Below are 288,358 nucleotides of genomic sequence, written 5' to 3' on the forward strand. Positions count from 1 at the left end.
TGGTCTATTCGACATCTGGAATTGAGAAGGATTTGTATGAAGTACATGGAAGTGCCATTGTTTGGGGCATAAATATTTATGATTGCTATGTCTTCCTGATTTATGGTTCCCTTAAGCAGTATGAAATGTCCTTCTTTATCCCTTCTGACTAACATTGGCTTGAAGTCCACTTTACCTGGTATAAGAATGGAAACCCCCACTTTTTTACTGGGTGCATGTATATGGTGTTTTTTTCCCATCTTTTTACCTTTAGTCTATGGATGTCTTTTTCTATGAAATGAATCTCTTAAAGGCAGCATATTGTTGGGTCTTTTTAAAAAATCCAATCTGTCAGTTTATGTCTTTTGATTAATGAGTTTAGGCCATTAACATTCAGGGTTATTATTGAGATGTGATTTGTATTCCCAGTCATTTGGGCTTATTTTTGGTTTTTAACTTGACTTGGTTTCTCCTTTGAGTGGCTTTCCCTTTAGGATATTTTCTTCCTTTGCTGTACTGTTGTTTTTCATTTCCTCCTCATGGAATATTTTGCTGAGAATTTTCTGTACTTCAGGCTTTATATTTGTAAATTCTTTTAACTTTTGTTTATCATGGAAGGATTTTATTTCATCATCAAATCTGAAGGTTAGTTTTGCTGAGTATAAGATTCTTGGTTGGCATCCATGTTCTTTCAGAGCTTGAATCATGTTGTTCCACATTTAATAATTTTTTATTAATAGTAAAAATTTAAATTTAAAAAGAAAAATAATCTACAATATAACAGTCATATGCTATTCAAACTTCCCAGTCTTCAGTAGCCTAATGCATGAGAGGTTCCTCTTTTTTATCTTGGATTTTAAGGCAAAAATCTTACTTTACCATACAAAATACTTTCTCATTGAGAAACATTTTTTCGTTTAATATATCTTATCAAAATACATTTTTATTCCTTTAACTTTTACATCTCCCTTTTTCTAGTTGTTTACTCTTAAATTTACATTCTGAAACAATCTTTATAAAACTTGTGAATTTTTTGTCATTCATTTTTAATATGATATAATACTTTGCTTTTTATAGTACTTTAATCACAATACAACTGAAACTTTTTGAACTCTTTGCATATAGAATTACATCTGTTAGAATTTTAACTCAATTGGGGCTTTTAGTTTAGGCCCTAAAACAAAGCATTTTGAACTGTTTTTCCATTCACCAACAAGTTATAAAAACACATTTAATAGATTTAAATACATATGTTGTCTTACAGAACTCAAGAAGCCAAAGAGCACTTGAGTTTATATTTAGTAGTTGATGTTTTAATATTTTAACTTTGGAAACTAAAGAGATATTTTCTCTAACAACATTTATAAATGTTTGTCCCATTTGTTACCATTTTTAACTGTTAACTTTAGGTGACCCATGAAAACCAAAATATCAAACAAGCTTCATGAATATTTTAAACCATCTATTTGCTTCCAAAGAAAAATCCTGAAAGCAATGGACATTACATTGTTAACATTTTATGGAAAGCAACACTCGTTTTGGAAAAAACAATTGGATTAGTAATTTTAAAGACATCTTTATTTAAAAAAAAAAAACTAATTTAAGTCACTGAAAGTTATTTGGATCCTTTCTTTCTTTCTTTCTTTCTTTGTTTATTTTTTATAAGCACTCATTTATCCATAAGCCAATTTTGGTACAAAGTATATGACAAATAGACACAAACACATATGTAGACACAACATACAATACACAGGTGTGCACAAATGCACATGAACAGACAGGAAAAAAGATTTATAGCTTTTTATCTGGTATTATAACTCCACAGTAGGAAACAAAGTGTTACAGATGTTTATTACACAAAATGCCAGATTTAACCCTTTAGAAATTAAATAGAGCATTTCACGGATGTCCTTTGAATGACAGCAAGCAATAGATTACAGAATAGAGAACACAGACCTTGGGGAGGTCTGTAAGGTTGTGGGTGGTCTGCCAAGCACAGCTGGACACTGAGTTGATGGTTCAGGTGGCCTCCTGTCCATCTAAGAGGTAGATGTTTGTCAACCAGAACCACTTTTTATTCTCCTTTTCAGGAACTTCTAAAGGTGACGATTTCTTCCCTTTTCCTGTGTAATTTCAGACTTAACTCTTAAAGAATTGACCACTGAATAAAACAGTAGAAAGCAGAGACCTAAAAAAAATTTTAGTTAGACAAAACAAGACTAATGAGAACAAAAATATATTCATTTAGGTGCATAGGACCAAAGGTGAATTCACTAGAAAAACCACAAGGTCCAAAAGAGACAGAGGTTTTGTTTTGTTTTTAAATAAACTGGACATAATTACTCTAGTAAAATAGCATAAGGGGTATCTATGTCAGACCACAGTGCACTTTGGGATAAAATTGAATCAGTCCAGATATTTAAAGAATGTAGTAGTTCATGAGCTCCTCAGGAAAAGACTCTCGAGAAAACTTGTATGTAAGGGATTTTCCCATTTCCCTTCTGTATGTAATCATTTCCCATTTGGAGAGTAGAGAAAATCCTGAGAGAAGTGGGGCACCTGCTGAGATTCCTGGACTTGTCCCTGTGGTTTAGGGCTAATGCTGTTTCCAAAGAAGAATGTAGACCTCTTAAATGTCCTCTGGGACAAGATGTAGCCAGCCTTTTCAGGTCCTCTTCCCCTCTTCTCCCATGTTCTCTGGAATTTAGGGAGAAACCTATAGAGAAAGCAGAATCCCAGAGTACACAAAGAAATAAATTGGTCATTTGTAGGGATTTCAGATCAGTCAGTGTAAGAGGAGTGAAAGTCCTTCTAGTCGAGCAAACTCCTCAGGACAAGAGGCGCTCTGTTTGAATGAATTAGAATTGCTCTTCAACTCCTCTGTCCTTGAGGCCAGGAGACATTATCTTATTATAATAACCTTTGGTACTAGTGGACTCTAAGAAGCAAGCAAGTTATGTGATCTGCACACGCACAAAGCTAACTGTGTACTATGTAACCTAGGTAACTCGATATGACCCTGGAATAGATAATAAACTGGACTGGCTTTCCCACCAGAGCCACTTCTTGCTCTTCGCCATCCTGCTTGCCTCTTTACTGCTCTCCCCTTAATCCTTATAGCTGAACCCCAATTAACCTTTATAGTCATTTATGTCCCATAGTGGCATGTATTTAAAAGTGACACTTTCCTCTCTGATCTCCAACCAGTTTGGGCAAATTGCTCATGCAGTTACATTCCAGATGCAAGTCTTAGAGGGCTAGGTATCAGGCAGAAAGCTAAGGAGTAAGGAAAGCTGACATTTTGAGCATGAGAGGCAAAGAGCATTAAATAGGGCATCCTGACCCAGAGATGGAGGGTAAGTACCCACTTCACCTTAGATGTGAATAGTTCTCACTGATTTGAGCCTTAAGTGAGGTCTCACAATGTTCTGTTGATCTGGAGATAAAGATGAGAAGGTAAGAGGAAGAGAAAGATATTTCTTTACCCAAAAAGGAGTTTGGGTTCAAAATCTCATAATCACTAACCTTCAGATTTTAGGATATTGCTCTTGCAAGAACCTTCCAATTGCCAGTGGGTAAGCATCATTCCCCCAAAAGGTCAAGAGCGAAAGCTTCATTTCTTACCCATAAGGTCTATGGCATTTGAGTTCCAATCAAGAGATCTTCAGGTTTTTACTAGAGTGTGTGGTAGCCAAAAACCCATCAATTATCTCAAGATTTTGCCTGCAGTCACCAAGAATCTGAGGTAGAGAACAGAGGTTCAGAGAAAACTGAATGGAGAAAATAACCAGAAAAGAATTGGAGTAACTTATGATAACCAGACAGAAACACCAAAAGTTAGAGAGCACAGGTGCTCTGCATAACTGAGACAGCACAGAGGCCGCCCACACCCCTACTTGACTCTGATTCATACAATCAGACCAGAGATTTCAGACATGTCACTCAGAGCAACAGGCATGAGTTTTTTAGAAGGGAAAGGAAAGGGGAAAACTCTGAAGGGAGAGAGTGGGTTATTTCATAGAATAGAGGGATGACACATTTCTCCTGCCTTACAGTTTTACAGGGAAGTTTCCAGAGTCCCAATCAGGTCCATATTTTGACCTTTGACTGACAGCATAGGAGCTGCATGAAGTACCTGCAAAAGGGGATGGTGTGATGCTCAGAGTTGGAAATTTTAAGGAAATTTAATTCCCCTCTTTTTTAATTCTTCAATTTTCTGCACCCTTAATTTTTTTTAAAAACTTTAAAATAGCCCTCAGTAAGTTTTCTTTGTGAGGGTCTTGATGTTTTCATTGCCAGGGTGATTGGGTGATTTGGGTGACAAAGGAGGGTCCAGACAACCCAGCAGGGTATGAAATAATCTTGAAACAATAATCTTTCCTAAGGGAAAGTAATTATGACTGGGTGAGGTCTTGACATTCCAAGCCCCCATCTTCAAGGTGCTTATCTGTCAGATTAGCCTCCCTGTGGTTTTCAGTCCCCCTTCATTGTCTTTTCCCTACTCACCCATTCATGGTTGACTAGCTACTTAACCAGGAGAGTCAGTGCAAGAGTGTGACTATATCACTTGATCCCCTTGATCCCTGTGTACCTAGATGTCAGTTTGTGATTACATGAACCAGTTAACTCACTTTTTTTTTTTTTTTTTCAGTTTATTGAAGTTGAAGTTTGCTTCTCTCACAAGCAAAAATTCTGATTAATACAGCTGGCAGGCAGATCACCCACTTCTCAATGATGTGATGATTCCATTATACTATAGGGAAGAAGGGGAGGCAGGAGAACATACAGGTGGGAGCAGTAGCCACTCTTCACGCACCTAGATATCTCCCGCCATATCAGAGGGCCTTTTGCATACACACAGCTATTGGGAGCCTGAATGAATTCCGGGCTGTCTGAACCATCTCTAAGCAGAGGCATGCCCCTGGGAGCACACTCAGTGTACTCTCAGGGATCTGAGACCGCTTCATGACCTGGGCAATGTCCTGCTCAAAGAGAATTCCATGACATTGCAGAATTTATTGGTTCAGACAGTCCCAGGTCAAGCAACTCCCCTGAGGTGAAAAGAGGTACCAGTGCACCCAACTAGCCTTGAGGTGCTAGCTGCCTGGAAGAAGAAGAATTACTGTGCAAGTGATAAGTCTCCAATGGGGCCAACTTCCCCAGTCTCTTGATTCTTGTTTACCTTGAAAAACCCTTCCTCACAATAAATTCCTTTGGCATGTTTCATTACAAATAAAACATTCCTGGGCCCTTTGCTAGGCTCAGATCTATCAGGTCTTTTCCACCTGTCAAGCCCCTGCTTTAAATATATTTCCTGTGTCCTTTGTTTTTATTTCTTAATACTACTTTTTCAGCCTTTTATTTCCAGTCAGCCCACACCTCTGAGGGTTACTTATTCCCTCCCTGAACAGGTAGCAGTGAGAAACGGCTTCCTGCTTGGAGCACCTGTGTTGGTGGGTACTCAGCCCAAGCACAGGACAGGCCAGAGTGCTGAGGGGTAGGACTCTGAGGACCAAGTTTCAAAAAAGGAGGCACTGCATTTAGAATATCACCCCCCCCCCCCCACACACACACACACACTCCTAGGGGAAGAATCCTGAGGTTTGTTTTGCTCAGCTCTTTGGAATGTCCCTGGTAGGTTCAGTTCAGTTGTCCATTAATGCACCCTTTACTGGTTCTTCCTCTGACTCACTTCTGAGCTCCATCGATGGTTTCCTGGGATCACTCCTTAAATCAACCATTTGTACCCAAATCATCACCTTAAGGTCTATACTTTTGTGAACTCAAACTTAGAGTTAACTCTGAAAGCAGGCTATACAGTTTGAATTCCAAATGCTGGTGCTTCCTGTGTGACTCTGAACAACTTAATTTTCCTGTGTCTCGGTATCCCCATCTAAAAGGAGAACAGCAATTTCTCCAGCTTATAAGAAAACTGTGAAGATTAAGTGAGATACTACTCATAAAGCACTCATAGCAATGTAGATTCTCAGTAAATGTTGGCTATTATTCTTTTCAGTCTTTTTATTGAATGTTGCCCAAGCAAGACTATTCTATGGATAACTTGAGGAGTACTGGCATTAGTTCTTTAAAGGTTTGGTGGAATTCAGTTGAGAATCCATCCAGTCCTAGGTTTTTCTTTGTTGGAAGGCCTTTTGTTACTGCTTCTATCTCATTACAACATTTTGGTCTGTTTCCTGTATTCTTTTGATTCAATTTTGGTAGACTGTATTTTTCTAGAAATTTGGTCATGTCTTCTAGGTTCTCCAATTTATTGGAGTAAAAGTTTTCAAACTAGTTCCTAATGATCCTCTGAGTGTCTGAGACGTTTATGGTAATTTCTCCTTTTTTATCTCAAATTTAATTAATTTGGGTTTTCTTTTTCTTTTAGCTAGTTTGACTGAGGGCTTATTGATCTTATTTATCTTTTTAAAAAATCAACTCTGTTTTGTTGATCCTTTATATTATTTTTTTCCTCAATTTCATTGATTTCAGCTCTGATTTTAATTATTTCCTTCCTTTTACTGTTTGGAACTGGTTTGTTCTTTTTTGAGGACATTGAGATGCATCATTAAGTTGTTTATTTAGGATCTTATTTTCTTAAGTAGGCATTCATAGCTATAAACTTTCCTCTTAGAACTGCCATCATAGTGTCCTGGAGGTTCTGTTCTGCTGTATCACTATTCTTATTTGAGCCTAAGAATTTTTCAATTTCTCCGTGGATTTCTTTTATCACCTATTCTTTATTCAAAAATGTATTTTTCAAACTCCATGTGTGTATGTAGTTTATGTAGGGTTCTGTCATGTTGATTTCTAATATCATTCCAGTATGATCTGATAAGATATGAGGAATTATACCAGTTTTTTGTATTTGCTAAGAATTACTTTTGGTCTAAAATATGGTCTCTTTTCAAGAAGGTCCCATGAGCTACCAAGAAGAAAGTGTATTCAGATGTTGTCGAATGACTTATTTTATAGATGTCTGTTAAAAACACTTGATTTATAATATTTTTAAGGTCCAAAGAGCCTTTACCAAATTTATGTCTGGATGACCCAAGAAATCACCCAGTATTATTATACTGGGGTCTAACTGAGGTTTTAATTTAGTAGTGTCTCTTTTGTTAATTAGTTGTACCCATGTTTGGTGCACATTTATTAATGTTATATCTTCTTGTTGCCTTCTTCCCTTTAGTAGTCTGAAGTAACCTTATTTGTCTCTTCTGATTAACTTTGGTTTTAAGTCTGCTTTGTCAGATATGGGAGTAGTTACTCATGCTTTCTTTGGGTCTCCGTTTGCAAGATATATCAATTTCTATTCTTTCATTTTCTACCTGTGACTGTCTTGGCTTGTAAAGTATATCTCTTACAAACAACATATAGTTGAAACTTGTTTTTAAACCCATTCTGCCAGTCTATGTCTTTTAATTGGCCAGTGGAGACCATTTATATTCAATGTTATTATAGGGAGATTTTGATTAATTCCTGCCATTTTGATTTATTTATAATGCTTAATTTGGTCCTGTTTCTCATTTGCTTAACTACTCTTCAAATGAGATTTGTTCATTTGTGAGCTCTGGAGTTTGTTTTTTATTTATTCTGTGTGAAGTTTTTCTTAAAATAAGTACTGTAGTACTGCTTTAATAGGCATGGATTCTTTTAGTTTCTGCTTATCTTGGAAGATTTTATTTCTTATTCAAATTTGAAGGATAACTTTGCTGGATATAGCAGTCTTGGTTGACAGTTATTTTCTTTCAGGACTTGGAACACATCATTCCAAGTCCTTCTGGCTTATCAAGTTTGTGCTGAGAAATTGGAAGTGATTCTGATTGACTTGCTTCTAAATGTGACCTGACATTTTTCTCTCATTTTAAAACTTTATCTTTGTTCTGTATGTTAGGCATTTTAATTATAATGTGTCATGGAGAGGTTCTTCTTTGATCTTGTCTATTCCCAAATGCCTACTGTATCTTGATGTCCATCTCATTCTGAGCATTTGGAAATTTTTCTGTTATTTCCCTGAAGAGGTTATCTATTCCATTAGCCTGCATCTCATATTCCCCTTCAATTCTGATAATTCTTAAATTTGGTCTCTTAATGTTGTACCAAAAGTTCTTGAATATTCTGATCATTGTTACTTATTTTATTTTCTTTAATGCTGTCTGAATGTTTAAGGCTGTTCACTCTGTCTTCCAGAGCTGAGACTCTGTCTTCAGCAAGGTCTACTTTATCAGAGAGACTTTCAACTGAACATTTTATTTGCTTCATTTTGTCTTTCATTTCCAAGATTTCTGTTTGGTTCTTTTTTTTTTTTGCTATTTCTATCTCCTTATTGAATTTCTCATTCCTATCCTATACTGACTTTAATTCATTCAGTTTTTTTTCCCCTGTGTGCTCTTGAAATTCATTAATTATTTTTGTAATGACTCTTTTGCATTCTTTATCTGATATGTTATCCACTTCAATATCTTTGGGGCCAGTTGCTGGTAAGTTATGAAGTTTATGAGGTGTTGTGTTAGCTTGTTTTTTCATATTTCTTGTATTCCTATGCTGAGTTTTATGCATCTTTTGGAAGGGACTTCCACTCTTATGTGTGGGCATCTTTAGGGCACAGTCTTCACTTGCCAAAGCATCCTAGGATGATTTAAAATAAGTCCTCCTCATAGGTGTGGCATCCACAGCTCTTGTGTTGTTTCTGTTTTTGCTATAGTACTGGATGTCTATAGGTGGGACCTAGGGGCCCATCCCTAGCCATTTCTACTTGGGGCCTAGGTGTTAGTTTGGGGTTTTGTCTTTTCTAGTCTTTCTATTAAACTATTGCTAAAGACTGAGTGTCATTAATTTGTGTGTGGAGCAGGGTACACTCTCTTTTTGTTGCTGAAAGCTCTGTCCTTGTCCCCAATGCCAATTCAGTAATGAGGATATGGTTTTGAGAAAAAGGACAAAAGAAGGTTTATTGCTTTTTGCTAGCAAAGGAGAAACACAGGGGACTTCTGTCCCAAACGCTGTGATTCTCCCATCAGGAGGGACAGGGGGATTTTTAAAGGATTTTCAAGGGTTACATTCCAGGAGTGCTCTGGTAGGGGGTTCCAGGGCCCTGGATGGTGGTTTAGGATTCACTTGTTAATTTGGAAGATAGACATCTCTCAGATCCTCAGCAGGCATCTCCTTCCTGTACAGCACTGATAGTTCAGGGTAATCTTGTTCCCTGCTCCCAGGTTAGGGAGGGGGAGAGGGAGAAGAGAAAAAGGAAAAACTGTCCCTTTTAAAAATAAGCCTCAGAGCTATATTCAAAAGGTGAAGTGGAACACTGTTACATTTGGGTTGAATTTAGGTCAGCAGCAGATTCTTTACCCTGTAGGGTCCCTGTAGGTTCCCCACACCTCACAGAATAGGGGAAACAATAACAACTGACGCAAACAATATACGACATTAAATACCCAGTTCCTACTGACATCTACAACATTAATTACCACAAAAAGAAGGGATGGTGGGATCAGCAATTGTCAACAGCAAAGAAAATAACCTTGAACTAAATGTGGCTTTAAAGCAAACAGGTATCAATTATACCATCCATTAATCAATGTTAATGGTGGAGGCAGGGGTTACATAAATCAATTAGTTCTAAAAGACGATAAAATACAGTTAATTAGGAGCTGGGGTTGTGGCTCAGTGGTAGAGAGCTTGCCTAGCATGTGTGGGGCACTGGGTTGGATTCTCAGCACCACATAAATAATAAAATAAAGATCTATCAACATCTTAAAAAAAATTTTTTTTAAATACAGCTAATTGAGAGAAAAGAAAATGTGCTAGGAAGGTAGAAAAGAGTTTACAATTTTAAAAAGTGAAGAAAGATGCAGAAGAGATGCAGCAGGTAACCCAGCCTTTCTTACGGAAAACTCAGTGAAGTCTGCCACCTTTACAAATCTCCGCCACACACAGACCTCCCGGTTCTGCCACCCTACCCCTCTCGGGGCCTCAGTCTAGAACTGAGAGCTGGGCGCAGTCCACCCATCGGGGACCCCTGAGCCTCTCCCCAGTCCTACCTCTCTCTTCTCCTCTCTCAAGCTGGGAACACTTCGTCTTCGGGGAGGGAGCAGGGATGCGGTGGAGTGTGCCTGCTTCTCGAGCATCCTACCAATTCTACCTTCTTTTGTTTCTCCTGAGGTTTAGGCTTTTGAAAACAAAACAAAACAAAAATTAAATACATCTTCTTGGTTTTCTGCAGTGTCTCCCCATCTCCCAGGCGTCAAGCTGACTGATGGACAAAGGACACAGGAAGGACAGATGAAGGAAGGAGAGAAACACTTGCGGGGTGGCGGGTGGCCGTTGGCGCTGGTGCGTCCTCCTTGCACGCAGAACGCAGCGATTGGACGGGAACTCGTCCGGCGGTGGGTAGCGGGACAGCGGTTCCACCAGCTCCCGGGTAGGCCGAGGCCACGGCCAGGAAGGCGCAGGGTGGCCGACCTGGAGCCAGCCTTCCAGGCCTGCAGGAACCCAGTTGGGGCGGGCAGGAGGAAGCTGGAGGATGGTCGGTGGCGGGCTTTCTACTTTGCCTTTTCCTCCTCATGCCGCCTTATTGAGAAGTGGAAGCTCTGGCTGCAACTCTAGGGTGGGATCCGAGCTCCAGAGTCAAGGAGCTGAGTTTACTTCTGGGCCTAGTCACCAACTGTCTGAGTGACCTTAGGCAAATCACTCTAATTTGCACCTCAGTTTCCTCCTCTACTTAGAGTCCTGTGTGTGTGTGTGTGTGTGTGTGTGTGAGAGAGAGAGAGAGAGAGAGAGAGAGAGATTTGGAGGGGTTGAAGAGCGCTTTGTAAACCATAAAGTGTTGGTGTATATAAAGGATGATTATTGTAATGTTTTTTGAGTTGTAAGAAAACGGAACAATTACCCATCCGTGGGAATTTGAATCTGGGAACTTTGGATTGAAGTTGGAGATTCCCCCAGCTCCCAGATACTGTATGCAGAAAGTTTATGAGCACATGCATTGTAAGGAATGATGATCCAGTGCTATGGAGTTTTCAAAGGGGCCTGTGACCCAGAAGAGTTAAGAATTATTCCTTTATGTCGTGGGGAGGAAACTGAGGCCCAGATGTCATTTGGGATCCTTCAGTACCAATCTGAAGCCCTGGTTTGAGTCCCTGGGACATGTAAGCTGTTTCTATGCAAAATGGATATTTGGAGTAACAACACTTCCCAGCTGGCTTCTATTCTGAATCCTTTCCTTTCACCATGGGGTGCCCGAAAGATGGCTGATGCACATGGTACAAGGGCAACCAATGTAAACAGCTATAATTAGGAGTGTGTGCACTCTGTAGTATCCAGAAGCAAATTTAGGGGTTGGGGTTGTGGTTCAGTGGTGAACCTCTGGCCTGGCATGTGTATGAGGCCCCGGGTTGGTTTCTCAGCACCACATAAAAAAAAAATTAAATAAAGATATCATGTCCATTTACAACTGAAAATATTTTTTAAAAAGAAGCCTATTAGCATACTTAATGTTTGACCCAGCACTACTTCGTCTTCTGTTCTTTATCCTGGTGAGTTTATACTACTACCTTTCTTTCATTGACCATTTTGCCATGTGTCACTTGCTCCTATTTTGTGTTCCTGATTTGTGTGGTTGATAATGAACAGGTTTGTTTTTAAATGGTGCTGCTATGCCCAGCTCATTAATGGTACACGTGAATTTTTAGCAAGTGGGCTCACTAGAACAGACTAAACCAGGCATGGAATTCCTGGAGATGTTTTGGGTTTTTTCTGAAGGCTAACAGACTCTAAAAAGTTTGTTAAAACTCTTGCTGAACCTCCAACATCAGATTTGGAAGTGATTTGAGACTTTTCCTGGCCTGCTATGTATTCTAATTGCTTGTAAGTGTGATAATGAGATAGCCAAAATGCCAAATTTTGTTTCTTTGTTAATTGTCAGCTGCTTTTATCAAATTCCAGACCGTTATCCAGCAAACACTAAAAATGGTTGAACAGTTGGATTTCAAACATTTTAGTTTCATGGAGTGGTGCCTACCAAGTGGTACACCTCTCAGCAAGTGAACAGGAACACTTTGAAGTCTAGTCTGTCTCATTAGATGTTAACCAGTTTCACCATTTCATTCAAATGTCTGGGGAAAAAAAATCAATTGACTATCTTCTTTACCTAAAGGTCAGAGACAAATTATTCACTTCCAGGAAAAAAAATGACTTTTTTGGAGAAAACTGCATTGGTCTTTAGCTCTTCTGTAATGAAATATGGATATCCCTCAAAAGAATCTTAAGACTGTGGTGATAAGCGGCTTTCCTCCAGAGAAAGGAGGAAAAAAACAATGGGAACTCAAAACTTGACATTCTGTGACAAAACACAAGATGTCCAGGATTGGAGGTTGAAAAGGTTTCACTATAGTGTCCTGCAATCATTGAAGCAGATAACCTTTAGTAGCTGCAGTCATGGACTCCACATTTTCAAGAACCGGACCCACAACCCAGAAGAGCTTGTCAGGATGTGGCAGGAACTCTGGAGATAGGCTCTTTTGTTTGTTTTGTTTTGTTTTTAATTTTGGAACTGTTGACCTTGCTGTTAGAAAGAGGCAATGACAGCAAGCATTGCCACTAGTACTGTTACTGAGAAGTAGAAGACCCGAGTTTCTCTTCAGTTCTTCAGTGCACACTGATAACCTCCCATCCCAACAGAATTACTTCCTGTGCCTCTTGATTGCTAAGTGTTCACCTGGACCTCTGACCATCTTCCTTCTGTTCCATCAGCCTACAGACTGGTACCTGATTTTTTGTTCATATTGATTCCTACCACCTTACTACTGTAGAAGCCATCCTTCCAGTGGACACTGTGACCCAAGAGGCATTCAGCCATCATGATACGGCCTTTACCTTCACTCCTTTCCTGTCGTACCCGGATTCAGCACAGCCCTTTATAGTGTAGTCCTCAAGCCCAAATGACTAAAGTTATTTTATCACAAAGGCCCAGTTTGTTCCATGAGCATGCATTTCATTTCTTCAGTTAAAACCTTCAGAGACACACAATAAACTTGGACCAAAGGATTTACAATTGTCAACACTGAAGAAGAGAACATCTCTTTGAGAACAGCATTAAGCCATACCCCCACAATCTCAAATGACTGAAGTTCATGAACTGTCTTGATGGGAACCCATCATGGTCACTAGACCCTGTTCTTTTTCTACTTCAAATCTGTAGTAGCCTACTAAATGAGAAAACAGATACTCTGACCATTGGGATCAAAAGAAGGCACAGTGAATTCCTCATAGCATCTTCTTTGGGGTTACTCAGGAACCAGAACTCTCCACGAAACATAAAAAACTCTACCAAGGAATTCCTTTACCTAATTGTATCTCACAAGACTACAGTCAGTCTCAAGGAAAGGTCTCTTGATATATAAGATAGAACCTATATGAGTCTCGCTAAGTTGCCAAGGCTGACCTCAAACTTACTCTCATCCTGCTTTAGCCTCCCAAGTTGCTGTGAATACAGCATTTGGGGAACAGCTTATTCTTAGATCATTGGTTTTCCAAAGTCTTTGTGACCATGAAGCCCTTTGAATGAAAAAATATGGAGCAAAAGTGAAGCTGCTCTAAATGAATCAGTAAAGCAGGAGTGGGGCTCTGCAACCTGCCATAACCATCCTTTACCACCATGGTGACTCCAAAAGAGACTTCCTTGCCACATGGAGAATTCTTCAGCACAAAGTCTGAAAACCACTGCCCTGGACAACATGTTTGACCTGAGTGACTTTCTAATCTTTTGTGTACCTCCACTCAATATAGTCCTTATTCAGTTGATGCTGAACATTCTTATGAATACAAGAAATGACAAAGAGCAGGAAATGCCTTGGTCCCCTAGGAATGGTTGTATGGACTGAAAGTGGTGTCAAATGAACCTTTGTTTATTAATATCCTCCATCCCAGATAGACTTATAGTCACTCCTGGAATTGGATAGACCAAGAGAGTCATTAATATGCACCCTACTCTAATAAACCCCATTTACCAATCTTCATAAACCCCAGATGTACTACTGGTATTTGAGGACTGAAGTCTTGGACCTTCCTCAGATTTGTGAATTGCCTACAGGCTGATACTGAAATTGATGCCTCATTGAGGCCATCTTAGACCAACTTGTACATTTGACCTCTCATCATTAACCATGATGAGAGTACTAAGAGTACTCTGCTTCATATACGAGGGATAACCATTAAATATGAAAGCAGAACCCAAATACTGGAAATATTTCCCAAAGGAGCTCAGTACCTGATTGTCATTCATCTTTTCAAACTACGAATCACTATGTGACTCAACCAGTGGTAGTTAACACTGCTCCTTGGTTTATATTCAGTTTAATTGTTATTTCCAGGACAAGTGAGCCAATAGTCTTTAAAAACTTTTTAAAGTTTCTTCAAAACTGGCATATCTCTGCTTATTCTCCAAAATTAGTATGAATACTTGTCTCTAACTACATGTAACAGCTGATCTTCAAGACACAATCCTTGGGCATTCCTTCTTATATGTGTGATGTTAAATGTAGGCATTTAGAAAATTTTTCTTCTAGTCAGTGAGAGATGTTCTTCTAATATGAATCTTTTGATGCCTGGTACCATTAGCCATATATGGTAGGGGTAGTTGGACATAGGCCCTTTGATCAGGCCATGGTAGCCAACTTGTTGAGCACATCAAGTAACATATTGTCTACCTTTTTGTCAGACTGATTTGGGGGGGAAAAAAGCTACAAAGACAGCAGCTAAGGCTTTTAATACTCAAATTTCTGTCCTCATGGATGTCTTAAATCACATGTGTCTCAATACTGCTGTTTTGCACTGATTAAGGGTGGCTGGCTTCTTTCCTTTCTTTGAGATACTCTTAGGCATTAAGACAACTTATTTCTGTAAGAAGAATTCAATTCTTGAACTCTCAGACCATATCATATCAAATAAAGAGACCTCAGTTTGTGTCCTGAGAAAAATCTCATTCTTTACTGAACAGTTTAAGAGTCAACCATCCTTAGCCACTTTAATGAGTATACAGGTTCAATGCTGGAAATGTTTTCTTTATATCCTTGTTTCTTATCCTCTCGACTAATCCTGATTACATGATTCTTTCTACAAATCACCAAACAAGACTTAGTTCTGTTGGTGTAGACTCCTCACTGCACATTAAAATCTGGATGAATATCTGCTTATATATACAACTTCTATTTGTTAAAAAACATCTTCAAGCTCACTTTTCAACTAGCTTCAAATTGTCAGTTCTTTTTTTCTCTTTGTTTTTCCTGTACCTTACAGAAAAAGACGTTGTTCTATACTGCCAGTTATTCCTACTAATCCTGTCATACTCGGTCAAAGTGAGGGATTTAAGATGATGGTGATCATCTGCTTGGGAGTCTAATGTATGCGCTTAAGAATTGGTAATTAGAAAAGCAAAAAGCCCAAAGCTTAAACCCAGGAGCTTCGTACTATCTCCATGCCTCAAATCTCTTAAATCTTTCAACAGTGCCACCCAACCTGTCTGAGGCCTTGACTGCTTATAAGATGATTCTCAAAAAATGAGCTCAATTACAGAAGATGAAGACTTGATTACCAAAGAAAGTAGGGCCAACTTAGACACACCTGACTCTACCAACCCTGCTGCCCCCAGATGTAGTGTAGACTGATAAATAGACCCTCAAGTTTGGATCCAATGTGATTGACCTTCTGAGCTGACTGTTCTTGGGCAAATGAACAGGGAAATGAGAGTTGCTATACCTGACTAGCCCTTTAAGATCAGAAAACAGTATTCAGAGTGTTTTAGTAAGCTTTTTCTCTGGGATGACTAAAGGAACCAACCCGAACAATTGTGGAGGAGGAAAGGTTTATTTGAGGGCTCACGGTTTCAGAGATCTTAGTCCATAGACAGCAGGCTCCATTCCTCAGGACTTGAGGTAAGGTTAAATATCCTGGAGGAAGAGTGTGGCAGAGGGAAGCAGCTCACATGGTGATCAGGGAGCAGAGAGAGAGGCCACTCTCCAGAAACAAAATATATACCCTAAAGCCACGCTCCCCCCAGTGAGCCACTTTCTCCAGCCACACCCCACCTGCCTCCAGTTACCACTCAGTTAATACCATCAGGGATTAATTCACTGATTATGTTAAGGTGATAATCCAATCATTTCTCCTCCAAACCTTCCTGCATTGTCTCACACGGGAGCTTTTGGGGGACACCACATCTAAACCATAACACAGAGTAAACCCTATAGAATAACTCGGGAGAACCAGGGCAAAAACTAACTTATAGAGCTTCATTTATTAATCTGCCAGATTATATCCTGTCTATTGGTATGGCTGGCCCTGTTGAAGTTATCCTGCTTGTCAATTTACCTGTCTCAGCTCTTACCTGCCTTTTTTAACATGTTGCTACAACTAGACTGACTGACTTAGAAATTGAGCACCAGTCAATTTCAGCATATCTTGTGCCCAATTTCATCAAGAATTTCTAAGTGGAAGCAGCCCATATCTCACCCCAAGAGGAGTTAATGTTCACAACAGGAAAGGATCATGCTGTATACTCCTAGTGGTGAGTAAGCTACACTTGACCATTTTGGGCACCTGGGACCTACCTCTTCTGTCAGATCTGGAAGGGAAAGTACAGCACATTGAAAGCAAATTCATTCTCTCTTCTGCAGCAGAAGAAATGAGTCTGGTTCACCTGTTCTCACAGGAATGTGCCAGTTCAACTTGCCAAAAGACTTTAAGGAACATAAGAAGAATTTTCCACTGAACTTAATAATTTACCACTAATTCAAATAGCCTTGCAGAACTATTTGCCAATAGGAACCTAATGGTTCTGCTTCATGTCACCAATATGGTATTATCTCAGACTCACCTGAGTTTGCTTGTATTGAAACTCTGGTATCATCCAAAGTATGCTATTGGACATGAATACTATTCCATTCAAATGGATTATAGGCTTCCTGAGGACAGGAAAAACATCCCTCATGGTTATTTTTAAGACAATATTATTACCAGTGAAGAAACAATGCCAGCATCCAATTTCAGGAGCAGAGATTAAGTTTTTTCAATATCTGGTTGTATCCTGAACATCACTTGTTTTTGATCGCCCAGCGTCCATTCCATCTCATTGTAACAATTTCATGATATTTCTTGGAACTGTATCTTCTTGTTTGCAGTCCATGTGACTTGGATAGTGTGACCCATCCTTGGGGTTCCTGGGTATACATGGAATTCAGACCTCATCAGTCAGCAAAATCCATCTCCTTGATCATAGCTATTGGTTCAGGAATGTTTGTGTGGCTCAAGTTGGTCCAGTGTTAACCTTAGAAGTTTCACTGAATTATGAAGAAGTTTTCTTTACTGAGGTACTTTAGCTTTGTAGAATGAAAAACTCAAACCAACAAGGCCTACCATGTTGAATGAGCTGCTCTGAGAATGAAACCTGTACAGAGGAAAGCAGCCAAAAGATGAGGAGACTTGAATTCTGATGACAGCATTTGCGCACCTGGATCCAACTGTACCTGAAGCTAGTATATCCCCCGGACTTTTCAGTTACATGAGCCAATAAATACCCTTTTTTACTTAGGTTTAAAAGAAAAATTATCAATCATCTGACCACTCCAAGAGAACCATATCAGAATAAAGCAACCTGTTTCACATGCCAGAGTCTAGGACATTTTTTTGTCCTGGAAACCTGCATAACCCCTGAGACTATTTGAACTCTGTAGTAAAAACTGTGCATAGTTACCCATCTAATCTGATAGGTTGAGCACCTATTTTAAAGTAACAGTGAATACTGTAAGTATTCCCTCAAACCTGGTATTTGCCAGTCTCTGATCTGCAACTGATACAAGTGTCAGATGGCCTCCCATCCTGGGCACCACTGTGCCTCTAGGAATGGGTACAGTAAGCCCTAGCAGGGGTGGCTGCTTTATTCCAGGCGTACTGTCCTTTGTAAGATGAGGTATCAAGTCTCCCACTTTCTAGTCCCAGAAGTTCTCAGAAGGACTAGAAAGTGGGAGACTTGAGACCTGCCAAGCCTCACTTGCATAATGTGTGGCTAAATGTCAACTCTTAAGGCAGATGGTCAGGGTCGCCTTTCAGGAGAAGGGAATTTATATTGGTAGCCAGGGACTTTCTTCCCATTTCCAGCATAATATATTGCTGGTTGCAAATCCCTTCTTCATGTGCATGAATATACAATTAGTGGGCTTCAGGGCAAAGCAGTGTTTCTTTTTTTTTTTTTCTTTTAATATTTTTTAGTTGTCAATGGATTTTTATTTTATTTATTTTTATGTGGTCCTGAGAATCAAATCCAGTTCCTCACACATGCTAGGCAAACCCTCTACCACTGAGCTACAATTCCAGCCCCAAAGCAGTGTTTCTTTAAGTGGGTTTTGTGCAAAAGTAATAGACATCATGTGAAAATAGAATTCTGTGACCAAATATATCTAGCAGGGCATCTTCTCAGTCTTTAATATACAACTGTATGTTATAAATGTCCAAGAGCGGGAAATTTGCAATAGGTGCTGTTAACCAAGTTCACTTGATCACCAAACGCCTTGACACAGATAGTTCCTAAGACTGGTGGAACCTTTGAGAAATGCTGTGGCAGCTCACACCTCTCTTTTACAGCATGTTGTTCTGTGGTTCTGATGGCTGTGGTTTGGAGTCAACAGAAGGCAGCTTATTGAAGCTAAGCCACTAAGAAGCAGCAACTTGTATAACTCCTGGGGCAGCCACTCATCATTCCTGCAAATGTCCAGATACTAAGACATCAATGACTGAATTATTGCCACTGCTCATTTCAGAGCTGAGTTTTTCTGACTTCATAATTTGTCTAAGGACTAAATTGTTTCTCATATTTATACTTTCTTTTTTTTGAAACCAACAAACTTCGATATTCTAAAAGATGGCATGGCTGGGTGCTGGGGTGCACACCTGTAATCTCAGTGACTTGGGAAGCTGAGGCAGGAGGATTGTAAGTTCAAGGCTAGCCTCAGCAACTTCCCAAAACCCTGTCTCAAAAGATATTAAAGATAAAAAGGGTTGGGGATGTAGCATAATGGTAAAGCAATCCCAGATTCAATTCCAGTACAAAAAATAAAAATAAAAAAATAAGATGTCGAGTATCATATGAGGCACCTCAGTGTGTTCTCAGTAAAAATCTAGTGGCTTGTCCATTCAGTCCATCCACCCCTACTCAGTACCTACTATGTTCTGGCCCCTAAGGAACAAAGTTGAGTAAGGCAAAGTTCCTACCCCTTCAATATTTTCTATCCTACCCCTTGAATATCTTCAAAACCCCTTCAGCCATTTATGTTCTGGAAAAAAGAAATGCTACCATAATTCATCTGGAGTTGAATGAAATGAGCATCTTCCTCAATTTTGGAGCTTGGAAGTGAGAAACTGTTCCAAGGCAGTAGGATAAGGAAGGAAAATCATGACTTCACTTTTGCCTAATTTCAGTGAACTTGGAAAAAGTGGCATTTCATAAGATCTAAAACAAGGGCACTGAACCAATTTCAAGACAAACTGTTAAATAATAATTCAGGCTTGGAATGATAGAATGGTGGATGAAAAGAGGCAACCTGCACCTATAGCTTAGAGGCAGTAACACTGGATGTCCTAAACCTCTTTGTTCACTGTTAAAGAAGCATCTCCCGTATTAATTCCCACCATTGGGAACTGTCAAGACAGTGTTTCATTATAATCTTGGCCCTTAGACAGCACAGTTCATCCAAGGATGACAAGGTTTTATGAGCAGAAATTAGGCCTTGAACCAAGTTTGTAATAAATCATAAGCTTCATTACATAGGTGAGGAAAAGCAGACAGGCTTTTGCATGACAGATTTGCCATGGAGCAAGAGGTCTGGCTCTGTGCAGCCCTTTCAGAATGACTCCACTTGAATTCTGACTGCCTCACATGGCGACTTTCTTTGGGAGGAATCATGTGGAAGGAAGACAAAGACACAGGATAAAAAGGAACAATTAAAGGTGGACATTTTTTCCATCCACTACTCCATCAAATCATTTATATCCCCCAGAGAAATACTAGCATGATATGATGCTTAATAAACATGAAGGGAAAGGATGAAATTGCTTTTCCATTCAAGCCTAAGTAAGATCTACGTGAAAAATTGGAGAGTTTTTTCTCTTACGTGAAATAAACAAAAAGCCTATAAATAACGTTAGGATGTGACCTCATTGTGATTAAAAAATGTTTGTATTGTTTTACACAAAATGGCAGGTAAGACATTCACAACTAGCCTGGGCAACAGGAAGCACAAACAAAAGAGAGAACAAGAAATGCAAATGCAGTGGTAATAATAGACTTGGATTAACACCACTTCAGTGCTTTCAAAGGAGCTCTGTGAACTTCACGTACAACAGATCCAACGTGTGCCTTTGCCAAGGACACAGACACAGCCCATCCATCTGCAGGCCGGCAGTTTCCTAAGGAACATCTCTGATATCTGCCTTTCCTTTGGTCCTTCATGCGGAAGCCTATCTTATCTTTGTCTCCTAACACTGGCCATCACTGTGTGGGCAGCAGGCTTGGTGAGGCTGGGCTGTGTACTGCTGCTCCATCAGAAGCCACCTCGTTTGACTTGGCCATGTTCATGCACTCATTCACGTTTTTCTCCATCTGTAACTGAGAACACGACAGATAATGAATAGGCTGACCCCTGCTGAGTCCAAATAAGGAACTTCAGACTTATGCTGCTGTGGAGGCAGACAGGTCCAAAGGTGTCCTGGATTCCTTTGAATGATTTGGAATCTTTTGCTTGGACTGAGAGGGAGAGGTGGTGCCTAGAATTAGGAACTTATAGGTTAGGAGCCAGGATATGTGTGGCTGCACCTCTCTGGTTCCATGGACAATATTGGAGCCATTCTAAGAGAGAAATACTGATCAAGTTATTTTTGTAATGTGATCTGCTAGTCTGGGACATGATCATAGGATGGGATGGAGGGTCTAGGTGAAATGCCTAAATTATGTTGCTTAGTCCCTCTACTCACCCCCCACAGATGACAGTATACTGCAAAACTGAGGAGGGGTCACTTTCCTTACTATTGCAGAAAACTCAGCATCTGTCTGGGCCCATGAAGCCTGGCAACTCTGAAGACAGGAACCTGTGATGGAGCAACCCAGGCTAGCCAGGAACTCAGTATGGATTAATAAGTGGACCATTAAAAACTCTAAGGAGAATGAATGAAAAACATTGAAAAGACTGAGTCAGGTAAGAGTGTGAGACAGAAAATGCTCTCTATGTGCTCTGCACCTTCTGGGGACACAGCTAGTTGACATTTTCCAACCCTCGTGTACATCTGTTTGTCTGTTCCTGGCCAGTGAAATATGGGTGGAATGTTGGGTCCCACTTTCAGGCCTGGCTCCTAAAGCCTGTCATGACATCATTACCCTCTCTCTTTATTCATCAGCAGCCCAGAGGCAGAGGACCCAGAGGAAGAAAACAAAAACCCTGTGTGTTCAACCACTGAGATCTGGACTTTGCTTGTTACAGTGCTTCCATACTGACTACTACAGGTCTGAAGCTGAGAAGTCACCATGGAGAAAGAGTAGCCAAGGTCATCTACTTCCTTCTTAGAAGTTTTCCTCTGAAGTTTCCAGAAGTACAAGTAACTATAAAGGCTGAGCCCGCCTGCCCCACCTCCCACTGCGGACTTACGCCTGCCCCCACACCGAGGATAAACTCTCATCACTGAGCCCACCCCCCCACCAAGGACGGACCCTGTGCTGAGCACCCCAGCCCACCCCCACACCAAGGATGAAGGCCGGTAACTGAACCTGCCTGCCTGCCCCCTTACTGCTGAGGGACACTGCAATTGCCTCTGAGCTGACTCAGCGCACCCTCGCTGGGGCTCCCCAGCTTCTTTGGAAGCTGGTGCAGGCATTTTGAATTATTCCTGAGGGTGTGGCCATCATCATTGGAAGGGCAGCTCCCTTTCTGAGATACCTACAGGAGAATGGAAGCCCTTTACAGGTACCTCTATTTACTCACTTACATCCTATACCCTTCCCCATCCTCTTGTTCACAACTAGAAATACTGTAGTAATCAAACTCATCCTGTTCATTACAATAATGTTAAAGTCTTTATAGGGGCTATCTGGTTCAGGGCTGCATTTTCTCTGTATTGGGTGCTAATGGTATTGATCTCCCCTTCAAAGGAGAGTTAGTGGAAAACTGCAGGATCATAATAAGCCTGCAAGCAGGGAACTTCAGTATCTCTGACCTTCACTGCTAGAGGGGAATATATAGAAATAATATGAAAAAACAGGGGAAGAAGGTGTCCCTAACAAACCATTGTGATAGAATCCAATGACAGCATGGCAGTAGAAATGACAGAAAGAGTTTAGAATCTGCATACTTAAAATGATCCATGAAGCAAAAGACGAGATAAGAGAGCAAATGCAGGCAATGCATGACCATTCCAGTAAACAGTTAAAAGAACAAATGCAGGAAGCAAAAGTATACTTCAATAAAGAGATAGAATTCTGAAAAAAAAAAAAAAAACCCAAAAACCCAAACAGAAATACTTGAAATGTTAAACCAAATTAAAAACTCAATAGAAAGCATCACCAATAGAATAGATCTCATGGAAGACAGAATCTCAGACAATGAAGACAAAATATTTAATCTTGAAAATAAAGTTGAACTAACAGAGAAGATCTTAAGAAGTCATGAACAGAATCTCCAAGAATTATGGGATATCACAAAAAGACCAAATTTAAGAATTATTGGGATTGAGGAAGGCACAGAGATACAAACCAAAGGCATGAACAACCTGTTCAATGAAATCATATCAGAAAACTTCCCAAACCTGAAAAATGAAATGGAAAACCAAATACAAGAGACTTACAGAACACCAGGTGTACAAAATTACAACATATCCACTCCAAGACACATTATAATGAAAATACCTAACATACAAAATAAGGATAGGATTTTAAAGGCTGCGAGAGAAAAGCGTCAGATTACATATAAGGGGAAACCAATATGGATATCAGCAGATTTCTCAGCCCAGACTCTAAAATCAAGAAGAGCCAGGAACAATATATTTCAAGCTCTGAAAGAACACGGATGCCAACCAAGAATCCTATACCCTCCAAAACTAACCTTCAGATTTGATGATGAAATAAAATCTTTCCACAATAAAAAAGAGTTAAAAGAATTTACAAATAGAAAGCCTGCCCTACAGAACATTCTCAGCAAAATATTTCATGAGGAGTAAGTGAAAAGCAACAATACAAGTCAGCAAAGGGAGGAACTACCCTAAAGGAAAAGCCAATCAAATGAGAAACCAAGTCAAGTTAAAAACCAAAAATAAGCCCAAATGACCAGGAATACAAATCGTATCACAATGATAACCCTGAATGTCAATGGCCTAAATTCAATAATCATAAGACGTAGACTGGCAGATTGGATTAAAAAGTAGGACCCAACAAGTAACTATAAACACATAGCCCCCACAAATGGGGGCTCATGACCTAACTGACTTCTTTTGAATTTAAATTTCTTCTTAGTTTCCTAAGTGGATAAATTTGTCTTCCTCTCTATAACAGATTCATGTTTGTTTTAATATAAAAATAATATGTATACAAATTCAGCCTTCAAATTAACTCAACTTTTAACCTGAGTCTGGATATCTCCAGATGTTAAAATTTGGTTCCAACCAGATATGGTGGTCCTTGGCTATAATCTCATCTACTTGGAAGACTGAGGCAGCAGAACCACAAATTTGAGGCCAGTAATAACAACTTAGCAAGACTCTGTCTCAAAAGGAAAAAAAAAAAAAAAAAAAATAGGGCTGGAAATGTGACTCAGTGCTAGAGTCCCAGGGCTTCAAGCCCCAGTATCCAGAACAACAACAAAAACCCAACATTTGAAAACACAAAAACCTTGATCCCATTTTTTTTGGTTAATGCTGAGGTCATTTAAAATGGTTAGTACGGTGCTTTCCCTGCATGCACTAGGTTCAATCCCTAGCACCACCAAAAAGAAATAAATAAAATAAAATAAAATAAAATAAAAATAAAATGGTTAGTAACTTGGTTTCACAAAAAGTAAAGAGTATATTAAAGAAAAAAGTTTGGAGACTTATTGAAACCATGTCCTCCTCTGGGACAAGGCAGATGAGGTATGAAAATGGCTACTGTCTTTTTTCTGCCTTATATTTAGACATCAGTGAATTTTCATAAAACTCTGATGACATTCACACTGTCCAAGGTGAGACCAAGCTAGAGCCACAGTCTAGACCCCAAACATCACCAGGTCAAGGACATACTTGCAATTATCTAAGACCTCCCACTAGGCTCCACCTCTTAAAAGTTTCCACCATCTCCCAATAGTGCCACACTGGGTAACAAGCTTCTAACTTGTGGGCCTTTGAGGGACCTTCACATCCACACTACAGCAGTGAGGTACATAGAGTAGTGAAACTCATAGAAACAAAAATAGAATGTTGTGTCCAGGGGCAGAGTAGAGTGGAGAACTTGGAGTTATAGTGTGATGGATGCAGAATGTCAGTTTGGGAAGATGATAACATTCAGGAGATGGATGGTAGTGATGGTAGCACAACGGCGCAAACGTACCACACTGTCCACTGAAAAATGGTCAAGTCGATGTTATGTGCATTTTACTACAGTTTTGTTTTCAGCATTAGGAATCAAACCCAGGGGCACTCCATCACTAAGCTACATCCCCAACCTTTTTCATTTTTTATTTTGAGACTGGGTCTCCTTAAATAGCTGAGGCTGGCCTTGAACTTGTGATCCTCCTGCCTCAGCCTCCTGAGTCACTTGGATGGCAATTCTCCTGTCTCAGCTCCTGAGTTACTGGGATTACAAGGCATGTGCCACCACACCCAACTTAATTTTTGTGCTCCTTTGTCCCATGGAGAATGACCCACTTTCTTGTGTTGTAAAGACTGCCAAGAAGATCAGCACCCACCCAAGTCTTTATTTGAGTGTAGTGAGAGGTAGAATCTAGGAATTTGAGATTTCAAACCTAGGCTTTGAAGGGCCAGGCAGGTTGTAGCCCTAGTGCTAGGAAGGGGTCCTACAATTGTGGATTTTGTGGGCCCCCAGTGAAAAGCTTCCCAAGAGGAAAACTGGGAAAAGGAAGACCCCCTGATCACAGCAAAGGTTTACAAGGCAGAAGCTGCAGTCAGCAGGGAGCAGGGAGGTACCCACATGTGCACACACTGTGGCAACCAGCATGGGGAAGTGCCCTCCAAGGGTGTCTGTGGAGGGCAGGCTGTGCTCTGCTCTGAGTTACTCCATGATGCAGAGAACAGCAGTTTTCAGGCTGTGCTGAAACCTTTGTTGTTCTATTTTATGAAGCAGTAGTTTGCCATCAGCTACTCCGTTTTGAATTTAAGTGCTGAGGTGGAATGACCCCTTACCTTGGACAAGTAAACAACCACCATCTGCCTTATGGCGCAACCATAAGGCATAAAGAGAAATAAGTTAATCATGTTGATAAGAATGACCACCCATGAACTTATCACATTAGTCAGAAGCACGTGGATGCATGGGCATATCAAACTCATTACATTAGGCCCACACTAGACCACCAAATGATGCAACATCCTCACTTGAGACCCATAAAAGAGGGACACACCAAGACTGGCCATGACAGCATACTGATCCCATCACCTGGTCACTTGTCACAGGTCTTGCCCAGGAAAAACCCCACAACATCAAACCTCCGAATCTCTATCCTTGCACTTTAGCAAAGGATGATTTCTCCTGTCCACAAGTCCCATTCCAAGCTGACACTGTGAAATGGCCAACCGTCTGGACCTTGGCCTAGAATAAGTTCCTGCACTTTGACAGCTCTGCACCCTGAACAAGTTCTTTGGCTGGGTATTAATCTTACTGGACCACTTACAGGGACTCTGAATTCATATTTTCTCTCTGCATATACCCTCAGTCCAGCCCTGTGCCTGCCTTGACCCTTCAACCCCTCTGTAACTCATGAGTTTATGTGTAAAATTGTGTATGATGTGTGACTTGAATGTTACAGATATTAGAAATTAAGATTGTAATAAAGGGGCTGGGGGTATAGCTCAGTTGGTAGAGTGTTTGCCTCACATGCACAAGGCCTTGGGTTCAATCCCCAGCACCACACACACACACACACACACACACACACACACATACAGCTTGTAATAAAAGCGCCTGTGACAAGTATTCGGTGAACTGCTGCTGATAAAAGTGGTGTAGCTGAGAATTTATCATTATTCAATAAATTCTGTCATGTGAAAAGACACAAACATGTTTGATCTATGTTTAATGACATAGCACGCTCACTGTGGTGTCCCACTGATGCCGGTGGCAGCAGCAAGCGGCAAAAGGGGCAGCACACCCAGGACAACTGCCTGGATTAGGGAACAGCCTTTATTTTTAGGACCATCTCAGCTTCCTGTTTTTGTGCTAGTCACTGGAGGGAGGAGGGAGAGCCTGGGCAAAGGGGATAGGGACGCATACATGCTCAGAATTGGACGTGAATTGAGTTGGAAGAAACAAAGACATGTCACTGCCTGCACCTTTAATAAATGCCTTGGAACACTCCCCAGCACTCTGGGCTACACAGATTTCACTCCACATCCAATCTGTGGCTTCTATTGTCTCCTTACACTGTGGGACTGTAAGGAGATGTAGCAGATGGCTGTGTGTGGCGATAGTGCCCTCTCCCCATCAGCAGGGTGGTTTTTTTTTATGAACTCCTTTTTCTTTCATCCTCAATTTCTATATCAAAAACAATATGTGGGTTTTTTTGTTTGTGTTTTGGGAACCAGGGATTGAACCCGAGGATGCTTAACAACTAAGTCACATCCTCAGCCCTTTTTATTTTTTATTTAGAGACAGGGTCTCGCTAAATTGCTTAGTGCCTTGCTTTTGCTGAGGTTGGCTTTGAACTCACGATCCTCCTGCCTCAGCCTCCCCAGTCACTGGGATTACAGGTGTGTGCCACTGCACCCGACCAATATATGGTTTTTTATATTGTAGAAAAGTATAAGATAGCCTGGGAGCTGGGGATACAGCTCAGTTGGTAGAGTGCTTGCCTTGTATGCACAGAGCCCTGGGCTCAATCCCCAGCATCACAAAAAAAAAAAAAAAAAAAAATAGGCTGGGGATGTAGCTCAGAGGTAAAGCACTTGCTTAGCATGCAAGAGGCCCTAGGTTCAATTTCTAGCACTATTTAGACAGAGAAACAAAGAAAGAAAATTATTTTTAAAAATTAGAATTTCCCACAATGCTGTAATCATCACAGTTAATAGTTCAGTGTTAACAGTGCTTTTTTCTGGTACTTTGTTTAATCTGTATTTAGCCAGGTGCCTTGAAGTTTCAGGTTTCACTGCCCAGGTGTGCTGATGAACCCTACCAAGCCCTTTGCATTCACACAGTAGCTGACCAAATTAGGAGAGCATCCTGTGACATGGAGCAGAGAGAAAACTTCTTTGCCTGTATGAGACACCAGCCCACCACCTTCTTGGCAGATTCCTCACCAATCATACCTTATACTGATGCTGGCAGTTTAAATGACATTGAGCTGGTTCTGAAAGTTTACTGGACCTTACACAGTATCTGTCTATAAAAACAAGATGGTAAATGATGGTTAGATTCCCAGGCAAGCTCTCAAAAACTGAGGGAACAAACAACGTAAATTAGAAATCACCTAAGACAGTTCTGAACACAGGCTCCTCCTAAGCCTTTCTGAATTCCAGTTTTGAAACCCAAAGCCCAGGTCTGGGATTCCCTCCACGCTTACCTTGGGCCCCTCTAAATTCCCAGCATGTGAAGATTTGACTAGACCAATGATAGGTGAAGGTCAAAATCAAGGTGAGAGGACTCAGGTGGGAAAGGCATGGTATTGTTACAGAGCTGGGGCCTTCCAAGAATCTGAGGCAGCATGAAGACCTACCCTTCAAATCCCAATTCTTGCAATCAAGTCAGAAAGATTTCAGAAATGTCAGAGTAACAGGCATGAATTATGAAGGGATGGGAAAAGGGAAAGGGGACACTCTCAAGTGAGAGAATGGATCCTCTTAGAGAGGAGAGGGACAAGTTGCCTCTCCTGAACTCCAGTTTTATTGGCGGTCCCAGAGAAATTTCCAGAGAGTCCTGCTCAGGTCCACCTCTTGACCTTTTGTAGCGGGGAGGGCAGTGAAGTGTTACCGGGGATTGAACTCAAGGGCACTCAACCACTGTGCCACATCCCCAGCCCTATTTTGTATTTTATTTAGAGACAAGGTCTCACTGAGTTGCTTAGCACCTCGCTTTTGCTGTTGCTGAGACTGGCTTTGAATTGGTGAACCTCCTGCCTCAGCCTCCTGAGCTGCTGGGATTACAGGAATTACCATCTCTTGAATTTTGACTGACAGCAGGGTGACATCAGACTTTCAAGTCCTCATTCCCATGACACCTCTATGTCACCTTGGCCCATGCTGACTGGTTCTAATTGGATTCTTAATCATTTTTACAGGTTTTATGACTAGGAGGAATTATCCTTATCTTGCAGAATCTGGTCTGTGAAAAGGGTCACAAAAGTCTCTCCCTTCAAAGTAACTTGGGTTCCTCTTAGCAGTGCTATTTCCTGCCTGCATTTCTTTGCAGATAACAGGTAGTGTGCTGAGAAATGTGACATATCCTGTCCACTTAGGCCAGGCAGGGCTGCAGGCAAATTGCTTTTTGGCAAAGAAAGCATGTGGGGGTCAGCACAGTGGGCCCATTTTATTGAATAATTCTCTTAACCTCATGTTCCCACCATCCTCTTTTGTCTGTCCCTAACAGTATCATTCACAAGTCCAGTGCTGCTAATCAGGGAGTCAGAAGTGAAATCATGAATTTTAGAGCTGGTTGTGATCCAGGTTAAATCCCAGTTCTGCCTTTCATTAGCTATGTGAATTTGGTTGGATCACTTAATGTATTGGGGTCTCAGCTTTCTCTTCGATAAAACGGCAATAAAAAGTACATATTCTTAAGGATTTACGTGATGAGTAGATGGGACAGGGAGGGCATCATTTCTCAGACTTGAGAAATGACTACATCTTACAGATGCCCACTGTTGATTTGAATTTTTATAATTAGACCACAATAACTGACAAATATGTGATGTAATGCATGTGCTAATTAGCCTGAGTTAGCCATTCCACAATACGTATCTATTTCAAAACATCCTGTTGTAACCCATAAATAAATACGTTTGTCAATTAAAAATAAAAATATTAAAGCTGGGTGTGATGTCCCACGCTTGTAATCCTAGCTGCTCTGGAGGCTGAGGCAGGAAGATTGAGAGTTGGAGGCCAACCTGGGTCACATAATGAGAATCAGTCTTAAAAAAATAAAAAAATAAATTAGGACATTTCTTAAGTGTTGACAAACTTACTCTTTCTATTTTGCAGCTGGTGATGGAACCCGGGGCCTCCCCCATGCTAAGCAGGCACTCTACCACTGAGCTCCATCTCTAGTCTTTGCTGGCTGTCTTTGCTGAGAGGGAGCTCCATCCCTCCTCCCCTATAAAACATCCCATATGCTTTTTTTTTTTTTTTTTTTTTTTTTTTTAAACCAGGGATTGAACCCAGGGCATTCAACCACTGAGCGACATCCATAGCTCTTTTTATTTTTATCTTTAAATTTTGAGACAAGTTCTCCCTAAATTGCTTACTGTCTTGCTAAATTGCTGAGGCCACTCCATGTACATTTAGCTTCCCAGAGTCAGAGCCTCGGCATTCAGGTTGTTAATCCACATTGCCCACAGGAGGCAGAGATTAATATGCAAATCTGAAATCAATGGCCTCTGGAAACCAATCAGGCAAGGTGTTTGTTTTTTTTCACAAAAGGATGTGGGAGGGTGAGGGTAGATGCTATGCTTCCCTGATTTGAAGGGTTTCAGAGAAATCAACAATACCAGAGAAAGGTAGGAATATGGGCCTGGAGATCACTCACCAGAATGAAAGGTTGCCATTGAGCAAAATCGAGGGTAGGGACACGTTCTTACATCCCACAGGTCCGCTAATTAACAGAATCACAATGATCAATACCAAAGGGTGAGCCTATGGCTGAGAAGCAAATGGACAAAAATACAGCTATGGAACATAGAAATCCATTTGCCCTTTACAGATCACTTATGTCAGCAGGCAGGCATAGCCTCATGTTTGTATTGTTTAAAGCTCTTAATTCACGATAAGCTGCATCCCAGTGTGCACTGCGTCCAGTTCCTTTGTTAGATATATAGGAATAGATAGTGACGAGGATGGGCCTCGCGTTGGAATAAGTGAAGAGAGGGTCTCTCCACTGCTGGAGGAGGCCTGGAAGGAACTAACGCAGAGGAAGGGAAGCACCGAGGGTCTTCTCAGATGTGACTATAACTAAAAGTTATAGAATCAAGTGACAGGGACTAGCCCCAGTCCAAAACCAGCAAACAGATGGTTCAGGAGCCACCAGACCCCTGTCACTTGCCCACAGTAGACTAGTGGATCCTGACCCTCCTCTCACAGGTCAGTCTAAGTTCAGAGAACTTCCCAACACCGCGCTTCGCTGACGCGGAAGATCCCTGCTTCCTTCTAGTCACCTCTTCTTGAAAGCACACTGAAACTCCTCAGGCCTCCTAATCTACAGTTGGTGCTTTCTCTGTTGTAAGTAAGCACCAGGTAAGCTGAACCATCAGGAAAACTGCACAGCTGAGAAAGGAGAGGAAAAGTAGCTGTAATGTATAAAGCTGCTCCCCCGCCCATTCCGCTGCAGTCATTTTCCCCAACTCCCAACCACTTGTCAATCTGTGAACATCCTAGCTAGATTGGTTCATCAGTCAGCTTGCAAGTATCCTTCTCTGTTATTGGTCCCCTGTTAGCCAGGCGGAATTCAACCGCCATCTCTCCCTTCTTGCTTTTCTCTCCTACACACTTGCTTTTCCTCCTCCTCGCTTTCCACTCTCTCTAGCGCGGCCCTTTCTCTTTTCCTCTCATTTTCTCTCTTACCCTGCAGGGAGACACTCTGTTTGCTTAATAAACTCCCTTATGTGATTTCCCATGTCCTGCGTGGTTTCGTGGGATTTTCCTTACAGTAGCATCCTCCTGGAGTAGGAGATGCGATGGTAGAGGGCAAGGTCAAAGGACCAGGAGGAGGGCCTTTCATACTTATTCTGCCCAAAATCTGAGCCAGCAGGCCTTGATCAGCAGCACTTCAGAACAATGCCATGAGTATCTAATAGAAGCCTTTGTTTGTGCTTGGCCAATGAAGAACAAAGCTGTTTTCTGTTAAGGAGAAAGAAACCTACTAGCACTCCAGTCTTAACAAAACTGTCTGCAGAAACAAAGAGCTGGTGCAGTGTGGGTTTTAAGGAAGTTTTCATTTGCAGCAGGATCGAGCAGGGCATGGTGTGAAACTGCCAAGTTCCTCTGCCTTTCCCTTCACTGCTGTTCCACTGACACCAATCTCAAATGAACTTTAAACAAAGACGTGTCTCGTCACTACGCCCACTTAGCCCGCTGCCATTTGTCTGTTGTCACATTTCTGTCTGTCCTTAGATCTTTGGAATGAACTGACTGAATTTTATCAGACCTCACATGTCCTCATCTGTCACCTCCAGGTCTTTGGCACTCACTGACTGTGCTCCACTTTGCAACCAAGGGTTTATTGCTGGTGGCATTTCCCCCCCCTGCCACTCTGGTATTTGCATTGCATTAGTATGCAAATTAAACAAACCAAGAAACACTTCCTCATTCAGTTGAGAATTCACAGTTCTAAGCTGAAGACAGGCTGATTTATATTTTAATAGATTGTTACAACACCAGGTTCTGCTGCTGTGTTGGAAAGCAGGAGCATCCCCAGATGTGTGTCCTCTTCTCTTGCCTTTTCTCTTTTTCCTCTGTCCATTTCTTGCTTCACTTCTTATTTATTTAATGGAGGTAAGATACACATAACATAAAATGTATCATTTTAAACCGTTCTAAAGTTTCCATTCAAGAGCACTATGTATATTTACATTTTTATTCAACCATCACCATTATCCTTTTCCAGATCTATTTCATCAGTCCAAATGGAAATGCTGAACCCATTAAACAATAACTCTCCATGGCCCCTGAGCCCCAGAGCCCACAACCACCATTCTATGGTATATTGTTACTTGAAAGTGGACTTGGATTCATTGTAAATGTATATTACAAACCCCAGGGTAACCACTAAAAAAATAAAATACGATAACAAAAATGCAGAGTGCAGTGATACACGCCTATAATCTCAGCAACTTGGGAGGCTGAGACAGATGGCAAGTTTGAGGCCAGTCTGAGTAACTTAGCAAGACCCTGTCTCAAAATAAAAATGAAAAAGGAGCTGGAGGTATAGCTCAATGGCAAGGTGCCCCTGGATTAAATCCTCAGTTCCACACACAGAGACACAAAATTATAATTGCTATGGTGAGAAAAAAGAGAAAATGGAATCATATATAATGCTCAAGTAAAAACCACAATACAGAGTAGAAGACCCAAAAATAAGAACAAAGAACACGAGGTTTTAATAGAAAACAGGAACAAATAAGGTAGATATTATTCTGTATCAATAATCACTTTTAAAGGCCTAAATTTAAAAAAACAGAGATTGTCAGAATGGATCAAAAAGCAACACCCAAATATATGTGGTCCATAAGAAACTTGCCTTAACTATAAAGGAATGGAGAAAGATATATCATGTTAACATAAATCAAAAGAAAGCTAACTTCGCATGGTAGTGCACACCTGTAATCCCAACTATTCAGGAGCCTAAGGCAGGAGGCTCACAAGTTCAAAGCCAGCCTCAGCAATTGGTAAGATCCTGTCTCAAAATTTAAAATAAAAAGGGATGCTAAAAAGGGATGGGGTGTTGCTCAGTGATAGAACATTCCTGGATTGTTCTTGTACCATAAACAAACAAAATAGAACAGTTATATTCATTTCAAGCAGAATAGGCATCAGAGGAAAAAAAAAACTATCAGTGATAAAAAAACAAGAGCATTACATAATGATACAAGGGTCAGCTGGGACTTGGGTTTCAAATACAATCTCTACAGATGTTCTCCACTCGCAGATTGGCAGGTGAATCTGTCCTCCTCTGTCCATTTATGTGCATCCTCACTGAGCAGACTCCTTTGTGATGTGCCTTTATGACATGTCTAACCCAAGTGCTCGTTCAGGAAACACTGTCAGTCCCAACTAAAAGCATGTGGTGGGAATGCAGGGCAGACCCAGATGACACACTGCTCGAATTCCAGCACCACCTCTGCTAGATGTATGGCTCTTGCAGGTGATTTCACCCATCTGAGTAGCACCTTCCTGAGTGTTAAAGTGTAGATAATACCTTCCCTATCTATCTGCTGTGTAGATTACATGAGATAAAGGGACTCATAAAGTGCTGTATGTTATGGAAGTTGACTATTTTTTAACCACACCCAGGAATTCAGACTCCATATGGCTTTTCTCCAAAGTTACCCTTTGTGAGGGTGCCATTTTTTTTTTTTTTTTTTTTTTTTTAGTGATCTCTAAACCAAACCAAATCAAACAAGTATCTATTTTATAACTTATTTCTATTCAGTTTGGAAACTACACTTCTAAGTCCCTTCTAACCTCTTCCTCCTCTCACACATATGCTGCACTCTGTAGGTGAGTTATGGCTAATGATAAAACAAGCCTGTTTCTCTTTTTGGAAGCAGGGATTGAACCCAGGGGCATTTACCAACTGAACCATGTCCCCAGCCTTTTTATTTTTTATTTTGAGACAGGATCTTGCTAAGTTGCTTAGGGCCTTGCTAAGTTGCCGAGGCTGGTTTTGAACTCGCAATCCTCCTGCCTCAGTCTCCCAAATTACTGGGATTACAAGCATGTGCCACCATGCTCAGCCTAAAACAAGTCTTTTTTTTTTTTTTTTCTTTAGAAGTATGATAATGGGGCTGGATGTGGTAAAGGAGGGGAGGCTTGGCAGGACATCCATGGGAGGGTATGAACTGAGGACACTGTGTAGGTTATTAGATACTAAGGAGCATATTCTCTACAGTAAGAAAGGCAGAGAGGTGGGACAAGCCTGTGGAATATCACCATTGCAGGACCAGGTAGCACAAAAGACACTCTGAAAAAAGTGTGAGGAGTAGACCATCTATAGCTCTGGCAGAACCTGCTGTTGTTCCAATATCCATTCTTTCCTTCTTCCATACTGGTGGAGTTTTTAGCTGGGTGCATAGCCACACAGCTAAAGACCATACTTGTGGAACTCTGTGGCAGCTAGTATGACCAGGTGGCTTCTGATCAGAAGCCCAATTCTAAGAGAGCACCCAAGATGGGGAAAGATGGACAGCAAGTGAAGCACCCATCATACTATCGGTTGCTCAGTGATAGAGCTCATGCCCAACATATAAAACCAAAAAGGATACCTGTAACCTTTTAAGACAAGAGGTGATGGTTAAGACATTCTAACCATCATTTCTTATGTTCTCAGCCTGCTTTACTTATTGATGATTATACAACAAAACACTCCAAAATATAGTGACTTCAGCTATAGTAACTTACTTCTCCAGATTCTGTGGGTTGATTGGGCAGTTCTTTGCTTCATGTAATGCGGACAGGAGCACTGGGATGCCTGGTCGTGGTTGCTGACTACTGCAGGAACTCAGCCGGAGTTGTCAGTCAGGGCTCTGGGCTGTCCTCCAGAGGTCCTCTTTCCATGGTTGCTTGTGCTTCCTCACAGCATGGCAGCAAGATTCCAAAAAGAAACATTCCAAGGGTACAAAAACATAAGCTGCTAGTGCTTTCTAAGACTTAGACCTGAGACCAGCATGACATGACTTTCACCACATTGCACTGTTTCAAACACAACACAGGACAAGGGGAGGAAATTGCCTAAGTGCATGAATACAACAGGCACCAGGACCACAAATAACAATCCACCAAATAGAAGCAACCCAGAGAGGTGGGAGAGATGACGAAGGGCAGGAGGAAACTCAGGGGGTGGGGTCATGTTTTATCTTGATTATAGGCATAATCACCTTATAGTGACAATTATCTTGATTATAGTGATGAGTTCCCAAGGCCACACGTACACAAGCTTATGGAATTGTAAGTTTTACGTGTACACAATTTATTGAGTACCAGTTATACCTCCATGCAACCATTTGAAAAAAGAAAGTAATCTACTCTCTGAAAAGAGAAATATTTTAGTAAGAGGAATATTCCACATGCAGTGGAATATTGAATGGCAATTTTCAATGATAAAGAGAGGATGAACCTCTCTTTATGGATGGTGAGGTGGCTCACACCTGTAGTCTTAGCGACTCAGGAGGTTGAGACAGGAGGATCACAAACTCGACATCAGCTTGTCCAAAAAGGACTGGGGATTAGTTCAGTGGTAGAGCATCCCTGGGTTCAATCCCTACTACTGGGCGAGGGCAGGGAGCATATGAAAGAACACTGAGAAATGTTTCTGATGCAGAGACAAATGAAAAAAGCAGGTATGAAATTCTGGGTTTGTTGAAAAATTTGTACAAATATGTATGTGAGGGCAAGCCTAGAAAAGCACATTCTAGATAAAAATGCCTTCCTCAGGGAGGTGAAATAGCATGGATTTTCCCCTTCAATTGTCCACATGTTGTTATGTTGCTGCTTTTTCTTTATAATAGCCCTTTTTTAAAAAATAGTTTTTAGTTGTAGATGGACACAATACCTTTCTTTATTTTTATGGGATCGAACCTAGTGACTCACACATGCGAGGCAAGTGCTCTACCACTGAGCTGCAACCCCAGTCCCTATAATTACCCCCTTGATCCTTCCATTTTTACATTCACTCTTGTCTACAGGTCCTCAATGGGTCAGGCCTCTTCACTCAGCCTTGAGCAGCATCTAGTCTGCCACTGTCTGAGGCACTTGGTTCCTGTGTGGTTCCGTCCTGATGCAGGGCCTCTTGTGCCAGGCTTGAGACGGAAACAGTCAGGGCTCTTGTGGAGTGGCACAGCTCTTCTGTGCTCAGTTGGTTCTTAATAACAGGCTTGCTTCCTCCCACCTGGCCTGTCACACCAGCTTCGTAATTACTTCCTAATTAGTCATTCCCTTTCCACTTTCCTTTTCTGACACCTTTTCTTGACACCTTTCCCTTTCAGATCCCCTGGTTTAGCCAGCTCTGGGTGTCTGGTCTCTTGCTCACCCACTGTTTAGCAGAAGCTTCCTTTACCTTGGCAGGATTCAGCTGCAGCTGATGTCAGCTGCTAAGTTTTCTTTCTGCCCCTCCATCCCTCTCCCTCTTGCCTGACACATTATCTTTTCACAACTGAAGCTACTTGGGGAAACCTGCTATTATTCTCTCCTAGCTGTCAAACCACCACAGAGGCAATTTTCCAGGGAGACAGGCTTTGCAGATGCCCAGCAATGGGGAGAGAAGGGAGTCAGGTCTTTTCATCAGCCCCATTGGCTCCACGTATCCATTATACCTGCCACAATGATGCTCACTGCTTAAGGTCAGCTCTTTCTCTCCGCAGGAGGAGCACCACAAGACAGGTGATGGCAGGTTGACATTTACATCCTCATAGACCAAATTACTGTTGACATGCCCAGAATGATATATGGGCAGCAGAATGGGTAGCAAGAGCCAGAGAGGTGACTGCCAAGCCTTTGCCACCTGGTTGCACACAGGGTGACAGGGGTGAGCAGAGAGAAGTATGAGTCTGTGAAGAGTGTGGGGCACCACATTAGTAGCTAGCCCCAGGCCATGTGTTCTGTGGGGGAGGCTCTTCCACCAGGAGTAGGCAGCCTGATGTCAGTTAAACTGCTCCTTGAGGTGGCCCTGCTAAGATTCAATCTGATAAAACACAATGGCCGCTGTGCTGTCAAACTAATTTGCTCTTAAAATGCAACTTGTTAGTCCAGGCTTGGTAGCAAACAGCCTGAACAACTCAGTGAGACACTCAGCAACCTAGCAAGACCTTGTCACCAAATGAAAAATAAAAAGAACTGTCATGTATTTCAGAAGTAGAGCACCCCTGGGTTCCATCACCAGTCGCCCCCAAAAATGATTTTTTTCTTTTCTTTTTTTTTAGGGAGCCCTATCAGTTTCCAGCAAGGACAGTGATCCACTCCTGGAGAAAATTTAGGTCTCTGTTCTGGGCTGTTTCTCTTGCCTCTCCAGTCCTTGAGTTCCCCCTCACCATAGTGGTTCAAAGCCATCCTTCCTCCTAGTTCCCTGCTTACATTTCCTCTGCCTCTCCCCGCTTTCTGTCTGCTCTAATTTAGCACAAAACTCTTTGCAGAAGTATATTTTGCAAGCGACACTTGCTATGGAACAGTTCTAATGCTGAGCTTCAGTCTAAAGGAGAGAGGGTGACCCGCTGTGAAATGACCCACTGGGAGTCTTCCCTCCTCTGCCTTTCCCTGTCCCTCAAAGGCAAGCAAAATCCAAGTGTGTGCACGTGTACACATCCACCAGTTCCATCCCACCTGCATGCATTCTGGAAAGAAATGGAATACCAAATGGTCCTCTCTTTCTGAGTTCATAATTTGCATAATTTGAAAAATTGTACGTCTCAAATTGTTTCATTATCATGTTAGATATATCTGCAGCATTTCAAAACTGTGGGAGAAAATCATCTAGTTGGACACCCAGAGTTAAAATCGTATTTATGCCTCATTCAGAAAGCTTTCTTTGCTAGGAGAAACTGGAGACCTCTAGGAGTAACTTTTATACATCAAGTTTATTATTATTATGGGCTGGGGTTGTGGTTCAGTAGTAGAGAGCTTGCCTAGCATGTGTGAACCCTAGCTGGGTTCGGATCCTCAGTGCCACATGAAAATAAATAAACAAAATAAAGGTATTGTGTCCATCTACAATTAAAAGTATAAAAAAATTAAAAAGTATTATTATTATTATTATTATTATTATTATTATTATTTTAAGCTGGGAGCAGTGGTGCACACCTGTAATCCCAGCTACTCAGGAGGCTGAGACAGGAGGATTGCAAATTCAAGGCCAGCCTGGGCACCTTAGCAAGACCCTGTCTCAAAATAAAATAAAAAAGACTGGATGTAGCTCAGTGGCAGAGTGACATGAAGGTCTCTGTTCAATCCCCAACACTGCAAAAAAAGGAAAGAAAAGAAAGATGCTAACCATAATATAAAAATGATGATGCATGAAATCCCTTAGACACACTTAGTACTGGTGATAAGGATGTTATGCAGTATTTTACTTTAGTTTTCACGAACTGAGAAACTGAAGGGCAGATAGAACTCAACTTCCTCGAATCCCAGCTGCTTGTGGGTTCCCATGAGGTGAGATCCTTTGAGACCATGTCTGTTGTATAGAAATACCTTTGTAGTCCCATTATGTCTGGGGTAGGGACTCAATAAATGTGGAATTTAACTGTGTCCAGGGAAAGGACCAACAGTATTAATACATTAAACATGGACATCTTTACTAGGACAATTATTTCATAAATGTACAAATCCTATATTATTATCTTCCTCTTTCAATAACCAAAGGGGAATTAGCTGAGTTATCAACTATAGCCATGAGTGGACAGCAGCAGCTAAATTATGAATGCCTTATTTTCCCAAAGGGATACTATCTTCACATATGGCACCAATTTCTCAGAGTTTGTGAGACAATTAGAGGTATTTCACACGATAGTATAGCGATTTACCTACACTATTCATCCTGACTTTCTTCAAAGTCCCCAGGAATATAAGTTCAGGTGTGTTTATTGTGACACCTGGCAGGACTGAGAGAGGCCAGAAAGTTGGGTTAGCCTGTGATTCTCTACTCAGCTATATGTCAGAATCACCTGTAGAGCATCTTCATACCTATTGCCTATATCCCTCCCTGGACCAATTAAATCAGATCTTGGGAGTAGAGTCTAGATCTTATTATTTAAAACTCTTAGAGAGGTCTCCAAAGAGGCACAAAGAATGGATGGTGGGAAGAGAGAGTATCTTTGCTTTCTGCAAACTCACAGTTTGTTTTCAGCTAGCAGTACCACTTAACAATGCTCAAATGTTACTGTGTCCCTCATCTACTGGGGCTATTGCTGTAATGCAGATATGAATTGAGAAGGTCTGACCCACTGATGTTGAGGTAACTTGTTAGTGGTCCAAACTTGCAGAACAAGGATGCAGAACTACACTGTCCAATTTGGTGGCCACAAGCCACATGTGGCTCTTGGGCACGTGATACACATTAAATATGGGAGGCCTTTGTTTTAGATTAAGATACACCAACTGGGCCCCAACAGACCAGATGAAAAATCAAAATGGAACTACCCATGCTAAAGTTTCATATTACCAAACTCAAACTAAATTGTTTTCTGACCTTCAGGAGGGAGAAAGAGCCAAATTTCCCAAATAGGCCAGTTTTGATTGACATAATAATTAAGTTTTGTCTGTTTTAATCTTTATACAAAGAAGATAACCTGAAGTAGCCTGATGTTAACCAGTCAATTATTTTCTACTATTCTGTCTCCTTGTCCATGTCTTACAAGGAAAATACTTTGAGATGACCAATCTGATTTTCGTTTCTACCTTTTCCAGTCTTCTCTGTCTATAAAACCAACCTCTTCTGCTTAGCCCACTTATTCTATTTATTGGATAGAAAATTTATTATTTATGGGATAAGTGTTGACCAATTCTAGAATTGCAAATAAAATCAGTTAAGATCTTTAATTGTACTTATCCCCTGCTATACCAGTCCAGGTTATGATGAACTCTAAGTACAAAATAAATACCAGCTTTTGAAGTTTTAATTAAACATATATATCTTAATAACAATTTTCATATTGATAACATGCCAAAGTTATCTTAGATATATAAGGTTAAATAAAATATACTACAAAATTTAATTTCACCTATTTCTTCTTCCCCCTTTTAAAAGAACATGCTATTAGGTCTCTAGGTCTGCAGAAATAGCTCAATGGTAGAGTACTTGCCTCTCATGGGTGAGGCCCTCAGTTCCATTCCCAGAATGAAAATGAGAGAGAGAGAGAGAAAGAGAGAGAGAGAGAGAGAGAGAGAGATATGAAATTGTGTGTGTGTGTTATTGGAATGGGACCCAGGGCCTCATACATACTAGATAAGTGCTTTACCACTGAGCTACATCCTCATCCCTTTTATTTTTATTTTGAGACACAGTCCTGCTAAGTTGCTCAGGCTGTCCTTCAACTTGCAATCCTCCTGCCTCAGCTTTCCAAGTAGCTGAGATTATAGGCATGCACCACCAGCAGATGAAATTAATTTTAAAAAGAATAATCACAGCTACCATTTATGAGTGCTTACTATGAGCTCTCACTGCTTTGAGTATGTTAAATGAATTATCCTATTTAGTACTCACAGTGGTTCAAGATGTAAGCATTATTATTGGCCTCGTTTTATAGATGGGGACTTTGAGACAGCTGAAGAAATTTGCCTCCAGTTAACAAGTGAAAAGTTTTAGGTTTGAGCTTTACAAGGCTGTGCACTGCAACTCTACCTATGGTCTCCACTCTTATCAATCGGTTGAGGGCTTTTTTGTTCAATTCATATATAGAAGTCATGAATAGGCAAAGTGCAGCTCCCTTAGTGTTAGCATCTCTGAGTTTTGAAGGCCAGTGGCTCTCAGTTTTTAATGTTAGCAGCCCTCCTCCTTGCTATCCTGGCAACTGGAGCCAGCAGCTACCCATAACTCTCCGGTACTCCTGCAGCAGCCAGAGCAAGGAGTTCCTGGCAACCCTCCATTATTCCCTGCTATTCTCCAGGTACTAGTTGCCCTCAGTGTGACCAGTCCTGACTGCTGGCTACTTTCAGTGCCAACATCCTCAGTGTTGCTGCTATTAGAGTAACCAGCTTAGTCTGTTTTATTTGAGCAAGAAATCACAAATAGGCAAAATAAAACCATCTGAAAGAGGTCTTTTTAGGACTCAACACTGCAGCTCAAGGGGCAGCAATACTTATATAGGAAAAAGATGGATTCACATGTGCTGTGTCCTGTTGGCTAACCACAGACTTTTTGCTTGGTCATGGGTAGGAGAAGGACTCCTTCTGGACCAGACTGGGGACAGCTGAAGAAGGGTGGAGTCATTCAGAGAGGCTGTAGAGTCATCTGGGATGAACCTGTGACTGAAGATTGCCACAACCAAAGCAAAAGTCTCCTGGAGACCACAGGAGATCTGATGTAGCTTTTCCTAGCCATGAAGGTGTTTGGGGCAGCTTCAACTGCTGAAGATGGGGTTCCATCCCAAGCACCTCAAAAAAAGAAAGATGGAAGGAAAGAAAGAAAGAAGGAAGGAAAGGAAGGAAGGAAGGAAGGAAGGAAGGAAGGAAGGAAGGAAGAAAGAAAGAAAGAAAGAAAGAAAGAAAGAAAGAAAGAGAAAGAAAGAAAGAAAGAAAGAAAGAAAGAAAGAAAGAAAGAAAGAAAGAAAGAAAGAAAGAAAGAAAGAAAGAAAAATACCCCTTAGGGAGCACTGGATCCTTTTCTTCTGTATTACTGCCATCGAGCAAAGAGACCACGGGGCCAAGATGACACACCTACTTGGAGCTCATGCCCTCACCCTATTCTAGAACATCCTACGCTTACCCAGAACTCCAGAATTCCCTGACCACATGATCAAATGTCTATGTGGGTCTCTTCCCTGGACCTATCCTCCCAAGGGTGCACTGTAATCCTAGAATGTTCCCCATTGGTCTGAGTGGTGGCTGAAGGGGCAGCCTTGGGGGACTATGGATGAAGGTTAGGTGCAAAATTTCATTCAGGGGAAAATAAGCCTGGGGTAGGAAGAGAGGTGGGACAGGCAGAGTGTTGGAGCTTCCAGTTGTACTCTTGTCCCAGCTTCCACTAATGTTAGGGGCAGACCTAGAACCAGGATCTCATGCCAGGCCCAGGTGCTTAAAGGTTGACTGAGCTGAAGGTGGATGTCCCGAGTGATGCCATTAACTTGGACTTTCATCAGTTGCAATTGAGAATATTGCACAGCACTTGCTAGCTATAAGCCAGGCAATCACAGGTTCTTTAATTCCAGTCTTACTAACTAATATCTGTAACACTCTAATCACACACCACACTTTACATAGTGGTAAAAATAGGTTAGAAAAAGACTAAGAAAGGATTGAGTTGGCCCCAGGGTTTCAGAAGACTTGTACTGAAATGCAAAAGTGTCACTGAAAGTGATCAGATAAGATCGTGAACCAGTCTAAGAACTTGTTCAGGGCACAGAACAATTCTAGGCCAGAGTCAAGTCTAGGCAGTTACAATACGTGTCATATCAAGCAGGGTTATAATGGATCTGAGCTGCAGCCCAAGGGACAGTGGCAAGACACTCATGATATATTCACTACATGGTCTGATGCTGGGGTGGGTGTGTACCACAGTGCCACTATCTTAGGTGCCTCTCCTTCTACGTGTTTCAAGTGAGGGGGTGACATTCAGAAGCTCACAGCCTGAGTTTGATACACCTATGAATCCATGTACCTCTGATTTAACTCAATAAATTCACAGGTGGTTATTATTATTATTATTACCTATTATTGTACTAGAGATTGAATCCAGGGGCACTCAACCACTGAGTCACTTTCCTAGCCCTTTTTTTGTATTTTATTTAGAGATGGTCTCTCTGAGTTGCTTAGGACCTCACTAAGTTGCTGAGACTGGCTTTGAACTTGTGATCCTCCTGCCTCAGCCTCCTGAGCTGTTGGAATTAGAGGCGTGCACCACTGCACCCAGCTCATTATTTATTAACGAAACTGGATTTCGGCCTCTGCTGCTGTAGTTGCAATAGACCCCAGCCAGCCACCTGCCAATGCTTCTTTCCAAGTTCTTATCTCATAAATTCAAAGAATGAAATTCATGAACATGGGCTGGGGTTGTAGCTCAGTGGTGGAGCACTTGCCTAGCACATGTGAGGCACTGGGTTTGATCCTCAGCACCACATAAAAATAAATAAATAATACGAAGGTATTGTGTCTGTCTACAACTAAAAAACAAAATTCTTTAAAAAGAAAAAAGAAATTCATGAACAATGAAGAGTAAGCATAAAAGAAGGGGATTTATTCAAGTGAAAAGAACCAGAGGTCTTGCTGGGTGAGTGGGGACTTGATAGTATGTTGCCACTTAAGTATACTTGTCTAGGGGCTTATATAGATACTGGGTAGGGGCATTGATCATTATTTATGCTAATCAGGGTTAGAAAAGTAATAAGGCTGATTGGTTAGACCTTGAATCTGTAGCCTTCACTTACGTCTGTCCAGCCTCCCTTTTCCTGCCTCCCAGGGAAAATTGAGTGGGTTGGAATGTTTGGAATGTTTCTACACGTTAATTTCATGAAGCAGCCCATTCATTTAGAGAAACTTCTTTTGGGGTTGGGGGGCATTCCTTAACTGCTTCTTTTACTATCTATCCTACCATATTCATTAGCACAATTCATTAATCACTTTGTATCTTATGATTGTGCTGTGCACCTAGTAGTTATTTACTTGTACAAACAAGGTGTAGAGTCATTCTGCTTTGGTACCTGGACTTAAAATGTAGTAACTCATGGTAAACTACTGCTTTATAAAATGGAATAACTCAAGATTAGTTTGAAAACTGCTGTTCTCTGTGGTTTCTGAGCAGGGTACAGCCTGCTGTCCACAGTGGGCTTTGTTCTAATTTTTGCTGGTCACTCTGGGCTTTGAGACTCACCCTCAGCCACAGGGAAAAACATTACTGCTGCTGTCCACAGGCCAGTGGGACTCTGGCTGCAGAAGCCCCCCCCTGCATTAGTCATAGGCAGACAGGAAAGGTAGCGATTTCCCATCCCTGCTTTCCAATTGACTGTTCTGTGCTCAGATCAAAATGATCTGCCTTGGGGAAAGTGGTCCCTTTATATTTATTGGAAAGCTAATAGATGAAGGCCCATGAAATAAACCACAGTGCTGGAACTTAAAATTCCCCACCTTCAGTAAAGAATTACAAAATTATAAACAATTTAGTTTTAAAGATCTTAACTGACTTTATTTTTGATTCTGGAATCAGGCAACATTTCAGTCCACCATAAAATAGAATAACTGTTCCAATGGTCCAAGCAAGGAGGTTGGTTTTATAGACAAGAGTAGGCTTGAAGGAAACAGAACAAAAACCAAAAAACAGATTGGTCATTTCAAAGTTATTTTCCTTGTAAGGCAGGGATAATATTAAAAATACTGAGATGCTGCAAGAAATCAAACTCGTGCTTAAAGTGGTTCAGCAAGGCAAACTTGACTTCAGCCAGAAGGGTGTGCTACCTAACCTGACTAGCAAGCACACCTGGGCAGGTAATCGGCCTGCTTTTATTCGTGACACAGCACTTCCCCTTGCCTGATAGGAGGAGCCCAGGGTTACTCAGTGATTAGCTAATTTTAAAATTGAGGTGGGCAAAGGGAAGGGCTATAATTAAAATGGCTACTTTTGGATCTTACATCCCAATGAAGGTTAAATACTACATTCAGAAAATGGATCACCAAACTTCCTATTTTTCATAGACAGGGAGACAGAACAATAGGAAAATAACTGGTAGTTAACATCAAATTATTTCAAGCCACTTCTTCTGTGTAAGCATTAAGGCAGAGGGAACTTCATTATTATACCCATTGAAACAAGTCAAATTTTGGGAAATTTGGCTGTAATTTCTCTAATCCTGATTTCTTGGACGTTCATATGAACAGCTTAGTTTCAACTTGGTGATGTGAAGTTTAGCTTGAGTGATTCCATTCTGATTTTTAGCCTGGTGTGTTAGGAGGTAGTGCAGAAGCTTAGACCAATAAAATGGACTACTGTAATGTTTAACAGATTCCATTACATAGTTGCAGAAAGATGCAAAAAGGAAGGACAATATACTTGAATTTCTCTGTTGATAATCTATGCCCTCAGCCTTGTTTGCTGAACATCTGAAGAGCACCTGCAAATCTTACAAAGGAAGATTATGGAAAACAGAACATCTTTGGACCCCTCCTCTTGCTGGGCCAGGGACAGAAGACCTTCAGGAGCTGCAGCCCTGTGACTGTCACTCTGGCTGTGAAACATTCTTGTTATTCTTGTTTTGTCTTCTCTGCCTTCCCTAGGTTTGTGATGGTCAAAAGATGGGAACTGTTTAATCAACTCCAGGACATGCCATTAGGGACATATAAATAGTCCTTGTATTTAGGAGCCTGCCTTCAGCCTTGTCCTGAATCTCAAGTCCTTGCAGCATTATCCTTGGTCCTATGTATAAAATAAATTCTTTTCTTTGTCTTTTTTTCTTATTGTAAACAAATGGGATACATGTTGTTTCTCTGTTTGTACATGGAGTAAAGGCGTACCATTTGTGTAATCATAAATTTACATAGGGTAGGGGCTGCGAATTAGTGCAGCCACTCTGGAAAGCAGTGTGGAGACTCCTTAGAAAACTTGGAATGGAACCACCATTTGACCCAGCTATCCCACTCCTTGGCCTATACCCAAAGGACCTAAAATCAGCATATTACAGAGATACAGCCACATCAATGTTTATAGCTGCTCAGTTCACAATAGCCAGATTGTGGAACCAACCTAGATGTCCTTCAATTGATGAATGGATAAAGAAAATGTGGTATATATATATATACAATGGAATATTACTCAGCCATAAAGAATGATAAAATTATGGCATTTGCAGGCAAATGGATGAAATTGGAGAATATCATGCTAAGTGAGATAAGCCAATCTCAAAAAACCAAAGGACGAATGATATTGCTAATAAGTGGATGATGACACATAATGGGGGGTGGGAGGGGTTAGTGTTAGGGTTAGAGTTAGGGTTAGGGAGGGGGGCAAGAATGGAGGAAGGAAGGACTGTATAGAGGGAAAAGAGGGGTGGGAGGGGTTGGGGGAAGGGGAAAAATAACAGAATGAATCAAACAACATTACCCTATGTAAATTTATGATTACACAAATGGTGGGCCTTTAAGCCATGTACAAACAGAGAAACAACATGTATCCCATTTGTTTACAAAAAACAAAAACAAAAAAAAAAATTTACATAGGGTAATGTTTGATTCATTCTGTTATTTTTTCCCTTCCCCCCACCCCTCCCACCCCTCTTTTCCCTCTATACAGTCCTTTCTCCATTCTTGACCCCCTCCCTAACCCTAACTCTAACCCTAACACTAACCCCTCCCACCCTCCATTATGTGTCATCATCCACTTTAAAATAAATTCTTGAACATTCCCTGTAACTGTTTGTGACTGTCATCCTCCCCCACTGGAGAGAGAAAGAAGAAAACACAGCCAGGGCAGATAAAAAGTCTCAATAGGCTGGGAGGCCAGGGCAGGGTGCAGACAATACTTATCATTGCTGAGATCAAAATCTGAGGCAATTCGTTTACTTAGCAGCCCTTGTCTAGCTGTGGGTAGACATTGAAAGGACATTCAAGTAATGAGGATTTTGAACTCTGGAATGAGTTGCCTAGGTGGGATACAATTTCCTTGCCTTGAAGGTCTTTAAAGGTGGGAGAAAGGTTTAGGGAGGATTCAGGTACAGATTGGCTGCACAGAGAGGAAAGAATTATTTTTGCATCTTGCTGAGGGAAAGAGGAGCAGCTAGCTGAATAGAATCCATCTTCCCTTCCCCTCTTTATCTTCTCAAGCAACTATAACAAACCATGGCAGCAGTAATAACTGTCTCCTGTAGTGTATTTCCCCAGACTCTCCCACTTCTTCGATTGGTGCTGACAGAGGCAACCTTACATGGGAAGTCTCCTGTTGTTAGCACCCTTGGCAGAAGAGACCCTAGCAGGGGGAGTTGCTTGGGCAGAGGACTGGCATCTGACCCAGAGCCAGGCTCTCGCAGGTTTCTTTTCAACTGATGTTTGAGGCTGTGAATCTGGTGGAATATTAGTGGTGGAAAGAATTCCACTACAGTTTAAATTGCATTTCTGAAAAATTTCTATTTATTTTAAAAATAGATTGTCGATATTATCTCCTTTTGAACATTTGCCAAGGTGCAGGATGGTTTAGCTTGTGATGAGCCTCATTAGAATTTTCTCTCTCTTTCTCTCTCTCTCTCTCTTTCTTTCTCTCTCTCTCTCTCTCTCTCTCTCTCTCTCTCTCTCTCTAAGTTGTCTCTAAGTTGCCTAGGCTGGCCATGAACTTGTGATTCTCCTCCTCCTGACTCCATCTCCTGCATCACTGGGATTACCGGGGTGAGTCACCATGTCCAGCTGAGCCTTATTTGAATTGATGCAGACAGCAGATGCAATGTGAGAGAGAGGGAAGGGGAAGGGGAAGGGAAGGGAAGGGAAGATTGATTCTCCTTTGCCTAATTGCATGATCTACTTAACTGTCAGGCAATGCCTAAGGGGTTTGACTCCAAACCAGAGAACTCAGAGGAACATATTGTTGGGAAGTGCCCAACCTTGCTGGAGACAGATAGACCAGATGATCTGATTATAGCTTCATTGTCTTGAACCCTGCATGGCTCCTTTCTTTAAGAAATATAGAATAATAAGCCAGATGTGGTGGAGCATGCCTGTAATCTCAGCTGCTGGAGAAGCTGAGGCAGGAGGATCGCAGTTCAAAGTCAGCCTCAGCAATTTAGTGAGGCCCTAAGCAACTTAATGATACCCTGTCTCTAAATAAAATATAAAAAGGGCTGAGAATGTGATTCTGTGGTTAAGCACCCGTGGGTTCAATACCTGGTACCAAATTTAATTAATTAATTAATTAATAATATATATACACACACAGATCTATGTATATATATATAAAATAAAAGTGCATTTTTTAAAAAATAAAAATCTCTTTTTACTTCTTCTATGGATATCAACTCAAAGAAAGAGGTAGCAAAGTCTCTGGTTTCAGAGAGGATTTTTGTTTTGAAGGAAGGTGTCAGGGGATGGATCTAACATGAAAGTCAGCTGCCAGTTTTCACCTTTGATAGATTATAAAATGTCCTGCTGTCTCCCCCACTACCCCTGGCTATTCCTTCTCAACTTTAGGTGACAAGTTTATTACCAAAAACACCAAGGATAGCGCAGGGGGTATAGTATAGTGACAGAGCACCTGCCTAGCCTGTGAGAGGCCCTGGGTTCAATCTCCAGTTGTGCAAAAATAAGACAGGTACAGATTAGCAAAGCCTGTGAAAATCAGGAAAATAAATATTTACTATATTGTTTATAAAACAAAAGGTGATTTATTTCTTCAGTGGGAAATGTCAATCCTTGAAAAGAGGAGGTTACAGTTTTTTGCTTTAAGGTTTTGGTATTGTGGGAAACACATACATACATATATTTACACATGTATATATGCATGGGTATTTTCTTTAGATACATGCTGTTCCCTACATAAATAATCCAATGTGTGTGACTATGTATGAATATGCCCTACAGGTTAAAAAAAAATTGACACAGGCTTGGAATGTAACTCAACAGAAGTGGGTTTCAGCAATTTGTTTCATTTTCATAGAATAAGAGCGTGTTTAATTTTACCCCTGGGTAACAGAAGGTGGGGGGCTTCTGGCTGTGACACCAAATATGTGTGTGCGTCAGGGGGTGCACACATGTTTATAATCTGAGAAGGCAGTACTGTGGTTTGAATCTGAAATGTCCCCTGAAGCTCATGTGTTGAAGGCAAGGTCCCTAGTCCCTAGTGCACAGCACTTTAGGGAGGTGGTAGAACTTTTAAGAGGTGGGGCCTAGTTGAAGGAAGTCAGGTCATTGGCAGGATGCCTTTGAAGGGTTATGGGGTCCCTGGCTCCTCCTGTCTCTCTTTACCTTCCTGGCCTTCATGCATTAGGTAGCCTATCATGACATTCTGCCTCACCACAGGCCAGAAGTGATAAGCCAAGAGACCCTAGGCTGAAATCTCTAAAACCATGAGTCAAAATAAATCTATCCTCCTTTAAAATTGTTTATCTCTGGTTTCTTTTCTTTTCTTATCCTTTTTTCTTTTTGATGATACAAGGGATTAAACCTAGAGGTGCTCTACCACTGAGCTACACCTCCAGTCCCTTTTGTGTTTTCTATTTTGAGACAGCATCTTGATAAGTTGCCAAGGCTGGCCTCAAACTTGTGATACACATTGAATTGAAAAAAAAAAATTTTTTTTTTTTTTCGGTAGTGGGGATTGAACTCAGAGACACTTAAACACTGAACCACATCCCTAGCCCATTTTTATATTTTATTTAGAGACAGGATCTCACTAAATTGCTTAGGGCTTCCCTATGTTGCTGAGGCTGACTTTTAACTTCAAACCCTCCTGCCTTAGATTCCCAAGTAACTGGGAATACAGGCATGTGTCTCTATGCCCATCTTTGATACACATTGATTTTGACCCAATTCCTTGTATAGGAATTTATGGAGACAATTTGGCAAGCATGCAAAAATGGAAGTATTGGTATACACGTTAGTAAAAAATTCAAACATTGGAGACAACAACATATCATCTGTCAGGACAAGACATTACTTACCATCCATTAAATAAACCAGACTGCATCTTACCATAGAATAATGAACAGTCATTCAAATGGTGAGGTAAATCCACATTTCTTGCCTAGAAATCTATAAATAGAAAACCCAGTAAAGCTATTTAAACAAAATAATAATAATAATAATAATAATGAGATGACACAGTAAGGAAGAGGAAGAAGAGAGTGAGAAAGTGAGGTTGGGGCAGGGGAAGATGATTATGTTCTCTAGAAGTGACTGCTGCCAGCAGGACTTGGATTTGAACCTTAGAATTTTGCATGTGGAGTGAAGGAAATGTGCATCTCCGTGAGTCCCAAGAACGCTCTGCAGTGGTCAGGCAGGTGTGCTTTTGGAGCCGGCCTTGCAAGTGCTGTGTTCCCAGGCCTGGCCCAGCTGTCTGAGTTCTTCCTCAGACTCCTGCTCTGTCTGGGAGCTCTGCTCTTTCCTCCAGGCAGGGAAGCAGTCTGAAAAATGATTCATGCGGAGGTGTAGGTGATTCATTGAGTTATGGGAGCATCGTGCATGACTTTATATTAAAAAGGAGCCATTCAGAGAAATACCTGGCCTCCTGGAGGGAAACTCAATCTATGTAACCATTGAAAGTTACAGTTGTACCAAAACTCTGGATTGTAGAAAAAATTTAACTTAGCAATTCCGCTTTTGAGAATGTATTCCTGGATTCAATCCCTAGCACCAAAGAGAAAAAGGAAGGAAGGAAGGAAGGAAGGGAGGAAGGAAGGAAGGAAGGAAGGAAGGAAGGAAGGAGAGAAAGGAAGAAAGAAAGAAGAAAGAGAGGGAGAGAAGGAAGGAAGGGGAGAAGGGGAGAGAGAGAGAGAAGGAAGGAAGGAAGGAAGGAAGGAAGGAAGGAAGGAAGGAAGGAAGGAAGGAAGGAAGGAAGGGAGATTCCAAGGAAATAAATATATAGAACGTTTAAGTGTATGCTATAATATTCATTATAGCAGTTTTTTATAATAGTGGGAATTAGGACTCACTTATATGTCCAAGAATAGAGGATTAGATGCATTTCATCAGTTCTCCTCAATGGAATATATGATTCCCCCCCAAATTATTGTTGTATGGTAATATGCTTATTGTCATGGTAAATGTTCACTATATGATGTTAGTGTAAAAACCAGATCCCAAAATAAAATGACTCCAAGGTTTAAAATGGTATAAAAAAAAAAAAGCAAAATGTTAAAAAATATTTATTCCTGAATTATATGTGATGATCATCTTCTCTGTCTTTATTGAATGTCACTTTTTAAAAATTTGTTTTGATACTGGAGATTGAACCCAGGGCCTCACTCATGGTAGACTCTATTACAGAGCTGTATCCCAAGTCCTTTTTATTTTATTTTGAGACAGGGTCTCACTAAGTTGCTAAGTTGACCTCAAACTTGTGATCTTCCTATCTCAGCTTCTGGAGTAACTGGGATTATGGGTATATGCTACTGTGCATGGTGAACATGTTGTTTTTGAAATAAGAAATGAATAATGTGATTACACTTCTATTTTTTTAAAAGGCAAGGGAACTCAAAGTACACCAATCCTATAGGACATCCTGTGCTATGGTTTGGATATGGCTCAAGTGTGTCCCCCAAGGGTCCATGTGTAGAAATTTAATCCCCATTGTGAGCATAAGAGGGTAGAAATTTAATCCAACTGTAATATTTAGAGGTGTAGCTTTTGGGATGTCATTAGAATTAGGTCAGCTCATTAGGGTGGAGTCCTCATGATGGAATCTTTAGTGCCCTTAAGAAGAGAGAGAAAAACCAGGTATACATGAATGGTCTCTGTCTCTTGCCTTATGATGCCCTTGCACTGCCTTAGGACTCTTCCAGTAAGAAAACCATCACCAGAGGTGGCCGTTGACCTTGAACTTCCAGACCCATGAGCGAAAATAAACCTCTCTTCTTTATAAAGTTAGCTTTATAAAGATAACCTGGCCTTGGATATTTCATTATAATAATGCAAAACAGACTAATACATCATCCTACACTTTTTTAAAAATATTTTTCTTAGTTGTTGATGGACCTTTATTTTATTGCCTTATTTATAGGCGGTGCTGAAAATCGAACCCAGTGCCTCACACATGCTAGGCAAGCGCTCTACCACTGAACCACAACCCCAGCCCTCATCCTATACTTTTAACTTCACTAGGACACGTACACATGTCTGTCTTTGTGCATTACTCTACCTCTAAAGCTTAGCATAATCTTGTCACATGAATATTATTTATGAATATTTGTTAAATGAACGAATGAACAGACATAAGAACAAGAAAAGTGGTAGTAATAGGAGGCTCAGGATAGAGGAGAAATTCACAAGAAACTGCACACAATTGCCTGGTCTCTTCCATGTGGATTTGATAGTTGAGCTCTGTGAGATGGGACCTGTTCATCTTTGGATGCCTCACAGGGCCTTTTCTACAATAGGAGGAGCTCTATAAATATTGCATGAAACTATAAATGCTGGCTTCTCCTCTTCTTACTGTAATAATATCCATAGACAGCCCCACAGTTGCTGAATGCTTGCCCTGGTGGCAGATCACATGCAAGAATTGGAATTACAGCCGTTCAATAGGAAGTTATATTGTTTGGGTAAGATTTACTAAAAGTAATAGAAAGAAAACAAAGTAAGAATGGCCTAAAAATTCAGTCTATGGGATTGTAACTCAGTGGTAGAGCACTTGCCTAGCACATGTGAGGCACTGGGTTCAATTCTCAGCATCACATACAAAAAATGAATAAAATAAAAGTCTATCAACATTTTTTAAAAAGTCTATTTTCTTTTAATGTTGAAGGAATCTACAGACAGGCAGCCCAGGATTAAAATGGAGCCCTCTGGTGCCAAGGACTCAGGTTTCTTCTATCTTTTTGCTCTGTCACAAGTGGCTTCTAATCTCAAGTTCATTTCATGGTTCAAAAGGGCTCCTGAAGTTCCAGTTATTACATCAACATTCCAACCAGCAGGAAAGAGCAAGAGTTGTGAAGAAAGGCACATCCATCTCTATAAGTCACACGGACCGCCTCCACTTATGTTCAATTGGTTGGAACTTTGTCAAGAGTCTGGTAAATATAGATTTTTATTCTAGGGTGTCTTGTTCCCATCTAATGATTTAGAGGGTTCTCTTCTTGTGGAAGGGAGAAAGGAGAACTGGCATTGGGAAACAATGGACAGTTTATGCCACTGAAATGTCCTCAGCCATCTTATCACTAGCCAACTTGATTCTCATCAAACATGCAACATCTGCTTGGACAATGTAGGGAAGGTTACCATGACAGTGACTTACAAATTAACCAGGTGCCTGGGACTGATGCTGACAAACACTGCCTGAGAGACAACAGACACTTTCAGTTGCACCTTAGTGACACATTTCCATTTCTGGCATGGTCTCCACTACTGTAGGGATGAACTGGGTCATTACCCTCTGCCTGGCAGAGTGGAGCCACAGAGTGCAAGGTACCATTTTTCTCATGGCAGCAATGTCTTATGTCCTGCAGACCCTGCTGACTGCAGCATTCAAATCCTCAGAGAAATCAGGAAATTGAAGGGAGGGATTCTTACTACACCCATGAGGAAAGAAATAGAAGAGGCCAGTTTAAAATATTTGAGCCAGGAATGGTGGCACACACCTTGTAATCCCCGTGACTCAGGAGGCTGAGGCAGGAGGATTGCAAGCTCCGGACGAGCCTCAGCAATTTAGTGTGAACTAAGCAAAAATTCTTCAAGAATTCACCCACACCACTTCCTATGACCATCATTGACCTGGTCAGTGCCACCCTAACTGAAAGGTAGTCTGGGAAATCAATTACTTAGCTCCCCAACTAGGTTGACAGCATCTTGATTTTGTGCATAGAATTTTTTTCATATTGTGTGTAGACCTCTATGCTTGTGGCTCAATGCACCATATTGCACTGGGTGCCTTTGGCAGAACATGTAAGATAACAGAAAAGACAAAGAGAAAAGTGTAGTTTTGAATATGGGTTCTATAATTCACTGACTGTCTTCTAAAAGTAACTAACCTTGCTGAATGTAGGTAAGTAAAAGGGTTTGCAGGGCTACTGTGAGAATTAAATATGATAGTGTATTTATAGCTCCTGACCCTGAAGAAAGAGCCCCAGAGAGTTACCACTCCATGTGGTGTGCTGTGTTCTGTCTAATGAGCAAGTGGTGGGTAGACAGAGTGGAAGATAACAGAGTCAGAAGGTCAAAAGCACAGGCCATAAGTCAGGCACTGGGTCCAGATCTCCTTTCTACTATGTACCAGCTGTGGGGCCTCGAAGAAATTACTAGGCCTCTCTAAGTTTCAATTGTTCCATCTATTAGCTAAAGACAAGAACAGAACATAGCTCCTAGGGCGCATTCAGAAGAAAAGAGATCATGCACATAAATCACCAGGCACTGTGTCTGGCACAAAGTACACACACAGTAACTGTCAGCTATTACTATTAATTGTATTTTTTTCTCTCTTGGCCCAGAACTAAACCCACTGAATCAAAAGAGCAAGCACATTGCTATTGAAGCTCTTTTTAAAGACAAAGTCATTTTCTAGCCCTTAAAATACATAAAAAATTATAACTGGAAGCAGCAGCATACCAAGAGTGGGGGCTGGGTTGAGACCTACCCTGGATGAGGCTACAAGAAGGGTCATAAACTGTAGGGATTTTTTTTCCCCAGTACCGGGGATTGAATCTAGGGCCTTCAGCAGGCTAGGTGATTACACAAGTTCTCTACCATGGAGCTACACCCATAGCCTTTCTTAAAATTTTATCTTATTTTGAGGCAGAGTCACCCAGGCTGACCTTAAACATATCCCCCTGCCTCAGCCTACTGGGATTAGGCATGTGTCACCAAGCTTGACTCATTTGCTAAGGTTCTAAATGATTGTTGCAATTACTATTGAGTTTTAAGAATGGATAGGTAAGCTTCAGGTCAGTACATCTGTAGTCCTTATCGTTTTTAAAAAATATTTTTAGTTGTAGGTGGAAAAGACATCTTTATTTATATTGTATGTGGTGCTGAGAATCAAACGCAGTGCCTCATGCCATGCTAGGCAAGCACTCTACCACTGAGCCACAACCCCAGCCCCTGTAGTCCTTACCTTTTAATAAATACCATGTTCTGTTGCAGAGCTTCCAGTTCTGTAGTTGGCCTCTGGCACCTGCAGACTCAGTTTGTAACATTTTGGGCTGGTTTCACTTTGTGCCTCTAACCTTGAGAGTCAACAGTATATCCAATCGACAAGAACTCAGTGAGTACAGAAATGAAGACATGGAACTTGAGTTAATTTAAGTCTAGGGCAATTTTATTTATATTTAAAGTTAAAACAAGACAGGTGTGGTGGTGCACATCTGTAACCCCAGCAACTCGGGAGGCTGAGGTAGGAGGACCCAAAGTTCAAGGCTAGCTTCAGAAACAGCAAAAGCCTCAACAACTGAGTGAAATTCTGTCTCAAAATAAAAAAAAACATAAAAGTACTGGGGATGTAGCTCAGAGGAAAAGTGCCCCTGGATTCAATCCCCAGTACAAAAACCAAAAAAAAAAAAAATTTTTTTTAACTAAAGATAAAATAGAACTAAAACATCTAACTGTAAACTGTGAGGTATGACACAGTTGTATTAGTCAGCTTTTCAATGCTGTGACAAAATACCTGAGAGAACCAACTTAAAAGGAAGAAAGATTTATTTGGACTCATGGTTTAAGTCAATGATTTCTTGGCCCCACTGCTTTGGGCCTGTGACAGTATAGTGCATTGTGGTGGTAGAAAGGCATGGAGGAGGAAGCTAGTTCATCTCATGGTGGCCAAGAAACAGAGAGAGGGGAAGGGGCCAGGTTCCAGTATCCCTTTCAAGGGCACACTCTCAGTGACCTAACTTTCTCCCACTTGACTTCACATCGTAAAGATCCCACCCACCTCTCAATAGCACCATAGGTTGATGACCAAGCCTTTAACACAAGAGCCTTTGGGAGATATTTAAGATCCAAACCCTAAGCTGGGTGCCATAGCACACACACCTGTAATCCCAGCAACTCAGGAGACTGAGGCAGGAGAATCACACATTCAAGACCAGCCTTGGCATACAGAGAGACTCTAAGCAACTTAGCAAGATCCTGTCTCAAAATAAAAAATGAAAAGGACTGGGGGTACAACTCAATGGTAAAGTGCCTCTGGGTTCAATCCCCAGTACCAAAATAAATAAATAAGTAAATAAATAAATTTTAAAAATAACAGATCTAAACCATAACAACATAGTCCCCGCTTATCCACAGGAGGTGTGTTCCAAGCCCCCTCCGTGGAAGCAGCAGCAGATGCAAGCTCCATTCTTCCTGAACGGGTTCTTGATTGCTGCTGTGATTGCCAGAGGACAACAGACTCCTGCTTCTTCAGTCTTCCAAAGTGGACTCTGCCCAGGGACTTTCCGGAGAGTTCCCAGGTCTTCAGTCCTAGACTAGGAGCTATCATTGATCCCTCTATTCTGAGGTTTCAGCATCCTAGACTTAACCAACTACTGATTCCTCCAGATCTCCAGCTGATGGCCCCTGTGGGACCACCCAGCTTCTGGTTGTGTAAGCCGATCCAATACATTTCCTTTTTATAATCCTACCTATACATAAATCCTGTTGGTTCTGTTTCTCCAGAGAACCTGACTAATACAACTCCCAAGGTAACTAAGTGTAACTAGCACTGAGTGTTGGTGTTTCTCAAACTGTGATCCATGACCAAGTTTTTGAAAATTTTGATCTGTTGCATTGATGCTACTATGCAGCTTAGACCACTTGGGGCTCATTGTATGGTTTATATCATCTAATGTTCTTTACCTTGTTTAACAAGACATGCCCAGTGATCACACACTTAGATATAGCAGCCATATCAAGTTGCTATAAAGAGTTTTAAACATTTACTCTCAATCTCTGTTCTTGTCATAGCCTAGAGACAGTTTTCTATCCAGCTTTGGGTTGCTCCCTACCAGATCATATAGAATCCCTAGCAAAGACTTTTGGCCAGAAAAAAAAAAAATCCTTGGATAATTAATATGTTATGGTTTGGATCTTAAATGTCCCCTTTTATGGTTTGGATGTAAGGTGTTCCCCAAAAGCTTACATGTGAGACAATGTAAGAAGGTTCAGAGGAGCAATGATGGGGTTTTGAGAGTCTCAACCTAATCAGTGAAATAATCCCTGATGGGATTAAGTGAGTGGTAACTGGAGGCAGGTAGGGTGTGGCTGGAGGAGGTGGTTAGTGGGGCCTGGCTTTGGGATATAAATAAATATAGTATCTCTCTGCTTCCTATCATCACCGCGATGAAAGCTGTTTCCCTCCACCACCCTCACCCGCCATGATGTTCCTCACCTTGAGCCCCGAGGAATGCAGCTGGCCTTCTATGGGCTAAGACCTCTGAAACCGTGAGTTCTCTCCTTTACAGTAGTGCTGGTCGGGTCATTTAGTCACAGCAGTGAAATAGCTGACTAAAACATCCCCCAAAAGCTAATGTATTGAAGGCTTGGTCCCCAGTGATGGTGCTAAACAGAAGGTGGTGGAAGTTTCAAGAGGTGGGGCCTAGAGGAAAGAAGTTAAATCATTGAGGTGTGCCCTTGCAGGGGATGTGGGGGCCTTTAACCGTTCTCTTCCCTCCCCACCCACCACTTGCCTCCATGCTGCCATCAGGTGAACAGTTTTGCTCTATCATGCGCTCCCTCTCATGCCATTCTCTCTCCACCATGTTGCCTCAGGGTCAAAAGCAACAGGGCCTGCCCACCATGGACTGAAACCTCTGAAACCTTGAGCCATAAGAAACCTCTTCCCTCCTTATAAGCCGATCATCTCAGGTATTTTGTCACAGTGATGGAAAACTGAATAACACATTATATAAGCACATTTTATCCTCTGAGTTGCTTTGTCTTAGAGCATATTCTGTGGGGTTAAGAGCATGGATCTGACTCAGAGTCAGTGCCCGCTGTGTGATCTTGGACAAGTGCCTACATCTCTTTACATGTGCGTTTCCTCATTCTTAGAATGAGGAATTTTAGTGTTTAGCTCAGAGAGGGTTGTAAGGAGGTACATGTGTGGGATGCTGTCACATGGTAAGCCCTCATGCATATTAGTTATTATCAGTGTTATTGCTCCCCACCTCCCTTTCAGTTGTGGTGTGTGGGGTCAGGGCTATGGGGATACAGGTTATCATGTCATAGCTACCATAACGCAGCTCAGGACAGAGAGCACCAGGCCAGGAGGCAGAACTGTGGGCTCTGACCCTGTTTTCTGGTGACCTGGGTTAGGTCGCTGTGCTACAGATGCATCCTGCACCAGTCTTACACGGGTCTGCTGGAGCAGTGGTCCTTGCCCTCAGGAGTCTCGCCCTGTGGAGGTGAGCAGACAGAGACGCTGACAGCATACAGAAGGTATTCACAGAGTCACAGCAGTGCACAGAGGGACCTCACTTGCTCTTGTGGGAGTTGGTGTGCCTCTATCTTAGGGTTCTGAGTTGGAGCCCACAGAATGAGCCACTCTACTCACGGCCTGGACAAGTTGCATTATGGTAGCCATGACATGACAACCTACATCCCCATAATCCGGGGGCAACCACTGCTGTGCTGTGCTTAGCCACTGCCTCTTCCTCTCAGGAACATCCCCTGGCAGGAAATGGCCTTCTTGGCTCCCCTGCCCACTGCTGGCCAGCAAGGAGGAGCTTCCTCACTGGGGTTTCACTTAGCAGGCCCATTCGACCTTCCCACTACTTCACCTTTTCAATTATAAAATATATATTTTGGGCACCATCTATTGGATCCTCTGATTTATTTCTCAGCAAGTTTTAGAACTTGGTCAGGACAGAGGTGGACCATTTCTGGGCTCCCTGAGGGACCTGGAAAGTTAGACATTCTATATTCCAGATAGACCATGAGCTCCTCACTGCAGGACCCACGACGATGTGGACATTTTGTCACTTTTCCTCTGATGACACACAAATCGTGTTTTACTGACACTGGTTGAATGAATGAACAATTTCTTCTGCAGTGGTGGTAGGAAGGAGTAGGGTCAGAAGGGACCAAGAAATGCTACGGCATTTTATCCAGGCTTGGAAAGATGAGGGAGAATGTCACTGTCAGGCAAATGGCCAGAGTGGGCATTTCTGTGGCCATCAGTAAGTCCCCATCTTTCTGAGACCCCACTTTCTCCTCTGTAGAATGAGAACACTTCCCTTGTCTCCCTCACAGGGTCCTTGGGAGTGTTATCCAGTGTACCTGAAGCAAAAAGATTTAGAAAACTATCCTGTCATACAAATTATTATATAATATTCAGTCCCTGGCACACATGTCAACTGTCAGCAGAGGTGAGAAAGAAATTTTATTTAATTGATGAATTCTTTTACTCTTGTCTATAAAAACTGGACTCTCCCAGAAATGGTTTTCATTAATGTCCAATGCCCACCACTTATACCCAATGCTGCTTCCTGAGACACGGATAAGGCAGAATCCTGCTCGCCTTTGTGGATGTGATGTGTTAAAAATGATGTTTTCAGAAAGAACAATAGGAAAACAAACTGTCAGTTTGACATTCCTCGTTAGGATTTTTTTCAGGCTGCTGGTGTCTACATGCAAATAATGTCTTTACAAAAGCAAATGGGTTCCAGTGACTTATAAATTTCTTTTTTCTCTCCAATATGCATAGAGAGGAGGCCAGTAGAAAATGTAATGGCAATCAGATTTCACTTGTAATGAAACAATGAAGCATTTTTAACTGTGCAGGGGTGTTTAAATAATCATGAAAGAAGCAGCTGACTCTTTTTTCTCTTGGTCCAATTAGGTGCTGTTTTCTCTGCAGAGAATAGTCAAAGGCAATCATACCTTGATCCCCCTGTGTCAAAAAGTCTGTCTGAAAGATGATGTCTCATCATCCGTGAGGGCACAGCACATTTATTTTTCTGTCTGGATGTGACACCACTTCAGAGAAAGGCTGGTAGTTTTGAGCAGCAATCTCATTTCATCCCTGCATGTAGGCGAGGGCTTCTTCTCCCTGGAAGAGAATTGTGCCCAGAGAGGTAAGTTCCCCATACAGGCAGATGCTGTCAACAGAGTCTCAGTGAGAAGCCAGAGAGAGAGCGGAGCATTAGGGGGAAGAGGCTGAACTGCCACCTATCAGTGGCTCTGGGAGGAGAGAAGCTGGGTGTATCATCCGCTTTCAGAGTTCAATGCTTTCAACACAGTAACAACCCATCTGCAGAAACCAGTTGAAGGACAGGCTGCAAATTTCGGTCCAGCAATATGGTTGCGCTTTCACTGCTGGCAAAGTTTCTGGCAGCCTGGGAAGGAAGCGGGGAGAGAAGGAGGATGGCTTTGAAACAGAACCATGGCTCTGCCTTTGGAAAGCCACAGGACGGGCCATGTCTTAGGAGGAATCCAGTTATTGATTAGGGCCAGCGTGGTTTTCTTTACCAGGATGTAAGATGTCCCAGTGTCATTGGTGAACGGGGCTCACAGGGAACTTCTTACACATCCAGCACAGTGTGAGGTATTATGGGGGATTTGGAAGAATCCTAATCATCATCCCTGACATCTGTAGAATGGTGCATGGCTTACAAAGCGTCTTTCACTTACGGTGTTGTGTATTTTTGCCTCCCAATAGGAGTTAAGAAGGATGTGGAAATGACTTCCCCCTAAAAAGAGTTGAAAGAATAAGATCTCATAAAAATAATTGCTCCAACATATTGAGCACTTACCAGACTTTCTGACTTATCACTTTAATTCTCATAATCATCTTAGAAGGAAGATAATTGGAGTTTCCAATTTGCAGATGAGAAAACTGAAGGTTCAGAGAGGCTAAGTAAGTTGCATAGATCATACCAGGAGGATATGATGGGGCCCAAACTCCAAACCAGCAGAGGCAGCACCTTGCCATCTTCTGAATCACCATGCTATCTGCCTATGTCTTCTCTGTTTTGACACTTAGTCCTCTTCATTCATCAGGGAAAGACATTCAACAAGTATTAAGAGCCTAGGTGGCCATGTGTGGTGGCATACATCTGTAATCCCAGCTACTCAGGAATCTGAGGCAATAGGGTCACAAGTTCAAGGCCAGCCTCAGCAACTTACCAAGTCCCTTTTCTCAAAATAAAAAAATGATAGAGACTGTGATATAGTTCAGTGGTAGAGCACTCACTTAACATGATTGAGGCCCTGAGTTCAATCCCCAGGACCAATGGCGGGGGTAGGAAGCCTACTATGTACCAGGACTAGTTGTGGACCCTGGGGATGCATTTGTTCATCCGATGAATATTTCACTATTTTCTGGGTGTTCACTATATGCCTGGTACTGTTCTGTGCTTGGGACAGTCAGGGACTCCTTCCTGGAGTTTACATTCCACTGGGGAAAGTGGACAATAAACAAGATACACTTAAGGAAATAATGGAGTATGTTAGAAAGTAAAGAACACTTAGGCCACACGAAGGAGACTAGGGTGCTGGAGGCAGGGTAGGGAGAAAGGATGCACTTTTTAAAATTTTTTTCTTTTTTCTCTAGTACTGGGGATCAGACTCAGAACCTCACACACACTAGGCAAGAGCTCCACCACTGAGCTGCACCCCCAGCCACTATTAAATGAGGTGGTCAGGAGATGACTCATGGAGAAGCTGGCATTTAAACAATAGGGAAGAGCCTTACATCGGGAACAGGCAGTGCCCGATGTTCAGAGAACAGCAGGACAGCAGCATATTCATGTTGGTGAGTGCAACGGACAGCGAGATAAGATGTGGGCACAGTGTGATGGGAAGCCAGGTCCTGGTGGACCTCCTAGGCCATTGTGAAGACTTTGACTTTGACTCTGAGTGAGATAGGGAACCCGGCTGGGCTCTGAGTAGAGGAATGCCCTGTTCTTACATCTGTGTTTAAAGAATCACTCTGGTTGCTGTTTTGAAGATAGACTTTAAAGGGGCAAGAATGGAGGCAGGGAGGCCAGTTTAGAGGCCACTGTAGTGATCCAGATAACAGAGGACACTGGCTCCAGTCAGGAGGTAGTAGAGGAGATGATGGGAGTGGTTAGGTTCTGCACATTTTGGTGGGATTTTGGGGTGGGGAATACTGGGGTTTGAACTCAGGGGCACTCAACCACTAAGTCACATCCCAGTCCCATTTTCTATTTTATTTAGAAACAGGGTATCACTGTTTCACGCCTTGCTTTTGCTGGGGCTGACTTTGAACTCATGATCCCCCTGCCTCAGCCTCTGGAGCAATTGGGATTATAGGTGTGTGCCACCGTGCCCAGTAGGTTCTGCACATTTTTTTGAATTTGGAGTCCCACCATAGATCTATCCAGTCATTATTCCTGTGGTAAAGAAAGCTGCTTTCATCATAGAGAAACAGAACACAGGAACTCATGCATGGTGATTTAAAATACTGAAAAATAGTGTTAGCTAGAACTGCACTTGGAAAGGCACAACTGAAAGCATGGTAGTTGTAAAACAACGTATTTCTTATTTTTATTCTTTATCTCATTAAATTCAATGTACTCATGCAAATAAAGCAAGTCTCACTAGCAAAGCCACATTGCCCCTGACTTAGCCCTCGTGACTATGCAATGAGTATAGTCCATAGACAGAGTAACAGTATTATAGGAACCATTGCTTCTTTGTTTTCCAAACTGAACTCTGTTTTAATCCATTGGGAATTGTGAATAAATGGAGAAAAGGAAGCAACATAATGCATGCATTATTTAACTATTCCTGACCCCTGTGACCATGGACATCTTGTGATCATGAGAAGCCAAAGGAGGTTGGCTCTTTTCTCAAAGACTTCATGTCTAAGATACTAATTTGGAAAACAAAAGTGACCAGATGAATTGGATTAACACCCCTGTCTCCCTGTCTCATGAGAAGAAGATGAATTGTCCATCATGAGGAAGGCCATCATCTTGGGTTTGGTGACTTTAATCCTCTGTATATAGCACAGAAAGTGTTTTGCTGTTAAAGTCACTGGATCATCATGTGATCTGTTATCATGAATGAGTGTGGGCAGGAGATGAGCATCGTTGACAGAATTTACTGCCAGACTCCTCTGTGCGGCACTCTGCTATTTGTCTTATTTGCCTTTGTGTACACAGTTTACAGTCCTTTAATTCGCCCTGATGATGTTCTTCACTAAGGTGGCACTCCCGTTAATGTTCACAGGTGAATGAAGATCCGGCTTCCTGCCGGCTTAATGGTCTCATATCCAGGGACCATTCTCCCCGATGGAACACACTCTTAGAAGTGGACTTTGATACTGGATTATGGTCTCCGTATCAGGAGCTTGCTTCCATCTCTGTCCTCCAGCTTGCCTGGTCACACATTGCACAGCCAACATCAGACTCCAGTTGAGAAAGCATGGGATAGCAGTTTCTTATGGGAAAAGTGCTATGGATAAATGTCTAAGCATAGTTCTTTCAAAATAAATTTAAATAGTGGAGACATTTTGATTCATCAGGATTACTGTTTCTGGAAATTCTAGCCATTCAAAGGCAAGAAAAATGAAATAAGTAAGAAACATAAATATTTGTAAGAATTGTTGTAAATAATAAAAGTTCAATAAGGAGCCACTGCTAGAAGACATATTATATCACCCCTGGATGAACAGAACCTCAGAAATCAATCTGCTCACTTAAAGCAAAAGGGATACTTATTGTTACAGTGAACTTTGTGAACACCCAAAAGTTCAATCAGAGAAAGGGGAGAGAAGCCAGACCTGGTATGCACACCTGTAATCCCAGCAACTTGGGAGACTGAGGCAGGAGGATCACAAGTTCCAGGCCAGCCTAAGCAAGCTAACAAAAACCCAGTCTCAAATAAAAAATAGAGATCTGGGGTTGTAGCTCAGTGGAAGAACACTTGCCTAGCATGTACAAGCTTCTTCAACACTGTAAATAAAGTTGAGGGGAAGGGAATTTGGGGGAAACTTCACATCCAAAAATAAAAATGGAGGCCTGAAAACTAAGACTTTCTTATTTTGGAATCATCTTAAAAGGAAGTGGGACATTACAGACCAAGGACCACTGCTATTAAGAACCTTGGGCATGTCAAATTTCTCACACACACATTAGTCATAACGTTTTAATAAGAAAAGAGCCTATGTGTTTGTTTTTGAGAGTAATGATAGAATGATAATCAGGAGGTCATTGTCCTCAAAGGTCTGAGAAACACTGAGGGATATAGTAGATGGTACAGTGACTGAGGTTGTGCTAGGCTAAGCTAGATGTGGGAAATGGTACTGTGTGGAAAACCAGTTTGAGGTAGCAGACAGGTCCAGCACATGAGCCTGCTGGGGGTGGAAGGGATGATAGCCTGGCTCATCTCAAAGAAGATTAGGGTAATTTTTCTTTTGGTTTCAAAATCTCTCCCCAACAGCGTTCAGTTCATGGATTTTCATAAGTATGTCTGAATCTAAGAAGATTGCTTCCTCACAAGGCACGCATGGCGCACACACACGTTGCCATGGAAACAGCACTGTGCTTGTGTGTCAGGTGCAAGCGCGCGCACACACACACAGTATGTTAATATATTCACAGGGAAATGCCTCTTCTGTCTTCTCCTTCTGGTGTTCTTTAGACTTCTAAAAAGATACATTTGGAGCCAAAATTTTACTAACCCCTATCATCCAATTGTTATCTACAATAGCCTTTGTTTTGAAATTTAAAATATTGACTCTAGGTTTTTCTTTAACATAATCTCTCCTGGAATTGAAATAATCTGTTATTTGACCTTTCACCTAGCTCCATTTTTTCTCCCACCTCTTAAACTAACATAATACTTGATACTTTAGTTTCATTTAAGTATTAAGTATTACTTAATACTAACTATAACTTAATATAGTTTCATTTCCAAAGAAACCTATTTCAGTTCCTAGTTGATTTCTTTCATGAGTATAATGATGCTTTGGGTGTATTTAATTATCTTAAATAGTCTCAAAACAAAATATTGTTTTAAAGTGGCCAAACAGCAATTTTTTGGGAGAAAGTCAATGAACCACAAGTTCATGTGTATGGAACTGTTGGTGTCTGGTTCAGTCTTCGATCTATGTAAAGTTGAGAGGAAACTAAAGGAAATTTAGAAACAGAGAAAAAAGTTATTTCAACAAGTGTTTCTTGAGCACCTCCTATCAGACTGTATATGATCAGGTGCCCTTGAGAACTAACTGTTCAATTGTTGGAGTAAATGGAGCAGATTATGAGCAGTGCTGGGTAGGCAGGAGAACTGCCTTTGGAACTCACCACCACCAGCTCTGGGCTCTCCCTTCAATTGGACCACAGAATCTAACCTGTAAAAGATGAGCACCTTGGAATAGACTATCCCCCTGATCCCTCCAACTCCAAGACTCCAAGACTGTGATTCGGTTGCAGCACCAGGCACAGTGCAGGTTTATAGTTGATCAGGCAGCCTTAGTAAGGCTGGCAATGACTTGATCATATCATCCGGTGAGGCTTGACCCCCCATCAGTCTCCCCACCTGTGTTGTACCAGTTTCTACCCAGTGCCTTGGCCCTCTGGGTGGAGTGGAGCTCTTATCCAAGTGTCCCTTTCAGACTTCACATTTTCCTTCTGCCTTCTTCACATCTGTCCTTTGTCACTCCCCATGGAGACTAGCCAACTTGACATATTCATTCATGCCAAGTTATCCAGTGGCTGCATTTGCCAAATTCAAAGCAATATTTTTAAATCGTGAAATTACTTTTTGGAGATACCAATCCTGATAAAATCTCCAGTCTGTTTCCTACAACTTACCTTCTCATATGCTTTGCTTCTGCCTCAAGGGCAATTATTTGAACTCACCCAAGTCCTTGACTGCCCTGGCCTTGGCCGATGACCTATAACTGCCCAGCAGAGCTCCTCCTTCACTCTGGGCTCTACTGACACCTCACTCTTCAAAGTCCTTCTCCAGATTGAGCTCTCTGCAATTCTCTTGTCCTTCAAAATCTTACCAGAAAGTGCAAACATCTTGTAATTGTCTGATATTCATTTCCCCCAGTAAAGTATACACTCCAAGACAGCACCATACCCTGGTACATCCAGTGCCTGGCATGCAGCAGGGAATAGGTAAAAACTGTTGGATAAGTGCATAAGCTAATGAGTAAAAGCACTATCCCAACACAAAAAGGTGACAAATGATGGGAATTGCATGCCCTGGCATGTGCTGATGGCAGAGAGATCTTTATAACAGGTAAAATTTCACCTCCATCTCTCGGTATAGTGCTCACTTGGCCCTTGAAGGACAGATGCCTGCAGCAGAAAACATTGTCATTCTGAAATGTCCCAGCCCTACCTACAACTATTTGTTAGCAGTAGCTATGAGATGTTAGCATCTCACTATGAGAACTTCCTTTACATAAATTCAAAGCATTTTACTTTGCATGTGAGCAACCATGTGTTCTCAGAATGTGAAGCACAATAGTATAAACCTTGAATTGAGACTTGCTCTCATGTTACAGTGAACCAGAATCCTTTTTTTTGCCAATGTCACAGCCAATTTTCTATTGCTACAACAAAATACTACAGACTGGGGTTGGGGATATAGCTCAGTTGGTAGAGGGCTTGCTTTGCATGTACAAGGCCCTGGGTTCAATTCCCAGTACCACACACACACACACACACACACACAAAAAAAAAAAAAAAAAAAAAAAAAAAACTACAGACTGGTTACTTTATTTAAAAAAAAAAAAAAAAAAAAAACAGAAGATTTTTTAGCTTACAGTTCTGGAGGCTGGGAGGTCCAACAGCATAGTGCACGCATCTGCTCAGCATCTGCTGAGGGCCTTCTTGCTGTGTTATAGCATGACCAAGATATCACATTACAAGTCAGAGCAAGTCAGTCAGCTAGAGCTCACTTTTAAAATAAAGTCACTCCCAAGATAACCCATCAATAATCCATGAATTGATCAATCCAAACATGAGGGCAGAGCCTTCATGACCCAGTCACCTCTTGAGGGTCATCTACCCCTCAACACTGCCACAAATCATTTTTCAATAAATTTTGGTGGGTACAAATTATAGTGAAACCACAGAAGCTGGTGAAGTCATTTTGCCTCTCTGGGCCTCAGTTCCCCCCACCCTAGGTCTTTTTCAACTTTATTCCTAAGCAGACACTATAACTGCTTGACTTAAGTACAACTCTTCTGACATCAATAATGCCTAAATCCCCCATGTGGAAAAAAAACAGTGAATGTAGAACTATATCAGGCAATTAATTAATACACATATTTTTGGATTTTTGTGGTTTATAATTTTATCAGCTTTTAAAATTTATTATATTTTCTATTCTTGTTTATATCTTAACCACTCGTCTGTGAATTTTTCTTCAAGTAGTTTTTCTTTAAATAGAGGACATATATTCTTGGGAATTGAATATAAAAAGGCATTAATGCCATTTTTATTGTCTAGATGGGTGCTGGCAGATTTACAGTTTCGCTGCCTTTTCTATTTGTCTTACCTGGAGAATAGATGGGTGACTAGGTAGATTGCCCTCAAGTCTCTGGACATTGGACCCAGCTATAAAATATGCTTTCCCATTTTGTCTTCCCTATTACATCAATGAAAATCAGAAAATTCATTTAACCCCTTCATGTCATAAGATTTTTAATACACGAAATAAGAAGAGTACTTGGGCTCTGTTTGTCTTGAGAAATTTGGCAAAGGCTGTTGCAATTCATAACTGTTGTCATGCCAATTTCACAGAGATGTCTGAGTCTGGGCTGTACACAGATGTGGGCTCACTGGGGATTTGGAACACTCTCTTGTGGGGTCTCATGGAGGGCATTTAGAGCAAGGAGCTGACTCATGGTGTTCTGTGGACATTGAAGACAGACTTGGTGTTGCTTTTGGAGCAGTGGTTCCCTCAAGAACCAAATCCAATCTGGTCTGATCCAATGAAGAAAATAAGGATATATGTGTCCTGTGTATCTGTGTGGGGAATTTGTCTGTGGTTGTCAGCCGTTGGAGAACCTCTTTCCTCTTTGGGGTTGCTAAATAGTTTTTATTTTTTTTTTAAATCCATGAAGTATACTTGTTCGTAAATTTTCAAAGTCTGCTTGGAACCACTGAGCTGAAGGACAACCTGATGTTTCCAGATCTTCTGTGACTGGTTTTGTCAGTCAATGATTAACTGACTTTGGCTAGCAGAGATAATGCTGAGCTTTGGAAATTTACCCAGCTTCTTGAAAGAAGAAGGACATCGACATTTGCTAAGGGCATATCCACAGTGTGCCAGAACCTGTTTGGCCCTATTGCATTAAACCCTGTTAGGAACTCTCTGAAATTAGAAGTGTTATATTCATTTAAAACAGGAAACTCCAAGAAGACAAGTCAATTGATCAGGGTCCCCAGTGAATAACCAGCAAAGTCTGAATTCAAACTGAAACTGTCTGAACCCAAAGTCCACAGACTTAAAACATCGCTAGCCTGATTCCCAAAATAAAACCACAAAACATATATTTCAATCTAGGCTGTACTTTTTATTGTCAACTGAAGGCCATTTGGAGGCTGGCATTTTAATCCTGATATCAACAAAGAAAACTCTAGCAGACTTCAGAAGCATAGAGACTGGCGTTGGAAGAGACAAGCCTAGACTGAGCAGGACTGGTTAGTCCACAAAAGCAGGGCCTTCTGCTGAGTCTGTGGAGGAATCTGAAGGGGTGCTGAGACAGGGACCAAGAGTGACCAAGCCCTGAGTCACACTTTAGCCCTGAGTGCATGCCAGACTAAGTGCAAAACATTCTGGATGATCTCTTCTTTGGTATCATCTATCCTTGATTCTCCTGACATCCATGGGAATAACCAATGCCTACTGGAGTGATTGACATAGGAAACAAATGAGTCATTTTCCCTGCAGGTCTGTTACCAGCAGCCGGCCTTGTATTTAGTGATATATGGGCCAGTGTTTATTTCTGTACCTGAAATCTGTTTTCTTGGAGAGTAAATGATAATATGAGGTGACAAAGAAAGGTTAATATTCTGAATTTTCAAGACTTCATTGTTAAGAAACCAGTTTAAGGGAAGGTTAAATCTTTGGGCAGAATGACAAAAAAAATCTCTAAGCCCTATGTTTACAAATCTTAGTCTAAAAAAAATTAGAGTCTTACTGCTCTTGGCTAAAGATTTTCACGTAGTAGGTCCAGTGGGAGTGTCCTGAAATCAGTGTTCTAACATAAAATTTGGAGTTCTGAGCATAGGCAAAAGATTCAAGGAACACACTGGCATCAGTTCTAAGATATCCACATTTCATTTGAAAGGCATAAAATCTTTCACTTGGTAAATGGAGGCTCTTCCTTTGTTATAGTCTTTCTAACTGACAGAGATACAGGAATGACTTTTTTTTTCCTTCTTTTTTTCCCAGTGCTGGAATTGAATCCAGGGCCTTACAGAAGCTAGGCAAATGTTCTTCTACCTCTCTGAGCTACTTCCCCAGTCCTTTTTAATTTAATTTTGAGCCAGGTGCAGTGGTACATAACTGCAATCCCAGCAACTTGGGAGGCTGAGGCAGGAGGATCCAAGTTCAAGGCCAGTCTCAGCAACTTAGTGAGGTCCTAAGCAACTTAGTGAGCCCCTGTACTGAAATAAACAATAGAGCTGGGGATGTGACTCAGTGGCAAAGCGTCCTTGGGTTCAAGTCACAGTATTTAAAAAAAAAAAAAAAAAAAAAGGAAAGAAAAAATTCTTTTAATTTTGAGACAGGATCTTGCTAAGTTGTCCAGGCCAGCCTTGAACTTGCCATCCTCCAGCCTCAGCCTCCCCAGTAGCTGGGATTATAGGTGTGTGTGACTGCAGCTGGTTGACAACAGCTCTTTCTGACTCTACGTGCTAAGAGGAAACTCATAAGCCTCTAAATAATCACTTCTTTCTAGGGTCTATTTTAATATAAAATCAGTCAAAGAGAAGAATCCTGTGGAGGGTTCCAGTGACTACTAATGGGATGCCAAGAACTCCTAATGATCCAGGAGAGGACACCCTTGTCAATACTTTTCAATAGGACAAGGAATGTGCTGGGCTCCATCAGCTTGAAGGCTATACATTTGGATGGAGCTGTCACGCTAATTCAAAAATGCTTTGGAATTCCCAGATGGTTCTGCATATATTGAGTGCCTGAAGATGTCAACTCTCTGGCTGGCTGTCCTGTTTCTCCAAGGTAACACATACCATATGCAGGGCCATCTTTATGGTTGTTTATGGGCAGGGAGCCATTCTGGTTGACCAACACTTGGGCCAAACCCATTATTAAATATAATGAAAATCACTCCTAACTGTGAAGGCCCCTCCTGGGCAAGTTAATCTCTGAAGTTTTTTTTTTTTTTTTTTGGTACTGTGAAGGGTCTTAAAAGCAAAGGATATAGGGCTGGGGTTGTGGCTCAGTGGTGCTTGCTTAGCATGTGTAAGGCACTGGGTTTGATTCTCAGCACCACATATAAATAAATAAATAATAAAGGTTCATTGACAGCTAAAATTTTTTTATAAAGTTAAAAAAAAAAAAGAAAAAAGAAAGTGAAGAAAAGTGAAGGATACAAAGGGTGCTGTGAGAAAGACAAGTGGGAACCTGAGGCAAGGTGGCAGGAGAAAAGCATGGAAAACAGTTAAAAATACTTAGTAAGGTGTCTCTAACTCACTGGGGAAATTGGGCTGCGAATGGCAAAGGGCTGAAGGATGGGTAGTGGTTCCCTGGAGCTCTGAGCTGGCAGGTCACAAGGGGTCTCAGCAGTGACCATCCACAAGGATTGATTACCGATGTTTGCTGAAGGCTCCGGAAAGGGCGCATGTGGTCTTCATCTTGGTCCTGCCTTGGTGGATGTGGGGCTACATTTTGAACTCCTTGGCCTTTCTTTTACTAATCTCTCCTTTCAGACACACACACCACCCTGTTCCTTCTCCTCATGAATATACATGACTATCTGCATGCTGCTCAAATAACAGATTTATAGTCAGTTAGGCAGAGTATCTCAGAGGTATCTGGGCTAATGAGCAGTAAATGCCACTCAGCATATGTCCTAAAAGCTATACACAGGGAAATCCCTACAAGTTTGGCTTTCTCTGTGTAGTCACTTTTTCTCTTTGCAACAGATGTATAGCACATCATGTTCTCCCATACCTCAGAACCAACTGTCACCCTCAAATCTCCTGGAGTGGATCCTCACTGTGGCAGAGTCTATGACATCTGTCACTGAACTTCACACAGAAGACATGGTAGATTAATATGAATTATGACTGTGTAATCACCAGCACTTTAGTCACAATTGAGCTCTCTGGAAACATATGCACCATTTGATGATGTTGGTCTTCCCAGCTGTGTCCTGCTGAATGAACGGAAAATGGTAGAGACAGGCCACTCACCTTGCTCCCTTATTGCTTCACAGCCTGGCTCTTTGCCATTTTTATAAAAGTCAAGCTTTCCTTAACTATTAACCTTATTTTCAGTAAGACCCTCTGTTTTAGTCTGCTAGGGTTGCTTTATAAAACACCATAGGCACATAGCATAAGCCAGAGATATTTATTTTCATATAGGCTGAGGAGTCCAAGATCAAAATACCTGCTGACTTGGTTCCTGGTAAGAAAGTCACCTTCTTTTTTAAAAAATTTGTTCTTTTTAGCTATACTTGACAGTAGAGTGTATTTTGACATATTATACAAATATGGAGTATAACTTATTCTAATTAGGATCCCATTCTTGTGGATGAACATGATGTGGAGTTACACTGGTCATGTATTCATATATGAACATAGGAAAGTGATGTCCGATTCTTTCTACTGTTCCTATTCCCATCCTCTCTCCCTTCCCTTCATTCCCCTTTGTCTAATCCAATAAACTTCTATTCCTCCCCCCTCCTTATTGTGTGTTAGCATCCACATATCAGAGAGAACATCCAGTCTTTGGTTTTCTGAGACTGACTTATTTCACTTAGCATGATAGTCTCTGGATCCATCCATTTATAAGCAAAAGTCATAAAGTCATTCTTTTTTCTGGCAGAGAAATATTCCAGTGTGTGTGTGTGTGTGTGTATATATATATATATATATATATATATATATATATATATCACATTTTCTTTATCTATTCATCTGTTGAAGGGCACCTAGGTTTGTTCCATAGTTTAGCTATTGTGAATTGAGCTGCTATAAACATTGATGTGGCTGCATCACTGTAGTGTGCTGATTTTAAGTCCTTTGGATAACTGGGTCACATGGTGGTTCCATTCCAAGTTTTCTGAGGAATCTATATATTGCTTTCCAGAATGGTTACACCAATTTACAGTCCCACCAGCAATGTATGAGTGTACCTTTTTCCCCCACATCCTCGCCAACATTTATTGTTACTTATATTCTTGATAATTGCCATTCTGAACAGTCACCTTCTTACTGTGTCCTCACATGTGGAGAGAGAGACATGCTGCTGCTGTCTCTTAATTTTCTTACAATGATAAGGACTCACCCTTATAGCCTCATCTAACCAGAGGCCCCACGTGCAAACACTATCACATTGAGGATTAGAGCTTCAACCTGTAAATCTTGTCAGGACAAAAATATTCATTGTCTAACACCCTCCTGTCTAGAAAGTGTGTTTTCATTGGAAAGCACCAATCATTGATAATGCAAACAAACTTTCTAACATTAAAGAATCTGATTTGCAGTTCAACCTGAAAGTTCTGTGCTTTGGGTTTTAGGGGGATTGGTTTGTCTGTGGTACTAAACTGAGAGAATAGAGCCTTAAAAATCATTAAGAGGGGCTGGGGTTGTGGCTCAGTGGTAGAGCTCTTGTCTCTCACATGTGAGATACTGGGCTCGATCCTCAGCACCACATAAAAATAAATAAATAAAATAAAGATATTGTGTCCATCTACAACTAAAAATGATATAAAAATTATTAAGATTTAGAAGAATGTTACTGTTTTTCAGTTTTATAAAGAGCAGTGTGTGACTTGATTACCATTGCTAATCGTAGAAAAAGACCTGTGTGAAACCATGTGGACAAACAGAGGAAACAGCAGTAGGGTAGGGAGGCAGATAGTTTGGGGTCCATTTAAACTCTCTCCTGCTAAGTGAACTGACAATTCTGCTCGTTGCATTGTTAATATAATATGGAAGTTCAGGAATCATTTCTGGATTTCAATTCCTGACTCCACTACTTAGTAGCAGTGTGATCTAGAGAAAGTAGTTATTAATCTCTCTAAGTCCCAGTTTCCAAAATGTGAGTTATAGTTCCCACTTCATAGTATTCAATGAACAGAAAAAGCAGTGAGAATCCATGAAAAGTAATTTAGGACTATGCCTGGAACTTGGAGAGTGCTCATTCAATGTTATCAATGATTATTATTTATTATTTATTCATACCATAATGGGAGAGGTACATCACTAGGAATCAGAGTCCTTCCCTCATTTACTTACATAAATTAATAATTACAACAACAGCTACAATAATAGCAAACACTTTTATGTACTAGGCCCTTACTAGGTATTAATTTGCAATCACCCTATGAGATGGGTACCATTATTATTATCATCATCCCTAACTTACAATTGAGGAATGTGGGTCACAAAGAGATTAAATAACTTGCCCAGAGTCATACAGCTAATGACTAGCAGGGCCAGGAGTTGAGCCTAGGTACTCTGGCTTCAGAGCTCACATATTGAAACACCACAAAATACTGCCTTTTGGACTATATGGCTAGGCCATTGGCTAGAGGCAATGGGTGGACTTAATAATCCACTGAGATCCCTTCATGTCTGAGGTCCTTGGAAATTCCCAGTTTCAAGTCTAAGGTTATGCTCCATAAAGGCAACACAGTACTGAGTCCTTAGCTTGAGAAATTCTCACATGACCCACCTACCGTTGTCATATGGCCCAAGATTCAAAAGTAAAAGGCACATGGCATAAAGTCTCATCATCCAGTCATCTAGTTGCCTTTCCCAGAGGTAACTACTGTTGATTAATGGGTCAATTTTGGCCAGATTGTTAATTCAAACCTTACCTCTTCACTATCCAAGATGAACATGGCGCCTTGGCCCCCTCTCCTCTCTGCTCTGACTTCCTGACTAGAGAGAGAGAATTCCCATGACAGAAAGAAGCATAACAGGGTAATGACAGCCTCACTTTCCTTCCCCTTTCCTTATGTTGGATCGAACCCAAGGCCTTGTGCATGCAAAGCAGATGCTCTTCCAAAGAGCTACATCCCCAGTCTTCTCATATTCTTTTTATTACCTTTCCATTACTGAAAATACCTGATACAACATAAATGTTATGTAAATAGTTGTTATACTGTATTGTTTAGGGAATAGTGACAAGAAAAAAATCTGTACGTGGTCAACACGGAAGCATTTTTCTTCTTTTTGGTGGGGGGATATTTTTAATCTACAGGTGGTTGAATCTGTAGATGCATAATCCCTAGATTCATAGGGCTTTCTATAATGTGGCAGCTATGAAATTTTTAATTCTTCTCCTTCCTTAGGGTTTTGTCATCAGCTTTGTTTGTTAGTTCAGTGAATTTTCTAAATCATTCTGTAAAGTCTGTGATCTTTGTCATGTTTGGCTACTGAAAATTTCTGCTTGGTTAGCTCAGTGGTCAGGTAATGATTAGATAGAGATTTCCTTAAATACCAAAACCAACAAGTCTCTCCCAGTCTTTGTGAAGGGGCTCTGTGGGCATGTCAGGGTATGTCTTCAACCAGCAGTTGATGATTCTGCCTCAGTTTTCAGTGCCTGCTTGCACATAGCTTCTGGTTTAGGTTGCTCAGAAGTGAGACCATATAACCTTCTCAGCCATGCTAGGGTCTTTCCTGAGCATGCACACAGCCCTGGACTCATGTAAAACTCTGTGTGTACAAGCAACCTCCTAGTTTCTCAGGAATATGTTGGAGCTTTTCAAAGTCCTGTAGACATCTCTTTCTCCAATTTTTCCTTTTTTGGGGGGTTAGTCTATTGTTTGAAAACTGTTAGGGAGTCTTGAAATTAATAATTGCCTCCAAATATTTTTAACAAATGCCTGAGAAAAGGGTGTCCATACCTGGTGACCTCCACATCAAGTCAAATAAAGACTGCCTTACAGGGAACTGCCAAACAAAGCAAATCCTAACAGTTCCCCAGGAATGAGGTTTGGAAGGTACTCTTATCCTAACTTGCCCTCTCCAGTAAGCTGTCAATCACTGTGATTGTGGGCTATGGATTTTCAAGGCTACTATAGAGTTGGTGAAACTAGGTGATGAGAAAGGGCAAGTTAAGCTGTTACTACTGAGATCCAGTCATTTTCCCTGAATTGCTACATGCCTTTGGTTACTTTACAGAGTTCTACAGAAGTCCTATCTGACCATTTTTGCCATTTTTCTTGTTGTTTTTATGCAGGAGAAAATTTTTGGAGATCCTTTTTCATTTTCACTGGCTTTACTCTAACCAAGTTCCAATGGGAAAAGAGAGTGAGTGATTTGAAGAAGCACTGGAGTTATTCACTCTCAGGTGGAGTGGTTTCAAGTGATGGCAAGGTCCAGGGTTAGGCCATGGGAATGGACAGCTAGAATAGAGGGCAAGTGAAGTCACTGCTGTGGAGGAAAGCAGCTTCACACAGCCAGGTTGATGAAAGGGTGTCCACAAGGACACTAAAATCCTCCAGATGGTGATGCTACTTAGCAGAGAAGGAGACTAAACCAGGGGCCTGTCAATGACTGTGAAGCAGTGATTGACTGATGGATGGTGGCAAGTGTCAGTATTGGGAAATGAAAGATATTATATGCATGGCCAGTATAGCAAACAATGATAGAGTTATTTTGAAGACTGAAGATGACCAAGAATTTTAAAGAGAATTGAAAGGAAAGTGAAACGCAGGCAAGCAACTCAGAGACCAGGCAAACAGATTCACATGGAGAAAGTTTAATTGTCAGTTAGGGTCTGACAAAGGTCATCACTCAAAAAGGTGAGAGAAGGGCAGGGAAAATTTAAGTCTGGGGTTATTTTATAGGGCTATTTGCGTAGGCTTGCATGAACTGTCCATGTGAAGCTTTGTGGTGGGCTTTTCCTAGTAAAGCTGCTTTGGGTGGGCTATTCCTACGACTTGCCTGTGTGAAGCCTTGCGGTTTAGCTATTCCTAGTAACTGCTTGTGTAAGGCCTTGTGGTGGGCATATGGAAGGATCAAGAGATATTTTAGTTAGGTTGGTTAGCAAGTGGTGACGAGGATGGGAGCTATCTGCTAACTTTTGTTTCCTCTGCAAGCACCTCTCTTAGGGCAGGGAAGTAAAACTTATTTTATAAAATGCCAGGGGCTGGGAAGATGGCTCAGTCGGTAAAGTGCTTGCCTTGCAAGCACAAGGCCCTGGGTTTGATCCTCAGCACCACAAAAAAAAAAAAAAAAAAAAAAAAAATTCTGCAAAAATTATGGACTGGGGATATAGCTCAGTTGGTAGAGTGCTTGCCTCACAAGCACAAGGCCCTGGGTTCAATCCCCAGCACCGCAAAAAAGGTTGTTGAAATGAAAATGACAGTAAGGATTTAACATGCAGAGATGTTAAGCTTTGGATCTAATAAGAATTAAAATTATGATAAGTATAATTTCCATTATACCAAGAGCATTGTTATCAATATAATCAATAATGGCCCACTACTAGTAGAAAACTTTCATAACCAACAAATAATTTCCATTCATTCCTTCATGCATCAGGAGGTAAAGGCAAGAACTGTAGCCTTTGATAGCTGCATCTTCTTGTGGAGTCACCTCTCTCTTCATTCTTTGAGTCTTCTTTCTTTGAGTTTATAGAGCCTCCTTTATCTCTAGCTTTACATGATATAAGAGCACCAGGACCAGGTCAGTGACTTGTATATCTTTAGACTACAGTTGGTGAAGAATCCCAGTGTATTAGTTCACTTTGTGTTTTTATAACAAAATAACTGAAAAGCTGGGTAACTTATAAAGAGATTGATTTGGTTTATGATTCTGGTGGCTAGAGTATCAAAAGAGCAAGGGTCCCCTGTCTGTGTCCCAACATGGCAGAGTAGTGAAAGGGAGGTGGTAACATCAGAGAGGTACATGTGCAAGTGGGTTGTTTATACTCTACAGGGAACGAATCCACTCCTACCAGCCCTGAACCACGCTGTGAGATAGCATTAATCCATTTGTGAGGTGGAGGCTAGTCACTTGCCACTAGGCCTCACGTCTTAAAGCTTCTACCACCTCAAAACCAGCACACTGGGGACCAAGCTTCCAGCATATGAGTATCTTGGGGACAAACCCTCTGCAATCATAGCACCCAGACAGCCCTACATTGTTTTTGTTTTTGGAAACCCACTGTCTTCTGCAGGCTCTGAGGGTATGAGGTAACCATCTTGGTCTTACACACATAACCGTATTGGGACTGGGATTGTGGCTCAGTGATAGAGTGCTTGCCTAGCATGTGTGAGGCATTGGGTTCAATCCTCAGCACCACATAAAATAAACAAAATAAAGGTACGTGTCCATCTACAACTAAAACAAAAAAATTTTTTTAAAAACATGAATATTCATTATGTAAAAAAATTTTTTTTTTTTTGAGACAAATTCTTACTATGTTCCTCAGGTTGGGCTCAAACTCCTAGCTCAAATGATCCTCCCATCTTAGTCTTGCAAGTAGCTGGGACGACATATGTGTATCACCCACACCCAGCATCATGTAAAATTCTTTTAATCGCTCTTTTCACAATTTATTATAGCAGTGATCATGAGTTATATAGCCCACAACACTAATGTGCAAAAAGCATTATACATTGAAATGTCTCAACTGGGCCATTGCCAAGTTATGTCTGGATACAAACCATAGTGTCAAGATTTGGGGCTGGAAAACACTCTCAACATAATTGCTTAATGCTGCCATCACTCTATCAGCAACCATGACTGTGAAAAGCACTTCAGGCTGAGCTCTCAAGACTATAAAAGTGAGACCCAGGGGAGCTGGATTGGATTCAGCTGCTTTTTCTTTAATTTTTCAACTGCATGTTCACAGAAGACTCAGAAATAAACAGGATGTGAAAAATAAAACAGGAAAACTCTGCCTCCCCTATAAGCTATGGGGACTCCCTCTCCTGCCCGTCACTGTGAACCTCTGAAAAGAGCGGTCTACAATTGCCATTGAGTACTCATCTCTAGGCCACTTGCAACATGCAGACTTCTCTCCATCACTCCCAAAAAGAACAAAGATGATTGGTAATAGACTGCTGGTCTTCCCCATTCTCTACCTGTTGGCTAGGTCTACTGGGGATTGAACCCAGGGCCTTGTGCTTGCGAGGTACTCTGCCAACTGAGCTATATCCCAGTCCCTGTTGGCTGCTTTCGACAGTGTTGAAATGAATCAATCTTCATTCCTAAAACTTTCTCCTCTTTCTCTCATCTTCTAGGATATCTTTCTTTCCTATTTTTTTTTTCCTCCCACAACTCTGATTCCATCTCTTTCTTCCCTGGCTCCTCTTTGTCCACCAGCTCTTTACCATTTCCTACAAATCCATCCTAGGTTTCATAATTTTTCTCTTTCCCCTTTCTCCCTTGGTGACTTTGAGCAGCTTCGAACTCGTAGTATAACAACCTAATCTATAACTCAAGACCCCAATGTGAGCTCCATTCTTCTAGTTCTGACTACTGGATACCTGATATTTAGCAAATTGATATTTCGTGAATATCTCAATGATACTGGTCTTGGAGATCAGGAATGGGTCCTTGTCCCCCAGATGTTGAAGATTAAACACCCGAGAAATGCTGAGGCAAGTACAGAAAGCAAGTTTTATTTAAGAAAGGGACAGAGACAGACTTCTCCAGAAAGAAGCAGGGGCCCAGAGCTGGGTACCTGTGGAAATGGGTGTGTCTTGCTCTTTTATAGACCCCAGAACTCTGACCTTTCTTCCTTTTCTGTATAAGTGCCTAAGGGCAGGAAGGAGCATTAATTGCTTGTGTCAGGAAGTCCATCCCTGATTCCCTGTTAGCAATCTGTTGGGCTGCTAGTGGGTGTGTGATCCTGGATGTTAGCTGTTAGCAACCTAGTGATAACCAGCCACCATCCTCTCTCCACCCCTGTCACTCATTATCTACATTGACTGCCTCAGTTTATTGAGGAATGTGACATTTCCCATCCCCTCAGGTCAGGCAGGGCTGCAGGCAGATTGCTTTTTGGCAAAGAAAGCACGTGGGGAGTCAGTACAGCGGGCTCATTTTATAGCATTATTCTCTTAACCTCACGTTCCCACCATCCTCATCCATTCGTCCCCTTACATCAACACTGTACAAACTGTTTCCTCAAGACTTGCTTCTCTTGTCTTCGCTAGTCCCAGCCTGGAAATGGCGAGCCCCCATGAGCCCCTCCCACCCGTGCTGCCATCTCCATGTTCAATTCATCTGATTTATGACATAACTGGTCCTTCATGTCTCTCCTCTTCATTACTCTGCCTTCCTAGCTCTCCTCCTCACTGCAGGCACCTTCTTTCCTTTCCAATCCACATTGCCGCCAGAATTCCTTTTTAACACACAGATCTGATCAGGGTCAGGCCTTACAGTTCCCAAAGCTTGAGTGATTGTATGTCTTACAGGCCTGGAACAGGGCTGTCTTCTTCTGTGTGTGCTGTTATTTTATCTGGTAAGCACACCCATTCACTCTCGAAGGTGGCCCATTTGGGTGATGAATTATGTGGTCATCCTACCAAGGCTAATGGGATAAAATCCAAAGACTGGCTTGGCCTACAATCTGGCCTCAAGCTAAGTTACCTAGCTCCATCTGCCCACCTGCCATTTCCAAACATGCCAAGCTATTCCCAACCCCTGTCCTTGTCCGTGTCGTTCTCTCCCCAATTTCCCACTTGTCAACTCCTTACTTTTCACCCCTTAGCCAAACTATCACCTCTTCAGTGAATCAGCCTGTCTGCTCCCCTGCACATCTGTCCAGAAGTTTCCCCCTCCCAGTGATCCTGTAGCAATTTGTCCAAACCTCTGCTGAATCTGGCACAACACCTGGCGTGTCCTCAAAGCATTTGGAAAGAGAGGCTTTAAAGAAGTAGGGAGCCAAGCATATTTTCAGCTGGCTCTGATTAGAATTAAGAGCTTTTATCTTCCATATGGGACTTGCTTGAGAAAATTCAACATGTCAGAGCCAAGTCTATTTCTTCTTCATCTGTACAGTAATAGGGAGAATAATTGCTCCTGCCAAAACCTACCCATGTGAACTCAATAGGGTAATAAAAACAAGCCATGCTGTTGAAATGTAACATGTTGAAATAGAGAGTGAGAGGAGTCTTCCATTCCCTGTCATCCATCTCCACAGCCCATGGCCTGTGGCAGGCAGGAGCAGGAGAAGATTCTGAGACCTGGCAGATGGTTAAACACAGCTGTTGCTTCCTTCCTTCCCGCCCTTATTCCTCTCTTATGTGCCACCAACTGCACTCAAGTATAGGCATCATTGCTGGAGACAAACAAACAAATGCCATATAGTATAATAAGTACTCTGTGAAACATTATCCCCGGGGTCAGGGGAGACCGGAGGAAGGCCCAACATTCAATCTGCGTAAAGGGGTCAAGGCAGATTGTTTGCAGGACACCATGTTAGGTATCAGGTTCAAAGACAAAGAGGAGCTCTGGGATTTGTAGGGGGGGACAGTGAGCTAGCATGGGTGAAGGGAGAGTTCCATGTGGATTACAGAAGTAAGGCTTATGGAATTTTCAGCTGTAGATGAGTATGAGGCACACACCAGTAATTCCAACAGCTCAGGAGGCTGAGGCAGCACCACAAAAAGTGAACAAAAACTATTCTCTGTCTTTAGATAAAAACATATTAGTCATAACCTTGACCTTATTTCTTCAATTCTTCCTTGAGGAAGCCACCCAGAATAACCAAATGGCTTGGTCTAGAAGAATAAAGATTCACATTCAGTGTGAAGGTTTGGTATCAAAGATAAAGGAGACCTGTGTGGCTCTGGTTGTTGGATTTTTCAGGACTTGCTTTCCCTAAAAGTCCCACTTATTTTTTTGGAAAGTGTTCACACAGCCCTGGAGAAAGGTTGAGATCTGGATTAATAAATGAGGTATCCAGGTCTTTTCTAGTCTCATTCAAGCATCCTGAATATATCATTTCACTTCTGAATTCTCAGTTTTGTTTTACTAAGGGAGGGGGCAGAGTCACTGGGGAGGAAAGGCCCCATTAGAACCATCTGGCACCGTTGCCGGGTATCTCTGACTCCAGCCATTCAGAAACACTCTCCCCCTTCAAGAGCCTAAATTCCAGCTGATAACAAGGTTCTTGAGGTTTAGTTTGGTGGGTGTGTCCTACCACTCCAAAGTGGGGGGGCAAGCAGAAAAAATAAAGGTGAGAAATATTGCTCTCTTGAGTGATTGTGTCCCACCTTTTAGATTTCACAATTCAATATGACTTCAGAGTTTAGGAACCAATACCAGGGTGTTAATTTTTCTTTATTTCAAATTTTAAAAAAATATTTTAAAAAGGGGAAAAATAGACAAAAAACCCAATCTTTCTCCCAAATTGATTGCCATCTATAACTATCTTAAGAGTAGGAAGGATATACTCGTAAAGATAATCTTTTACATTGAACACATCTAGCTATTTATATATAACAAAGCAACTACCACTTCATCCTGATTTGTCTTATTTCACCATGAACACTTCTTTGCAGATGGTAGACCAGTGCCTGGAATAGCTGCTCCAACAGATATAAACCTCTTCCTGGGGCTGTTCACCCTTCAAATGAGGAAATTTGGATTCTTTATGCTTTGCCTGCCATGGAAGATAATTATTTTAAGTCATAAAAAATCCATTAAGTAGTTTGGAAAATTATACACAAACCATTAACTAGATTACACTAAATATGAAAAACAAAGCCGTTTCTATTATTTGGTTTATCGAGCCATCACCATTTGGCTGTGGATCCCTATAATTCTAGTGCGATGCATTGAAGGCAATAGACACTACCTTTTTTGCCTCTGCAGGATGACTGGGTTTAAAAAAATACTCCAGAAGGTAGCCTGGCTTCCCAAGAAACTCTTATTAGCGTTATTAGGCAAACTAGTATTCTCTGACTAAAAACTCCTGTTTCTCTGAAGTCTGCGTATGTCAAGCTAAGCCAATATTCTGCCTGGTGGGGTTTTTTTACTTTTGTTTTTTTTGAGCTGGAGTCTGGGTATGTTGCCCAGGCTGGTCTTGAACTCTTGTATTCAAGCAATGCTCCTGCCTCAGCTTCCCAGGAGCTGAGACTATAGGTGCACAGCCCCACATCCAGCTTTATTTTTATATTTTCAAATTGTACATCCTAAGTTTCTTGATGAGCTCCAGAAGAAATTCTCTGCTGCTAAAACTCATGAGCTATTATCAACAAATAAATGTATGTTGACATCTAGTCAGTATAAAAAGCATGCTATATTAAAATGAAATTCTAATTGTAGTTGTCATTCTCCTAATCAATAGTAATCTTGACAGTAGTTTTTCGCTTCTTTAGTCAATAATCGGTATGGGAGGGTTGAAGAAACAGAGAAAGGTTTAGTAGTACTGTGCCACCTGTTAAAATATGTACCAGAGAGTTGCACATCTAAACATTTTATTGAGATATTATTTTTTAACTGAAGAAATTCCAGATCTCTTCTAATGCCTCCCTGGAATTTCAGGGAATCACTCTTTCAATTTATTACAAACTCTAAACAATCACAAATCATCATTTCCAAACCCTTGGATTTTCTCTTTGTGTAAGTCATTTCTGAAGCTGCTTCCTAAAAGTTATTCATCTTATCCTTTTTTACCTGCCTCGCAGAAGCAACTGAATTCTGGAAATGTTTGTGACTCTCTTATATAATTTTAACAGTCAAAACTGAATCAGCGATGTCTCATGGAGCTTTTTTGTTTTTTCTTTTTGCCCTTTTTCTGCTAAATCTGTGTGTTTTAGTGTAGCATTTTATTTTCCCAACTGTATGATTTGCTTAAAGCTTTTGATATTTACATGTCATAAAAGAAAATGTTCTAAATGTATGAAAAAACACATTTCCTGTAAAACCTGATTATTTCATAATGTTTAGGTCTGCTTGTTTCAGTGCGGAGGTTGTGGGAGTATTTTTGGCATTAGTATTCTCAAAGGTTTAGTATTTGTTTATTTGCACTTAATCTGCACAGTTTGCTTACGAGAACAATATGAAAATGGATCTGCAATCATTTGATCAATACTGTAGAAACTTCCTGCATTCCTACTGGTACTGCTACTGTTCAGCCCTTTATCACATTTTAAAATTGTGATAAAATATGAACAACATAATATTTACCATTTTAACCAGTTTTAAGTGTTCCATTCAGTGGCATTAAGTGCATTCATATTATTGTGTAATCCCTCATCATTAGTTTTTTTAAAACTGGTTACTACTTCAACAGCCTTCAAAATATACTCTTCCTTCTGATTTTGCCCCCGTTAAGGAAGAAAATAGAATACTCTCTCTTAATTTATTTTCACCTATGCATAGAAGAAAAATTGAAGGGGCATTCTTTGTCATTTCTTCTGTGCTTTGGGTTTCAGAGTTGCTGAGAATCAAATGCAGACAAAGGTCTCAGGACAAAGAAGGGCAAGAACGTGCTGTACAGATTCCAGCCTTGGACATAGGTTATTCCTTGCTCAGGACATCACTGAGAACATAATAGAAAACATAATGGCATTAACGGATCTTGCCACCAAAAGCACAAAGAGGCTTTTAGAAGTAAAATCTTTAGCTTTTCTATGCAGAACATTAAAAAAAAAAAAAAACAAAAAAAACTAAGAGGCAAAACTTTTAAACAGTCCAACATTGCGAAGCCCCAACTGCTTCACCCCAATCAGGAAAGGGGCAGTAAATGGGTCTGCACTGAGTCCTAAGCTCTCTTGCAGCGTCAGTGTAGTTAGTGCAACAAGATCCAGGAGTCCACTGATGGAAACTGTTTCCTTTGGAGCCCTTAGCGGTGCAGTTTTGTATCACTAGATGTCAGTGTGGACTTTTCCAACTGCCACCTTTCACGTTAGTAGGAGGAGATATATAAGACATCGCCCTTCCAGAAGTCCTGGCCAGCATGGGGCTATTTTCAGAACAGTAATTTCACCAAATATTTTGTCTGCTTACATATTTCGATGTTCCAGAGTATTTAAAAGCACAAACAGAACCCCTGAACCAAAGTTGTTCTTTTTAACACTGTGACCTTCTAATCTCAATGCTTGCATTTGGAAGGCAGCTTGTGAGGATGTTCCCAGGCAGGCAATGGAAAGTTCCACTTAGTATCTTAAATGTCATATACCTGTAGGCCCCACTTGAGGAAACCCTGGCATCCTACACTAACCCGTTTCATGGTGGGAGCAGGAAGCTGAGACAAAATGTATATGATTAACCAAATGAGGACTTACTGATTTATTTTTATTTATGTATTTGGTACTGAGGGTTTAACCCAGGGGTTCTTAACCACTGAGACACATCCCCAACCCTTATTTATTTTTTATTTTTGAGACAAGTGCTCACTAATTTGCTTAAGGCCCTACTAAGTTGCAGAGGCTAGTCTTGAATTTGCCATCCTCCTGTGTCAGCCTCCTGAGTAGCTAGAATTAAAGGTATGTGCAACTGCATCTGACTGATTTTTTTTTTTAAGAGTTTGCAATCTGGGGATTTCTAAAACCTTAAAGAATAGTCATTGGGGCTGGAGTTGTGGCTCAGGGGTAGAGCACTTGGCTAGTCTGTGTGAGGCTCTGGGTTTAATACTCAATACCACATACAAATAAATAAAATTAAACAAAAGATCCATTGACAACTAAAAAAAAAAAAAAAAGAATAGTCACTGTATTAGTTTCCTGTTCCTGAGCTAACATTATCACGAACTTAGTGCCTTGAAACAGCACAAATACATCTTTTGGTTCCTGAGGTCAGAAGTCCAAAATGGTTTCACTGAGCTAAAATTGAGGAGTTGGCAGGGCTGTGTCCACCGGGGGGCACTTGAAGAGAATCCATTTCCCTGCCTTTTCCAGCTTCTACAGGTCATCTGCATTCCTCAGCTCTTGCTCCTTCAGTCTTCACAACCGACAATGGTGGACTGAATCTTTCTTTGCATCACTCTGACCCTGCCACTCCTACCGCCCTCTTTTACTTATGAAGAACCTTGTAATTACATTGGACCCATCCAGGTAATCCAGGATAATTTCCCTGTCTCAAAAACCTTATTGATACTGCAAAGTCCCTCTTGCCATATAAGGCAACATATTCATAGATTGCAGGGATGAGGACCTGAACATCTTGGGGGAGGGGGCATTTTTCTACCACAGTCATTATTTAAAAAATAACATATGATGCAGTTTTTCAGGTGATGTACTTTTTAATAGGCTGACTCAGTGTCATAGACAACCACTGTTTATGTAGTAGACTGTGTTGGAAAATAACAAGGCCTAAATTTCCTTTGCTTATGGAATGTTAAAAATGAAGAAAAATAAATTTGCCACACCCAATATTAATATTTGGTCACCCTCCAACTTGACTGAGCACTAATTCTACTGCCCTTATTTTCAGGATGTCTGTCCTAGGAATAGCACATGCACAGGGTGAGCACATGCAGAGAGCAGGATCCATGATTCCTGCATGGAGAAGTACTGAATTCAGTGAAATTCAGTACTTAAAGAGACCAGCCCAACAGCCCATGTGAATCCCCAGGCGGAGCCAACAGAACTTAATCCCCAAACCTAAGGGCTTGTTTCCTGCTACTTACATAAAACTCAACTTCCCCCTTCTCAAACGTGCTCCTTCCCTTCGTACTCCTCCCCAGTGCTAGTACCACCCTGGCCTCTTCCTTCTTCATCATGTGGCAGTCTTTAAAGCCTGCCAAGGCTGTCTCTCAAGGGCTTAACTGCCCTACGGCTGCTCTAATCCAGTTTTCTTCCTTCTTGCCTGGATGACTACATCAGCCTCCTAACAAGTCTTTCACTTCACTGTGCTTTTCTCCCTCCCATCAATCCAATCTCCAAAATACTGCCCGAGCTCTCCTTTCAAACTATAAATACACTCAGGTTACTGCTCTGTTTAGGAAAGAAGTTCCCATTTGCCTTTTGGATCGGTCCCAGTCTCTTAGCCAGCACAGCGGGCTGGTAAGACTCTGTGCCCCAACTTACTTTTCCAGCCAGTTGCCTCACTTCCTACTCTTTATTCCAGCTATCATGAACTGCTTGCAACCTTCAGGTGCTCAGAGCTCTCCCTTTTTTCAGGTTCCCTCAGCTGGGAATGCCTACAGCCAGTCAAGTCAACTCTCTCAAAACAGTTCCGTGTCTCAAAACAGCTCCAGGATCACATCTTTGTCCTTCACCTAACCCCCATCAATCTGCACAGCTCCAGTATGCATTTACCACACAGCATTCCAAATCATCTCTTTATCTATGCTTAGGTCCCCTGACTAGAAGCTGAAACGTTTTTAAAGGCAGGAACCTTACTTGGTTTAACTGCAACCCCAGGGCCAAGCACATTACAGATGCACAGCCTGTTTGTTTAAGGAATGAAGACATCTCCAGTGTGGGTCCTAATGTATCCTGATGTTTCCATACACCAGGGATGACCTAGCTCAGGGCTGTGTTCCAAACCCTATCCAGTTTAGACTCGTATCCCTGAAGTTCAACCACAGCCCATCTAGCCTCTGGGAAACAGAGGTTGGGTAAGTTGACCAGTGCACTATTTTCCTTCTTGTTTCTGGGAAAAAGTTAATCCTGCACTTATGAATTTACCTATTCCCATCTGGCTTACCTTGGGGGCCGAGACCATTTAGTAGCCACTGAAAGAAAATCAGTCACCTAAGGTACAGACTGACCTGGTTGAAATGTATAGAAGACAAAACAACTTGGCACACAAATTTAATGTGGGAATGACAGTTGGCTAAGTCATAGTAATTCATGGCATGCATTCATCACTGCTGCCTGCCCCTTGTGATCTACAGCAGATAGTGAAAGACTTCTGCCTGCAGATTGCCTTAGAGCTCTCTAGAAGGAGGCACTACGAGGAGTTAAAAATAAAGCAGAAACAGAGTTCCTGTACTTGGAAGGCTTATGCAATCTAGGCCTAAAATATGGGACTTGCCTTTATTGAAGTTTTGGCTACCCTTGAGGGAGGAGGTGGTAAGGGAAAATGTCTTATAATACTTTAATCATTCATGTATAACCATAGTGATTTAAGCAAAAGACAGGAGGCTGGGAAAGAGTGCATATGCATTGGAGGAGGGACCACATGCATTATGTAGCAGGGAGCTATTTTTTTCTCCATGCCAGTTTTCACTTCTGTAGGCTGGGAAAATCCCCTTGGTATTGACCCATGACACATCTTTCCACTAAACTATATGTCTTTTCAACAGTATACTCCCAATAAAGACATGGGATTCCTTTTATAACAACATGTTATATATGGAATATAAGAGATTTCTTTAAAATGCAGGAAAAACAATCACAGGTTGTGGTTGTTTTGTATTGAGTTTCTAAATAAGGGCTTTTTAAAGATTTTTAAAAATTGTTTGCTAGCTAAACTTAATTGAGAATGGAACATAATATAATTAATCTCATTAATACTCCAACTATTTTAATAAAGAAGAATTAAGGTTTTGTTTATTTTGAGAGTAGTGGGGGTTGAACCCAGAAAGCCCTCTATCACTAAGCTATATTCCCAATCTTTATTGCTTGAGACAGGGTTTAACCAGGTTAGCCAGTCTGGCCTCAAACTTGCTATCCTCCTGCCTCAATTTCCCAAGTAGCTAGCATTAAAGGTGTGTAGCACTGTACCCAACAAGAATTATTAGCAGGAGCTGATAGTATGTCGCAGATGCTCTTTGAAGGAAAACAATTCCAGAATCAACGTTAAACATAACACAGAGCTCTGGTCATAAACTGATAAACATGAAATGTTTCTGTGACACATTTAAGCCTATTCAGACACCAACGACTCCTTAGTCAAAGTGTTAACTACCCCATGGAAAAAAGACAAGTTTAAAGTAAATTTTTAAATATTAAAGGTTTCAAACAGTTACTCTGGTCTCTTAATGACAAATTTCTTTTCCAATTTCATCTCTGTATATACATCTGTGCATTCTGTAGGAGAAAAACATAGATTCGTCATCATGGCCTGTCATCATTATAAAGTGATGTACATTCTTCTTAGTAAACAACTACTAAGCAATTATTATCTGTAAGTCCTTAAGTGTCATCAGTGAGCACGCATGTGTGCACACATGCACATATATGTGTGTGTATAAATACACATTGGAGTGTGTATATACTGGAATTGATTTTACTATTTTTATTTTTTCTTTTTAGATATACATGACAGTAGAGTTTGAGTTTGCTATTTTGTATAATTATATATGTATATGTACATATGTGTGTAATATATATATATATAGCTAGTGATTGAACCCAGGGCCTCGTACATGCTAGGCAAGTGCTTCTACCAGTGAGCTACATCCTTAATCCTCACAGTGTGTGTATTTTAAATTGTAATATCAAAACCTGCTCTGGGCAATATGCAAATTATTACATCCTGCTAGGATAACATTGTGATTAAAATTTGTTTATACATTAATAAATTTAAAAGTATTCTCAAATAGATACTGAATCTTTTAAGACTCACAACTACTCAGAGACTGGTAGCATGATCATGTGCATTTTACACAAGAAACAGGTTGAGCCAGCTTAAGTAGCTTGCCCCAAATCCCACAGCCAGTGTTTGACAGAGCCAATGCCTAAACCCAGCTTCAATGCCCCTATTTCATGGTGTGTACCTATAATCCTGTCATGACTGGCTCCTGTCCCTTGCTGCTGTTAAAGAACAAATGAAGGTACAGGGAAGGGAGGACAAAAGTTTGTTAAAGACATTATATAAGCTACTGATGTGCTCGGAAACAGTATCCAACAATGTAATTCCTAAATACTCTAAACAATTTTGGTTTTAGAATTTAAGATATGTTTATAATCACCACTAAAATCTGTTTTTTTTTGTATTGGGGATGGAACTCAGGGGCGCTTAACCACTGAGCCACATCCCCAGCCCTTTTTTATGTTTTATTTAGAGACAGGGCCTTGATAAGTTGCGGAGGCTGGTTTTGAACTTGCCATCCTCCTGCCTCAGCCTCCCAAGTCGCACTGCAACTGGCACCACTAGAATCTTACACAGTGTTTTTGTTTTTAGTCTGACTGTCTCAAAATTAAAAATAACCCAGCACCCCTGGGTTCAATCTCCAATACTGTAATAATAATAATAATAGTAAAAAAATCTGAATTAAAAACTATACTGAGTGAAAACATGGAACAGTGATGATTTTAATGCTAAATGTAGGCTGCTTTGGGAGGTACAGCCTCGGCCTAAGAGGTGCCACAGGTCTTCCACCTGATGCAAATCTGCTGTACCATACCTGAAAGATCTGATCTGGCATAGCCATAGAATAGGGGCAAGAAAAGAAAAATGAGCACAAAATGAGGGTCCAAGTAAAGAGGCTCACTCCAACTGAAATTCAAATTAGGTAACAGCACACTGTTCAATTATTTTTATTGATAAGCATACAACTAGCATATCTGTTTCCTTGTAGGTCTTTGGCCAGTAATCTTGTCAACTGAAGTGCCTTAGCAATATGTCCAAACAAATTTCAAGATTCAATACTCTTGATCAAAATATCATCATTTAACCATATCAAGAGGAAGAAATTAGAGCATATAAAAAAGTTTCAGGGGTGGGGATGTAGGTCAGTGGTAGAGACTTTGCCCAGCAAGCATGAAGTCCTAAGCTAGATTTCTCAGCACTGAAAAAAACCCAAAGCTTTGAATATTAGAAATTTTACAGTTAGGACTCTGGTCTCTTTGAAGAATCAGAGACATTAAAACAACAGTTCTGTGTACAGGAAAGCATCATTTAGACTAGTGCTTCTCCAAAGGTAGCCAGCATCACAAGCAGCTTAAGAAGCAAATTATTGAGGCTCAACCCTGAGTTACATAATAAGAATCAATGAGGATGGGGTCCAGCAGTCTGTTTAACAAAGTCTCCAGATGATTATTTTGCATACTAAAAGTTTGCAAAGCACTGATTTAGACCTTCATTTGTCAAACTGCAGATTACAATCCATTAGTGGGTTGAGAAATCAATTCAGTGGGCAGTGACTAGCATTTTACAAAGTGAAACAAAATAGAAAAGGTAGTGTATCCCATGTAGCAGGGGTATTATCTCATAAAATTTGTTTCATTTATACATATAGACACATACACACACATTCATGGGTACTTTAAATTTTTGAAGCACTGGTAAAGTATGATAAAGAAGTTACAAATTCAAGTCAGAACTGCTTGGTTGACTATAAAACATACTGTCATCTTCACGTGGATTAGTACTTGGAGAGAGACAAAATGATTGAAAAGCAAGAAAAGAGGGCCAAGGAAAGAACAGAAAAGGCCAAAGTTTAATACTTTGTTTGTGGGAAAAGAAGAGTTCCATTCACAGAGGAAATAGGAGGTGAACCCACCACATGGGAGATGTCAAGGTGAATAAGAACCTGGTAAATTTATGAATGACCTTCAAATCATTTTAGTAGGACTGGTGAAATGTACACATTCACTCATTCACTTACTGAACATTTACTATACTGTCACAGGTGCCAGGCACTGTGTTGAGGGAAGGTACAGACACAAATTCTGTCATGGAGTTATTGTTTAGCAACAAGAAGTCTAACAATAACATGATTAGTGATGTGAAGGCATTACATAGCAATGAGTTGGAATACGTAAGTACTGTACGTATGTAAGGATGGGGTTGGATGACAGAAAACATCTATATGGAAAAGACAAAATGATGAACACATCTTAATATATAAAAAGTTTTGGGTAGCTTTGTTTATATGTGTGTATATATTTGTGTACATAGAAACATCATATGCAATGCATATACATATATACACCCACATATTTCTTCTCCTTTTTTTGAATGAAGTTTCCATATGCTGCACAGGATGGTCTCCAGCTCCTAGCCATAAATTCTCCTGCCTCAACCTCCCCAGTAGATGTAATTACAGGCACCTGTCACTGTGCCCAGTCTTCTGTTTAAAAATTTAATTTTCATGCCCTTTGAGTGATGAAAATCACTAAATGACTCATTGTGAATAAGAAAAGGCAAAAAAGAAAAGAAAAAGACAGGGTATTTATTTTTATAGTTTGCACAAAAACACCATTTGCTATTATTTTCACATAGAGGATACTTCAAGCATTTTCAAAATGGGAGGGTAAGGAGAGGGCTATCCTCTGGCTATTTAGACCACTCTACATCAAGATAATATGTCACCACTAGGAATGCACTGAGAATTTTTATTGAATTCCATTTGAGAGAAATTGTAGGATTTTAAAGCTTCAGGTGACCAGGAGATTTAAAACAAACATTCCAGATAAGGATGTTAAAGTCCAAAAAGGTAAAATTACTAGCTCTCTATGTATAACAGTTTGGTGCTGGGCCTAGAAACCAGGTCTTAAGTTCGGTGCAGATTCTTTTGTATCTCAATCTTCACCCTCCCACTGAAGGTCAGGTTGGATTATTCATACTTTTTCCAATTTTTCGTTTCCTCCCGGTAGGAGTCCTTAATGGGGTAAGTCAAATTCAAATCAAGTTGGCTTCAGCCTTCTCAGTTCTTTCTTTTGTTTTCGATGTTCCCTTTTATCAGCAGCATTGTTGAGCTTTTGATTTTTAAATTTTTTAAAAAAATCAGAGTAACACCAATGAGGACAGTAACACAGGACACAGGACACATCCATTCATAATCGCAGGCAGCTAAAGGTGAAGGAGACACTATTCTCCAGCGACCGCGGGCCACGTGCGGGAGGAGGGGCCGCCTTTTGATTGGCGCCATGAGGGGATCCCTTCCTCCAATAGTATAGGCCCCTCTGTAGAGGAGGGGGCGCGCCCTGGCCTGGAGGGCGGGGCCAGCGACCCGTCCATCAACGGGTCCGCGGGTGGCAGCACCTACCACTCCGCTGTACCTTGGCTAGGCGGAGCCGGGACGGGCAGGACTTGGCCCAGGGAGGCGGGGCCAGGCGGGCGCGAACCAATCCCCTGGACGGTACGAGGGGCGGAGGCGGGGCCACGGAGCGCGACCCAAACACACGAGCTCGCCGCAGCCTGAGGCCCCGCTGCTCCTCCGCCTTCCGGTGTGAGGCCTGGGGAACCTCCTCCCCTCCCAGGCACCCCCACCTTCGCGACCCAGACGCCTCGCGGCCCCTCCTTCGCTGGGGGGAGCGAGGCGACGGTTGCCGGGAAGCGCGCGCCGCCCCTTCTCCCTCCTCCCCTCACGCGCCACCCGTTTTCCTCTTTCTCCGTTAATAACAGCTGGGTGGCTGGGGGAGGAGGGAAGGTGGCCCCGGCGGAGTCTGGGCGGGCGCCTCCCACTCACCCGCGAGCCGCCGTGGGAGCTGGAGGATGGCGGCTGTAGCGGCGACCGCCCGGGAGGAGGCGGTGCCGAGGCCGGGGGCGCAGAGCGCGGCGGCAGAGAGCGGCAGCTGCCCGTCGTGGCGCACCAGAACCGAAACCAGCGGCCACCGCACCGCCACCTGAACCATCCCCTCCGCCGGATCCAGCGAGCGGCGCCCTACGCGGCCGAACCAGGCCCTCCTCTCTCTCACCTCGCCTCCTGCACCCAGTCAGGTCGCCGGCCTCGCCCGCCGTCCCGAGGAGAAAAGCGCGCCGCGCGCCGAACGCCCCTCGGGGCGCCGGGCGGCGGCCCTGGACGTGCGGGGGACCCTGTGGGCCGGTCGCGGCTCCTCGGCCCTGCCCTCTCGCTCCTGCGTTCGCTCCCGCCCTCCCGGCGCTCGGGGCGCTGCGCGCGGGCCCGGCCCGGGGCAGGGCGGACATGGGCGCCAAGCAGAGCGGCCCGGCCGCCGCTAACGGCCGTACCCGCGCTTATTCGGGCTCGGATCTACCTTCCAGCAGCAGCGGAGGGGCCAATGGAACCGCGGGCAGCGGCGGTGGGACTCGGGCGGCGGCCGCGGGCAGGTTTCCGGCTCAGGTGCCCAGCGCACATCAGCCCAGCGCCTCGGGCGGCGCCGCGGCGGCCTCGGCAGCCCCAGCAGCCCCGCGTAGCCGCTCCCTCGGCGGGGCCGTGGGGAGCGTGGCGTCGGGGGCCCGCGCCGCGCAGTCCTCCTTCAGCATCCCCAATAGCAGCAGCGGTCCGTACGGCTCGCAAGACTCGGTGCACAGCAGCCCCGAGGACGGCGGCGGCGGCGGTGGCGGCAGAGACCGGCCGGCGGGCGGGGGCCCCGGCGGGCCGCGCCTGGTGATCGGCTCCCTCCCAGCTCACCTCTCGCCGCACATGTTTGGAGGTACGTCCCCTTCCCCGCGCAAGGCGCCCTGCCCTCCGGTCTGCCTCGCGCAGCTGCACGTGGGTCGCGGCCGCCGGTTATTTTTACCCTTCTCCTTTTCTCCTTCAGCCGGGGCGCTCGGGGCTCGACCCCCGCCCTTCCCGGCCCCCTCCTGGGGAGAGAGTTGCACTTAACCCCTGCTATGCCGCTGCGGCTCTGACGCCTGGTTTCTATTAAACATCATGAGGACCCTTCCCTGGGTGGCAGCGGCTCCTCAGTAGGGAGGCCAAACCGCCCCCCCCCGCCGGTCCCCCAGTGAGGCGAATGGAGCAAGTATTGTTTTAAAACAAACTGACGAAACAGACCTCGTGGTTGTGGCTTTTAATACCAGGAAGTCAGGAGGAGACCCACTGCTAAATGTAGTTCTGTCTGGGGACCAAGTGGCGAGCAGCCAAAAGTCGAGGGCCTCAAATGGACGTTTGAGTATTTGTAAAAGAAGGAAGTTATCTTCATTGGACCGACTTTAGTAAAATCGGAATCCTTAAGTCTCTAAATGGTCTCACCTAGTACGTATACGCTAATTGGATGCATGAGTTAACTGAAAGTGTTTTTTTTTTTTTAATCCTAGTAAATTATTACTTTACATATGGTTAATGTCCTGCCTAATTTAGAAATTTAAATAATCGTAAATAGTTTCTTAAGGAGAGCATTTGAAAACGATCACAACTTTGTCTACAAGGGGCAGTAATTGGCGAGGTTCTTTGGAAGAGCAGTACTGACTACTGTTAAGGAAAAGTCATTTGGGAAAAATTAAAAAAAAAAAAAAAAAAAGGAAAACGTGCTTACGGAAGAAAGGATGTCCTTCATCTGGGGAAAGTGATTCTGCCTCTGTTTTATGCTGAATCAAAACCACCCTTCCTCCTCCTTTATGAAAAGAAAGAGACAGAAGATAAGCATTCCCATATAATTGCATAATGTACCTGATACAACTGAGCACAGAAGAGCAGGGAAAACACTATGCTGTCCATTTTTTTAATGACCTTTTTACTCATGTGTTTATAAATGTAATTACTTTGAGTAGAAAGTTGGTGAAATAGAATATTCAGGAAGAAAATACACGTGTTTCGGTATTCTATTAGCATTCACACTAGAATAAGTTAAAAATAAGGGTGTCATGTTTAGTTTTCCCACCTTTTTATTACTGCTTTCCACTTTAATATGGAATGACACTTGGCCTTTGCTAACTTACTTTAATTACTTGTTTATAGTAATGTTTGCTGTGTAAATGAAAATACCAGTTGTTTCCCAAAATTGGGCCATCTTTAAAATCTTGTTTTTGAGAAAAAGAATTTAGTGGTGTCCTTGATTACAACTAACAGTTGAAGGTCCTGTAAAGCACTTTCTAGAGAATTGGAAATAAGGGCTATTACTGGTTTTTAAGAAATTTCTTTTTAAAATAAAAATTTGCATTTAGCAATGTTGATCATCAAAAGGTGAGTATGTAAGAGGAAATAGAGGTTTTGTAAAACTAATGATTAATATTTACTTCATATACTGATGACTTTTTCATTTTTTAAGGGCTTATAATTAATTCTCTTTGACAAAAATATATTTGTATGGATTTATTTTGTTTAAGTAAATACATTCAGACCAGTGCAGACAGTTGACACCCTTGCTTTTAATTCGTAGTAAATTAGCAAGTTGCTGGAAGTTGGAGGTAAAGTATTTATTTATTTTTTTAAATTTGGATTGTTAGATTTGTGCACCTACAGTTCTTCTAGTGTATTTGGGTTTGGAAGACGGGGCCTGGTAGCAGGGTAGTGTAAGGAACTTTGGGTAGTCTTTCCCAATCAGGTCTCTGTAGAGAATTGAAAACTACTGTCTATCCATTGTGTGCAATGAATAACTCCCCCCCCCCCCCAAGTGTATTCAGAATGATCCTGGTTATATATCATTCTTGGGACTTTTGAGGAAACGATCAATTTTCTGTGTGTTACTGATTCACCTGAGAAGCCTCAGTTGAGAAAGACTGGAAGGGGACCAGAAGATACCCATTCTTAAAGGAAAAGATCAGAACAGTGCCATGATCTTAAATTCTTGAGACAGATGGAATAGATTGATGTAAAAACCCATCTTTCAGTTGCATTGTCTTAGCTTTTTGTTTACGTATCAGTGGATGGTATGAGGGAAACAGTAGATGCATGTTTCTCATCATTTTGAGACTTAGGGAGGTACATGATTAACCTTATGATTTAAAAAATTCAACTTGATTATACTTTACAATGACTTAATTTTTTTGTGTGTTATAATATTACTATGTCCTTTCAGTTACAGATATTACAACCGTTTGGGCATATGTAATGAACTCCATCTGAACATTGAGAAAAATAATATTTCTAAATTAATGAAAACTTCTTAACTGTAGTTGTGTAAAACTTGTTTTAATTGTATTATTCTCATAAGCAAATATGAGGCTAATAAGATTGAAAATTATCTCTCTTATGGGCTATCTTGTAATTTATAGAAAATGGAAAACTAGTGTCACATTTTATATATATTTTTTTTAAATCTTAGAAGTCTAGTAGCAAGTTCATTTGTTAGTAGTTCTGTCATAATGAATTGCCAAATTGAACAAGTAGGTTTTCTGTTGTGTTTTATGTTTTTCTCTCCTTTGGACATATATTTTGTCTATATACTTTTATTTAATTATCTCTCTAGAGAACTGAAAGAGAGGTGCCTAATCCAGTTATTTCAGTTTGCGTAAATTTTCTAGAATTGAGTTCTTGGACGTTAAACTATGATTAGACTCTATATAGGAGTTTTTAAATGGAATAGTTTTTTCTTGTTTTTGTTATTCTTTTCAGACTGGTAAGATTAATGCTATTAAGATGAACAGAAGCTATCTTGACTACTGCTAATATGGCCTGTCACTTTTGTTTTAAAACTGGTATTGAAGAGCATAGTCTAATTTTTAAAATCTTTGTGCAATATCTCAGGATTTGTTCATTTTTATTTTATGTCTACCTCCCCCCCCCCCCACTAAATCATGAATGTTCATAAAAACAGTTAGCATGGGTAGGAAAACAGCCTTCATTAATGCAGTAAGGTTGGGAAGATGAATGAGACTGTAAAAATATAATAGTGGAGATTATTTTCAGAAAAATTGTGTGGAATGCTGTCATGTGTCTGAGTCTGGAAGTGAGAATGTAAAGTGAATTAATTGAAGATAGTCAACCAGGAGTACAGTGTTGCTTTTGACTGACTAATTGTCTTGAGTTTGTTTGGGTGTGGTTTGCCTATGAGAGTTTCAGTAGTCTGATTGAAATTCAGGTGTCTCCTGTTACTTATGAAGCCTATTTCCTTATATCAAAGGAGTATGGATTATCTCTTAAAACCGCATATATTAAGATCTGTATTTCTAGGAAGATTTACTTCACCTAATTTTTAACATGGATATGAGGTTTTATGGTGTAGATTATGTCTCTTAAATTATTGAATCATTCTCAATTATTACTTCGTAACAATATCAAGTGCCAAAATATTTGAATTTGGGATAGATAATATAATTAATCCGGTTTCTATTTCTGAACATTCTTTTAGTCAGTTGAAGACATTATAGGGAGTGGTAGGAGAGGAATGAATACTTCTTCCTAAGAAAAATGATATTTCTAATGGCCACCCCTGCCAGTCTTGAAATGGAACTTTGGTGGTTAATGTTTCTCACTCGTAGTCTCATGTGTCTTTAAATATGTTGCATGCTAAGTGTGACCTCTGTCATGGAAGTTTCTGCTTTGGGAATTTTTTGGAACTATCTTGATTGCAAGGTGGAAGGCGGGCTGGAGGTAGGAGTGTTAATAGTTGTACAGGACCCCATCTGATCTTAGAGATGCATGCTGTAAGTACTGATAACTTGGATGCTTTATTGGTTGTTGTAATTTTTGGTGTCCAGCAAGTCCCCTACTCTTCTTCAATTAATTGTTTTGCTTGGCAACCAGTAAGTTTTTTATTTCTATATCCACTTTTTTTCATATTTCTTACTCATGTTGAAAGGTAAATTACCTTAATGTTCTTACATACACCGGATATACTTAAAATTTGGTGTATATGTGTGTGTGTATATATATGTGTGTGTTTATATATATATATATAAAATATATATATATTTATTTATTTTTGTGGTGCTGGGGATTGAACCCAGGGCCTTGTGCTTGACAGGCAAGCACTCTTATCAACTAAGCTGTATCCCCCAAGCCCTAAATTTGGTATATTTTCAAAGGCTTATAAGAGAAGTGTAGGAACTACATTATGTAGCAAAATACTTTCTAAAATTTATCTTCTTACATAAATATTCCTATGCACCATTGTTTAATTGAAATGTTAGTCTTTTAATTTTACATGTGTTCAACTGGTTCCATCATTATATGTTTAGGAATCGGAAAAAACATAACCCTTTTTCTGAATGAAGGGTTCACAAATGTCTTGAGTTCTAATTATATTTGTGTTCTATGATGTTTATTAACAACTTCCCACAGATTTAACTACTTAAAGCAACACTTATTTTTCTTTCTGTGGGTCAAGGATCTAGGCACAGTTTAGCCGAGTCCTCTGCAAGACTCCTGTTGGAAGTGTTGGCCAGGATTGCATTATCTGGCGATTCAGCTGGGGAAGAATCTGTCTTCAGATCGCCTCAGGTTGTTTGGCAGAATTGACTGTCTTGTGGTTAGGTTCTTGGCAGCTTGTCTTCAAAGCCATCTACTAGGAAGGTGGGCTAGTCCTATATCTATGTCATCAGTGCACCCAGCCTTTACTGCAGGTTTCATTGGTTAAAAGCGAACTGTGGGTCACACTCAAGGGGTAGGGGTTTCACAAAGTTTTAAACATCAGAAAGTAGGAATCAAAAGTGGTTTCCCTAAAACATATGCCATGTTGATTATAGACTTAAGTTGTCCAGGTAAACATGTGGTGCCTTAACTTTTTAAAAAGCTCATTTTTTTTTTAACTTTTAAAAAGTTGTAATAATGCATATAATAAGTGTCATATAGTATTTTACTAATACTTACTTATTAGTAGACATCAAAGAGCCTCTTTTAGGGGCTGGGAATTGTAGGTTTCAAGGGTATAAACACAAGAGGCTTCTTCCTGCTCTTGCACAATGTTCCCTGGGATTTTTGAGGACCTTTGTGATTACTGTACAGTGTTACAAGTTCTGTAATAGGACTTTTAACAAAATATTTAATGAAGGATCCCTGTCCAGGCCATCGGGGAATGCTTCACAGAGGAAGGTAGCTCTTCCTTATTTTGAAGGATTTAAAATTTTTATGGAAGAAAGGGACAAGGGACTAAAGAAAAAAATCCACAAAAGACTGGGATTTTAATAGGGTATACTGAAAAGTTAAATACATCTGATCTGGTGGGTATGTGGAGGAATGATGAGCACATGAAGCTAGAGAATAAAAATTTGAGCTGGTTGTTGAAATATTTTGCAGTGTTCTATTTGTTTTATTTAATGAAGTTTGAAAGCAAGGTAATATAATTAGACCAGGGGGTACCATTGCAGTCATAGTTTACATGGATAGCAACTTTCTGTAGTGGTGGAGCGTGTTCAGCCTTTGAACTGTACACAACCTTGATCCAGATTGTTTTTTAGGAGGGAGGGGGGAATGTGGTAGCAGAAAGGTAAGCTAGAACTTTTGGAATTTAATTGGTGGGCTAGGCACCCTAGTACATGCCTGTAATTCCAGCTACTTGGGAGGTTAAGGTAGGAGAATTATAAGTTTGAGGCCAGGTTGTGCAACTTAGACCCTGTCTCAAAATGAATAAAAAGACCTGGGGATGTAGCTCAACTGTAGAGACATTGGATTCAATCCCCAGTACTGTGAAAATAAAGAAAAGAAAATTAGCGGAAGATGCCCAAATTGAAATTGTTAAGGGAAAAGAAAAATTGGATTTGATCAAGATTTGTGAGATAGAACTGATGAAATTGAGAATCTAGGTGCATAGTGACATATTTAACCAATATTAAAGTTGGGAAGAACAGTTTTCAGAAATAATGAGTTCTGTTAAATTTGAGTGGCTATAGGATTTCCACCTGGATAGAAGCATCCTTCAGGAAGTTGGAAATAATGAGTCTTTGATTCAGGACATTACAAAAGAAATTGAGAAATCATCAATTTGCAGATTATAAGTGGATCTAAAAAGTAGATGATTACTAAGGGATGGATGTATAAAGCAAGGATAGGATCTGAGGAGCAAGGATTTTATTAACATTCAGTGGAAAATGTCTTCTGAATTCCCTTGTGATTTCTTGGATCCATGGGCAATTTTTTGATAACATGTTCTTTTTACTTCATCAGTTTTAATGTAACATTTTTTATAATGTGATTTTTAATGACCAGTATTCCAAAATTTACTCAAGAAATATTTAATAAAGCCTACTGTGCTAGGCTATTCTAGGGATATAACAATGAAGAAATAAAACACAATCCTGTTTCCAAAGGCCTTATATTCTACTTGGGGGCAGAAAAAACCAATACACATAGTGTGCCACTGGTTGTTGAATGTAATGGAGAAAAATGGAGTGTGGAGGTGGATTGATTGTGGGGTAGACACTTGTCCATAGTTACTATTTTAAATAGGGTTTTATGGTTGACTTTACTGGCAAGGTGACATTGAAGTAGGGGGAGCAAGCTATGAGACTCTCTGGGGGGAAAACGTATTCAGACAGGTAATAGTAACTATAAAGGCCCTGAGGTATAAGTGTACCTCTATGTTCAGAGAACAGCTGTGAAACAGTGTATAGAGTCCAGAGGGCTGAGGAAGATGGGAGCAGAGTGGTGGTGATGGGAGTTGAGAGGACAGAATCACAAAATGCCTTGTAACCATTGACCCATGGTTTTTGGCTTTTAATGAAGAGAACTTGGGGTTTGTTTTTTCTTGGTACCAGGGATTGAACCCAAGGGTACTTAACCACTGAGCCACATCCCCATCCCTTTTTTAAATTTATTTAAAAAATTTTGAGACCGGGTCTCACTAGGTTGCTTACAAAGTCTCACTAAGTTGCTGAGGCTGCTTCAAATCTGCTATCCTTCTGCCTCGGCCTCCCCACCCACTGAGATTATAGGTGTGTCACTGTACCTGACTAGGACTTGGGTTTTTAAAGGATTACTGTGGCTACTGTGTAAGAGTAGACTCTAGAGTATAAGAGCAGTGAGGAGGCAGAAATCCAGGGAGAAGATTACAGTAAATCATCAGGAAAGTAGCACTGGAGTGGATAAGATGTGACCAGATTCTGGTTATCTTGTCTTATAAAGGTAGAGCCAATTTGATTTAACATGACGATTTGAGAGAAAAAAGGATCAAGGATTTGTTTGGTTGTTCCTCTAGTTTGTTGGCACTTTGGTACTCTTACACAGTACATACTATTGCCATTAACACACTGGTAAGCAAATTTTTACATTTTTCTGGTTCTTAAAAATTTATCAGACATAGACTATTGCTAGAACTAAAGATAAGCATTTGCTTAAGGCATTTTATCTTTATTGCCAAATTACCCCCATAGAAAGGGCAACTTATAGCAGGGTATAATTTTTAGGACTAGGTAAATCTTTTTTTTTTTTTTTTAAACCCCATGAAAACTCAAGTAAGAATTTTTGCATTTATAAAAGAAAATTGATACTCTTTAAGTAATATCTTCCAGTCATATCATTCAGTGCTTTTTGAGAATAAAAAAATTCTGAGGGGGCTGGTGTTATGGCTCAGTGGTAGTACATGAGGCCCTGGGTTCGATCCTCAGGACCACGTTAAAATAAATAAAGACATTGTGTTCACCTACAACTTAAAAAAAAAAAAGTATATATATATATATATATATATATATATATATAAAATAAGAAATTCAGTGTATCATAAACTAAGTGCCATCATTTGAATTTAATTTCTGAACATCTGATATATTCTAATTTTTGCTTAAATTGTGATTAGTACATAATAGTGCATTAATTTATCCTATTTGTGTACATGTGAACTGAGGGGGCAGAACAACAAACTGTACGTATAATGTAATAGGTGTGTCACCTATTGAATGTAATTTATTTCAGAGATTCATCTCTTGGTTTGAATAATAAATTCTGTATTGTTGATTTGTTTCATTAGTTCAACTTAACTTTTTTTCCTATTTTGTAAAGTTAATTTTGTTCATTCTCCCAGCTTCTTAATTTATTTTTCACTTACTCTTTTTTTTTAATGATTAAAAACCTTTAAGGCTATGATTATCTCTTGGTATATACAGTCACTTTCCATAGCTTTGGATGCTTTGTATTTTCAGTGTCATACACATTTTTTCTTTAAAAAATAGCTGTGAGGAATCATTTTAACTATATGTTTTGATATTATCACTTGGAAGTTAAAGTATGGCTTTAACATTTTCAGATGGTAAATTTATTGTGCCAATACTCTTGTTATTTCTAGTGTTAACTGGAGGTATTGTTTTGTGATCATAAAATCTTAAGACCTTTTGAGTTGTAAATGATGGAAACAACTCAAAAAAGCAAGTGGAAAAATGATATATTGTCTCTAATTATTGGAAAGAATCCTAGGTTGCTCACATAATAGAAGGAACAGGTGTAGGTACCAAGGCCCCTGGAGCCAAAATGTAACAATTGTGAGTGTGTGTGTGTGTGTGTACACATGCATATAATTTGTGTAGTTGCCCCAATCCCATTTTTCTTTTCTTTAGTTTTATCCTATTCTGTTGAATATAGGCCTTTTAAACTGATGGCCTGGAGGCTCATCTTTACCTCTAACCCTTTGTGATCTTAGAGGCTTAAAGGGAGGGGATTATTTCTACCTTTATCAGAAGGACTCTGATTAACTCATGGTCAGGAGGACCTTGTGCTTTACTCTGATGGTATATTTCCTTCCCAGCTTCCCAGATTTTGCAAAAAGAATTTAAACTTTTAGTTTTTGTTATTTTTTAATGTGTTTTCTAATGAGATTCTCTCCTGAATATTTGAATTCAGCTTTACAGCATATTTACTGTGCCATACATGTGATAAAAACTTTACACATATTGAATATTTTCAAAGTGTATTTAATAATATTGTATATTTATGTTAATTTTTTAAATGGTTGCTTTTGAGTTTGTGTGTTGTCCTTGCCAGAGGCCATGCTCTCTTCCGTGTGTCATCTCAATTTTAGTATGTGCTGCCTAAGCAAGCACTTACTATGTTCTTAAACAAGGTTGTTGATCACCAAGGTTATTGCCACATTTAAATCATGTGAAAAACATTGCTCCTGAAAGAAGCAGTGGTCTCTGTTTGTGTTACTATATGTAAATGGAATTTTTGAATCAAAGAAAAAAGTATAATGTGGGTTATACAAGTGGGAACAATCATAAAATTGCCTTAGGAATAAAATTATGCTGTGTTTAGAGCCTTTTTATAACCATTTGGACTTGCTACAAAGTATTCTTAGATTATTTCAAATTTGTTTTGTGAGTGTTTGGAGATGGTTAAGATTATTGGTAAGAAGATAAAGCAGGTCAGTCTTTTTGTCAAGTATGTGCTGCTGCTTCAGGACAGAATCTAAAAGGCTTAACTTTTAAAATTTATTTTATTTTTATTTTTTATTTGAAGCAGGGGTCTCCCACATGCCGGGCAAGCACTCTACCACGGTACACCCCATCCTGAATTCCATCTCTTTATAGTTATTGTATGATGTAGTTACATCTCAGGTAATATAGGTAACATGACATTTAATAATACAGTTATTCATTGCTCTGCTGGTGCCTTTGAATCTTCCAGTCTGAGGTCTTGATTTAGGATTCTTCAGATCCCTATTACAGTATTTCTTCAAAAACAGCACCTCCAGTAGTTGCTCGTAATCCCAGCAACTTGGGAGGCTGAGGCAGGAGGATTGTAAGTTCCCAGCAACTTGGCAAGGCCCTAAGCAACTCAATGACACTCTGTCTCAAAATAAAAAATTAAAAGGACTGGGGATGTGGCTCAGGTTGAGTGCCCCTGGACTCAATTCCTGGTAACAACAAAGCTAGCACTTTCAAGGCTCAGTTCCTTAATAACTCTCCTTGTCTACTCTTCCTCCGTGTGACCATATACAGAATTTTTAGGAGGATTGTCATTTGTTTCTTTAAAAACCACAACTAATGTCTTCATAAATATTGAACTAATACCATTGCTTTTATGTAGTAATTCATGGATTAGGAAAGTTATTTCACAAAAACTGTCTCCTTTGAGTCTCATAAGAAGTAAGGAGGGTAGACAAATTTCCTTAAATTATTTGGAGATGAGACTTAGAAATTAGATGTTCTACTTAACAGTTATAAAGTGTTTAAATGTTATTTATTCTGTATAACATAGAGAATCTAATTACTTCCTTTTAGTAATTCAGAGTCCTGTTCACAATTGCCTGCTTTTCTTTCCCTACACAATCTTTGTGTTTTAAAATTTTTGTTTAGTTTCTTGAAAGATTGTTTAATTTTACAGCCCTCCCTTGGTAGCATAACTCTCCTCTCAAGTTTGTTCATATACATTAGATCCTCTCTGAATTTCATCTTGTTAAAGCCTCTTCTGGGGCCTTCTGACCTCCCCATTCTGAATTGGTCCAGGAGAGTCCATTTGCCTTTTATGTTCCATCTTCTGATACCTTGTTGTTTTGTCTTTTCTTTCTTGATATTTTCCATTGTTTTGGGTGGAACACGGTCTTCTATGTCCTACTGAGAAAGAACCTGTGTAAAGTAAAAATTTTTTGAGACTTCATTGTCTTAAAATATTTATCTTCTCCCCATCCCTGAGGAATGAACTTAGGGCCTCACACATGCTAAGCAAATGCTCTGTCACAGTTATACCTTTGACCCTTTTTATTTCGAGACAGGGTCTTGCTAAATTGCCCAGACTGACCTTAAATTTGTGATTCTCCTGCCTCAGCCTCCCACTTAGCTGGTATTATAGGCATGTGCCATCATTCCTGGCTCACCTGCACTCTTGATTACTGCTTTGGCTTGACATAGAGTTCTTGGTTGAAAATTATTTTCTTTCAGAATTTTAGATTTGTTATCATTGAGTACATGGATGTCATTCTGGTTGTTGATCCTTTGTATGAACCACTCCCCCCACCCTCCCCAGACTTTCAGCTTCTTTTCCCTACTGTTATAAATTTTTGTTATTATGTATCTTGGAAGGAATTTGTTATTAGTGCAGATATTTGTTAGGCCCTTTTAGTTGTAAAATTTTGTCTTTCATTTTGGACTGTTTAAAAATATTGTGTGTGTGTTTCACCATTTTTTATTCTCATTTAGGTATTGAATACCTAGTATGATCCTTTGCTTTTTCTTCTTTTTTTGATTTTTTTCCCCCTAGGTCTCTGCTTTTTTTTGTTGTTGTTGTTCTTTTTTGGAAGGATTTTTTTTCAATATTATAATACTTAAGTTGGTTTTCATTTCTGTAATTTTTATGTTCTGATTTTAATGTTTTTTATTTCCATGAACTTCCTTTTTATTGTGTTTTTCTTTTCATACATTTCCTTTTTTCCCCTTTTTAAAATTGGTGCATTATAGTTGTACATATGATGGAATTTGTTGTTACATGTTTGTAACGCACACAGTATAACAATATCATTTGGCCAGTGTCACTACCCAGCACTTCCCCCCTCACTTGGTGTCTCCTACCCCCTGATCTCTTACTTCTACTGATCCCCTTTGATTTTCATGAGATCCCAGACCTCTCCCACCTTTCTTTTCCTTTTTCCTCACTCTCTTCTGCATATGACAGAAAACATGACTGTTGACCTTCTGAGTTTGGCTTTATTTCACTTAAACATAATGTTCTCACATTCTACCTACTTTCTTACAAATGCCAATTTCACTTTCCTTTATGTTTGAATAAAACTCCATTGTGTACATACACATTTTATTTATCTGTAGATGGATACCTAGGCTAGTTCCATAGTTTGGCTACTGTGAATTGTGCTTCTATAAACATGGGTATGCATATATTACTATGGTATGATGACTAATTCTTTAGGATAAACACCAAGGAGTGGTTTAGCTCTGTCATACAGTGTTTCCATACCTAGTCTTGAGGTGCTCCATACTGATTTCCAGAGTAGTTGTACTAACTTACAGTATCACCAAGAGTGTAACAGTGTTCATTTTTCTCTGCATCCTCTCCAGGATTTATTATTCGTATTCTTTTTATTTTTATTTTTTTAGTTGTCAGTGGACCTTTATTTAACTAATTTATTTATCTGTATTGCTAAGGATTGAACCCAGGACCTCACACATGCCAGGCAAGCGCTCTACCACTAAGTTTTGATTTACATTTCCCTAATTGTTAATGATGTTGAACTTTTTTATACTTTTATTGACCATTTGTATTTTTTTTGGGAAGTGTCTGTTTAATTAATTTGCCCATTTATTAATTGGGTTTTTTTTGGTGTTAAATTTTTTGAGTTTTTATACATATTCTAGATATTAATTCTCTGTCAGAAAAGTAGCTAGCAAAGATTCTTTTTTCCCATTCTGTAGGTTCTCTCCACATTTCTAATAGTTTCCTTTGCTGTGCAGAAGTTTTTAATTTCATGGTGTCCCATTTATTAACTCTTGGCATTATTTCCTAAGCTTTAAGGATCCCATACATTCCATTTTTGTTTTTTGAGAACATCTTTTTCTGAGACTATCATGTGTATTTTTGCATGTTTTTATATATATACATATATGTATATGTGCTTATGTGTATGCTTTTTTCCTATTTACTTAGTTTCTTCCCAGTTATTTTCTCTGTTTGCCTTCAGTTTTTGTTTTCTTTAAGTGTTTGGTGATCTTTGGCTGATTACTGATACTTTAAAGTAGGGTACTTAAAAACTGATTGGAAGCTCTCTCTGTAGATCTGTCTGGGCCCTTTTCTTAAGAAAATTGCCTTTTCTCTCGATCATATTTCCATATCACCATCCCAAGAAGTCTATTTTCATTTCACATGCTAACCACACTTCGGGGGTCTCCAGGCCACCTGCATGGCTGCACACTTGACTACAAATTTTGGGAGTTCATGACTCCTCAGGTTTGAAAATTTACTATGGTGGCTTACAAAACTCGGGAAAATACTGTACTCATAGTTATATTTTTATTATAAAAGATATAGATGAGGACCAACCAAAGCGAAGAGATGATAGTGCGCGTTTTGGGGGAATTCTAAACATAGAGCTTCCTTTCCTTATGGAATCAGGTTATGGTTTCCTCCTGGGCATATCTGCTCCTCCAAGCCTAGGTGTCCAGACTTTTAATTTTTCATTTGGATTTTTCATTATATAGGCAGGGTTAATTGAAAATTTGGGGAGGGGGAAGAAAAGAAGTTCAGTGGGTTAAACAAAGGGAAATGAAGGAAAGGGAGTGGGGATAGGAAACAAAAAGGTAGTGGAATAAATCTGACATAATTTTCCTGTGTACATATATGAATATACCACAGTGAATTCTGTCATCATGTACATCCACAAGAGTGGGGCCCTAATAGAATAAGATATATTCCATGTTTGTATAATTATATCAAGATGAACTGTCATGTATAACTAAAAAGATAATAAAAAATAAATTCAAATCCCCTTGGACAGAGAGAGAGGGAGAGGGATACAGAGAGAAAGAATGAATGAATGAATTTGCCAATCGACTGAAAATCTCTTAGTTCACCTCTGTGTAGATTGGGCGGACTCAAAACCCAACCCTCATAGCACATAGCTGTTCTTTCTGGTGACTAGCTTTCATTCTGAATCATGTCTTTAGCGCTAAGTCAGATGTCATACAAAGGACTCAATGAGTAATGCCTGTCACTTGGGAAAGTTCAGGTGTTCTAAAGCTCTGTGCCAGAAACACAGGGGAAACACCAAATTCTTTATTATACAGCAGATACCTAGATTTTTTAGTTCAGTGGAACACATACTTTAATTTTTAATAGATATGAACCATCCTCCCCAAAGGCCTATTATTCATTTTTGTACTTATTAGTTATACATGACAATATAATATATTTTGACATTATACATACATGAGTATAACTGCCCATTCTTGTGGTTGTACATGATGTAGAGTTTTACTGGTTGTGTATTCATATATGAACATAGGAAAGTTATGTCTGATTCATTCTATTGTCTTTCTTATTCCCATCCCCCACACCCTTCATTACCCTTTGTCTAATCCAGTGAACTTCTATACCTACCCCACCCCCACCCCATTTATTGTGAGCTAACATCCGTTGTTAGACCATTCAACTTTTGGTGTTTTGGGATTGGATTATTTCAGTTAGTATGATAGTCTGCAGTTCCATTCATTTATCAGCAAATGGCATAATTTCATTCTTTTTTACGGCTGAGGAATATACCATTGTATATATCTAACACATTTTCTTTATTTCTGTACCTGTTCAAAGGTACCTAAGTTGGTTCCATAGCTTAGCTATTGTGAATTGAGCTGCTGTAAACTTTGATAGGCATACTTCATTCTCTACCAGTAGTATAATTTCCTGTAACTTTGCTATTATTAGATGGTATCCTTTTTATTAGATATAATTCTGTTTATTTTCCTGTTTGGCTTGATATTTTTATTTGTATCTCCTCTTGCTGTTAAAAAATGGGCATTTTCCATGTGTTTATATTAGCTGTACGTATTTCTTTTTTGAATTACCTTTTTATTGGCTTTGCCCATTTTTCACTTGAGTTCATTTATTTTGTATTGATTTGTAATTCATTATATAATCTGTATATTTAATAGTTATGGTTGTTTATGCATTTAAAATATTTCCTCTTGTGGCATTGACTTATAAAACTAACTTTATGCATAAGATTTGTGTCAGTTTTAATAGTACAGGGTTACAAATTTAAATTAAAATTGTATATTTTAGTCCTTTACTTCCTACAAATGAAGAAGAAAAGAACTTTATTGCCACAGTTTTTTTTTTTTTTAAAGCCAGCTCAGATACATTGGATTGAATTTTTTTTCTTTTTCTTATTCTTTTTTTTTTTTTTTGTACTGGGAATTGAACACAGGGTCACTTAACCACTGAGCCACATCTCCAACCCTTTTGTATATTTTGTTTGGAGATAGGGTGGTGCTGAATTGTTTAGAGCCTTACTAAGTTGCAGAGCTGACATTGAACTCATGATTCTTCTGCCTCAGCCTCTTGAGCTGCTGGGATTACAGGCGTTCCCGGACAGTGCCTGGCTTGGAATGAATTTCATAGTGATTTAAATTATGTAGTCCTCTGTCGTCTTTTCATTTTTTGAAAAGAAGTAAAGAGTAGGAATTGAGAGTAGTGAAGAGTTGGAAGAAGGTATTTTGTGATAGTAAAATGTTAGAAGTCAAAGGTAATAATAACTAACCTAAAAACCATTTTGTGGATGGTATTTATCTGGATAATCCTGTTTTATATTTTATAAAAGGTAATTTAGAATTAATAACATTCCAAGTGACATACTTGTATTGATATTGAATTCTCACATAATTCATTATGCATAGTATCTGTATGCTTTTATACTTTCAACGTTTTTATAAGTTGCTGTCTGGTGTGTTTTTTACTTTGTATGGAATATAGAAATATGAAGTAGACTTAGCTCTTAACCATCTAAAATTTTACCAACAATTTGTAAGAGATTTTCTAGAAATTAAAAGACTGAAATTTTTTACATAAAACTTTCAAAACTATACATTAGAAATAGTTTCAACATAAATGGAGCTTTGTTTCTAGAATTTTTGAGTTGTAAATGGTTTTGAATTTATTTTAATATGACAATATGGATGTACTTGACCATATTGTTAATTGTGTGATAACATTACCATTTCTCATCTATAGATATTTTATCATTTGAAACACATCAACATACTCTATCTTCAGCTAACACTTAGCAAGAGGCAGAAAACATAATTTGCTCATTTTTCAAATGAGAAAATTAAGGCTTTGAGATATTAAGACTTTTAAGTGTTATAACTCATAATGACTGAATTAGTGCTTTTTTCATTTCACCATGAGTATTAGTTTCCTACCAATAGCCAGTGTAGTGGCTTCAAACTGCACAACTTTATTATCTTCTAGGTCTAGAGGTTGGAAACCTGTAGTGGGTCTTGCTGGGCTAAATCAAGGTATTGGTAAGCTGCTTGTGGAGATTGTGGGGGAGAGTCTTGTTTCCTTACCTTTTTCAGCTTCTAGAAACCACCTACATGGCCCCATCTGTGCGCAATTTTGGGCTGTTTTTTATACTGCCATCTCTGTTTTGACTCTTCTGTAAGACTTTTTCCACATTTTTAGGACCCTTGTGATTACATTGATTTTACCCAGATAATCCAGGGTAATCTATTTTCAGATCATCTGATTAAGGAAACTAGTTCCATCTGCAGCCTCTATTCCCTTTTGTCAAGTAACCTAACATGGTTCTGAGAATTAGGATATATAGACATCATTGGGAGGCCTATGATGAAGCTTGGCGTTGAATTCAGAATTTTGTGTTTTATGATAATTTTACTAGAGAAATAATCCTTGGTTTTTTCATCAGATTCTCAAAGAGGATCTGTTTTTAAGTTTTTGCTTTTTAGTCATAGATGGGCACAATACCTGTTTTATTTATTTTTATGTGGTTCTGAGAATCGAACCCAGTGCCTCACATGTGGTAGCAAGCACTCCACCACTGAGCTACAACTCCAGCCCCTCAAAGAGAATCTGTTCACCTAAGTTGATGAAGAGCCATTAATCAGAATTTTCTTCATATCTAAATTCTTATTTTGGGAGGGATAGTCCTTTTTTGGGGGGTATAGTTCTTTTGTACTTGACAATTTATTTATATAAAAAAATTATTGAGTTATGCTAAATGGTGGTAGTAGTGAATGTAGCAATGAGCTCTCTTTTCATGGAGTTTTGTAATTGTCACTTTTATCTTGTTATCTTTTTTGTTTTTAACTATTTCGGGTTTTTTGTTTTTTTTTTTCCCTGAGCCTTCTCTGATTTTATCCTTGGGCACTGATCTCTTTGTGGGAAGGAAGCAACTACTTTTTTCCTTTTTTTAAAATTGAGGATTAATTTGTATACAATAGAATGCATAGATCTTAAGTATAGAATTTGAAGAGTTTTAACGAATACATAAAATATATAACCAACTAACACATCAAAACAGAATACTTCTGTCACCCCAAAAAGTTCACTCATGCTTTTTCCTAGTCATTACCCTATACTTCCAAGAGGCTGATTAATATCATCTATTTCTATTACTATAGACTAGTTGAGCCTGTTGTTGAACTTCATATAAATGAACCATATAGCATATACTCTTTAATGTCAAGTGTTCAGGGTTTGGCTAAGTGTAAAATAAGTACAGTTAGAAAGCGGGGGATCATGGGAAAGTTTCTTGCTATTCCCATTTCTTGTGCCCTCTTCACCCCACCCCTCTACCAATTAATGTATGATAATAACACTACTCTAAATTGTGGACACTAAAACTAAGACTATCCAAAGTGTTTAACCATAGATATTATAGGCTTGAGTATGTAGATATCTCTCTATTAAGGTAGAACCTAATTAAAATGTAACACAATTCGTTTTGTTCATTCTTCAATTTTAAATTATCTGATAAGCAAAGTTTTTGAATGACATTAAATGTTTGATAGGATTCATTGCAGCAAAGTGAGATAGTGGTTGGTTTATTTGCAAATTGTAAATCCTCAAGAAAAGGACAAAGTTCAGGGAACTTTATTTTTAGGATCAGTGTTTCCAAGTATGGCAGAAATTCTGCTTGTCCAAGGAATGTAGAGAAGTGGTTGAATAAAGAGTCATGGGTATTTATTTTGGTTTAGTCTAAATCTTTTTAAAAATCAGGTTGACAGTGGCTAGGTATACATGGTTTTCTTTCTGCCCATGATATGATATGTGTTGTTTTATATACATAAGCCCAGGAAGTATAAATGAGTCAAAGATCATGTTATGTTTTCTGTACAATTCAAAACAATAGCTGAGGCTAAAAGAAATTTCAGCCTTACACAGGAAGAACCAGAAAAGAGAGTTCTTTTGGCCCTGTGACAGTAAAACAGACTACTGAGTTGTAAATGTGACTCCACCTCCTTCAGAGTTGAGAGGAGCAGGAGTAGGATCTGCTCTTCTGCTCTTCAGCCTTACCAAACAAACTGCGGGAGAGAGGAAAACCATTGACATCACAGCATCTCAGCCTGAGTTCTTTTAGTATTTGGGAAAGCAAGAGTTGTTTAAAAACTAGGAAAGGGTCTTGAGTAAAACATAAAAGGAATCTGGGACATGGTTAGCTGCATTCATTTTTTTTTTTTTAATTATGGATGCATTATAATTATACATGATTGTGAAATTCATTGTTACATATTCATACATGCTCACGATATTATAATTTGGTTAATATCACTGTATTCGCTTTTGATATAGGCATTTTGGAAGAGGCACTGGGTATGGTTGGAATAATTTTATTTTGAAGGCAGTCATACTAGCTTAATTATGTTCATCTCTCATTTTCTTAGATTTCAATTTCCCATATAATGAGGGACTATAGAATAAGGAGGCTTTTTTTTTTTAAACAATGTCCTTGTCTTGACTTTGAATTTACTAATGCTAGCAAAATTCCATTATTAACAAACTGAAATAAAGTGATTAAATGTGTGATCTGAGCAGCCTAGAGAAGCGGTTGTCTTGTATGCTAGGGCACTAAAGGGAATGATAAAGATATTTGTAGAAGGGGACATGCCGCTACTTGTTTAGAGAAGGTGGTGGTTTCACAGTTCTTTTCATAGGGGTGATAAACTAGTTCTGTCATCTTTACTCCTTGGTATTTGGAAAGCAGTTTTCATTTGGTAGTCAGAAGCTCTAGAGGAATTTGAGAAATCTGACAAATGTATTCCACAGAAAGTTGAGGTCTGTTGGGGACCTAATTGTCTACCATCCATTCATATTATTCTTATTTTAGCTATGTGTCCACATATTTAGTATCTTAAAGACTTAACAAGATTATGTGTAGCAAGAACTAGAGGAACATGTTCCTTATCCTCCACATGAATATGAGACAAACAAAAGCAGTACAGGGCTTAGATAATGTTTTTGTGTTTTAGCTCACTTAAAATTTAGCATAGAGGAAACTTGAAATGTTCTTCAATGCTCATGTTTAGTCTTTGTATTTGATTTTTCTTTGTTATTCATTCAAGAAATACTCAGCACCTACTGCAATAGGTCACTTTCTGGTATTGGGAATGCAAAGATGAAGAAAACCTTGTTCTTCAGAAACAAGTTTATGGTCTAATAGAGAGACTTGGAAAGAAATGATTTATAATAAAAAACTGGACGAGTTTTGTTTACTTTGGTAGTTTTGTTACTAAGTTACTGTGCATATGTATATGTAAGAAAGAAGACAAGATAATATCCATTCACAACTGACATATCCAGAGCTCAAATTTATACTCAGGTCTGTCTGATTCCAGGTGTGAGCCCTAAACTGTTAGAACCCAAGGAACAGAATATACTTTGGACAGTATCATTGAAAGGTTATCTTGTAGAACAGTGGTCTCATAAGATTCTCCTGGAACGCAGAGTTCTGTAGGTAGGTAAGTTTGCCACTTGTTACAGTGTTCTTTAATTTAAAAATCTGGTTAACTCATTTTTAAATTTTTGTTTATTTTCTGGTGCTGGTATTGAACTCAGGAGCACTGTACCACAGAGGAACACCCCTGTCTTTTTTTATTTTTTGAGACAGAATCTGACTAAGTTGCCCAGGCTGGGCCACCAGCTTGAATCCTCTGCCTCAGCTTCCTGAGTGGCCATAATTACAGGCATGCACTGCCTTGGTTAACTCATTTTAATCCACTACTTCCCAAATTAATTTTACAATCACTTGACACCGTTCCTTTTCCCATTAATCTTTTGATGATGTTCTGTGGTTCTCAGACTACAGTGGCCATGAGAATCCAGAGGATTGAGAATCAGAATCAGACTCCTAGAATTTCTAATTCAGTAGGTTTGGAATGAGGCCTGAAAATTTGCATTTCTAACAAGTGTTTGGGTATAGCTGTTGCTTATATGCCTCTGCTCCTTTTGTTGTATGATTGTAAATCTCATTTGCCTAGAGATATAAGTTCCTAGAACTCAGATTAGATCATGATTTTAGTGTTTCCTCCTGAAAGATTATTTCTTAAAAGTAGGAAAGAATGTGTTTCTCATGAAAAGAGCCTCCAAGGCAGGTAGAACTTCATTAACTAAAACTCTGGGTAGCATTATTTCCCTTCTGTTTTCCTGCTACTCCTGTGAGCTTCACTTTAGTCATCTGTAGATGGGCATGATGAAACCTACTTCCAAATCTTTTAAAAAGGATTAAATGATAAAATATTTGCAAAAGTACCTATTATAGGGCCTACACCTTCCACATGAGCCCATTGCTCTCTACTGGTTGAACTGTAGTGTGTGGATCAACAGTGCAAGCTTCTTTGGGAACAGAATCTCAGGTCACACCCTAGAATTGCTCAAACAATCTGCATTTCAAAAATGCCCAGGTGATTTGTATGCACATTACCATGTGATAAATACTCATTATCAAACGTGTTGGGAAAGACCACTCAGGGCGAGTGCAGCTTAATGACTTATTCTCTGTTTTATAAACTGGCTAGGGTTATCTCTTTTAGATATTACCAGTTGTGATATGTATGATTTATTCTAGAGCCCAGAAATACTTTGACAGTGTCTTTCTTGGTGTTTGTAGACTGTAAAATCATACCTGTTTAGTTTATATAATATATAAACTGAAAATTTATTCCCCAAGGTAAATACCACTTAAAACTTTGGTAATTCTTCAGCATACGTATGTTCAGTGTACACACACACACACAAACATACAATTTTTTTTTGCTTTCTTCCCCTTTTTTATCCCTCACACCCCTGCCTGCCAGATAAATTTGATCCTTTGTGATCTATTTACATAGACATCATAATATATGGTCATTGTTTTACAAAAGTGGAATTCTGTTATAGATAACTTGTCAGATCTTGATTTTCTCACTTAAAATATTGTGAAAATTCCTAAAGTAGTATACTTCAAATTCTTCAGTTCTTTTTAATGACTGTATGATCCTCCCTGGTAGGAATAGTGAATGCATTGTAGCTGTTTTTATAGATTGTCAATTTTTGTTACTAACAAATAAAAATCCTGTTCATATCTTCTTCACATACTGATGCCATTATTTCTGTAGGCTAAATTACCAAGAAGTGAAATTCTGGGTTGAAGGACAATTTTAAAATTTACTTACATTGTAAAATAGATTCACATACAAAAGAATATATAATATTGTATATGAATGTCTTAATAACAATCCTCATGTACCACCGTCCATTCTGAGAAATGTGTATTTCTTAGAATTGCCCTTTGTGTCCTTATGTATTCATGCCACCATGATGACCATTGTTTTCCTGATGTTTCTTCATAATTTTACCATTCAGTTATGTATCCCTTCACAGTAAATATCCTCAAACAGTAGGCTTGTTTTAAATGTTTTGTAAATCAATCATTCTGAATATAGTAACATTATTTGTACAAATGTGTTATTGTTTATAACTGTTTTAATGTTATTATTTATAACTGTTATTCATTTTCACATAAATACATTTCATTGAATGAATATACTTATCAGTTTACCATTGATAGAATTTGTGTAGTTTCCTGTTTTGCAGTATTACCATAAACAGTGCTACCAGGGGAACATTTGTATATATGACTGCTGGTGCACATATGTGCTCTATCTAGGTCAGTTTTTTTTTTTAAGTTCCCCTAAAAGTTTAAAAAAAACTACCTTTTGCATGTTTTTAAGTTGACATCTATTTTTTTTTTTTTTAATCATAATGTTTGAATATCACAAAGGATATAGCTTCAGGAAAACTGAAAATACTGATGTTTAAAAATAAACTCAGAATGCTCTTACGTATCTAGTAAAATATAAAAATAATAGTTCTTAAATATAAAGTTTCATATATTTTAAATTTTGTTAATTTTTTATTTGCCTTCAGGCTCTAAATACCACCATTTACTGCAGTTTTTGATAGTTTACAGTTAATAAAAATAGCATTGAAATTGTTCAAAATTTAACACGAAAGTAGAATTTTATTGCTAGTGTATTTCTTAATGAGATGGACTAAAAGATGGGATGGTTGGTATTTTAGGATGCTTTGATTAAAGTTAGACTCTTCCTTTGGTGCCAGATGGGCTTTATATCACTGTACAGAGTATAAAAATAATATTTGGAATAGGTATGACTTTCTTTTATAAAATGAGAGAAGGGCAAATTTTTCCTTAAGTCAGTGTAAGGAAAAGGGAAGTTGGTTATTTTTGGTATTTTTACAGTTGTTGTGTTGGAAAGTCTTTAGATCCCCTCAATTGTAAGAGCTCTCCAAGATAAGAGGGATTGCTGGGGTACATGGTAGACAAATCCTTCACTTTTTTGTCTAGTAGTACCAAACTGTTGAAGTGATTATGTCAGTTTCCATTCCCATTAGCAGTGAATAAATATCCAGTGCTTCCATATCCTCATTATCTTTTACCTTCATCAGGCTTCCTAATTTTTGTTAGGTTAATGAAAAGGAAATGGTATTTCACTATGATTATTATTTTCTTTTCCATGTTGCTATTTATCAGCCATAATATTTCCTCTTGTTCGTGTGTCTACCTTTTGCTTATTTTTCTGTTGAGTTACTTTTATTTTTCTTAGCAATTCATAGGAGTTCTTCATATATTCTGTATTCTTTTTGTTATGTAATTTCTAAGTGTCTTCTTTGGGTTTCATGGTTTTTTAAATTCTTACAAGAAAAAATATACAGAGAAAATAGTGTGGTAAGCCCTTATCAACCACATCTAACATTCATCAAGATTTTTGCCTTAACTTGTATCATCTTTCTCTATTCCTCACTATTTTCCTAGAATTTTAAATCACGTTCCAGATGTTTCCTTTCCAATGGAAGCTTTTGACGGACATGTTTATTTAATGTTGTATTTCATTCTGCCTTTTTTTTTAGATTCTTCCTTTTTCCAAGGTCTTAAAGGTATTCTCCAGTAATTATAGAAAACATTGTAGTTTTGCCTTTTGTGTTAAAACTTTATTAATCCTTCTGGAATTGATTTTTGAATATGATATCAGTCTTATTTAAAATTTTTCTATATTGATATCCATTCTACTTAACACCATTTATGAACCTACAATCTCCTAGGAACTGGTTACACAGACTGTTGGGCCCACCCTGGATCTACTAAGTAAAAACTGAGTTGGGGCAGCAAAAGTCTGTCTTTTAATAGCACCTCTATGTGGTTCTGATGTATGCTCAATTGTAGGAATATCAGTTCAGTGGCTTTAGACTAGAAATTTTTAATTCAGACTACAGAAGCTGCAGTCTATTTGTAGTTCCAAATTCTCTAGGTGATTTTCTATCCCTTCCCCAACCAGTGCCAACCTTGAATAGATTTTTCTTAAATTTGCTCAGGCGATAGTGGTAAGGACAGGAGGGTTATTTGTAGTTTATACTAACAGTGGAGTCTTAGCCCTTTCTGGGTATCCTAGCTCAAGACTAGAGCCTACTTTTAGTTACTCACTTGTTTAGGTTTCCAACCTCCTTTTATTTTCTGGTCTAGAAATTTGTAACTTTCTTGCCAGCTCAGTATTTTTAAGATTTTTTGTTGTTGTTAACATTGGATTTTGAGTTGTTTTTATTTGGCGAGTAGATCCAAGTACCTGTTCCTCTATGTTCCTGGAAAAGCATTTACAATTATTAAATTCATAGATTTGCCAAATTGCTTTCCAGGGAAATGCAGACTAAAGTAGTAATATAATAGCTCTTTATGCTTGTCAGATTGGCAGAAAATAAAGTAATAATATACCATTGAAAGTGATATGGGTTTTAAATGATATCAGTATAAATGTAAATTGTTTTGGTTTTAGGAAACTACAGTAATGCTTGTTAGGTAAAACCTGTCAAACTGTTGAGGGAATAGGTGGAAGGAAGTATATTTGTAGCAAATGCAATTGACCATTGCTTTCATAGGACTTGGAAAAATGTGAGTGGATGTTGCCAGTTTATTATGTTTAGGGCCTTGGTTTGGATCTATTTGAAAAGCATGGATCAATGGGCTTAGGGGAGATTTATAGAAGATTAGGAGAAATCATTGGAGAGATCTGACTGAGGAAAACATGATAACTTTCTTCCTTGTAAATCCACCAAAAAACAATAGGAAAATGAAAGAAGTAAACAAAGAACTGGAGTGAATTAAAAGGGAGCTCTAGGCCAGTGGTGTGCTAGAACCAGGTCTTCTTGGAATTGATAAATTTTCAGGACTTTGGCAAGGCAGATGTTAAATAAAATCATAATTTAAGTTATGTAAAACTGTAATTAACATTTTTAAAACAAAGGTAATAAATACTCAAAACCCATCACATTCTAGTTACTTTATTACCTTTTACTATTACAGGTTAAACATCCCTTATCTGAAATGCTTGGAAGGAGAAGTTTGCAGATATTTTTGAATTTTGGAATATTTTCATAAACATAATGAGATACCTTGGAGATATATAATCTGAGTCTAAATATGTTACACATAGCCTGATATAATTTTGTACATTTTAGTACCCTGTGTTTTGACTCTGACCTATCTTATGAGGTTAGGTGTGGGATTTTCCTTTTGTGTTGTCATGTCAGCATTTATAAAGTTGAATTTTGGAGCATTTTGGATTTTGGAGTTTTTTATTAGGGATATTCAACCTGTATCTGTGTTCTCGAAATTGGTATCTGTTGTTTTAAGTGTGGCAGGAGCACTGTGTAACATTTGCAGTTGCACATCTTTTCCCAACTCTGTGTACAGCTTGAAATCAGATGTGCTAGAGATTATTTATTTGTACTTTGAAAATTGAAAGTACTAAAAATCAGGATTCCCCACCCACCCAAGAGCAGTTGTTAAACATCTGCCAGAATACTGCTTGATAGAACATTTTGCTGTTTAGATGTTGATTGTTTCATCACTGACAATGCACTTACTTTATGAAGTTTTGGGCATTCCAATACTATTTAAAGCTTTAATTGCTCTTAGGAAAATGGGAAACAATACTAATTTTGCTCAGATGTTTTAAAAGATATTTTAAGTTTACAAGAAGATATGCCTTGTTTTATTTAGCTTTTACTTTAGATAATATTTTTGCTAGTTTGTTTTTCTAGTCATTAATGTTTTTAAAAATTGTTAAAGGAATCATTAAAATCTTTATAATAAATAACCACCCACAATTTTTCTTATAAGCCATTAGCTTTATTTCTTGAATTCATTGTAGCAAGAGGGAATATGCTTTTTCATTTTTTTTAACAGACATGTTTTACATGTATGTGGTTTAATTTTCATGGAAATGTTATCAAAGAGGTAGACCAGTTAGTGCCAAGAAACATTTCTTTAGTATTTTTCCTTTGGGCTAGAATTTGATTTTTTTTTTTTTTATGTAATATTGGTCTTCAATTTTTCATACTTACATATTTAGTGTCTTTATGTTCTTATACTCTAGAAAATCAGTAGAATTGGGACATTTTGCATACCACTCATGTTTCTTGTTAAGTTTGTCATGTATCTTAGCACTTAGAGCAATGAATTGAAACTGTGAAAATATTTTAATTTTCGTATTAATTTGTTCCATCTTACTTAGCATTCTGGTTTAGTTTTTTGAATCTTTAATAGATTAAAACTCTGTAAGCCTCTCTTTCCTCAGTATTAATGTGATGATATTATTACCTATCTCTAAAAGTGGTTTTGAAGATGAAGTGAAATAATGTAGCATGTAGCAAAATATTTGGCACATAGTAAAGTGTTCTTGAAATGTAAACTAAAATCCTTATTAAAATAAATTTTTATGAAAGCTAGTAGTAAGCAAAGGATTACATAAAATACTTCAAATAACAAAAAACTATTAAAGTCAGGAAGAGTAAAGTTCAATCTTTTATGGCACATGAGTTAGGTACATTAAATATTTTTACCTTTCATGTTTTTTCAGGATATTGGTTAGATATCAACCATACCATAAAGTAATAAAATTGCTTACTTTACTCACTGAAATCCTAAACAGTTATTTAAGTTTGTGCTACACAGCTATTTTATTGTAGTTTATGAATAAACATGATTTTCCTAAAATACTGACTAGTTTAGCTGCTATAGAATGGAATTTAGGTAGGATTCTTGATTCCCTTAGCAATTTTAGTTGAACATGTCATGTTAAAGTTAAAAGCCTTCTCAACCTTCCCAGGTCTGCTGTTTGCAAAAGCAGTTATGTAGTTCTGTGTTCATATAATAAGCAGAGCAGGAATAAGAGGCAAAAGGGACATTGATAACCCACCTCTCAATACTACTAGAAAGTTGGCTGCGAATTTGGTACTTGGTGTTTCTTTGCTATTGTATTCTAGGTGCCTAGCTTTGTTGTTGTGTTGCCACTTTTATCTTTAGTATTGATTGGGTTTTCCCTCTTTTTTCTACTCTGCTACCTCTATTCCTCTGGAACCAGTAGTTTAATGGTAAGTATTTAAATTAAGATTTACAAAGTTTTTGACCTAGTGAGGATTTTTTTACCCTCACCTATATTGGTGAAAACTTTGTAGACTTCAGATGGTCTCTGTGATTTCCCGGATTTTCATTGTTTCCTTGTTTGTGTGTAGATTGATAAAACTTAGTTTCAAGGTACTCCTGTCCCTGCATGCTGTGTCAACTGGCATCCATTGTTTGTGTGTTTCATAGTGATGTTTTTCTTGGAGCTTGCACCCTTCTTTTCTTCTCCTTCTGCTGTTTTTGTTTTGGGGAGGGCAGTTGGAGTGGGAAGTAGAACAGTCTCACACTTGCGCTACTTTTATTTTTACTACAGCATTTGGAATCTTTTCAAAGTTTGCCAGCTAGATCTCTGTAAGATATTTGTTCTGTACATATTAAAAGCATAATTACTAGTATCATTGAGCAGAATTAAAATTGAGTCCAAGTCCATTAAGTTATATAGGTTTTTAGAATCTGTTGATTGTTAACTGCTGTTTGCTATTAAATTCTGTGTTGCATTATATCTACTTTCAAATTTCAATATATTAGAGGCTTTTAAGTGTTTTTAAGAGGTAGAAATATGTTTTTAGGATTTATCATCACTTACCTCAAAACTGCATTTTAACAAAATTTACAGTTAGCAGCATACTTTATATTTCATTCTTTAAACTTAAGATTGTAAAACAATTTAAAGGAAATTAAAAGAATCCAGCTATATTTACACTAAAATTTAGAGTGAACTTTGGGAAACCACTCTGATAGAATTTTACCACGAAATAAATTGTGTTTAAATTTTTTTGTGTGGGAATTATGCAAAAGAAAAATGCATAAAACTGAAGAATATGGTTAAAAATGAATACTAATGCAGCTATCACCTATGGAGAAGATTGTCAGTACTCCCAAAACCCTCCCCTGTGTCTTCCTCATTTTAAGACCCTTTTCTTCCTTCTCAGAGTAATGATAACCTTCATTTTTATGTGCACTATTTCTTTGCTTTTCTTTGTTTTGTTATTTATGTATTCATTTCCAAAAGAATATGTTTAGTTTTGCCAGCTTGATATAAATGGAATCATATTTTTATTTTGGAACTTCTTTTCCTACAATATTATGTTTGTAAAATTCATTAATATTGTGCAAATATTGCTGTTTTCATTGCTCTTATAGAATATATGCTGTTCTCTTTTATGAGTATATCCCACTGCTCTTGGATATGTTCCTTAATAGTGGAATTGCTAAATCATAAGTTATGTGTACCTTCTGCTTAATATTGATAAAGTTTTCTACTGAGATTGTATCAAGTCTTAGTTAATATTGGTAGTGTTTGAGAGTCAGTTTTCTGCATCCTCTGTAAAAATGAGTATTGTCAAAAGTTTATTCCTTATTTTAAATTTAAAATTGAAGTAGTTTTTGACTGAGTTCACTTTGAACTGTAGTTTTATTTTGACTTTACAGATTAACTGAAAAAATTGACTTAGATTTATTGAAGACTTTCTAAATATAGTATTAGAAAAGTTTTCAAAAATGCTCAGAAGTAGAAATAGTTCAATGAAGTACTAAACTTCATGTCCACATTCAACAGTTCATTACATTTTGTCATGTTTGCTTTATTTTCTCTGAATTATTTTAAGCCAAATTTTAGATGGGATTGTCTTTTCACCCCTATATACTTAAACATGCATTTCTAAAGTATGTATCATTTTTTAACATGACAACAAATGTCTTAATTACTAAGACCTTTGTAAAGAAAGTAGCATCATGTAAAAATACATAAAAATCTTAAAATGGTTACAATATATAAACTGTTACCATGTGGATATATTGTGGGAGGTTTCAAATTAAGTCTCCAATTCTTCATTCTCCAAACTTTTGTAGTGAATTCAGTTTGTCGAGTAATCATACTACATGTTTTCTCTTTTACCAATAGAATAAAAAATTGAGGTTTCATTAAATAGCACAGTTTTTACTTTTAGGGATCAAGTGTTCAAAGTGCTCAGAAATTTTAACACTTCTGATAAAACTGTGATGTATTAGTTGATCACTAGAGTAGAAAGCTAAAAGGTACTCTATTTTTTCCCATTTTTTTGGGTGCATTTTAATTACATATAATAGCAGGGTTCATTGTTACACATTTGTATGTACACACATGTAACAACGTAATTTGGTCAGTATCATTTCCCCAATACTTCACCTTCTCCTTCCCCATGATCCCATTTGCTACTCTCTGGGATTTTCATGGGACACTGACACACACACATTTCTTTTTTCTTTAGCTTCTTTATAGCTTTTCTTTATTCTTAGAATCAACTCTTTGAAAGCCTAGACATACAACCTTTCACATCTTACACTGGCTTACTTTTGAGTTGTGCCGAGTTTAATATTTGGAATCAGTGCATTCCTGTCTAAATTAACAGCAGAATTAACATAATATTTTACAATGAATCAAGCAGTGAGTTTTTTTTTAAGTGAGTCTACTGTGTTGATCATTGTTGGATAAAAGTGAAAGTATAGATCATTCATGATAGATGGGAAGTTTAATATGTTATTTAGTAGTACAGAAAAATACTAAAAGTACTCAGCAATTTTTGGTTGTTTTTGCATTATGGTGATCCAGTTAAATACAGAATCATGCTGATTAGTAAATATACATAGATAGTATGATGTAATATATGTTACAACAAATGTGGGACTGAGGATATAGCTAAGTGGTAAAGTGCTCAAAGTTTGTGCTAGTTTTGATCCCTAGCAACAGAAAAGAAATAATGTGGATTAGGGGTTAGAAGAGAAACAAGACTAGAATTGGAAGGGAACAGATGTTATAAATCTTTGTATAACAAATAAAAAGTGTGTGTTTATATTTTACACGGGAGTAAGGTCAGATTTTGGTTTTGAAGATAACCTATAAAAACAGTTTCAGGGAGGGAGGGAAAACAAAAGCAGATATGTATAGAGGTTACTATAGTAGCCTAGGAGAAAATAATAGTAGCTAGTTTAGGCTGGTGGTGGATGTCTCAAGAAGTAGTTGCATTTAAGAGATAATCAGTCGGTAAAATCTACCAGGTTTGTGATGGCTTGAGAATAAGCAGGTGCAGCTACCAGTAAGCAGTGATAGTATTTGACTGAATTGATTGCTGTCATTGTGCCTCAGTACTGTGGTGGTAGACTAATAAATTTTGTAGTCAGTAGTTTACAATTAGAGTTTTTGTCATAGCCATACTTTTTTGAAAGGGCTTTTCTAGTTTCCACCCCTTTAAACAAATATTCAGACATTTTTGAACTTTTCCTTTTTTTTTTTTTTTTTTAAGCGATTTACACAAGGGGTTGGCACACTTCCAATAAAGGGCCAAGTAGCAAATATTTTAGTCTTTACAGACCTTTTTGAGTTCTGTGGCCTCTTCTGTGACGCAAAGTGAGCCATAGACAATATATAAATGAATGTGTGTGACTGTCTTCCAATTTAATTTTATTAGTGTGCATTGAAATGTGAATTTCCTATGATTTTAATGTGTCATGTAAATTTTTTACATTAAAAAATTAGCCATTAAAAAGGTAAAAAAAAAATGTTCTTTTATTTTGCAGTACTGGAGATGGAACCTAGGGCCTTGTGTACTATAGGCAAGCACTGTACCCCTGTACTATATCCCCAGCCCTAAAAAACTAAAGGGCTGTACAAAAACAGGTGGCAAAGCCATATTTGACCCTGTAGGCCCATAGTTTATCAACCCCAGAATTACCCCAAGTGCAGTTCTCTTTTTAAGAAACTTTTAAGATAAATAGTATTAGGCTATAAGATGTTAATTTTTTTTTTAATTCCTTTGGTGTCATTAAATCCTTAAGGCTTAATGCTGTATTTCATTTTTCCATTTGTGAGTTTGTGGATCCAAGAGACAAGAATAAACATAAAAACAGGGAATTACCAACAAACTCGGTATGATTAGGGAAATATTTAATGCAGATTGAATTCCTGGAAGAATAGAAGGTAATGCTTACATATTAATGAGAAGTAGTTTCCAGGGGTCTGCCCCTATGAAGAAGACAGTTCATAACCTTTGTCAGACGAAATACAGATATGTTAAGAAAGTAGATTTGGTTTTTAGTGTAGGGATAAGAAGCTTGTCTTGTACTTAGAAGTGGGTGTGCCTTCCGCTAAACTTGAAAATACTAGTAGAACTGCCCTTCAGTTCTAAATTTTTGAGATGTCGTAAGTATTAAATTATGTGTTCATTGTATTACAAAATACTGGCAGCACTGAGTAGTAGTATTTGTGTGCAGAAAGTAGGGGGCAGAGTTTTATCTGTATAAACAATACTGAAAACTTTCAGGTGCCCAGTGGCTACATTAAAATTTTATTTTTTATTTTGAGATAGGGTCTCCCTAAATTGCTTAAGACCTTGTGAAATTGCTGAGACTGACTTTGAACTTGCAATCCTCCTACCTCAACCTCTCAAGATGCTGGGATTACAGGTGTGCACCACTGCGTCCAGCTTAAATTTGATTCTACTTGTGATACTAAACTATTAGTGCATGTTTAACCTTCATGATTATCTCTACATGTGTTGTGGTGGCTATAAAAAATTAAATTACTGACAGTAGCAAAAAATATACTGAAGATTTTAAGGTCCACATTGCCAAAGGGTATTTTTTTAAAATCCTATCAAATTTTGTGAAGTACATTGTGCATTTGGTTTAAGTATCTAAAAAGAGTTATTTGGTTAAAAAAATTTAGCACTTATGATAAACACATTCATTCTAAATAATACGTGTTTTGTGTGTAATACTACATTAATATTTAGTGTTAAGAAATCTTTATGACAGAAAAACATTTACTTTTAGTGGAAAACAATAGAATATATAATTAATTTTTAAAAATTACATTCTGGCTATTTAAAATTTTTTGTTTTTATTATTTTTTTTGGTACTGAGGATTGAACTTAGAGGCACTCCATCACTGAATTGCATCTCCAGCCTTCTTGTGTATTTTATTTAGAGACAGAGTCTGACTGAGTTACTTAGAGCCTCACTTTTGCTGAGGCTGGCTTGAACTCATGACCCTCCTGCCTCCACCTTCTGAGCTGCTGGGATTATAGGCCTGCACCACACCAGGCTCAAAACTATTGCTTTTAATGTATAATAATCAGGTAACAAATTCATTAGACTTAAAACTTACTCAAGAGATACCTGTACAATTATAATCTCCCAACCACCACCCAACCCCATACTAGGATTGAACCCAGGCCTTAAACATATGAGGCAGGCATTCTACCAGTGAGCTACATCCACAGCCCCAATTACAGGATTTTTTTTTGTTTTTGTTTTTTGGTTCTTTTTAGTTATATTTGACAGTAGAATCCATTTTGACATTATTATAAAAGTGTGGAGTATATCTTGCTATTTGTTTATTTTAAAGGAACTTAAAACTTCCATTCAAATTCATTTGAACCTTAAGAATACAGTTTTTGAAGTAGCTAAAATATTATGACAACAAATACACATATATCTTATGGTATGAGGATTATCTGTATACTTTATAGATACAACCTAAAATGAAACAGGTCAGCAATTATAAACAATGTGCTCTGTACCCAAGTTGATTTTCTGGTTCTGAACCTTTCTGTCTTTGGTCATTTATTTTCTGTGACTAAGAGGAACTGGGAATGTGTGTGATTAGAAGCAAATTATTCTAGAACTGTGAGCTTAAAATTGAGAGTTTTATCTGTGGGTGGTACAGTATGTTGCTTTAACACTGTATAAACAGTAACCACTGTGGTTAGATTTCATTGTAGTGATTATTTTGAAATCCATATGTTTAAACTTTTATTTGCTTTTCATTTGACTTCTACAATATAATGTAAGGCCATGACAAAACTAACTTTGTGCTCACAGGTCATGTACGACCCCATAGACGAGTGGGTATTATATAGCTGTGTAGTGTCTTAGATGAGAAGTTACGGTTCAGAGGTACATTTCTTCATCTAGTATGTAAATTTCCAGAGCAAATGCCATTATTTCATATAACCCCCAATCCCAATTCTTAATCCCCAGCTGAGAGAAAACTCCCAGAGCAGAGGCTATTGTCCTATTTATGAAAAAACAAAACACAAATAGACTGTCAAAGTTCATTCCGGTTCCCAGAGTGTCCTGCATGTATAGTGTGTTAATCAGCTTTGTGTTGCTGGGACAAAATAACTGACAAGAACAACTTAGAAGAAAGTTTATTTACGCTCATGATTCAGAAGTCTTAGTCTATTGCTGTGGGCCCGAGGTGAGACAGAACAATCATGATTACTGAAGAGTGTGGCAGAGGAAAGCCGTTCCGATCATGGTGTCCAGGAAATAGAGAGAGAGCAGGGGAGGGGATCACCTGGAAAATAATCCTTCTAGGGTACATCCCCAGTGACCCATCTCCTCTAGCCACACCCCAACTACCTATAGTTATTCAGTCCATTCAAAGTAGGATAGACTGATTAGGTTACAGTTCTCATAGTCTTTTCATTTCACTCTGAACATTTCTATATGAACACACAAGCTTTTTGGGGGACACCTCATATTGAAAGCATAGTATATAGTTAAGTTTCTAAAATTGTCCCTGAGAATGCAGAAGCCAAGTTAGCCTTGGACCTGAGACATTGTCCGATTCTATAGTGAGCTTGTTTTACATTAGTGGAGAGTAAAAAACACTTAACCTCTCTATCTTAGTCCTGTAACAAAATACCTGAGGTTGCATAGTTTATAAAGAAAAACTGGTTCTGTAACTTACAGCTTTGGAGACAAAGTTCAAAATTGTCCCCATCTGTTTGGCCTCTGGTGAAGGTCTTATAGTAGATGGCATAACATTGGTGGGAACATATGTAGAAGAGATCATATGGCAAGACAGGAAGCCAAAGGAATTCAGGGACCAAGCTTGCTCTTTTTAACAACTTGCTCTGTAGGAATTGACAGGGTCCTTCAAGAACTATAATAATCCTTCTGTGGGAAATACTCCCAGTGACTAAACCAATTTCCACTGGGCCCCATCCCTTAAAGCTTCTACCTTCTTTCAATATGACCACTCCAAAGAACATGTGTCTAGCACATAAACCTTTGGGGGACAAGCTCAAGCCATAGCACTCCTGCGTCTGTCTTGTGCTGTCTCAGTACCCTGCTTCTTTATCCTCCCCTCTACCTCAGTAGTGATGTGGGGTTTTTTTCAAGTTCCCTAGTGGCAGAAGATACTCAGTACACTGTATTAGATTTTACAAAACCCATTTACACTGAGCCCTAGGTCCTTGTTCTCTTACTGGCATATTCTTTCACTACAAATTAAGCACCTTGTCAGTATTACTAAATGGGTTTTATTTAATTTCCTATGGGAACCGACCTGTCCCAGACTACCATGGTTTAAGTTGACTCTTTATTACTACTCTATATAAATTCCGGCTTTTCAGTTCCAGTTCTTCAAACTGATAAGAGAAATCACATTGTGTCCTATTTGATACCTATAAGAGGGATTAATTTAATTCAGTTGCACAAATTTAAAAGAAATCATGCTGTTTGTTGGTTTTCCCAGGGAAATACCCATGTGAATCAAGACCTTTATTTTCTAATAAAGCTATAATTTTTAGTATCAGAATTTTTTTTTCTATACATAATAAGAGCAAGCACAAATTGCAATTGCAGGGAAGCCTTTTCTGTCAGTTATTGTCCACCTTTGAGATCTTTTATGATTGTTTTGATCTCATGTTTGTAGGTTACATGTATTGTAAGAAATCTAGACAATATATGAGAAATAAAGCTGGGGGGGTAGTTTGGGTAGTAGGATGAGGAAGACAAAGTTCACAGAAAGTTGTTTATCAGCTAGAAAATGATAAAGGGATATGAGCATTCCTTTTGTTTGTTTGTTTGTTTGTTTTTGTTTTTTTGGTGGTGCTGGGGATTTAACCCAGAGCCTTGTGCTTGCGAGGCAAACAATCAACTGAGCTATATTCCCAACCCTAATAAAAGGATATGAATAGTAAATAGTAAACAAAAGCAAGAAGTTGCTGGGTGTGATGGCACATTCTTGTAATCCCTGTGGCTCAGGAGGCTGAGGCAGGAGGATTGAGAGTTCACAGCCAACCTCAGCAAAAGTGAGGTATAAAAGCAACTCAGTCGAGACCCTGTCTCTGAATAAAATGCAAAAACAATAAGTTGGCAACTAAAGTGTTATTTTTAGTGAATATGCTACAGACATAAAAATTTATGCATGCTATTCTTGCACTTGACTTTAATGGCTGTAAACTTTGCTTCATATGTTTAGGGAGGCAATTACTGACTCTCAAATACTTAATCTCTCTGGGTTTCTGAATAGTTTTGCAAATATGAGAAGTACATTTGTTAAAAAGATTTAATCCCTATATGGATTTTGATTTACTCTTGGCATACCTAGTATATGCCTGCTTATCCCAGGGTTTTGTGTTGTTGATACTTGCCAACATTCACAAGGAATATCATCTCTTCTTGAAAAATCTTGGAATAGACCCCCTATGATAGTTGCATGATTATAACATTTTCATATATAAAGTATCATAAATTATTTAATTTGTTATAAATATTTACAGAAGAAGGTCTGATAGAAGGTAGGCTGAAGAATGTAATAAAGAGTCCTAGTTTTAGCTCTACAGCTGAGTAGTTTTATGACTTCTGGCAAGCATTATTATCTCTCTGGGTTTTCTTACCTATAAAATGAGATTAGAGTAGATGCTCCCTGAGGACCTCATCTATTCTCATTCTCATGAAGTTGAGTCAGGAAGTGGGAGTAATTGCTGGGAACATAGAAAGTAGCTCTTTTTGGATAACAGTGAGGGCATTGTTAAAGCATTTAAAGTGTTTGATCCCATAAGTGTTTCTGCTTTGCTTTGTTCTATTATTCCTTAGGGGAGAAAAGAAGGAAATGGAATTACTTTTTTTTTTTTTTAATATAAAAAAATGCCTTGAGGGGATGTTTAAGGACCATTGTAAGACTTTCAGTGAATCATTTCAGGAACTGTGAAAAAATAACACTTCTTTGGATAGCCTTTCATTCATTCATATATTTGAATGCCTACCGTGTATCAAAATAGTCATACTAATGACTTTGAGACTACTCAAAATAAATCAGATCATAATTTTCACTTAAAATTACTTCATTCATTTCCTCTTTCCATTCTCTTCAGAAGAGGTAGTTTTGAAAAGAGATTATCTAAAAAATAATAAAGTGAAAGAATTGTCACAAATGAGTAAATGGTAGAAAATGATGATTCCCCAGTGGACTTAAAATATATGGTCATGACAGTCCAAGAATATTTTTTATGCAAGTTGGTATATACCGATGTTAGTTTTATAAGCTTATCCAGGGTTGCTTTGGATGATGACTAATGAATCAGATATTTGTCTGGTAAAATGCTTAATGAACAAGGTTAAAATTTAATATGCTACCTTGTTTTGGAATATATTCTGCTACATTATATTGTTGGAACTTTTATTGTCTGGCTATTGTCATGTTGTTACGAGAGATTTTTGTCCTTTAATAAGAAGCTGACATTTTAAAACAGTATAGGTTTCACTTAGTTGCTTCTCCTTTGGTGTCTTGAGCACCCTTTCCTTTTCATTTCTGCTTATTAGAAAACCATGATAGTGAACAGGGAATTTAGTTCAGTGCTGAAGTGTTTGAGAGCATGAGAAGCCCTGAATTTGGTACTCAGTATAACACACATGAAAAAAAAAAAGAAGACAAAATACAATGATAGTTCTAAAGAAAAGATAGGTAGTATGAAACTGATATTGTTTGTTTATTTAGCTTAATTAGCCTGCCATTTCTAGAGAATTTTTTCTTAAAAGATAATCCTATATTTGCCAAATTCTAAACAGGTCCAACCAGCAAGTAAAGTGTCTTCTCAGTTTAGAATCCACCAGGTCTTTTGCTGTGCATCACATATTACATACTCTAAAACACTTTGTTTACAAAAATTGATTTATTTACCTTTATTGTTATGTTTAAAACACTTTTATTTTTTAAATGAATTTGAAAAAAAAATAGCACATTCCTATAAGCAATGCTTAGGGCTCTACTGATTGTCAAATTAAGATTATTGGTAATTAGAATTCCCTAATATGCCTTACTTGTACCAGTTGTGCCTCTGTAGAACTTAGGACAACTATATAATTAATTTTTGCATCCATTTAGAAATCTATTAAGTGTTGACTTTTATAGGTCTAGTCTGATGGGCAAGGTGAATAAAGTATTTAGAAGAATGTCTATCTCACAGATAGTTTCAGACTTGGTAAGGTCTACACAGAAGAAATATTAACGAAATCAAAGGAATATTATTGATGAATACAGTAAGTCAGAGAAGGATATTTTGCTTTTGAGTTTTCATAAAGATTTCATTAAGAGGGTGAGACTTGATCTGGGCTTGAAGAATGAGAGTGTATCATTAATAAAAATAAGAAAAATAGGAATATTGACAAGAGCAGAGGCAAAGAAGGTTTAATGGATGGTGTATTCTCTTGGAAGAAAAGGATTAAATGGTTTTGCCAGATTTGTATTTGGATAATGGTAGGAGATGATATGAAGAGCCTAGTATAAGAAAAGATGGTGTTTATGTGTGAAATAACTTAAGAGACTATTGGATCCAAGATGCTATGGCAGAAATTTTGAAGGCTGAGCAATCATAAGAACTGAGTTCTATCACTTTTGATTTCTTTCTACTTAGACCTATATTTTCTTTAAGTGAGCAGTTTAATCAAGAGACTTTTGCTTACTATTCTTTAGTTCTACTATTAGAAATAAAAAATGGCAGCTACCATATCTGAGGAATTCTGTATTACCTAGTGTAGCAAATGGAGGTTACCTGTAAATATCTCCTGAACTTGTTCATCTGTCATTAATTAATCCATTGTTTGTCATAAGCCATTCATGTATACTTAGGAAAACTTTAAGCCTATTGATTACTACCTTCTAGAATTCATTAGTCAATTAAATTGACCTCATTGAGATCATATAGAAGCCAGGTGTGGTGGTGCACACCTATAATCCCAGCAACTCAGGAGGAAGACAGGAGAATTGCAAGTTCAAAGCCAGACTCAGCAATGGCAAGGCACTAAGCAACCTAGTGAGACCCTGTCTCTAAATAAAATACAAAATAGGAGTGGGGATGTGGCTCAGTGGTTGGGTGCCCCTGAGTTCAATCACTGGTAGCCCCTGCAAAAAAAAAAAAAAAAAAAAAAAAAGTCACATAAATATAGCAAACTTTGTTTGAGGGACAGCGTAAAGAAGTAGTTTTGATTTTGTGGAAACATGGAATTGCCAGTTTTGGGCAGAAAATATTGCTAACCAAGGGAGATAGTGATACCAGGTTGTTGATCTGGGATGGGTGTAACATTTAGGTTATTATAAAGGTTAAAATAGAAGAGTCCAAAAATCCTGGCACCTACCTGTCTCCATGTCAGATAAAGTAAGGTAGTAACTGGTTGTTTCTTTTCTTTCTCTCTGGACTCTGGTAGTATTGAGAGAATAGCTTCTCCATTTTGAAACTTTCTGATGCTTTGTTTATAGCTTTCAGCAGCTCTTATAATTAGGCATGTTCCAGTTAGATTACTTGTTTGCAGTTGCAGAATGATGATTTGATATAGAAATCTCATAACAGTACCTGATACTTTGTTTTTTGTCATCCTTCAACAGATTCTGACTAATTATGGGAGCACTTTTCTTCCACCATTGGGGAAAAAAAAAAAAAATCCTCACTTTAATTTTTCCTGCTGATAGGTGTATTTTCAGATTTGGGTGTAGGATCAATCCTTTTTTGATTGTGGTTTGTTTCTAGGAGAAAACAGTATAAAAATAGTAAGAAAAGTAGAATTGGACCACTGGAGATTAAAAAAAAAAAAATCTTTTTGCCATGGTCATTAACAGTGGAAAAACATGTGGTATTGACATGTACTGGATGATGATTTATTTTGCTTCATTAAGTAACTTTGATAGTGTAGGAATGTCTCATTGAGTTATTACAGGAAGTTTTCTTTTAGTCTATAAGAATGTGAATTATATTATCGAAGAATGCCTTGAAAATTGAAGAGGAAATTTTTAACAAATTATTATTTACTGCATAACTATTTTATTTCAAGCATTTTATATACATGATAATCTTTAATCTTCACTAGATTGCCAGTATTGTAAATAGGAATAGCAGCATCTTTTTGTGAAAGAAGTCAGTCCTGGAGGGCTCACACGCCTTCCCCAGGGCCACGTAGATTGTAGTAGAACGAGGATTTGTACCCTGGTCTTCTGTGCTTCGAAGTCTATATTTTTACTAGATTACCAAAACTATTAAGGAGATAGACCATAATAGCAAATGAGTAATTCATGTACCATGTTGCAGTACTAAATATTGTCAAAACATGGAAGAAACACAAAGGGAGAGAACGATTAAATGTACTTTGGAGTGGAGCATTTAGAACGATTCCTGGAGAAAAGCGGCACCTTAACCAGATTTGGGTATTAGTCAAGAGTTCTTTGGATCAGGTGCGATTGTACACATCTACGATCCCAGCAGTTTGGGAGACTGAGGCCGGAGGTCACAGGTTTGAAGGCAGTCTGGGAAAGTTAGTGAGACCCTGTCTCAAAAGTAAAAAGGACTGGATATGTAGCTTAGTGATAGAGCACCCCTGGGTTCAATCTCCTGTATCAACCATTCCTACATTTCTTATTTTTTTGGTTTTTGTTTTGATTCATCTCTTTGTTGGGTCCTGTGTCTTTGAGGATATAAATTTCTTGGTTCCCATTTATTTTTCCTTCTGAAAGGCTCCCCTTGCCTGGTGTCCCAAGTAATGACTAGATGTTATTCTGTGAATAATTCCTAGAATTTCTTCTTTCCCTCCCTCCCTTCACTTTTCCCCTTCTAAACTGGACTAATAACTTCTAGATCTGCCACAATTATCACCTAAGGACTTCCCTTCACCTCTCTCCTTTGAGGGACCTATTTGCTGTCTTGTTTTAATTGAGTACATGCTCTGGAAGTTTCTTGGAAAGTGTGCATTAAAGATCCTTCTGAGAAAAAAATTATCAAGTGTGAGTACTTGATAAATTTTGAAACAATAACTAAATTATTGTTTAATTTGTCTTTCCCTGTCATTTTAATGTTCAAATAGACTAGTGCAATTTAGATTCTAAACGATAGTTTCACCTGAACTCCCTCAGAGTAATGATATCATTAAAGACAAAAATTAAAGGTCTGGGACACTATTCTAGATCTTTTTTCTTTTTGAGAATGTTTATAGACTTTTTTTTTTTTAAACCCCCATGCTTTGTTATTTCATAGTAATGTAACTTTACATTGTATGGGCTGTTTATTTTCATTTGTTTCTTTTACATTCTTTTAGTTTATGTACTTATGAACTTTTCTAGAAAAATGTTATATTATGTCTTTGATAGTTTCTTCTTTTCTCAGTTTCTCCATTTTTTGGTTAGATGATAGACTATCCAGATTAATCTTCTGATTTTTATTATCTACTCTCCTTAACTTCTGGTTTTGCTACTTGGGAGTTTGAAATGCTTTGTAGCATTTAAGAACTTAGCCTCCAGAGCCAGAAAGTATGCTTGAATTCTGTGGTGACAATTTTCTAGCTATATGACCAGTTACTTATCCTTTCTGTTTTTCATCTGTAATATGCTAGTACCTAATTCAGAGAATGTTAGGGTGAATTAGTTTGTTCAAAGTATTTAAATGATTTTCTGCTACATAGTAGATGTTAATTATTAACATTTGGTATTTTTATTACCATTATTCTATCTTTCTGTATAAATTTTTAGTCTATCAAATTTTTAATTTTCAAGTGCTTTCTTTTGGTTCTCTGTCACTATTTTATAGCTTCCTGTTCTTGTTTCTCAGATGCAGAATATCTTGAATTATTGGGATAATTGAGGAAATTTGGGAAAATTCTTTGTATAGAAACCAAACCAAGTAAATAGAAACAATCAAATAGAAACAAAAGCCCCAAATAAATAGAAATTTTATAAACACTATTGAAATATCCTTCTGCTACATATATTGACTTTTATCATAGTTCTACATATTTGTTTTCTTGTCTGTTATGTGTTGAAGGCTTTTTCCAAACTTCCTTGTGATTATGTTCAAATTATATTTGGCAGGAATATACATGGGTATATTACACACTCATTGTATACAGCAGAGAGCACATGATGTCAGCTTTTCCTTTTGTTAAATATTTATTTAAGATGATACCAGTCATTTTTTCCATTGAAGTACCTTTGTTTAGCTAAGAGATGGTGGGTTAGTATTTTCAGAATTATCCCTTTGTACTTTTGCATTCTTTTAAAACTTAATATATTAAAATGTGTGCATTATTTTGATTCTCAGTTGGCCCAAATGTGGCCAAGAAGGAACTCTTTGAAACTGGCACAACAATATATTGTAATTTCCTTGTCCTGAACCTGGAACCACCATTTCTCCAAGGAACTTGGATTCTTTTTTTGTGGAAGAATGATAATGTACAAACCTAAGGCTGGATGCTGAGTCTGCTTATTGATACTGGGTTTTTATTGCTGCTAGGCTCTTGGAGTGGATAGTGTGTATATATTTTTCTTTGTCATCTATTTGATGTCCTTTGTTGCTTTTTAATTTTAGGTATGAATTTTCCCCCATCATTGTTGATTTGTTTTTATTTTTTAATTACAAATCATTAATATTGTTCAAAAATCACAAACTTTGTTAAAAGGTATATTCAGAGTACGTTCTTACCTATGTCTTTTGCCATTTTCACCACCTATGGATAACTTGCGTTTAAATCCTATTTTGAAGTGTATCCTTTGTTTTTTTTTGCAGATGTACCACATACACATGCATTCTTATTTACTCTTCTTTCTTACACAGTTGCTACATACTATTACATAGTATGTTAATATGTTCTGAATATCACTCCATTTCAGTTCATAGGGATCTTATTTCTTTTTCACACATTTCCTAGTTTTGATGTACCATGGTTTGTTCACCAAATCTCATGTGTGATCAATTAAATTGCTTCCAATATTGTACTATTTCAAATAGTTTCACAGTAAATTACTGTGGGTGTGTGTGTGTATGTGTATGTGTGTGAGTGTGTATGTGTGTTTTAATTGTTGGGGATCTACTTTCTGGGTAGGTTCTTAGAACTAGATCAGAAGAAAAATACAATTTTGATTAGATATTTACCTTTCTGTACAGATTGTACAATTTTGCAATCCTACCAGCAGCATATGCTTATTTACCCATAGCCACACCAACAGTGTGTTACCAAGCTTTTGTGTTTTCACCAGTCTGTGATGAGAAATGGTATCTCAGTGTAAAGTAGAGCCTAAGGATAGAAAACTGTCTTGTACCTATATAGAACCACCTGGATTTCTAATTAAATACAGTGAGTTAAATACCTGTGTTTTTCTGTCTTCTCCCCTATGTCAATAACATGGGAATAAAGAAAGGCAAAGAACTTGAAAGTGTTTTTTTTATTCTTTATTCAGGCACTGTGCAGTTTTTCATTTAAATGTCATTTTCATATCTTTTTGGTGAAATATCTTTTTAGAGCTTTGGCCCACTTTTCTAACAGTATTTAATTTTTATTTTTCTCAGTTTTTAGTATTTTTTTTTTTATATATTAAGGACATTGTCTTGTTTCTTTCTTTTGGGGGGCAGGTACCAGGGATTGAACTCAGGGGCACTCGACCATTGAGCCAAATCCCCAACCCTATCTTGTATTTTATTTAGAGATGGGGTCTCACTGAGTTGCTTAGTGCCTCATTTTTGCCGAGGCTGGGCTGGCTTTTAACTCGCGATCCTCCTGCCTCAGCCTCCTGAGCCACCTGGATTACAGGTATTGGCCACCTCATCTGGCCTCTTTTTGTTTTTGATATATTTTGCAAGTATTTTTGTCATTTGTCTTTTGAATTTGCTTTTGATTAATTTCACCATGATAATCTTTTCCTCTTATGGCATAATGCTATAGAGAAAGGCCTTAAAAAGTTGATTGCAAGTTTTATGTGGAAGACAAAGACTTACAATAGATAAGAATCTTTGATGCTTCATTCGACTTAAGAATCTGCCATATTCTTAATGGGTAGAAATGGAGCCTGTGGAGAAGGACTTTTTTTGGTGTGTTGATCTTTATTCCCCTTTTCTTCCCTGCCCACTGCCATGCCCGGTATCCTCAATTCTGCACAATAAATCTCCATTCTCCTGCTATAGTGGGAGAATGGTAGTTGCTTGCCTGGATGTCATGAATTGGGAGCCTAGAGATCTGTTTTTATTCAGTCTTTCCATCACTTTTTGCCTCGTGCATCACCATTACCTGAACAGTTAGGGAGCTATGGATTCCTGTCTCTCTTCGGAGAATTATGTAGTGAGAATTGACTTAACTTTTTCAGCATTCAGGATATGTTTTCTCAGTCCCATTAATTTGCTCATGATTTTTTTTTTTTTAAATCTCTGTTTTGCTGCTAACTTTCCTCGAGTTCTTTATCTCATCCTTCTAGCATTTTATTTCCTTTTATTTCATTTTAGTGGGTTTTGGGAAGAGGAGAGAGCACATGTGTTTAATTGACTCTGGAAATTCCGGTGGTTCTTTGTACATACTGTTTTTCCTCCATAGGATTGCTGGATGATTGTCAGTGAAGCTTTCTAGTTTTATAATGTTGTACATTTATTTAATGATTTAGGGCTTGTGTGCCAGTACTCAGATAATTAAGATCAATAGCTCTAACATTGGTCACCTCTCCCCGTTTTATGCCTTGTTTAACTTAAAAGGAAGCGAGTTTTAGAAATTCCAAGGGAAAAGGATTTTTGGTCCTTGAAATTTGTTTGCTGCTTTGAGGGCCTCTTCGCCTTCTCCCAAGTTGATCAGATTTCATCGTATCTGATATACTCTGTGTTAGGCGATTATTAATTTTTGGAGTTTGATTTTTAAATGAATCCTCTCTACTCCCTCCCCCTTTCATTATGGTGGTTTTCAGTAAGTTGCAGTAAACATTTCTTTTAAAATGCAGTTGATATGGTTTTTAAAATGTTCAAAATCATACAATTCATTTAGGAAATTGAATATTTGAATGAGAAGCCTTGCTAAAACCTTTCCTCAAATCCTTATAAAGTTGTATGTGAGATTATGATTGTGGTCGTACTCATTTGGTTAACCATTATCACGTCACCATAGAAGAAGGATGGTCCCCAAACATAGAGAGCTGCAGAATGTCTCTTTCACCACCAATTATATTAGTTGTCTCTCACAGTGTTGCTCCTTCTTCCCTCTGCATGTCTGCTCCAGGATCTCCCACATGAACCCTTTCCCATGCTTGCCTATAGTTTTTGTTCTCTCATAAGTCCAGCTTACACCCAAGTCATCACAGATACTCCACTCTCTCTTACCTATTGACGTTTCTGTTACTGCTTTTTATTATTGACCAGTATAGTTTTCACTGTTTGTCATATTTCCAAGAAAAACTGATTGAACCAGCCTATCTCTTAGTTTCACTCCTCATTTGTTCCTAGCCAAACTACAAATTGGCTGGAATCATATTCAACTCTGCTTAAGCATCTTGGAGTATTGGGGTGGAGAGTGGGGAGAGAATAGTGGGGAAATAGGGAAACATAATGTATATGATGACTGTCTAAGCAGTAAGGAACCAGGGAGTTGGTTAGTTGCCTTTGGTAAATAAGGGGGCAGAGTAAAACTGACTAATGACAGATTCTGTCCTTTAGTATGCTTATTTTTAATAGAGTATTTCAGGCAAATACTTAGTAGCACAAAGACTAGCTAATATTTAATTTGTCAAAATTGACAACAAAATCTGTCCTGGTTTGATACTGTTGTTATTTATATTATGACTTTAGTAATATAGTATGATGGAAAGACCACTTGATAGTTTTTTGTTACTATAATAAATTACCCAAGGCTGGGTAACTTTATTTATCTTTCATTTTATTTGTTCTTTTTAGATATACATGACAATAAAGTGTATTTTGACATATTTTTACAAATATGGGGCGTGGTAACTTTAGAACTAAAGAGGTTTCCTTAGCCCTAGTTATGGAGGTCAAGGGCATGGTACTGACTGGTATCAGTTTGACTCTGGTGAAGGCCTCATAGTGGGTGGTACCATGGTGGCAGGAGAGATCACATCACCAGGTAGGAAGCTAGAGAGCCATTAAGAGGTTAGGCTCAGGCTTTTATAACTCTAGAATCCACTTTAATCCCTTGTGAGGGCGTGCCACCAGTGACCTAAAGACCTCCCACTAGGCCCCACTTTTTAAAGATCCTATCCCCTCTTCACCACCTGGGAATGAAGCTTCCAACCTAAGAAATCTTGGGGGACTAACTCATGCCAAACCATAGCAACTACTAATGTAGACATCAGGAGTCTTAGATTGTAGACCTGTTTTTGCTGGTCTGAAAGCCTCCACATTCTTCATTAAAAGTTTTTAAAATATTGGATAGTTTCTAAAGTCCTGTGAGACTATAAAAACTTGTGAATCTTTACCAGGTTGGTCATATTAGAAAGCTGCTATATCATGAAATCATATGTACAGCTAGATTAATGTAAAAAATTAGAAACAGGAGAATTACTAGACCAGTACATTAGGAAGAGTGAGAATTCTCATTTGAACCTGTGTTTTTTTTTTAATGATGGGATGATTTTTATAAACTGATTTAAGTTAGATATTATAGTCACAAATTTTTCTCATTTAGTTGTACACAAGTACTGTAATGCTTTATTATGCGGTATTGAAGTTTGAAATGCTTTTGATCATCCATGCTTTTTAAAAATCATAGTTGGATATTAAGAATACTTAATTGGGTTTTTTGTATTTTTTAGGATTTAAGTGCCCTGTATGCTCAAAATTTGTACCCTCCGATGAAATGGATTTGCACCTTGTGATGTGTTTAACAAAGCCAAGAATAACCTATAATGGTAAGTCCACTACCTGAAGATAATAATTTTAAATAGAATTCCTTACAGGTCGTGAATTTCGTGTTTTCAGTAAAATTTAGATGGCAGAAAGGCCTTTGTGTCCTCTGTGTTAGACCATTAGTTGTTCTCAAATGCTGTTCTCAGAACCCCTCACACTCTTAAAAAGTTACTGAGAATTTCAGAGAGCTTTTTCTTTACTAGGTTATGTCTGTCGATATTTGACATATTAGGAATTAGGACAATTAAAATTTTTTTACTTAATTTAAACATACTAAATGTAATTAATGTTGACATAATTTTTAAATGAAAAGTAAATTTTCTAAGACCAAAAAATGATGACTAGAGTGGCATTTTCTTACATCTTTGCAAGCTATAATGTTTGGCTTGATGACAAAGAATTCTCAATATCTTTTCTGCATTCAGTTTGTTGTGATATGGCACTTCATGTGTCCTCTGGATACCTCCACTGTAATGGAGAGAATGGGAATGAAAAAGGCAAATGATGGCTTATTGTTAATATAAAAATAAGTTTTACCTTCTTAAACTAAAAAGAAACTCAAAGAATCCCTTACTTCCCCTACTCCAGAAAATTCTTTGAGAACTGCTACACTGAAATAAAATATTTCAGGTCAAGCCTAAGTAAAAAAGTAATGTTTGTAATGACCGTTTTCTAAAGTAAGCTTGCATGATTGAAGTTGCATCTTTTTTCTTATTTCTTAAAAGTGTGTAATAAATGAAGGATACATATTTAGGAATACAGAATGTAAGTATAGTAAATAGATGGCTAAATGGAAGAAAAGAAGGCATGAAAATAGGGATCAGCTACACCTATGCCATCCATTTATATCTTGTTTCTTTCTCCCCAAAACATTTCCATTCTGTGAGTCCTGAGGGTGGCTGGCACTTGAGTTAGGCCTGGTGTTTTGGAATTGTACTATTCTTTTTGGACCAAAATCTCTAGCTCTTTATTTAGTCTCTAGGAGAGATCTTAAGTATAGTCTTGGAGGCTGGGGATATAGCTCAGTTTATAGAGTGCTTTCCTGTCAAGCAAAAGGCCCTGAGTTCAGTCCGCAAAAAAAAAAGTATAGTCTTGGCATACTTTGGAATAAACTTTGGAGGAAAAAAATCAAGTAGTTTTTTCCTAATAAATTGAATGAGAGAAGAGTGAAAGTTCTTCCCCTCAAAATTATATAAACTGAAAAATTCAGAAGAAAAATTTCAGATATTTTAGATGTAAAATATGATTTGAAATAAAGTGAGTAGAAAGAATATTAATAAACAGTGAAGCCAATTGAAAGGTGGATTGGATGTGCAAGTATCTTTTGAGCATCTATTATGTTTGAGGTATTGTGTTAGGAACTAGGAGTACAGCAATGAATAAAATAGAGGTGGAGCTTATAGTTTAATAGTCACTGATGTCATTGAGCTAAAATTTATTGGTTATATAAAGGTATTACATGAAAAATATTGTGTACAAACACTTTGTTAATCAGAGATCTCTGAGGTAACAGAAATTTTAAGAAAGGTAGAATTTAACATTGAAATGAACATACTACTTTGGATTGGTGTTTGCAGATTGTTTAGAGATCAGTACCTGCTGTACCTCAAAGATAGTGTTTCAGCCAAGCTATTATAGTGGTGACAATAATATAGTGGTGACATTCTCCCATTTTGCCAATGAATATGTGAAAGTAGCTTTTGTAGTTATTTTGAATAATAAATGTTCCTGTTGGTAATATCCTAACCAAGTACAGTAATATATTTGCACACAGTCTTAGTATTCTTTCTGTACATGTACCTTTTATGTAATATATACAGAATACAGTCATCTTAGGTGTTAGGGTATTTGACAGTTTTTAATTTCCAAATTTTCTAGTTCAAGTCATTAAATTTTTTACTAGCTTGGTGATTCAAAGAACCAACATATAACCTTCTGCTTGAGATACTGTAAACCAAAGGTTAAAGTTTTAAATATTTAATAGTATTCCTAATTCTAAAAAGAGTAAACAACATGAAAAAAATTAAGTTAATGAATTTGCAGCCATTCTTAATGTAGCAAGGCCTGAATATTTAAAATTATTATATATTAAACTATATAAACATTCATTTTTTCATAAAATTTATATATAGTTTTTAAAGTTTTAAAACTAATCTTTGGATGATGGCCTTGTATGAGTGAAGGAAGAGAAAAGAAACTTTGACTAGACTGATTTGGAGGATTACAGAAAGGTGGCTCATTAGAAAAGTGTCTCCGTACCATAGGAAACCTTGTTTTAAGCAGATCCCCTAGACTGCCATTTATAACAATAGTGCTGAGTCTGTATGAAAACTCACCTCTTTAATGCCTAAGCAAGGTATCTAATATTATAAAGTTTAGAAAAAACGTGAGTCAGAGAATCTCTGAAGCTGATCTTTTTAGTCACCTGGACTCCTTACAGTTTCATATTATTTGAATTCCTAGTTGATTCCCAATCAGGTCGATTAGACCTTTAAATTCTATTAATGCTCAAATAAGAAATTTTTTTTAGCATAATGCTATTCCTGAAGTAGTTAGACCTGACATTTTGAAATTTGCAAATTGTATATTAATTTAAATGTCTATAAACATTCACAGCACGGAGAATAGTTAGGCTGGTTTCAGGCTGGATGTGTGTATAGACAAATTTCTGAGTAGAAAGAGTTGGTGATTTGTAGTTTCAAATTCATTCTCACTTTCACTTGATAATTAAAATCAATTAAATTCAAATTGATACGTTAAATGTTTGTTTGCTTTTCAGCAACTTTTTTTATTCAAAATCCATAAGAATGTCCATGAACACCCAAATCCTAGTTCCCAAAGAAGAAAATTGGATAGCTAGGTGGAAGTTGTCAGGGCTTAGGGAAGCTGGCTGAGCAGAGATTCAGGTAGGAGGCCCAAGGCAATTGTGGCAGGAAAGGATCCCAACTGATGGGGTAATGTTATCTACAGGAAGTGGTATTTTGGTAGGATGGGAAAAATGTATATGCCATAGTGAACATCAACATAGATTGCCCTTATGTCAAGTCAGAGACTGCCTATTTCATATACTTTTCCCCCTCTTTCATGTATTTCATTGTTTAGTTTATGGATCTAGTAATCCCTTGTACAGTCGGTGACTAATGTAAATATTATGAGTATTGAGTCTTGGTTTCCTTGTTCAGCATCTTCGAAAATGTTTCAAAACCAGCAAATGTATTAAATATTAGCAAATTCTTAGTCTTGATTTTATTGATCTTCAAACTCCGTGGATCATGGTTTATTTTATATCATTATAAGTTCAATTTTTACTTTAGAAATCTGCGACTAAAGGCAGTAAGGGTTATATTTAAGAAATCTTTGTTTCATTTGTAGTTTTATTTGTGCATGTGCCATGTATACCTGGAGGAGGAGGTACAACTTGAAGAAAAAAAAATTTGTCTTCCTGAGAGTTAAATTACAAATTTACGTAGTGAATCATAGCAGAGCTGTTTAAAATCATTAGAAAGCAGGTCGAAATTGAAAGGAAACTTGTTCTGCCAATGAAAGTGAGGAAAGGGACCATACTTTCTGCACTCTGTGGAAGACTTTTTTATCTTTTCAAGTGCCCCAAGTATTATAGATATGATTCAGGCTTTATTGTAATTCCAGTGCATGTACAGCCTTCTAATGATCTGGATTCCTATAGGCACATTTACACAAAAGATAATTTTTTTTCCTTTTGTAGATACAATCCAGCCTTCCAGGCAGTTAAGATTCTCATTGTAAGTTAAAGCTTCCTTTCTGCCTTATATAGAACATTTTCTTGGTTTAAAGATTTCTTCCCAAACTTTTTAATTGTTCTGAGTTCTGGATGTTTTTTGAAGTTGGCCCATCTTTTACAATTGAAATTAAAAAAACAAACCAAAAAAAAAAAAAAAATGGGGGCCAGAGGCATAACTTTTCCTGGTAGAACTCTTGCTTATTAGCATGTGTGAGGTTCTGGGTTCAATCTTTTAACACCACAAAAGAGCAAACAAGCAAAAATCCCTTAACAATCACCAAGCACAATTTTAAAGAAGGTAGGTACTGCCTGAACATGTATGAACCTTGCCTTCTAAGGAAGGATTCAGTTCTATGAGTTGACATTGTCTTCATTTATTTGCATTGGTTGTTTCTGTGGTTGAGTATTAACTTAAATGTGGATCCCTACTTGTAGTTTCAAGTGACTTCATAAGCATTTACATGATAAGACAGCACTGAAGTGATGAGCTCTTTTTTAATGCTGCGTATTGATCATTATCTTGAGTGAAATGAAAGTCAATAGAAAGTATTGTGTCCTTCATTCTGTTTTATACAAGTCTCAAAAGTAGATGATCTCTTAAAAGAACTTGAAGAAGTAAAAGCAAAACCCATGAGAGACTGTAATATATAAGTAAAAATAAATAACATTACATAAAATAAGTATATTAATATATGAAACAAACAAATAATATGTAAATATATGTATTACATATAGATAACATTATGTATAAATATATACAATGGTGAATAAAGAACAGGAAGTTTAAAGAATAAAGAGTACAAATGATCTGGACTGCCATTAAAAATAAATAAATAAATCCATAGCTAGAGACACCATAAATCAAATTTCAAACAGAGAAAAATGTCAAAATAGCCCAAATAATAATTTTGTGCCCTTTTCCATTTATGTTAGCATTCCTAAAATGCTTCTTGTTTTGTGGAAAAATTTGAAATTTAGCAGATGTTTGCTTTTTAAAGCTAGTGAGTCAGAAATGGTCGTATAAGAGATTTTACCATTGTTTTAAATCTCATCCAGTCTCCTAAATTGTAAGCCCCGTTTATGTGGCATTAGATTCACTTTCACTGCCCTTTTGTAACACATAGCACCAATTTGTGTTTATGTTATGAAGTATAGTAGTACTTTGTACAAAGTACAGACTTTGAATTTAGCTTTCTGAGTTCAGAGCCCAGTTCTGTCACTTAATAGCTATGTGATCTTGATCTTGGATTTCTCTCCTGTGGAAAAAAAATAGTACTACATTTGGGTGTTACCTATCTTCATAGTTATTTTGAGAATCAGTGAGAAATCATGCACAGTTCTTCACAGGTAGTGAGTGCTAAGTAAATAAGACCTGTTGTTACTACCAAGAAATATTACCTTCAAGTTTGAAAGGTAGACGTATAGTAGGTGCCCTATTATTTAACATATAATAAATCTAAAGTTCTTTTTATATTTTATTTTTAAAAGCACATAGTTGTTTAATCCCAAATTAGAAGACTGAAAGTCTTACATAGAACATAGTTTTATAATTAATAAAGATGGAGGGAGTGAAAGGATACTTGCTGTCACGTGATGTGACAATTTAACAATGCTTTTTAATGGAAAGGAACACTCCCACTTTTTATGAGCAGCATGGTGGTCTGCACCACTAAAGTCTAATTTGATCATAGGTAGATTGCTTTTGGAATTCTAGCAGAAATCTTCATAAAAGCATTTTATTCTGTATAGAAATAAAAATGCTATTAAAAAGTTGTACATGGATAAATATGTTCCAGATGCATTCTTTATGGTTCACTATAAAAGAGGAATGCATTGAAGAGAAATTAAAATTAAAATACTTAGTTTAGTGAGAAAGAAGTAAGTTCTGATGGATATTGAAAGTACGAGGTAGATTTTAGATTCCATTTTGGATTTCATAACATTTGAGAAGGAATGACATCTTTAATGATTCTCGATTTGTCTCATTTCATAAGGCTATATATAAATCTTTCCTTTTTAAGGGAGCGGGTTCTCCTTTCCTTTTTACCACTTTCATAGGGCTGATTTTTTTTTTAAAAATCATTCCACACTCCAAAAAACTTGCTTGAGTTTAAGAAGAAATCAGGAGAAACAAAACAGCCTTAAGAGACCAAGTGAAACAACCTAACTGTCCTCAAAACTAAAAGGCTTTTTTTTCTTTGCTCACAGTTCTTATTTTGGCTAACATATGGTATTTACATCTCTCATTTTAAGGAAATCCTGGTATAACTGTTACTAAAATACATTTCCAAAGTTATCTTTTTTTTTTTTCCCCTTTCTGTTAAAGAACACAGATAGGGAAAATCAAGATGAGCCTGGAGCACCTTAGAAGAACTCCCAGTGGACAAAAGCTGAAACAGTTTGAGTAACAAAATTAATATAGCATGGTATTGGATGACAACACAAAGTATAAGATAAATATATCTAGTCTATACTGACAAACAATGAATGAATGAATAGAGAAAAGCAAAAGTTTTACCTGGAAGACTTACTTCTAAGAGACAAACCATACATTTCCTTGGGAAAAAAATTTTAACTGCAACATTCTCATTTGTTATAAAAGAATTTTCCCTGAATTTTATAGTATACCACGTGTACTCTGTGATTTTAAGTGCTCCCAGGACACATTAAAACACTGTGTGACAAATATATAATTTGAATAGTAGATGAAAATAAGAGAATGAGAGTTGCTGTTAAGCTCAGCAACAAAGATAATTTTCTCTTCCTCAGATTTTAGAGGGAAAATGTGAGTTTCCTTAAATTTTAGATTGAGTTTTTATAGTGAGAACTTGCATTGAAGCATTAATTTCAGATATTTTGTTTATTACATTATATAGAGTTCACCTAAGTGTATTTTATTATTCATTAACATAAGACCAAACTGGAAACTGCATTTTATCCCTTATTAAATCGAGACTGCTGTACACTGTACCTTGCGTTTTGCTTTTGACAGTTTTTAGATGTTCAGTCTTCTATTGAAGAACACATTTTCTCTCTGTTTGGATTCATAGGGATTCTATATCTTTAGTGTTAAACTTGTTTATTTCCAGTGTTAATGTTGGGAATGTCAGTTTTTACCATTTGAACTTCAAACTGATTTTGGTAGTATAAAGAAAAGCTATTGGTTTTAGGTGAGCCCTTGGATTTTCTGAATGTGTAACTGTCTACAAATGAAGATAGTGTTTTCAAGTGCTTATGCACTTGTGTCAAAAATAAAAACCTAGAGCCAGCACAGTGGTGCATGCCTGTAATCCTAGCTACATGGAAAGCTGAAGCAGGAAGATCACAAGTTCAAGGCGAGTCCCTGCAGCTTAGAGAAACCCTGTCTCAACGGTAGAGCAATCCTAGGTTCACTCCTCAGTACTGGGGATAAAAATAAATTATCTCTTTTTGGTTTTGGTGCTACTGGGAATCAAACCCAGGGCCTCATGCGTACTAGGTAAGCATTCTACCACTGAGCACTGAGCTACATCCAGCTGCTAAATTTTCTTTTACTGTGTGTGTGTATGTATATGTATAATTAATAATTTTGTTTCTTTACCCTAACTGCATTAGTTTGACACTTACAAACAATGTAGAATAATAGGGTTGCCATCTGGCATGTCTATCCTGTTCCTGTTTAGTTGTTAACTCCGTTGAATGGATAATTGCTTTGAATTTTGGTAAATGATCTTTATATATGTAATTTTATTCTCTTCAAAATAAAAAATACTTTGCATTTTATTAATTGCTTTTAATTAATGTTTATGTTGATAGATTTTTCTAGTATTCTAGTTGAATTGTATTGACTTCTAATATTGGTGGATTTCAATTCTTTCACTATGGGTCAGTATTCTTTTAAAATATTGCTACCAAGGTAGTGCATAGATAAAGGTTATGCAAATAAATGAATTTGAAAGCCTTCTATCTTCTGAAATAATTTGAATAATTTAGGAAGTTCTGCCCTTTTCATATCAGATAATAATAGTAATTGTGCCTTAAGAAGATACATTAAAGCTTGTAAATAATGCTAAAATTTTTTAGTACTAAGGCCTGATTAAAGCAATTTCTTTTTTTTTTTTTTTTAGTTGTCAGTGGACCTTTATTTCATTTAGTTAAATGCAGTGCTGAGAATCGAACCCTCATGCATGCTAGGCAAGCACTCCATCCCTGAGCCACAACCCCAGCCCCATTTATTTCTTTTTGGTCTTTCAAATTTAATAAAAGTATTTTAGGAATAAAATATTTTTCCTGTAGTTTTCATTTATCTCAGAGTTTTAGATAATTTATCATTTTAATTTCCTTTTCAATTTAGAAGTGAATGAAGAAAAAACTATAATTTCAAAGATAAATTTTAATGGGGAAGGAGATATATACAAGGGAGTGGTTTTGATTTTGATATTAGAAAAAGCTGCCTCTACCTCTCTGTTTTTGAAAGTCATTGTGTTTGTGGCCAAGTACTTCATTGATTTCTGTAAATTGTGATATAAGAGAAGCATATAGGTTTTCTATAGAGTGAAAATTATAGTTTCCTATTACATATATTGAGTTTGGTTGTATTATTGGAATAGTCTGAATCCTTGCTTATAGATATATGTTTGGTCTACGTGGTCTGACTTAGGAAAAAATTTGTCAAAGAGTCAACATTATGATTGTTGTTTTGGTGTTACTTCCCTTGCAACAATTTTTCTGACTTTATATATTTCATAGCTATGCTCTTTGCACCAATATTTGACTTACTCCTTTTGAGGTAGAGTCTTTTTTGTTATATTTTTTTCTATACCCTGTAAGACTTTTAGTCCTGTATGCTGCTTTATTTAATAATAGTAGTCTTAGTAGTAGTAGTGGCAGTTGTTTTGCAGCACTGGGGATCAAACCCAAGACCTTGCACTTGTTATGTAGGCAAGTGCTGTACCACTTAGCTGTACACTTCCAGCCCTGTAATATTATTTTGTCTGTTTAATCAGAAATTGAAAGATCTGTTTAACCTAGCTTGTAAGCTAACAAGTTAGTTGCATGACTTCTGGCAGAAGATATAAGACTCAAGATCAAAGAACTTCATTGCTCATTGCATTAACAATAGCAAGAATGTTAACCTTTTTTGATATCAGTTTCTGAAGCCGTAATTTCTACATGGCAATGTGAAGAGGACCAGGTGACATCTTTACACTTAAGTGAGTTGCATTGCAAATATAGAACCCTGATCTTTGGGAACCTGTGTCTTTTGAGATGTAGTCTTGTCCATCTTATATGACAGTATCTCTCTCTTCCAGGGCTATTTGCCATACAAAAGATGAGGGAGACCCATGGAAAATTGTCTTCCAGAAGTAATTTCTTTTATTTGCTTTTCCTGACATCTTTGCTTCTCTCTTTCATTTTTTAAAATTAATTTTAATTTTATTTTTGCATGGTACCAAAGCAGAGTTAAAAAGGATAGCCAGTGAAAAATCTCCTTGTCACCTTGGTACCTCACTTCCCCTTTTCAGAGGTAACCAGTACTACCAGTTTCTTGTGATCCTTCCAGAGATTTTTAAAATGCATATGTAAACATATATACATTCATTATTCCAGCACATACTTTACAGAGTAATACCGTGATGTTCATAATTCTAAACCTTGAGGGTTTTTCCCCGTTATATATACTAGCAGTTACTCCAAATGAGCTTGGTCACTTTTCCTTAAAATTACCTTATATTTCATAGGTGAATACACCACAATTTACTAACCAGTTTCTTGTAGATAGCCTTTTAAATTGCTCTTGGTATTTTGTGTTTATGTAAATATGTCTATGGGATATATTCCTTATAACCTTGGCTTAGTCAGGTATGTATATATATTTGTATTTATGATTTCTTATTGCACATCACATTCTTACAGGTATTTGAATCTATTCTTGACTTTTTCTCTTGCATCGATCAGTCTGATCACTTAGTTTTCTTCTACTGTCACTGTGTTCTTGCCAAGTTAGTTTTTATATGGTGTCCTAATACCCAGACTCTACTCTTCAGTTTTCTCCCCCCCCCCCACCCCGCCACAAATGTTTCTGGCCATTTGCGTTTATTATTTTCTCTGTGAATATTGAATTAATGTATCTAATTTTAAAATAAAAATCTTTTCCCCAGCATTTATGTACCATTTATTGCCCTTTAGTTTTATGGAACCTGCTTATTTCCAAAGTTACTTAAAAGTCAATACTTTTTTCTCCTAAATCCTTATAATGCATTTTTAAAATTTATAGTACATTTAGATTAGTACTATTTTGTAGTGCTGCAGATTGAATCCAGGGCCTTGCACATGCTAGGTAAGCACTCTGCCACTGAGCTACATCCTCAGCCCTTTTATTTTTTATTTTGAGACCGTTTCTTACTAAGTTGCCCAAGCAGACCTCAAACTTGGACTCCTTCTTTTCTCAACCTTTGGAATAACTGGGATTACAGGCATGAACCACCATGCCTGACTAGTTAGATTATTTTATAACACGTGTACTCGGTTCTGATATCATCAACCTGTTTTTAAAAAATGTTATCAATTTGCATGCATTAGTTCATTATATGCTGCAAATTTCAGTGTGTTTTGACAAAAGTGTAGTGTCAAATATCCAATTAAAGTATCATATAGAATGCAGTCACCTTAAACTCCTCCCAATTTAACCTCCTCTCTCCCTCGCCTCAAACTCCTGATAGCCATCCATTTTTCAATGTCTATAGTATTGCCTTTTTCAAGTGTGATACAATTAGAATCATACAGTGTATAGCCACTTCAGACAACCTTTTTTCATTTCACTGCATGGGCATACCAGTTTGTTTATACCATTCCCTTATTAAAGGAAATTTTGTTTGCTTCCATTAGTTTTTGGCAATTAGAGATAAAACAGTTATAAGTATTTTAAGTGCAGATTTTTGTGTAGGCTTAGTTTTGAAATCACTTGGTAAATATATAGCAGAACAATGCCAGATCATATCCTAGGCCTCTTGTTTTTTTTTAAATACCACATTCATTTTATAGATTATTACTAGGAAATCAACATATTTGGTATTAGGTTTTCCTATCCAAGACTATGGTTTACTCCCCCCCCTTTTAAATTTTTTAAAATTCCCTTGGTAGGGTCTCAACATTTTTTTATGAAGAATTATAAAATGTTTTGTTTAGTTTATTCTAAGGTATTTTGAGTCTTCCAAACAAAATTATGTGTGCTTCAGAAAAAAATAATTTGGACTTCTAGAGACATTTAAATAGCATTTAAATCATATGCTTTTAAAGGTTTAATATAATTTCCTATAGAAGTAGTAGCTGGGTTTCAGGCTTTTTTGAAAGATCATTCATTTTTATTTTTCTGTGAAAATTAATCTCTATCAAAGATTTGTCTTTAATTTGTTTTTTAATTGATATTTTCCAAAAAATCATCTACTTCATTACCTCATGCAGTTGAGCAAAGTAGTCTCTCCTGGATTCTTTATACCAAAATGTGATTATTTCCCCAATTTGTTCTTCATTTTTATATTTGTATTTGTACTTCCTTAACCCTTTTTATTAGCTAATAATTGATTTTTTCTGCATCCTTAGGCATACTTTTTCTCAGTTTTGTTTGGAATCCCATCTAATCTTTATTTTTCTTTTGCTCTGTTGGTTGACCGACTTACATTTCTTAATATGGTTAACCAGTTTTAATTCTTTCCAGTTTTATGACTTTTTAACAATTTTTCGCTAAGTGGACAGTTTTTCTTTGTTGTTTCTTTTAATTAGGAATAATTCTGTTTTACTTTTTAGTGATCACTTTTGTAATCACAACTTGTGATTAATCCTCGTTTTTCAACACCAGTTTTTTGTTTTATGTTTGTGTGTAGGTTTTTTCTTTCTTTGACTTTTTCATTTCTTTTCTTTTTTTTTTTTTTTTTTTTTTTTTTTTTGGCAGTAGGAGAAATTGTACTCCGTAATCTACCACAGGGTTACATTCCCAGCCGTTTATTTTTTGTTTTGACACAGAGTTTCACTAAATCATACAGATTGTTCTGGAATTTGCAATCCTCCTGCCTCAGCCTTTCAAGTGGCTGGGATTACAGGAGTGGACCACTGGACCCCACAACACAGACACTATTAACTTTGTTGTGTGAACATTGGTGAAGTTAGTGTATTTCCTATTTCTCCCTTTTCCACTCTGTTCATATTTTATTTCAATTTACTTACCTTTGACACTAGGGATCCAACCCATGACCTAGAACCCAAGACCTGGAACAGCATACCAGGCAAGCTTTCTACCACTGAGCTAGTGCTGTCCTAATTTTAGTTATTACATTATTTCAGTGTTTACTTTGTATTCTTAAACATACATCATACATTGCCAAGCACAGGGTGCAGCTTCTGAGGTAGTTGAAGTAGCAGGATCACAAGTTTAAGGCCAATGTGGGCAATTTAGCAAACCATGTTTCCAAATAAAAATAAAGAAGGCTGGGGATGTAGCTCAGTTGGTGGGGCACCACTGGATTTAGTCCCCAGTACCACCAAAATCAAAACAAAAATAACTCATTGTATATTGGCTTTGCTATATCAGTTTCAAATGGTGCTTTTGACCCCTAATTATTAAAGATAAGATGATAGAGCTAAGCTTAAAATCACCTCCTACCCTAACCACTCTCACCTTTTAAAATGTTGGTAGATATATACTTTAGACATTATCTAATGATAGTTCCCATTTTTGTTTTAATCTTACAGCTAAGTAGATTCAGTTCTCATTGCCAATCCTTTTACTTTAATTTTTTCTAGGCATCTCTTGGTTAACTTGAAGTTCATGCTTAAGTAAATCCTTTGAGATGGGCTCATGGGTATAGTCCCCTAGACTTCTTTGGTGTTTTAACACAGACTACAATTTTTTAATTCTTGCATTCAAATTTGGGTATAAAATTTTTGGCATACACTTTGTTCACTTGAGAATATTATAAGCATTTTTCTAGGCTTGTAAGTTTAAAACATTATGAAGACATCTGAGACCAACCTGATTTTCTCTTCTTTGAAAATTGAGCTACTCATTTGCCACCATCGTGCCCAATTTTTTTGGGCGGGGAGGGTGCTGGGAAATGAAATCTCTATTTTTAACTAGTAAATATCTATTAGGATGTATTTTTAATAATATGGATTTTTCTGTATTAATTTTTTTCTAGGATTCAGTTTGCCCTTAAAACGTAGATCTAGATCTGCCTGTCTATAATATTTTCATATATATTTTTCTTGTTTTTTAATATTTTTGACAATAGATAGGCATCATTTGGTCTCCTTTTCTAGTTTTCAAAGTTGTTTTTTTTTTTTTTTTTTTCTCTAATTCTTAATTCTGATACCTGCTCATTTTTTCTCATTTCTGTTCCCCTGTTCCCCTAACTGTGGTTGAGGAATATCTCTTCTTCCTTGTGCTTCTTTCAGTTTCATCTTCATTTTGTAATATTTTTTTTCTTCTGCTTGAAATCTTATCCTCACACTTGAGCTCTTAAAGCTTTGCCTGTGCTCATGGACGATTGCTTCCTTGTATTTTCTTACTATTCATGGCAAAATCTTTTTTTTTTTATCCTCGAGACTGGATAGTGTATTATAAAGGTGTTTTGTCATTCAGCATATACACATTTATATTACAACTAGTAGATTTGTTGCTTTTTTTCCCTCTCTTACTTCTTTCCCAGCCTTTTCCAGATTGATCAAGTCTCTTTCCCTTTCTTCCAAATTAAATCCAAACTTCTTCTATGGATTTTTTTTGTTTCCTAAGCTACATCCCCAGCCCCTTACCCTTTTCTAATGAATTTACTCAGGTATTGCTGACTGCTGGGTAATTTAAGGATTAGTAAACTTTGACCAAAACCATTAAGAAAAATAAACTTTCCAAATCAGTGTAATTTCACCCATTTCCTAGAGGGAGGGAAATCACATTGTTCTTCCTTGATTTTCATTTGCCTTCATTACCAGAGAAATCTGGAACCTGTATGTGAATCTGAATTTAGATTCTCCAGGATCTAGCAATCAGTACAGTTATTTTAGTAGCAGTGTGAAAAAGGATCAAGAAAGAGGTCTCAGTTGTTAATGATACATAACTTATAACTTGTTAATGTCAGAGCTACTGTTTTTTAGCTTCTTGATTTTTTTTTTTCATATATCTGAATTTCACACTTTGCTTATTTCAGGAGTAAACTTTTAAACTATTTTTCATATGCATACCTATTTATAAAACTTCCCCCATATGTACTAATAAGCATGTAAGCGTTTATTGAAAAATTTAGCATATAATCAGTGCTTTTTAGTTGGTTGACTGATAGGAGCCTCCTGGGCAAAGGAGTCAGTACACTTAAAAATTTCCTAATATGAACTCGTTGCATGTGGTAATACTATTTTGAGTTGAAATTTTTCAGATTATTTCAATATTGCTGTAGTAACATTTTGTTTGTAATCAGCTAACGTTTAGCTAGTGCCTCATGTATTTTCACATTTTTAGCTCTGTTATTTTTAATTATCAGTATTAAAGACCATGTGAGATGTAGGTGTTTTCACTTTACAGTTTCTTTGAAGAAAATGAGGCTCCAAGAGGTTTGTGAAATGTTCCAAGTTCAAGCCTGTTCTTTTTCCATGAGACTGCCTTAATTTACATTATCATTAGATCTTTCAACAATTCTAAGACAGGTCAAGCAGGTTTCTTTTTTATTATTACCACTTTAGATTGCAGAAAACAAACTCAGGGAAGTCCACCCCCCCCCCCCCAATCCTCAATCACATAACTAGTATTCAGATCACATACCTGTTCTGTAGACATTTGACAAGCATATTTAATTCTTCCCACTATCTTACCAGAATGAGTATTTGTTGCCCCCATTATATTCTTAAGTATTATTGCAAGAATTGGAATTTGAGCCTAGCTAGGACTAAGGTACACACAAGGTGTTTGTTCGATTTATTTGGGTTTTGTTTTTGTTTTTGTTTTTGTTTTTGCTATTATCATATTATTGTAATTGCTTGACTTCTTTTCCATTGCCATTGAGAACCCATATATGTTATAACTTAATATATTAGTCTAATTTTAAAAGTATATAGCTTGAAAATCAGATACATACTAGCTTTTTGTTTTTTTCCAGGACTGATGTTTTTCTCTCTAGTGATTCAAGACAGATGAACCTGGAATCTTATTTCTAAGTCATGTTTATTCCATTTTATTATGTATGCAGCATTTTCAGAAAACTATATTTCTTTTTCATGTGGACAAATCATTTGGAAATATAACTGTTTTAGAATTTGTCAAATCAGTGTGATTCTTGAGTTTGGGCTTTTTTGTTGATTTCCAACAGGAAAAAAGCATAGGAAAAATTGTTTTAGTTTGATTGGAAGTCGGGTGATTATTTGATAATCTAATGATTTCTTAGGTGATTTGTATGACTACTTGTAACTTGTTAGAAACCTACTTTTGTATAATAATTCATTTGAGTTGGGTTTTAATGGCAGGTTAGGGAACAAAGTAATGCTCAAGAAGCCTGGGTCTCCTGAGTATGAAGTTATAATCCCTTCCATATATTTTAGCTTTTATAATTTGGTTTGAGTTCCATTTTGTTTTGGATACATTTTCTAGAAGGTGCCAAATGTCAATTTCCAAAATATTCCAGAGTACAATTTTTTTTAAACTCACCAAGAGCTGCAAATTCTATCTTCTTTTGAAGAATTAATATTGATTCTACATTGTTTCTAACAATGCAGATTGAAGAGTAGCTTATATGTTTAGTAATCAATTCTTGTTATATTTAAACTTTTTATATTTACAATAATGTAATTGTCAATGGCATTTAGGCAGATAAGTCAGTAATTCCTAGTTAAGCCAAAATAATAAGGTTCCAAAAGGAATAAAAACTGACCCTGATGGGGAACATTCCAGTTTTAGACAAATTGATAAAAGTTATTCCCGTATTTTTATGGATATATTTAACTTACAGTGAAAATAGTACCTTCCTTTTGTGAAATAGCATCTTAAAATCCCATTATGATATTTGAGTATAGAAATAATGGATAAATCTGAGGTCTAGGATATTAGTGTTAACTTCTTTTAAACCAGTTAAAGATAACTTACTATCTGAAATATTTATTAATAAACTTTGTGAACCCAAACTTTTCATTCTTTAAGTAATTGCTTCTTACTAATGTTGTGAATTTTTTTAATTCTTGATTTTTCTAGGGATTATTTCACATTTCAGCTGCTTTTGTTTTCTACTGCTATCATTGAGGGTTCAAGAACAAAAAATAAGTCTTCAGGTAAAATGCCTGATCCATAATAGTGCTTGACATTGTATTTTGCTGAAAAGATCATATATACCTGTTTGGATGCTTGATCTGAAAATAAAGTTGTAATTATCATGAAGTTTTCGCATGGAGTTTTCTTGGCTGCCTCTAACAAATTCAGTTTGTTCGTTTCTTTTTGTTTTTTTAAAGAATTTTGGCTGTCTGCTTTTTTCATGTTGTCTTGGTCTGCAATGACTATCTGAGTATGTGCTTGAACTTGCTAAATATTTTAATTTTTGCATATTTGGCTGCTTTGAATTTTAAGTAATTTCTTTGGACAATGTAAATTTAAGAGCTTGAGAGGCTATCAGTAAAATATCAATTTACAGAAGTCTGTAATTTATAAATGTATATTGATTATCTACTATATAGATTTCACATTTTGCCAAAATTGAAAGTTCCTTTCTACAGTTGCACTGACCACATTTCATACACAATTTTCAGGCCATAGGTGTCTAGAAGTTACCATTGTAGACAGCACAAATAAAGACTCTTAATTCAGAATGTTCTATTGGACAGGACCATTTTAAACTGTGCAGATAGTTGAGTGTAAACTCATCTGATGGTACTTTAACAGTTTAATAAATCTGTAAAGTAAAACGTGACCAGTCTTGAAAAGGCTTCCTCTAAATATGTAGCCACCTCCAGCTCGAGTATTTCAAACTTGATTGTCTAAAACTGTTCATTTGTGTTAGTATCCATGCAGCTTTGAAGTGAACTTACTTCTTGTAGCAAAAAATCAGGAAGTAGGCAAACTTAGCTACCCTAAATTTGAATCCTGAGCCACAATTTAGTGTTTAGTAACTTTTGGAAAGTTATTTAACTTCTTTGAGCCTCAATTTCCTTTTATTTTAAATGGAGGTAGCAATAATTACTTTGTAGGATTAATCTAAGACCAGTATGTTTAAAAACTACATAACATAGTAGATATTTGTAATGCTTTAAATAAGGACCGAAACTACTTTTATAAATCAGTTGGGCAGCATTGTTTGCATGGAGTTGTTCCCAGCCTGGCAATCATAACAGGTGTTTAGAAATGGCTAGGTCAGATGTACTTCATAGAAGTTCTTGGTCAGTGTGGGAGTATTTCATGAAACTAAATTTGAAACAAATGGACCACAAGAATGGGGAGAAAAACAAATAGGGAGATAATTGACTTTGTTTTGGGAAGAAAACTATTATATAGTGTTTTTTATAACTTATAAAGTTTTATATATAATTCTTTAAAATTTTATTTCTATAATATACTAAAGAGAAGAGTAAAAGTACATTTCAGAATTTAACTAACATTTTTGAGGTTACATAGCTAACAGGCTGGAAATTCATATTAAGTTTGCAACTTTAAATCTTATGCACTTTCTGCTTCAGCATGCTGGTTCTTCAGTAGCATTCTTGTCTGAGGTAGGAATATATTGCAGAATCTTTAGGGTTTCTGTTATATAATCTTTTTACTTCCCAAGTGAGTCTGGTGTCAACTTCCAATAAAAAAAATCATTACTCTTTCAGTCTTCTAACTTTTTCTCTATCTGTATGTCTAAATCGATGCATAGATAATAATAAGGCAAGTAATGAGACTTATAATCAGTGCACTGATTTTTTTCCTGTTCCAGGTGCCTAGATAAAAGGCTGACATTTTGAAAAAACAACACTAGTTTCTTATCTGCAGTCTCACCTGTCTGCATTGATCAGTACTTATAGAGAAGGGAACCCAGACTAGCCAACTCTGGTCGTTAAATCTTTTGGTGTTCCTTTCCTATATAAATTTTGGCTAGTTAGTAGTTGCCCTAAAGTATTGACTCATAAATGCCTGTGGGTATATATCATGAATATTTTCAATTAACTGTCTAAAGATATTTAATGATCTTTCCCCAACTATTTTGAAGATGTTTCCATTTCCTGGATGTAGTGGTATTTCCAGGTACTTGACTGTGAATATCATGTTACTAATGACTGTTTCACAGTTGTGAAACCTAGTTCCTTTGTGAAGGCAAAAACCCAAAACTTCCCTTTGAATGAAAGGACAGTGTTATAAGCTGTGAGCAAGGGGAATACTATAGCAGACCCCCTATGTAGAATAAAGTTAATTACAATGCACAGTGAATTTGCAAAACTGAAAATGTTTTTTAAAAAACAAAGACTAATTTATTTGGAAATAAGACTTTAAATTTTGAAAATTAAGTATTTGCTATTGAGTCAGTTACGATGAGGTTTCATAGTAAGAATGAATTGTCTCAGTTGCTTGCATTCTGAAGTACAATTAAGATTCTTTTAACTTAGTACCTGCAAAGCATCTGAGGGATAGTCCTTGCTTGCCCTTGTCAATTTTAAAATGACATTATACAGTACATTTCAATATATATAGTTGTTAATTATGTACAGATTGAATATGTCTTTGTTCAAATTTTCTTATAAATAGAATAAAATTCATAACTATTAAAATCAAAATGTTTTAATTAAGTGTAAAATATTTTAAATACTAAAATTATTCTGATCTTAAAGACTTAAAAATATCTATTGCAATAAAGAAATTAGACCTGGCTAAGTGTGAACATTAAATTGTTGTAAGATAGTTATTTTTTTGTATTCAGAGTCTGTATGTAGTGGATTTCTATTTATTTTCATTGGAATCTGTTACTTTGGGCTTATGGCAAAAATGGTACAATAGCATTTCTTTATTTTTAAAAGCTAATCTCATTTTTAAGTTTATTGTAGAATTTATATTCACATAATTCTTCATTATAATGTGGATGTATCTTTGTGGTTAAAAAAATTGAACTATTTGGAATTATAGACTACTACTTAAATTTATTAGTGTTTCCTTCCTATTGTTTTTCTTCTGTTTTCACTACTGCTATCCTAGTTAGGTGCTTTACATTAGACTGGCTCCCTGTCTGAATTTTTCACTGAAAGATATTCAGGATACTAAGAGAAAAATGGCAATCAGGAAAAGGAGAAAAGGCTTGTGTTGGGATGGGGTGGGAGTTGTGGGTGAGATTTCCAAGGTCAAGAAAAGAAAAATGGAGAAAGGGAACTTGAGGAAAGTGAAAATAAACTTCATTTTCAATTTACCCCGCTTTGCTTATCTAGAAATCATTTCTTACTTAAATCTCTGTAACTTAGTAGCTTGTGAGCTCCCTGGTTGTTAGCTAAAATCACTCAGGACATTCCCAAGGTTCACCTAGTATAAACTCTTCTTTCCGGGGATTTTCTTTATTCTGTAGAAGTTGTCCTTGCCCCCTCCAGCTGGTACCTTCCCTTCTGTGGACTAAATAGAGTCGTGTTTTCTCTGAATACTGTCCCAAAATGAAAATGAATCAGTAAAGGGGAGCCACATGTTCTTGAACAGTTCTTTTTTTGGGGGGGAGGGGGTAAACCTTCAGTAATGGCATATTCTAGTTATTCTGCATTTAAGAGTCACAAAGGATATCTGGCTAAGTCTTTTTAAGTTAGAATCCTATTAAAATTTAACATTAAATGTAATTTAAAGTTTCAATATAAAATATGAGTTGAGAACCATTTTTGTTAAGAACTTTTGCTTTATAATAAGGAGTTTACCTTTGAATTATTTTAAGCACATCATAGACTTTAAAATAACTGCAGGGCCCTCTGGAAGCCACTAATTGCTGTCTGGAGTTGGCTTGGCATTGTCATAGAAAACAATTATGAAGAACTGCTGCAGCTAATGTTCAAAATCTTCAAATTTCCAAAAGTCTCTTTCACAAAACCTTTGGTCTTTGTGGCTAAAAATAAATAGATAGATAGATAGATAGATAGATAGATAGATAGATAGATAAATGTGATAGGAATATACCATATTATTTGGAATTATAGACCGCTACTGAAATTTTTAGTGTTTTCTTTCTATTGTTTTCCTTCTGTTTTAATAAAGCGACTTTGTAAAAATCTCATTCAGGGTGATTTCTTTTCATATTTAAAAAAATGAGTCTTATTTTCATGTCTTTTCAGCCATGTTACACTCTAAGCTTTTTTGAACTCTTCTTGGATACAAAAATAATAGTACTTAGAGAATGAAAATGAATTTCAAATTACAAACAACTGACTTCCGTGGTTTTATAGCAAAATTCTTTGCAAGTTGGGGGATTCTGTACTATTCTTGCTTATAGTAATGCCTAAATAAAATGGAAACATGAGACAGTGTATGTAAATAGAGGTAAACACTGTTCACTCATTCATGAGTATTTTAACTATGAATGCTGAGTTTGTGTAATTCTGATAAAAGATACTCCAAGTGTGCTGAAATTACTATTCTTTGTAAACTAGCATTCACATGTCTTTTCTTTTTTAATTTGCTAGCTAATTTTATTGTTCTGAATTCCTTTTTTCTCTACAGAGGATGTGCTGAGTAAAGATGCTGGGGAATGTGCAATATGTCTTGAAGAATTGCAGCAGGGAGATACTATAGCACGACTGCCTTGCCTATGCATATATCATAAAAGGTAAGTTATTTTTTTCTACTAACCAAGTTGATACTGGATCAGAAGATGGCTATCGTAGTTTCACACGTTGTGATTAGGGCAGAAAGGTTTTTTTTCTTCATTGAAACCCTTCCCCTCAATTTTTAAAATATAAGAGCCCTTTTTCCCCTGCTAAGGTTATTGTTTTCAAAAGACTATTCTTTATGTTAAGCATTTACCATGACCCAGTTATTGTCCATAGCTTCTTAAATAGGTTGTCTTTTGTAAGCCTTGTAACAGTCTCACTTTACAATTAAGAAAATAAACTAAGGGGAATCAGGGAGTATCTTCAGGGTTGCATTGCTACCTAGTGGCAGAGGTAAGATTCTAGCAGATTTGGCATTTGCTTAACTTTAGAGCCCGTCTGGTTTCTTACATAGTCTTCTTGCTTTGAAAGCTGTATTTTAGGTTAAACAAACAAACAAATCACAACTATATGAGATGACTACAAAAAGAATTAAAAAACTGTTAAGTTTCAAAGTAAGGTAGAATTCTACTTAAAGTGGGGCTGGGGGAAAGTATAAAGAAAAATGGATAAATAATGCAAAATAAGGTGGTAAAATGTATCAACAATTAAATCTATAAAAAAACTCACCAGCTGAAAATATAGTTTGAAAGATAGAGATATGTTGTTGATAAGCAAAACAAACAAGGTGATATAGACACATTTAAAGATAGAAAACTATATCCAGGCAAATACCAATTAAAATAAAACAAAGCTAAAGTAATGTCACACAAAGATAACTTTATGTCAGAAAGCATTACAAGAAGGTCACTAAATAATAAGAAATATGTAAAATTTTATTTTTTGTATCCCATCAAAATATTTATTAAGCTATCAGAAGAAATTGACAAATCTTTCAGGATAATAGGAAATTTCAACATAGTTCTCATTGAATCAAGTGGATACACACAAAAAATAAGTCAAAAGTCTAGAAAAGTTGAGAATTACAGTTTACCACTTTGGAGCTAATAAATGTGTCTATCTGTAACCCACAATTAGAGAATGCATTTTCTTTTCAAGCACATGTGAAGTATTATAGATATTGATCATGTCCTAACTTACAATATGTGAGTCAGCAAACTACAAAGAATTTCATGGTACAGAACTGTTCTTTGACCAGTATTAGGCATCAATAATGAAAAGAAATAATCCTCATATATACTTCTAAATAATTTGTGGATCAAAGAAGAAATATATAACTTAGAAAATACTTGGGACTGAATAATAATGAAATGTTTTTGATACATACCTAGAGTGATCCTTGGGGAAAGGAAGTTCATCTTTAAGTGAATAGAAAGGTTGAAAATCAATAAAAGAAGTTCTTTAGAAATTAGGAAAGTAACAATAAAGAATAGAAAGAAGAAAATAATAAAGATCAGAGAAGAAAATAATGAAATAAAGACACACTAGAGTCCAACAAAGCCAAAAGTTCATTCTTTGAAAAAAAATTAATAAGATTACCTCTAAGAAAGAAAAAATAGAAATGAAGAGAGACATGACAGCAAAAATTAGAAATGATTAGCAAATTCTGTGTTATCATGGACAATTTCCTTAAGAATGTAATTTTATCAAAATTATTCAGAAGGAAATTAGACAACGGAATCAGCTAATAACTATTAAAATTAGTTATTAAGGTAAACCCTGTGAAAAACACAGCAAACATTAAAAAAGAAACCTTATAGAAAATAGGTTTTCAGAGACAGTTTGACAATGAGTTTTGCCAGGTAGTCAAAGAATACCATGTTAGCAATCATAAATTTTTCCAAAAATAGAAAAAGATGAAAGTTTTTTCTGCTTATTTTATGAGAATAAATAAACTTGGTATGAAAACCAGACAAAGACATTTTAAGAAAATCAGAAAAATTTTTAAGTGTAATCAGACAGGTTGGTTCTAAAAATGTATATGAACCAAAGAGCCAAGGGGCAAGAACAGTGAAGATACTCATTAAATAAATAGCATGTTGGAAGTATTTGTTCTCTACAGTTATCACAGGACTATATTAAGATAGTGTGGAAATGACACAAGTAAACTATTGGGACAGAACAAAGTTCAAAAATACTCATACCTGTATGGACAAAGATGTTGCATGGGAGTTAAGAAGATGAATTCTGAAGTCAGGATTCTTACTCCTTCACTAATTTACTGTGTGCTCTTAGTCAAGTTATTCAGTTTTTCTCTCTGAATTTGTAAGATGAGGACAGTAATACCAACTTCATAGTTATAGGGGTTTAAATGAATTCAATTTTAGGAAGTGCTGGCACTAATGCTATGTAAATATGTTGAATAAATGAAAAACTTGATTTGCCAGAGGTAGTATTACAGTATCATAAAGAGAGAATGAACTATTCATTAAATGTTTTGATTGATTATTTATTAATATGACAAAATAGTTGAATTCATTTTATATTTGAAATACAAATCAATTCCAGCTTATCTGACCTTTTGGTAAGGAATTATTTTTGCCTTAGATACGCTCCTGGTGGGGCAGGGGGATCTTAAGATTAAAATCAAAAACTTGTTCTAGGGTTGTGGCTAAGTGGTACAGTAATTGCCTGGCATGTGTGAGGCACTAGGTTCAGTTATCACCTGCACAAATAAATAAATAAAGGTCTATTGACAATTAAAAACAAATATTTTTAAAAAATCAAAAACTTATTTGTGACATGATACTGTGAAAAAATAAAAAACTAGACCTGGGAATGACTTTCAACACATACAATAATAGAGGTTTTAAATGTGAAATAATATTCTTCACCACTTTTTATAATGAAGTTAACTCATTGCACTTACGTTAGTGGAAGGGCAATGATAACATAATGACATCTTTCACTGGGTTATATATGATATTTATTTCCCAGCACATTAAAATACTGGGCATTCTTAATACTTGAATATGGAGTATGTACAGAGGGGTAAGGAAATAACATTGTAGTTTATAAATATCATATTGTAAGTGAAAAATGCAGTGTCTTAAGACTGTATTTAAAATTAGCAAAAAAAAATTTTTGTTTCATTGAATAACAGCAGATGAAAACATATATGCTGACATAACAAGCCATAAAGGAGTACCCATCTCCCCATATTCTTACTCTTAGTTCAGTTAGCCTATGGGCTTTAGAAGTACTTATTCACATATTTCTTCATAACTCATTGGTTTCCATCCTTCCTTAATCCTCTTTCACTGATGCCAACTTCACCAGTGTTTTTAAAACATTTTATATTTACAGTAGTATTTTATTAGATATGAATATGTCTTTGTTCTGGTTACAAAATTGTTGAGTGGTCTGCCCTTAATCTGACTTTTCCCCATAATCCCTGTTACTTTTAGTATATAATTTTGTAGAAAGCAAGTTTTATCAAAAACATGTATATTATAGGTGAAATACCTGGATAATAGCTTCCTAAAAATCTATAAGAAAACGACAAAGTAGAAAATTTATAAAAATTGCTAATTCAGAAAAAAAGAACCCCAAATAGTCAATAAATATATAAATGTAAGTTGATCTATTTAGTGGACAACTATAATAGCTGTGTGCGATATGTTTACTACAACTCAGTAAATCCACCCGCAGACATATGCCCTAGAAAAATTTTTGATCTTTTGCTCCAGAACAGTACGGCCACAGAAAAAGTGGGACCAGGGGGAGATAAGGAGCTCATGCCAAAACATAATTTTTTTTTTTTTTAAAAAGCAGTTTAAACTGATTAGTGACAAAATTAATTTATATTCTGGTGCAGGTTCTTTTCAAAAAAATGTAAATCATTGGACTGTCCAATTGTATATTTATATAATAGAATACTGTATACAGTGGAAATGTAAAAATGTGAAACTTATTAACAATTGCAAATTTTAAACCAATGGGGAATAAAAAACAAGTTAAAAAAGCATAAATTAAACAAGTTAGAACCAGGTGTGGTGGCACGCACCTGTAATTCCAGCAGCTCAGTAAGCTTGAGGCAGGAGGATGGCAAGTTCAAGGCCATCCTCAGCAACTTAGTGAGGTCCTAAGAACTTAGTGAGACCCTGTCTCAAAATAAAGAATAAAAAGGGCTGAGGATGTGGCTCAGTGGTTAAGTGCCCCTGGGTTCAGTCCCTGCTACCAGGAAAAAAAAAAGTTCAAATATGCATAATGATATGTTGTTTTAGAATACACACATATATAGTTATAGAGTGAGAAAATAGCTAAGAATGAAAAACTGGAGACAGGAAAAGAGAATATATTGTTTTAAATAACCAATGAAGATAATTTTGAATGGAGAATATGTGGATTGATAGCATTTTATATGTAAAGGACCTGGAATTTTAATGATTACTTTCTCAAGATGAGCTAGTATTATATGGCTGTAAAAAATAAGAAGTACCCATTTTAGGTCACCTAGGTACTATTCAGAGGTACTCTTGTTAACATATCTGGAGTATTTTGTTCAGGTCTCACTCCTTTATTTTCAGAAATATTGGTAGACCAGGGGACTTCTATAACCAAGTGGTTGAGAGCAGGCTGAAAACAATGTCATAAGCCAAATTTGTTAATGTATTTAGAAAACAAAAATCTTAATGGCAACAGAAATTGTTTTAGATATTTGAAACATGGATGGGGCAATTCACCTTTGTTTGTTTGTTGTTTTGTTTTTGTTTTTGAGATGAAAGTTTTTCTGTGTTGCCCAGGCTGGTGTGAATTCAAATGATTCTCCCTCCTCGGCCTCCCAAACAACTGGAATTGCAGGCATGCACCACCATGCCTAGCTTCTTTTACTGTTTTTCTATCATTTTTACCTACCAAACCAATCTGTCATGATATGGGAATGATAAATAATAATTTTGCCCTTCAATGTATTACCTAAGCTAGCTTAGTGCCATAATGCAAATTTGACATATGTCACCAATGAGAATGTTGAACAGTTTGAATCCTCTTGGAGAACTTAATACCTGTTGGGCAAGTTACTGAACCTTTCAAGACCTTGATTTTATCATCTATTGTACCGTAAATTGGAACTTCATACAGTGATGGAAATGTTCTAAATCTGCACTGTCCAATAGAGTAGCCACTAGCCATATCATTGTTGCACACTTAAAAGGGACTGAAGAAGTGAATTTTTTTCTTAATGAATTTAAATTGGCCCACATGGCTCTTGAGTACTTCATTGAAAAGTGTAGATTAAAAATAAGATTATGAAGTACTATAAATTCAAATGGATATCAGTATATTTGTCTTTATGCATTACTGAGGATAGAATTAAAATAAATGTTCAGTAATCACATAAGTGTGGTCTTAAAATATGCTACTGTATTGTGAAGATTTAAAATTTGATAGGTGACATGAAAACATTGATATGTGCATAAGTAACTTTTGAAAGGAGATTTTTCTAAATTGTTCCTTTAATTTTGAATATTGGTAAAATAGTAGTTCTTGAGATTGTCTTTAGGAAATAGTTATGTTTAAACTTTTAAGTGTTTCATAGCATAATTTTGGAAAGAATTTTTTTTCCTTAGTGGCTTAGAATACTTAAAATATAATAAACATGTGCTTGCTGCACATAATAGTGCACTCCTGTAATCCCAGCAAATTGGGAGACTGAGGCAGGAGAATCACAAATTCACGGCCAGCCTGAGTAACTTAGTGAGATCCTAAAAATAAAAAGAACTGGGGATATATCTCAGTGGTAGAGTGCCCCTGTACCTCAAAAAGATTAGAAAAAATAAACATATGCTTGTGTTTTTATTTATGTATACCAAATATCTTTTAAATAATGTTTTTTTTTCCTCCAAAATATGTTAAAATCAAGAAGTAAGCACTTTTTATTATGGTTGACATAGTTATTAGACATATCTTTAAATATTTCTGTTTTGTTCTTTTCTAGCTGCATAGATGAATGGTTTGAAGTAAATAGATCTTGTCCTGAGCACCCTTCAGATTAAGCATCAGATTCCTGTTTTATAGGTAATTCTTCCTTTGTTCTACTTTTTCGAAAACTGTCTTGAATTACACATTTTTAGTCATCATTTTTATTCATCATTCATTCATGTGCCTGTGTGTATGTGTGTTTCAGATATTTTATTAAATGTTGTGTGGAAAACTCACTTTTAAAAATGTATTAAGGGACTGGGGAGATAGCTCAGTTGGTAGAGTGCTTTAAAAGGGCCAGGGTGTTACTTAGTGGTGAAGTGCAGTGTGTAGCATACATGAGGCCCTCAGTTAAATCTTCAGCACCAAACAAATGAACCCAAAGCAACAAGGGTTGGGGATAATAGCTCAGTTGGTAGAGTGCTTGCCTCAAATGCATAAGGCCCGGAGTCCAATCCCCAGCACCACAAAAAAAAAGAAAGAAAGAAAAAAAATCCAAAGCAACAACAACAACAAAATGTTAAAAACAACTTTTTTCACTCCTAAACAGATCAAATGTTGAGTAACTGTTACATTCTCTTAAACGGCATTTATTTATAGTTTAATATTGGGGGAAAAAAATAACTCCATGAAGTACATATAACCCAGTTTTCCTAGCAAGAAACCTGGGTTCAGAGTAGTTAAGTTCCAAGTTCCGTGACATTATAAAGCAAATTATAAAAAAAGAGAAAAGAAAGGGAAAACAAAACAGAAGCAAGTTGTAGGGACTGGGGATGTGACTCAGTAGTAGAGCAAGTTTGCCTAGCATGCATGGTGCACTGAATTCAGTCCCCAGCAGCACAAAAACAAAAACAAAACCAGCAAGTTGTAACCAAACTCTTAAGTTATATACATTAAATGGTACCATTTTTTGTATGCCATTCATTCCTCAATAAAGTGGTTTAAGGAACAAATTAAAAGTTGCGGGCTGGGGCTGTAGCTCAGTGGTAGAGCACTTGCCTAACGTGTGAAGCACTGGTTTTGATCCTTAGCACTGCCTAAAATAAAGGCATTCTGCCCATCTATAACTACAAAAAATTAAAAAAAAGAAAAAAGTTGTGTCAGGTGTTCAAAGTTATATATATAGTTAGCAAATGGAATCAGATTTCATACTCTTGAGCTAACTTCTCAGATGTGTTCTCAACTAATATAACATAAATTGAATCATTTGGAATCAAAAATTCCAGGCAATGTTTTAAGTATTTTGTATCCATTTCTCAGTTGTTACTTTAGCTCTTTGAGCTCAATACAATTACTACTACCTTTAGACAGGTGAGGAGATTTAAGTAGAGAAAGGTTAAGAAACTAGACTTGTCAAGGTCACATAGCTGGTTTATTGGTGGAGTTGAAATTTGAACGCAGGCATTCTGGCTCTAAAGACTGTGTTCTTAGCAATTTTACTATAACTGGGAATAAACATTTTCCTCAGAAAGTTGCATCATGAATTCATTCACTCAATTTAATCGTTCATCTTTATATTCTTAGCATGTTGTAGTAGTATGCTGTAATACAGTATTATGTATGTAATTTTGAAGCCAAATGATAAGTTCTGCTCTGCTGATTTTAGCTTATTCATGGTTCTGCATTATCTGAAAATGTTTAGTGAATTGAAGGATAATTTCACATGGGTATTGTTTTTTTTTTTTCATAATTCATGAAGTAAATTAAATGGCATCATTTAGTTTTGTTAATTGCTATCTTCAAGTGTTTAGAGGACTTTCAAAATGATGCAACACATTGTATTTTTACATCAAAAGAGAACATTTTAGCTCATCTTGGAATTGTTTCAGGAGTAAGAGCCTGAGTTGTTAGAGGCTTACAATTTTTGCTGAATGAATAATTATGACCGATGGCAAGGAACTAGAACAAGTGATATACTGAGGTCTTGTCCTGTACTTCTCCCATTTCCTTTTATCTCAATAACTCCTGCTCTTGCATTTTAAAAATGTAAGTGTTGTGCTAATAAACACTCAAGGAATTCTGTTGTTCTATTGATGAGATTAGTTTAAGGGTAGCAAATGAGAATGTTGACATAGTAGATTTGAGCTAACTTAATAGCAGTCCTAACAACTGAAATGAGAACTGCAGTTGAGTGAGATCTTTTTCATTACGGTAAGATTGTGCAGGTGAAATGTGAAAACCTTTGGTAAAGTGTAGTTAAAGACTATTAGTTGATGAACCTTTTACTGTGAACTTAGTCAAATCATACCTTGACACATTTAAAATATGAAATGGGATAAGATTGCTGGGTAAGAAAAGTATAGTGATGGAGTAGTATTTTGAGAACATGTTTGTTTTTCATCACTGTGAGAAAAAGATTTTTGAAGGGAATACTTTGGAGTCCTATTAGTGTTGCCTGATGACTAGACCAATAAATTAAAATTATGGCTAACATTATAAAAGCATGTTAAGAAAACTACTAAAACCCAATACTAATAAAATGAAGTTTTTATCTTAGTATTTTACAAGCCAAATTAAAATATCTAAATCTCTCACCTACAGATAAAATTCTTCCTTTCAGTTATCTTTGTACATACAAGCTGCTATAGCAAAAGACCTCATATAATTAATTTATAGACAAATTTATTGCTTATAGTCCTGGAGACTGAAACTCTAACATCAGGGTGCCATCAGATTCCATGTCTGGTGAGAGCTTGTTCATCATTTGTGGCACCTTCTGGTTGTTCTTAGATAGCAGAAGGAACAGTAGGCTGGCTCCCTTACACCTTTTAAAAAGGATACTAATCCAATTCTCCAGTACAGAGCCCTCATGACTAATCACCTCCTGATATTGCACTGGAGATTGGGTTTCAACATGGAAATTTTGGGGAGATAAAAATATTCAGTCCATCGTAGACTCAGTTATTTTTTTCTATAAAGTTGAACTTTTAAATTAGAAATTTTTTCTTTAATTTCACAGTGAGCTTATGTGACACATGGAACACACGTCTTGTCTCATGCATCTAACAGACATGGATATGTCCGTTTTAAGCAGGATTTCTGTTTCTTTACATTACATGTTAATGTTATTTTGTGGAATTTTAAAAATACAGAATGTGAGTTTTGAAACTAACCTACTACATGGGGCAAGTTGAACACTCTAGTTGGTTCCCTACAGAAAGCTATACCAATGAAGTCAGTCTTCTAAGGTTTTGAGACCCTTCTAAGGGTCTCAAAAATTCTCATTTTTGAGAATTTATATATCTTCATTCACACTTTCATTTCTGTCATGACTGCTTTTATTTGTTAAAAGGAACAGAAATAATTTTTTATTTATCTATCCTAGAGTAAAAGTGTATGGGTTTAAAGAGGATTTGGTGGTGGTAAAATACTAAAAACAAAGAGGGGGGGGAGAGAGATAAAGAAATATTTTATATATATAAAATGTTGGGCCTTGTTGTTTTGTTTATATATATAAAAATTCAGTTATCATCCCAAAATAGACATACATGAGTATCTGAGGTCTTGATTAGGAAATTGCTATTTTTATTTGGGATTTTGAGTTATATGGTGGAAGTTTTAAAAATTAAGAGTGTGCGTGTGTGTATTCTTTACTCTCTATGTCTTGATCTCTTCTGCAGAACTCTAGTTTTGAATTTTTGGAATAGTAAATAGGATATGAAAATTTACAGTAACTAAAGCCATGTTCATGGCAAAATGCATATTATATATTGATTTGTATTACCATGATGGACCACAGCTTAAACTAAATTTATCTATTTTTACACAGGTTTCTTGTCTTTTGAAGATATTGAAAAATCTAGAGGATTTGAGGAACTGTCTCTGGAAAAACAAAAAATGCAGGCTTACTCAGCCAGAAATCTGGGTTCTGTGAGACTTGGTAATACAGAGATGGACAATCACACAGGAAAAAAGAAAAAAATAATCCTGCTGAAGAGAGGACAGTAATCACAGAACTCAGTGTACCAAACTTGCATATAAGGGACACACAGGGATTTTGAAAATGCTGCATATCCCTTAATAGTCATCTACATAGGTAATACTGGTGAACATTTTGTATTCAGACGCCAAAGTTAACTGATTTAAAAGTTGATTTACTTTTTATTCAGTTCTCTAGAGCTGCACAACTAGCTGTTTTGATTTGTTTTGTTTTGTTTCTTTAGTTTGGGGTCTCTTTAATTCCCCCAACATAATGTTTCTGCATTCACTTATTCTTAAATTGAAAAACCATATAAGTTACTTCTCATAAATTAAAGTCTTAAATGTGAAACCAAGAAATGTAATCAAGCAGTAAAACATTCTCTGAATGTAGACCATGATCTCAAGTTCTTCCATTCCCCCCGCCCCCAGTGTGGAAAACTAATTTCTACATAGGAAAACTAAAATATGTGTATGTTTTTAAATTAAAGGTTTAATATTATCAGAATGCCACCCAAAGAGTAAATCAAGTTACATAATTACATTTTAATTAAATAAATGTAGAAATTGTCTACTGAATTGTAGTTTATGAAATATATTGTTTCCTCTTAAATAAAACTGCTGAACATTTAATCAGCAGTCAATCATCTTGCAGCTATGCAACTTTTAAAAAAATACAAATTATCCATTTTAAGTGCTGCCGGCCATAACTGTTTTAACGGGTATTTTTTGTTTGTTTTTTTCTTTTTCATGTAATTATTTTATTGTGCTTTGCATCTCCAGGCAGTTTTCCCATATTTGGGTAAAATGTGTAGCAGGTTATACACTTAATAATTTATGAAAAGAATAAAACAAAAATTTCTGGAGTGGAAGTTGGCCCATTTTTGAGGGATATTTTATATACTTTTAAACATCAGGATTTAATTGGGTGTCAGATTTATAGCAATTTGCATCTTTAATTTTCCAGATAATCTGGAGGTTAGCATTTGATAAATGATTTTTTAAAGCAAATACAAAGATTTTGTTAATTTATAATTTTTTAATGTGTTATTACTGTAATTGAAAATGTTGGAGACTTTAAATTGGGTCTTGTGTAGGAAAAAATGTATTAAGCCAAATTATGTGAATAAATATTCCCCCAAAATATATCTGAATGGTTAAAAATACTGGAAGAGAGCTATTAGGGCTACAATAGTGAATGTCTTTTAAATATATATATATATGTATATGTATATATATATATATATATATATATATATATATGTCAATAATACCAATACCAATAAGTAGATTTTGCATTTTCAACATAGGGAAAATGTTATCAGTAAATATTTAGGCAGTGCACTTTACTTAGTTTAATTGAAAGTTTCACAGTACTATTTCCTTATTTTAAGCTCTCCTTAATGTATTTATTTGCTTTTTAATTTAACGCTGCTGCTCTTATCTTCCTTTAGTTTGTTTCCCTACTTTATTGCTTCTGTTTCATATTTTCTAAAAGGGCAAGTACAGGAGCAACTGCTGCTACCCAGAAAAATTTGTGTATTATGAATAATTAAAAGAATTTTTAATTGCTTTCTGTATGATTTCAGACTAGATAACATTTTCCCTAAAGTTATGCTGTGAAAAATGCCTTTTGTTATGCTGCAATTGCTAAAAAGAATCCAAAACCTCCATTGTGACAGCCAACAGCACAGTTTCATAGGTGCTTTTTAAATAGTTGTAGAAAATTATTTTCCCTCAAGAGAAACATTCTTCCCTTAAATTTTTTTTCATGAAATCTTGGTTTGAATCCATTTATTTCACGTTTTCAGTTGTGTAAGCTTTCACACCCTCCCCTCATGTTCCCCACAGGGAAAGCCTCTTAGACTGTGAATAATTAATTTGTTTTCTACTACTGGTATATTGTGATAAGAATTACTTTGTTGTCTTCCATTCTTAAGAGATTAATACAGCTGTGGTAATTAACTGTTTATATTCTCCTGAAAATTGATTTTCTGATATAGCTTACTTGTGAACTTTACTTTTTGAACTGTACTGGCTTACGTTCACTTTTCCTTCTTCACCTTGTCCCATATTCTCAGTCTTAATAATTTAGCCTATGTCTGTCATAAGGCTCTGTGCTGCAGCTGCTACAATTGAAGCTCCTGGGGTTTTAAAGAAAGTTTTAGTGTTTGTCAGTGTCAATGCTACTTTGATTATTAATATTGTATTTACTGAAATCTGTTTAAAACAACCCCTTTTTGTTAAAATTTACAAAGTTGTCATTTTTATTTTAAATTCAATCTCTGATGACTTCCTAAAATGAATAATTTAGGGAAGAGTGGGGGTTTAAAACTGAAATGCTCCAGTTTTTATTCAAAATCGAAGTCATTATTCTGGAAAATACTATCAGTGATATTCTATAATGTCTCATAATATTTGTCAATCTGTATGCAAACATGGAGTAGCTTAAGTTAGATATTTAAATATTCAGCTGAAACTACTGAACACTAAATACTATGGAGATTGAAAGCCTGGGTTGTCAAGTTGGTTATAACTTTCTAGAATCTCTGTAAATACCTGTCTTCAAATAAGGTTACATGTGCGTATATAGAAAGCAATATGTTCTTAAATTTCACTTTAGTGCCACTTTTTGTCCATAATGGATTTATTGCCAATTTTGACATCCTATTTTGATCCATCTTTTTTATTTTTTGCTGTTTGCCAGAATGTTTAAGAGACAAAAATTGTTTTGTCTTACTCCTTGCTCTTTGCCAGAGAAGTAGACTAACCGTAGTCTTCATGTTTTGCAGATTTAGTTACAAATCAGATAGATCTATAGATTAAGAGCCATGTTTATGATTGAAATAAAAACAATCATTTCTATAACTGATTTTTGGTGATAGAAGAAACATTGAAAAGTCATGTTGTTTACTGCTGCATAATATATAGGTTTTGGCTTCTTAAGTGCAAGTCTTATATTCCTTTTAAATGATTATTGCAGTTTTTACCCACTAGACACTTTACTAGAATGTAGCCCCAAAATGATGAGGACCACCTCAGCCTATCTGCAGTATGTATTTCAAAAAGTTTTCATTTTAAATGATTTCATGAAAATGGAAGAATTCTGTTCAAAGCTTATTTGACTCATGGCTGTGTTTCTAAGTTTGGGTATGGCGAAGTTTAAGGGCAATCACTTACATTAACGTATTATAGCAAGACATAGGGTTATTCCTTTAAATGAAAAATACTGTAAATTCAGTGTAAATATTAACTACTTTTATGTACTGACTTGGAGAGTGGAAGAGGGGAATTTTCTCAACAATAAGCTAAATTTGAACAAAGCATGAAACTTTTTTAAAATTCAAGAATTGTTGGATTTACCACCTAATTTATACCCGCACTATGCATTGATAATAATATCCAAATCATCTTTTTCTTTCACAGAGGAAGTTTCCATATAAATTAGAGTGTTGGAAACTGTGTAAAACTACTTAGAGGTAAATGGTGCTTATTAAATATGAGTACAGTTTGTTGCTAGAAGTCTTCTAGTTCATTTGGGCCATTTTCTTGCAATTTTGATTAATCCTGAAGTAAACTCAGTATATATTGATAATGAGTGATTAAACATGAAGTGTCACTTGTTCACTGTACCTTGTTATACAGATATTTTCTTACTTTAAAAACAAAAAACAGAAAGCTAGCATGTCTGTGCTTTGTTTTTGGCCCATTGTGTTTTTCCTGAGGTATGTAACTTCGGATATTTTTTTTTTTTTTTTTTTTTTGCAGTGTTGTGAATGACAGTAGTTATATTGTTCATTTTACTATCTACTGTCTTTCCCTTCTCTACCCAGATCTTTTCATTCCAAAACTGAGTTGCTACTTGGTTTTCTTCAGAGGAAAGTACTACTTGGTATACAGGTAGTGATTTATATTCAGGAATAGCTGGTAAAACTTTTTTGGTAATAATTTCCCAAACAATACTTGAGTACCATATTCTGTGAATGCTGCGCTTAAGCTAGGAAACCGAATTTTTTAATTTTAAATCACCCCATTCCTGTTTTAAATGGGAAATACCTGGACTTCTAAGTTAATTGATTTTCTGTGGACAGTAAAAGACTTTGAAAAAACCAGATATATTTAATTATTTAGTTTTAGCTGAAAATGTAATGTTACTGTACTTAGAGGAATTGTTTGATTTTCAGATATTTAAGCTATCATTAATTTTAGACCAATGGCTAATAATGAGATAGATTTTTGTTTTTTATAGAGAGAGAACAGCATGGCATGAACTAATATCCAGAAATAAAGGAAAATTTTTAAGTGATACTATAGTAACCATTAACCACACTGTGTTTCTTAGCTCTATTCTGGAAAATGAGGTGTATCTGTCAGGACACCAAGTCTTGGCATCAGAAGTGACTGAATTTTCCTCTAACTGAATGCTCATGCCTTCCTTTTCTGATTTGGTATGTTGAAATTGGTGTGCACTGATCATTTGTTTGATAAACTTACAGTGCTGCCTTGTATCCTGTTATCAGTATTTTTTAAATATTTCATTATTAGTCAGTTTTGAGTATTTGGGTGCATATAACATAGTTAGCAGACTCTATAGGGAGATACAAAAGGTACATTGGAATTTGATGATGATACTGATTATCACTTCATTACATTTCTTTCCTGTGACTTTTTTTGTGAGTTTCATTGTGAAAATCATGGTAATGATATTTACCTCTGTTGCTTTATTGCTTTATTCATGGTTTCCACAACTCTTTTGTAATACCTCTTAATTTCCTCTATTTGAAAGTATTTTTCTGTTAAATAAGGTATAAGAAGTACCAATCACAACAAATAGAGAAAATGTGTTAGGAACAACTTGTATTAGTGTGTTCTAAACTAAAATGGAACAATTCATTATTGATATTTTAATAAATAAACTTCCAAATGATCTTGGTAAATTATCCCATTATTTAGAAGTTAAGAAAATAATGCTTTCAAGGAAAATTGTCATATTATCCTTCTTTGTCCATAAGTTGATAGTGTATTATAATAAAACAGAAATATCTGAGTGCTGTAAAGTTACCATGAATTAATTGATGTTATTGCTTCTTTAATTTTGTATACCCATTACCACAAAATTGAATCAAAAATTACTACTTAAAATTCTGTAACAGCTTAAGAAATGATTGTAGTGGTAATGGACAAAGAGATTTTTCTTCATTACTTTAGTTATAAGTAAAATTGTACTTTAAAGTTTCTAATGTAAAACCTGCCTGTAAATTTTATAATTGAAATATGATTGAAGAGCTGTTAAGTCTTTAAAGGGATGCTCTGCTAGTACACAGTCATAACTTTTAAAAGTTGTATTTAGTAGCATTCTGCTGTTTTAGAAGAGTAATAAATCTTTGGAAGCACAGTTTTCATGATATAAGAGGTACTGAATTTTGTGGTATAGTAATTAAGAACCCAAGTTCTAGAGCCAGATGGCTGGACATGGGGCAAGATTTCTCTGTCTTCACCTTTTTCTTTAAAGAGGCAATAGCAATTCCTATATCAGGGTTCTAGTATTAAGTGGGAAGGTACATATATGCAATACTAGACACATAGTAAACTCTTAATAATGTAGGTGGCTAAAATAAACAAAAACATTTGTGCCGTTTTTATGAATAGGTTTTTGTTATTCTGTTCAATCATGAAGTGTGATAGTAATACCTAAGACCTTAACTGATGTGTTTAAAGAAGCCAGTGTATTAATAGAAAACATTGTGGGTTCTGATTTCCACACTCATAAAAATCTAGTGACTACTGTCTACTGTACATTAAGCATTATACAATTTGTGCATGGCTAGGACCAAGAATATAAAAATGAAAGGTGGCTGCCCTTGAGGAACTTTATAGTGGGTGAAGCCAATAAATAAACAAGCATGTAAGGAGAGTGACACATGCTGACAGACGTAAACACAAGGTGTTTTGAAGATATGAAGGGGAGTTATTTAACTCAGGCTAAGCAAGAGAATGATAAGTCATCAAGAACAAATAGATCATACCTCCAAGAGATGTGGATAAAGAACATGCCAAGTGGGAAGTTTGGGGATGGTGTTCCTAAGGCAGAAAACTTTGTACATAACCAAGATGGAGAAAAGCATGACAGTCTTGGAGAGTTATTCTGTCTAGAGAAGTAAGCAAATAACAAATCTTGCAGAGATGTGTACACCAAATTATGATTGACTGATTTTAGAAAGGAAAAAGACAATCACATATTTCAGGTTAGACAGGATAGGATTGGAGGCAGAACTGTTAGGAAATTTATAGTAATTCAAATAAAATGATATATGCTCTAGATTATGATTTCCTACCCATTTTAATGCACCTATTTCAATTTCATTGAAATATTCACAGAATTAAAAACTTGAGACTTAATGGGTTAAAGATTTATAGAGTAGAACTGACTCATTTTTTAATTCATTTGCATATAAGGAATGAGAGACAAGCCCAGGACAACTTCTAGTTGTACTCTTTCCACCTCTTGAAAGATTGAACCTCTACCTGGCAAAAGTGGATTATGCCAGTTTATTGGGTGGATAATTAGAAATAAGGAACACCAATTGTAAACTGAAGGAATTTAATCTTAAATTGGAGATAGAGCTTTGAGAGAGAAACCAGACATGAATATTTTGACAAGTTGTGAAAAAGCAGGAAGTGTGATAAATGTGTGTTGTTTTAGGGTTTAGGTAGTGTCTAGACCCAAATATTGCCAACACTGTTAGCAGTAATTGTTAATTCACAAAAATAGTTAGACAGTGTTCAGTTTGGTGGAGTGGGACCTTTCCTAGCATTCCCCTCTGCCCCTAACTTCAGATGCCTGTTGGAGTAGGGCCATGATTTTCCAGAGTAGCTTAATGAAATACTAAGATGCACTCATTCTTGAAGTTTTGTCTTTGATTTGTTTATCCCAGATGTTTGCAACAGAAAGAGCTACTGTTGGAACCAGAGTCTCATAGAAAAAGATATATGGAAAAGATGAATTCTGCCATCCTGATGGAAGTTGCTGTTGTGGATAGGTTGGGCTAAGTGGAAGGAGGGACCAAAAGAAATTTAATACTTCTTGGAAAGCTACCATTTGCTGCCAGCTATATCATGATCCTTATTTTGTGAAAGACAGGAATAAGGACTGCTTAATTTATATTTATTTCTTGGAGGAACAGCAACTTTGGGATACCCTTGTGGCTTGCTGGAGGAAGCACCTCTCCCCAGTGATTACCCAAATACAGTATGGCCATGGGAACACCAATTTAAATTTTTACAAGTTTCTCCAAATTGTTGAAGAGATTCTCTTGCAGGTATCCTGTGACTTCAGGACAGGAAAGCCTGTGAGCATAATCGAAACTTAATGCCTGATATATATATCCTAAAATGTTAAAACCCCTGTGTTCATATTTCATGATTTAAGATTTGATTCCTGCATAAAAATGCTTTTAAGATTACTTTTCTGAAGTACCTTAATGATGCTATGATTATAAAAGTTTTAAAATTCTGCCATATAGTGCCTTATTCCTATGATGACATTTTCTGTAAACTTTTGAATCCACTGTTCATTATTTTATGAAATTTAAAGATTTGCTAACCAAAAGATACCTTTTGAAGAAAGTCATTTTGAGATTTTAATGCTTTGATTGGCTTGATCACTTAGTAGCTATGCGACTAGTAGGGTAACAACATAGACTGCACAGTATTAACAGTGTAAATTTATATTTCAGAAAAATGCCAAATAACTGTACATCATGAATTGAAAGTAGCTCCTTAATACTTAAATTGGAATGTTACAAAATCTGTTAATGCTAATGATATTACCTAAATATGTAAATGATATTGATCATGTTAATCTTCAGTTGATCTGTTGTTGGAACTCAAGCATGGCAGAAGCCTTCCTGGGCTATTTAAATACACAAGCTGTTATCATTTTAGCATGTAATCAGTATTTTTATCAGGTGTTATGTTATATTTTTTTCAGTCTTTGAAATCTGCTGTGTGTTCTTTACTTAACAGCCCATCTCCATTTGGAACCAGCCACATTATAAAAGTTAGGTGACCAGTGACTACTATATTGGACAGCACAGGTCTGGATGACTTTACTCTAGGAATCTTTTTGACTCCAATCTTTATCTGTACCTGAATATTTCTGAAGACCTTGTAATTCCAACGTTGTTAAGATTCTTGGTTCTCTTTCAAAGTTGATGTAATTATTACACATGCACAATACTTGTGTTATATTATTATTAAATTGAGGTCGTTTCTTAAAACTGGAAATATCTTTAAAAAGATTGAGGATCTAGTGAATCCTTTTTATGTGCATTCACAGACAGCCCTGGCTTTCATTGTGATTATTGTTTTTTGGTGAGGGCACACAGGCTTTGATTAACTGGTCAGTTTCAGTTAGGAGTTGGTATGTTTGTTAGCACTTACCTACTGGTCAGCAGGAACTGTGAACAGTGCTGATCAGTAAGTTCTAGTCAGATTTTTCCCCTGGGGTTGAGTTCTGTTGGGGCATTTTCATGAATTTCATACCTTCTAGCTATAGTTGACTTTCTGCCATGACCATGCTTTTAAACTGTTCAGCTTGATCATGAGACCCTTTGTCACAAAATGGGAGTACTCTGCAAAATGCAGCTTGAGAGGCAAAAGTCAGTCAGGTTCACAATATCTTGAGTCAGATGCTGCTTGATTTGCCTAGGGATTCTATGCTCAGCCACCATGGTGAATAGAGTCAGGTAGAGATTGGCACGGAGTTGGTATATAAGGTTGGGCTACACACTGGGAAAGGGAACATTATGTACTTCTGCTTTAGGATTTCCATGAGCCAGTGATCCTTGACACTTGAAACATGAGATTGATTCAGGAGAAAGAAGAGAATACAGAGGCACTCTTTAAATCTGTTAAGGCCTTGAGCAAACCCCAGAGATTTCTAAGTTAATTGCCCTGGTGCGGTTCTGTTGTACAGCTAGTGTACAGCTATCTAGGGTTTTTCTCACATAGACCAAAAAATACAAGGTATCCACTCATGAGGAGGAAAGGGTGTCCAACAGTGTCTCAGACCTCTGCAGCCAAGTTTTTGGTATATCCCTTTTAAATCTCTTTCATGCTTTCAGATTCTTGACTTTGGGTGAGAAAATTGCTCTGAAAATTTCATGACTTCTTCCCAACTCTGGGTCATAGAATAAAACTGCCTGGTTTAGCTAGTCTCTGATCCTTGATTTGCACAGCAAAGTTTTGTGGGTTCCTAAAAGTCCTTCGAAGAAGGACTGCAGAAGTTGGCTCTGGATAGGAGCCTGAGAGTCAAAGGGCTTGGATTAATCAGAGCCAACTTCTACAGTCCTATCTCTTCCTTTGGATTTTAAAAAACTCAGCTTTGGCCCTCAACTGAGCAACAGTGTTTATAATATCCTCATATCTCTTGCCCCTAATCCTAAAGCAGTGCCTACCAGCCAGGTATCAGAGCAAGTTTCATAAGCAACTGGGAACACAAGAACGTAAGTAATCAGGAATGAAAAGTATAGCAGTTAATAATTCAAAAGTAACATTTTATACACTCATATCAGTTATTAAAAAGCACTGAGGCTGAAGTATATAAGTAACTGCAGTCTGATTTTCATTCTTTATGTTGGTTATCTTCAAAAGTCTTTATACTGTGAAGAACAATGTGTGGAATGTGTGGGTGTTATTTGAACTAGAATGCAGGGTTAATGGAAGTGTTGGTTCATTTATTCAGCATATATCTATTGAATATTTGATAGTTGTAAGATACTGCATATATATTGGGAAAAATGATAGCTGTGAAGTTTAAGGCTCAGTATTAGTAGCAGAAGGATTGATCATCAGTTATAGTAGAACAAACAAGTCACCTGGATGTTTGAAATATATAGTTCTGGGTAAGCATTGTGTCAGATGTCACAGGAATAAGGTCATTAAAGTCATGGGAAAGCCCTTTTTTGGTTATGTAATGGTTTCATACCTTGCGCCAGGCTAAAGCAAAGGTGAGAGCAGGTGCTAATTACCACAAGCTCCAGAATTGCAGCAGAGCCACCCAGCCAGATTTTTTAGACTCTTTCCATGTTCAGAAGCTTGTTTCCTCAGTCAGCACAGTGTTATATTTTTAATCTTCACTGCTTTTTCCAAAGCAACTTTACTCTAGTTGTAATTTACACACAACAAAAGCACCCATTATAAGTTTGCTAACTGATCATTCTGGACAGATGTATGTACCTGTATAACCATGACAACAACCAAAGTAGAGAATGTTCACCCTCAAGTTACCTCAGGTCCCTTTATAGTGGGTTCCTACCCATCTACTCTCAAGCCCAGGCAGCCACTGATCTGCTTTATGTTCTGTTTATAGGTGAAATTTGGTGTTTTTATATTTGTCTAAGTCTTACTTTGCTCAGCATAATATCTCTGGGAAGCATCTATGTTGTTTGCTCAGTAGTGTTCTGTTGTATGAATGAATATACTACACTGTTATCTTTCTATTGGTGGGGGCCTGGGCTATTTTTAGTTGGGGACTATTATGAATAAAGTGGTTATGAACATTTGTATACAGTCTTTGTATGAACATGTGATTTCATTTCTCTTCAATAAATTACTAGGGATGAAATTGCTGAGTAGTGTGGTAAGTGTTTATTAGATACTGACAAACTGTTTTTCAAAGTAGCTGTCCTATTTTACATTCCCACCAACAATATATGAGGGTTACAATTTGCCACGTTATTGCCAAAACTTGGTGGTATTGGTCCTTTTAGTTTTGGCCTCTAATTGGTAGTAGTGATATTTTATTGTGGTTTTAATTTTAATTAATGGTATTTAACATCTTTTAATGTGCTCATTTGTCATTCTTTTAGCTTCTTTGGTAAAAAGTTTGTTCATCGTCCCATTATTTTTAATAGCTTCTTTGAGTATAAAATTCACCCATTAATAGTACAGCCAGGCACAGTGGCGCACGCCTACCTAGCAGCTGGGGAGGCTGAGACAGGAGGATTGCAAGTTCAAAGCCAGCCTCAGCAAAAATGAGGTGCTAAGCAACTCTGTGAGACCCTTTCTCCAAATAAAATACAAAATAGGACTGGGGATGTGGCTCAGTGGTCAAGTGTCAATTCCCAGTAAACACCCCCCCCCAAAAAAAAAAGTAGTACAAATCAAAAACTTTTCTGTATGTTTACAGAGTTGTGAAGACCTCAGCATAACCTAATTTTGGAATATCCTCATCACCTAAGGAAACCTCATATTCCTTCACAATCATTCCCCATTTCCCCTTCCTCCAGCCATAGGCAACTATTAACTATACCTCCATAGATTTTACATTACTGGATATTTCACAGGAATGGAATTATACCAAAAAATGGTCTTTTGCATTTGGTTTCTTTCCCTTAATGTTTCACCTTAACCCATGGTTAGTGTGTATTTATTTCTTTATTTTTACTGAACAGTATTGCTTTGGGTATTCCACATTTTATCTGTTAATTGGTTAGGGAAAATTGATAATTTCCACTTTTGGGGGGGTATTTTGAAAAATTGCTACATTTACCTTCAAGTCTTTATGTGGATGTTTTTATTCCTCTTAGGTAAATGCCTAGAAATAGAATTGCTGAGTCATAATGCCTTACATGCCATCCTCACTGTTGTCTCATTCCCCGCATCTCTAGTAAATTTCTGGTTCTGCCTATCTACTGCTTGTTCCAGTGCTCTCATCCTCATGCTGCTACAACTCTGGCTTTTCCTGATTGTTTGCTTCCAGTATCAGTATTGTTTCCAGAAATACCCCTGCACATGAGTTTTCCCCACATTCTGTTCCAAATCAGTTCAGTTCACAGCAGGGAGGCTAAGGCCTTTCCAGCCTGTTCTACCCTGGTAAAATTGCAATTGGGGGCTTAGTGGGTGGGAGAGATGGGAACAGAATCAGGCTAAAATGCCATAGCTTCCCCTCATTTTTGTCACACCTCAAAAATGTCACCTTTCTTGATTCTTGTTTTATTGCATGCCTTTTGACTATTTTCAAGGTTCTAAAATAATTATTTTGGTAGTTTCATCAAGTTTTATCACTGCTTTTGAGAGAGGAAATTTGCCAAACATTTACCCAACCATTCCTGAAGTCAGACTGGGCTGTTCATTTATTTAGTTCGTTTGTATATCTTATTGAGTTGTAGAGTTCTTTTGATCCACATAAACTTTTGCCAGATGTGTAATTTATAAATACTTTAGTCTGTGACTGGCCTTTTTGTTTTAATATGAAAGTTACAAACTTTAATGAAGCCAAATTATTAGTTTATTCTTTTCCTGCTATTTTTTTCCTTAAGAAATTCTTTCTAATACATGTGTTACAAATCAAAGGGTTCTTTTGCTCAAATTAGATAGAAACTATGAATAGGTAAGGTATAACCATTCAAACAAGGCTTTATTGAGGCTTATGCTGCAGAACAAGAGAGACAGTACCGAATCAGAGTTCCCAGACTGGCTCCTCAATGATCAGAGGAGTAGAAAGAAGGGGTGGGCCTGTGGAGGCACACAGTCATCTGTTATTTGCAGGATATGCTGGTTTGCACATGCATGCTGGTTCCATCTGAACTCAGTTGTAGATGGTAGGGGTACTCATTTCTGCCACCCCAGGTAGTTGTAGGAAAATCCAAAAGGAGGCAGTGTGTCCTGTGGACCTCTGAGCAGCTATTAAAGTGGGGAGTCTGCAGTGGGTTCTCATGAGCATCTGCGAGAAAATGAGGGTCTTCCATAGCTTCAGTGGCTAAAACTGCGGTTGCCAGAGCAATTGCAACAATGATGAGGACTATAGTAGTTCTCAATGCAGCCACCACTGTCAAATGACAGTCTAGCCAAGTGCTGCAACACCAGTTGTCAATTGGTAGAATTGGTAGCCCCCACCACAACCATAGAAGCAGCAGTGGAGGATGCTAGCACCTGCTACTTTTGTCTACCATTCAGGGGATGGCGGAGTATGACCCCACTTAACCACAGGTGGCACAACTCTAATTCCCAGGACACCTTCATCCCATTCTGAAGGCCTAACATAGCACCAGCCTGTTCCCCAGAGTGGTGGCATCTGCAGCCAAGTGGCCAGGCACAATGCAGGGTGACCCTGGCCAACCAGGCATGCTGATGACCACCCCCACCAGCTTCAGGTACCTGACACTGGAAGGAAGTTGTTATGGGGTTGGGGGGGAGGGCAGAGGCAGAAGTACAAAAGGCAGAAAACACTTTGGGGAGTGTCAGGCCTGCCTTCCTGTCTTTTTTTTTTGGATAATGGGGATTGAACTCACAGGCTCTTGAACCACATCTCCGGCCCTATTTTGTATTTTATTTAGAGACAGGATCTCGCTGAGTTGCTTAGTGCCTCGCTTTTGCTGAGGCTGGCTTTGAACTTGCAATCCTCCTCCATCTCTGGAGCTGCTGGGATTATAGGTGTGTGCCACCGCACCAGGCTTTTCCTTCCTGTCTTGTGTGGTCACAAAGATTTGTTTTTCTGTAGCTCTTATATTTAGATTTGTGATATAGTTCAATTAAATTATTGTTTGTTGTATAAGGGTTGAGCTTAATATTTATCCACATGACTCTCCAGTTTGTTCCAGATTATTTGTTTAAATGAATATATTTTCCCTATTAACTTGGTGTGTTTGTTGAAAACTATGTGTCTGCATCTGTTTCTGGGCTTTGTTCTCTGTATAGTCTGTTATACCTATGCTAATGTCTCACTGTCTTGATTACTATAGATTTATAGTAAATCTTTAAATTCTCACCTTCAATTTTGAAAGAAAATTTTAGTAGCATAGAATTCTAGATATTTTTCTTTTACTCTCTCAGCACTTAAGGTCCTAACTGCCCCATTCTCTTTTGTTTTACATAGCTCTAGGCAAGAAGTTTGTTATCATTCTTTAAAAAAAAAAAAAAAATATATATATATATATATATATAATAATTTAAAATTTTTGTGACATAATGGAGGCATAATTCATGTTTCATAAATTCACTCTTTTGAAGTGTGCAATTCAGTGCTTATATTCTCAGAGCTGTGCAACCATCACCACTAATTCTGCAACATTTATATCACTTAAAAAAGAAACTATACATAACCAATGTAACTCCAAATCATGTACAGCCACAAAAATGGGAAGTTATGCTTCATGTATGTATAATCTGTCAAAATACATTACTGTCATGTATATCTGAAAAGAACAAAGAAAAAGAAAGAAAAAAAAAAAAAAACTCTAGGACTGGGGAGGTAGCTTAGTGGTAGAATTCTTAGTACCATGTAAGAGACCCTTTGATTCAATCCCCAGCACCACAAACAAAAAGAAACCAACCCTATGCTTTTTAGAAGTCACTCTTCATTTCCTCTTTCCCTTTTTGCCCCAGCAACTACTAATCTACTTCCTGTCTATGTGGATCTGCGTATTCTGTACATTCCATGTTGTTATATATCATTACTTCACTTCTTTTGATGGTAGAATAATATCCCATTGCATGGATATTACACATTTTGTTGATGGGGCTTTGGGTTGCTCTTCCTCTGGTGATTATGAATAATGCCATTATTGTAGGAGTCTTTGTGTGAATGTGTTTATTTTCCTCTGGTGTATACTTTGGAGAAGAATTGCTGTTTAGTTTAACTTTCTGAAAACTGCCAAATTTTTTTGCTGCAACATTTTACATTCCCAGCAGCAATGTTGAGTGTTCCATTTTCTCTACGTTATTGCCAACAGCTACTAATTGTTCATGTTTTATTTTATCATCCTCTGGCTGGAGGTTGTGTCTCTTGCCTTTGATTTGCATTTCTATACTGATTAATATGTTGAACATCTTTTCATATGCTCTTTGGAGAAGTCTCTGTTCAAATTCTCATTTTAAAATTATTTTCCACTGTTAAGTTTTAGAGTTCTTTTTATGTTCTGGGTTTTAGACTCTAATCAGATAATGTGATTTGGAAATATTTTCTACAGTTCTGTGGGTTGTTTCTCCACTTTTTTGATAGTGACCTTCGCCACAAAGAAATTTTATATTTATTTTGCAGTCCTGGGAATCTAACCAGGGCCTCATGTATGCCAGGCAAGTACTGTACCACTGAGCTACATCCCAACCCCCAGGAGTTCTAGTTTTGATGAAGTCCAGTTTTTCTGTTTCTTTTCCCTTGCTGCTTGCACTTTTGGTGCCATCTAAGTGGTGCCTAAACAAAGATTTATACCTGTGTTTTCTCCTAACAGTTTTATAATTCTAGCTATTTACATTTAGGTCTTTGTTACACTGAAATTGATTTTTGTACATGACTTGAGTTGTAGGGATCTTAACTTTTGTGTGTGGATTTCCAGTTACTCCAGCTCCATTTGTTGAAGGCCTGTTCTTCATGGTGCTGGTATTTGAATTGTTAGGTCAAATCAGTGCAGTGTTCTAAAAATACCTTTCTTTGGGACAATTATAAAAGTAAATATGTGGACTCAGGGCGTAGCTCAGTGGTAGAGCACTTGCCTAGCATGTGTGAGTTCCTGGGTTAGTCCCAGCACAAAAAAAAAAAAAAAGTATATAACTACTTAACCAATTAAAAACCAATGCCACCTTGACTTCCACTGTTTATGGATAATCTATTACCATTTGGTGAATATATTTCCACTTAACAATCTATCATAAGTATCTTATTAAATATGGGTCTACTTTATTATTTTGGTGATATCATTACCACTATTGAAGTTTACTTAGTATCATTAACATTCTTTCATTATTGAAATTTTAAGTTGTTTCCATTTTATACTTTCACATCAATGAAATATGAGAGTTCCAAGTGTCCCCATATACTTAGGATAAAAGTGATTTTTTGTCAGTAGTTTCATCTTTGCTAGTCTCATAAGCCAAAAAGTCAGTTTGTATTACATTTGTTTCATTGTAACTATAATTGAACATCTTTTTTTAGTATCCAGATCATTTATTTATTTACATTAAATCTCTATGTTGCAGTTTATATTTTGTTTCTGAATCTTTTTAAAATAAGTTTTTTCCTTATTTTTTTTTTACTGTTCATCTGTACATTTTATAAATATCACATTCTTTGCCTTTGTTTTTGTTTTGCTCTTGTTGTATAACACTGGTAATCACCAGTTAATTCTTATATACATTGTCTAGATCTTTGAAAGTGGTTTTAAGTGTGTAGATAACCAAAATATAGAAACTTATTTTATGAATATTCATCCTCATTATATTTTTCTGGACAGAAACACATGGCTATGCATTCAGCCCCGGGGCTGCACAGGCTCCAGCGTACTATTTTCTAGTCCCAAAGAAAGAACCTGGAGGACTGATTGGAGAGGTTTGAACATTTTATTATTTACTCCTGGCAGCAGGCCAGGATATAACGGAGAGCTGCACAGTGCCTACCAGTTAGGGAAAAAAAAAATGTATTGTAATTTGCATGCCCTCTGTACAGGTGACTTTTTTGGGATGTTTTATGATTATGTTCCTTTACAACCAGGGTCACTCTCTTCAGATCCTCTCCCAAGGATTAGAGAGATAAGGGAAGTGGCTAGCTCCTTCTCCCCATTTCCCTCTTACCACATTCTCTTAGAGACCTTTATCTTACTGCAAGTTTCCATAGGCACTGATCAGTGTTTAACCCAACAATGTGGTATAGGACTTTCCTTATTCCTTTGCCTGACAGCTTTGTTGAGCCTCGGATCTAAGTACATGTGTGGAATCCCTGTCTTCGTGGCAGATTTCTGGAGAACAGTCTTTCTCCCCGCCCCACCCCTTAACTCCCTTTCGTGCTGGGGGTAGAACCCAAGGCCTCATGCATGTTAGTCATAACCCTGAGGCACTGGGCTAAGCGCTTCTTTTTTTTTTTTTTTTTTGGGGGGGGGGTGCTAGGGATCGAACCCAGGGCCTTGTGCTTAGGAGGCAAGCACTCTACCGACTGAGCTATCTCCCCAGCCCCCTAAGTGCTTCTTAAGTCTGTTGCGTGGATGCACTTGTACATATCCATAGTGTATTGGTCGTTACCGCATCATTGATGGTACATGACCCTTCTCACCACCCCTCTTGGTGAGAGTCATTCTGCCAGGACTAAGTTGGAAAGCTGCATTTATGGTTTTTTATTTTCGTGCCTTCAAAGAGTTGAACCCATCTCAAGTTTACATAAATTTACACTAATTTTCTCCAAGTAATTATAGATATTGTTCATTTTTAAAAAATTAAATATTTAATCCATCTATTAAGTTTTTAAAACTATAGAACTTTTTTAAAAATATTTTTTCAGTTGTCAATGGGCTTCATCTTATTTATTTATATGTGGTGCTGAGAATCGAACTCGGTGCCTCACACATGCTAGGCAAGCGCTCTACCACTGAGCCATGACTCCAGCCCAAAACTATAGAACTTTTGATTCTGCACAAGATACTGAGAAATAAGTTTCTTAACAAGTGAATTTGGGGGCTGGGGAGATAGCTCAGTCGGTATAGTGCTTGCCTTGTAAGCACAAGGCCCTGGGTTCAATCCCCAGCACCACAAAAAAAAAAAAAAAAAAAACAAGTGAATTTGTTCTTTATTTTTGGAATATCAGCTACTTAAGCTTTATAAGGCCCACTGAGTCAGTGCTGGAAAAAGAAAGGTGAGAGAGATTTTTTTTTTTAATATGTAATATTTATGTTCTTCCTCCAAATCTCTTGGCGGTCTTTATTTACATCTGCATATAAATGTCACTTCCTCAGGAAGGTCATCTCTGACCATCCTGTCTATAGAAAATAGACTCCCTTTGATGTCTAAAGAAGTCTGAAGATGACCCCCATCGTTCTGATGCCTGCTCTTTAAACTTACTTACCACTCCTCACCTCATTGTGTGTGTTTGCTTGTTTATTGTCTCTTCTCCCTCTTGAGTGTATACTCCGTGAAAGCAGGGACCTTTTTCTGTCTTTTCATCAAGTCCTCAGCACCTTGAACAGATTCTGGCACATAATAGCCATTTAAATACATAAGTCAGTTACTGACTTTTTAGAAACATTATTGTATTTTTTCAGCATGTTAATTTCTATTGCTGTGTTGTATGGAAATAACTAACATGCCCAGCAATGTGTCTGGAATTATAAATTTAAAAGGCAACAGAATAATACAAATTAGTATAAAATAAAAATTTGTGGAGTCATCTAACATGGTACATAGGTTGTACCTAACAAGATAAAAACAAGACTATTAGTCTTTTGATGTTGATTTTTATCATGGTTTTGTTATTATGCTTATAATAGTAATAGCTCTGTTTTTTGAGCATTCACTGTGTCGACCTGCATGTCAAGTACTTATCTTGGCTCATCACAACAACTCAATTAGTAAGGGATTTTATTTATTTGGACTGGAGTTGAACTCAAAGGCTCTTTACCACTGAGCTACATCCCCAGTCCTGTTTGTGGTTTTGTTGTTTTTTTAGACAGGGTCTCACTAAGTTGCTTAGTATGACCTTGAACTTGTAATCTTCCTTCCTCAACCTCCCCAGTTGCTGGGATTATAGGCATTTTAATTATTATCAAATAAGAGGATAGACAGTGAAACAGGCAGGCACTTAATGCAAAAAAAGAAAGAGAGAGACTTTCCTTTAAAGACCACTGACTGCATAAAATTAACCTGTAGAAACATTCCAAACATTCCAGCCAACCCTTTAATTTCCAAAGAGGGGAAAGGGCCTCTTGTCCCTAAGCACCTGGGAGTTGGGGCATGGGGGCGGATGCAGAATTGAGTGAAGGCTGCAGACTCAAGGGATAACCAATCAAAAGGTCACAAGCCAAACCCTAATAGCCTTAACACTTTTCCAGTACCTGTTTAGCATAAATTTTGACCATTGACCCTACCTGGCAACTACATTAACTTCTAGACTAGTACACTTGGGTGGTAGTCTGCTCTCAGGTCCCTTCTCACCCAGTGAGATATCTGCCGCTTTTCTTCTCAAATCCTACTCGCTTTTCTTCTCAAATCCTACTCGTTTCACTCTCCCTTTGCATTGTCCTTGGGTTTCATTCTTGCAATCCTGGGACAAGAACCCAGAAAGAAATTAACAGCAAGCTTCTGGGGTCTGCTGCAATACTGTAGTAGGTGTGGGGGTCTCCAAGCCCACCATGGAGAGCTGCAACATGTGACTTCAGTAGTAATGGAGAAGAATCAGGTTTTTCTAGCTGGGACCCTGGGAGCTCACCCCAGCAGCCACTTCACTGATTAGTTGCTAACACTAAAATAGGCTTTATCAGCAGTAGAGGTAGAGGCCTGTAATTTAGATGGACCCTACCTGCTAGCAAAAGTGGAGAATCTGGTTTCATCTCAAACTCCAGTTTCAGTATGAGGAACTTGGGGATATTAACTGATTTGCCCAAGAAGAAACCATTGGAAGGTAACTGAACTGAAATTACATTTATGATGTTTAGGTTGCCTGGCTCCCAAAACTTGATACTTTACCCACTGGAAGGTTGCAAAAACAGAAGATAAGATGTCAATCTAGGGAATTCCTATATCAAAAGTATCAGCTCCTTTTTGTCTTGCTGGCATGACCAGTGAAGGTGTGTTATATTAAAAGGATGCTTTCTTTTTTTTTTTTTTTTTTTCTTGCTGTGCTGGGAATTGAACCCAGGGCCTTATGCTTGCAAGGCAGGCACTCTACCAGCTGAGCCATATCCCCAGCCCAAGGATTCTTTCTTGATCCTGGAAAGCTCAGAGGTTAAACTGATAAGAGAGGACAGATGGGTCAATGTCCTCAGGAGCCTTCTATCTTGAAAGCAGACTGAGTGAAAATCTTAATGCTCAGTGAATGGGGGTAGTCAGCCCCTAGCTTGTAGGTCATTTTGGAGAGAGAATAGAGTTGGATTTTTATAATTTTATTAAGGCACTTAATTTATAGTTGAGCTTAGTAATTTTTAACACCTCAAAATACTCAGTGTTTCAAACTACCTTTTCAGTTACCTATTTCCATATATCTTAAGCCCCACTGAAACTATTTTCTCAACAGACCTTTGTAGTGATCCAAGGGACTAAATGTCAAGATCATTTTTGCCTCACATCTTTGCTTGTGACTATCCTACCATTTCTACAAGGGCCTTCTCAAAATGCTCTTTCTTATAGAATGCTGTGTTGACTTGTGAACCCTCCCTTCTCATAACTCATAATTTTTAAGAACTGAGTCATGCTTAGGACATTGCCTTTTATTATAGTTCTCTATACACTTGTGTGATCTCATGTAGTAGCCTTTTAAGTCAGTAGGTGGAAATGAAGTATGTATGTACCTCTCCCAGTGGCTTATACTTGGAAGACACTAAATGTGTTTTACCATCCCCAAATAGTGTTTATCCTCTGCTGACATAATGCAGGGATGGGGAGGGATATTCAGTCTGATCCTGAATAGATTTTAATTTAATCCAAAGAATGTATATCCCCATCAGCTCAAAGTCGTCATCGCTCTACAGTAGACTCGATCACAAGCCAAAGTAGTGTTTCTTGCCCAGAAAACTTTGTACAAACACATTTTTTTTTTTTGTGAGCCACAAGTGGTTCAGTAAGAAAGTAAGTAGATTACCAACTCTTAATAATTAGTGCTGCTTGTGTTGCTCTTAAAAGGTAAGTATGTGCTCATTAGCACACCTATACTAACTCCCTTTATTGGAAATTACACTTTCATATTTGTAGAATCAGATGGAACAGTTGACTCAGAGAGGTCAGTTGGTTTGCTGAAGTTCACAGAAAATAAGTCAAGCCTTCAAACCTAAATGTGCTCTCTGACTTTACTATCCTAGATTATTTTCCTCAATTTTGAGCATGAGACACCTCAAATACCTTAAACTGAAAAGAACAGAGGCCAGGAGGTTTTTAAAGATGTACACAGAAGTTTCCAACAGTCTTGAAAAGTAGAGTGTAGTTTTTCTATTTGAATAGTAGAATGCTGTGGGAATGATGCTGTGTGACTTTGGAGTCTAGGTTAGAAACAACAATACAACTCCTACCTTGCTGTCTTGGGAGCGTTGCTGTCGCTATGTTCTCAGCATGCTGTAAGGAATCCTAGATTGTGGAGGGTCTTGCTTGTGGCTATCCAAACCAGCAGTCCCCATTAACCACCAGTCCTGTAAGGAAGCCTTCCAAGATTCCAACCCCATCCACCATCTGACTGCAATTGCATGAGGCTCCAAGTGGAGTGGAAATCCCAGCTAAGCCCGACAGGAGTGCAGACCGAGAGATAATGGTTGTAGAAGCGTTATGGAAAATAATATCCCTGCAACATAGCCCCCAAAGAAAAATGGAGAGAGGTGAGGCTCAGAGGAGGGAGGAGAAGCTAGCCAAGGAACAATGGGCCCTAGGGGAAAGGGGCGGATACTGAATGCTAGACCCTAAACCATGACCTTCCCCCATGGCTAATTAGTCCTGAACGGAAGCACAGCAAATACCAATGGGCAGGATTTGAGTGCTCATCCCTGGGAACTGGACTTTTATCTCCCCTAGATAACACTTGAGTTTCAACCTTTTACAACTACCTTCCTAAATTAGAGTTTTAACCTGTTTGACTAGCCCCTGATGGTCAAGACTACACATACACAGCTCCCAATGATTACATCATTGTACCCTATAAAACCAAAATCCCCTCTCTAACTGACGGCCATTTCCCCATCTGGAAAATAGACCCCAAAGGCGTCTGAGTTTGCGAAGGAGTAAAGACTTCTCTGAATCCATCTGAGGTCTGCTTCCCATCCTTTTGTGCTTACAGTAGTTTGTTACGCCCCAGTAACAGAATGATTTGTTATCTAAGTAGAGTCCTGCCATTATAAAACCCTGACACATTTGTGACTGGGCACCAGGTGGAAGTTGGCAAAACCTTGGAGAAACTTGGTGGAAACTTGATGGATCTTGAGGGCCTGTAAGTGCATAAATTAAAATGAAGAAAATGTTATTGGAAGTTGGAGGAAAGGAATCCCTTGCTATGTGACAACAAATGTTTTTGCAACATCACCATGTTCAATATCAGGTGAATAAGAAATGTGTCTAGTAATTCAAAGAATAACTATTGAGATCTCCAGGCAGATTGTTGAATGGGCAATATGTCTTATATCTACCTAAAATAAAATGAGAGAAAAGAGAGGCTAAAGGAAGAACTATTAAATAAAGGAACTAAAACCTGATAACTTTTTAAAATTGTTATTAACGGTCTTATTCCAAGCTTGCCCAGATGGCAAAAGATACTGATATTAAAAAGCTCCTGTCCAAAGAACAAACCCAGTAAAACGTGTTCTAAAGATGAAGCCAAGAGTGTGTCTGGAAGATCTCAGGGAGATTTTAGATGAGGCCCGAAAGACCCTTTCAAAATATAGGCCTGGGGGTATAGCTCAGTGGTAGAGTGCTTGCCTTGCATGTGTGAGGCTCTGGGTCCATCCCTGCACCACACACACAGACAAGACCTTCCAAGTGTGTGCCTCACTGGTCCTCCCCATTTTAAAAATAAAAGGTGAAGGAGGGGGCTTAAGAAACTTCATGGCCTTCTCCCAAAGCAACATTACAGAAAGCCCAAGGTAGGCAAGCTTGTCCCAAAGAGATTTGTGGGTTTGGCATTTGTGTAATGGAGTAAATTCCCAATTAAACTCACAGTAAACCACAAGTTTTTAAGATGATTGTATTGGCAGACATGCCACAGCTTGGACTAATAGGGATGGAAACAATATAAAATGAAAAATAGCCTTTGATCCCTCAACTTCTACGATAATCAACTACCAACCCTGTGTCTTTTTATTTTTGCAGTACTGGGCATTGAACCCAGGTCCTCCTGCATACTAAGTGGTCTACCACTGAGCCATACCCCAGACAACTTTTTTTTTTTTTCAATAAGAAAGAATTTAGAGGGCAGGACCAAGAACTGAGAGGCAAATATTGGAGTGTTCCCAGAGAACAGAACCGAGCCCAGAAGTATTTCAGAATTGTTATGAATGAATGGCTACTATGTGCCTCCCCTTGCCCTTTTATGAAAAAAAGCAGCAGATCTCACCTCTGTCCCATCAACTCACCAATGTTGGCTGCTTGAAAAAAAAAAGGGTAGACAACTTGTCTGCTTAGTTCCAAGAAGTTCAGATAGGATCAGTACTAAGGGAACTTTACCAGAGGGGCCGCTTTTGCACCCTGGGCCAATTTACATGACACAGGGTACTGCTGCACTTGCTTAATCCTAATGAGTTAAGAGGACTTTAGGAAATCTTGGGAGAGATGACGCTTGCAGCCATCTGCATCTGGCTCCAGGGTAGACTGATGGTTTTAAACTGCGAAATCTTTTGACACTTTTCCCATTGAGAGAGATGGTGTCAGTTTTGCCCTTTGAGTATGAACTGTAATTCCTTTCTAACTAATTAGAGTACAGCAGAAGTGATGCTTTACGACTTCTGAGGCTTCATTAGAAAAGTCTTCCACCTGCCTCAGGAATCTTCATGCTAGCAAGCTTCTGCTGTGAGAAATCCCAGGCAGCATCAGTCACCAGACATGTGAGTGAGGAGGCCTTCTAGATGACTCCAGCCTCAGCCAACATCAGACCACAGCCAGATGGGGAGAACCCAGAGAACTACCTTGCTGAGTCCAGTCAACCCCTAGAATTGTGAGAGGCGATAAGGCATGACTATTGTTTTATACCACTAGATTCAGGATGGCTTTGTTGCACTGCAGATGAAAACTAGAACGTATCTTCTCTGGAAACACTGAAGAGCCCCACCAGATAGTCCTGGACCATCTCCATGTTTCTCAGTACCCACTGGATATGTCTTCTCTGATCCCCTGTGTGCCGGGGGTTCTTATCTACTAAAAACTTCTCCTTGTCTTAGAATCTTAGCATTTTTGAGAATCCTGATTAAGAGAAATGTATAGACTTATTATCGAAAAATTGGCAAGCCAGGTTACATCAGTAAGTGCTACTATGTTCAAGAGAGAAAATACTTGTTTCAACAGTGGTGCAGGGCAGTTAACCTTCTCTATACAACTACCTTCCTCATTATAGAAAGTGTCACAAGCTCATTATAGAAACGTGTTAGCCACAAGTCACTTAAATGCCACTTAGTTAATGTATTTTTTATTATTATAGGAACAAATGGGCTGCATATAATTGTTTTGAGGTTTTTTTAATGGAGTAGTTCATATGTATAGATACATATTAAAAAGTCCAGTTTTCATCATGGGTGATTATTTTGAGCTTAGCATAATAGATCTAGTAATGCATCCTTTGGATGTTTCCAAAAAAATTTTTTTTTCTCACTGTAAATAATGAACATTTGTCATAGGGGCTTTGGAAAATACAAGGAAAGCACAAAAGAAAAAATACTCCTTATATATTTTTTCTCTCTTCATCACTCCAGAAATTTGTTTTCTTTTAATTCTTTGGCATATGTCTTTCCAGACCTTTTTCTATGCATATATACTCTTGTGGTAATATGTAGTGTTTTAGAATCACGTTTCTCACAGTCATTCCATTTATCATCATTTTTTGTATTTACATAGTATTCCTTTCCATAGTTGTGCCACAGTATAAACAATGCCTGTGGTTGAACAATCCCCCCACCCAGTGTTTTACTACTATAAATAATACTTCAATTAGCATTCCTTTTTTTTTTTTCTTTTGGTACCAGGAATTGAACCCAGGGGTACTTAACCACTAAGCCACATCTCCAGCCCTTTTTTTGTATTTTATTTAGAGACAGGGTCTCACTAAATTACTGAGACTGTCTTAGAACTTGCAATCCTGCCTCAGCCTCCTGAGCCTCTGGAATTACAGGTGTGCACCACTGTGCCCAGCTCAGTGAGCATTCTTGTCTAAAGTTAATGGATCAAGGAATAGGTGTCAGGTTATAAAACTAATCAGCATAATGTCAGATCATGTTACTCCTGTGCTAAACTCCCACACCCCACACTAAGCTCCCATCTTAGAGACCTAAAAGGTCCCTTAACACCTGGAGCACGCCTGTGCACACATGCCCTTCCCTATGTCCTCTCTAGCTCGTCTTCTCCCAATCCTTATTTTTCCTCCAAAGCTGTTCCTAAAATAAACCAGGCAAGCTCCTGTGCTGGGGCCTTGTCACTTGTTCTTCCCTCTGCCTATGACATTTGCTGTAGGTATCCACAAACTGCTGCTTTTACTTCCTTTTTGCTTTGGCACTTTGGGCCTTGGTGGAGAACTTTCCTTAACCATACAGTATTAAATAGGAACATCTTACCAGCTCATTAGTCTGCCATTCCCTGTTTCATTTACCCTTTTTCCACTGACAGATTTTATGTTTATTTCACTCTTCTTCCACAATATAAGCATTTTGAAATCAGAGATTTATTGATAGTTTTGAGCACTGTTGTACCCATGGGATTGAAGCATTACCCAGCGCATAACTGGCATTGAGTGAGCTTAGTAATGATAAGTCTATCAAATTAAGATCATAAAGGAGGTAAGTATAGTATGAGGAATATTAACTTTCTTGAATGTCGACTCAACTGCTTATATATATTTTTATTCGATTTGCTGATATTTGGTCAAAGACTTTCTACATTTATGCCCACGAGGGACATGGTCTATAGTTTTGTTGTAGTAGCTTTGCTTTTGGTATCCGGGAAGTAGAGGGCTCCTTCAAAGAGTGGGGAAGTGTTCCTTCCTCTTTTATGTCTTGAAGTTGTATAGAATGCAAGAAATGTTTCTCTGCATTGTTTTAGCTGCATCTCACACATTGTGATGTATTGGGAGCACATTTATCACAGCAAGTGTGAGCCAGCTGCCTATTCCTTGAGGCAGGCAGATTTCCTGAGTGAAGGTAAACAGTTCTTAGGAATCAGGCTGCATAGTCTCTGAAGAGAACAGACTGACCCTTGTGGCAAGGAAAGCTAACTGCAGTATTTATTCCCAGTCCCAGTGAGCTGTCCTGTAATGATTTCAGCAGAAGTATTTTGTTGACTTAGGTTAGGTTCCATATTTCAAAAGGCTGAAGTTTGAAAAACCAACACAAGTGAAGAAAATTTAAATACCAAAAGGGTTCTGTAGAAGAAAATCAACCATCTATCGTGTTTAAAGTAACAACTCTAAATTAACTGACAATATGTGAAAGGGTTCTGTGAAGTCTTTTAGGTGATTGATTGGCGGGGCAGGGTGGGGGGTACCAAAGTACAGCAAGTAAGATTAGCAACTAAGCAAAAGAATATAAAAGAACATGGGGATAGGAAAAGGAAAGACAGTGGAATGAATATAACATAATCTTCCCATGTACATATATGAAAACACCACAGTGAATCTCACCATCATGTTCACCCATAAGAATGGGATCCTAACTAGAATAAGACACATTAACATACTTGTATGATCATATCAGAATGGATTCTGCTGTCAAGGAGAACTAAAAAGAACTGAAAAAACAAGCAAACAAACAAAAAAGAAAAAAAAAAAAAAAAGAAAAACAAGCAGAGCTGTGAGAAAATTACTCTTGTTCTGCCATGTTGGTCAGAAACTGTCCATGTTTTGTCTCTTCCATCCAGGTCTTGAATTAGCAGTCTTCATCTGAGGACATCTACTCCTAGAGAATTTTTAAGACTCAGTTGCTTAAGAGCTCCTGAAAAGGTCTATCACATCATAGGTAGATTTTCTGATACTAAACCACTTTTTTCTTATGATTTGTCAGTTTTTGTTATGTTATATAATAGTTTTAGGTTAAAATTCAGAAATACTAGATAAATTTAACCATTTCCATTCTACCGTTTACAAGATTCAGAAGCAAATCAGAGTTACCTTGTGGCCGTTCCAAGATACTCAGAGTATGGCAGTTTTACTCTCAATTGGAAAAGGCAAATTAAAAAAGAGGTGATAAGGAAACAGAATATGAAGTATTATCTAAAAGCAAGAAATCTTTACATATTGATACAGTAAAAGCTCAGCAGTATGTGGTGATGATTAAAAGAAATTTAGTTTTCAAAATGAAGAAACTTAGTTAAAATGCTTCTAGAGTATGCCAAAAGTGAGGCCCTGGGCAGAGGCAAGGTGGGGCTAGAGTAGCCAACTGGCACCCATGTTGGCCGTGTGGGAGCCAGGTGAGCCCGGGAAGGGGAAGGTAGAATTAGAAGATCATGTGATGTTGGAGTAGGAGGATTTATCTTTGTGACTTTAGGATGCTGGTTTCACTGTAGGTAAAATTATGCAAAGCAAAGAATCCAGGAAAGAATTGCCAGAGAAGGAATTAAAAATCAGATTTTACATGAAAATACCCACCTTGATCCTGAAAGAAAACAAATACAACAGCAGCAGCAGCAGGATTTGAACAACTTTGAGTATAGAAATCCAGAACATCTCCCTCAAGTCAGTGTGAACATTAGAACCAGTCACTTAAAATATTATGTACAATAAAACTGAGATTAAAAAAAAGAATATGCCAAAAGTATAGGGATTTCACCATTTTTAAATTTTTATTTTTTGTAGTTGTAGATGGACAGCATGCCTTCATGTTATTTGTTTATTTTCATGTGGTACTGAGGATTGAACCTAGTGCCTCACATGTGCTATGCAAGCACTGTGCCACTGAGCTACAGCCCCAGTCTACCATATTTTATTTTTAAAAATAAAGTTTATCTGAGTGCAGAATGAGCCAGGTCATTTTAGAGACAGAAAACCCTAATTTGAATTTTATTGTTTTTATGTAATCTAAATGATTTACAGTGAAGACTTTGCCTTTCATGAATGTACCTTCTAAAGCCTTTCTAAATATTTTTTAGGTATACATAAATATATAATAAATTTAAATTTTTAATTCTATTTTAAAATACAGTTACCTTTATAAACATATTAAATAAGTCAACAAACATTATACTGAATTTATCATCTTAATGAGATTTACAGCTCCCTTAATAAACCAATAAACACATCCATTTTGTGTGTGTGTGTGTGTGTGTGTATGTGTGTGTATAATGGATACTGAACCTAGGGCCTTTCCCATGTGAGGCAAGTACCCTACCACTGAGCTATACCCCAGGTCCTCACATCCATTATCATGAGATAATACATGTATGACATGTATTATTTTGTAACTATCTTAGGGTGGTCTCAACCATTTTATTAATTTCTACCTTAACCTAAATAACCTATTTTATTTCTTTTCAACGGAGAGAACTAGAATATGTAACACCAAAAATGTCCAAATATTTTCCTCCATGAATATACATTTTATATCATTTATCAATTTTAAAGTGGAAAAAGTAACATTATCAAAGACATTTGAACTTGGTTACTCTTTAGTTATTCTACAATGTATAAATATAGAAGACAAGGATAAAGCCATGTTTAGTGACTGTTGTTTTATATCTTTTTCTTAGATATTGTCAGAGTATCTAAATACTGTTTTTTAATTAAATCTAGTTAATATGAGTCCAAATTCTTACAAGCTAACTGTGGATCTGAAAATTACAATTCATGTTTACACACTTAATCCTCATGGTTTGTAGCATAATAAGAATTTCACATGATTAGATCAAGTTGATCCATAATCCAGGAGTTTCAGAGAATTAAAATCCTAAAAACACTAAATCCAAGTCTTGTACAAACTAGCACATTGTACTAACATTTTACGTGATGATAAAAACAGTGAGCAAGACCGAGCTGTTTTTAAACTAAAATCATTTCAATTTGTCCAAAGGGATATCATCAGGAATATTACATGGATGCTTTTCTAATAAAACTCTCTAAGGTTTATATTCAACAGATCTCTGTTTTCATAAACCAAAAATTTAAATCACATCAAAAGGTTGTAGTTTTCCTGCCTTTCATGTCTTACAGCTTAGTAACCAAGACCTTATTCCAGCTCATAGTTAACTTTTTTCTTTTCTGCTATTTTTAGAAAGAAAAAATTTTAAAAAGCCAATATGAGTAAAACTTAAGAAACTTTAAAAAATCATTTGAATTTTATCTGGACTGGATAAGTATGTAAATAACACCAGAGTACTTTTTTGATTAATTCATGAAATTTTGCCAAGAATAGAGGAAAGGGAAGGAGAAGGGGGGAAATGAAATGAGAAAGAACCAGCTCCAGGCAGATCAGACAGGTGAAAGTCAATCTATCACCTCATAATTGTATAATTCTAAAAATAGAATTTTGTGCTCACAGAAACAGCTGTAGGATTTCATAGTACTACTCATGTCACTTTGAAGAGGTTTTCCTCCATCACTGAAGAGGATTCCTCTTGGGCTAAGGGTCATTGTAACTTGAATCCTCCATGGGGCCTATCATAGGCCCCATTACTGTCTTCTAGAGGCTTCTAGTTCTTTTGCTTTTTGGATGGAATAAATAATTTTTCATTGATTGTTGTTATTGTTTGTTTGTGATGTACAGTAGTTTTTTCATCTCTTGGAGCCAGGAAAAGATGAACTTCTTGAATAAAGGACAAGGAGTTTTGTAGTATATGGGCCAGGACAGGATTTGGAAAGTCCTTAACATTGGCACATGATCTGAAACTAGCCAGGATTAGAAGTTCATGTTTTAGAAACTGTTAGGGTCCTCTTCATACGAAAACTGCAATTTTTTGTTTTATTCATTACACAGATATCATAGTACCTAGATGGAATTTATGAAAATTATCACATCTGTTTATTACAATGAAATCAAGTGAAATGGCTCTTTAAAAGCAATTTTGAGTCAGTTCTCTTTTATAAGTGAAAAATATTCTTTTTATTCTCTAATTTATTTAATAGCTTGTTCTGTCTTCCTTTTTCTGGGTGCCTAGCATGACATACACTTTGTGCTTTTGCAGGGAGTATCAGTAATGAAAAGAAAAACCCAAGCTACAAAGGACTCTTCTTTGAAGCAATCCCTAGAAAATGGAATTCAGCAAGATTCCTCTTATAAGAAAGGCAAAGACACCACAAAGCTGTGGACCTCTGGAAGCCCCACTCAAATAAATAGGAGGAATTTAGCTGCTGCTCTAGAGGTAGTGGTGGCAAGTGGGGAATGAGAGCAAAGTCACAAAGTTCTAGAAAACCACTTCTGAATGCTGCTGCAATTTTAAGAGACTTTGCATTAGTATGGTTATTGCTGAAGATGGAGGAGGAGGGTGGCAGAGAAAGGAGAACTACAAATAGGAAAGTGTAGAACAGACTTAGAACTGTAAGGCAGAGTTTATGTTTTTCATAATTTATTAGCCTAGATAATAGAATCCCACATCAATTTTTCCCATTTAAAAAAAAATTTTATAGTCACAAGGACTTGTAAAAGTAGCAAGAATCCCTGTGTACCTTCACCCAGCATTTCTTAGACCCCCCTAATAGTACCATCTTTCATAACCACTGTACATTATGAATACCAAGAAAATGACATTTGTAAAATGCTGCCTACTAAACTGCAGACCCATTTGAATTTTACCAATTCTTTGTGTATTCACCACATCATTCTATGAAATTTAATCACATATATAGAGACATGTAACTACCACAGCAATCCTGAACAAAAATGATTTCATCACCACAAAGAAGCTCTCAGGTTCCTATTTTATAATCATAACGCTCTCTACAAATGTAACCCCTGCCTGGCAACTACTGATCTGTTCTCCATCAGCCCAATTTCGTCTTTTCAGTAGAGTTATGTAAGTGGAATCACACAGTGCCGTAACCCTTTTCTCTTTGCTCAGTGTAAGACCCTTGAAATTCCTTCAGTGTGTTGCACGTAGCAATGGTTCTTTTTTTTACTACCAGGTAGGATTTTATTGTGTGAATGAACCACAGTTTATCCATTCACTTATTAAAGGACTTTTTTGTTGTTTCTAGTTGTCTGCTATTCAGAGAAAGCTGCTATAAATGTATGTGTGTAGATTCTTGTATGGACACGTTCTCATTTCTGTAGAACAGATATCCAGGAGTACAATTTGAGTCTTATGGCGTGTCTACATTTAACTTTATAAAAAGCTACTAAACTCTTTTTCAGAGCATTGTTTTATATTCCCACTTTTGGTGTATGAGAGATCCAGTCGCTCTATATTCTCATCAGCAGTTGTTATTCGTTTTTCACGTAATTCTGGTAGAGGTGTAGTAGTATATCATCATGACTTTAATTTGTATTTTTCCAGGAGCTAATGGTGTTGAACATCCTTTCATGTGCTTAACATTGAACATCACCTCCCATTTGAATAAACTATTTGGTGAAGTGTTTTAAGTCTTTTTGCACATTTTCTAATTGGACTTTTCATTTTCTTACTGTTGCATTTAGTATTTTTTATTCTGAATATAAGTCCCCTGTCAGAATTATGAATCACAAATATCTCCTGGTCTGCACCTTGTCTTTCTTTTTTTTTAAGTTGAAGGGATATCATTTATTGAGTATTTTTTAAATCTGAAATTGATGTACATTTGATTTTTAAAAATTTTGCATGAGGGGTTGGGGTTGTGGCTCAGTGGTGGGGTGGTAGAGCCCTTGCCTAGAACACATGATCGAAACACTGGTTTCAATCCTCAGTGCCACATAAAAATAAAATAAAGGTATTGTGTCCACCTACAACTAAAAAATATATATATTTAAAAAAATTTTTGCATTCGATCACCACAAAGCAGATTTACACACAACCATAAACTGCAGGGAACACAAGAAAGTTTCCATGTGATACTAACAGAAGAATTGTTTATCATAAGAAAATAAATTTTTAAAAGCTAAAACTAACTTTAAAGACTTGCAAAATACTAACACATTTTAAGCAAAAGTCTTTATTTTTAAGAGAAAAGTAACATACTCAACTTCTATACTTGACCTAAATTTTAATTCTGTCCAGTAGAACCAAAACCTCCTGAACCCCTTTAGTGTCATTCAACACTTGAACTTATTCTATATCTGGATAAAAAAAATTGTTCACAAATGAGCTGCGCTCTTTGATCACCCTTTTTTACTTCAAACTTTTTGCCAGAATTAAATAGCACAACACCAACATCTCCTCTGTAACCTTCATCTGTGACACCAGCTCCTACATCTATGAAGTGCTTTGCAGCCCAGCCAGAACGCAGAGCTATTCTTCCGTGGCATGCAGAAGGAAGAGCCATCTGAATATCGGTTTTCACAGGGGCTTTCTCCATAGGTGCTACTCTATTCTCTGAACAAAGTGGAGCTGCAAGCCACCCTCCTCCACAGGCCGGTGGCCACTTGCTGGGGGAGATGGTTACTTCAGAACAGGGCAGGGCAGCATCCCAAGGTGAGTGAGGGCCAAGAGACACAGGAAAGCACAGGATGAGCGCGACAGCTGACCTGCACCTTGTATTTCATCCTCTTAACGGAATCTTAACAAAATGATGTGATTTGGCAAAGTCCAACATATTGCTAGTTTTCTTTTATGAATCATGATTTTGGCGTGATGTCTAAGAACTTCACCTAGCCCTGGGTCATAAAAATTCTCTGCAGTGTTGTCTTTTGAAGTCTTGAAGGCTTTTCTCTTCACATTTGGATCTGTTGTCTGTTTTGAGTTGATTTGGTTTTCAGGTGTGAGATTTAGGTCAAGGTTCATTTTTATGCTAAGGATATCATTATTCTAACACTATTTGTTGAAAAAAATTCTTTCTCCTTTGAATGCCTTTGCCTTTTTGTCAAAATCTGTTGACTGTACTTGTGTGAATCTTTTTTGGGTACTGTGTTCTGTTCCACTGACATGTTTCTGTCCCTCCACCAGGTATCTTATTATCTTGATGCGATAGAGATATAGTTGTAATTAGGAAACTGGACAATGTGATTCTATCAACTTTTCTTTCTTTTCTTTAGTTTTTCTTACATTTCCATGTAAACTTAGAAATAGTTTCTCTTATCTTCAAAAAGATATTTCAGATAAAAATTGCACTAAGCCTATGGATTAGTTTGGGGAGAATTGACATCTTCAATGTGTGAATCATGTTCTCTGTTGATTTCAGTCTTTTAAAAACTTTTTCATCAGAGATATATAGTTTTCTTCATAAAATCCTGCTTGTGGTGTGTTAGATTTAGACTGAAAAAAATTTTGGAGCAATTGTAAATGGTTATATGTTTTTAATTTCAGTTTTGACATATTCAATGTGAGTCCACAAAGTAAGATTGATTTTTGTGTATGAACTTTGTAACCCTACCCTCCTAAACCTTCTTATAAGTTGTTTTCTTCTCTTCCGTTTCCTGGAAAAGATTGCTTATTTATTATTTTGTCTGGCACAATTCAGCAGTAAAACCATCTGGGCCCTAGAAACTTCTTTATCAAAATATGTAAACCATTAATTCAGTTTTTTAGTGGTTATGACTTCAGGTTATCTGTTTCATCTTGGGTGAGTTTTGATAGTTTGTAGTTTTTAAGGACTTGGTATTTCAATTCAGTTGTCAAATTTACAGGCACAGTTGTTTATATAGCCCCTTGTTATCCTTGTAATGTCTGCTGGATCTGTAATAATCTCCACTTTCATTTCAGGCATTGGTTCTTTCCATCTTTCCTTTCCTTACCTGTCCCCCTTGTCACTTCTCTCCTCCTGTCCTTTTCCTCTCACTTTCCCTTCTTTAGTCGATCTTAACTAGTTTATCAATCATATTGAAATATCAAAGAATAAGCTTTTATTTTAATTGATTTTCTCTATTCTCTATTTTTCTACTTTCAATTTCACTAATTTCTGCTCTTTTATTATTTCCTTTCTTCTGCTTACTTTGGGTTGATTTTGCTCTTTTCCTAATTCCTTGAGGTGAATTTTGTTATAAATTTTAATGTGCATTATAAACATATGCTGTGCCACTGAGCTACACCCTCAGCCCCTTTCTTTCTAAGTATTCAGTGCTATAAATATCCCTGCAAGCACTGCTTTAGCTGTATATCAGTTGTTTTTTATATATTGTATTTTCATTCAGTTCAGTATATTTTATAATTTCTTTTGAGACTTCTTCTTTGGTACATGCATTATTTAGAAATGTGTTGTTTATCATTTTCAACTGTTTTGAGATTTTTTTGGGTATCTTTCTGTTATTTATTGATTTCTAGTTGGTTCCATTATGGAATATATATATTATATATATATATATATAATATATATTACGTGTGTGTGTGTGTGTGTGTGTATTTATTAAATTTGTGAAGGTTTTTTTATGACCCCAAATAGGATCTGGTCTCCTTGGTATCTTTTAGTTGCCAAGGATATTTTTTCTTTACTAAGTAGCCTGTCCTGGAGATAACATATATTCCTTCTGCCTACATTCTATTGGTTAGGACTAATATCATTTGGCCACACCTGTTACACAAGAGACCAGGAAATAGATTTTAGCTATGTGCCAGAAGGAACTATGAATCAATTTTAGCAATTACATAATACTCTCTTGGCTGTTTTATTTTTTCTTTTGATTTTTTTTCCTTTTTACCCATTCCCAATCCTATAGGCTTATACCCTGGTTTTATTTAATATATGTCCTTCTGATCTATCTTATATATATTCGATTATGGTTTTATAAATATTTGAAAAATACATAGAATTTCCTTGAATTCTGTTTATTTCAGTCTTTTTAAAATATGTTGTCTGCCTATCATTCTGATTATTTTTCACAATGTAATGTGTTTTGGAGATAGTTATGGTGTTGCAGGTAAATCTAATTCATCCTTACTGCTTCAAAAATATTTCCCTTTATTCATTTTCATTTAGTATATTTTATTTACCTGGCCTTCTTTGTACAAAGCCAAAAGTTTTACTAATTTAATAATATTATATTTTGTTTTCCAATTATTTTTGCAGCAATAACAAAGCACCCGTGACTTATCAGCTTAAATGGCAATAATATATTTTTTTTCACAAATCTGCGTTTGATCTGGGATTGTCAGGGACAACTCCCCTGTGCTCCAGGTTGGTGGAGATGCAGCAGGGTGAGGCTGGAGTCAGCTGAAAGTGCACTCACATCTGATGGCTGATGCTGTCTGCCAGTGGGACCTCTGCTGGGGCTGTTTGTGGGAACACCTACACATGGCACATCCACATAGCTGCTTGACTTCCTCACTGCAGGGGCAGGGTTCCAAGAAAGCAAGCAGAAGTGCATGACTTTTATGATCTCATCTCACAAGTCACATAGAGTTACTTCCACTGCACCCTGGTAGAGGAGGACACAAAGGTCTTCCCAGGTTCACAGGAAGAAGGCAGACCTACCATCCAAGGGAAGGCATGTTAGTATTCACATGGTAAGCAAAGTGTGTGGGATGGGACATACTGTGGTGTTCACCTTTGGAAAAGACAATCTAGCACATCTCTGAATATTAAAATCTTATTTGGACATAACAACATGACCTGAGTACTGAGACTGATTAGCAAAGCAATATATTTGTAAAAGTTAAATTTCAAATACACTTTATTTTTTCTTTTTCTTTCTTTTCTTTTTTTTTTTTTTATGATACTGTTGGAGTATCAAACACTACTGTTACCTGGAGAGTTTAGTGCTGGTCTTATGTCTCTCCATACACTAAGTTCTCATAACATGCAACCTAACTGCAATTGTAATGTTAATAGCTATTAATGACCATCACGTATTAGAGACTCTGCTAAGTGTAGGGGTAAAATTACATTTAATCCTTACAACAACCCAACGCAAACGGTGACTTCCCTGGCTTGCACATGAAGAAATGAAGGTCAACCTGCATTAGGTAGTTTTCCTAAATTACATGGTTAATATGTAAGGAACTGAAATCCTATGGGATATCTTGTGCTCTTACAGATGTTTTTAGCCCTCAGCCTGTGTTCCCCTATGCATGCTGCATCTGTTGATTTTTATTTCCTAAAAAACTTTAGCATTAATCTTTCATTCACCAAACTGTCTCCTCATCTTCTTAGGCACACACCAGCTCCTTCATTGTAATTAGGCTGGGTCATGTGATTGAGTTCTAGCCTATGAAATGTGAATTGAAGAGATATGTCCAATTTCTTAGCTGAACCCAATAAAATGTCTGGTTTGCTATGCTTTCTTGGCTTCTCCTATCTGGTTGGCATTGCCCAAGGTGACCTTGGAAACCACATGTGGAAGATGGCAAGAACTGACAGGTTGAGACCCAATAACAGAATGAAACAGAGACCCCCCTATCACCAATCTGAAATTTCCTTGGGACTGTGTGTATGAGCAAGAGATAGACTTCTGTTGTATTTGAGCCATTATGTTGTGGGGGCTATTATAACAGTTAGCCTTGTTTAACTTATACGTACTGTTTCAATTATTTCTTGCTGGAGTAAGAGTACTCCAAAAATGTAGTGGCTTAAAATCACAGTCAGTCTAAATTAACTCATGATTAATTTATGACTCATGGGTAATAAACTTGGGCTCTTGCCTGGACTTGTTCATGCAGCTACAACCAGCAGGTGGATGGGTGGGGAGCTCTTTGGTCTAGCATTGCCTCACTTTCCTGTCTGGAGAAAGGTACTGGCTAGAATGGGTGTCTCCAGCAGGCCTGCCTGAGATGATTTGCATGGTAGTGGCAAGGTCCCAAGCAGCAAGAGAGGGCAAGCCCCAATCTGCAAGTACTTTCTGAGCTTCTACTTGCATTGTGTTTGCCAGTGTACAGTTATCCTGTGCAAATCATGTAGGTAAAGGAAAGTGATTTATTGAGGACCATTTACTGCAACCATCTCTCATAACCGTTGCAACATAAATGCACAGATTAGGCAAGTCATTCACGTATGTGCAACATCTCAGTTGCAAGTTTGATAATAAAGTCCAGTTGTGAGTCTGTTTTCATAATCCCTGGATGAAGTTCTAATGTCAGTTGTGTCGAATATAATAAAAATCACATTGATTTTATTTTTTAAATTGCTTTTCATCTCTATGAGAATGAGATATTTGCTAGTTGCCATGGTTTGGGTATAGTTTTGTCTCCTAGGGGTTTGTTATGTTGGAGACTTGGTTCTTAGGTGTTGTGAAAACTTTTCACAGGCAAAGCCTTGTGGAGGTCCTTAGGTCATTGGGAGATGCCCTTGGAAGGGATTAAGGTAGTTCTTATGGGACTCCTGAGCAAGTTTTCAAAATAGTGTTGTTATAAAAGAAGACTGGCCACTCCCCAGCTCTCTGGCTTTCGTGGCTGGTCATATTTTCTCTTCCTCTTGTATGTGTGCCCACCATTTTGACACCATCTGCCCTGAGGTGCTTACCAGAGCCAAAATGATACTGGTGCCATCTCTTGAGCATCCAGAATTGTGAGTTAAGTATACCCCTTGTCTTTTAAAAATTCTCAGCATTAAGTATTTAATTATCATAATAAAAAGTAGAGCAGTACACAAATAAAATAAGGTTTAACTTTGTTCCAACATATGTGGATACAAAGAACATCAAACGTGTATATATATATATATATACATATATATATATATATATATATTTTTTTTTTTTTTTAATGGTGCAAGTGATTTAACCCAGGGGAACTTTAACAGCCCTTTTTAAATTTTATTTTGAAGCATTCTCAGTAAATTGCTGAGAGTCTCACTGTGTCACTGAGGTTGGCCTTGAACTTGAGATCCTCTTGCCTCAGTCTCCTGAATTGCTGGGATTACAAGGCATATGCCTCAGTGCCTGGCTCAAATTCATCTTTCTAAAGTATATTAGTGCCCTCTTACCTGCCATCTCAGTCATATTTTAGAAAGCTTTCCATGCTCCCTAAGATTAGAGGGTGCTAAAGTGGTGCCAGGAAGATGGGGAAGAGGCTGATCCTTAACCCCTCCTTCCATCTCTCCTCCTGCTCCAGAATGCTGCACTTAAGTCAAGTCCTTCATTTCCTATCAGAAAGTATCATAGACATGTGTTGAACTGTGGTGGTTCAGAATCCAGAGCCCTTTTCTTCTGAGAGGACCAGCCCTTGTGAGTAGTCTTGCATTGGGTGTGTGTGATAATGCCCCAATTCCTACTGTAGAAGACAAAGGGCCTACATCCTCCCTTGCTCTGTCTCCTGGCAGCTGTGGCATGGTCTGGGACCTAAACTTGCTCAGCTGGATGTGTTTGCTTAGAACTTTGAGTATGGGTAGAGTGAAACCAAAGGTGCTATTAGAAGTCAGTGGCAGGGCTGGGGCTGTAGCTCAGTTGGTAGAGCGCTTGCCTCACAAGCACAAGGCCCAAGGTTCAATCCCCAGCACCGCAAAAAATAAAATAAAATTTAAAAGGTCAGTGGAGTCCAGGTCATGTTGATCCTGCTATTTCTTAACCTTCCAGAACAGTCTTGATTCCTGCCCATTTTCCAACTGGTCTTCTAGCCTCCCGTTTATAGAAGATTTTATGAATTTAAAGGATTCATCCCCCTTAAAGGATTCTGTTATTTGCAAACAGGAAAGTTGTAACTGATAGAGCACTAATACTGCAGGTGGATTCAAATGCAGATTGAAGGCCCAACCACAGAATGCACAAACTAGCTCTCAAGACCTCCGTATTCAGTGTCAGCATCCAGAACTGCCACCTTCCAGTGTTGACCATGAGCTACTTTCAGTTCTGCCCCAACTATAAGAGGGTCCCACCAACCAATCTCCATATGGTAACCAAAGCAGTCTTTGGAAATCTAAGCCTGATGGCACCACATTTCTGCTGCTGAAAACTTTCAGTGGCTTCACTGACTCCCAAAGACTAAAACCCTTAAGCTTTTTAAACCTTTACCCGTAATGAGAAAACAACTTATATCGAGATTCAGTATAATTTGCACATATTTTATATTGAAAAGTGTCACAAAACAATAGGTATGCTTTATTTTATTAACAAATAAATTAGTGTCAGTCTGGGTCTAGATCCATACTGCTTCTCAAAGCTACTCACTGGTGAACGCTGATATTCTATTTCACTTTTAAAAATAGAAATCAGGGTTGTGCCAGAGTGCTCCCACAACCTCCTAGCAGGTCTCAGCACACCGTCTAAACCCACCTGTCCTGGGATGGGGCCCTGCCTTTTTCTTTAGCCAGGCCCATGCTGTGCTCCTCCTCCTGAAGTAGGCTGCTCTGCAATGACCAAGCTTTCAGCAACCACAGGGCCTTTGCTGAGGCTGTTTGTCTACCGAATCCCTCACCTTCCTCCCCTGATTCCAGGGGAGATGAAGGTGCCTTAGGATAGACCCCGAGTCCTCATCATGGCTGTAATTTGACATTTATCTGCTTGATGATTTGAATAAGTACTTATATCTTCCCCAGTAGACTGTAAGTGCTAGGAGGGCAGGGTCCCTGTGTTTTAGCTCACTGTTGGGAGAGGTAATCTGCCTGCATCCTGAGCATCTTTGCACCTTCTTGCTGGTTATGTGAACAGTTGTAGTCCCTGACCACTCTTTCCAGGCAGATACTGAATTGACTGCAGATAATCTTGAGGTCTGAAGTCTCATCTTCCTCCAGTAAAGACAGCAAACTTGCTTGCTGCTTGCTATAACACAGGGTCCCCATGCTCAGTGTTCTTCTGCAAAGCCACTGTATGTGTATGTGGAGCATTTGCCTGGACCCCACCAGACTGTCCCTGTGGGGATATGGAGTGTGGGAACTGGTGCAAACATGCCAGTGCTCATGCTATCTGCTGTTCTGTGAATGAGTCCTGTGTCTCTGACCCAGGGGGCTGTGTCTGTGCCAGCATCCATGAACCACTAACAGTCTAACTTAATAACTTGTAAGCAGGTTAAAAAGTGCCAGACATAACCTAGCCATTGTCTTCTAACAGCACACTCTATCTTGGCGTTCAGAATTTATTCGTAAGATGACTAGGTGGACAGATGGACTTTCTCAGCTCTACTTAAGACCTTGCAGGGATCAAACCCTTCCAGAAATGCCAACCACATTCTGGAATCCTGGGATTGCACAGATGACAGTTGAGGGGATGTCGGGGTTCCTGGGACCCCCAGCATTGGGCACGGTCATGATGGCGCCTGGCACTGAGCCAAAAGCGGCCAGCTATACAGTAAACAACCAGCGAATTCCAATGATTGGCTAGTTAACGATGTGATTAGAGCATGCCCCCCCTCGTGTACCTATTCTATGCCTGCAGCTGTCCGCGTGTTTACCTCGTGTGCTCTCCCCTGATTGGTTGAAGTGTATATAAGCTTGGTGGGTGGGGGAGTAAGGCGCGGAAGCTGGGAGTAAGAAGAAGCTGAGAGAAGAAGAAGCTGAGAGTAGGAGAAGAAGCGAGGAAGAAGAGTGCGAGCGAGGACGTGAGCCGAGCGGGAGAAGCGGAGCGGCCGAAGTAGGCATGAGCCGAGCGGGAGAAGCGGAGCAGCCGAAGTAGGCGTGAGCCGAGCGGGAGGAGCGGAGCGACTGGAGCAGGCGAGAGTTAAGCAGAGGGAAAGAGAGCGAGAGAAAGAAAAGAGAGAAGGGGATAGAAAAGAGGGAAAGAAAGGAAGACTGTGCACAATAAACTTCCAAAGCTTCAGACGTTTGTCGTGTCTCTCTCTGCGGCCAGAGGGAACGCGATAACTGGTGCCGAAACCCGGGAAGATGAAAATTTTATAAAGAAAACAAGGTAAGATATCTAAAAAATTTTTTTAATAAGTTAAACCGGTTATAAAAAGTTAAAGGGTATCAGGATACGCCATCAGTGGTCCTGGGGATACGCGGAATGCGATCCAGTTAAAGGGTATCAGGATACGCCATCAGCGGTCCTGGGGACACGCGGGATGCGGTCTGGTTAAAATAAAAATAAGGACACACCGAAGGTGGTCCGGTATCGGGATACGCCAGCAGCGGTCCTGGGGATACGCGGAATGCGATCCAGTTAAAGGGTATCAGGATACGCCATCAGCGGTCCTGGGGACACGCGGGATGCGGTCTGGTTAAAATAAAAATAAGGACACACCGAAGGTGGTCCGGTATTGGGATACGCCAGCAGCGGTCCTGGGGATACGCGGAATGCGATCCAGTTAAAGGGTATCAGGATACACCATCAGCGGTCCTGGGGACACGCGGGATGCGGTCTGGTTAAAATAAAAATAAGGACACACCGAAGGTGGTCCGGTATCGGGATACGCCAGCAGCGGTCCTGACGCGTGGAACGCGGTCCAATTAAAAGTGAAAGTAGAAACACGCTTGAAGCGGTCCAATTAGGGTATAGGTAGCACGTGAAAAGCCGCTATAAAAATTTTAATGCACACTTGATAGATAGTTTTCCTTTCAGTAATCTCGTTGCTCCTGGCAGCTAGGCCACTGTTTGTTATTGTAATTGCCATAACTGAAGCTATTCAAATTAGTAACAATGGGGTCTGAAACATCTAAATTCAGAATGCAGCAACCCCTCAGGGAGCTATTAAAAAACCATGGGACGCCATTAAAGGAAAAAACAGCTAAAGTATTTCTCGATACTGTGGAAAGAGTTTCCCCTTGGTTTTTGGATGAGGGCCTTTTGAATACCCTACAGTGGGAACAGCTGGGGGAGGACCTTCGTATAGCGGATAGGCAAAACCCTTTGCCAGTAGGCACTATGGCTATTTGGTCTCTTATTAAATCCTGTCTGCAAGATAAAAACAAAAAACCTTCACTCACTGAGCCTTTAGCTGAGGGAAGACAGGTTTTGGAAGAAATAAAAGAGGAACGCTCATATCTTTCTCAAAATTCAGAAAAATCAGAGTTTTACAGCATGCAAGTGATGCTGCTCCTCCTTGCAATGGCGAGCCTGAGCCTTCCTCCAATAACAAAAACTCAGACGGAAAGGCAAACCCAGAACCTATGGGCCATTGTTAGCCTGGCCATATTTTTTACTTCTAACTAACACATTTTTTATCCTTCCTTTTCTTGTTTTTCACCAATTCCTCTACAAGCCTGTCAATTCTACTGATGATTTTTCAGGTCGTGCTGCTTTTGGTGACAAGGATATCTCTAGCCTTTCTTTGCTTTAACAGGAGGAATTTTTGCACTTTGCCGTTGGAATCATACTACAAATCAGACCCAGAGTAGAGCAACTCGTTCTGCTGACCCTAGCTGTAATATTGCTTTTCCTCCCACGTCAGCTTGTGTATTTCCTCCCTTTTATGTTTCTACCAACTAACATTTCTAATAACACCTCTTAACTGTTCACTAACCGTGTGCTATCTCTCACAATGCTGGAATGGTTCTTTTGCCACCCGTGCAATTTGATGCACATTTCTATCTTCCTACCAGTCCTAGTTTCTGTTGCAGATATAGAATTGCCTGTGCTATTATCAAGAAACAGGAGAGGCTTTGACATTGCAACAGCCGTGATCATTGCCATCACAGTCCTTGCAGTAGCAGCATTGACACAACCATAACAACGATCATTTGGCCGAAAATACAGCTGCAGCCTTACAGACCATAGAGACTCTATTAGAGAGTGGACTTACTATAAGAACAAGTGGATACCTTGCAAGAACTTTTGGGACTGGGATGCGTTTATTCCCTGAGAGCTGTTTGTGTTGCCCGTATTGTAACTCTACTGGGATGTATATTGTTTCTGTATTTAATATGGCTATATGGTTTTTCTTCTGTTTATAGATTTGTCAAACAGCGGGCAGGTTTAGGAGCTATGGTGGTACTCCTCTGCCTTGGCCTCCTTCTCTTCATTCGTTTTGGCATGCATCTACGAGCTAGCCAATAGAGAGATCAAATTATCTTTCATCAGGCCATGACCGCCCTAAAGGCCGACAGCCCCCCATTAGTATGGCTCTTGATGCTGGACCGGTAGTCAAAGACGGGTAATGAAGGAGGTGGCTGTGTACCAACCTAAGACAGGAGCTGCAGCATGCTCTGCAGGCTCTGATGACGGGTAAGGACATATGCTGACCACTCAGCCTAAGACAGACACGGTCCCGAGCCTTAGTTTAATAATAAAGAAGGGGGATATGTCGGGGTTCCCGGGACCCCCAGCCTTGGGCACGGTCATGATGGCGCCTGGCACTGAGCCAAAAGCGGCCAGCTATACAGTAAACAACCAGCGAATTCCAATGATTGGCTAGTTAACGATGTGATTAGAGCATGCCCCCCCTCGCGTACCTATTCTATGCCTGCAGCTGTCCACGCGTTTACCTCGTGTGCTCTCCCCTGATTGGTTGAAGTGTATATAAGCTTGGTGGGTGGGGGAGTAAGGCGCGGAAGCTGGGAGTAAGAAAAAGCTGAGAGAAGAAGAAGCTGAGAGTAGGAGAAGAAGCGAGGAAGAAGAGTGCAAGCGAGGACGTGAGCCGAGCGGGAGAAGCGGAGCAGCCGAAGTAGGCGTGAGCCGAGCGGGAGGAGGGGAGCGACCGGAGCAGGCGAGAGTTAAGCAGAGGGAAAGAGAGCGAGAGAAAGAAAAGAGAGAAGGGGATAGAAAAGAGGGAAAGAAAGGAAGACTGTGCACAATAAACTTCCAAAGCTTCAGACGTTTGTCGTGTCTCTCTCTGCGGCCAGAGGGAACGCGATAAGGGGACATGAAGATGAATTTGACCTTAAGTCTCTGCATTTATGTGCCTAATTAGAACATTTTTGTTCAGCCAGCTCTTATTCTGATATGTAAGTTATCTGAAGGGGTAAACTCATAGTTGCACTTTCTGAATTACTTGGATGTTGAGCTAATTTAATGGTGATGTGTGAAGAGGGCTGATGAAGCAGGTCAGCAGCCCGGGGCAGGGCGAGGCCTGGGTTCTATTGCAAAAGAGGAATTCTGGACATCCCTGGGTCTCTGGAGGGGGCTGGAGAGTAGGGGATCCAGGAAGTGAGAAAGAGAAGTAGAATAGCAGCAAAGGCAAATGTGGCCTCAAGTCCTGCCCACAGGCTGGTGGCAAGCATTGGGGACACATCTGGGAAATTCTTCTCTGAGGTTGCTGGGCCTAGAGTGCTTCAGATCACAGCTGTCAGTGGGGATCGTTCCTCTTTTGCAACAGCATTTTTTTTTTTTATGATATAGGCAAAGTTTTTGCACAAAGATTACAACTATCTTCAGGACAGATAAAGGAGTGAAAAGAAAGCAAGAGAATGTAAAATTTATAGCCATTAAGGCTTATCAAATTCAAAGTTGAATAATACGTAGCAAGGCAGATAGCTCTTCGAGCTTCTTGGAGGTGGCAGTGTAAGAAGAACCTCCAGGGTTGGACTTGATCAAGTGTTTTCACCAGGGAGATACCACCCCTGAGGAAGTAGAAATGGGTTCTTGAGAGACAAAAAAGACCTTAGATGTTCCATGGTCGTGGTCCTTTGGAGGATAAACAGAAATACGGCGTATCTATGTATTAAAGTGTACTGGGGGGAGGGGGATTAGAAAAAATGTCTACAAAGTCTCTTTAGTGGGGTCATAAGGAAAAAGTTGAAAACAACTTGACTTGCTGATACAAGTGGAAGGGTTTTGTTGACCACCAGTGGGTCCTCCTGGAAAATGAATTGGGAAAATTGGAAACATGTGTTATTTCAGCAGAAGGAAAAAGATTCCCCCGCCCCCTTATTTTTCCAGTACTGAGAATTGAACCCAGGGATGTCTTACCCTGACCTACATCTCCAGCCCTTTTTATTTTCAGAATCTCACTATGGTGCTGAGGCTGGTTTTGGATTTGTGATCTTCCTGCCTCAGCCTCCTCCTGACTCTCTGGGTCTACAGGCAGGTGCCACCATGCCTGGTGTGGAAAAAATCTTACACATCATCTAGAGAACATCATGCTGGAAATGTAAGTGCAGCAGTGGGCAGCTGGGATGCTCACATAGCTGCTCGGTAGGCGATGGGCTTGCTGACCCCATAAAACTTCACTGTGCCCAGCTGCCAGGTTGATGGCCTCACACACATCAGCGCAGCCCCTGGACACAGTGAGAGAAAGACAGGATGTAGAAGTCAAGATTCTAGGAATTAACCCCACCTACTTCTTAGCCTCGCATTTTGTTCTGTTCTCTTCCTACTGTCCTCTCCAGCTCTTGTAGGCAGGAAAATCAGTAGCAATGTTAGTGAGTGAGTGAAAAGAATTCCAGAAAGAGAGCCATGGAAAGCCGGATAAGCTACTATCAGTAAAATCAAATCTGAATGCAAACAAGCTTCTGGCTTTCCTAATTCATGCTTCTTTATAGGACTTGTTCGGTTAGACATGTGGTTTCCTTACAAAAGTGAAGACAGTTTCAAAAGTGGGCGATGGATTGTTCTAATCCCATTGGTAGGGATTCAACCTTGAATGCAGCTTTGGTCTCTGGGCCTGAAAGTCCGGACTTTGCTATTCGTTTGAAATGGTGATGTCGTCTTGATGCTCTTAGGGTCAGGAAGGATGGTTCACTGCACCTCCTTTTCCCTCCAGCCTTATCCTAATTCCCACTAAGGCAATGCTGGAAAGAAAAGATTTAATTGGATAACAAGAGTTTCTACTTTGGGGGTCATGACTGCACATAGGTACTGTTTGAAGAGCTTTGTATTAATTATTATTATTTTAGTACTAGGGACTGAGTACTACCACTGAGCTACAGCCCTGGCCCTTCTTATATTTTATTTTGAGACAGGGTCTCACTATGTTGTCCAGGCTGACCTCAAACTTGTGATCCTCCCACTTGAGTCTCCGCAACAGCTGGGATTACTGGTGTGTTCTACTGTGAATGACACCTTTTTAAAATTTATGTTAATTCATTTACTCATAAATAACCCTATAAGGGGAGAACTATTTTATCCACCCTATGTTACAGAGGGGGAACTCAGGTACAGAAAAGATGCTGCTACTAGTAGCACTGGGATTTGAACTCAAACCCTTAGTCCCTAGAGAACTTGCCAAATACTAATTTAATGTGTCTTTGGCCAACTCTCTGCATTTGTGGATGTCTTTGAATTCATGAATGAATGGGTTTAAGATAATATTGCTTTTAGTACAATGTACTTGGGTTTGAGTCTTAATTAAATATAATCATGTGCCAGGCCCCATGCACTGTGGACTCTGGACCACTTTATATGATGAATGAATTAGTGGAGCATGCTGCCCTCTTGTGATGACAATCTCTCCCATGTGACCTGCAGCTCCTTGGAATGCACCTACTTCCTTCCTTTGGTTCAGTCTTGTGACTGGGGATGGGAGGATGTGTGAGCACAGACGAAGTTGTTGACTCTGTAAAGTCAAAACTCTTACCTGCCATTCTCCAGGATGCTCCTAGCCTAGGACTGTCTCTGAGGTTCACAGGACAAGTTCCTGTAGCTTTTAACACCATCAACAGGAGAAAATAGTGGTTGTTCTGAAAAAATGCCAGGAACACAAAAAGACCTCATACTATTTTGCTTGGCCTAAATTGGAACCACATTTAACAGGCTTGGCAGAAAGAAGATCAGTTGCAAAGTGAACTGGAGGTTGCAAATCCATCAGAATGGAGGCACAGTAAAACCAGTCAGAAGGCCTGTGTTTGCGTTCCAGCTCCACCAGGAATAAGTGTCTGACCTTGGGCAGGTTGCTTTTGTTCTCAGACACCCGTTTCCTGGCAGGTAGAGTAAGGGGTTGAACTAAGGGATCTGGAGATCCTAGATTGGCCAGGTGCAGCATTCCACATTTGCTGAGGGGTTCCCTGAAGGTTTTCCTCTTTGCCTTTGTTTCTTTTGATTTTTGTAAACATCCTGTTTAACATGATACATATTCATGTTACTAGCCCTCAGTTTCCTCATTCGTGAAATAATTTCAACTTTACAAGGCTATGGGAGGAGGTAGTTTCCATCTGACCTGGTGTTGCGGGGCTGTCAGGCCAAGTTTGTTTAGGCAAAGCAAGCACACGTACACACATATATAAGTTTTAAATCCAGGAAAACCTTGACTTTGCAGATCCTGACACATGTACATTAGTCATCAGCTTGTACAGTACCACCTAAACAGATGGTGATTCGTGGGTTTTTTAATTCTTCCCATCAGCTGTGGTTGATGCCAGTGTGAGTCTTGGACACACGTGTCCCTGTGCAAGCAGAGCCTGGACACTGTCTCAGCTGAGGGGCAGGGACACTGGGTTTTATTCTTCCCCAGAGGAGACACTGATGGCTACATTATTCTAACTGTTTCCAAACCATTTATTATACCCCTCACAGATTAAAAAAGAAATGAAATTTCATAGCAAGAATTTCATAGCCTCAGTAATCCCACTGCAAAGAAATAACTGTAAAGACATTTTAATTCCACCAAACATTGTCTGTAATAATCAGCCAATCCAGAAACATGAATGTCCAACAGTTGGAACATAATTAAGCAAATTCTCAAACTCATAGACTATTAATGGTAATTGTAAAGACTGTGTAACCAAGTGGGAAAACATTTGATGAAAGAACTGCAAATGTGTTCTGCTGTACCTATGAAAGAAGATATTCAGGCAAAGCTCAGGAGACCATAGGCAAAAACTAAAATAGCTGCATTGGTATCATGCTATTATACATATTTTAAAGGTTCCTGTTAACATTGTGATATCCCTTTTACAACGAAAGTAAATGCACTATGAGATAGGAAAAAAAAATTTTGAGACATTTTGACATTTGTTATTGTTTCCAAAAAGCACCCAAAATAGTCATCAAAAACTTGTTTAGCATCCTTGTGCTTAATTTATTATCTATTATTTTAAGTCTTTTTTAAATCACAGGTCACTTTTTCAGTGTGTAATGCCTTTGGAAGTCTTAAGTCAGTTCTGGGTGCAGTTCATTTTGTTTTTAGATGGAGAGAACAGTGCTGGGAGGGCCCTGGCCTGTAGTTGTGCCACCAGGCCACATGTGGTAAAACGAGTCTTGGTCTCCTCATGAACCAACTCTACTTTCATTAAAATGCCCCTCGTGGTCATGGTTTTGCCTTTGGCTCCAAAGCAATTTTTTTTTTTTTCTTTTTTTCTTCATCTTCTATTAGTGGGCAGTTAGCTGCTAGAAACAGCTGACATACACTGTACCACACCTGGAAAGGAACCAAAATGGCTGTGGTCCCAGGGCTCCTTCCTGGTTTCAGAGCTGAAAGGCAATTGGGACATTGCACAGGCCCATGTGCCTGGCTCTGTGCACTGGTGCTGCCCATCTGTGCTCAGTGGGTTGGAAATAATAATGAAGACTGACAGCTCTTCGTCAGTGTTTCTATTTAGTTTTTTTTTTTTTTCTCCCCCCCACCCACTGACAAAGCTAGAGTACTGCAGTATCCTGATGCTGAACACTTTTGAATTTTACTTTGGGAACTTCCACTGCCATATTTGGTCTGTTGGAAAAGTCCTTCTAAGCCTAAGAGTGAGAGGGGAAATGAGAAAGGCTGGCTTTATAGAAACTGGTGGGTACGGAGGAGGGGGCCTTGAGCCAGGCACTGCCAACTACTTTCCAGAACATCTTGTTTCATCTTCTCTCAACAACCTCCTGAGTCAGTGCTCTTGGATTCCCATTTTTCACAGAGGATATCAAGATTCCAGCAGACCGAGGCTGGGCCCAAAGCCACCTATCAGGGCAACAGCAGGCTGGAGCTCCATGGAGCTAATCACACTTGAAAACAGTGACTTTCCATGGCTTTTTAAATGAAGTTCCAAATCAGCATGGACATGATATAAATGTAGAGATGAAGTACAGGAGCTATAATTTCTTTCCCCAAATTAGCCAAGACATCCTATGGAAAAGAATGGTTGATCAGATCCCAATTTGACAGATTTTTTACATTTTCTGTTGTCTTTTTCTTGATTAACTCTGCTCAGCTCACCTGTGTGGTGGAGAACCCTTTCTGGCAAGCTGGGAACCTGCTTTTGGTTTTATAAAAGAATCAGAATCTACCTTTTACCATGTAGGTGTTACAAATAGAACTTAAGCCTATAGCCACACAAAGGGAGTCCCTGAGAGGCAACAGTCTTGCTAGTCTCTCCAGCAATAATGTTTGGTGGTTGCTGAGTAAATTTCAGACTTGCAGAGTTTACTTTTAGCTATTCAATAAAATCTGAACTTTGTCCCGGAGAAGTGAGGTTCTCGGTAAGGCTTGGGGAGTCTGCAGTCTGTTCCTAACACCCCTGGCCTTCGACTTGTCGTGAGGATTTCCCTGCCCTTTCCAAGAGGATTTGCTGCCCAGATTCCATGCAAGGAGCGGGTTGCTGCCTCAGAGGGAGTTTATTAGGTGAAAATCCAGGTCTGGGGTTGGGGAGGGATTGGAGGAAACACCACAGCAGTGCCTTTAAGGGAACTGTCACCATGTGGTCTGAGCTACAGAATATCTCCCATAACCTGCTGGATCGCACCGTCCCTATCAGGCTGTGTGCAGAGCCAGGCTTGAACTCTAGGAATGCTGTGGTTTACCTCTTACCCTTCCCATACTGTCCCCTCTTGCCTCAGGGCCACCTTGTCCTCCACTCATCAGGGAACAGCCAAGGAAGGTAGTGGACATGGCAGGGCCTACCGTGTGCAGTGGTGAATGCATGGAATTGGGCCACTCCATGTGTCCTGAGCCCAGCCAGCCCTGAACCCCTGCACAAGAGCAGCCCTATGTAGACTCAGAGGCCACATGGAGCAGCCTCAGATGGTGCTTCCACCTTCTCTCGTCCCTTGGTAGGTGGAGAGGACTGTGCAGGCCCACACTCATGATGCCTCTGGCCTCCCTTCTTCAGGCCTCCTCACGGAGCACTTTATCCAGAATGCTGCCCACAGTGCATTGAGTCAGGCTAGGACTTGAGGCTCACGCACATGCCAGGTCAAGTCCCTTCAAAAACCCCAGACCTAAGCATTTAGAAATAGTGAGAATTTTTAATATTTTATTAACAAATGAGATGACAGAAGAACAAGTTCTCTGGCGATAACCCAACCCCACCCCACAGAGCATCCACCACGTACCTGCCATGGTGGGGGGTCTAACGCACTCTGCCGACTGAGTTCTCAGCAGGCTCCCTGAGTCTTCAGTCACCCGCCAGCTGCTCAGGGACAGGAAGAGACTTCCTTTCTTAAGAAGGCAAGGGAGAGAAGAGCTTCTGTGTGGGTGCCATGGCCACCAAGGCAAGTCATGCCTGCCCCTCTGGAGGACAGAGTCCATGCGTTTTTCTGGGCAGGCACATTACCCAAGAAGAGCAGTTGGTAGAGGCCAGACTGGAAGCTCCATGTGATGAAGGCATTGGCATCGTCTTCCTCTTAGACTGGCTGAGAGGGCATCCTCTGATCTTGTCAGCACACACTCAGGACCGGAATAAAAGCCGGGGATGAGCTCCTGACCAGCTCCCCACAGGATCTTGGATGGGCCACATCCCCACACCGTTCAGTATCCACAGCCATGAAGGGGACATCAGTACATGGGGAAGTACGAAGGAGGGCAGATATTTCAGGCATGAATTATTTCCTGTTCATTGAGAACTTTCTTTCCAAGAAGCTTGGCACCGACTCTGCACCAGGTCCTCAGCTCTCCCCTGAAGACAGCAGTGACCAACACACTCCCCTGGTCCTTAGGGCAGGCATCTGCGCCAGCTGAGGCTGGCCTTCTCTGTTCTCCAATCTTCCAGCTTTGGATAAAATGGTTACAGAAACACATCTATGTCATCATGGTATAGAAAACCTGTCACTGTTTCACAAGGCTCACACTGTTTCTGCAACATCCTAAAGGCTGCTTAGGGAGCACATCCGCCACAGAGGTGGATCCGCATCATTAGGAGTGGGCTCCCAACAGGCCCCTGGCCGCAGGCCACTGACTGCACAGGGTGGCAGCCTCTGCTAAGGAGCTTCCCAGGGCGAAGACCCAGGCACAGGAAAGTCCTCAGAAACAGATGATCCGCTTCTCATCTTCAAAGACTTTGGCCTCCTCTGGCTTTATCAAGTTTCCATTTAGACTGGCAAGAAGAAAAACAAATTTCACACACACAAAGCACTGGGGATATTGAACGCTCCTTCCTAACACGTGTCCCTAATGCACTTTTTAAAAAAATTTTTTTCCCTTTCCTTAGAGGATTGTCTTTTTCAAACGCTTTTTTTTTTTTTTTAACCTTTATTTTATTTTTATGAGGTACTGAGGATCGAACCCATGGCCTCATCGAACCCCAGCCCCTCTAGTGCACTCTTGAGCATCACATAGCCCTCCAGGTAAGGAACATGTTCTCTTCAAGTGATTCTTTGATACTAATATTAATCCTCTCCAGCCACCATCGCTCTCATAACTGGCCTCCAAGAGCCTCCATAAGCCTGAACTTAGTGACATTGTTTAGGTCTTGTCTTTCTTCTGGACTTTCACAGGTAGCATTTGGCTGTCCTAACCCCCTTTTTTTTTTTTTTGCAGTAGTAGGGATTGAATCCATGAACATCGCGTGTGCTAGGCAAGCACTCTACCACTCAGCTACATCCCCAGTCCTTTTTATTTTGTGACAGGGTTGTAGCAAGCTGCTCAGGCTGGCCTCAAACTTGGGATCCTCCTGCCTCAGTCTCCCGAGTAGCTGGGCTTACAGGCTTGCTCCAGAGTCCAGCTCACCCCCTTGAAGCACTACCTTCCCTCGACTTGACATGATGTTTTCTGGGTTCCTCCTGTGTCTGAGCCCTCTGCCTCAGTCTCTTTTCCTGTATTTTCCATGTGACCTCTGACTACTGGACTCCCTACAGACTTGGGGCCAGGCCCTTTCCCCAGGGCTTCTCATCTATGCCACGCCTCATTCAGTGGTCAGTGGAGCCTGTTTCCTTCCTCGCATCTTCACTTGGAGTCTCCAGGCACCTCAAAGTGGCCACACCTCCCCAGGGTTCCCTAGCTCAGTGAACAGCCCACTCTTCATGGTTGTGCCAGGTAGGACCTTGGGTCCACCTTGACACCTCCTCCTGTCCTCATACTCTTTCTGCCATGCAGTTCTATTTAATTCCTGGCCATCCCTAGAATCCCTGTGTGGAACCTCTCTATAGCCTCCACCCCACACCCTGGGCTGGGCACCCATGTGCTCTCACCTGGACCACTGCAGGGTCTCACTGTCAGGTCCTTCATAAGCCCTGGTCTCAAATCCAGCTTCCCAGAAGGGGCCTGAGTGGTCCCTATGCCTTGAAAATCTGACCACATCTTTCTCCTGCTTCAAACCCTTCAATAAACCTTCCATTGCTTTTAGGATTTAGACCAAAATACGGGCTGGAGTTGTGGCTCAGTGGTAGAGTGCTTGCCTAGCACCTGTGAGGCACTGGGTTCCATCCTCAGCACAACATAAAAAAAAAAAATATATATATATATATATATAATTTTTAAAAAAAAGACCAAAATATGTGATATGACTCACAGATCTTTTATGGTCGGGGCTCTGCCTATTTTCTTCACCTCCTCTTGCCCTTTCAGTCTGAACCTCCTAACTCGGCAGCTTCTTGCAGTTCTCTAGGGACACCACACTCCCTCCTGCTCGGAGGCTGGGCATATGCTGTCCTCCCTCCCTCCCAGCCCGGCTGACTAACTCCTGTCCATCCTTCACGGCTTAGGTTTTGTTGTTATTGCTTTGTGGTGCTGGGGATGGAACCCAAGGCCTTGAGCAAGCTAGGCAAGTGCTCTGCTTCTGGCTGCACCCTGGCCCCCATGGCTTGGTTTAAATGCCACTTCCTTAGGAGACTTTCCTGGACACCTGCTTTTGGCCTTCCCCCTTGAAGCACCCCTCACAGTGATAGTTAAGTAACTCCATGCTGAGTCCCCCCTCTACTCTGCCACTCCCTCACTAGGTGGTGAGCCCAAGAGGGCAGGTCCAATTTGTTCACTACAGACGCTCAGCACTAGCAGTGCCCGGCTCTCAAGTATTGTGTTCCTCAAGGAATGAATGAAGATGCAGTACTAGTCCCCAGGGACCCAGCCATGACCACGGCACAGGCCATGACACAGGTCCTCCCCTCAGTAGTCACAGGCTGGACACCACCTCACAGGAGCTCCATCCCCAAACACAAGAACTCACAGGACACTTCAAACTTTACGTTCATTTTGGAGAGCAATGAGGTAGAAATAAATGTCAGCAGAAAAAGAGTCCAAGAAGATGCTCTGTCAGCTGTGGCCACAAGCACACTGGTCCCTAAGCCTCAAGAGCCCCAGCTCCCCTTTCAGTCTGGCACAGCCCTGTGGCCTGCTGTAGCAGCTCCTGGATAAGGCCCAGTACCAAGAAGCCACACACAGAGAAACACCCTTTGGCAGCTCCCAGCACAAGCCAGGACTGAAGGGAAGACGCCCCCAAGACCAGCACCCAAGCCACCTGTCCTGCCCCATGTATAGATTGATGGCCAGCCCCCCTCTCCACCAGAACATAAGCGTCTACTACAAGTTCTGGATAGCATACCTTGAAACCAAAGACACCTGCCTTGCCCAGATAGTTCCTTGTGTAGGAAGGGTGGCCGAGGGACAAAAGGCTCGTGTTCAAGCTTGACAAAATCAGAGCCGCTGTTGATAACTGTCTCAACCAGCTTGGGAGAAGGGAGAGGACCAAACTGTGGTCTGCGAAGTGCTCCCCTCTGCTTTTGGTCCTTAAACACAAGAGTCAGCAGGAAGCACAGCCGCCCCAGAGCAGGAATCACAGTGTGAGGGCAGCTGGAGATGCCTCAAGCCACACCCTTCCGAGCTCTCCAGAGACTTCCAGGCAGAGGAGCCAGCTGGACCTTATGGGCACAGATGCCAGCATTGTCATACTGGATCCAGGCTCCATTCTTTACAATAGCATTTAAAAAAATGTTTTTGACCATGTCCCCCAATAGGAATTAAATTCACCCACATGCGTGCCTGAAGTTAGATTGCCCTATTTTGCAAGTTGTAGCCTAGTATTCTGTCCTTTTCAATTTTATTTGAAAATAATGCAAGCTATGAACCACCAGAATGCTTTTATGATCCACTGACCAGTTCTAAAGCAAAGTAAGAAAAGTCTTTTAAGGATCCAAGGCTGAAGACTGTACTTTGATCCCTGCCCCGCCCACCCCCAATCCCCCGCTGTGAAAATCATGAAGGGAGAAAGTAGTTAATGGGCAAGCACCCCCTGAGCTGAAGGACTGAGGTCATGGTGAGGCTGCCCCATGGATCTCAGAGAAGCCACAGTGGGCACATAACTCTACAGCCTGTGTCCTCCACAGAAACCCAGCTCTGCCCTCTGCCAGCTTCTCCACAATGGTCTCCAGCCCTCATGGTAGGTGGGGCTGACTCAGGCTCCAGAGTCATGAGGACAAATTTCCAGAGCACTGGGGAGTCTGCATACTGAGTCCCTCAGTTCTCAGCTCAGGCCAGCACCTCTGATGGCTCCTGCCATCAATTTAATTGCCATGTTCCTGGTGCCTGCCATGTAGCAGGTGCACAGGCCTGGCGACTGTCATGACTACTGGGAAACAACTGTGTGTTCTATAAGCCACTTTCCCAGAACCTACCAGGCCCACCTCAGTCACAGAGTTGTTTCCAAGGAGCTGCAGAGTGTGTGGGGGGTGTACCTAGAATGGGACTTGATATTAACATAAAGCAAACGGCATTTTTTTTTTGCATTAGCATAAGCATGCCCTCAAAGCAGGACGAAGAACGGAGGAAGAGCTACATCAGCTCAGATCCAGCCTGCCAGTGTCATTGAGTCCCAGGATGCCAAGGAAGGGGGAGAGAGCTCTAAACTCCAGACCAACACAGCTACCTCTCAGGCTCATGGGTCCAGGGGATTCCACCTCAGTAGGAGTTGCTCTCACAGGCCAGTCTCTCATGCAACACCATGAAGATCTATGACGTGGGCCTAGGACAGCAGAGCACAGGCGGTAGAGCCAGGCAGCTGGGCAGAATTCTACTTCTGCTCTTGCTGAGACCTTGGACAAGTTCGTCACTGCTTGGGACCTCAGTTTCTACATCTGCATAGTGGAGCCCACACCATTCTAGAGGGTGATTGGAAAAGTCAGTGGAACTGTCCCATGAGGTACTGAGCACACGGGTAGTGGTGCTGAGTCAAGAGTCCCTGTCAATGGGACAAGCAGACAGCCTTACCAAATCTCTGTTATGCCAGTGTTGTTCTGTAATGCCTCGGCCAGCTGGGCAGTCCCGGTGGCTGTGATCTGATTCTGGATGAGCCTGAAAGAAGAGCATACCTGTGTCCAATACAGAATGCTGGGTTAAATCTGAGCCCTTCACAGGGAGTTGTAGGGATCAACAGGATCAAAGATGGGATTGGGGGCTGGGGTTGGGGCTCAGTGGTAGGGCGCTTGCCTAGCATGTGTGAGGCACTGGGTTCAAGTCTCAGCATGGCATATAAATAAATGAATAAAATAAAGGTCCATCAAACATCTAAAAAAAGTAAAAAATTTAAAAATAAAATAAGATGGAATTGGACCAGATCCTATGACTCTTCATCATGCTAAAGGAGTCTCACATTAGAATAATGAACAGCCTTTAAAATGTTAAATTTTTTTCTTAGTACCCATATTACATCTGTTGACTCAGATGTAGACAGTGAACGGGACCATGTACATGTGTGTAATAAATGAATAGAAGCACGTGTGTGCATGTTTGTGTGCATGTGTGTGAGAAAGAAAGAGAGAGAGAGGGAGGGAGAGAGAGAGGGAGGGAGAGAGACCTTTTTCATCACGGGGTTGCCCAACCAAAAAGGTTTGGATACCACCAATCTGAAGAACAAACTCCAAGAAACACGTCAGCAGGGTAAAAGGTCATCCAAGGTCTCCTCCCAGGTAGCTCAGTAAACTCAGGGCAGTTTTTAAAGTTAATTAGCTACTGAATGGTCATCCCTTCTTTGGGGGACCCAAAGTCTTCTAAGGTGGTACCACATCTCCCCACCATCCATGAGGGAGGACAGAGAAATAATTCTGTTGCTGCCACTCCTGAGTCCTGTGGGAAAACATGGATAGTGGGGCCTTGTAAAGTGGCCCGACCCTGCTGAGGAACAATGATTCGAATGAAAGTTTCTGATAGAGCTGGGAAGGCCTGAGCTTTCCTGAAAGGTGATCTAGTGGCGATAATTCTAACCCAACCAGGAAATAAATGCAGAAGGAGGCAGTGCTGTGTCCACCCTTCGACCCAGGTTCACTTCTCACTCCTCAGTACTGTTAAACGCGACCCGTAGAAATCCTGGATGCTGATCCAGAAAGGGGTTTTGCATGAGGGCTCTGATCTCATGATCCATGCGGTCACAGGGATTCAGCCTGAAGGGGCCTCCCCCTGGAGGAGCTCCTGTCACAGCCCTGGCCCTGCCAACCCTTTTCAGCACTAGCACCATAAAGCCTTATCGGTGCCTTAGTTGTCTCTGTAAAGTGGGAAGAGGGGCACCCTGTGTGCACCTGGTGTGTGAGGCTTAGCAGATAAACACAGAAGGAAGGAAAATGGATGTAAAAGCACAGTCTGGCCTTTTTGCAGAAATTGACAATGTGGCCCTAAACATGGAGATGCAAGCACCTGATCTAAACCAAGACAACCTGAGAAAGAGCAAAACTGAAGGGTTTGCACTTCTTGATTTCACAATTTCTTATAAAACTACAGTACTCAAGACAGTGAGGTATGACATAATGACAGATGCATAGATCAACAGACTAGAGCTGGTGCATTGGCCTGCAATCCCAGTGACTTGGGAGGTCAAGGCAGGAGGATCACAAGGTCAAGGCCAGCCTCAGCAACTTAGCAAGGTCCTAAGCACTTAGCAAGATCCTGTGTTTTAAAAATAAAAATAAAAAGGGCTAGGCTCAGTGGTAAAGTGCCCTGGGTTCAACTCTTGCTAAAAAAAAAAAAAAGAAAGAAAAAAGTCTGTTCATCCAAGGCTGCTGTACAGATACGTACACATCTGCATACAAAAGAATAAAGATAGACTCCCATCTTACACTATATATAATAATTAACTCCACGCCAGTGCAGTGGTGCACACCTGTAATCCCAACAACTTGGCGAGCTGAGAGGCAGGAGGACTGCAAGTTTGAAGTCAGCCTCAGCAACTTAGTGAGGCCCTATCTCAACACATTAAAAATATCTGGGGATGTTGCTCAGTAGCAGAGCACCTCTGGGTGCAAACCCCAGTATGTATGTATAAATAAATAAATCTCAAAATGGGTTATAGACCTAAAATGAGAGGACTATAAAACTCAATAGAAATAGGTATAAATCTTTGTGACTTTGGGTTAGATAATGATTTCTTTATATATATATATATTTTTTTTTTTTTGGGGGGGGTACTGGGGTTAAACCCAGAGGTGCTCTACTACTGAGCCACATCTCCAGCACTGCCCCCCACCCTTTTATTTTGAGACAGAGTCTCATTAAGTTGCTTAGGGCCTCACTAAATTGCTGAGCTTGGCTTTGAACTTGTAATCCTTCTGCCTCAGCCTCATGAACCACTGGGATTATAGGCATGCACTATCGTGCCTGGCTAGGTGATTATTTCTTAAATAATACTCCTAAGGCACTAACAACCAAAGAGCTCGGGGAGCTAACACAGGAGGATCACGAGTTCAAAGCCAGACTCAGCAACAGCGAGGCACTAAGCAACTCATTGAGACCCTGCCTCTCAATAAAGTACAAAACAGGGCTGGGGATGTGGCTCAGTGGTTGAGTGCCCCAGAGTTCAATCCCCAGTACCAAAACCAAAAAAAAAAAAAAACAATAACAACAACAACAAAAAACCACCAAAGAGAAAGTAGATAAACTCAACTTCATCAAAATCACAAACATCTGTGCTTCAAAGGTTGCTATCAAGGAAGAGGAAAACCTCGCACATGAGAGAAAATACTTGCAAATCATATGTCTAATAAAAGTCTAGCTGGGCGTGGTGGCACATGCCTGTAATCCCAGCAGCTCAGAAGGCTGACGCAGGAGGATCACAGGTTCAAAACCAGTCTCAGCAACTTAGCAAGGCCCTAAGCAACTCAGTGAGGCCCTGTTCTAAATAAAACACACACACACACACACACAAGGGCTGGGGATGTGGTACAGTGGTTAAATGCCCCTAGGTTCAATCCCCAGTACCAAAAAAAAAAAGTCTAGCACCCAGCATAAAGAACTACAACACTACAACTCTGCAATAAAGACAAACCAATTTAAAAATAGACAAAGGATGTGAAGACATTTCTTCAATGAAGACACACAGGTGGCCAACAGGTGCATAAAGAGATGCTTGAAGCTGTCAGCAGGGAAACGCATGTCCAAACCACAATATGGTATTACTTCATACCCACTGGCATGGCTAGACTCAAAAAGAGTGATGACAACAAGAAGTGTTGAGGAAAACGGAGAGAAGTTGGAATTCTACGTTGCTGGTGAGAACATAAAACAGCACAGTCATTTTGCAAAGCAGTTGGTAGTTCCTCAAAAAGTTAAACATAGAAGTGCCCTATGACCCAGCAATTCTATTTTAAGTATATACTCAAGTGAAATGAAAACACATTTGCAAAAATATATGCGCATGAATGCTCACAGAGTCATTATTCATAGAGTCAAAAAGGAGAAACCACCCAACTATCCATCAAATGACAGATGTCATATATCCACACAATGGAGTATCATTTAGCCATAATAAAGTAATGAAGTACTGATACATGCTACAATGAAGATTAACCTTGGAAATTTATGCTAGTGGAACAGAGGCCAAAGGTCACCTTTATATGAATTACCCAGAATAAGCAAATTCACAGAGACAAATTAGTGTTTGTCAGGGAATGAGGGAGGGTAAGACTGGGGAGTAGCTGCCTAAGGCATACGGGGTTTTTTCAATGTGGGCAACAGGGCAGTGAAAATGTTCTAGAATAGATCACTATGGTTGTGCAACCTTGTGAATATACTAAAAACCTCTAAACTCTACATATACCTGAACAGAGTGAATTTTGTGATATGTGAGTTTTATCTCAAAAATGTTATGTGAAAGTCACAGTCTGAAAATTTTTAGGCTAAGTTACCACAAATGCTTCAATGTCTGGTTGACTTTCAGCATTTCTGCAAAGCTCTCTGCCACTTCGTCGTTGAGTTCATTTTTGGTCAGCCTAGAAAAGAGAGGAAGTGTTTACTCAGGAGGGTTAAGCCAGGGGACATTGTTAATGAGTTCACAGAAGCCAGATTCCAGCCCAGGTCTCTGCAGCTCTGCAGCTATTGCTTGCTGAGAAGTCAGCAGAGCCCAGGATCCCAGTAGCCTCCCACCCCACATATACATGCTATGAAGGAAGGGGACTCATTTCTAGTGCAGGTCCTGCTCTGAGCTTCCAATCCTAGCCCCCGTGCCTGCCCAGGAGCCTGCACTCCTCGCCCTCCCTGAGCCTAAGATTTCGCAGAGGAGGGGGCCACAGAGAACCAGGGCGTGTCTGGACTCAGGTCTCCTCCAAGTCAGGATGAAAACCTGGGGAAATCCACCAACTGCCTAGTAAAGTGCTCTCCATGCTGTGCTCTGAGGCCAGTGGTGAAGGACCCAGGTTCAGTGACTGAGAGTTCAGGAAGCCTCTCGATTGCTCTTAAAACCAGCAGTGGTCTGGATCAAGCACAGGATCTCCCAATGTAACTAGGGTTGGACCTTCTTGCCCAGTGGATGAAGGAATGATGAGGATACTGGAATAGTACACTGTTTTAAAAAGTCTTCCCCTGAAGGGGATGCGGTTATCACAATCCAAATCTTAAATGTGTTTCCCCTAGGATGAAAGTCAGTTGCAAAGATATGCACAACAAAGCTTTTTACCTTGCAGTGTACACTACAGTATTAGCTGTCAAAATGCAAAATTGGAATAATTTAAGATACCAATCAATAGAAGCAACTGGTAAAATGATAAACATCTATGCAACATTGTGCAGCCTTAGAATGAGATAGATTGAACAAAGAAGCGGCAGAGGACACAGTGTTTGAGTGCTCTTGCCAGGCACGGTGGCACACAACCTCTAATTCTAGTGACTCTGGTGGCTGAAGCAGGAGAATCACAAGTTTAAGGTCCATCTCACACTTAATGAATCCCTGTCTTAAAAAAATTTTTTTTGGTACTATGGACTGAACTCAGGGGCACTCAGCCACTGAGCCACATCCCCAGCCCTATTTTGTATTTTATTTAGAGACAGGGTCTCACTGAGTTGCTTAGCACCTCACTTTTGCTGAGGCTGGCTTTGAACTCATATAAGCCATGTGTTCCATGCCCGGCCCTGTCATGATTTTTAAAAAGGGAGAGAAACCCTGATGTCATAAAGGGAAATGTCAAATATGTACAATACACAGTTAAGATATTTTCAAAACCATTTGCTCAGTGCTTTTCTACTTTGTATGTATTCGAATATATACAGGTAAAAAAAAAAGGTTAGAAGGAAAAAGAATGTATTTGGAAAACATGAGAGAGATAGCTTCATTTCCTACTTTTCAAACTTCCACCCGATATTTTTAGTCATACTTTCTTTATCTCCAACAAAAGCATACGTAACTTCTCAAAATGTTACAGATTTTTTGAGGGAAAAGAATTAAAAATGCATTTACTGGTCAGCAGCTGTAGCATCGGAACTCTGGTCGAGGCAACACTGGCATTATTTTCAGTAACCACGTGAGCAGAATCTAATACTGAGCCAAGGGTGGATGAAACAACTTGCTCACCCTTAAGGAATTTATGATAAAGGAACAACAAAAAGCAGCATCCACTTAGAAAGTGTCTGGACTACAGATCAGAAGCAGGATGGGGGCTTCCGGTGACAGGTGATGGGTGACAGGGGAGCAGGGACACTCCAGGCCAAATGCTGATGTGGAGACCTGGGAAGGCAGGAGCTGGACTCTGCCAGGTGTGTGGGAGGGTGTTCGGGGTCGGGGTGGGTGGGGTTCCCAGCAGTTCCAGTGGCCAGCCTTCTGGTTGTCCTGAGGCCTAGGGTGGCAAGAAGGATAGGCCACAAACTCATATATTTCAGGTCCCTTTTTTTTTCCAGGCCCATTTTCCCCAGCTGTTTCTCTAAATAGCAGTTTTTTCTTCTCGGGAAGGAAACTGAATCAGCCTTTGCATTTGGGAGGCACCTTTTCAGTAAAGATTCCAGGCTGTGTGCAGTCCCTGGAATGATCACCAAGGCCCAAACCTTCAAAACGACTGGCCATTACCAGAATATCTTCAGCGACGTGTTCTGCTGCAGGGCCCTGGCGAGACTCTTCCCTCCTTCCGTGGAGATGCCGTTGGATGCGAGGCTAGGAAGGAAAACACTGCTTAGAGACATGGTCACGTTTGGTCATTTGGTCGTGGCGTCAATACCCAAACAGCGGGGAAGCCTCATCTGCATGTGGCACCTGCCAGGCCAGCCTGAGGCAGCAGGTGGAAGAGCTCGGCCACCTCAGCAGTCGCCTGGGCCTTGCTGTTAAAGAGCCATGCTCGGAATCTGAGGACAGGCACAAGGCTGAAGACCAGCTGCTCCAGCAGAGGCCAGGGCACTCTGCCACATGTGCCGGCGCCACCGATGAGACCTGGAGAAGTTTCTCCTGCTACTGCTCCCACCGTCTTGGACTCCTTTCCCATGGCAGTTGGGATACAGGCAGAGCTTGGGAGACACCGAGGCTCCAGGATGAGGCCAGAGGCCTGAAGGAGGACTGGAAAGGTGCACCTCCATTTCCAGAGGGGCAGGGTCCCCTCTGTCCCAGCATCATCATGAGGAAAAAGGGACAGGAATCTACTGGCCAGAATTCCTTTTAATTCTATAGAGAGATAGGAATTCCTCCCTGAGCCCCAAGGGCACTGGAATGGCTGCAAGTCTCCCACGTCTTGATCTGGTTGGTGGCTACACTGGTGTGAGTCTGGCAAAACTCCTTGAACTGAACACTTAAAAATAATGCACTTGACTGTTTCCCTCTTACGTATCAAGAAAAAACTTAGAGAAAGTAAAATCACATAAGCAAACCCCTACCCTAATCAGAGAGCCAACAGCCCTCTTCCCGCCAGCTCCGCCCCTGGAGAGCTCAGAATGGCCGAGAGCCCTGTGGGCTTGGAGCCCCAGGCGCAGCTCTTACCTTAGGTTGGTCAGACTGGGGTGGTTCCTCAAAGCCTCCGCAAAGGCTTTTGCTCCTTCATCCCCTATTTGATTGCCCCACATCCTGAGGGCAGAGGCAAGACAGTGCAAGTTAGCTCCTCCCACTCGGCCCTTCTTTTCTGTCAGTGCCACCCACAGCTTGATTCTGTTCTGCGCAATTCCTGGAGCTGTGGCCTGGAGACCTGTTTCTCATGTTGGCCTCTAAATGGGCTGCTCTGGACTTCCAAAGCATAAGAGAATAAAAAGCACTAGGCGCAGTGGTGCATGCCTGTAATCCCAGCGGCCCGGGAGGCTGAGGCAGGAGGATCTCGAGTTCAAAGCCAGCCTTGGCAACTTAGGGAGGCCCTCAGCAACTCAGCAAGACCCTGCCTCTAAATAAAATATAAGAAAGGGCTGGGGATGTGGCTCAGTGACTAAGCACATCTGGGATCAATCCCTCGTACCAAAAAAAAAAAAAAGAGAGAGAGAGAGAGAATAAAGAGCAGCAGGGACCTGTGAGCCGATATTGTCAATCAGCAAGTTGCACAATTAGAGACCAGGTCTCACTGCAAAGTTTTGGAGAGTTGCCAGTCGACAGCCTCAGTTCCTGACTGTCTCAGAAAGGAGCAAGCTGTGTGTCACCTTCAGAGTTAAAAGGTCCACACTGGCCTGAAAGGATGGCTGGCCATGTGCAGGTGGTGGGCTGCAGCCCCGGCTGAACTGAGTGGGGCCAGCAGCACCTGCAATGTCTTCAGGAAGCCCAGGCACGAACGGCACCGGCAGCATTCCTTGTATGTGGAGAGGATGTTAGGAAGCCAGGCACCATGGACGGCTGCAATCTTGGTGGAGAGTTGCAACAAGGAAGCTGACTTTTCTCCCCAGAGCAGGTGATCTGAGATCTGGCTAACATGGTCTGCATGGTAAGATGCTGGGTTCCCATCCTGGCTCTGCCACCTGTGGGACCTTGGGCAAATTATATAGCACCATGGACCTCAGTAACCTCATCTATAAAATGGGTTTAATAAGAGCACTCCCTCATAGGGAGGACTGTGTAAGTTAGCAGATGCAAAGCACTTAGAACACCATCTGGCCTATAAAAAGTGCTGGCGATTCCTAATAGGCAAGGGGCCCCTATCTACAGAGAGCAAAGCAGTCTGTCCAGCCCACTCCCACCACCACCATGGCTGTCTCAACAACAGGCCCAGCAAGCTGCCTGCCAGCAACCAAATGTCCACTGCTGGATAGATGAATGAGCTGTCCAGCCGAGAGCCTCAGTTCCTGACTATCTCAGAAAGGAACCACCTGCATGTCACCTTCAGAGTACATGCAGGGTACACACATACAATGGAGTATTACTCAGCCTTAAAAAGGAAGCAAGCTCTAGGTGTGGTGGCCCACACCTGTAATCCCAGCGGCTCTGGAGGCTGAGGTAGGCAGATCACGAGTTCAAAGCCAGCCTAAGCAAAAGTGAGGTGCTAAGCAACTCAGTGAGACCCTGTCTCTAAATAAAATACAAAATAAGGCTGGAGTGCGCCATTGGAGTCCCTACCGCACAGCTGGAGGCTGACTGCATTCAGTCAAGTGCACCTGCATTCAATTTCTGGTAAGCCCCCTCCACCAAAAAAAAAGGAAGGAAGGAAGCTGGCATGTCACATGAGCAACCTTGAAAATATGGTGTTAGCTGAAATAAGCCATTACAAAAAGACTATGTGACTTCATTTACCCAAGGTGCCTAGAGTTATCAAATTCATAGAGGTGAAAAGCAGAGTGGTGGTCGGGGGGCTTGTTAAGGACTGGGGGAGAGAGGAAAGGGGAGTTAGTGCTGAATGAATGAAGAGTTTCAGTTTTGCAAGATGAAAAGAATTTTGGAGATGGCGGTGATGGCCGCGTAATGATAGGAAAGTACTTAACACCACTGAACTGTACGATTAGCAGTGGTGAAGACGGTCAATTTTCTATGTGTTTGACCACAATTTTAAAAATTGAAAGACAAAGCCCTCTGGAAGATATACATTCTTAAAATAAGAGCATCTGCCTGTGTTAGCCACCACGTACAGCTAAACAGCTCCCTCCATTTGCTGGTGGTGATTATGAGTTTGCATGACTTAATTTAAAAAGTCTGTGCAGTCAGATTTGCAATCAGTCCTGGGTCTTCCCACACCATTTCCATGCAGAAGCTGCTGGGGCATCCCTGCTTCCGCCTCCTCACAGCCAGACCCAGCAGTCGTGGTACTTTGACGTACAAAAGACCATCAGTCACCCACGGACACACAGCAGGTCACCCACCCGTGTGTGCACCCCTGTCTACTCACCCAATCTCCGAGATGGACGTGCTGTTCTTCATAGCCAGGGCCAGGCACTTCCCTCCTTCGCTTGTTATTTTGTTTTTCCCCAGTCTGTGGAGAATCCACACACAGTCAGCCTCAGCTGTGTGGTAGGGACTCCAATGTGTGCCACCCTCCTCCCCAGCACAGAGCCCCTCCCAGCCCCTCTTGCCAGTCTGTTCCTGCTCCTGAGATGCTCAGCAGGCGAGACCTGAAGCTTTGGGGATAGCCAGTCAGGGCTCCTCTGCAGGAGATGGCCCGCAATCTCTGCAGGAAGTTAGTGACCTGAGCCCTCCTGGGGTTCTTTAAGTGATCTCAGGACTACCCATTCCACCAGGAGACTGGGCAGAGATCACTTCAATTGCTTGTGATCAAGTTGTGTTTCTAACACCAGGTGGACCAGGTATTCTGTCACCCTTGGCAGGGCATTTCGTTTTTTGGAGGGGTGGGTGGGCACCGGGGATTGAACTCAGGGGCACTCGACCACTGAGCCACATCCCCAGTCCTATTTTGTGTTTTTTTATTTAGAGGCAGGGTCTCACTGAGTTGCTCATCACCTTGCTTTTTGCTGAGGCTGGTTTTGAACTCAGGATCCTCCTTCCTCAGCCTTTCAAGTTGCTGGGATTACAGGCGTGTGCCACCATGCCCCGCACCTTTGGCAAGGCATTTATTTCCATGATAGGGCCAAGGATCAAGCTCTGCTTGCCATCATATGGTAAGCTCCCTAGGGGTAGGGAGAGATCTTTTTCTCCGGTATTCCAGAAAAGGCAATAGTTCCAGCTTTTTTTCTTGGTTAGCAGTTAATGAAATCAAAGGGCCAAGCTCTCCCTTCTCCTGCCCCCAGCTGGCTGTCCCTTCCAAAGTCTGAGCCTCATGCCTGGTGATACTTTCTCTGCAGAGCAAGCTCACTTTCCACACACAGGTCTCCTGCATTTGACCAGCATGGTCCTGGGGCAGGCAGAAGGTTTTAGGGTAAAAGCTCTTTATAGTGACATTTATTCTTCTAATAATGGAAGGGGTGACCCAGAGAATTGAAGGAATCTACTCCGAATCTCACACCAGACCCCACTTACTTACTTCAGGTGGGTGAGGGCTTTGCATTCATCCAGGATTTGGGCGATGTACCTGGCTCCCACATCAGTGATCTGGTTGTTGTATAAACTTGGAAAGAAAGCACAACCACGAGACTTTATGACTCCCTGTGTCATGTGAACACCCCTTTTCCTTTCTTTATGTCCTGCCTACTGAGTTCCAAAATCTGAGTTGAAAGGACACAGGGGCTCTTATGGTCTCAGCCTAGCTTCAAGAGCAGTTCCACCACAGGCCTCCTCTGCCTCAGTCCCTCTGTCTGTAGCAGGAGTGACAATCACGGCTCCTCATGGGGTTGTTACAGGGAGCATATGACAAGGTTCAAAGTCTAGGCAGGAAAGTGCCTGGTGAATGCAGATGATGATACATCAATCAACACACAGTCAGTCTCTTGAGGGGCAAAAGTTTCTCTCTGAATTCATTCTTTCTGAATGACAAAAGGTAGATACACAGAACCTTCTCTATGTCTACCTCTTTTGTCGTTTTTACTACTCAATTACAATTCAGCAATAAGGCAGAAAAAAGTTGAAAGGCATAGCTAAGGTGAGACTCTGAGGACCCCCCTGTCAGACAGCATTCCTGAGTGGAGAAGTGGCCCCAGACCAGTTGCTTCACTATCCTCAATCGGTGAAGGAGCCAACTGAGGCCCAACCAAACTAAGCAACCACTTGGGCTCACAGAGTCAGTAATAACCAGGGGCCCAAGATCCGTTATCTCAAACTCCACAGTCCCAAAGGCTTTGAACACCTCAAGTATCTCATAGTTGTTTTGGCAAGTCACTTCTACAAAGTATATACACCGAACCCTGATTCATGGCTTGGCCGAAGGATTCTGGAGGAGGGAGTATGGCCTCCCAGTATGAAAGTCTAATTCATAAATGATAGTTCAACATTTCCAAAACCTACGCCCATATGCACCCTTTTAGCATCTTCCAATAACCAGTTATAAAACGACCTGCATAGATTAGGATCCCCATTTTACAAGTGAGGAATCTGAGGCTCAGCAACATTTTAGGACGAGCCTCTGGCTGAGGCAGGAACAGACTCCAGACACTCCCCCCAGTTAGTCCTGGCCAATCTGCTGGGGACCCACACAGACAGCAACTTCCTGCTGCTCCGTGTCATTACTAGGTAGCTGGCCCAGTGTTCCTGAGGAAGACATACCCCAAATACGTCAGGATTTTGTACTTGGTCAGCTCTTCACATAGCACCTTCACCCCACTGTCTGTGATCTGGTTGACGCTGAGTCTGAAACACAACAGCAAAGAAGATGACAAATCAGAGCCAGATGTGGTGGTGCACACCTGTAATCCCATTGGCTTCGGAGGCAGAGACAGGAGGATGGCAAGTTCAAAGCCAGGCTCAGCAACAGTGAGGTGCGAAGCAACTCAGTGGGACCCTGCCTCTCAATAAAATACAAAATAGGGCTGGGGATGTGGCGCAGTGGTCCAGTGCCTCCCTTAGTTCAATCCCTGGTACTTAAAAAAAAAAAAAGACAAAACTAGGACAGTTTCTAAATCAGAGGGACTAGGCTGGGGTCAGTAAACCTCTTCTGCAAAGCACCAGTGAGCAAATATTTCAGGCTCTGCAGGTTCTGATTTCCAGTCCCCCCACTCAACTATCCAGTGTAAAGCAGCCAATAAGTAAGCAAGTGGTGTGACTGGGCTCTAATAAAGTTTTACTGACGAACACAAGCCAGGGCCGATTGGCTCACAAGCTGACTTCTGTAATAAGTTAAGGCCAAATGGGAAAAAGCTTCCAAATTGATCAAGTCAGACACTCTGGACCTTCCCCACATCCTAGCCAGATTGGTGGAGGGGTGTGGTGTGCACATGCCCTGGATGGTCACCAGGTCAACTAACTGGGAGGTAGTTAGTCACTTCCAATATCTATGCTTTCTTAGCAACTTCTAGAAATCTCCCTCCTTTTTAACTTGACATATACAATTAAATTCTACCAGAGAAATGAAAGAAGCAGTATCGTTAGCAGTAGTTGGATAGTCTTTTTAAAATAATGGCGTTTGCTCTTCTTTGCCTTTTCCTTCTTCCTGGTGGCTAGATTGCTAACTAGATGGCTGGAGCATGGGTAACCATGTTGGGTCAAGGCATAGACACAAGGCAGTGAGAAAGGCATTAGAGCCAGACAGAAGAGAACCTGGGCTCCTGGTGGCTTTGTATTAACCACCTTTAGACTTTGCATATGAGAGAAATAAGCCTTTAACTTATTTAAGCCATCAAGATTTGGCCGTTTATCTAACTCTCAGCTGAAATGAATCCTATCTGGTGCCCTTGGGGAACTCAGAGAGCTTCCCTGAGGTTGCCCGTATGCTCTGGCTTTCCTGTGAGCTGTTTTTCCTTTTGCTTGTGGGGAGCAAAACTTCACCTGGGGACAGCAGAGTGGAGCAGGACCATCGCACTGCTGCCAAGTCTCCCTTTCCTATGATGGGCACAGGGTGACGCAGGCTGGCAGATCACCTAAGGCTGGCTGCCAGGGCAGAGGACAGGCTCCGGGCTTTTGATTCCTAGGCCAGGGAAGCTTCAGCTCCCGCACTCCACATGACCACACTACTTCCTCTCTGCACTGGGGGGCGGGTGAAAGCCCCCACTGCTCTTCAGGAACACAGGGGCCAAGCAGTAGAGAATCCCAGGCCTGTGAAGGCTGACAAGGTTTGTTCTATGAAGGAAATGCTAATAGACAAGAGCAGACAGGCCTCTTCCCTTAAAACCCTCAAACAGGAAAGCAACCACGTGGCTGCATTTTCGCCAAGATCTCCAGAAGCGAGTAGGGCTGCTGATTTGACCATGGAAAGTACCTCAAGCCAAGTAGCTGAAGGTCTGCTTTCTCTGCAGTAATGAAACCTCCCACGTGCCAGAAACTTTTCACAGGCTATCTCCAACCCTCCGATGGATCTTAAAAGGTAGGTTCTTTCTGCATTCTGGCTCTACCCCATCTCAGCTGTGTGATCTGGACTTAGTCATTAACTTCTCTGTGCCTCTGCTTCCTCATTTACCAAAAGGGAGACAAATAATAGTACCTACTTTATAGGGTTAAGGGCATTAAACAAGGTAATATTGGTAATGTGCTTCACCCCTCCTCAAAAAATGTGGGTTGTTCTTACTGTGATTGCTGGGTTATGACCATCTCCTCTTTCCAGAGGAAGACCTCGAGGCTCAGAGAGGCGAAGCAGCTTGTTCAAGTACACCCAGCTGGAGAGACCCGTTCTACCTGCCTCTCTTTACTCCTTGCCCTTTGCTACCCTGAGAGAAGGTCCAGATGTTCCAAGACCAGTGAGTCCTAGGGGACAGCAGACGGGGATCCTGATCGTGATGCTATTCCTGGTCCCATTCCAAGCCCCAGCCCCGCCCTTGTCTGACCTGATTACGGTGAGGCGGCTGAAGCAAGGCTGCAGCTCCCGCACGCCGTAGTCGTTGAGATTGTTGTTGTCCAGATCAAGGGCCAGCCGCTTGCGGAAGTGGTGCAGGACAAAGGAAAGCGCGCTGCAGTCAGCGGAGCAGGCATTGCAGAAGGTTAGCTTGAGGTAGTTGGCGCAGATGCCCTTGGCCGCCAGCTGCCCCACCTTCTGGCTCTGTGTCTCGTAGATGCAGCGAAGCATCCAGAGGAACGTGGGCATAGCCTGCACCTGGCTGAAGCCCCCGGACTGAACCCGGGGCAGGCTCTTCAGGTAGGCGCGCAGGCTGGCAAACAGGTGTGACCACAGGGCCTTGCGCTTTCTCCGCAGGGTGGCTGCGGGCACCAGGTGCTGCAGGAGTTTCTGCCTGGCTTTGGACAACAGCCCGCACAGGAAGAGGTTGGTAAACTGAAAGTGATCCTTGTTTTTGAAGGGGTCAGAACGGGCCAGGCTGCGGCCCCCCAAGCACTGGAAAGGAAAGAAGGGAGGATAGCAGGACTCTCCAGCTGCCTCTCCAGGAGGTGCCCACTCCTGAAAGAACCTGAGCAGCTCCCGGTGTCCCACCTTGTTGTCCACCACAAGAAAGAAGGCGGTAAAGAAGGCCTGGAGAGTGATGTGGAAAAACTCATAAGACTGCTGTCCCCCTTCAGGGGCCAGTTCTGGCACGGCCCGCAGGAAGCCCAGCTGCAGGTCCCCCTCCTGCAGCTCAGAGGCCTGCACCTCCGTCTGGGTGAACACGAAGAGGCTCCTCTCCATGCCGTGGTGGGCCACCTGTCCCAGCGAGCGCAGTGTGCGCCAGGCGGCGCTGAAGGTCTCGGCGGGGCTGCGCGTGTTGCGCTGCACCAGGCTGCTGGGCTGAGTCCTGTTCAGGTGGACCTCGGTGACCAGCAGGAAGACGTCGGTCAGGGTCACCGTGCAGTCGGGAAGCTGCGGGGAGCTTTCGAAGGTGGTGTGGAAGTGCTGGAAGCACCGGAAGATGATCCAGCAGAAGAGGGGCACGGCGCACAAGCTGCAGAGGTTGGGGTTGGCCTCCAGCTGCTGCAGCAGGCGGTCCTGCGCAGGGCGCTCGGGGAACATCTTCCGGGCATACGTCTGCAGATGGCTGGGGGAAAAGCCCCGGAGAAGCACCTTCTTCCGCAGGAGCTGGCGTGGCACCTCGACCCCTGTGCGGGCTGTGAGCAGCTTGCTGGCGCCCTTGAGCAGCCTCCCGCTGAGCAGGTTGGCCAGCAGGACCAGCGGGTGGGCGGGATCCCAGGGGCAGCAGCTGTCAGGCACGCGGCTCAGGTCGAAGTCCGAGTGCAGCTCGTCCAGGCCATCGAAGGTGAAGAGGGCCACGTGGGGAAAGCGCAGCAGAAAAGAGAACACCTCGTCAGGGTCCTGCTCCGGGTAGCAGAAATGCTTGAAAAGCAGATCCTGAAGGCACAGCGTGTCGCTCTCCTTGAAGCAGCTGAACATGCGGCAGCGGAAGTGGAAGAAGAACTTGACCCCCACGTCCAGCCGGCCTGAGGCCCAGAGGCTCTGCAGCCGCTGCAGCAGCATGGATTTGCCTACACCCGCGTCCCCGAATACGAAGATGGTCTCCCCGTGCTCGTTGAGGACGCCCGAGCTGTGGTCCAGGAGGCAGGACAGGCTGCCCAGGCTGCCCAGGCTCTCGTTGCTGAAGCTCACCAGCTCCATGGTGGTGTCCATGTAGGTCTCCTCCAGCAGCAGCTCCTCTTTCTGGGCGTAACACAGCATGAACTTGGAGTCACAGCCCAGTTGGTGCCGGAGCTTCTGGGTGTACCTGCTCACTGGAGAGGGGGGTAGCGGGGCACATGCCCGGGTGAGGGAAAGAGAGGAAGAGAGAGAGAGAGAGGGAGGGAGAGAGAGAGAGAGAGGGAAGGACGGGGAGAGAGAGAGAGAGAGCTGGAAACCGCATCAAACAGGGAGGTATCAAGGAAGAAAGGCAGGCACTCAAGTAAACCAAACCCACACCCCAGGACCCCTGGCATTTCTCCAATGCAGGCCTTCTGGAGCCTGGAAGAGCTCACCCTTCAGAAACTGAGTAGCCCCAGATTTCCATACCTCTGCTTGACTTCCGTTTTACCCCGCTAGAGGGCGACACACCTCAATTGGGATCAGAGTCTGAGACAAGCCTCCCTTGTCTTCCTGTCTCCCTTGTCTTCCTTGTCTTCCCCTGGCCCCAGTGTTGTCACTCAACTCTAGCCGAAGAAGCCCCCACCCACTTGAGAGCCAGGCCAGATGGTCCTGCTGCCCTGCCCCATCCCTGTTCAAATACCATGAGCCAGTCCCCATTGAAAGTTTTATTGTTAAAGAAAAAATGACCCTGGCCTTTCTTTTGCTTTGCAACACTGTTCTTAAAGCAGGTAGTCTCACAAAGCCAGATGCCAGAACTTTTTATACAATGATGAACATTGATCTGGTTTACAAAGGAGCCAAGTGCCTCACCTAAAACACCACATCTAGTACACTGAGATGAAAGGTAGCACCAGCCCTGGTGCCCAAGCTGTGGGCCTTGGGTCACTGATGTTTGGCATAGCCACAGGGTAAGGCCTGAGCAGCCCACAGGGGCAGAGATGTTCACATGGGTGCCACGCGCCCAGCAAAACTGAGTGACAAAAACAGGACTTAACACCACAAAGCAGGTAGTTCTTCCCCAAACAAAAAGCTGTTCCCTACATTCCTTTATAATAGTCTTAATTATAATTCAATTAGCAAAAATTGGATACCCATGTATACTTCCAGATTCATCTATAATCCTGTTCCATCAACTTCCCAATTTGGTTGCCTATTTAAAATTTGTAAAGTGAAATGTATTTTATTTATCACTTTATAGACCATAAATTTCACTCATTAAAGTGTTATAGAGCTGGGGTTGTAGCTCAAGTGTTAGAGTGCTGGGTTCAATCCTCAGCACCACATAAAAAAAATAAATGAACCAATAAAGATATTGTGCCCAACTACAGCTAAAAAATATTTTTAAAAAGTGTTATAGACTTATCAATAACATTTACAAATGTACAAAGTAGTCTTTTGCATGCAGCTTCTTATAGAGTGAATTATACTTTAAAGGTTAGGAAATAACTGGCTAAAGGAACCAATGGAGAAGTCCTTTGAAAGGACTACTCACCATGGAAATATTTTTCTTTTTTTCATAGGGAAGGAGCAGTAAGAGCAAGATGCTGGCCATGGATGGTAACTACAGGAGTAAGTCCATCCCTAGCCCTAAAACTGCTTGTTGGCCATTGGCCTTGTTCTCTCTAAACATACACCTAGCTCTCTAGGTATGTTCTTTGTTTCTGTTTCCAAGGTCAAGCTGTACTTTTTTTTTTTTTGGGGACTCATATTAAACTCAGAGGTGCTTTACTACTGAGCCCAATCCCCAGTCCTTTTTATTTTTTATTTTGAGACAGAGTCTCAAAATAAATTGCTGAGGCTGGTCTCAATCTTGCAATCCTTCTGTCTCAGTCTCCTTAGTATCCAGGATTACAGGCATGTGCTACAGTGCCCAGCAAGAATTAAGTTAATTTTATTAGTAGTTGCTCTTCCACCTTGAGGTGGAACCTGAGGCTGACTTTTATGCCCACCGGGGTCTCAGTGCTATAGCATTTCCAGACCCAAGTTCCTTTTGCACAGGCACCCACAGTCCCCCTGGGGCTGACTCATACCTGGGTCGGTGTTGACAATAACTTTGCTCTGAATGAGCTGGGAAGGGGAGAAGCAGATCTCCGACAGCCACGGCCTGAGGTCCACGTAAGCATCTGCGAGTTGCTGGAGCACGTAGAGGAAGAACTCAGAAACCTCCTCACCCTTGCTCTGGACCAGGTCCAGAAGTTTTCGGACCTGGTAGCAGCACAAGCATAAGGGCATGAACTGGTATGAGAGGTTCTTCCTGGCAGAAAGACCCCTAAGTGAGCTTAGTGCAGGGCTCTGGGCTCTTACTTCAGCCAGTGTGAAATTTAACGCATTAGAGACCTAGCATCTTCTAAATAGACCTCCTTAGCAAGAAGCAAAACCAGGAACTTACATGAGTCTAAAAATAAAAAAGTTCAGATTCACGACTAGAGCCATATCCACGCATGGAATTCTGTCTGCTTTTCCTGGGGACTGAACCCAGGGCTTCATGCATGGGAAGCAAGTACTCCACTACCAAGCCACATCCCTGCTTTTTATCTTAACCTAGCACTATTGCCATCAGGAATGAGTATGGAGGGGGAGGGAATCATCCTGGGGCATAATGAAGCAGTAGCTGGGCCATGCAGCAAGAGGGTAACAGAGCCCCATATGTATTCTATGTTTTAAATAGCCTTTTTGTTATTAAAAGGGCAGGGGGAAAGGCAGGGAGATCACACCAGTGTGCTACAGGGTTTCCTCCAGAAACCATTCAGGTCTCTCCAAGTTCCAGCAGCATCACTAATAGGTTCTGTCATTCCTTCAAGTGTGAAGGAGTTGTGGGTCTCAAATGTATCTACAGAAGGTAACAGCAAGCTTAGGTGAAACTAATTGTTGCTACACTGCCCACAATGGAGTGTGGAGACTTCCTCCTCAGCGACCCACCTTGGGATGTAGTACTTCCTAAAGAGAAGGCCATGCCCATCCAAGTCTCAGCCTGCTACCAGCAGCCCTCAGGGTTTCAAGGCACTTAATGAACATCACTACTAGTGTTCTGTGCTCATTTGCTTCTTTTCTCCCATTCATTTAAAGTGGATTTAAAAATAAGTTGTCTGGGGCTGGGTGCAGGGGTGCATGCTTGTAATCCCAGTGCTTGGGAGGCTGAGGCAGGAGGATGGTGAGTTCAAAGCCAGCCTCAGCAAAAGCGAGGCACTAAGCAACTCCCTGAGACCCTGTCTCAAAATAGAATACAAAACAGGGCTGGGGATGTGGTTCAGTGGTCGAGTGCTCCTGAATTCAAGCCCAGTACCAATAAATAAATAAATAAGTTGTCTGGGAACACAGCAATGACAGGTGAGATGTAGGAGCTTGCTCCAACCACAAGCACAGAAGTGATATGCACAAGGTGCAAATAAGTCAATAACTAGGGCACTGATACTCTAACAAGAGCATCTGGCTTATCCATGGTGGCTAATGCTACTACCAGCCTGTCATAGCTGGTAGTACAGAGCTTGTGGACAAGTATGTAAGTGTATAAGATCAAGACTTCACATTGTGCTGAAGGGTGAGAAGGAAATTATTGGAACGCTTCTAGGATTTGATGACTTTGTTGGTATTCTTTTAAAAAGGGGGGGTGGCCTAGGTTTTAAACATGCTTTTACTAATACAATGAAATCACACCAGAAGGAAGGATTACTAAATTAGATCAGATTTTGCTAAATGGAAATTATATAACAATGATGATTCCTGGAGGAGAGGCCCTGAAGTATAAAATAATTTTTTGACTTATGCTAGATTCCGTTTTGTTTTATATGGCAACAAAATAGATTTTTTAAAATTGTCTAACATTTGGATTCTCTAAAGCTAATTTTCCCATTAAAGGGAAATGCTTTGAAGATGTATTGTATGACCCTTGTTCTAAATTAATCATGATTATCTTGAAAAAAGAAGAAATTAGTGGGGGTTTTTTGGGGGGTGGGTACCGGAGATTGAACAGGGGCATTCAACCACTGAGCCACATCCCCAGTTATTTAGAGACAGGGTCTCACTGAGTTGCTTAGTGTTTCGCTTTTGCTGAGGCTGGCTTTGAACTTGCGATCCTCCTGCCTCAGCCTCCTGAGCTATTGGGATTATAGGTATGTGCCAGTGTGCCCGGCAATTAGTTTGCTTTTGAAGACTAAAAAATAAAGGTGTTTGGGGTTAGAAAAAAAACCCAGTGTGAAATTCTGCGCAGTGTACTAAACTCCCAAAACCCTTCGCTCAGATCAGTAGCGACAGGGTACTTCCAGCTTCAGTGGCATAAGTTCTGCTAGGATCGATCCCCATGACAGAGCACCTTGTCAGGTTGGGTGGGGCAGGCACCCACGATCTCCGCGTCCTCTGCTGAGAAGTAGTCATTCTCCAGCAAGTTGTCCAGCAGACACTGAGTGTTACGGATGTGAGTGACCAGAAGTTCCCGGTTGAACTTCAACAATTTAATGTGGGAGTCAGAACCAGCTGGGATGACTTTCCTCTCACTGTGCTCCTGCGTTTCCATAGTTAAAGTAGCAAGCAGCTACTTTTCCCCCATTCATCTTTGGCTTCATGAGTCCTCCTGGTACAAGGGCAAACAGGATTCAGGACTCTCCAGAGTCCCTGCCTCTCAATGCAGATGCTGAAGAGATAAAGGAAATGATCAACAAAGCAATAGCCATGGAAGGGTTCCCCCATCCCTCTCTCTCACTGGGTTTCTTTCTTTAGAGCAGGAAGGAGTCATGCTTATGACTTTTCTCTGAGATTCATTCAAGAAAGAATATATTTAATTACTTCGGTTTTTTGGTTTTTAATAATTGCAAGGGTAAGTGAACAAAGGTATCCAACTCTTGTTTAGCAAGGTCCCCTAATTTTTATTATCTTCTTTTAAAAAGCAAAATTGTGCCTGAATTCTAGACTGTGATAGAAATAGAAAGGTGTATTATCTTACATAACAAGGTTAGCTGGGATTGCAGGTGTCTGCATCCTCCAAAAGCACAGCAATCCCAGAACTGGGAATGGAGGAACTACAGGGGATGGTGGGATAAAGAGTGTGAGCCAAAAATGACTCAAGGAGACGGCCTTCATGAGATCTCCTATGGCAACCAGAGCCAAGGAACCTGGGGACAATGATGTGTCATTACTACCCCTTCTGTGTTGAGCCATAGACCTCCATTGGTTCTGCTATCTTCATACCTTCAGCAAAGTCTGTTCCACGCAAACACCATATGGAAGGAAGTCAAAATATTTTAACACAATATTCTCCCCTTAAGTCTTCAATTTTTTTTTCTGGAATCTGCAAAACTGAAACAGAAGAAAAGTGTTTTGAAAATGCTATTGTACTGAATGGTGAAGGAATGGTGAGACTGCTAATAAGATAATTTTTAAATCAGAACTCCAGGATCTGAGTACTTTCTGTACCTTTTCCTCTCAGGACAGGATTCCAAACATTGGTCATTTGGGTACCACATCACTTGTTCTGTTGTTGTTGCCATAATTAAGTCCCACCTGTACTTTCCTTGCTTAACTTTTTGAAATAAATTGAGTTTTAAAAACTCTAATAGATTAATTTTAAGGGAAGTTTTAGGTTGCCATTAGAAACATGAAAAAAATTACTTAAATAAATTCACCAGAAATAAAAAATGTAAGTATATTCCAGCTGGTGGCTTATGAGTGTGAGGCCCGTTTCCTCCTGGAAGCACTTGAGAGACGTTAAAGACCTAGTAGCGCAGTATTGAAGACTTTCTCTTTAGGATAATGACATTGATGATGCAGGTTTTAATGTCTTGCTCTCTTCTTTAGGAGGCTGGGAATGGGGGTGGCACACTCCCTTATGCCTCCCTTGCCCCTCTGTAGTTTGTGGCAGGCTAGCTCAGACGCTGGTAAGGACGTGGAGTCAAGACCCCAGACTCCGGGAGTTGGGTGGAAGCAGGCTTGTGGCGAGCAGCCTGCAAACTCGTTTATTGTGGGAATAGCCATACATTTTATAGGTTTCTTGCCCAATCACAATGTGCCACGGGGCATTAGACCACCAGGCTCCCATACGGGTTCCCTTGGTAACACTAGGTCAACTTGGGGCAGTTGTTTACTTTCCTAGGTAGGAGAAGCGGAATGCTCCTCCCTTCAAGTTTACACACTTGAGACACTGCTGCCAGTCAAAACTAGGATTTCTCCCAACATTTCCCCCATTTTTATTAATTTGGACAAGGGATTCCTTCAGGAGGACTTGATTGACCTGAACCTTTGTGATTCTTTTGATGAAAATGGACCACAAACATTTAAGAACTGCAAGTATTATAAGGAAGAGTATGCAGGCTAATCCTAGCATTACAGTAGGATTTAGCATATTAAGCAGGTTCTATTTAAAGGTGATAACATAGACCTCTCTCAAGAGAGAGAAGGGAGCCATGGCTAATGTTCTAAAGTCCCAAGAAGTGAGCGCACCCTACATCCTTTATAGGTTAAGGTCTCTTTTGTCCTCCAGTTCTTTCCCCCCTTATCTCTCCTTCCTGCCTATGTGACTAGGCCTGGTTTTGCAGGTGAGATGCATAAAGTGAGAAGCGAATGGGCAGGGGAAGGGCCAAAGTGATTCAACCAGGTAAATCTGGTAATCAATGGGCTCTGCAGATGCTTGACATTCCATTCTCCCAGGGGCAGTCTCCAACTTCCAGAGGCAGATGGCTTTCATGGCCTCCATTTCCTCTATTTGACCGGATCCCCTATTTCTACACTAACTGTCTGTCCCCAATTCTGGCTTCCTGCTCCATCTCTTCCATGATCCCATAGGAACAGCAACTTGTCTCCCTAAACTGTTCCTGTAAGGACCACCACAGACATCACCATCTCCACCATGAAAGGTGGACATTTTCTCCTGATTTCTGGCCACCTAAGCAAAACACTATGTCACTGGTCGGCCAGCTGGTAAGGAGGCTGTTCACAGGGAATTTCCAGAGCCCTGGTTTGGGATTTACAGGGGGCCGTTAGCATAATTCAGCAGGATGTCAGCAAGACAAAGGGAGGAACTGAGTACTGCCAGGGTCAACAGAATCCAAAGGGAGATCAAATCCATACCATGCACACCGTACAGAAATTCAAAGTTCATGGGCATCTGTAACTAGGAACACCAGCAAGCCAGGGATCTCCTGGCCCTGAGAAGATTTTACTGTATTTTCTGGTAAAGGGTGGGCCCTTCTGAGAAAAGGAAAGGCAAGACCTAGGTCAGGCCAAGGTCAGGTTTCTGGGAGCAGGATTGTTCTGCTGGGTGGGGCTCTCTGGCCAGTGGTGTGGAGCAGTGAGGTTGGAAGCTGCAGGGAGAACTTGGTGAAGCAGCTCTAGCACACAACCAAGGGATGGGGGGTAGGGACCAAGGCCATGGAGGAGGTGAGAAAATAATACCCACTGCAGAAGAAAAGACAACGTCAAACGGAAAAACGAGGGAAAAAAGACAGGGACAGGAAGGCTGCTGCTAAAAGTCATCTCTTTTTTTTCTTTTTCTTTTTTTGGTACTGGGGATTGAACTCAGGGGCACTTAACCACTTAGCCACATCCCCATCACTTTTTATTTTTTATTTAGAAACAGGGTCTCACTGAGTTGCTCAGGACCTTGCTAAATTGCTGAGGGCTGGCTTTGAACTCATGATCCTCCTGCCTCAGCCTCCTGAACCACTGGGATTACAGGTGTTTAAAAGCCACCTCTTGAGGCAAAGGCAGATGTGGGTAGAGCCTGTTGGTGAGGAAGTCCCTGAGGGAGACAGGGGCAGGGTTAGATAGGCACCTCCCACTCGCTCCCCTTCTTTTTGGATTGTTTGGTTGAAATAGGGTCTTGCTGTGTTGCCCAGGCTGGTCTTGAAATCCTAGGCTCAAGTCATCCTCCTGCCTCAGCCTCCAGAGTAACTGAACTATGTCACACACCACCACACCTGGCTCTTTCTGGCTCTCTGGTCTGCCCTGAGAGAGGCTTAATTTTCAGGGTGAGAGAATCCCAGGGGCAAATCACCACCCCAGGCTTCTTGTAGAAATAGGAGCCCAGGTCCCATCTTGCAGTTTGAACTTCCAGACTAAATATAAAATCTGCAGCACCTGGTAGAGAAGACCCAGGTAAAAAAAGAAAGGAAGGAAGGGAGGGAGGAAGGAAGGAACAGTAGAAGGAAATCCACATGAATTGTGATTTTGTTTTTCATACCAGGAATTGAACCCAGGGGCACTTAACCACTGAGACAAATCCCCAGTCCTTTTTATTTTTATTTTGACAATAGTCTCACTAAATTGCTTAGGGCCTCGCTAAGTGGCTGAGGTTGGCCTTGAACTTGTGATTCTCCTGCCTCAGCCTCCCTGGGATTATAGGTATGCACCACCCCGCCCAATTAATTGTGATTATTTTTGAGTGATGACAGTGATTTCTGTTACTTTGATTTTGGGAGGCATATTCCAAATTATCAAAAACAAAATACTTTGTAAGGGGAACTTGGAACCCTAGAATAGAGAGGGGTATCTGTCAGTCAAAAGTCTGGGGACGGCAAGTGGGGCCAGGGGGTTCCCAGGGTTTTGTCGATGATCTATTATCGGAACTTAGCACCACCCCAGGAGATGAGGTCACAGGGACCCATCAGAGAAATGATTATCCTCGAGAGTAATTGCGTCTCATGGGCCCAAACCAACTTTCTGCCCCTAATCACAGGGAGGGCCCCAGAGAAATCAGACACTCACGTTCAATGTCACTTCTAAGGAGGGATTCATCCCAGGCTTTTTTCTTTCCTCTTGGTTACCCAAGGGCACCCTGAGAGGCGGTGTTCTCCAGATGTCCTTTCTAGGTTTTAATAATTTATTTTCGTTTTATTTTTCCTCTTTTTTTTTATAGTGACAACAACTGGTTACTGTAGAAAACATGAAAGATGAAAAGAAAGAAAGAAAAAGAAAAGGGAAAAGGAAGGAAAGGCAGAAAAAAGTTTGGAGGGAAAAAAATTGTCACCTATCACCCATATGCAGTAACCATGTTCTGAAGCTTTTCCTTTCAGTTTTCATCTATGTGCACTGATGGGTGAACTGGGTTCTGCTGTGTTCGGCATCACACGCTGTTTCCACTGTGCCCGTGCCTTTATCTCAGGGTTCTTTGTGACTGCCAGGGTTCTCCTGAGCTGCAGAAGCTGGTTTCTGACCAACCCACCAGGCTTCCAGAAAGCCGAACACTTTGCCTTACCTGGCTTTCCTTTTATAAAGAGAAGAACAACTCACCAGCCACGGCGCTGCTCCACATCCTGCCCCTGTGCAAGTCCCCAGGCCAGAGAGAGACTCGAAGGTGACGGCAGGTGGTAGCACCTTCCCTGGCTCGACCCTGCCTGCCTGAGCTGTGCAGCAAGCCTGGGTGCTGCTCAGCAGCCTCCACCAGCTGCCAAGTCAGCCGACAGAGTTCTACCCTCAACCCGACCTGAGAAATGGCTGTCGGGGTGGGCATGGGTGGGGAGCAGTAGACATGCCTCCGTGATGTGGCAGCCTCATGCATTCCTTCTGCACAGATTCACTGTGCGCTTGCTTACGGTCAGCCTGGTTCTGTGAGGGGCCCCAGCAGGCAGATGGTCATTGCAAACACAGAGTAAGCACTTTGGTTGGGGACCTGCAGTGACCCAATGCTTTACATACTCTGTGAGAGGCAGGCTTAAATGCACAGTCTCTGGAGTCATTCCAACTGAGTTCAAACTTGATCATTAGCAAGTTAGAAGGAAGCTCCTGCTGCATGGACCCCAGACGGAATGGACTGGTTGCTAGTAGTTTTTTCAGGTTCAGGGAACAGGGCACACACCAAGGTGATCTCTGTTCATGGGCTTTATCGGATCACTCATTGATCACTCATTTATCGCCACTCACTAGCAAGTTAGCCAGCTTTTCTGGGTCTTGATTTCCTCAAAATGAGAATCCCTGCCTCAAAGTGTTGCTGGAAGAATTGAGTTAATGTGCATGAAATGCCTAGACCAAGGCTGGCAGACAACAGATCCTCAGTCATTTTCAAAACATTTGATCTTTTCTATTATCTCCATCCTTACCACAACCGCAGGTGGCCGAGATGGATGTTACCACTGCTTTCCAAATGAGAAAGCAGGTTAAGCAGCTCCACATCCTCACGGGGTTTACAACTGGGCAGAGCAGACGGATCCAGAATGAAGAATGAGAGTATAAATGGAACAAGAAATGCAGAGAGAGCCTGGCACATCTAAGCTCTCCAGAGGACTTCCTTGGGCACCGGTCATGGTGATCACAGAGGTGTCTGCTCCATGGGAGCCCTATGCAGTGAATGGTGACAGGCAGATGTGGTTAGAGCCCCTCTCCCTTAGGGAGTTTGAATTTGAGGCACACAGACACTGGCTGTAACTCAGAGACATGAGTAATAGCCAAATGGTCTCCACAGCCACCAGGCATGGCAGCCCTTATTCCATGTGGTCTTTTAAAAAACACCATGAACAGAAACTTCCCTGCATGTCCTTGTTCCCTCCAGCCTGTTCACACTAGCAAATATAGTCCAGTTTAGCAAGGAGCTTTGTCCTATGCCATATCATTCAGCAGTACCCGGATGCAGAGGTCACACTGCCTTGAGTGTGGCCGTGACTCTTTACTCCCAGAACAAGCAGACAGAATCTTCTCCCAAGACAGAATTTGGCCTCCATCCCAACTGATGAGGGCTGGGCAAGAAGTCATTTCCCACCATCTACATGGGCCTTATGAGTTTACTCTTTGCTAAGACATCCAGTTCTTGGAAATCATCATTCTTTCTCTTTTAAACAAATGTATTTCAAAATGAACGGCGCAGCCTTCTGCAAACTGGTGTTGCAATAGCAGCAGATAAGATTCCAAACTTCAGAGTCCTAGTCAGGGAAACATTCTTTAAGAATGTAGCAGAAGCTAACTCTGAGTTAAAACTCAAAGACTAAACAAACAAAAACCAGTGAGATTTACATAAGTCAGGCCAGTCTGCAGGCATTTCTTTTTGGAAACTTTCTGCATTTATATTAGAAACAAATAGAATTGTAAACAAAAGCAAGGCCAGCTTTGGAGTCTGGCCCAGGTCATCTCCTTGAATGCATCCTGCTTCTCAAGCTCTTTTCTTTCTTGAAATTCAAGTTCTCAAGCAGCCTTCTGCTCGGGAACATTGGCAGCCCCAGGCAAAGGCTAGTGCTTTTATATACACAGAAACAGGCTTATGAGATGGGACTTTACTGTCCACATGGTTTTCAAAGACTTCCCCACCCATTCCTTGAAGACCAACACAGTGGTAGATACATGCCACTAGTTAAAAGCTCAGGTGGTCCTCTTGGAGACCTAGGTGACCACTCTGTCCCTCCTTGCTTTGACTCAGGACATGTGAACAGAAGTAGAGGGAGGTGATTTGGGCAGGCAGCTTTAGGTGTCAGCGCACTATTTATCAATGGGCAACTCTTCTCTTGCACTATGGTCGACACCATGCAAGATGGCGGCTGCTGCATCAGCCCAAGCCCAGATCCACAGATAATGCCAGTAGTGGCACCCTTGCCAATCCTTGATGCAGAGTGTGAGCAAGAAATAAACAGTGCTGGAGCTGCTGAGATCATCTGTCACCGAGACACAGCCACTCCCAGTAATTTGCTGAATACAATTTTAGACAAGAAGAGCATTCTGGACATGAAGAAACTGAGGCCCGAGATGAGAAGTGATTGTCTAAGGTCAGTGGGATTCGAAGCAGAGCAGGAATAGTTAAGATGTCCAGCCCGGGAAGCTCACCACAGTCCTCTCTCTCCCTCACGACACTGCAGTTTCTATAGGACAGAAACCCACTACATTAAAGGAGGCATCTCAGTAATCACCTTGTTCTAAAAAACTTTGGCTTTCGACTCAAAGATCCTGCTAGCCTAGAAAGAAAATGCTCAGTGTCCATTTAAACGATAGTTCCTTAAAAGCAAACATACATGGGGCACAAGGCTCTCCCTGTGCACCTGGAAGTGAAAAGCTCCTCCTGGTTTGGTGAAATACCACAGTGAATCAGATGAGTTTCTTCTGAGTGACAGCAGGTATATTTTGTCTTTGATTTAGGAGGAGGCTATCAACTCATGGACTGATTTGATATAAGGAATCTAAAGTGAAAAATTAATACCAGCAAAAATAGCACAGAGCAAAAGTCAACAAAGATGATTTTCAAGTAGGTTTGTTTTTTTTTTTTTTAATCCAAGGACCTCAAAAAACACTATACGGAAGAAATGCTTCCTGATGACCTAGATGTTTTACCATTTCCTTTATCTTGTATTTCCCCTTCTTTTCCTGAATCACTGAAAAACACTCTCAGCTCAGCTGCCTCCGTGGAACATTCTCACCCTGAATGGTGTTTTGATTTCCGTTTCTTAGCAGCAGATGTGTGATGCCAAATGGACGACTCTCTTTCCCACCCCATACCTGCTCCCCATTCAAATGGTTACCAAGGGTACCACTATAGACACTGTCTCCCTTTTTGTTAAGATCACACCTACCACTAAAGTCTAACCAGGAGAAACATCTACAGCAAAGCTAGAACTTGCTATACTTGCCAAATGGGCTTCCAGAACATTCTGTCTACCACAGTTTTGCACAATTGAAATATAAGATTAGTAGTATTTATTAATTAAACTAAGTTAAAAACCATTTTAAAATTAAAAATTAAAAGTTAAAAATCATTTCCTGGCTACCCACCTCAGGGTTGATATTATCCAGATGGCAGTATGTCATTAGGACATTCTGGCTCCACCAACTTGACAATAACCCCTAACACAATTTGGACATATATCCACACATGCTGAGGTTTGTGGTTGCATTCTCCTTTAGGAAACTACTTCTCTCTTGAATCACATTCATGGTGGTGAATTGAATGCAAAACCACCTCCCAAGAGCAGTTTTGCAAGTGATGAAGACAATCACGCTGAAATCAGATGACATGAACCCGGATATTCAGGGATAGGGCGATCGTGTGAATTACTTGGCTCACCACCTTCAAGATACCCAACAGTGAGGCAGGAGGATGATCACATCCCAAGAGCAATCCAACAGGAAGCTCATGCCCAGCCTATCTTTATACACTCTGCTACAGTTGTATAGGGAACACATACAATCTGTCAACTCACGTGGGTCCTACTTTCTCTGCTGCATAATCCTCAAAAAACCACAATTTGGGTTTTTTTTTTTTTCTTCTTCTGATTTTCTTGATTGTTTTTTCAATTCATTAAGGAACTTAACCCGGAAAACAAGCCCAACCTGGTAAGCCTCAGCCATGCCAGTAAACTATAGGTGCATAAAGTTACAGTGATTACTGGACACTTTGAAGCTCCATTAACACTCACTTACTTTAAGGATCTGGAAGTACATAGTCCCTCAGAATTTCAAAGCAGATGGAAGCTGGTCAGCCCCTCTCCATATGCCTTCTCTCAGCTTCTCTCCTTTCTTTTCCCCTTCCCCCTCTCCACCTCTCCTTCCCTCCATCTTTCTCTCATGAGAAAGCACCATATAATCTGAGCCCCAGACACACAGACACTGCCACTCTGCCCACAAAAAAAGGAATGCAGACACAGCCAACGTAAGCACTTGGGGTGGGACTGTGATGAAATACAGAACGTCCTTTCACAGCTGCCTGGACCTTTGGAGGAGCCAAGCAGCTGCCTCTCATTCTTCAGAGTAAGGAACTCCTTTTTCTGGTCAAGAAACCCTGTTCAGAGTGCATGGAGGGCCAGCCCCTCAACTCTGCTGGGCTCCCAGAGTAGAGTGGAATGTTGTCCTACCCACCCATTTTAGAGATGCAAAAACTGAGGCCATCAGCAGGGCAGAAACTTGTCTGGATTAACCAAAACTAGAATCCAGGTCTCCTGGTACCAAGGCAGTTGCTTGTTTCGCTTACTTCTGGTTAACCCTTAGCAGGTAAGAGTCCGCCATGTCCCAGTGGGGACTGACACCTGTCCAAATGGGTAAAGGGCAGGGGTCCCACCTCACTTTATCCCTCCCCTACAGAAAGGGTGTACTTTATCCCACCCCTCTCAGAGGAGGTGGTACTTTCTTTCCTACATTGATTATCAGTTGATAGTGGCAGGGAAGGGCAGAGACCCTGTAGCTAGACTACCTGGTTGTAATCACTAGCTGTGTGACTCAGGCAAATAATGCTACCCTTTTGTGCTTGTGTTTTCTTATCTGCAGAAAAAAAAAAAAAAAAAAGATAATAAGAGCACCTACATCATAGGATCCTACCTCACAGGATCACCACGAGGATGCAATGAATTGATACATATTCGGGGTTTAGGTCAGCCCTGATCACACAGTGACCTAGGAGATGGTGATCTAGGCCAGGAATTCTACCAGGAATCTTTGAGGCTCAGCATTTGACTATAAGGGATGGTGTCCATGTGGTTAGTTATTGTATCTCTAGCACATACAGGATGATAGAGAAAAACTGTCGAATGAATGGATCTGGCCCAACTCACTGCCCAAAGCCAGTGCTCACTGAAGAATATGTGCACTTCCATAGTTCATGACCTCACTCAGGGAATGCCAACTGCTAAGTTTATTAAGTAATCTTAATCTGTAAGTTCAGATTTGCAGGACCAGCATTTCCTATTTGCTCTAAGTCTTTCATATTAGCTGCTGCCTTAAAAAGGTTAACCAGAACCCAGCTCTCAGTTTCCAAAGTATTATCAGTACAATCGCTGGCTGCTTAAATACCTATTGCTTAGTAATTAGCCTCTCCCTACAGTGCCTTACGGGGTTGATGGGCAACTGTTGATTGACATTTTCCTGGTTTGGTCCTGGCTTTGAAAAACAAAGTTCCAAAAACACCATGCATGGTGTTCATCTCTGTGGGGTCAATGAATAAAAAACATCATAATAAGGACAGCTGACAGCAAACAACAGAGCCTTGAATCAGAAGCCCAGTCCTGGAACTCAGCAAAGGGATTAAGTGCTTATGCATAAGAAAGTGCTACACAAGGGACAGATCTGGAAGCCCGAGGACATCTGGAGGTGGTGTTTAGGACTGACACAGAAAGTGTCTGGGGCTTCTCCAAAGAAAAGCAGTTCACAAGAACAAAATGTATTAGTCACCACAGAAGCCTGAGTTGAAACTTGGCTGTGAGCAAATAAACACTGCTGACTGCTGGCCAGAGTGCTTAGCTGAAGGCTTGTGTTACCCCATTTGAGCTGGTTACCACAGCCAGCCAGCATCCGGGTCACGAATCTATCAGAGCTCAGCCAGAGAGTACCTGGCGTTCATGTGCATTGGCCCTGAGCAGCAATCAGACATTGAGCTGATGACAGAACCATAAACTCTGGACCGCCCTCCACAGAGCCCACTCAGTCCGGGCCAGGGCTGCTTACTGAGAGAGGTCCAAGTTTATGGAGAAGACCCACCAACCAGCCAAGATCCACCTGAGGGAGGAGAATCAGTCCATGCAGATGCCAGAAGCAAGCCAGCAGGCTCTGGTAGGGGCTTGGCCCAGTACAGGGGAACCTTTTCCGTCACCTGAAAGCTCAAATAAAGAATTTCTTTCTTTCAAACCCCACACCTTCCACGTATATGCAAACTCAATTGCTGGTAGTTGAATTTGAGTTTTTTGAAGCAGTAATTTAATGTGAATTTTCAAAGGTGATAGGGTGGGACCCAAACAGTGTCTCATGCCTGTAATCCCAGCAGCTCGGGAGGCTGAGGCAGGAGGATCACCAGTTCAAAGCCAGCCCCAGCAACTTAGTGAGTCCCTAAGCAACTCAGTGAAACCTTGTCGCTAAATAAAATATTTTTAAAAGGGCTGGAGATGTGGCTCAGTGGTTAAGCACCCCTGGGTTCAATCCCTGGTACCAAAAAAATAAAAAGGTGATAGGGTGGGGAAAGCATCCCTTTGGGGAATTCTGGGAGACAGAACAGATGTCTGAAAACCTGCCCTGGATGTCCCCTTCCCTTAGCCAGGGGCTTCCTGGCATTTTGTGTCCACAATGACTGACTCCTGACCCCACTCGCCCAAGCCCCCTTCACTCTTCGGAGTCTTTTTTTCTGCTTTCAGGAACCAAGGACTAGAAGCCACCAGACCATCCACTGAGGCTCCTGATGAAGACTGCTGTGTACTTCGGAGGACCCCACCCACTCATACTCATCTGACCCAGAAAACTCCAGAGCTGGTGCTGTGGGCTAGGCACCCCTGGCTCTGAATCCTGGTCCCGCCCTCTTTCACTTTATTCTGAGCCTTGGTTCCTTTGTCTAGAAATTGAAAACTGTCATGTCTAACTCCAGAATTGTTTCACACTTTAACACAAGATTTACAAAGCTTAAGAAGTAGGGGTTGCTATGGTTTGAACATTTGTCCTCCAGAAAGTATGTGCTGAAAACAACCCTCAAAGTCACGTGTTTTCTTTTCTGCTTTTTCCTTTTTTTCATGCTGGGGATTGAACTCCAGGCCTCCCAGGTGCCAGGCCAGTGCTCTGCCACTTGGTTACACCCAGCAAAGACATATGTTAATGGTATTTGGAGGTGGGAGCTTTGGGAGGTGACAGGGTCTGGGGGCTCTGTCCTCAGGATGGGTTAATCTGTCATGGATTAAAGCATTAATGGATTAAGGGATGTTAAGGTTTGGATCTTAAATGTCCCCCAAAGGCCTGCATGCTAAAAGGTCTTGCTAGCCTGTGGCACTGGGAGGTAGTAACCTCATTTTTAAGAGGTAAGCCTTCATTGGAGGAAGTTTGGTCACTGGGGGCATGTCCTTGAAGGGATATTGGGACCCTAAACCCTTCCCTTCTCTTTGCTTCACAGTTGCCGTGAGGTGAGCAGTTTCCTCCATGATGCTCCCTGCCATGATGTTCTGCCTCTCCACAGGCCCAAAGGCAACAGGGCTGAGGGACTAAAAACTGAAACCTCTAAAATTGTAAGTCAAAATCAACATTTCCTCCTTTTAAGTTGATCTCTCAGATATTTTGTCAGTGTTGGAATCTAACACAATGAGTTATCAAGGGAGTGTGTTAGTTACCATGAGCATTGGTCTGTTATAAAAGCCAGTACGGTGGTCTCTTGTGAGCTCCCTCTCTTCCCCTCTGCAGAGTGCCTACCAGTAAGCAGGCCCACACCAGATAAGGTTCCTTGACCTTGGACTCCCAGCCTCTGAACTGTAAGAGATAAATTATAACTAATTTATAAAGTTCAGTGACAGCAACAGAAAACAGACTAAGATGGGGTTGTTAATTACCTTTTCTTTTTCTTCAACAGCTTCCCACTCACTGAACATTAGAATAAAATCTCAAATCCTTACATCTGCATCTTTGGTGCAGCTCCAAGTCCAAGTTGAAGAGGCTAGTTCCTGGAGAAGCAACTCCAGACTCCTCTGATCCTGGCACAGTTCTGATCCTCGGTGTCACAACATCCTGCTGTTTCCACTTAAAATCTTACTGAAACCGAGCCCCTTTAAAATTAAAAACAACTTTAAAATTAAAAGCAATTTGCTGGGTGTGGTGGTACACATCTGTATTCCCAGTGACTTGGGAGGCTGAGGCAGGAGGATTGTGTTTGAAGCCAGCCTCAGCCACTTCGTGAGGCCCTCAGCAACTTAGTGAGACCCTGCCTCAAAATGAAAAATTTAAAAAGGGCTGTGGATGTAACTTAGTAGTAAAGTACATCTGGGCTTAATCCCCAGTACCCAAAAAAAAAAAAAAAAATTAAAAGCAATTTCTCCATAACTGCTCCTTCCCGTCTATGGTTTCCTCTTCCTGAGAATGGAAACCTAGAAGCTACCGAGCTACTCCCTGGTGGGAGGGTTGGCGGAAAATGATTTGCAACGTGTTTCTGATTAGCACAGCCGCATAGAATCTGTATGTTTATTTCCTGCCTTTTGTCCCGCTGTTCACATCCTTGAGCCCCTGGAAGATGGGAATTGTGGACCAGAATGGTCTCCTCTATCCCTCAAGGTCATCTTTGCATAAATCTGTTTTCTTTCACCAATCTCCCCAAATTTAGAGGAAACTTCTATTCCCAGTAATATTACCACAATTGATAACTAAGTATTTTCTTGTTTGCCCACCCACCACCTTTGGATGGAAATTCTGCGCTCCCCATCTTTCCTCTATTGAGGTCCTAATCCCCAACATGGTAGTGCCTGCAGACAGGGCTGCATCAAAGAAGCAAATGCATCTTTGGTGGGACATTTGGTTAGGTTTAGATGAAGTGCTGAGGGTGACCCTCTTGACTGATGTCCTTATAAGAAGAGACGCAAGGAAGAGCTCTTACTTTCTCTTTCTCTGCCACACGAAGACCCAGCAATAAGAAGGCCATTTGCAAGCCAGGGTGATTTCACCTCCGAACCCAAATGCACTCATACCTTCAACCTCTAGCATTTAGGAAATTAAGTTCTGTTCTTGAAGCCACTTGTCCATACTAATTTGTTATAAAGACAGCTTCCAGACCCCTGCAATCTCCATTTGGCCTGAGACTGGGTCTGTTTCATTCACTGCTGCATCCCAAGTGTTTAGTAGACTCCTGGTCCTGGCAGGACCACCTGATGATATTTATTGAAAGGATGTGTTGAAGAACTGAAACCCCAAAGAGCCAGTAGGAACCAGGAATTCCAAATAGTTTTCTAACACTCTTCCACACCGGCTGGGGAGCCAGCAAAACACTTCACCCCGCTGGGAAAGCCAGAAATTGTCACCTCCTTCTCAGAAATGCTAAAGTATCCACCACTTGCTCAGTTGAGAATTTGCTTTTCTGGGCTCCCAGGCTCCATGGACATTGGGAAGATGGCCAGATCTCAAGAAGAGGAGAAAGCCACTGAGGTGGGAAGCAGAGGGATGGTGAGTAAGAGATTTCAAACAACGGGGTACACCTAGAACAGCCACCTGCGCTTTTGATGGAATTCTATTTTAAATACAGTCACTGTCCACCTGAGTCCCATCCTTGGAACTTCTGGGGCTGTTTTCTGTGCTCCTAAACACCTCCACACCTGTCTGGGTAAAGATATGCATTATTGCACCCAGATTAACAATCTCAGTGTGCACAGATGACATTTATTGCAAAACAAACACCATAATCCATCCTAAAAGTGTCAGTCAATACCAGTATCAGGGGTTTCTGTTTTTCATTTTTCTCTTTTTCAGCTCATATTAGGTAGCACACTACAAGTAATGGTTGAGGTTTACAAGTTACCCGAGTGCGCAGGAGGAGGAGGTCCCACAGTACTTCATAAGCAGCCATTTCTTTTGGAAGCTGGATCCCTCTGTACAGAAACAGGACTCTAGGCAGAACAGGTGCATCCCTGTCCATTACTCAAAGGAGGTGGTGGCCGGGGCGGGAGGGCAGGATCAGCAGAGACTGAGCCCTGCTCACTGTGCAGCAGGGGCAGAGGTTAAGAACAGGGGCCCTACCTACTTCAAGTCCCCGGCACAGCATTTATTCTCTGTCAACTTTGGGCTACTTAATCTAGTGAAGCCTTAGTGGTTTCATCTGTAAAATGGTGGAGGGGGAATGATAACTACTAGGTAGAATTGTTGGAAAGATTTAATAAGCTAAAACCCCAAATTAAAAGCCCTAAAGCCTTCCTCGTGCCCAGGAAGTCAGTGCAAGTGTCTGATGTTATTATTTGGGGTCTACTAAATCAGATGCATTGTCATTTCATTTAATCAAATTAAGCCTCAAACCAATTTTTCCAGACAGGTGGTTATCCCCATTTTATACCAAAAGCTGGGGCTCATGGGGATCAAGTACTTTATTCAAAGTCACACCAGCCAGACCAGCGCAGGAACCAAAGCAGTTGTCACAGTTATCATCACCATCACACTCACCAGTTCCTGAGAGCTAACCAGTGTCCTCAGAGCTTCACATAGATTAGCCAACAATACTCAAACACCCGGTAAGAAGGGAGTCACTATAACTATTTTATGAAGGTGGACAGGGAGTTGGGGAGGTTAAAGATCTCGGCCAAGGTTATGAGGTTAGTTAAGGAACAAGGTAAGGGAGGGATCCTCATTCTGACTCTAAAACTCATTTAAGTCCTGCCTGCCTGGCTTTTGTTACAGAGCTCATACCTCCATTGGAAATCACCGATATGCCTACTTTCATGTTCAGTGAACCCTGGTCTTGCTAAATGGGGTCAGGAATGGCCTTCTCAGTGAAGGGGCCTGTTTTCCTATATTATAAAGAGTTAGGCTACCCGCAAGGAAAAAGTCTAGCTTTCGAACACAGTTCTTTCCAGAAGGTTTGGTCCAAGATCATAGAAAGATAATTGGGAATGTGTTCAAATGAAGCACGGCCATTCTTGTCATTAGACCTTTAATCTTTTGGGAATAAGAGCAACGTGTGATATTCTCCCAAGTGCATCATCTCTCTCACCATCTAAGGAGTCTCCTCAGCCAGATGTGACTGCCCTATTCAGTTTGCATGTGGTTCCGGAATTACACAGTTAGTACATCCTCCCAGTTCCTCTGACCCCAACTTATATCATGGTGATGAGACACCAGAAAGGAAAGGGACATCGATATTCTGAAACAAACATACAAGGGATGTTTATTTACTAAAATTAAACATACAAAGGGTGTAATTTTAATAAAATTCACAGTGAGGGATGAATTATCATATTTTATAAAAATATTAATCTACCAGAACCAGGTGCTAATCTGTTGCTCACTTAGCAATGACCTGGCCCCATATCTTGACCTACTTATTAGCCCTTTAAACTATATGTTTTTTCTAATTTAGAGGAAAATCACTTCTCAGCTGAACAAATTCCAAAGTGGCAATTTACTAGAGAGTAACCTATTGATCATAATGAAGCATAACACAAAATCACCTGGCTGGCTGTAAAGAAGCCATCCCTTCTCAGGGAACTCTGTCCCATCAAAGGACCAAGAAAAGATGTCCTCAGAGTAATCGTCTCCCCAGCTGGCTCCATGGGTCCAAAGGCTGGGAGGAAGACAAAGAGGAAGGTGGTGGAGAGCTTGCCCTGGTCACCTCTGTGTAGTCATCTGCCTAGCTTGTGTGTGACAGTACCAGATAAAACTCAAGTTGAAATAAGAATCCAAGTCAGGATGTCTTGCTTCAACAATCTTTCTAGCACAGGGTAAAATCCATCAATTAATTGAAATGTCAATGACTACACACCTCTTCCCACTAGAGTCAAATTTGGAAGGAATACTATCTATCCTCCACACACTCTTCCCCCCACCCCTAGACTGGGGGTGAACCCAGGGGCTCTACTACTGAGCTATAGCTCCGTCCATTTTTATTTTTATTTTTTTATTTTGAGACAGGGTCTAGCTAAGTTGCCCAGGCTGGCCTCAAACTTGTGATCCTCCTGCCTGAGCCTCCCAAGTCAGTGGGATGACAGGCCTGTGCCCACCATGCCAGGCCTCAAAGAGCATTTGATGCAATGAAGAAGAGTTTTCCTAGAAACAAGTTTAGACCTACAGATGGCTGAAAGGAAGTCCTTGTGTGACATGCAACAGACTTCCCCAAGATGTCAAAAGACCAAAAAAAAAAAAAAAAAAAAAAAAAAACCCAAAAAACAAAAAAAGACCAGAGCCTGAAAACTTGCAAGATACCTACAGCTTCTGTGTGGCAAAAATTCAGCACAAGTAGAAATTTTAGCTTTCTAATTTCATCTTGCTAACTCTCCACTCCCCCTAAAGAAAAAGAATTATAGAAGAAACTGGTAACTCAAATCCTAGGTTTATATCTTAGATTTTTAACAAATAGTGAACCCCCCCCCTTTTTTGGAGAAAAGATAAAGCCCTGGTATCTTGTTTAAATTAATATCAGTGACCACACATACACTATAATACTTACTCTTCATACCTCTAAGACTTCACTGTTCACATTTGTAATGTCTGGTCTAAACAGTGTTGCTGCTGTTGCTATCAAAGTGACTGTCACATCACACTGCGTGAATACGAGGGTGAAAGTTTCAACTGGGATGCAGGCATCAGCAGTTGTAGGATTTGGGCTTCCTGATCTAGACTCTTGACTGTCTTTGATCATCAAAGAAAGAGTCACTACCCCTAGGCCAAGAGTCGGGAGTAAAACAGGAACAGCAGGTGCAAGATCTGAGACGGCTGCCAGCAGGCCATACACATGTGTGCCGACATCAGTCCCTGCTGGCAGCCCCTGTTGGAGGCCGCTTTGGGATATAGGAGGCAGTGGGGTGCAGGAACACTTAAGATTCAGGACAGCTTTCTTTTGTGAAGAAATTCATTCCTATCACATGCAATAAACCTATAGTCTAGAGCCATTAATAAGCCCTTGATGTGACTGTGGTAGAGAGCTAGTGCTCTGAGGTCCCAGACCTCAAAGGCCTGAGGATAAAGGTCTGGATTCCTCCCCTGAGCTGGGCAGCAGGGCAGCAGAAGAGCAGGGCACACAGCTTTTTGAACCCAGGGGCACTTAACCACTGAGCCACATCCCCAGCACCCCCGCCCCTTTTGATTTGGATTTTATTTAGAGATCGCGTCTCACTGAGTTGCTTAGGGCCTTGCTAAGTTGCTGAGGCTGGCTTTGAACTTGCAATCCTCCTGCCTCAGTCTCCCGAGCCTCTGGGATTACAGGTGTGCACCACCAGGCCTGGGAGGAATAAAACTCTGAAGGAGCTATCTTCTGGATAAACACTATCATCATGTGGCTGCACTAAAAATAAGCAATTGTTGGACACAAGTTTCCACTATGGTGACTAGTAACTACCAATGACAGAGTACCTGCCATGTGTCCTGCCAGGTACTTGACGCATATCGTGACACTAAAATGTTAGCCTTAGGAGAGAGCTACTATTTTATTCTTATTCTATAGGTAATCAAATATGGGTTCAGAGAGGTCAAGTAACTTGCCCAAGGTCACATATCACAGAAGGATCAGAATCAGAATTTGGACTTAGGGTTAGTGGTCTCCAAGTTTGAACATATTCCTCCATTCCCACTCTTCTTGCAACCTTTGAGAGACCCTTCTTATACCTGGGGAGTTGCCTGTCCCTTGTCCAATGGCTCCGCTTGCCTGAGTTACAGCTATCTGTCCCTGGGGTCTACCCCCAGATGAGTATAGAGAATCTACTTCTAACTCCTAATATCTGAGGCAGAGAATTATTCTCCAATCTTGACTGGTAAATCTTGAACAGAGCTTTCAGGGAAGACCAGCCCCACCCTCAGGCAAGCACACCTCTGGCTTAACCCTTGGGGCCCAAGGAGCTGAAGTTGTCAAGGATTCACTTGGCTTCCCAAGACTTAGTTTCGAATACCAACAATCCAGGCATTTCACAGACTGAAGAACCAAAGGGGCATCATTAAGCATTCTCATTGTTTATTTCCCACAGTATGTCAAAAGACTGTACACTTGAGGCATTTTTGAATATGATAATCAGAGACCCTGCCAAACAGTCTCATTTCCTCATTTTGTAACCCATGAACACCAAGAGAAGTCCTGCCCCAGACTCAGGGCCTAGCAGGACACTGGAATAAAGGTACCCAGGATCCCTCCCCTGAGCAGGGCAGTAGGGCATACAGTTTTGGTTTTGGTTTTTGGTTTTGGTTTTGGTTTTTTTTTTTTTTTTTTTTTTTTTTTGGGGGGGGGGGTTGGTACCAGGGATTGAATTCAGGGACACTTAACCACTGAGTCACATCCCCAGCGTGGGCCCCCCCCCACCCCTTTTGGTATTTTATTTAGAGACGAGGTCACACTGAGTCGCTCAGTCTGCTGGCTAGCCTCCAGGAAGGCCCCCATCCGCCCTCCCAACTTTCTCTTGGCAGCCCCCCTTGGGCCTCGGGTTCCTAACTCCGGTGCACTTTGGAATCATCCAGGGAACTTTTCAACAACACAGAGGCCTGGGTTCTACCCTAGAGATTCTGACTGAATTGATCTAGGGTGTGGCCTGGGCATCTGGATGTTTAAAATGTCCCCCAGGTGACTCTAAAGTGCTGAGAAGGCCCACGTAAGACCACGGCGGGGTAAACGTTTCCGCTGACTCTGCAGTTTCTGAACGTTCGAGGTGTTCCTCAAACTCCCGGGTTTCTCCACCTCGTTCCACCGGGAGCTCTTCAGAGCACCGTTGTGTTCCACCCGCAAGCAGATCTCGCCTCCCTGCGCCTCCTCGCCTGCGGCGCCCGAGACCCCAGATAACGTTTCTCCGCGCGAACCCCCAAGACTTACTTGGCGGCCAGGTCTGCAGAACAGGCAGCGGCTGCAGGCAGGAACAAGCGCCAGGTGCGCCAGGTGCGCCGTGTGCGCCGGGAGCGCGGTGGCCGCAGGAGCGCAGCGGCAAGGGGAGCGCGGTGGCCCGGAGAGCGGCGCGCCGGCAGCAGCGCTGGGGCAGAGCAGGCACCGCCGCCTCCCGGGCCCGGAACGGGAACTGGCCGGCACGGCAGCCGCAGCCGCACCCCTCTGGCGGCGCCGGGAGTCTGGCGGGCTCCTGCAGGAGGCGGAGGCCGAGTGGGGGCGGACAGGGCAGGGCGGGCGCTGGAATCCAAGGGGCGCTCGGTGCGGGAAGTCGCGCGGCCTGCGCCACCGCACAGGCGCAAGCGGGCAGGACTCAGAGTTAGCCGAGGGGTGATACTCTGGGAACTCGTAGTGCGAGCTTGGCCGCGGCCTCTGTGGGCCAAGGCCCGCCCCCTAAGGTGCCACCCAGCACCGGCAACCCGAGTCAATGCCTGGACGTAACGGGGAGCTTTCGTTAAAATGGCACGTGTGCTCCACCGGAAAACTAGTTCAAAGTAATCAAACTTTGCAACTGAGCCTGGACTTCGATTTGGATTTCAAAATCTAAGCTTTTCTTCTTGTGTGTCCTTAAGCTTGTTATAGGCGGTATACACTTTCGATTCTTTCCATTTCTTACCTTTCTTGTAAAAAATGAATTTTTAACATGCTAATAAGTTTGCCCGATATTTTTAAACACGTTTTCGATGCCATAAAATGCTGTCACTTATTCACACTAAAGAAGTGCATTAGATCATGTGACCACATATACTCATGAATATTAAACGTCCAACCAAAGGCTGCCTTCTGAGAAAAGGAGAGCAGGATCGCAACCCAAAAGTGAAACTTTGCAAAAACAGCAGGATAAAACGTGCAAACTTGCAAGTACCAAAATAAAGTCTGGATTTTAATTCCTCCAGCTTCTCCTTATATGAACCTATCTTAGGGAGGAAAAAAAAATTTTTTTTTGTCTAGGATTCTGAACTGTATCTTTCATGGCTTTTAACCTGTCAATTATATTTTCCACCTCTGGTTTGTCCTGCTACATTCCAAGTAACTGCCGTTCTTTGAAATGTTATTTTGTAGATGTTTGAATTTTGAATTTTTGTTATTCTTTGTTTTGTGATACTAGGGATTGAACTCCGGGGCACTTTACCACTGAGCTAACCCTCCATCCGCTACCCGCCACGCCCCCAACCCCCTACCCCCCGGCCCTTTTAATTTTAAGATAGGGTATTTCTAAATTGTCCAGGCTGGTCTAGAATTTGCAATCTTCCAGCCTCAGCCTTCATAGCTGCTGGGATTATAGTCCTATACTAGTTTGGATGGGTCTTTTAATCATATATGGTAGTCTGAACAGTGCCCCCAACTCCCTACCAACATGTCAATGCCCTAAACCTGGAACCTGTGAATATAGCAAAAAGGAACTGAAATTGCAGTTAATTAAAGTTGCAAATCAGCTGACCTTGAGATGGGGAAATTATGTTGGATTGTTGAGACAGAGCCAATGTAAACCCAAGGGTTCACCTAAATGGAAGGCGGAGGCAGATGAGGGAGGACCAGAGCAATCTGAGAAGAACTTTAGCCAACACTGCTGACTTTGAAGATAAAGAAAAGGAACTGTGAGCCAACAACTGCTGTTCTGCTGACACTTTGATTTTAACCCGTGAGACACATTTTGAAAAGCTGACTTTCAGAACCCTAATATTAAAATACTAAATTTATGGTAACTTGTTGTAATAGCAACAAAACACAAATACACCAAGTCCTTAATTTTAACAATATTTATTTTCTAAGTTTTTTTTAAAGTGCTATTTCTAGTTTTCTTATTTGTTTCGCAGTGGTGGGGATCAAATTCAAGTTCTCCTACATGCTAAGTACACATTCTACCACTGAGTTGTACTCTTCGTTCCATCGTTTGTACTTAATAGTTCCCTGTTCTTTTCTGAATCCATAATTTAAAAAAAATATTTGACAGTCTATTTGTTTTGCTTTTTTATTTTGAGGCAAGTATAAATTCACATGCAATTCCAAGAAAGAATGCAAATCCATGTACCCTTGGATCTGTTTTCCCCAACGATAATGATAACATCTGGCAAAGCTGTGGTATAATAGCTCAACCAGGACACGGACGTTAATAAGGTCAAGATAGGAAACATTTTACCACTACAACCACACGTTGCCTTTTAGACCACCTCACCCACTCCTTAACCTCTGACAACTACTAATCAGTTATCTATTCCTATACTTTCATTATTTCATATTATTAAATACATGGAATCATATATTATGTAAAAATTTTAGGGTAGTTTATTTTCCCACTTAGCATAATTCTCTGGAGATTCATCCAGGCCTTTGCATGTATCAATAGTTCTTTCCTTTTGATTGTTGATCAGTATTCCATGGTATGGAATTCCATAGCTTATTTAATCATTCATCCATTCAAAGAACATCTAGGTTGTTTCCGGTTTGGGGCTATTTTGAATAATGCTGTTATAGACCTTCATACACAAACTTATGTGTAAACATAAGTTTTCATTTTCTTTGGATAAATACCCAGGAGAGCAACTTTTGAGTTGGTACTTAAAACAAACAAACAAACTGCCGAAGTATCTCCCAGAATGGATGTACAATTTTACATTCCTACGAACAACTGGATGAGTGATCATTTTATAGCATTCTCGCCAGCATTTGGTGCTGTCAAAATTTTTCATTTTAGGATCAAGGACCAAGGAATTAGACCAGATACTCTGTACCAAACAGAAGAAAAAGTAGGCCCAAATCCTCATCATGTCAGCGTGGGACCAGACTTCCTTAACAAGACTCCCAAAGGGCAAGAAATAAAAGCAAGAATCAATAAATGGGATGGATTCAAACTGAGAAGTTTTTTCTCAGCAAAGGAAAAAAGTCAAAAATGTGAAGAGAGAGCCTACAGAGTGGGAGAAAATCTTTAGCACACACACCTCAGATAGAGCACTAATCTCTAGAATTGATAAAGAAAAAAACTTAACACCAAAAATACAAATAACCCAATCAATAAATGGGCTAAGGAACTGAGCAGACACTTCACAGAAGAAGATATACAATCGATCGACAAATATATGAAAAAATGTTCAATATATCTAGTAATTAGAGACATGCAAATCAAAACTACCCTAAGATTTTATCTCACCCCAATTAGAATGACTATCATCAAGAATATAAACAATAGGTGTTGGCAAGAATGTGGGGGAAAAGATACACTCATACATTGCTAGTGGGATTGCAAATTGGTGTAATCACTATGGAAAGCAGTATGGAGATTCCTCAGAAAACTTGGAATGAACCCACCATTTGACCCAACTATCCCACTCTTCAGTCTGTACCAAAGGACTTAAAATCAACATACTACAGTGACATAGCCACATCAATGTTAGTAACAGCTCAGTTCACAATAGCTAGATTGTGGAACCAACCTAGATGCCCTTCAACAGATGAATGGATAAAGAAACTGTGATATATATATATATATATATATATATATCACACACACAATGGAATATATATATATATATATCACACACACACACACACAATGGAATATTACTCAGCCATAAAGAAGAATAAAATTATGGCATTTGCAGGTAAACAGATGGAGTTGTAGACTATCATGCTAAGTGAAATAAGCCAATCCCCCCAAAAAAAACAAAGGTTGAATATTTCCTTTGACAAGCGAATGCTGATATCTAATGAGGGGAGGGAGCGGGTAAGGGAAGAATGGAGGAATGTTGGATTGTGTAGAGGGAAATGAGGGGAGGGGAGAGGGAAGGAAAAATGGAACGAGAGAAACTTTATTACCCTACGTACATGTATGATTACACGAATGGTATGACTCTACATCATGCACAACCAGAGAAATGAGAAGTTGTACTCCATTTATCACTGCACAGTGACTCAAAATGCATTCTGCTGTCATATATAACTAAACAAAACAAATAATACAAAAAATATTCTTAAAAAAAGTTTACCACAATAAAAAAATGTTCATTTTAGCCATTTGGATAGGTGTGTGGTGATAGTGATACATCATTATTGTTTAAGTTTGCACATTGAACATTTTTTGTGTGTGTTTATTTGCTATGTTTTTTGTTTGTTTGTTTTTTGGTACTAGGGATTGAACCCAGGGGTGCTGAGCCACATCAACCCTTTTTACTTTTTATTTTAGGACAGGGTCTCACTAAGTTGCTTAGGGCCTCACTCATTTCCTGAGACTGGCCTTGAACTTGTTATCTTCCTGCCTCCACCTCCTGAGTTGCTGAGATTACAGGCATTTGCCACCACACCTGACTGTCATCTATATCTTAAGTGAAGTATATCTCTTTGTCTCTTGTTTAATTCTGATTGGATTGTTTCCTTTTTTCTGTTGAGTTTTAGAGTTTCTATAAGTAGTTTGTAAATATTTTCTTCTACTCTGTGCTTATCTTCCCATTCACCTATTAGGGTCTTTATAAAGAAAAATATTTTTAATTTTGACATGATTCACATGTTAGTCAACTTTTCATTACTGTTACCAAAATACCTGACAAGGACAACTTAGAGGAGAAAAAGGTTATTTTGGTTCACAGTTTCAGAGGTTCAGTCCATGGATGGATGACTCCATTGCTCTGGACCCAAGGTAACCAGAACATCATGGTAGAAGGGTGTGGAGGAAGAAAGCTGTTTAGTACACAGAAGCCAGGAAGCAGAAAAAGAGCTTGAGGAGCCAAGGATAAGATATAAACACCAAAGACCTGCCCCATTGACCTGCCTCCCCCATCACACCCTACCTGCCTACAGTTATCATGCAGTGGTCCTTTCAAATTATTAATCTATCATCTATCAAATGGATTAATCCACTGATTAGTTTACAGATCTTATTGTCTAATCATGTGCTTTTGGGGATACTTTATATCCAAACTATTGTATCCCACCTCTGGTGCCCAAAAGCTCATGCCATCTCGCATTCAAAATGCATCAATCTATCTCCAAGAGTTCCCATAAGTCTTAACAGTTCCAGCATTGCCCAAAAGTCCAAGTTCAAAGTCTCCTGTGAGACTCAAGATTAAACTCTTGGCTGTGAACTTTTGTAGAGATCAAAAGCAAGTTATATGCTTCTCATATATAATGACACAGAATAAACATTCCAAAGTGAAGAAATAGGGACAAAGAAAAAAGGGATGCAAAACTGAAACCCAGCTGGACAAACAAGTCCTGTAGCTCTATGTCCAGTACCTGGGACACATGGTGGTGAGACTGGGGTCCAAAGGACTTGGGAAGCCTTGCCATTATGCCCTTGCTCCTTGTAGCCCACATGGCCTCTCTCTTAGGTTGGTTCTGTCTATGTCCAAAAGCTTTCCTCTGCAGACATTCCACATTACTGGCATCTGTTAATCCCAGGAGTCTCCACTGCAGCTTTGACTTCCTTCTTATTGCTTCATGCATCACTCTCTCTGGGCAGGGATTCTAATCCTGCTACATCTTGCCTGACCTCCCATGTCTTTCTCTGAAATCTTGATGGAAGCTTCCATGACCCCTTAACTCCAGTATCCTTACATTTCTTCAGAACCAGCACCATGTGGATAGTGCCAAGGTGTGCCACCAGCTCAAGCAGTTAACTGGATTGCCTTGAATGACAGCTGCAACAGCCTCTGAGTACCTGCGAGACCAAGCATGGTGAAACGAATCCTGGGGAAACAATTTCCTATGCACCTGTGTGGTAAGGGTGCCTCCATGGTCTCTTAAATGTTTTCACTTTTATACCCTTAAGCCTACCATGAGTGTGGTCATGCTGATTCCTGAGATGCCCTCAAGGCGTCTTTCCTATTGTCTCTGTTCAAATACTTACCTTTTTTCAGTAGTTGATAATCTCTTCAGCAACCACAACTTCCTTGGACCCAGTTTTAGACATACTTTTCTGGCCAAACTGCAAGTTTTTAAAAGCTTTCTTCTCTGCTTCCTGCTTCCAATACTCACAATAAACCTGGCTAGAAGCTGTCGGCAATATTGATGCTGCTGCCTGAATGTATGCTTTCTTACACTTTCTTCCACCATATTACTTAGTCCAACACCTTTAAATTCATTCTCACAGAACATCTCAGGACAAGGACAAAATGTAGAGAAGTTCTTTGCCAGAATGTCACATAAATGGCCACTAGTTCAGTTCCCAGTTGAGTCCTTGTTCCACTCTGAAACCTCATGAGCATAGCCTTTACTGTCCACATTCCTATGGGTTTTCTGGTCTTCTGAGCTCCCATCAGAGTCACCCATTTTGCTCTGCTTACAACATTCTAAGACTTCTCTAGCCTGTAAGTCCAGACTTTTCCAAACTCCTCCTGCAAACCACTTCCAAAATCTTCTGAACCACATGGTCAAGTTAGTCACAGCAACAACCCCCATCTTGGTACGAATTTGTGGTAGTTAGCTTTTCATTGCTGGGATAAAATGCCCCACAAGAATAATTTCAAGGAGGAAATGTTTATTTTGTGCTCCTGGTTTCACAGTTGGCCAGCTCCATCAGTGTGAGCCCAAGGTGAGGCAGAACATCATGGCAGGAGAAAATAAGTCACTGGGGCTATGCCCTTGGGATTAAACATTTTGTCCTTGGATCCTTGTGCTCTCTCTCTGCTTCATAGCAGCCGTGAGCTAGGCAACTTTCCTCCACCATGTCCTTGCACCATGATATTTTCTGCCTCACCTTGGGCCCAGAGCAATCGAGCCAGCTGACTATGGACTGTTCTCTGAAACCATGAGCCTAAAATGAACTTTTACTTCTCTAAGTTGTTCTTGTTGGGTATTTTGGTCACACAGATAAAAAGTGACTAACAGTGAAATTCATTGATTTTTATTTTGATGGATCATACTTTTGGTGTCAAGTCTAAGAAATCTTTGCCAAGATCTAGAACTTAAAAGGTTTTCATATATGTTATTTTTCCCTCAAATGTTCTACAGTGTAATGTCAGACTTTAATTTTTGATCCACTTTAATTTTTACATACGGTTTGAGACTCACGTCAAGGCTAATGTCTTCCCTCCCCCTTACTTCTTTGGTTTGAGTGTCCAGTTGCTGATTCAGTGCCATTTATTGAAAAGGCTGACAGGAAGGTAAGAAAAGAATGAAGGAAGAATGGATTGCATAGGGGGAAATGAGGGGTGGGGAGGAGGCAGGGGGAAAGAAAGATAATATAATGAGACAAACATCATTACCCTATGTACATGTATGATTATGCAAATGGTATGAATCTACTTCCTGTTCAACCAAAGAAACAATAGTTGTACCCCATTTGTGTACAATGAATCAAAATTTTAAAAATTACAAAAAAAAAAAGAAAAGTCTATCTTTCTTCCATTAAATGGTCTTTGTACCTTTGTTTTTGTACAAATATACCAAGACTTAGTTTAGTATATTTGTATGTGTCTTTTTCTGGGTTCTCTATTCTCTTCTAATGATCTATGTATTTATCCACTTGCCAATAACATGCACTATTGAAATCCAGTAGATTGAGTTCTCTCATTTTATTCTTTTCTTTTAAATTGCACTATTTATTCTAGTTCCCTTAATTTTCCATAAAAACTTTAAAACAATAAAAATGCTCTGATTTTGATAGGAATTTTGTTAATCCTGTATATCAGTTGGGGAAAGATGAAATCTTTACTGTGTTTAGTCATCCAATTCATGAACTTTACCATTTGTCTTGCCATTTATTTAGGTCTGCTTTGATTTCCTTCACTGGTAGTTTGTAGTTTTCAGCATACAAATCCTGCAGGTTTTCTAAGATATATAACTAAGTGTTGTCATTTTTTCAAAACAGCATTCATATACATTACTGGTAGGAATGTAAAATGGTTTGACCCATATAAAAAATTTTGTTGGCTCCTCAAAAATGTAAATGTAGAATTACCATTTGAATCAATAATTCTACTTCTGGGGATAAATAAAAAATATTTAAAATACGTATATTTGAATACGTATGTATGCTCAAATACGTATATATGACTGTTCATGGGAGCACTATTCACAATAGATAAAAGGTAAAAACAGTTCAAATGTCCATCAGTGGATGAAGAGATAAACAAAATTGGAGAATACCATAAAACAGATTATTATTCAACCATAAAAAGGAATTACTGATACATGAAATAATGTGAATGAACTTCAAAGACATAAATGAAAAAAGCCACATAAAGTCACATCTTGTATGACTCCATTTTTATTAAATACATGCAATTGTAAATCTATAAACAAATGGTATGATTCTACATTGTATACATAGAAATGAAAAGTTATACCCCATTTGTGTACGATGAATCAAAATGCAGTCTGTAAAAATAAAAATAAAAAAAATCTATAAACACAAAAAGCAAATTGGTGGGGTGGCAGGATCTGGAAAGACGGAGGAATGAGTAGTAACTTTTTAATGGGTACGTGGTTTCCTTTGCAGGGAAGAAAGTAGGGAATATATAAAGTGGTGGTTGCAATATGTTATAAATGTATTCAAAGCCATTGACCTGTTCACTTTAACATGGTTAGTTTTGTTATGTTAATTTCACTCCAATAAAAATTAATTAGAAAAAATAGCAAATTGTATCATATTTTTAATTTCAATGTCCGTGTATTCTGTTTTGTTCTGGGGTTATTTTAAAACAGAGTCCTTGAAATTATTTGATTTCTATATCAACCCTCTGTAAATAGAGATGTTTTTATTTATTCCTTTCTGATTTGTGTGGTTTTTATTTCCTTTTCTGCCTTATTGTACTAACTTCCAGAACTTAGTACTTGCAGAACATGCAAGCAGTGAGAGAAGACATCCTTGCCTTTTTCCCAACTCTAGGAGAAAATATTCAGACTTCTACTATTAAGTATAATATTAGCTATAGGTATTTTATCAATACTGTCAAGTCATTAAATTTCCTTTCTAGTTCTATTTTTCTAATGCTTTTTCTGCAACAGTTGCTATTGTATGACTTTTCTTCTTTTTCTGTTCACTTACTTTGATGAATTTGATGACTTACTCTGATGACTTTTCAAGTGTTGAATTAGTATCACATGTCTGAAATAAACTCCAATTGGTCATGTTATGTAATTCATCTTAGGTATTGCTGAATTCTATTGATAAATGTTAGACATTTTTCCCCACATTTTTTTCTTCTTCCTTATCTTTTTAAAATTTATTTTTATTGTAAACAAATGGGATACATGTTTCTCTGTACATGAAGTAAAGGCATACCATTTGTGTAATCATACATTTACATAGGGTAATAGTGTTTGATGCATTCTGTTTTCCCCACATTTTTTATTGGTGCGTTATAGTTGTACATATTTATGGGATTTGTTGTTACATATTTGTAAGCACATGCAATGTAACAACGTAATAAAAATGAAATCACTCCCCAGCACTTTCCCTCTTCTCCCCACCTCACATCCCTTGGTCCCTTCTACTGATCTCCCTTTGATTTTTAGGAAACCAACCCCCACCTTTCTTTTCCTTTATCCTTTCTACCTTCTGCATATAACCCAAAATCTAAGTTTGACTTATTTCACCTGTCATGATGGTCTCTAGTTCCATCCATTTTCCTGCAAATGATGTAATCCCATTCTTGTTTATGGCTAAATAAAAATCCATTGTGTATATATGCCACATTTTCTTTATTCATTCATCTGTTGATGGACACCGAGGCTGGTTCCTTACTTTGGCTATTGTGAATTGTTCTGTTTTAAACATGGGTATGCATGTATCACTGTATGAAGAGGACTTGAATTCTTCAGGATAAAGACCAAAGAATGGTATAGTTGGGTCATATCGTGATTCCATGGCTAGTCTTTTGAGGAGCCTCCATACTTATTTCCAAGTTGTACTAATTTACAGTCCCACCAACAGTGTAAAATAGTTACTTTTTCTCCAAATCCTCTCCAGCATGTATTATTATTTGTATTCTTGATAACTGCCATTCTGCCTGGTGTGAGATGAAATCTCATTGTAGTTTTGATTTGCATTTCCCTAATTGCTGACGATGTTGAATATTTTTTCATGTATTTGCTGGACATGTGTATTTCTTCTTTTGAGAAGTATCTGTTTAATTCATTTGCCTGTTTATTTTTTGGGTTATTTGATATTTTGGTGCAAAGTTTTTTTTTAGTTCTTTATATATTCTAGAAATTAATCCTCCATCAGAAGAGTAGCTAGCAAAGATTTTTCCCCCATTTTGTGGGTTCTTTCTTCCTAATGGTTTCCTTTGTTGTACAGAAGTCTTTTAATTTGATGCTGTCCCATTTATTAACTCTTGGCATTATGTCCTGAGCCTTAGAGTCCTATTGAGAAAGTTGTTGCTGTGCCTAAACACTGGAGTGTTGATCCTAAGTTTTCTTCTAGGAGTCGTATAGTTTCTTGTCTAATCCTGAGGTCTTTGATTCATTTTGATTTGATTTTTGTGCACAGTGAGACAAGGAGCTAGTTTTACATTTATATATGTGAATAACTTTTTGTCCAGCACCAATTATTAACAAAGCTTTCTTTCCTTCAATATATGTTTTTGGCACCTTTGTCAAGATCAAATGACTGTATATGTATGGATTTGTCTCCATCATTTCTATTCTGTACCATTAATCTATGTGTCTGTTTTTATGCTAGTACCATGCTGTTGTTGTTGCTATAGCTCTGTAGTATAATTTGAAGTCAGGTATTGTGATTTTTTTTTGGTTTAAAATTGCTTTGGCTATTCCAGGTCTTTCATTTTAATTTTTCTTTTTCATCTATCCTTCCAAATGAATTTTAGGACTGTTTTCTTCTAGCTCTGTGAAAAATGCCATTGATATTTTGGTGGGGGTTGCATTGAATCTGTATATTGCCTTTAGTAGTATCACCATTTTAACCATATTAACTTTGTTTATCCATGAACATGGTAGGTCTTTCCATCCTCTGAGATCTTCTTCAATTTCTTTCTTCAATGTTAGTTCTCATTATAGATGTTGCTCACCCCCTTGGTTAGATTTATTCCTAGGGTGGTTTTTTTTTTTTTTTTTTTTGAGGCTATTGCGAATGGAATTTTTTTTCTGATTTATTTTTCTTTCTCAGCAGATTCATTGTTGGTATATATGAAAATTGTTGATTTTTGTCTTTTGATTTTGTAACAGAGTACTTTGCCAAATTTGTTTATTACCTCTAGTAGTCTTTTGGTGGAGTTATTATTTGGGTGGGTGTCTTTTAGGTTTAGGATCATATCATCTGTGAACAGTGATAATTTGACTTCTTCCTTTCCTATTTTTATTCCTTTTATTTCCTTTTCTTGCGTAATTGCTCTGGCTAGAATTTCTAGCACTATATTAAATAGAAATGGTGACAGTGAATATCCTTGTCTTATCCTAGATTTTAAAGGAAATGCTTCCAGTTTTTCCCCATTTATTATGAGGTTAGTTTTGAGTTTTTTTATGTGTAGGCTTTATGATGTTGAGGTAGGTTCCCTCTATCCTTAATTTCTTCATTGTTTCTATAATGAATGGGTGCTGAATTTTTTCAAAGGCCTCCTTTGCATTTATCGAGATCACTAAGTATTTTTGTCCATAATTCTGTTTATATGATGAATTGCATTTTTTGATTTGCATATGTTAAACCATCCTTTAATTCCCCAGCCCCCATTAGGTTGTTTAATTGTGAGCTTTCTGATTTTCTTATGTAGACACTCATAGCTATAAACTTTTCTCTTAGAATTGCTTTTATAGGGCTGAGGACATAGCTCAAGGCAAGAGTGCTTGCCTTGCATACACAAGGCCCTGGGTTCAATTCCCAGCACCACAAAAAGAAAAAAAAAAAAAAAAAGAATTGCTTTTATAGTATCTCAGAGGTTCTAGTATGTTGTATCACTATTCTCATTTGAGTCTAAGAATTTTTAAATTTCTTCCTTGATTTCTTCTATCACCCATTCATCAATCAAAAGTGTATTGTTCAGCCTCCATGTGTTTATTTTCTGTAGGATTTTGCCATGTTGATTTCTAATTTTATTCCATTATCTGAGGAATTATATTGGTTTTAAAAAATATTTGCTTAGAGTTGCTTTTTCTAAAATATGGCCTTTTTTAATTTAAAATTTTAAAAAAAATTTTACAGACTGCATTTTGATTCATTGTACACAAATGGGGTACAACTTTTCATTTATATGGTTGTACACAATGTAGATTCACATCATTCATGTAATCATACATATACATAGGGTAATACTGTCTGTTTCATTCTACTATCTTTCTGTCCCCCACACCCTCCCACCCCATTTTCCTCTATACCATTCAAAGTTCCTTCATTCTTCTTTTCCCCCTTGCTATTATATATTGTCATCCACTTATCAGAGAAAACATTTGGCCTTTGTTTTTTGGGGCTTGGCTAAAATATGGCCTATTTTTGAGAAGGTTCCATGAACTGCTGAGTAGAAAGTGTATTCAGATGTTGTTAGATGCCTTATTCTACAGATGTCTGTTAACTCTGTTTGATTTATAATATCTTTCAGGTCCAAAAAGTCTTTATCAAGTTATGTCTGGATGACCTATCTAATGGTGAGAGAGGTGTGGTGAAACACTCAGTATTATCGTACTGTGGTTTATGAAGTTTGTGCTGAGAAATAGACAGTAATTCTGATTGGCTTGCCTCTAAATGTGACCTAACGTTTTTCTCTTGTGGCTTTTAAAATTCTATCTTTGTTCTGTAGGTTAGGCATTTTAATTATAATGTGTCAGGCAGAGGTTCTTTTTTCATCCTATTTGGGGTTTTGAATGCCTCCTGTATCTGGATGTCCTTCTAAGTCTGAAGGTTTGGAAATTTTTGTTATTATTTCCCTGAAGAGGTATCCACTCCATTAGCCTGCAACTCACACTCCTCCTCAATTTCAATGATAATAATCAAATAAATTTGGTTTCAATAAATTTGGTTTCTTTGTGTTGTCCCAAAGTCTTTGTATGTTGTGATCATGGTTACTTTTTTTTTCTTTTAATACTGTCAGAATGGAATTTTTTTACTGATTTATTTTTCTTTCTCAGCAGATTCATTGTTGGTATATATGAAAATTGTTGAATGTTCAAGGCTGGCCACTTTGTCTTCCAGTTCTGAGATTCTTCTTAAGCATAGTCTATTCAACTAGAGAGAATTTCAACTGAAAGTTTTACATGATTTGTTGTGTCTTTCATTTCCAAGATTTCTGTATGGTTCTTGTTTTAGTCAGCTTTTTTGCCACTGTGACTAAAATACCTGACTAAAACAATTGTAGAGGAGGAAAAGTTTATTTAGGGGCTCACAATTTCAGAGGCCTCAGTCCACAGACAGCAGTCTTCATTCCCTGGGGCTGAACTTTATGGTGGAAGAATGTGGCAGAGGGAAGCAACTCACATGATGATCAGAAAGCAGAAAGAGGCTCCACTTGCCAAATACAAAATAAATACCCCAAAGCCACACTCCAATGCCCACCTCCTCTAGTCACACTCTACCCACCTTCATTTACCACTCAGTTAATCCCTATCAAGGTATTAATTCACTGATTGGGTTATGACTCTCATAACGCAAACATTTCTCTGAATCTTCTTGCATTGTCTCACACGTGAGCTTTTGGGGATACCTCACATCCAAACCACAACATTCCCACACCTGGTCCCCCAAAAAGCTCACAACTATCTCACAATGCAAATACATTTTGTCCATTTCCAAGAGTTCCCATAGTCTCAACAGTCCCATGATTGCCCAAAAGTTCAAGTCCAATGTCTCCTCTGAGACACAAGGCAAGATTCAATTGTGAGCTCTTGTAAAAATCAATTGTAATTTATAAGTATCCAATATATAAAGGTACAGAATAAACATTTCCATTCACAAAAATAGTGGCATAGAAAGGAGGAATGAGACCAAAGCAAGACTGAAATCCAGCTGGGCAAAAAAATTCTGTAGTTCCACCTCTGGCCTCTGGGGCACGTGTCATGCCGATGTACTGTTCAAAGGGGTTCTGCCCCTGTGACCTTGTTGGTTGCAGCCCAAGTGGTCTTTCTGTTGACTTTTCTCAATTTCTGCAGCCTTCCTCAGAGGACATTCCATGGTACTGGCATTTCTTAATCTTGGGGGTCTCCACTGCAGCTTTGGCTTCCTCACATCTCCATATATCACCCTCTCAGGGATTTCCCACAGAGACTCCAATCCCTGCTTCACCTGGCCTCCCAGGTCTTCCTTAAGTCTTGGTGGACACCTCCATGACCTCCTAACTGCAGTTTCCTGCATTCCTGCAGAACCAGCACCACGTGGTTGATACCAAAGGTTGCTGCCATCTCAAGCAGTAGCCAATCTTCCAGGGACCTTGGCTGCAGCAGCCTCTGAACACCTGGGTAGCTGAGCATCTTGAAAAAACTTCTTAGGCCCCCTAGTGCAAGAAAGGTGACACACTAATCTCCTCTCAAGAGAATTTTTACTTTTACTTACTTGAGTCTGACATGGATATGATCTTGCCAGCTCCTAAGATGCCTTCAAACCATCTTTCTTATTGCCTCTGGGCAAAATCTTTAGCATTTCATTAGTGGCAATAATGCCTTTAACAACTGCAACTTCTTAGCCTCAGCTCTATTCCTGCCTTACAAGTCCAAGTTTTTCAAATCTTTCTGTTATACTTTTTGCTTCTGATTAACATGACAAATTTGGCTAAAAGTCACCAGCAATATCCATGCCACTTTCTGAAAGCTATGCTGCCTAGAAATGTCTTCTGCCAAATTAAGAAGTTCATAACTTTTAAAATCAGCTTCACCATCTCAGAACATGGGCAAAATGCATATAACTACTCAGTTAGAACTTAACACAAATGGTTTCTTGTCCAATTACTAATAGTGTCCTCCTTTTCCTCTAAACTATCTTGAGCCCTGTCTTCACTGTCCATGGTCCTATTGGCATTCTGGTCTTCTGAGTTCTCACCAGAATCAGCCATTGAACTCCACTTACAACACCCTAAAGCATTTCCAACTTGCACTGCTAACTATCTCAAAATTCCTCTGACCAATTTCAAAATGCTCCATAAACTTAAGAACCACAAGGTCAAGTTAGCCACGGCAACAGCCCCACTCCTGGTACCAATTTCTGTTTTAGTCAGCTTTTTTTTTTGCCACTGTGACTAAAAGACCTGACTAACACAATTGTAGAGGAGGAAAAGTTTATTTAGGGGCTCACAGTTTCAGAGGTTTCAGTCCATATACAGCAGGCTCCATTCTCTGGGGCTGGAGGTGAGGCTGAACTTCATGGTGGAAGAGTGTGGAGGAGGGAAGCAGCTCACAGGATGATCAGGAAGCAGAGAGAGGCTCCATTTGCCAAATACAAAATATATACCCCAAAGTCACACACCCAATGCCCACTCCCTCCAGTCATACCCCACCCACCTTCATTTACCACTCAGTTGATCCCTATCAAGGTATTAATTCACTGATTGGGTCATGACTCTCACAACCCAAATGGTTCTATTTTAACATTTCTATCTCCTTATTGAATTTCTCATTCATATTCTGTACTTACTTCCTTAATTCATTCAGTTGTTTTCCTGTGTTCTCTTGGAATTCATTGATCATTTTTATAATGATTCATTTGAATTCCTTACATAATATTCCTTGCTAGTGAATTATGTACTTTAGGAAGTGTTAGGTTGTTTTTTCATATTTCTTGTATCCTGTGTTGGGTTTTATACATTTGTTGTAAGGGATTTCTCTTCTACTCTTTTTGTGGGCCTTTTTAGGGCACAATCTTTCCTTGCCAAAGTGTCTTAGAGTTAATGATCTGGATTGAGACCCCTTCATATGTGTGGTATTCACAGCCTTTGCGTTATTTCTGTTTTTCCTATAGCAATGCATGTCCATAGGTGGGACCTGTGGACCCACCCCTAGCCATTTCTACTTGGGTCCTGGTCATTATTTTGGATTTTTTTTTTTCTCTTCTATTCTTTGTGGTAAAGTATAGCTGAGTGTTGAGTGTCATTAATTTGTGTGTGGAGCAAAGTGCATTGAGTTTAGTTCAGCAGCGGAGTGTCTACCCTGTGAACTTGTAGTGTCCTTGTAGGTTCCCAGAACCTCACAGAATAGGCAGAAACAAACAACAGCAATGACCAATGCAAATAATATGCAGCATTAAACTAATACTAAAACTAAATACTTGGTTCCCACATCTACAATGTTAATTGCTACCCCCCAAAAAAATAGAAATTATATGGTTAGCAATTACCAACAGCAAAAACAATAAGCAACCATGAACTATATGTGGTATTAAAGCAAACAACAGCTGTCACCATGTCATCCATAGCAGTAATAATTGCTATAGCATTAATGGTAGGGGCAGGAGTTATATAAACCAATTAGTTCTAACAGATGGTAAGAACACAGTTTAGAAAAGAGAAAATATAAAAAAGAGAGAGAGAGAAGAGAAAATGTGATACAAAGGTGGAAAAGAGTTTACAATTTCAAAAAGTGAACAGAGAATGCAGAAGAAATGTAGCATGTGACGGCTATAATGAAGGAAGAGAAAAAAGAGAAGTAACAAAGTGAAAGGAGAATGAAAGAGAGAACAATCGAATTTGGCTGTCAATCAGAAAATAAAAGAGAAAGAAACAAGAGAAACAGATTGATGAAAACAATACAAAATGAAAACAAAATATACTAATCAAAAATCCTAACCCTCAAAAGACAAAGCAAGAAAAAATAACTGCATTTAAAAAATACTAAAAATGAGAAAAAAAGGAACAAATATGTATATATTTCTCTGAACCAATTAGGACAGCAAACATACCCACACCAAAACAAAACAAAACAAAAAAACAAGCAAATAAAGGAGAAAAAAAGATTTTTTAATGAAAAAATGAAGAATCATTTTGAAGTAGTCAAAATAGTCGACCAGAATGAATAGTCTATGCCTGACTGACTTTCTTTCTGTTTCTTTTTTTTATTTAAAACTTTTAAAATTTTTAGTTAGTTTTTTTTATGTGGTGCTAAGGATCGAACCCAGTGCCTCACATGTGCTAGGCAAGTGCTCTACCACTGAGCCACAACCCCAACACTCTGTTTCTTCTGAGGTCTGTGCTAAGAGCAAAAACAAGGGCTGGGGGTTGTTAACCCCTTCCTCTTTCTGTGTTGCTTATCAAGTTGCCAGTTAGAGTGGCTCAAGACGGAAGGTGTTTCAAATAATTCTCAGTTTCTCTTCTCCCCAATATTGACTCAGCTCGCTGGCTGTCGAGTCACGCAGCAGACTACTGGTTCCTGCTGAGAAGTGTCAGTGGTGGAGTTGCAGAGTGGCAGGCAGCGTGGGTTGGAGAATAGGTGGCAAATACAGCCCTCATCTGCATGTAGCCAGCCATACAAGTGTGGAGGGTCTGAGGCACTACAAGCCAGCACCAAGGCAACCAAGGCGCACCACCCTGTCTTTCTTCAGCGACCAGACCTGGGCACAGATGCAGATGCCTACTGCAGAAGCACACTCCACGCAGTGCTGCAGCCCAGAACCTGCAAGCATAGACCATCTGACATCTTTGACCTTCTGCTTCCTGACCAGGAGCCAGAAAATGGAAGGGAGGCAGACCTGAATGGAAGTCTATAGACTTGAGAGTTGACCTGTAGTGTTAGTACATTTCCAAACCCTAATTAGCATAAGTTTGGACCAATAGCAGTGACCCACTTGCTATATAAACCCTTAGGCTAGCATGCTCAGGGGGGAGAAAACCTGCTGACTGGTCCCCTCTTGCACTGTGAGAGTTCTGTTCCTGTTTCTATTCTTAAGTAAGTACTACCCTTATCTTGTTCTGTGGGTTTCATTCTTCAAATTCACAAGACAAGAACCCTGAAAGGAGATATTGACAGTGAGCTGCTAGAGTCTGCTGCAACATTGGAGGACTGCAACACTTTTCTGCCACAGAGATCAGCACCTTGTGCAGACCCCACCCACCAGCAGAAGCAGGGAATCAAGTTTCATCTTAAAACTCTGGTTTCAGTATGAGGTAGGATGGGATGGCAAGTACTGTCAATTGAAAATTTGTCTGCATAGACCCAATCGTTGCACCTCCAGGATCTGGTGTCTGCAGAGTTCTGAGAGTAGAGTTCCAGCGGGTGGGGTGTAGGTCTAATCAGGCATCAGAAACCTTATTGGGTGGTGTCTGCTCTGGAGAGGTTAGATCAACAACCCCCAAGACCTGGCAGTTGCTGATCTCTCCTGCAAGTCTGGCTCTCAGGATCCTCCCAAGGATTCTACCCATAGGGCAGGGAGCCAATCCTTCACCCCCTCTGCTGACCATGAACATAACCTTTCCAGGCTTAATCCCTGAGTATATTTACAATTGACTTTTTAGAGTCCCAACCTGCTTCAGCTGGTAACACGATCCACCAGACTCAAAGGTGGAAGTGAGTGGGCTCCCCTTCACTTTTCTGACTTGAATACCCCTGGGTAAACTATTCTTTGTGCCTGTTCTGCTCCCTTTCTTCTAGGAATACCTTAGGCCACATGGAAGCTTGCCAGGGTACTGTAGCCTCCTTGCTCAGATCTCCCAGCTCTGCAGCAGCAACTGCAGCACAGCGGCCTCAAGATGGCTCCTGCCTCAGCTCTCCATGACCAATTGGGAAACATAGGGCCCTTTCAAGCACCAGTGCATAGTACAGCCTGGAGATCAGCTAAGGACAGGTTGCTTTTTTTTAATCTCATTTTTTATACTTAATCTGTCCATTGTGTTTCTGTGTTCTCTCTCCCTCTGTGCTGAACCAGCATCCCTACCACTGTGTCTGCAACTGGTTTGGCTCCAAAGTGGTCTTTCTTCTTTGTTTAATGGACCCAAAATTTTGAGTCTCTAAGACATGCTGTCCAATATTGAATTTTAGTGAAATCCCTCTTTCAACTATGTCACAGAGAAGCATTGAATCTGGAGTCACGCAGTGACTAGGAATGCAGCCTTCCTCTATCCTACCATCTTGAATCCCCGTTAAGGATTTTTGCATCTATATTCATGAAGGATAGTTATCTATAGGTTTTAGTTGTTTTTTTGGTACTGTCTTTATCTGGCTCTGAAACCCACTTTACTGATATTAATACAGTCATTTATTCTTTCCTTTGATTTATGTTTGCAAGATATATCTTTTTCATTATTTTACCTTTAAACTGCTTATATTATAATAGTTGATGTTGAGTTTCTTGTAGACAGCATAAAGTTAGGTTATGTTTTTAAGCTGCTCTGCCAATTTCTTTGAACTGGTATACAATTTATAGTCAATGCAATTATTGATATATTGGGACTAAATTTGCCATTTTGTTTTTTTGGTCTTCAGTTCTGTCCTCTCATTTCTTTGTTTTGTATTATATTTTTCAGTACTAAACTTTCCACTTGATTCTTCTTGTATCTTCTATTTCTCCACTGAGACTTTCTACATTTTCACTTATTTCAACATGTTCCTTGTTGCTCGCTGATGCATTTTTATGATAACAGTTTTAAATCTTTAACAGATAATTCTAACATATTTGTCTTCTCAGTTTTAGCATCTATTATCTTTTTAAATTTAGTTTGGGATCTTCTTATTCTTAGAACGAGTAACATTCAACTGAAACCTGGGCATATTGGAGCTTATGAGACTGTGGACTGTATTTAAATCTTTTATTTTTGCCCACTTACTCTGAATCCAAGCCAGCAGAGAGGGCAAGGGGTACTGCTACTATCAGATGGGGTTTAAATCCAGGCTTCCCACATGGTTTCCACTGACACACTGAGAGAGGGAGACTTATTACTTCTAGGAGGCTCCCTGCATGGCCTTTTCCCACTACTTTGGTGGTGACAGGTGAGGGTGGCTTGTTCCAGTCCAGTGAGTGTGGAAATCTAAGCTCCCTGCGTGGCCTCTGCTGGCATAGGTGGAGGTGGGAGTCCTGTGTTTTTCTATGGTAACTGCACTTAGAATGTTTATTCTCTAAAAGTTGTCTCTCTCTTGGTCCTGTGCCTAGAGACAGCAGGCTTTCCCTGTCATGTGTACTTAGTGGTGCTTCTGGGTCACTGTCTTTTTCAGACACAAGTCTGTGACACATGAGGGAATTAATCACCTGTGTCTTGTCCGATGTCCCCAGCTAGGACTCTGCCTTCTCTCCGCCTTTCAGGGTCTTCCCATTTTTTATTTCATATTCACAGATTTTAGTTGTACTTCAACTAGTGAAATAAGGAATAGTATGTCTACTTCACCCCAGAACTTGAACTCTCCCTACATATTTGTTTTATGGTCTGTTTTTGATAATTTTAGTATCTTAAAACCGTGGGGATTTTTTTTTTTTTTTTTTACAAATTTGTGTTTTAAACAAAATCTGTAAACAAATCTGTTTTGTCTGCTTTCATTTGTGGGAGGTACTGCAGCTACCAACTGAGGACCATGCCAATCCTCTCCAAGTATCCTGGTTTCATTCAGAGTTCTCAGGTTGTGTTCCTGTCCACTGGCAGGAGTGTTCAAGAGTTAGTAGTCCAAATCCAGGGCTACCCCTGACACTCATATCCCAGGACATCAGGATCATTTCAGTGGAGTCTGCTCTTTCAGTTCACAGTTTATCCTCTTCTTTCTTTTTGTGGGGAAGGGACTGGCACACCTTAAAGATCTCCCATATTTTCTTGTAAGCCCAGAAACGCTTTTCAAAACTATGGTTGTTGTAGCTTATACAGGATCTGGTTACATTGTGGTTAGAGGGTTAAAATCACTTGTAGAAAGGGAAATCCGACATATGACATTTGGTATTACCTTGAAAACAACTGGAAAAAGTGTGTCTCATGAGTATTAGATTTTCATTAAAAGGCCAGACACAAAGGTTTTAGCGTTAGCATTGTGAATTCCTTAGTGGAAATTATCATTTTTGGCAAGAGATTATTAGAGTAATATTCAGTTCTTGGTATCTACAGCAAACTGAGCCTTGTTCACTACATCACCATCACTGGGTTCTGGTTTGGACAAAGTTGGTCTTCTGGAGAGGAGTTAAACCACACTATTGAAGGGTAGATGGAAAACCGCAAGGTGTGACAATCATGAGACGGGTCTATCTGTGGTCACAGTTCAACCTCACCACAGAAGAGCTGCTCAGCCTGAAGGTCATTTGGGTCTTAATCACAGGAGAACAAATCACATTTTTATTTCATGCTTCGGTGCCTAGTTTATTCCTAGTTTGGAAGGTACAGCTCACTGCCAACCACACGGACATGAGTTTCTGATAATCCGTATTACTTAATGTGTGAGTCTTCTTTCCTCATTTATTCAGTAAATAAATTTAATGATGTTACCATTTCTTTTTTTTCAATGTTACTGTTTCTTGGTAAGTCAAGACTCAGATGGTAGCTGCCTCTGAAACATTCTTTCTTTCATAATCCTAACTCTTCTACTTTAAAATTCTGTTCAAGAATGGCCAGGTACAATCTGAATTCTTTAATGAGGACAATAATAACTGTTAATACTTATCACCAGGCTTTGACCTAAACTTATTACATGTATTTACTTATTTATTCCTCAAAACAATCCTGAAATATTGATTATCCTTACCCTATGGGTAAGTCACAGAGAATCAAATAAACTGAAGTCTCATAGCTAGAAAGTAGTGGAACTGATCACTGATCCCAGGCTTTTGGGCTCCATCCAGAGTCTGTGCAATTCTCCATTAATATAGACTCCATGAGGCCAAGACCAACTCCAGCATGTATGACGATTTGTCTAACAACATAATGGAAAGGAGTACTTTGGTAGGGAAAAGAAGTTAAACCACAACTGCATTTGTTCCTTTCAGGACAGTATATCATCTTTCCAGTTTCCAAAATTTTATTATTAACTGTGTCAGTAGTTTGCTTACTTTTATTAAACTGATTTAAAAAAAAAAAAAAAAAGCCTAGACAGAGCAGAGCAATTCACCAGCACCATCATCAAGCAGACTGCAAAACTATCCTTGTCATAGATCAAGGGGACACTTAAAATCAACCCAAGAAAACAGCTTTAAGTGTCCACAGGAGTACCCACATCCACTTGTCACTCCAGGACTGCACAGTCCCTTTTTAACTGTCTAACTTTTAACCCAGCTGCTTTTTATAGTCTGAAAATATGGAAACACTCAAGTGAGGTACCCCTTCAGAACACTGTAGAGAACAGATTAAACATGGAGATATCCCAGATCCCTGTTCTTAAATGTTAAAAATATTTTATATTAGTACACAGAATATTCTGTTATGTTCTAAAGAGCTTTTGTTCCCCCCTTTTGATAATGTCTTCCATTTCTTCTGAGACCTTTCCTTTATAGTCATTTGGTTCTATTGCTTTTAACCTCTCTTGATACTCCAGTGGCAAACCATTTTCTTTTGCACCCATGCAAATAACCTAGAAATGGTTAAAAACAAAACAACAAAAGGCTTTTAGTTAGGAACATTGTTTTTAACTCAGCATACTACACCTTCATTTGTATTGTAAAAGTCTGAGATATTAGCTTTTAGATAACTACAGAATAATTATAGAACAAAACTGAGAGACAGTCATCCCTTTCACAGAGTAGGAATGAACAGGGAGGTCTCAAAGTTACTTGAGTCATCTTTGCAGAATATCAATTTTATGCAATAACATGATTTAATGCAGTTTTATATTAAGACAAAAAGTTTTTATTTATATGAGTTTTTGAGAAAAAAACATTCTAAGAAAAATATAAAGCTCGCAGGGAGCAGCTTTGGTTTCAATTCCATTGTCTATTCAAGCTCTGAATTAGATGTCAACTGTGTTCAGTGGCACTTTCAAGATCCATACCAAGATCTATACATACTCTAGGATCCATACTAGAAAATTCCTGACTAGGTCTAGGAACTGTTACCCTCCACAGTGCCATGTCCTGACTGGTCTTCTCAATAAGCACTTAAACTTGGGTTTCTAAAAAGGGATGTCAGGGTGTCTGCCCCACATTCTTGTTTGTGCTTTCAAGACTGATTTCTCTGATTCTCAAAGGCCCAGTGACTTTCTCCATCTAGGGTGGGAAAACATTTCAGCATTAGGAAATATATGTTTCCCCCAGAAAAATGAATCTTAATGTTCATGAAACACTGTTTTGGGAAGAAAAAAAAATTATAAAAACCATGTATAGGGCTGGGTTTGTGGCTCAATGGTAGAGCACTTGCCTAGCATGTGCAAGGCACTGGACTCCATCCTCAGCATGGCATGTAAATAAATAAATAAAGGTTCATCAATGACTAAAAAAAAATTTTAAAAACCATGTATAGGCTAAATCTATTAAAAATGCACTCATAAGCTGGGCTCAGTGGTGACCATCTGCAATCCCAGGTACTTGGGAGCCTGAGGCAAGAGGACTACAAGTTCAAGGCCAGCCTCAGCAACTTAGCTATCTCAAAAAATAAAAAGTGCTGGGATGTAGCACAGTGGCAGGGCACCCCTGGATTCAGATCCCAGTACTGCAAAAAGGAAAAAACCAAACCAACCCCAAAAACTGATACATGTTCTTCTCTGCTTTAAAAAAGAAAATACATGTCTAGAACTGTGACTTACATAAATTTATAAAGGCTTTTTTAAAAAAATAGTTTCAGAAACATAGTTCTATCATTACGCATAAATCTGCACAATATTCTAAAGTGCCCCTTAGGTAAAGAACCATCATTTTTGTATACACACGAAAACTTTTTTAAAAACCCCAAGATATTCTTTAGTTTATCTCAGTGAAAATTAAAAAGGATTCACCAAAAGTCTAAGTAGCTTACCTTTTTATATTGTGGGGATGGGGGAGCAGGCTCATAATTTGTCATCAGATAGCTTCGACAGGTTATTTCTTTCCCTTCTTGAGTTGAAACTTTGACTTCTATTACAACATATATTCCGCTTTTAACCCCTTCTTGCCTGAAACCAGAAGAGTCAACTTTCAACCACATGTGACTCAGGCAATTCAGTTTACTGGGCAAGGGCTTTTAATCAAGTCAGGGTACAGTATTAACAACTTAACTATCTATATGGATGTATTTGCTCCCTATATAGTTAGGAATATAGAACATATAAATACCCCCTATCAAAAGGAGCTTAGCACTTCAATTGGAAAGCCTGAGACTTAATATTATAGTTGGCTCATGTATCCATGGGTTCTGCATCCACAGATTCGACCAACCCCAGATTGAAAATATTTAAAGAAAAAAATTGTCTGAACTAAATATATACAGTCTTTTTTATTTGTCATTATTTCCTAAAAATATATAGTATAACAGCTACTTACGTAGCATTTACATTGTATTAGGTATTATAAGTGACCTACAGATGATTCAAATTATACAGAAGGGTGTGCATAGATCATAGGTATATATTGCACCAATTTATACAAGGAACTTGAACATTCTCTGATTTTGGAATCCTCAGGAGTCCTGGTACCAATCCCCAGTAGATGCTGAGGAACAACTAGTTGGCATACTTCTAACAGATCTCTTTGTTAATCATGTCAGAATATTTGCTTTGATGTACTTATTTCCATTTTTATACCACTGAAACATTGTTGTATAGGCTACAAAAAATGAACTAAAATTTTCTGACAGCAGAATATCTACTCAGAGAAAAACAGAGGGAATGGCTGGTTCCTGTTGAAGAGAGTTACAGTATCAAGCATGTTAGATCACATGATCTTCTTAAGGCCCACTCTTTTTGCCCACTCTCTTTGTATCATATGCTCTGCCACACAGCTCTGAGAGTTCTAGTTATAACAAGTATCAAAGCATTTCTAATATGTTGTTAGATGCTTTCACAAATTACTATTACTGACTTATTCAACTGCAATCTTTGAAAATTGTTTTTCAAAAACTGAATCAACTTGCTTTTAAAAATCAATAAAAATAGGTAACAATTACAAAAATCTTCATGCCTTTTCACAATCTGAAACTATAAAGGTAAATTTTTATAAAAAATCAGGGCTCCCATCTTTTTAGGTAAGAGGTTACAAACATTCTCCCCCCATCTCGATCAGATACGTCAATTTTCTAGACTTAACAAACTCACATTATTATATATTTTATGTTGATTCTGAGTGTAAAGAATATGTTTTTGAAAACTAGCACACAAATACACATCCTTACACATAGTCCATTTTCTAAATCAGTTACTTTTAACTTATAATTAGAAGCCACCTACTCATCCAAAGAATTTAAATTGCTTTTGTTCATTTTCCATACTACTCCCCACACTTCATCGCCAGGACTTTGAAAAATGGTAGCTATACCTCCATGCCACCTCTGACTTGTTTTGCCTTGGAAATTGCCAAAGTCAAGCTTAAAATCCTGCAAAGGAAACCAAAGTGATATAATCAATATCCACTTGAACCCCAATTTCCCTCTACAAAATAAAAAGAATTTACCTTGAACTCCATGCAATTAAAGCATTCGATAAGCTTTAAGTTCCTTCTATATAAAAGCAGTTGTGGAAAATACAGAGATAAACAGACAAGGATCCAGATCTTAAGGACTGTGGGTTTTTTTTTTTTTTCATATTTTCCTTAAAAAAATGAAACATACTGAATATGTACAGGCAGTTTAGCATACAAAAAGATTTAAGAAAACAATCCCATAACCACAGTCCCTTAACACAACTGCTTTCATT

The 288,358-nt window shown here is 39.5% G+C and overlaps 3 protein-coding genes and 1 long non-coding RNA gene across 7 annotated transcripts in view; 1 reads left to right on the top strand and 3 right to left on the bottom strand.

The window, feature by feature from the left end:
• Nucleotides 1-57,615: 57,615 nt before the first annotated feature.
• LOC124990537 (uncharacterized) lies at nt 57,616-92,963 on the bottom strand. The gene is made up of 3 exons (XR_007109771.1): nt 92,677-92,963; nt 59,251-59,419; nt 57,616-58,647 (listed from the first exon to the last, which is right to left on the bottom strand). It is a non-coding gene; the product is annotated as an uncharacterized LOC124990537 (long non-coding RNA).
• Znrf2 (zinc and ring finger 2) lies at nt 92,095-179,121 on the top strand. 3 transcript variants are annotated; one of them, XM_047560606.1, is made up of 7 exons: nt 92,095-92,698; nt 138,096-138,191; nt 141,914-141,950; nt 154,155-154,231; nt 158,610-158,715; nt 164,598-164,679; nt 168,352-179,121. In XM_047560606.1, exons 1-6 carry the CDS (start codon nt 92,230-92,232, stop codon nt 164,653-164,655), a joined length of 843 nt encoding a protein of 280 aa, XP_047416562.1. In that variant the 5' UTR covers nt 92,095-92,229; the 3' UTR covers nt 164,656-164,679; nt 168,352-179,121. The 3 variants fall into 3 exon arrangements, 2 of the variants coding, with proteins under 2 accessions (XP_047416562.1, XP_047416563.1); XR_007109770.1 differs by lacking the exons at nt 141,914-141,950; nt 168,352-179,121; XM_047560607.1 differs by lacking the exons at nt 141,914-141,950; nt 154,155-154,231.
• Nucleotides 179,122-215,359: 36,238 nt separating this feature from the next.
• Nucleotides 215,360-263,136, bottom strand: Nod1 (nucleotide binding oligomerization domain containing 1). 2 transcript variants are annotated; one of them, XM_047561514.1, is made up of 13 exons: nt 262,718-263,136; nt 243,790-243,897; nt 242,918-243,235; nt 240,639-240,813; nt 236,936-238,760; nt 234,726-234,809; nt 233,551-233,634; nt 232,462-232,545; nt 230,151-230,234; nt 229,254-229,337; nt 227,107-227,190; nt 223,205-223,288; nt 215,360-219,101 (listed from the first exon to the last, which is right to left on the bottom strand). In XM_047561514.1, exons 3-13 carry the CDS (start codon nt 243,116-243,118, stop codon nt 219,029-219,031), a joined length of 2,862 nt encoding a protein of 953 aa, XP_047417470.1. In that variant the 5' UTR covers nt 243,119-243,235; nt 243,790-243,897; nt 262,718-263,136; the 3' UTR covers nt 215,360-219,028. The 2 variants fall into 2 exon arrangements, with proteins under 2 accessions (XP_047417470.1, XP_047417472.1); XM_047561516.1 differs by lacking the exon at nt 262,718-263,136 and adding an exon at nt 255,576-255,680.
• A 21,404-nt stretch (nt 263,137-284,540) lies between these two features.
• The window catches only part of Ggct (gamma-glutamylcyclotransferase), a 7,301-nt gene continuing 3,483 nt past the window's right edge, over nt 284,541-288,358 (bottom strand). Inside the window, exons 2-4 of the mRNA XM_047561297.1 lie at nt 287,894-288,039; nt 286,489-286,624; nt 284,541-285,112 (exon numbers count right to left, since the gene is read on the bottom strand). Coding sequence (XP_047417253.1) covers nt 284,963-285,112; nt 286,489-286,624; nt 287,894-288,039 — 432 coding nt within the window. The 3' untranslated portion in view covers nt 284,541-284,962. The remainder of the gene's footprint in view (nt 285,113-286,488; nt 286,625-287,893; nt 288,040-288,358) is intronic.

This window comes from Sciurus carolinensis, chromosome 8 (assembly GCF_902686445.1).
Source record: "Sciurus carolinensis chromosome 8, mSciCar1.2, whole genome shotgun sequence".
Lineage (NCBI taxonomy): Eukaryota > Metazoa > Chordata > Mammalia > Rodentia > Sciuridae > Sciurus > Sciurus carolinensis.

Excerpts from the sequence above, each read along its gene's own strand:
- Nod1 (XM_047561514.1), bottom strand. The coding sequence starts at position 243,118 with ATGGAAACGCAGGAGCACAGTGAGAGGAAAGTCATCCCAGCTGGTTCT. Across the intron at positions 238,761-240,638 it reads TATTGTCAACACCGACCCAG|TGAGCAGGTACACCCAGAAG; the intron begins GTATGAGTCAGC and ends CCCCCTCTCCAG. Across the intron at positions 227,191-229,253 it reads ACGTCGCTGAAGATATTCTG|GCTGACCAAAAATGAACTCA; the intron begins GTAATGGCCAGT and ends TCTCTTTTCTAG.
- Znrf2 (XM_047560606.1), top strand. The coding sequence starts at position 92,230 with ATGGGCGCCAAGCAGAGCGGCCCGGCCGCCGCTAACGGCCGTACCCGC. Across the intron at positions 92,699-138,095 it reads CTCGCCGCACATGTTTGGAG|GATTTAAGTGCCCTGTATGC; the intron begins GTACGTCCCCTT and ends TGTATTTTTTAG. Across the intron at positions 154,232-158,609 it reads AACAAAAAATAAGTCTTCAG|AGGATGTGCTGAGTAAAGAT; the intron begins GTAAAATGCCTG and ends TTTTCTCTACAG.